At 42.8% G+C, this 219,522-nt stretch overlaps 3 protein-coding genes across 6 annotated transcripts; 2 read left to right on the top strand and 1 right to left on the bottom strand.

The window, feature by feature from the left end:
* Window positions 1–2,784: 2,784 nt before the first annotated feature.
* TMEM39A (transmembrane protein 39A) lies at window positions 2,785–33,833 on the top strand. Its single transcript, XM_082711407.1, has 9 exons — window positions 2,785–3,221; window positions 4,592–4,778; window positions 11,641–11,863; window positions 17,689–17,772; window positions 22,685–22,839; window positions 27,198–27,546; window positions 28,333–28,520; window positions 30,439–30,559; window positions 33,348–33,833. Exons 2-9 carry the CDS (start codon window positions 4,666–4,668, stop codon window positions 33,579–33,581), a joined length of 1,467 nt encoding a protein of 488 aa, XP_082567533.1. The 5' UTR covers window positions 2,785–3,221; window positions 4,592–4,665; the 3' UTR covers window positions 33,582–33,833.
* Window positions 33,834–41,624: 7,791 nt separating this feature from the next.
* Window positions 41,625–156,075, bottom strand: ARHGAP31 (Rho GTPase activating protein 31). The gene is made up of 12 exons (XM_082711394.1): window positions 155,149–156,075; window positions 92,834–92,936; window positions 89,908–90,052; window positions 79,204–79,286; window positions 78,156–78,263; window positions 77,356–77,498; window positions 71,531–71,729; window positions 69,348–69,472; window positions 62,692–62,754; window positions 60,221–60,796; window positions 57,200–57,480; window positions 41,625–46,881 (listed from the first exon to the last, which is right to left on the bottom strand). The coding sequence occupies exons 1-12, from the start codon at window positions 155,246–155,248 to the stop codon at window positions 44,452–44,454; spliced, it is 4,356 nt and encodes a 1,451-aa protein (XP_082567520.1). The 5' UTR covers window positions 155,249–156,075; the 3' UTR covers window positions 41,625–44,451.
* Window positions 156,076–186,312: 30,237 nt separating this feature from the next.
* Window positions 186,313–215,660, top strand: B4GALT4 (beta-1,4-galactosyltransferase 4). 4 transcript variants are annotated; one of them, XM_082711511.1, is made up of 8 exons: window positions 186,463–186,505; window positions 187,914–188,086; window positions 197,268–197,668; window positions 200,693–200,925; window positions 203,677–203,864; window positions 209,252–209,374; window positions 211,279–211,383; window positions 214,733–215,657. In XM_082711511.1, exons 3-8 carry the CDS (start codon window positions 197,416–197,418, stop codon window positions 214,863–214,865), a joined length of 1,035 nt encoding a protein of 344 aa, XP_082567637.1. In that variant the 5' UTR covers window positions 186,463–186,505; window positions 187,914–188,086; window positions 197,268–197,415; the 3' UTR covers window positions 214,866–215,657. The 4 variants fall into 4 exon arrangements, with proteins under 4 accessions (XP_082567635.1, XP_082567636.1, XP_082567637.1 ...); XM_082711509.1 differs by lacking the exons at window positions 186,463–186,505; window positions 187,914–188,086 and adding an exon at window positions 186,313–186,447 and having other exon boundaries at window positions 214,733–215,660; XM_082711510.1 differs by lacking the exon at window positions 187,914–188,086 and having other exon boundaries at window positions 186,446–186,505.
* The last annotated feature ends 3,862 nt before the right edge of the window (window positions 215,661–219,522 follow it).

Genomic DNA, 219,522 nt, shown 5'->3' with positions numbered 1-219,522 from the left:
TCTTCAACACTATATTATACAAGACTTCTTCAAGAATATAAATGAAAACTTGAAATTCATTTCTTCTACTTCTGGAAGGTGTGCAGTACTCAAAATGAATGGTTCATTGAGCACGTAACTAAAACAGTGTGTTAGAGATGAACGCTGCAGTAACCTTGGCTTCAAAGTTAATCTAAAAAGAATACACCGGAGAATAATTTTTAAAACTTTAGTAAGAGTTTTTATTTTCTTGGGGCGCCTGGTTGGCTCAGTGGGTTGAGCCGCTGCCTTTGGCTCAGGTCATGATCCCAGGCTCCTGGGATGGAGCCCTGTATTGGGCTCTCTGCTCAGCAGGGAGCCTGCTTCCCTTCCTCTCTCTCTGCCTGCCTCTCGGCCTACTTGTGATCTCTGGCTGCCAAATAAATAAATAAAATCTTTAAAAAAAAAAAGAGTTTTTATTTTCTCTAATTCCAGTTTTCCGTAATCAGAAGAAAATGGAAATCACCTCGTGTTACGTCTTTGAGATGAAAATAAATCAGTATTTTCTGCAACTCTACAATGTTTATCTGTGTGAAAGAATATCAAGAGATTGGAAAATAAGTGGGCCCTGTCCTCAGGAGGAATGAGCTTCATGTGAACCCTAACAATAATTGTTTCATTTCCTCAACAGATGAGGTGGTTTATTCCAGGGGCTCCCCTATGTAAACCAGTACCAGAATCCCGGAACTATGAAAATCACAGATTTCTGGGTGCCAGCCACAAATTCAAAATGCAAACACTCTGGTTTGAAAGATCCTCCAAGTTTAAGCTCTTCCTGTTTCTTCAAATTCATTTCATGCCACATTTTCCTTTGCTCGCCGTGACCTAGCTATACAGCTTTGTGTTATTTCTCAAACATAACAAGCTCTTGCATATCATAGAATCTCTGCATAAGTTTTGTTTTCTGTCTTGACTGCTTTTCCCTCCCATCTATGCCTCTCTGGTTCCTTCCCAACATTCATGTTTCTGCTGAAATACCATTTCCTCAGACCCCTCACAACAGAACCTCCCTTATTTTCTACCTTAACCCCTATTTGTCTCTGTAATACTTTTAATGTGGAATTATTCTATTTATCAAATGCTTCCCATTAGAATATAAGTGCCAGGAAGCCAGGGACATATCTGTCTTATTCAGTAAGGCAGTGTCTGGTCCACGGTAGGCACTAAATAAATAGTTGCTGAATGAATGAGGAATGCTGGTGAGGCAACAGAGAAGTGGCAAAGGAGTTTCTTTCTTTTTTTTTTTTTTAAGATTTTATTTATTTATTTGACAGAGAGAAATCACAAGTAGATGGAGAGGCAGGCAGAGAGAGAGAGAGAGAGAGGGAAGCAGGCTCCCCGCTGAGCAGGGAGCCCGATGTGGGACTCGATCTCAGGACTCTGAGATCATGACCTGAGCCGAAGGCAGTGGCTTAACCCACTGAGCCACCCAGGCGCACCTGGCAAAGGAGTTTCAATGGAGCAACCTAGGAAGCAGAGCAAATATGAAAATAAATGTACAAAATTATGGAATTTTGTAATGACCTATGTTAGGTTTTATATATTCATGCATGAAAGTTCCATAGTATGCTAGGGCATTAAGAATATTTAGAATATTACTACCTTTAATGGTTTTGATATTGGGCATTCTGCTACAAATTCTGGCTCTGCCACTTATTAACTGGGTTATTTTCAACAAGTTATTTAACTTCGCTTAAAACTTGTTTCCTTGGGGGGCATCTGGGTGGCTCTGGCTTTAAGCATCTGCCTTCAGCTGGGGTCATGATCTCAGGGTCCCGGGACTGAGCCACATATAAGGCTCCCTGCTCAGCAGGAAGTATGCTTCTCCATCTCCCACTTTCCCTGCTTGTGTTCCCTCTCTCTCTGTCTCTCTGTCAAACAAATACATAAAACCTTAAAAACAAACAAACCCTTGTTTCCTCTGGAAAATGGGAAAAATGATGGTATCAAAGCAATGTAAGATTTAAATGAAATATGTAAAGGTACTAGTTTAGTGTCAGACACAGCAATAACTCTCAATAAAGGTTAAGTAATTTGTAACTGTGTGATAGATACTACATACAAAGGGCTTTCGCTTAAGGTGCTTAACATCTCTGGAGCCAGGGATTTCAAACACATGCTCTTCTTGACACTTTTATTCTTCTTTTAATACTAAACTACTGGCAATTTCTGAATTCATCATGTTTCCCACAATTTTACCTTTTTATCTGCCACTTCCTTTACTAGAAAGCTATTCTCCAACGAACAGCCTAATCATTCTTGGAGGCTTGGTTTAAACCCCTAGATCACAAGTTTTTCTTGGTATTGCCACCACAATCATCCCACAGAAATTTACTATACTGAATAAATTACAATGAATTGCATGTTAATCTCTGACCTTGGGCATACTTTTGTTGCATTTACTATATTGTAATTAGTGTATTTTCCTGGTGTCTCGTCTCTTTCAATAGACTCAGTGATCTGTGCTATTTCCTTGTTTGACTCCAGCATCCAGTCCTTCACTTCACATACAATAAGCGCACGACTGGGTGCTGAAGCATAACATCACGACTTGAGTTGCTTTACCTGGCAGTGACGTGACTTTAGGCGACGTCTCCCACCTACCCTATCTGTAAAACTGGGGCGATAATTTGAACGTGGTTGTTAATGGTAGTCCATGAGATAGCAAAGGACCCCCACGGTCGGGCCAGCGGATCGTAGACGCCCAGGGAGGAAATACGTTGGCGAGCGCTGGCGGAGAAGGAGGGACCATGAGCCAACAGAGAAGGCGAGTCCCACTGCGCAGGTGCATGCAGGAGAGGGTGGGGTGCTGGCTCTCCAGACCGAGTGTTTAGTTCCGGACGCCAGCTCGAGGCTGGAGGGGCCGGCAGTCGCAGTACTGACGTCATCTCCGTGCGCTGCCACGTCTGCTCAGCTCCGCGGTAATGGAGGCTGAGGATGAGTGCTGACCCGGCCCGGCTCTGCCTTTTACCTTAGCTCTGGCTCTAACTCTGGTACTGACGTGGGGCTGGGGCTGGGGCGGGGGCTGGCAGCCCGAAGCCTGGATACCTTTTCTCGACTTTCCGGGCGGGGACGGCCTGCGGACAACCAGCTGGTTTGGAGCGCTTCAACGCAGGGAGGGAATTCTCTTGCCTTGGGTCCAGCCTGTAAAGCCACCGCGTTCTCTTAGGGATCCCGCCCCGCCGGCCGGGCCTCCTCCATGCGTGAGTATATCGGGCTTCCGCACTATGCGATTGTCTCGATCGGCTTCAGCTCCCCGGGTTGCGCTGCGGGAACCTCTTTGTCGTTTGTCCCCTTGTAGGGGCCAGCCTGTTGAAGTTGTGGTCTCTTGTCATCCGCCTCTCCCCACCTCATCCTCTCGCCTCTTCTACCCCAATTTTTTGCTCCCTACTTTTGTTTCCCTCGTTAATTGAGCAAGAACCATCAGGCCCTACGTCCAACGGTTTGAATGTTTTGTCCCACCTGGCGTTTCTTAGTTCACAGCCAAAGGCTGTTAGAAATAGGGAAGATCGGATCAGTCTTTGTAACATTTGGAAAACCAGGGTTTTTCCAGGATGCCATTTCCAGTCGTTAATACTGAAAGACAAATTTAGGAAGCAGGTTTTGGCATATATACTGGCGGACCCTCCTTTCGGCGAGGATCTTCATCTGTTACTTGCCTTTTAATCTTGCAGTTTCAGTAATTTCTAAGTGATTTTATACCAGGTTGTTTTTTTTTTTTTTAAGATTTTATTTATTTATTTGTCAGAGAGAGAGCGAGCGAGAGCAAGCACAGGCAGACAGAGTGGAAGGCAGAGTCAGATGGAGAAGCAGGCTCCCTGTAGAGCAAGGAGCCCGATGTGGGACTCGATCCCAGGACGCTGGGATCATGACCTGAGCCGAAGGCAGCTGCTTAACCAACTGAGCCACCCAGGCGTCCCTATACCAGATTTTTTGTAGTGGGCATCTACTATAGCTCCTTCTGATGTTTTCACTCTAAAATATGGAGTTACCACTTGAACAATTTTATTTTAAAAGAGTTAAAGACCAACTGGTGTATTTACATCTATCCTGTCAGTCCTCACAACAACCTGTGTAGGGCAAAGAATACTTTTGAAGAAACAAACTCAGAGGTTAAATGCCTCAGTTACAGTCAGATAGTATGTGGCACATCTGATCTCAGAACCTAGTTCCCTTAATAACAAAACCTAACATTTTGGACAGTGCTGATTCTCCTGTATTTCCAGTGGTTTATTGTGGAAGATTACATATGAGTTGAAAATGCATGTGTTAGGCATTTCTTGTTAACTTCTACCTGATTGTAATATCATTCATATGACACAAGTCGACTGACAAAAGACACAAATTGTGACTTATCTAACGCTTAATAAAACTTAGATCAGAGCTTAGGCTTCTGACCTATTAGAGTTTGACTAGTCCTTTCATTAGAATAAAGTAGGTAATAGACACTGCAGGAGCATTTATCTGAAAATCTGGTTTTACAAGACCTACTTAGTAAGTTTTTCTGTTGTTTTGCTACATTGCCTGGTTTAAAAATAGTAAACTGATATTTAAATGTCTTTTCTTTGTTCAGAGTTGAAACAGGTTGACGGCCATTAACCTGGCTTGCAACTACAGGTGGCACTGGAAGCAAACTGGTTCCCGGACATGCCCGGTGGAAGGAGGGGCCCTAGTCGGCAGCAGCTAAGCCGTTCAGCTTTACCTTCTTTACAAACTTTGGTTGGTGGGGGCTGCGGCAATGGAACAGGCCTGAGAAACAGGTAAAAAAGGGAGTAAGACTGCATAATTTACAATATTCTGTGATAAGTGAGGCTAACATAGCAGTCATCTTGCTATTCAGATACTTGCTTATCAAGGTTATTTCTTGACAATGAAGTGGGAATCCTGCCCTTGAAGATTGAAAGCTCAGTATTTCAGAATACTTTTGAGTGGAAAATTGTGATATGGGGCCCACAAAGTGAAAGCTGTCCAATTCTTACTTACGGCTGATAATCCAACTTCTAACTTTTTTAGCTACTAAAAGAAGGGAGAAAAGAATTAAAGTACAAGAGAAATGTTGTGGTTTAACTACTTACTAGCGTTCTTTTTTTGGAGTGGGGAAGGACAAATTAAAACTGACAGTTAACATGAAATTCTAAAATTAGAAGTCATATTCTGTCAAGGGTCTTAAAAATTATTTTGTTCAAAAAATTGTTTGAAATGAATAAATTGTCAGTTGTAACCCAAACATTATGAGTAGTATATGAGAATAAAGAATGTGGTCTTTTTTTTTTTTTTTTTTTTTAAGATTTTATTTATTTGTCAGACAGAATGGCAGGCAGAGGCAGAGGGAGAAGCAGGCTCCCTGCCGAGCAAGGAGCCCGATGTGGGACTCGATCCCAGGATGCTGGGACCATGACCTGAGCCGAAGGCAGCTGCTTAACCAGCTGAGCCACCCAGGCGTCCCAAGAATGTGGTTTTTTTAATGGAAATTTATCTTTGTTCTTAATTTTCAAAAGTTAGGTTGAATTATTTCTAATCTTACCCAGGATAACTGACTTCATGAGGTATTTCAGTCACGTAGGAGTGGAAAGAGATGGTTTTTACTTTATATCAAGTGTTTGATCAAGATAATTTTTGTCACCTAATTTCTGCTTTCTTTCTGCATTGAGTTTTCTCTTGCTTGGATTCTCATTTTCAGTACTGCTAGCAATCAGTACAACTGTTGCATTTTTAGGCCCTTCTGATGTTATTTGTGCACTTCTCTCTTCATGGCCTGCCCTCCTTCTTTCTGACTTTCCAGCCCAGGTTCTACTCAATCCTCAAAATCAGTTCTGATCTTGTTTCAGTGGGGCTCTCCCCGAAATTCCTGTTTGAAGGGATTTTTCTAGGCTCCGATTCTCATTATACTAATTGTCAATCAAAATTTTATATTTTTGTATGATACAGAATACTTATAGTATATTCTAGAGTATTATTTTTTCACTCTGCTGGTTTTTGGATGTCCTCATGTTAAAAACAGTGATATTATCTGCTTCACAGCAGGATGTTGAAAATAGATGAAATAGTAAATTGCAACAATTTTTTAGAAGTTTAGATTTTCCAAAATTTCTACAATAACATGTATTACTTTATATTTTTAAGACTAAAAAAAGGGAATATGTGAAAATGCTCTTGAAGGTACTATATACCATTGATTTTGAGGTAGAATATTTTGAGTACATGCCTCAATTTTACTAATATATAGTATCGATTTAGTGATTTAGTTCTTTTAAATTGCAACAGGAAATTGTAGCTGTGCCTTACTAGGATTATAGCTAGCTAAAAAATTCTAACTCTGCTTCTGTATTAACTCCAGCAGTTGTTTGTTCATTTTCTTCTACTTTGGCTTTGTGGATTCCCCTAGATAATTATGTTCTCACACTGTCCCATGGAATCCCTCCTCAGGGTTTCAGGGACTGCTGTAGACTTCAAAGGGAGGAGGAGTTAGGTAGGCCTAGTAGTCCAGGCTTCAGGTTTACTAGTCCTTTTTTAATCAGACTAACTCCTTCTCTGTGTGTTCTGATATCAGGATATCGTGTAAAATGTCCTTTGGGAGAAGGAAAATGAAGTGTTCTGCTAGTAAAAAAAAAAAAAAGAATTGAAAATCACATTTCTAGATGGTTTTTCCTTGGCCTGGTGAATATAGGAATCAAATATGGACCAAAATCTTCCTTCAAGTTTGCAGATAGAATACTGGGAAGACCTAGGAACACTTGGAAAATACTTGTGCCCTTGATTGGATATAGCTATGATCATGTATTCTTTTCTCTACCTTCTTTGTAGCTCTTCTATCCTGGCTTTCAGAGTTCTAGTTATGGTTGCCTTGATCAACTTCTCCACCCATTCTCCCCTTTTAACATATTCAATGGGGGTAGTAAGGAGAGAAGTGCATTTTTTATCATAATTTGAATAAAGAGAAAGATCATAGTTGTTCATGGCTTAAAAAATTACTGAAATTATTATTGAGTGATTATTTTGTGACACTTTTTTCTAGAGAGGTTATTTTGAAAGACGATGTTCTGTGTTTGTTTCTTGTTGGGAAAGAAAAGACTTAGAATAGCTTATTATATAACACCTAGGAAGGGTTATAAGAAATATGGATAAAACCAGTGGTAGATGGCCTAGAAAATAGTTTTAGGAAGGTTGTGTACAAAGAAAGACAAGGTCTAGATGAGAACTTACTTCTGAAGTCTCTGTAGAGTACTGAAGAGAGAACTAGATAATTGTTTAAGTGTGACACAATTTTGGATGATGTATTTGATTCTGCAAGACATAGGTCAGCTGGAGAAGAGAGCATTTGCATGTGTTTGTGGCATAATTGGTGAAGGTCAACTTGGGAGTGTCAGAGAGCTAGTTTGGTGACAAAAATCAAGATTGAAATCCATAGTTCCCTGTCCTTTTTCTTTCTTTTTTTTTCCCCCCTTATGAAGAACAGGGATTTGTTCACAGGAGAAAGTGCTGAGATGATTGCCTTTAAAAAAGGAGGATATGCTGTGAATTTCTGAGTTTCCTAGAGAGCTTTTAGTTGAGGGAGAATCTTATTTGAGAAGGACTAAGTGATTTTTTTCTTTGTTTTGTCCTTGCATATACTTTGTTAATAATATGACCTAAGTATGTCCAAATGATCACTGCTTTTTCTGTCCCTCCTAATTCTTTTTTATTTCCTTGAATCATTCTTGCTTTATCCATATGCTTAGCAAAACCTTCGTAAAAACCTTGGGTGCTGAGTCTCTAATGAGGCTTTCTGTAGACAGCATTTCGTGTGTGTTCTCGCAGGTAGTTGCAGAAGGATTTTTTAAAAAATATTTTATTTATTTGACAGACAGAGATCACAAGAAGGCAGAGAGGCAGACAGAGAGAGGAGGAAGCAGGCTCCTTGCTGAGCAGAGAGCCCCATGCAGGGCTAGATCCCAGGAGCCTGGGATTATGACCTGAGCCTAAGGCAGAGGCTTTAACCCACTGAGCCACCCAGGCGCCCCTGCAGAAGGATTTAAGTTGCTTCTGTATGACTCCACTGAAAAGGACTCTTGGAAGTTTGCACCTGGTTTCCTCCAGACTTTGCCCCATGTACCTATTCCTTCTGCTGATTTTGATTTATATCCTTTTACTATAATGAACACAACTGTATGCCAGTCCTGTGAATCTTCAAGCCTGGGCATGATCTTAGGGACATGTAGCACAGTGTGAAAGAGAATACATTAACATTGAAAAGAATTCTTTTTTTTTTTTTTAATTAATATATAATGTATTATTTGCCCCCCAGGGTACAGGTTGAAAAGAATTTTTTAAAGAGAATCTGTTCCAACTCTTGCATTATAGGTGAAGAAACTGAGGTTCAAGGATATAAAGTTACTTTCTCAGAGACTGCTTTCACAAAGACTGACCTTTAAAGTTACTTTCTACAAAGACTGTCAATAGTCCTGGTCTAGTCCTGGATAGACAGGATTATCCCACATTGTATCTAAAATGTATTTGTGCCATTTTGCTTTTTTTTTTTGTATCTATTTTTATATCCTGTTAGAGAAATACCTTTATTTTTCCTAAATAATACCTCTAATTTTCTGAGATGTATAGACCAAGTCTGTTTATTTTAACTATTTTTTTTTTTTTTTGGTCTTAAGAGCTTTGATTTTATCTATTAAGCTTTCAAATATTAAAAAAAAAAAGTTCCTTTTTCCCTCAGATGCTCTGCATCATTTTATTTGATCTTTGACCCTTTGTTTTTTGGCTTGAAGTATAATAGCCAAGGCTGTGTGAAGTATCACAAATGTAGATTTTCTGCACTGTATTTTGAATATTTCTTGACCCCAGCATTTCATTGGCTTTGTTAACAGCAGAAAAGCACATTAATCTGCTTTATTTGGGAAAAATTCTGTAAGAACCTTTTTAACCTTTAAATAATAACATAATTTAGCATGCTTTCTCCCTTCATGTATTTTTGACTGAAGAGGTATAAGAATTTTCAGTTTGGGGGCGCCTGGGTGGCTCAGTGGGTTAAGGCTCTGCCTTTGGCTCAGGTTATGATCTCGGGGTCATGGGATCGAGCCCCGTATCAGGTTTTCTGCTCAGCGGGGGGGCCTGCTTCCCCCGCCCCCGCCTCTCTGCCTACTTGTGATCTCTGTCAAATAAATAAGTAAAATCTTAAAAAAAAAAAAAAAAGAATTTTCATTTTGTCCTAGAGTTGCTCTTGACCTTATAATTTTCATAAAAATTTTGTATTTCCTTATCCTGTGATTAACTAGGGAGAGGGAATACATTGGCTGTTGGCATTAATCCCTTATATTCAGGTCTACTGACTTGTATGACTCCATAGAGCACCTTTTACATTGTATTCTATGTGAGTGATAGCTCCTGGAGTTGTGCAATAGCCCATGTCCCAGAACACAGGAGAACACAGAAGTTCAGAACACAGTAGTTCACAATCAACTCCCTGGTAAGCTTGGTCTATTGGAATAATCTTTGGAAATGAGAGGAGGAAATTTGCGTAGTTTTTCCCCACCCTCTCCCTACCCATCCCTCTTCCCTTCCAGCTCTTCTGAGATTCTGCCATGGTATTCTTTTTTTTTTTTAAAGTAGGCTTCTTGCCCAGCATGGAGCCCCACACAGGGTTTGAACTCACAACCTGAGATCAAGACCTGAGCTGAGATCAAGAGTTAGTCCCTCAACCAACTGAGCCACCCAGGCACCCCTCTGTCGTGCTATTCTTAACTGTTCAGAATGAGCAGAGTTTATATTCCCATAATCACTTAAAGTACTATATATTTCACATACTAATGCTACAATTCTATATTTGGAAATCTTAGAGTAGAAAGATAACGCGGATATTGTTCCTTCTCTGGAATCTTCTTTGGAAATATCCAAACCAAGCCTCTTTTCCTTGTTCTGAAACAATAATAGACCCTTAGATAGCTGTAACTATCCCCAGGTCTATAAACTATGGGAAAGTTCATTCCCTATCCACCCCTGTTTTATCATTTTAGGTAGCCCAGCTATTTCTGACCTATATAAAAAAGCATCGAAGAGGGCACCTGGGTGGCTCAGCTGGTTAAGCAACTGTCTTCAGCTTGGGTCATGATCCTGGAGTTCCGGGATCAAGTCCCTCATCCGGCTCCCTGCTCAGCGGGGAGTCTGCTTCTCCCTCTGACCTTCTTCCCTCTCATGTTCTCTCTCTGTCACTCTGTCAAATAAATAAATAAAATTAAAAAAAAAAAAAGAAAGCATGGAAGAAAGAACAGCTAGAAAATGGGGAGTAAAATCTCTATATTTTAATTTGTATTTTAAGAGATTTCTCTTTCATGACCACATTGGTCTGCTGTCTTCTCAACATAAAGGTATATTTGTGAATTGAACTAGGAAAAGTATAGTCTCTGTTCTTAAGATTATGATCTGATAAAAAAATAGATATATACAAGGAATTTTGTGACAGTAATAAAAAGTTTAATAATAAAGGCATAATTTAGGTATAGTGGGGGCACAGGGGTAAGGTGAATTGGTTTGGATTGATTCAGTAAGCTTCATGAAGGATATGCTTGATCATTTAAAAAGTCTTAATGGATTTCATTAGTAAATTTGTAAGTGAGGGGTTAAGGAAGGTGGTTTTGAGTGGTATTGCTGGGAAAAGTCATAGCATGTAGAAAACAATAGCATATATATTCACAGATAGCAAATAGCATGGATATTCTATAGGTTGTATATGGAGGGGTGGCAAGAGATGGGACTAATCTGTTAAACAGAGAGCCTCATAGGACATACTAAAAATTTGGATGTTATCCTGGTGGCGCTAGAGAGTTATTTAAGGGTTTTAGGCAAGACAATAGCACTATTAGTTTCACTTTAGATCTCTGAAGGCAGTTTGGAGAATTTGATGGAGTTAATTTTAGGGAGATTACTTCAGTAGTTTAGGTGGAAAATGGTAACTACTTGAACTAAGGCAGTGGTTTTAGAGAGGAAGGTGCACTGTGGAAGAAGCTTTACAAAGTGGAATATTTAAAGTCTAGCGAGTCATTGGATATGAAGAGGCAGAGGAAAGTTCTAATAATGACTCCCAGGTTTCGGATTTTGGTGGCTACTGAGTGGGCCATGAACTAGCGTCAGGATTATAGGAGGAGGAACACAGCAGTGTCCAGTGGACACCTTGATAACATGGATCTGAAACTCAGATTTTAGTTTTCAGCCTGTTAAAGATAATGGAAGCTGTGGCCACATCTTTGATCACTGAGAGAATGTGTGTAGAGGGAGAAGACAAGAGCAGGAGTTCCTAGGATACAGTCTTGAGGGAAGGCCATTACTTAAGTGTTAAGTGGAGAAAGAAGCAGGGCCCTTTATGCTCTATAACACTGAAAGATTTCACCATTTGAGGGGTGCCTGGGTGGCTCAGTGGTTTGGGCTGCTGCCTTCGGCTCGGGTCATGATCTCAGGGTCCTGGGATCAAGCCCCGCATCGGGCTCTCTGCTCCGCAGGAAGCCTGCTTCCCCCCCCCCCCCTCTCTCTGCCTGCCTCTCTGCCTACTTGTGATCTCTGTCTGTCAAATAAATAAATAAAATCCTTAAAAAAAAAAAAAAAGATTATCACCATTTGAGTTAACAATAGTTTCTCTTTCAGGAATGGTAGTGCTATTGGCCTTCCGGTCCCACCTATCACAGCCTTAATCACCCCTGGTCCTGTTCGTCATTGCCAAATTCCTGATTTGCCTGTGGATGGAAGCCTGCTCTTTGAATTTCTCTTTTTCATCTACCTGCTGGTTGCTCTGTTTATTCAATACATCAATATCTATAAAACAGTGTGGTGGTATCCTTATAATCATCCTGCTTCTTGTACTTCACTGGTAAGTCTTACTAGGCCTTTAACTTCTGTATGTTACTTAACCAGGAAACTAGTTGGAAAGCCTGTGGGTACAAATTACTTTTGTTAATAATTTTTCTTCTAAAAAAAAGTTTTTCAGTTAAACCATGGATTACTTTCAGAACTGTAATCTTATAAGATTATTAAAATATAAATATCTGGAAAGGTAAAATATAAATGAAAATGCAGAAAACTTTAAATAATTTATCATATTATCACGAGTTTTGATGTTTAGCTTTCTTTGCACTATATTAAATTTGTTGGACTTAAGGTGCTAATATGACTAAATTCCAGGAAATATACCCTTTTAATGGCTATCTTAGGATAATGGTTGCTTCTATAACAAATAAACCCAGAATTGTATGATGTACCAGACACATAATAGTCTGAGATAGTTGTTTTTGTTTGCAGGAGTAGCACGCTTCCATGTGGTCAATCAGGGGACCCAGTCTGATGGAGACTGCTGTCTTCTAGTATGTGGCCTCCAAGTTGACTGTGGCCCACTTCATTCAGCTAGAAAGGGGCAAGAGCATAGGGAAGTATAAAGGAGAGTTTCTTTTTTTTTTTTTTTAAAGATTTTATTTATTTATTTGACAGAGATCACAAGTAGGCAGAGAGGCAGGCAGAGAGAGAGAGAGAGAGAGGGAAGCAGGCTCCCTGCTGTGCAGAGAGCCCGACGCGGGACTCGATCCCAGGACCCTGAGATCATGACCTGAGCCGAAGGCAGCAGCTTAACCCACGGAGCCACCCAGGTGCCCCTAAAGGAGAGTTTCTTATGGCCAGGCTCACACATGTTCACTCTTAACTACAGGGAGACTGGAGACTGTAATTCTTTCATATGATTTATTGTTACTATGAATAAGATTGGGCTCTGTTACAAAAATAAAATTGAGACAAGGACTAGATGTCTTTGCTGAAATACATCAAAATATATTGTAGGTTTCTTCTACCCTCTTTCCATTTATTTAGGAGAGCTGAGATAGTCTTGATGCAGAGACGTTCTCCATAGATGGGTATGTAAAATAACGAGTAAGAGCACTCTGGGTACTTTGTAGGTGGATGGTTGGCAGTGGCAGATTTGGATGGAAATACGCTCTAGGAAATCGAAGACTGTTGTGCTGGGTAGTTTGTATGTGTGTTTGGGCTTATCAATGATTAGAAAACGTCCTTGGCCTTGATGAACATAGGAATCAAATGTGGGCCAAAATCTTCAAAATAATATGGGAAAGGAATAAGCATTAAAAAAAAAAAGTACTCATATTACTTGGTTGTTTCTGGAAATAACTATTAAGTATTTTCTTTCCATATTGACGATGTACCTACTTAACACCAAGTAAAGAGAATTTCGGTTTCTTTATTTAAGAATTCTAATGATTGGGTGCAGCTTGCTGTCTTGAGCTCACCTGCTCTCATATATCAAGAATGTACTTTAAAATTTAACAAACTTTCCCTCTTGTGTTACTCAAAAAAAAAAAACTGTAATGATTCAATGTCGTATTGTGTGTTTTGTTTTTTTTTTTAAAGATTTTATTTATTTATTTGACAGACAGATCACAAGTAGGCAGAAAGGCAGGCAGAGAGAGAGAGGAGGAAGCAGGCTCCCTGCTGAGCAGGGATCCCGATGCGGGGCTCGATTCCAGGATGCTGGGATCTTGACCTGAGCCGAAGGCAGAGGCTTTAACCCACTGAGCCACCCAGGCACCCCATTGTTTGTGTTTCTTTTTTTTAATGGTCTTTTTTTCCTGGATTATTAATTTATGAGTGTAGGAACTGTATTTCATCTATTCTTATGGTGTTGTAAAATGAGGAGGCTGGATTAGATGATTTTTAAGGCTTCTTCAAGTCATGTAGCTCTATACGTAAATTTCTCACTATCTTAACAATGGCATTGGCAAAACATTAAAGTAATCGCTTTTTTTAGAATATGAGACCTAGAGATCACAAAACTTATTCAAAATCACATAGTGACAAAGTGAGTATTGTCACTCCCTGCAATGCTGTATTTCCTATTACTTATTCTGTGTTTAGTCCATAAGTACTTTTCGGTAGGTCATTATTTAGTTTTCACTTCGACATTCCATGGAAACCTCAGTTTTTGAATTTTCAGGCTAATCAAAGAGCTCTTCTGTCAGTCAACCATTTCTGACAAGAGTTCTTTTAAAAGTCCCCTACAAATGTTGCCTTGCAAGGGGGCCGGTGCTCCTGTCATAATCAGGAAGCTGCTGCTAGAGCTGCCGAGTCCAAAATTAATGCTTCCTTTCCTCTGACTCATACCACCAAACATGGGTGCCTTTTACCCTGCCCCTCTCCCCATTTCACTCAGTTCTGAATTCAGGCTTTATGTAACGCTCAAGGTTGGCAGAAACTAAGTCAAATCTAGAACTTGAGTTGCAAGAAAGTCTGGAGATGAAGTTTTTCATTTTCTGGTCTGTGCAATAGCAGAAGGCACACTTGAAGCAGGTTATCCTGTAGACTGGCTCACTTATCTGCTACATACGGTCCTAGCTCACACAGACCTTAGTGTTTAATTGTGAAACTAAGAGTAACATCTGTGAAATAGCAAATATGATAAGATTTTAGCCCATCAGTCTGAAAGGGGTCTGAATCAGTAAGCTGTTCAAAGATTAATGGACCGCCAGAGACCTAGTTTCTTCCTGTCACTGAAGGTATTCAAACATGGGAGATGGCTATGTACCTGGGATGCTCTAGAAGGGACTTAGATCTAAACTAGTGGTCTAAATTTTGTTCATTATGTATGTCTGACTCAGAAATTGATCAGATTTATATATTGGGTTTTTCGTTTTCCATTTCAAGATCTTAATAATTATCAAAAAGAAAATGTGGACCCCTGAATATGTAAAGTATCATTGTAGCCATCAGGCAGTTAACTGAATGAGTCTTAACCCTAAGAAACATAAAAGCTAGAAGTAGTATATTAAATTATTCAGAATATCAGAACTGGAGGGTGATTAATCAAATATTCTGGTTTATAGAGTTAATCATAAGCAGATTACCAGTTTTCAGTGATGGAGCACAGAACAAAATTTACTTAACAATTAAGATACATTAGGCGCTTAAATCTTTTGATAAAAAATGTCTTAAATGGACTGGTGATACATAAATAAGACCCTCAAACATTAGGTATGAAGTAGCGGGGGGGTCTAGTGAATTTGCTTGCAGTATTTTGGAGGAGTGAGGTGAACCAGAAGTCTCAAAGCTTAAAAGGAGATAAATATTAGAATCCAAAACACTTAGAGAAAAGGAAGTGATCTGAGGTAAGCCTTTCTCTTGATATTCTGGCTACTCTACCTTTAAAATGTATCCCAGATCAGGCCACTCCCATCGCCCTTTCTGCTGACCCTGTTCAGTCCATCTTCATTTCTTACTTGCATTAAAAGCAGTAGCCTCCTAACTGATCTTGCCCTGCTACAGTATATTCTCCACACAGCAATCACTGTGATTGTTTTAAAATAGAACCTGGCACTCTTTGCATAGAACACTTCCATGACTTCTCATTAGGAAAAAATATAAACTTAATCTTTTGTTATTCATTACATCATTTCAGCCCTCTTATTGATTTTCAGACACACCAGGCATATGTCTTCCTGTCTTAGGGCCTTTGTGATTCCTTTTCCCTCTGCCTGGGGCTCTCTGCGTTCAGATCTTGTCATGGGTGTTACTTTTTCTGCCATCAGCCCAAATGCCACAATCTAGAGATGTCCTCCATAACCAACAATTTAAACTGGCTCTGCAACTCCCTTTCCAGTTACTATTCATCACTCTCTTATTTCTTGCCAGTAGTTGTTACTAGGTAAAATGCTTTTGCTTGTCAGCTTGTTTGTCGTTGACTTTACACTTAAATTTATTAAAGATACGGCTTTAGTTGTTGTAACAGGACGGCTAAAACAGAGTAGAACCTTATTTCCTGATTTTTTTTTTAACCTTATTTCCTGATTAGATAAAAACCAGTCATGTGATATGCCAGCGTGGCAACTCTTTGTTTCCATTGCTCTGCCACTCTCGACATGCTTCTTCCAAACCATGGTCCGAGATAGCTGTACCAACTCTTGTCAGCACATCTGGCCAGCAGGAAGGAGGAAAGGAGAAAGATAGCTCCTTCCTTTAAGGGCATGACTTGGAAGTTGTATATATCCTTTCCCCTCACATCCCTTAGCTACAAGTAGTTTTGCAAGGGAGGCAAGGAAATGAAGCTCTAGTTAGCAAGGAGTCAGTGTCCAGTTAAATTGTACTATGATGGCAGAAAAGACAAATAGAAATCCTTGCCATCCCCTTTCCCTTTCACACCACAGTAAAAAATAAGATCCAGGAGAGCAGGAAGCTTGTGTGTCATTCTTTAGCACTGTATCCTCAGTATCAAGAAGAGTACTTTGCACACATTGTGGGTGCCCCCTACTTACTTAATGAATTGAGAAGTTCAGCTTTTGAGTCTGGAAGGAGGACTCTGGAAACCTAAAGAACTTTTGACCAGCAAAATGAAAATACATCCCCATTCTGTTTGTTGCTAATGTGCTTATTATTGTGCTTATTATTTATATACGCTTAGAGCTAGAGTTCTGATTACCGATAGATGCTGATTGAACTTAGAAGGAACCATATGCAGCATCTAGGTAATGCTATCATTTCTTAGGAAGAAAAGATCAAATAGAAGACACGTTTTTGTTGTGGTTTTTTTTTTTTTTAAGATTATATTTATTTATTTTTGTGAGAGAGCACAAGCACACAAGCTGTGGGGAGGGGCGGAGGGAGAAGCAAACTCCCCCTGAGCAGGGAGCCTGATCCCAGGACCCTGGGATCATGACCTGAGCAGAAGGCAAACGTTTAACCAACTGAGCCACCAAGGCACCCAACACATTTTTTTAAATCAAGTTAAGAAAGACTAAATTGAAGGTAATTGACATGTCAGCCCGTAGGGAGTTTAGGTTAGTAGATACCCAGTTAGATTAACATAAGCTTGCATAGAGATACCAAAAATAGGAACTCCTGAACGCTGGGAGTCCCATCTGTCCATTTTATTTGACACTCATTATAAATATGGCATTTTAAATAAATTACTTTTTCTTTTTAAAGATTTTTATTTATTTAAGAGAGAGCCCAAGCAGAGGGTGGAGAGAGGGAGAAGCAGGCTCCCTGATGAGCGGGGAGCCTGACCCAGGGCTCAATCCCGGTACCCAGGGATCATGATCTGAGCCGAAGGCAGCCACTTAACTGACTGAGCCACCCAGGGACCCCTTAAATTTTTCTTTTTTTTTTTTTTTTTTAATATTTATTTATTTGACACAGAGAGAGAGAGAGAGAGATCACAAGTGGGCAGATAGTCAGGCAGAGAGAGTGGGGAGGCAGGCTTCCCTCAGAGCAGAGAGCGTGATATGGGGCTCAATCCCAGGACCCCGAGATCATGACCTGGGCCGAAGGCAGAGGCTTAACCCACTGAGCCACCCAGGCGCCCTAACCCTTAAATTATTCTTGCAGGCTATTCTGCAGGCTATCACTCTTTAACCCAAAGCTGTAGTCTTCCTTTTAACACTATAAACTTTCAAAAAAGAGGGGAGTATATTCCAGATAATTTAAAATAGTATTTGAAAAATTAAAGCAATCTTTGGTGAAAGGAGAAGTAAAATTAGGTAGAAAGTAGAAGGTAGGTAGTCTCTCTAAGATCTCTCAGATTCTTGTGGTCTATACATACAAGGTGATGTAAGGAAGCTCTTCTGAGGGGCAAACCTTTTGATGTAGTAGTTCCAGCTAGATATCCATATTTCTTTCTGATGCAGTGATTTGTTTCTTTTACAGAATTTTCATCTCATTGATTACCACCTGGCAGCATTCATCACAGTGATGCTTGCAAGAAGGCTGGTGTGGGCCCTCATCTCAGAGGTAACAGCTTATTCACTATAATTTATCACTTGTAGCTAGAGGTTAGTTACTAGAATGGATTCAAGCTGAGAATGTCAAGTGCCCAAAAATAATTTGAAAATAATTACACATAATTTCTTTACTTCCACATGAGCTATGCTAGTTTTTTTTTTTTTTTTTTAAGATTGTATTTATTTATTAGAGCACGATTTGGGGAGAGGGGCCAAGGGAGAGAGACAAGCAGACTTCCCACTGAGCAATCCCAGTACCCTGAAATCATGACCGAGCCAAAGTCAGATGCTTAACCAACTGAGCCAGTGGCCCCATGTGCTAGTTCTTTTTAAAAGATTTTCCAACAATATATTTAAAACTCATTGTGCTAGAATTCAAGAAAACTGTTAGAAATCTCGTTTGATAGGAGCTTATTTCTAGATTCCATGTTCTTCTGTATAACTTTTCTAATTTTATTACTTACAGTAAAAATAGAAGGAATTTTGAGTAACTTGATATGAAGAGTTATATATAAGTGAGCAGTTGCATCTAAAACTTTGTTTCAGGTAATTACTTGATATTATATACCATTTGTGGAGTTTCTAGAAAGAGACATTTGTTTGAGTTTATTAAAACTTGGGAGTTTTAAAATGAAATCAAATTTGCACAAGACTAATCTTGAAGATTAGAATCAGTGGGCAGTAGAGGAAAGACTTGGGCCATTAATACAATCTTTTTTAAAATTAAATGTTGATAGAACTGGCCTTTGGTAAGATTCTTTAATATATTTGTAAACTCCATTGGAGAAGGTAAATGTGTTCTCTTAGGACTTTATTATCTTATGTCCTATAAATTATTATAAAAACAAAAACAAAAATGTTAACTTAGCTAGAGTGTCTAACAATTTTAATCTTGGAGTTTATAATTCAGTGTATAATTTTAAATTAATAGTTACTATAATCACGAATAACTGAGAGCCAACTTTTTTTCCTTCTAAAACATGCATGAAAGTATTTGTGTCTGTAAGCCCTAATTTTTAGGAACCTTATTTCTTGTGAGCACAGAGTAATTGCATGTATTAAGTGATAATCTGAGAGCCATTTGAAGTTAACTGAAAAACACTGGTAGTTGAATTACCTGTTTTTCACAAAGGGAAAGGCTGTCTAAAATTTTTTCTCCTCGGAGACACCTGGGTGGCTTAGTCAGTTAAGTGTGTGCCTTCTGTAAAGATCATAATCCCAGGGTCCTCGGATGAAGTCCCGCAAGGGGCTCCTTGCTCAGTGTGGAACATGCTTCTCCCTCTGCCTCCTGTTCCCCCTGGTTGTGCTCTCTCTCGACAAATAAATAAATAAAATCTTAAAAAAAAAAAACAAAAAACAAAAAACAAGACTTTTCTCCCAAGTTTGCTATATTTAGATCATGAAAATAGGTGCTTACTTTGGATATATTACATTGTGTTCTTTTTTTAGAGGAACTCAGTGGAGTTTTATGCTTTTGTATGTGAAAACGGGCAGCATTTTTTTTATCTTTGAATTACTTAGAAATGGTACTTGTATATGCCAAATTAGTATGTCCAGCTAATGTGTAAATCCTTTATAACTGCGGTTTCTACCTTGGTGATCCAAAGATTATAACTTTATGTACCCTGTTGCTTTCTTTCGCTAATGGCTTAATAGTAGTTTAACAGTTTTTCCATGACCTTAGTTGGAGAGTAATTAGCTGTTTTCTAAAGAAACCTGTAATTCTTGGGTGCCTGGGTGGCTCGGTTGGTTAAACGTCTGCCTTCGGCTCTGGTCATAATCCTGGAGCCCTGGGATCGAGTCCCACATCAGGCTCCCTGCTTGGCAGGGGTCTGCCTCTCCTGCTGAGCACTCTCTCTCATTCTCTCTTTCTCTCTTTCAAATGAATAAAAGAAAAAAAAAAAACTTTAAGAAAAAGAAACCTGTAATTCTTACTGAGAACAAAATACTTAAGCTAAATTTAAACAGACTTCTGGTCAATGACTGAAGTCTCTGTACCTTAAAGTCCATGAGAAGAACGTTTAAATAATTATGGGGTATCTATATAATGGAACAGCATGAAGCCATTAAAAAGATGAAATTGTACAGACCACTAAAATATTAAGTAAAAAAAAAAAAAAAAAATATATATATATATATATATGTGTGTGTGTGTGTATATATAAAACAATGTTTAAAATAAGGTGGGTAGAAGGAATAAGATACATTTGTTTATATAGGAATAAATTATCTCTAGAAGGACATACAAACTAATAACAAGCTGCCTAGTTATGGCTGGGAACAGGACCAGAAGGTGGGAAAATCAGTACAAACACTATTATACATTTTTTATTTTGAGCATTTGTGACTATATTACCTATTCAGAAGTTAAAAATAGCTGTATAGTGATTCTTTTCTAAAAAAAAGCTAAATTAGATGGTAAGACAAATCATAAATCATCTTTCCTTTCTTTCATTAAAAAATTTGTCTTTTGGGGTTTTTTGGGGGGAGGGGGCTTATATATCACAGAAAGGATCCTTACCCTGAGAAAGACCAATCATTTTTAAGGAGAAGCTGGAGGTAATTAATAAAAATGCTGAATACTATTCCAGGAGGAATACCTCCAACTATATAAGACTGTTTATTCACCACCAGGCCATTTCTAGTTCTTGACTTGCTCCACAAGACCAGAAAGTTACTCAACTATTCTTGCAACCTGAGGCAACTCACATTTTATTTTATTTTATTTTATTTTTAAAGATTTTATTTATTTATTTGAGAGAAGAGAGAGCACACAAGCAGGGACGAAAGGGAGAAGCATCACAGGGAGCCAGATGCAGGGCTCAATCGCAGGACCCTGGGACCATGACCTGAGCCAAAGGCAAAATGCTCAACAGACTGAGCCACTCAGGCATCCTTGCAACTTCCTTTTTAAAAAACTTGTTCTAAGTAGGAAGGTAGTACATTTTATTTAAATATTAGTATATGTGCTGCCGAAGCGAGCACCATTTTATTTAAATAAATAAATTAATTAATTAAAGGAAAACCCTAAAATATAAAGCAGGAAAAAATTTAAATTACAACTTCATTATTGAAAGGGCCATATTTTGGTATATTTGATATATAAATTTTTATTTGCATATAAACCATACTTTAACATTATTATTAGGATTATTTTTCTACTCCTTACCTGGCTCATTTTTGCTTATTCTTTAATCCCAGCTAAAATACCACTTCCTCAGAAAGGCTTCCCTAGATTGGGGTCTTTTATTACTTGCTTTTCCTTACAGCCTGCTTTTTTCCTGTAGCACTTACCACAATTGTAAAAATAATTATTTGTGTAAATATAAGTTTAATATTTGTTTTCTTATTTGGGCAGCCTCATAAAGACAGAGTTCTTAGTTACTACTATGTCCCTAGGACCTGATATAGTATCTGCTGTACATAGCATAATGGTTAAGAGCTTGGGCTCTGAAACAAGACAAAAGTGACAAATACATCCAGGCTCTGCTACTGTGGTGACACTGGGCAGAACAGCCTTTTTATTTTGAAAATGGAGGCCGTGAGGACACCTGGGTGGCTCAGTCGGTTAAGCGTATGCCTTCAGCTCAGGTCGTGATCCTAGGGGCCTGGGATTGAGCCTTGCATCAGGCTCCCTGCTCAGTGGAGAGCCTGCCTGCTTCTCCTTTTTACTCCGCCACTCCTCCTACTGTGCACAGTCTGTCAAATAAATAAATAAAATCTCTTAAAAAAGGAAAGAAAATGGAGGCGATAGAGTAATTCCAAGCCACTTAAAGGCCTTCCTTAGGCTTTGACAGGTAAGGTACATTGGCATGAGGTATGTATCAGGGGAGTGATAAACAATTATTTACCATACTGTTACTGAGAACAATTTGAACCTTCTCTATGGTGTTAATTCAGCTGCTTCTTTGCATTTATAAATAACTATATAAGTGCATATATATTATATATGCTATGTAGTATATTGAGTAAATTAAGAAATGAATAGATGAAGGACCTGAAAAGTTCCTTATCCCCTCCCATTGCTATTGACACTACATAATTTTTTCCCCTTTCTACGTTCTGACACTGCTGTTTTGAGGTTGTAGGAATCTGCCATTTTCCCCTGTATTTTGCTCATTCTCTTCCTAGTTCATTCTGAAAGGAAATAACATTGCAGAGCTTCATGTTTAGACAAGTATGCTTTCTTACTATATTTAATCTGTCTTTAAAATGTGGGATTAAGGAAAAATATTTGAATAGCTGTCATACAAAGTAGTGGAAGTGATTGTCCATTATTTCCATGTTTGCAAAAGTCAAAAGAGAAGCTTTTATTTATATAGGGATTTGTCAGAGATCTGATTATTTTTTGAAGGTTCAGTAATTCATTAAATATTAATTCAGCAAATAGATTGGGGGGAGGATTCCAAGGAAAATGGGACATTGTTGCTACTATTGAGGGTTATTATAGTTCAGTCCAAAGTCAGATAAATTAATGGTTCAATACCTTTACAAAAAAATTACCTGGTGGATTATTAAAATATAGGTTCCATGACTTAACAGTTTTGTTCCTTGTATCTCGTAAGGGAAGGCAGTAGGCATTTTTAGATTCAGTAAGCAGCCCAAGTAATTTTGATGAATGTGGTCCATGGGTCATACTTTGAAACCCCAGTGTAAATAAATTAGACAATGTCATAAGAACTTAAGCGAGGTCTGTATGAGACACTGGGAATACAAGGAGGAACCAACAAACTGCCTGGAAGAGTCTGAATCTTTAAAAATAAGAAAGATAAGTGGGATGGGGCAGTTTTTTTCTTCTTTCCTCCCCCCCCTTCCCTTTTATTTGAAGGGGGCAGATTTCCACTAAATCTAATTCCTTGAATCACATTGCTTTTGAATAAGGCCATTTAAAAATGTTCCTTTTGGTGCTTCCAAACTTTCAGGCCACTAAGGCGGGTGCAGCATCTATGATTCACTACATGGTTCTGATATCAGCTCGCTTGGTGCTACTCACTTTATGTGGATGGGTACTTTGTTGGACCCTCGTCAATCTCTTCCGGAGCCACTCAGTCCTCAATCTCCTTTTCCTTGGCTACCCGTGAGTACTCCAGTTTTACCATTTTACCTGTAAGTTTTTAAAGAAATTATTTGGGTCAAGCAAACAATACTACAAAAGTGAGGAAGATGAAATTCATAGAAGCCAAAAAAAAAAAAAGCTCAGAAAATTGGAAAAAATCAGTGGGTAGGGTGACTTGTAATTTATTTTCTACACTAGGCTCTACAGTTGGGGCAGCAGGGGTAACTCAGGACTGTCCCAGGAATACTGGAGAAGTATGGTTATTCTACCTATGGTGAATATTTTAATTGGCTCTCTTCATCAAATGAAGTGCCCAAGTGCTGCCTACATTGGCAGTGCATAGTTGTATCTTATTATACACATGGGCTTTTAAACTCTTCTGCATAGTTTAACTTGTATACTTTGGGCTAATACTTTCTTCATTGGATGTTAGTAGGTAGCTACCATTTATTGCTGTTATATGCTAGGTGCTGGGCTAGGTGTTTATAAACATCACCTCATGAAATCATCCCCATAACCCAGGAGGCTGTGTATTTAGTCTGACATAACAGTTCCAAAGTACTAGTAGCTTTAAAAATTAGAAGTTTATTTCTTTCTTCTGTAAAGTATGTGGGTAAATCATCTTGGAGAGCTGTGGCAGCTAGCTTCCATGGTCTTGGGACCCAGGCTCCTGCTATCTTTTTTGGTCCACTCCTCTGTAGCAGTATAGGGTATAAGGGAGGGCAGAAATTTGTCTTTAGCAGAACAGCTGTACCTCAACTAAAAATTCTGTTGCAGCGGAAGAGCAGGAGAACAGTGGCTCTTGGCAGACAGTTAGCAGGCTTCGCCACAGGTAAAGAGAGATTAAGAGATTAAAAATCTTTCCTGTGGTCAGATAATTAGAAAGACTTGGGTCTTTGTGATTCTGGAGTTCTTGTTTGCACCATTCCGCTTTAATCAGTAGTTCTCAAAGTGTGGTTCCCAGAAGTGCAACATCAGCATCACCTGGAATCTTTTTGGAAATAGAAATTCTCAGAATCCACCCCAAATCTACTGAAACAGAAACTCCAGAAGTAGGACCTAGCAATTTGTCTTTTAACAGGCCTTCCATATGATTTTGATGCTTTCTCAAGTTTTGAGAATCATTGCTTTGTGTAAGCATGGGTTTTAAGTAGTTACATGGCCTAAAGTCAAGGCATAATGGGCAGGGATGGCAGGAAGAGTCTTTCTATTGGTTGTCCTATGGTAGGTCTAATTATACTGTTTACTTATTTATTTTTGCAATTATATTGTTTAATTATTTAAGGTGATCATCAATTCAGTTCATTTGTATTACCCTTTTCCCTACAAAATGAACTCTATATTATAAACATCATTTTCCATGATTCATATTTATTATAAGGTATATATTTTACATCAGTTGTCTCTGTATTTCTAGATTAATATTTCAGTTTCTTTAACTTCAGATGATTTCATTGTTCTGTTTCTGAACAACAGCTGGTTGAATCAGGTTTAACTATATTTGACTTGAAAGGCTAAATATGGACATATCAAGGAATATTTTGGCCAGGTTTAAAAGGATTACCATGTCAAAATGACTAGCCAACTTTTTCATTTCAGTTGAGGAATGTAAAGAAGCTTACTTATTTTTTAAGGCTCTCCACACCCCTGTAAAACAATGAAATAAGCATGTAATTTAAACAGATTTTATATTTAAATATATTTGCCTTCTTCACTTTTTAAAGTTGTATAATCTTTTATCTAACTTAAATTTTAAAAATAAGTGTAAGAAGTTTTTTTTTTTTTTTTAAGATTTTATTTATTTATTTGACAGAGAGAGATCACAAGTAGGCAGAGAGGCAGGCAGAGAGAAAGAGGAGGAAGCAGGCTCCTGCCGAGCAGAGAGCCCGATGCGGGACTCGAACCCAGGACCCTGAGATCATGACCTGAGCCGAAGGCAGCGGCTTAACCCACTGAGCCACCCAGGTGCCCCCAAGTGTAAGAAGTTTTACTAGACAATGGCAGTAACTACATCTTTATTTTCTTATTTATTCATAGGTTAAAAAAGTGACTCTTTACTGCTTTTGTTTTTGTTTTTGTTTTTAAACTTGATTCTCAGCTAGCTTCTCACTTTAGGGTAGGTTAGTCCAATGACTAATTTTGTAGCTCTTATATTATCTTAAATCTATACATTGCTTTCTGTAACCTCTGCTGTTACATTCTAAACTTCCATCTGGTCTTCTGGTAATCCATTCTTGCCTTCTTCCTTTCCATTTTTTTTTTCTTAAATATTTTATTTATTTTATAAGTAGGCAGAGAGGCACACAGAGAGAGAGAGAGAGAGAGGAGGAAGCGGGCTCTCTGCTCAGCAGAGAGCCCGATGCGGGACTCGATCCCAGGACCTTGAGATCATGACCTGAGTCGAAGGCAGAGGCTTTAACCCACCCAGGCGCCCCTCCATTTTTTATTACAACTGTAATGCTTTTCAGAATGGAAGTTGAATTAAAATTCTTTAATGAATCATTTCCTTTATCCCCCTTTACCTTATGGAGCCTCCAAAGTCTAAGCCTTTGATGCTGCCCTTCTAGTTTCTCTCATTCTACACTGTATCAGTTAATCCATTGCTATATAATGCTATAACAAACAGCTACAAACCCGTGATAGCATTCCACAATATTTATTTATTGTACATATGTTGGAGTCAGCTGGAAGTCAAGCAGCTCCCCTGGTCTTAGCTGGGTTCACTCACACTTGAAATTGATCAAATGGCATGAAAGCAAGCCCCAGAGTGCAAGCCCGTTTCAGGCTTCTGATCACATCATGCTTGCTGACATTCCATGGGCCAGAACAGGTTGCATTGTTGAGCCATCGTAGGGCTAGGGCAGGGTCACTTCACACACAGAATGAGGGCTGTGCATTAAGACTATAGGAAGGGTTAAGAAATGGGGCCATTGTTGCAACTGCCACACACCCTAGCCTCTCGTGTCACCTCTACATGTGCAGCTTGTGTTTCAGCAATATTGACAGGTTTCTCTGGCCTTCACGGTTTTGCACATGTGTGAGTTCTGCCTGTTGCTTCTTCATTTACTCCTTCTCACACTACTACTCCAGCGCACATTCACAGTGGATTGCGGAGCTGCTAGCCATCCTCCCTTAGTCATAACAAGCTTGCTTTCTTCCTCCGTAGAAAACTATGAATAGGTGAATTTGTTAATATTTTTATAAAATATATAACTATATAGGGAATCTTTTATTTGCTGTTTTTCATATCTGAATTTATGCCAGTGAAATGACCATTTTATTTATAATACATAAGTCACAATGTGGACATTACTTAATGAGGACTGGGGAAAGTATTTTAAAAAGTTTTAAGGAACCAAGGTTGAAATAACTATAAGAAGTTATGAAAAGTCTCAAAAATATTAAGTCCTTTGACCAACTTAGTCTACTTGTAGAAATTTATTTATTATACATCTAGAATTTTTTTTCATTAATCCATCAGATATTTTTTAAGTGTGTAGTATGTTTCAGCCACAATTCTAGACATCAGGGATATTGCAGTGAATTAAGCAGACCCAAATCTCTGGTACACAGAACTTAGATTATAGTAAGGGGAAGATAGACCAAATAAACAAATAAACAAGCAAAAAAACCACCCAAATTAAAAACCTGAAAAATATGTAAAACACATGTAGGGGTAAGATCTCTGAAGAAAAATAACCAGGCAGGGGGAACTTAGGAGTGCCTGTAGGATTGGGGTGGGTAATGTAGCGGGGAGGCAGGGGGAGCCCCTCACTAAGAAGGGGAAATTGGAAGTGAAGGGCATACCATTTGAAAATTACCAGATACACATAAAGATCATGTAGGATTATATCCCTACATTCATATTTATGGTAATGCAAAGTAGGAAACCACCTAAGTTTCCAACAAGAGAGAAGTGGATAAATTAGAGTGCATCTGTATGAGAATTATAGTATCTTTAAAAATTGTTATAGAAAAAATATGTAATGATATGAAAAAAATGCTCAAAATAGATACCTATATATAAACACACTCAAAGTTATAAAACAGTTTATACTGTATGTGACTAAACATAGAAGTATGAAGTCTGTGCACCCAGTTGTAAAAATTATAAAAGTCTTCATTTTTTGGTGTTTTCTGTTTTGTCATTGTGATTTCTGTAGTCTTCCATTGTTCTACTGTATAGTAGAATGTATATTGCCTTTGTGGGAAGAAATTCAAGAACTTCCCTGATGATGAATTTACTGTCAACAGAGTCCCTGTTCTGTTACGTTCATCCTTGTGAATCATGACTGTTTTACTAACATAGTTATGTTAGATCTAGATTTGATCATAGGTGGCATCTGTGGTCTTATTTTCATATTTACCGTCTTCTGCAGGTTTGGTGTTTATGTTCCTCTCTGCTGTTTCCACCAAGATAGTAGAGCTCATCTTCTTCTCACAGACTATAACTACATGGTTCAGCATCAGGCGGTAGAAGAAAGTGCCTCAACTGTGGGTGGCTTGGCCAAATCCAAAGACTTCCTCTCCTTATTGCTGGAGTCTCTGAAAGAACAGTTTAATAATGCCACGCCCATCCCCACGCACAGCTGCCCCCTCTCTCCAGACCTCATTCGCAATGAAGTGGAATGTCTGAAAGCGGATTTCAACCACAGAATCAAGGAAGTTCTTTTCAACTCCCTCTTCAGTGCCTACTATGTTGCATTTCTCCCCCTGTGTTTTGTGAAGGTAAGTGGTTTCTTGTATGTGCTTCCTCGACTTGTGTGTGAATGACATAAACTGGGTATTTCTTATTTAATCCCCCTTTTCTCTGTCTCCCCTTTGGCAGCCTGGATGGTGGAGTTCGGCTGCATCTGGAGTGCACTAATACCGCTCCTGGTTGGCGGATAGGTATTTCCATATATGTGATGCACCCGTGGTGGTCCCCTCTTTTTTTTTCCTTTCTTTTTTAAAGTTTTTTGTTTTTTTTTTTCCAGTTTCTGGGGAAAATAAAGTTTGTGTTTATTCTAGAATCAGTATGTAGTAGCCTAAAAGGATTGAGGTTTTAATACAATTCAGCCTACTCTAGTTGATCTTAACATGGTTAATCAGGAGTTTCCTTGGATTTAATCTAACCTTTATCTAAATTTCAATTTACTTCAGTGGAAAAGAAAAATGGTCTGGATGTCACTTGGGCCCAAAATCTTTTGGGACATTTTAGTGCCCTTTCTTCACCCATTGAGAAGCACATCTGCAGCTGGAGTGGTCATTTACAGAGGGCACTCACCTCTTCTAGAAAGGAAGCACTTAAAATATAATTGCCTCTCCCTCCCATCCCTAATTCATACAGCCAGAAAGTCAGGTTGCAGGATTTTGGAGGACTCTGCTCTTGAACTTTCTGCACGGACAGCAGGACAACCATTGCATGTGTGACTCAGTGTGGCGTTTGCCTGCAGGGCATACGTACGCGCAGCCGTCCCTCCCTTCTTGCTGAACAGTGCGCGAATCATTTCTCCCTCTTCTGATCTCTTCCAGAGTACCCAGTACTATGACATGCGCTGGTCATGTGAGCACCTCATTATGGTGTGGATCAATGCTTTTGTCATGCTCACCACACAACTGCTGCCGTCTAAATACTGTGATTTGCTACATAAATCAGCCGCTCACCTGGGCAAGTGGCAGAAGCTTGAACATGGGTCCTACAGCAATGCTCCACAGCACATGTGAGTAGCCTAGAGGGTAAAACCATATAACACCTTCTACATGCTGCTGATCATGTTTATTTGCTTTGTATGTCATTCTTGTTCTTGGCTTTGAACATTTGATTTTTAGTTTTTTGTCTACATGGAAGCTTGTCATCACTCTAAACTGAACACAGAAGACATTAACCCATTCCCACCACCATCCCCAGTCCCTCCTTAAATGCCTCCTACCTTTCAGCTGCCCAGTCACCCTGGAGTGTGAATTTGTTTCCCAAGCTGTAATAATGGAGTTTTCTTTCAGTTTTAACCCTTTGCCCAAATTCACAGAGTCATGATATATTTTTAATTCTCTTTGGAAGACTGTAAGATTCATCTTCTCCTAATTGCCACAGCTAAATAGTTGCTAGCTAATCCTCTCACACTCAGGCAGCTAGAATTTGCTTCTCTCATCTCTTCTTTCTAATAAATGCAAATTTGTTCTAATAATTTTCCTTGCTTGCATTTCTTATTATCTTTTTTCTTAAACATGCTAATGAATGTTTCCCTGCTTTTCCCATATTTAAATGAAAGCTGTCCCTAATTGAGTTCACTCTGAGTGTTCCTCTCATCGTGTTCCCTTATCAGTCATTTCTCTGCATGGTCCCTGTGATCCAAAATGGTTAACTTTAGAACCTTTTTGTTCCTCTCACTCTTTCCCTTCACCATACCTTCCTTTCAGACCTGGACCATCTTCATCTTCCTCCCTTTTATAATTGGAACATTTCACAAATTTCATCACCTAGAAATTCTTTCCTAATGAAGTGGGACAGATTGAGGGGACTTTCTTTTCCCCTCTCCCCCCTCAGAGTCCTCCCTTCAATTATCTGCCTTGATGTCTGATACAGATTAGCACAGGCCTTCAAGCCCAGGAACTGAAAGAGATTGGGCCAGGCTGAAAAGAAACCCGACTGTGGGCAAAGGACAAATTTCAATAAAAATTGAAAATACAATCCACAGTACTAGTACTGTACATCTTCAGGCTCCTGATGGCACATGGCCATGAGGTGTATCATCACTTTAATGCTGGTAAGTGTGAGCAAGGCCGACGGAACATTTTCTGAACTGGGAAAACTTCAGGGTGCTAGACTTTTTTCTTTTTTTTGTTTTTGTTTTTATTTTTGTTTAACATATCTAAAATGTTGTCCCAGTTCTTACCCTAGGAAACTAACCTTTCCAAAATCAGGAAGAGATGAATTAACTTAGATTTTTTTAAAAACTTAACTTGAAGATCCCCATCCCTGCCCCAACTCCATTACATTGGTGCTGGAAACAATGAAGCTTCTTCCGTAACTTCTTTTTCCTAGAGAAACTTCTATAAAAATAAACCAGGAAAGCGGTAAAAAGTAAAATCTGTGTGTCAGTACCTTGTGTGTCTCTCTTCTGTATAGCTTCACGCATATAGGAGGCATTTGAAATATGTGACAGACTGATTTTCTATAGCTTTTTGGGATTAATTCTGCAGTAAATATCATGCTGATTTGACAATATGTTCATTTGTCCATTACTTTCACTACAGTCTACTTTCTGTTCTTGTTTATTCTCTCTAGCATTTCCATCAATAGATTTTGCTCACTAGGGGTTGAGATGACAGTCCATCTGATTACACTCGGTTTTCTGGCTCATAGTTGCCTTACACATTAATTTCTGCTCAATCTCCTAAGCCTCATAAGTCCTTTGACACAGAGTTCATTGTATCACTTTCAGCCTCTCTACTGTACAGCAATGAAGTTATGATAACAAAGCCTTCCTGACTCTTTCCTGTTTGTGCAGTGTATCCTCAGAATTCAGGCAGATGAAGCCTTGCATACTTAATTCCTTCTTAGAAATGTAGTGGGCCTTGCCATACTCTGTCTTATTTGTAATTGCCAACATGCTAACATTGCATTTCTTTCTCCCTTAGTTGGTCAGAAAATACAATATGGCCTCAAGGGGTGCTGGTACGACACAGCAGATGCTTGTATAGAGCCATGGGGCCTTACAACGTGGCAGTGCCTTCAGACGTATCCCATGCCCGCTTTTATGCAAGTACCACTTATTTCTTTTCAAACATAAACTTAGTGGTAAGTGTCAGGAGGCCACTATGTGTGTAAGCACCTAGCACAGTGTGAAGCACATGGTAATTACTATCACTCTAATACTGGCCCTTGTCTTTTGGAAATGTGGGGTTTTTTTGTTTGTTGTTTTTTTTTGTTTGTTTGTTTGTTTGTTTTAAGATTTTATGTATTTATTTGAGAGAGAGAGAGCAAAAGAGCACAAGCAGGGGGAGCGGGAGAGGAAGAGGGAGAAGCAGGCTCCCCGCAGAGCAGGGAGCCCGATGTGGGACTCAATCCCAGGAACCTGGGATCATGACCTGAGCTGAAGGCAGACACTTAACCATCTGAGCCACCCAGGCACCCTGGAAATGTGTTCTGAAAAGCAGTTTGAAGATCAATACCATTGTCCCAACTGCAACAGCTTCAAGTCATATTGGGATTTGTTGAGTCTAATATTACCTGGATGGAACAAGTAGGCAGTTATTTAAGACTTCCCTTTTTCATCTTACAATTTTTATTTGTAATAGTTTGGTTTATCCTTATGTTGTGTTTATGTGTCCTTAAGTGATATTTAATATAGTAATAATGTAATGAGTTTGGGTGTTTGGGTTTTTTGTTTTGTTTTGTTTTGTTTTTGTATTTGTCCCATGTATTACCTCCTTAAAGTACCTTGACTTCCCTTTTGAAAGGAAGACAAATGCCATGATCTCTGGCCTTTTATCTTTTCCTGGATTAAAAGGAGAAAGGAGGAAGCAGTAGACATCCATTAAACCCAGCTTCTATCCCATTTGAATGTATGCCTTGGATTATGTCTATTGCTCTTTCAGTTTTCTTGGAAATTCTGACACTAGAGGCAGGAGTATTTATTTATCTGGGAAAGGCTAGCTAGCTGATCAGTGGCAGTGGGGAAAAGATGGTGCATGCAAGGGACTGTTCATTGTGCGGTGCATTGCCTTTGAATAGAGATTATAGTCTAAAAAAGAATTGGAAATCTTTTTTTGAGATACTTGAATCTCATTCTCCCTCCCTCCCAGTTCCTTGTGAGGGTACACAGGCTTTCTGGTTCTGCAGGTGTTTGCTGCTAAGGGCCTTTCACTCAAATACTAGGAACTTCACATCAGGGCTGGATGCTTGTAAATACAGTTGGGCCGGGGCTGGGGGCCGGAGGAGGCGGTTGGTAGCAGAGGACAAGGTGGGGCTGAGAGGAGCATGGGGCAAGTACAAGGCCCTTGAATGAGGAATCTAGGGAGGAGCGGACTCAAGTCACAACCGCAGAAGGATTTGGTTTCTACATAGATTAGTTAATTCAGTCAGCTTTATTCCATAGGCCATTAATGACTTCTTTTGGCCGTAGTAAAAGAAACCTATAATAAGATATTCTACTGCAGTTTTCTGCTTGGAAAATAGGTATTTTCCTTGCTAGTATGTTGGATAGCTGAAGAGTCAGGTGAAATCCAAAGAATAAGGATTAAGGAAATTAATTTATTACTGATTTTGCATGACCAAACAGGTAAATCAGTGCTTCTCAAAGTGGTCCTTGGGCCACTTACATATAAATCACCTGGCTCACTCTTTAATTCAGGGTCCCAACCCCAGACTTCTGAATCAGAATATCTGAAGGATTCCAGGAATTTGCAGCATTTACCTATCTGGAAATGATTCTTAGGCATACTGAAGTTTTGAGAACACTCATTTAAAATGTGCCGACTGCCTATAGCTATTAGAAGTTAAAACCCTTCCTCACCTTTCTACTCATTCAGTTTGTAGCTTACTGGCACATTTAATTTTAATTGTTAATAGGTTAAACATTTTCTTCCTCTCAGAGAAGGACCTGAAGAACCTGGCTACCTTTCAGAGCTGTCATGACGGTTTGGCTTTATTCTCACATTTGAACTTTGAGGTCCAAATTAGTTTATTTAGATCTGATATAGTACCGTTGCCACAGTTTGCAATTGATTGCCTCTATCTTTCTATTCATAATATGTTTTTATTAGTAAACCAGGATTTAACCTCTTAGAGTGAAGAATTTGGTGGAATGAAAACAGTGAGCAGCCCTGTTTTTAGCCAGACTCTAATTCTGACTAATTTTTCCTTCCTTCCTCATTGTCCTGTCTGTGCACCCTACTTCTCAATATCCAGAAAAAAACCCAGCAGAAATATATGGTGTAGAGGATTTTAGTCAGTAATGATGGTAGGTAAATGGTTTAAGGGAAAATTAAGAAATATTGTTTTGATACTTCAGCTTATAAGACTTCCCCTCCCCTCAGACTTGTCTAGTGTTTATGTCTTAGACCAGCACACAAACTAACAATGATTTTTACTTTTTAAAATCATTCATTTTAAATGGCTTTAAGTACCTATATAATTATCTTCAGGTTTTGCCTCTTGACTTGCAAAATCTAAAATATTTCCTAGTCAGTCCTTTATCTAGCCCTTGTCTTAGATAAATGTGCTTTTGATTATCTCAAATAAAATATATACCCAAGATAAGATAGAATTTAAGAAAAATGTTTAGAGGCAGTTCTTTTAGGTGTGATCCTTTTTCCTATCTCAGGACATTTTGAAATAAAATTTATTTCATTATTCATTGAACAAAAAGGAAAAGGTTTGGGTCTCTACAGCAAGAAATAGCCTGATTGATGTTCAGTAAGCAGATCTATATGTTATGGCACATAGGAACCTATAAATACGAAATTATTTTAGGAGAAAAATGTGAGAATAACTGTAGTCTTTACTTTTTAATGAAATAATATTTTGCCTTTCATCTTCCTTACAGTTCCTATTTCATCGTCCATTAAGGCTGTTAAATCTGCTTATCCTTATTGAGGGCAGTGTCGTCTTCTACCAGCTCTATTCCTTGCTGCGGTCGGAGAAGTGGAACCACACACTTTCCATGGCTCTCATCCTCTTCTGCAACTACTATGTTTTATTTAAACTTCTCCGGGACAGAATAGTATTAGGCAGGGCATACTCCTACCCACTCAACAGTTATGAACTCAAGGCAAACTAAGCTGCCTCTCAACAATGAGGGGAGAACTCAGATAAAAATATTTTCATACGTTCTATTTTTTTCTTGCGATTTTTATAAATATTTAAGATATTTTATATTTTGTATACTATTATGTTTTGAAAGGTGGGAAGGGTAAGGGATATTAAATGTATCCACAAACAAGGTGATGTGATCTTTCATGTGTTAGTACATTTGAATAATAACACAGGATGAGAGGTGTGCCTCTCCAGTAAAGAGATTGATTTGTTCGTATGGCTCTGGAATAACTCATTCATTTACAACATCTCCTGTATCACTTTACACCGTACCTTCGGTATGTCTACTTTTCCAGTCCTCTCAATATCTTTAGTCCTCAGTTGGCCTTCCTGCTACAGAAACGGAGATCAGTGGAGTTGCCTGATAGCACCTGTTCTCTTTCTCTCTGGCTGGCTAACAGTATTGGAATACTTGGGGCAAAGCGTGGCTTATGGTCCTGGCTGGGACTCTCTCTTTTGCATCATGGGAGGAAAACTCAGCATTTAGTTCTGCCCAATGACATTCAGAAGTACTTACGAATAAGGTGCTATCCTGAAACTCAGCGGATATTGCTGTTATTTTCCCTGTTTTTTCACTTCTTTCGCCTCTTAAGATTTTTCTTTAATTATTAGCTGTTTGAAATGATAATTTTTAAGGCAAAGTCTTTAGAGTGCCCGCACCCAGGAAGAAGGTGTATGGCTGGACCAGTGGGAGAAGATGAGTGCAAATGCCATGTGGGCTGGAGGGTGGGCAGGCTGAAGATCCCTGCCGCCTAGAAGAATGGGCCAGTCCTCAGCTAAACAATCTTGGATACAGTCTGAGCAGCAGCCCACCTACAACGGCATGTTCGGAGTTATAAGCAGAAGTGAAATAGAAGAAGTTACCTCTTTGTCCCCCGATAATTTGATCTGTGCCTAAAATGTGTGTTTTTAGTTTCAAATTCCAGAACCTCTATGTTTGTGAGCATTAACCCTTGCCAGTCCATGTCCGTATTCTCGAGAGGTGATCTTAGTCAATTGATGTCACTAGTCATCTAAACTTCTGAGGCCTTGTCTTGAGAGCCTAAAATATATTCTCATAGGTTTTCTGTGCTTGGTTTGGCTTTTTTACACTGTGAACTTTTTGGTGAGAAACAATATGACTTATAAAGTAAAAAGACCAAACATGTAATTTCATAAACTGGCTCTGAAAACAATTCTTACAGAAGTGTTCCCAGCAGGTTTTCAGCAAGGTAGCATGATGAGGGCTAGGGTATATATACAGCTACCCAAGGTGGCTTCTGTGTTTAAATTAACCATTGTTTCCTTAAGTATTTTGATGTGTATACTTTTTTTTAAGTTACATAATTTGGCAATTTGAGTCTATTTAGCTATTTAACAAATGCATGTTGACCACCAGGCACCATGTTAGGCACCGGGGATATGGTCAGCAGTGAGTAAGGAATGCAAAGGCCCTACCTTCATAGAACTTACAATGTGGGGGGGGGGGGGTGCAAGGTGTGCCATAAATAAGTTTATATATAATGTCCCTGGTAGTAGTAAGTGTAGTAAAGAGAAAATAAATCAGGACAAGGAAATAAAAAGTACTAGGAATGGCATTGCTAGAAGGCATCTCTGAGAAGGTAATTTCTGAGCAAAGCAATGAAGCAAGACTGAGCCATATAAATAGCTTTGGGGAAAGGCAGTGGCCTGAGGTGGGAACAATTTTTAATATACTGGAAAAATAGCAAGGTAACCACAGTGTGTTGGTTGGTTTCATAAATGGTTCAGCCTAAATACGGTAGTTCTCAGAGTGAAGGAGGACAGGAAAGTTACCATTCAGTATTCTTTCCTTAGGGTCTTAAAAATAGGTTTTCTTTTGACTAATAATTTTTTTTTTTTAAGATTTCATTTATTTGAGAGAGAGAGAGAATACATAAGTGGTGGGGAGGGGGAGAGACGGAGAAGCAGACTCCCTGGCTGAGCAGGGAACCCAACTCGGGCCTCGATCCCAGAACCCCGGGATTATGACCTGAGCCAAAGGCAGATGTCTTGACCGACTGAGCCAGCAAGGCACCCCTTGACTAATAAACATCTTGATGAGGTTACTTGACAGTTAAGAGCAAATTGGGTGGTCCTGACAGGAAGATGTCTCCTCAAAATGGCTCCAAGTTGGTTTTGTCACTGAAAAGTAGCCCAGATAACTGAATAGAGATAATAGACTACTCTTGTAGTAGTCTGTAGTAGATAACACCCGCTCTGGTTTGGCCTTGGCCGTAATCCTAAACAGGATGGTACAGGAGGACCAGATGCCAGGCTGGGTAAACAAATGAACGAGGATAAGAAATAGAAACTAGTTTGGGGTATAGGAATGAAGAAGTGCCCCCTCTCTTTTCAGATAGGACAGCATCCGGGAGATAAAAGTTGCAGTTCAATGTGCTGGTACACATTTCAGATGCCCTTTTAGGAGGTGCCACATTCAGATGGGGAAGAGAAAAATTACCAGTGATCTGTGTATCCTACTACTTCCGGATCATGTGAGAGAAAGGACAACATCATCTTTGCATAGTGATAGGAGATCCATACTCCGTAAAGGATGGCCTTTGGGTGGTTGTTTATATACTGAGAAATTAAATGGTATGTGGAAAAATGATCATTTGGGTGAACTTTGGATACAAGAAAAGGAAGAAAGATGCTCGACCAGCTGTTAGGGTGACTTAAGGTAGGTAAGTAGAAAGTAGTTCACGGGCATGAGCATGATGGAGATGTTCCTCAGTATCCTATTTATTCTGATTCCATGTTATATTCCTTAAGCTTCTTTCCCCTCCCCTCAAATCATCACCCCACTACCCCTCTCCCATTTCTATTTCCTGAGCAATTATTATGTACTGGACACTGCTGGGTGCCAGAGATAGTGATGGTTTAGAGTTGATTAACACAAGGCAGGTAAGTAAATCAGTAATAACAACAAAGGGGTATTCGGAAAGGAAGTATATACAAGGTGCAGAGGTGATGCAGAGAAGAGTCTTCAACTTTGCTTGGAATCTGCAGTATCAGGGAGGACTTCACTGCGGCAGTAACACAGCATTTTAAGGGAGGACTGGGGGAGTACCACATAAATGAGGGGGAGAGGTTGCATGCAGGGGAACAGGATATACAAAAACCCAAGGCATGGACTTCCACCAGTTCTTAAATAACTAGTTCAATAATGCTAGAGAAGTAGGCAAAGACTAGATTATATGAGGACACAAGGTCCATGTTAAGGGGTTTGAACTTTTATTATCTTCTAAATCACAGGTTCTCAAAGATGTGATCCTTGGACACTACATCAGATCTAATAGGTCAGAATCTTGAGAGTAAAGCCCAAAACTGCCCCTTTCACAAGCACTTCAAGTAATTCTTAAGCAGACAGAAGACTAGGAATTAAAGACAGCTAATGAAAGATTTTCAATTTAGGATTCATGACCCAGAGGGTTCTCAAGTCAGGAGTTCTCAAAATATAATCTCTGGATCTGCAGCAGCAGCATTGCCTAACGGGGGATTTACTAGAAACATAATTTCAAGCCCCGTCCCAAACCTACTGAATCATAAACTTTGAATGGAACCCGGATGTCTGTTTTAACACACTCAAGGTGACTTTGATGAGATCCACTCTCCTATATTAGACAACTTGGGCAGCAATATGTCCAATTGGTTTGGAGAATGGACAGGTGTCAATGAGAATGCAGGGAGATCAGTTACCCAACCATTTAAAGAGTCTATGTAAGAGGTGAGAGGGCATGGGGTGGGTGTCACCACTGTGTGGGTGATAGAGAAAGTGGAAAGAAAAGAGGACAATTCTGGTGAATAACAACATTTAAGAGCAGAGGAAGAGGAAGCTTTCAAATGAACAAGACTAAGGAAATGGAAATCTAAGAGGTTTCACTAAGGTGAACTAGTGTTGCAAGGAAGAAGTGATCAAGGGTCCCTGGGAGGCTCGTTTGGGTGGCTGCCTTCATCTCTGTTCATGATCTCTGGGTCCTGGGATCAAGCCCCATGCCAGGTTTCCTGCTCAGCGGGGAGTCTGCTTCTCCCTCTGTGGGCATGTACTCTCTCTCTCTCAAAATCTTAAAAAAAAAAAAAAAAAGATGATGAACAGTATCAAATAAGGAAGTTAAGAGACTGAGAAACTGAGAACTGACTGTTGGATTTGGTTATTAGATCATTGGTGACTAGTAAGAGAAATTTTAATGGAGCAAGGGGGGTGGAAGTCAGGTTGGTTGATCCAGAGTAGTGAATTAGAATGAAGAAGTAGTGAATTAGAAAGTGTTCTTGGGAGCCCTTGGGCAGAAGGGATAGCAATTTCTCTGAGCTAAAAGGGGGGTTAGATACACACGTACATGGAGAAGGGGAAGTAATTGTTGGGGGTGTGGGAGTGGAAGAAACATCTGACAGCAGGAACTTCTGAAGTAAGAGGCAATTTTGATGGTGGGGGGGTCAATCTAGGAGGAGACTTAGAATAGTGGAATAGCTTTTGTGAGTTTTGGGAATGAGGGTACTGCTGAGGTGGTAAACCATAAATTTTCAAAGGCTCTCTGGCCACAGTTTTATGATTTTTCTCTGGTCTAACCCAAAAGATAAATAAGAGTAGAGAAGATGGGTGCTAAGAGTCCTGGTCCTCGTTTGGAGGTTCACACAGCAGTTAATGGCTGAAGTAGTCAAGGGAGTTAGTGGTGCTGGCAGGAAGAGTTGAGATGCTGTAGCTTGGGGTCTGGAAAGGTTAGGGAAGGAAGAAGTCTGGTTGGGCGTACTGTCTGTCGGAAAGGGTAGGGGTAGGCCAGGCATTAGTAATTTTGAATAAGTCAAAGGAATAAAGGAGCAAGGATAGGAGTTTTGAGAATAGAATATGAGAGTTTGGGATCACAGAGTTCTGGATTTTGAAACAGCAATGTGTAACCCTGGAGGCAAATGGCCAAAACTGAAGAGCAGTAAAAACTAAGCAACTGTGCCAAGACTGTGGAGTGGGTTTTCCTCAGGAATACTGAAATCATCCAGTAGGATGGTGGAAACAGGATGCTCAGTGCCAAAGACTGGGAGATCTGGGACGTTGACTACATCATGGCCACAAAGAATGGTAAAAGTAAAAATAACTCGATTCCATGAATTGTGGTAATGAGAGATTTTTGTATGAGGTGGGAAGAAGCAATCGTGCAGAAACAAGTGGGAAATGAGAACATCATCTCTGCGATCTGTAGTCTGTGTAACAAGGGAGGGTTGTGTAGCCTTCTGTGTAGGAACAGAGGTGCTCTCAGGTAAGCGTCAATTTTCGTGGGAGTCCAGGAAGTGGAAGCAACATTCAGGGAAAACACCAGGGGTGTGAGAAGAGAAGACTCCAGAGGAACTGTAGGATAGATTAGGAGTGAGGGCAACTGTGTGCTGCCAAGTTGGGGGGCAGTGGGCATGGATACAGGAAAGAGAAACAGCTGAGTGGGGATTGAGAGTATGGAGGAGAAAAGGTAGTTAGAGAAGTAATGAGGGATGACAGGAGCAGGCCTGAGTGGCATAAAGTTCTAAAAATATTGTTGCCAGAACGCTAGTATTTTTATCCCTTTGGCAATGGCATTTCTCACTGCAAATATTACCGGATGGTAAGCCTCTGTTGCATGATTGTTTTTTCTAAGGGCCTGTGATTTAGACCTGTTGAGGGCCCCTCTTCGTCTTTTTTGTGATAATATATACCAGGATTTTGCTGCTGTTGCTTTTTTTTTTTTTTTTAAGATTTTATTTATTTATTTGACAGAGATCACAAGTAGGCAGAGAGGCAGGCAGGGGGCGGGGGTGGGAAGCAGCCTCCCCTGAGAGAGAGCAGAGAGCCTGATGCGGGGCTCGATCCCAGGACCCTGAGATCATGGCCTGAGCTGAAGGCAGAGGCTTAACCCACTGAGCCACCCAGGCACCCCAGGATCTTGCTTCTTAAACGTGACCATTTACATAATCATTCAAATGAGAGTAGTCCCCCTTAATTGGTTGCTTCAAGTAATAGAAAATTTGAGTTTCCATCTATTAAGATGGACCCACACACATAACTCCCTAAGCTGTGGACTTTTGAGAAGCAGTAGGTTTTTTCTTCTTAGTTTTCATGACAACATCCATTGATTTGCACTGGGTATCTTAGGTAATGTGTAGGATTATAACAGTAAGAGAAGTTAACAAATATTTGACAGTAAGAGGTAAGTAAAAAAAGAACAAATTTACTGAAGCAACTCATCAGGCCTTTGGCTGTGAGACCAAACCTTGAAGTAAAAACTAACATCAAACTAGAACAATGAGCCTGATGCATATAATCTACTTTTTCAAATACTGATTTTGGTGACCCTAGGTCCTCATCCTCTAGTTTATAGTGCCATCATAAGCATTATCCTTTATATCATTTATTAGAATACATGTTTAAAGCATAGCAACATTTTAATTACACTTAAATGTCTAGGGATAGGTTTAGCATTTATATTTTTTTAATCAATAGAAAAAATTTGATTATATCTTTGGAAACATTCGTCAAGCTCAACAAGGTGAAACCTTGTGGATTTCTAACAGACGCCTTTGAAAAAGTGCTTTACCTTGCAGAATTATTAGCCAGGAGTTGCCATGGCATTAAGTTATTGCAAAGCATTGTGATCCATCCAGGAAAACGCATGGCTACACCCTGCATGGGTTTCTTACACTAAGCTACATCCTCCTTCATCCTCACGAAGTAGTGATTTTGCACTGCCCATGAACCTCAAGGCTGCTAAATGACCTACTGTGTGCCCGTCCATCCGTGGTGACCCCCAGTTTTGTACTATCTGGACCAACACTGATCTCAGGCAATCACTCTTCTTCCATCTCCTATGCCTCTCCATACTTGGAAAAGTGCCTGCTCCCTCTTCTGGCCTGACTTTGCTAGAGAAGGTGTTGACAAAGGACGACACATCCTTTGTCATTCTACATTTTGAGCTGACCTGGAAGTGCCTAAAATCATTCTCCTGACATTTAACCCCAGGATTCATTTTGTCATCAGATTGGACAAGCTGGGTAGAATGTGGTCCTACTCAATCCTGGTGGAAACTGGACCTCTCCTGAACCCCTCCCACTCCAATTCCAGACCAATGAATACATTCCCACTATGTTTTCAGGCTTTGAAATGAGACCTGTGTAGACTAATGACTTGTACCACCCAATTTTACTCTAATGTGATCAGCATGCTGAACGTTAGACATGAACGTTAGACAGCTTATCTTGACCTATGACTTCATAACCAATACAAGTTAACCCGTTTTGTGATGACGGAAGTCTCTGAAGCTCCCTCCCCACGAGCATGGAATGCTGGTATTACCTGGCTCATCAGCAGAGACCCAGCAGGACTTCACAATTAAACCAATTCAGACCACACACAAATTCAGAACTCTTTGTTTTTGATTACCACTCTCACATTTTTCAAGCAATCGGAGCAAAATTCTCAATGCCTAAGTGTCTCCCTAGTACCTTCTATTGGATTTGCAATTGTTTAATTTGATTAAAGTCAGTAGGTAGCTTAAACACTATTAACAATCCTATTAAAAGATGCTAGTTGCTACATTTTTCCCTTTGAGCTTTCTTTTGGTAATGTAAGGACTCTAAATCTTGCTCCTGTTTGTTTATGGACTGTTTCATTTGCTACCACCCCTCACCCTTTTTTTCATTAGACTCCAAGGATTTAAGAGTATTAAGGCACCCAGGGCAATATTGCTAAGCTTTTGATAAATATTGTTGAGGAGGATGATGCTTACATTTTTAACTTATACAGAACCCAGAATTTTGACTTGGCCAATATTTTGAATTTTAGGGCTTAGATCAAGCTGTCTTAATGGGGTTTTTGATCAGTTTTCTTCACATTCCATCTGATGCAAAGAATAAAAACCAAACTCCTCTATCTGGCCCATTTTGGTAAAAAAAGAAAAAAAAAAAAGAGGGAAAAATAGTTGGCCTAAGGCCCATTTTGCCAATAAATACAGATTATTATCTTCTTTAGCAACCACTAACACTAAAAGAAAACTTTAGGAGATGCATGCATTTTATTTCAAATTTAACATTTAAAATCAGCCATCCCCATTTTGAGGACTGGTAACTGGTTTGAAGGAGCACTTGGGAGAATTTGATTTTGCAGCCCTTTCTAGAGCACCATGCAGATCCACTGAAAAACACCGCCCTTGTCCTGTCCACTGTCTGGATGGAAGCAGGCAATTTGATTTCCATCCAGCCATTCTCAGGGGGGGTCTTTTTTCAGTCCCAAATGAATGACCAAACAGGTAATCTTGGAGCATCTGAGGGAACAATTTCAGGGGAGGAAATCTGAGTTCTCTTTGCCATGAAATGGAATTTCCTCAGCATCAGGTTAGCCCCAGCCCACAGGAAGCTTATGAATGTGTTTGTGACAGTTGACAGGCTGGGCTGTATTGAAAAAGTCCACACTTTAGCCGTGGGACACTGATAGAGAAGACGAGTCAGCTTCCACAGCCTTCTTGATTCACTGGCTTAGGAAAACTCAGAATAGAGAGTGTCTCCAGACCGTTGTCATTGGGTCTCATGACAGCATCCACACACCCACACTCCTGAAGACGATGCTACAAACAAGATGTCAGTCTATGGGGCATAGCAGCCATTTAACAATCTGCCTAGGAGCCTCGGGCAGAACTCATGCATTAAGTGGCTTCTCAGTCTATCCCCAAATAAAATATATCCTCTAAGCGTTACAAACAAAAATTCAAAATAATCATAAAATAGTTTAAATATTTCATTATGTGGCTCAAGAGTTCTGATGGTGAAGCAAAGTCCAGTTCCTTTCCTCTCTTACATTCTAACTAGAACATGGTCTTTATCAAAGCATAGACACCACAGTGCACTGTGATTGGGATAAAGCCTATCTGCCCACATTTTCTGATAAGGCAGGAATGTACTTGTCAAATCTCCTGAGCATGGCCTTTCTCATCTGTCACCACTATATTTCTTCACCTTGCCTGCCCAGGAGGGAAAATGCCATACCCCGGCACTTTTTTTTACGGGTTGACATCCCATTGGCTGGACCCATTGGTCCAGGGTCTTGCTCACCGAATGAGAAGGCAAGACACTGAACCTATTAACCGCTCCCCGTGTTCATTCACCTCAGTGCCCTCTGAAAGGAGAACTCATCAGCTGGCCTTTCAGTTACCCCTGAAACAGACACTGGCTTAAAAGGGTCAGCACAAGATTTCAAAACTGTAAGGTTTATCAGGGAAGAAGGGAGAGGGGAATATGGATCTGTTGCAGGGCACCACCTCCAATTCTCCCCGAAGTAACTTCAGTTCAGCGGCCTGGATTGTGAGGTCTGCTGATGCAATGACAGAACTCGTGGACAGAGTTCAGCCAGACTTGAACCTGAGAAGATGTGCACAGAGCTAGAACTTTATTTCTTTCTAAATAAAATTGTTGCGTTAGAAGGTTTGAAACCATTGATACCCTAATGGGTTTTGCCTTGAGAGGGGCTCCTGTGAATCCCTTTTTGGGGGAGCACCAAAAATCTACCAATAGGTTCTATTAATTCTCCTTCCTCTTACCAGCTGAAAAAGAAAGAAGCACTGAGGTTCTAAATAACTGAAATAAAATCACATTGGTTTATTGCTTCTGCTTGCATGTAGACAGGAGAATGGCCTAGGGTAATGGATGAGGGGGGTTATGGGATGGAGAAAGGTGCCTCAACTCTGCTCTGAGTAATGGAAGGAGAGGGAGAAAGGGAGGTACCCACTGGCTAAAATGAAATACATGTTCCAAAGGGCATTTCTCCCCAAGTGACAGAGATGGCCACCCTGTTGGAGCTCCCTCCTTATCCTCTCCTGTACTCCCAGCCTAGTGTGGAAGGACAGGGAACCTGAGCTAGAAGTGTTTTCTACTAATGCCCCATCAATTTAAACACACTGACTTTGGAGCATAGTTCTACCCATGCGTGAGGTTGTTCTCTACGATGATATCCTGTCTGTGGACTCTGATGGAAAGAACACAGATCACTTCACTGTTGCCTACCTAAGTGAAAATTCAGCACACCTCATTGAGGTAACCTTCAGCTCAGCCCCCAGTCTGCCCAACCACTAGATTTATACATCAGAGGTCAGGAGAATGGCAGAGTCCCCAAAAAATAACAAAAGCCACAGCCAGGCAGTCCTCTTAGATTTTGCCAGTCATAGAATTTGCTCTTGTGTATAGATTCTGATTTTCTATGCTGATACATGCAACCATCTCCCACAAGTCTGCAGAGGTTCCAGGGAAAAAGCATGGGCACCTTTACCCTGTTGGATCTGTAAGTGTACATTAGTTTGCACTTCCAAATCTACTTCTGTTCTGGAGTGTACATGTGTACAAAGCTTATCAGAAAACTGGTCTAAAAGAACGCATGCTTTAAGGAGCATTAAAAAGCGTGAAGGAAAGAGGAGGCCTTCCAACCTCAACAGCAACATTTTCCAACACAGGCAAAGGATTTCTCTTTCTTTCAAAAAAACGTTATTTTTAGCCAACTCTCAACAGTAATAGGTAATGACAGTGTGGGAGAAACACAACTCAGAAACAACCCCAAATCTCATTGGAAGAAAGCATTTCAGCTTCTTCCTTTACCTGACCTTTTCCCACCTGCTGTTAAGGACTGATATAAATTTCATTTCTTGGTCCTTCCCTTGACCTCTCTTCTGGCAAATGGACTAATTAATAAACGGTCAAAAAGCTGAAGAAAGAAAAGAGGCCAAAATAAGTCCAAACTTGGCTAACCTATGCCTGGAATAATGGCAAGTTGGCCCTGTAATAACTTCCAGATGATGAATCATGACTTTTTTTTTCAGACACCAGCAGGTGAACTGATGTCATTCTATTTGCCTCCCACTTCTTCCATCCAGAATCACTGACCTCCTCTGGGGCTGGTAAAAACAGCTGGTTGAGGTCTCTAGTCTTTGGCCATTCTTAGGGATGGTCATTTTATTCCTAAGTGTAACCCCTTCTGGTGTGACCCACGTGTTTTCTGCCAAATCCCCACAAAGAAGGCCAGGGGAAACTGTCTGGGTGGGACTTCTGATAGGGGACAGGAGAACCTTGGAATCTGTCACTGTGGAGGAAGGGGGTGGGTGGTCCATAATGGGGAAAGGAGGACTGAATAAGATAAGGCTCTGAGGTCTTCCTGGCCTTGACCTGTGGAAAGGTTTAGAACCCCCTGATGGTCGCTCTATTTTTGAAGAAAGAAGGTTGTCTCCGGAAGGCTCTGTCTCTGATGTACGCTTTCTGCATTGCACTGTTGCATCCTGGGTGGAGAGCAGGTTAGCCAAGACTGGTTCTGGAGGAAGGGTGGGTCCCTCGCACATGTGGGATGTATTGGTATCCATTGGCGAGGCCTCAATGGCTCCCATATCTTGCTTTGGCTTCTCTTCTTTTGGGCTTTCCAAGGAGAGAGAATCATCTCTGGAAGATTTCTGCGAGGTCCCACCAGTTGAGCTGGGTTCTTCCTGGCTCCTCTCCAGAGCCTGAACTCCACTGTCCCCTGAGCTCTGAGATGGCAGGGGCTGTGGGATCTGTGTGTACTGAATCTTGGGTGGGATGACTGGGACTGCCCTAGCCTGGCACATTTTGACCATGAAGGAGGTTCTCACAGCTGACACACTCACAGGAGCTGAGTTACGGCGGCCCGTCAGGGCATGAGCCACAATGTCCAGGTCCTGAGGGTCCTGGGAGCAAATACTCCATGGGTCTACTTTACAGTGAGATGACGTCATCCATGCGACTTTTGTGTCTCCTGGCTCAGAGAGCTGCATTCCAGGTGAACCAAATGAGGCCACATTGTCAAACCGAAAGAGGTCAGTGATGGGAACGGCAGAGTCCAAATTGAGGGAAGAAGGCCTGTTTTTCCCTTTTGGAAGCCCAGACTCAGAGCTCTTCAGCTGCAACTTTGGGGGATGCTCTCCACATGAGGCACTGTCTTGCACACCAGGAGAACTCTCTTTGCTGTTGTCTGGCCCAGGAACACTACCTTGCTCAATCTGAGGGCTGCTGTGCCCTTGGTGTGTCCCCTGTTCCTTTCCCTCTGCTAGGCTGCCAGGGCTGATTTCTGCTGATTTGCGCTGCAAACCACCCGGTCCCTTCTGGCTGGGAGCAGCCTTTGTCTCTCTGTCCCCAGAGAACTCTCTAAAGGACTTCAGGGTTTTCTCATCCCATCCAGTTATCTCTCTCCTGGGGGCCAGGGGCTGCAGAAGGTCGGAATTCCTCTCCGCTTCGAGGTTAGCACAGCTGCTGGAGGAGGGAGCCTCAAGAGTCCACTGGCTCTTAACCGTGGGGGTTTTGCTATCTAGAGAATGACTCTGACGAAGGCTGGGCCTGTGGGGAAGCCTCCTCTCCAGTCGGTGGCCCTGGGGGCCCTGCACCTGGGCCTCCTGCACATCCTTCAGGGTGGGAGAGTGAAGGGGACTCGTTACCCACTGGGGCTCCTCCCAGGGCTCCACCATCTCCAGGCCATGCTGGGCAATGTCTGTCACAGTTTCGTCTTCATCACAGTCTGAGGGCTCCTGCACTGAAGGGGCTACATCCCCCTCTCCTTGTGGGGAGATCTCAACCTCGCTTGCTGGGCTTTGAAAACCAGAGCCTTTTCCCTCACGAGCAGCATTCTTTGAATTTTGCTTTTCACTCTGTCCCGGAGAGGGCTCCTCCTCCTGACATAGGCTGGGAGTCCCAGGGCTGCCATTAGACTTCAGCTGGTCTGTGTATGGATTTGTCCTCAAACTCCTAGATGAGTCTTCTCTCTCAGGACTGCCCTTCGATGGCTGGACTCGAGGCGCCTCCTCCAGAGGAGTTGGAGGAGGCGCAGCAGGCGGGAGAGGAGGCGACAGATTCCCTGTGCCTTCCTGGCCCACCTTTGTTTGTAAAGAAGCCATTTCAAATGGAACAATTTCCAGAGGAGCTAAGCTGGCGGGGTCCGGACGCGGACCCTTCTCTGTCCCGGGTCTGCGGAGGACGCTCGTCGTCTCTGGCTTTTCTCTATTGGCTGCTGGGGAAGTCCCTTGTGCCGTCTGATTGGCTGGATCCCTAGTCCACTCCTCCAGAGGGGTGGAGCCTGGTGGTACGCCACAAGACAAGCTCCCAGGAGCCTCCTGAGAAGCAGAAGCCGCTGGACTGGCCTCCAGGATTGGCTGAGTGGGGCTGATCTTTGGGGCAGGTGCTGGCGATGAGGAGAGCTCCTCCTCAGATTCGATGATCTTCAGCTCCTGTTGTATCTCAGGCCAGATCAGGGCATTGGCCAGGTCATCCTCATCCTGAAAAATATCAAGGAAAAGATTATTTTAGAGGCAAAGACTCGTGGCCCTGACAACTGCACTATTTTCCCAGTGATAGTGAAGGGCCTGGCGCTGGGCTAGGCTGCACTATCCCAGCAAATAAGGGCTACCGCATTACTAATCACTGTGGCTATTTATCCAGGGTTTACCGCATGCCATAACACATTCTAGCTGCATGTTCTGGTTTAATTGTCCCAGAGATAAATACTACTATAGCTACTCCCATTTAAGAGGTGAGGAGACCTATGTTCAAATAGATTAAACAATTTACCTAAGTCACACAGTACCAGCCCGGGACCAAATTCCAGCTATGTCCACACCAGAACAGAAACACTTAATCCCTGTGCACTGTTGATTTATAAAACAAACCAACCCCTAGTCTCAGTTAACCTCAGGTTTACCAGATGGCACACAAGAATGTGATTCTCCCCGTGGAATGTAAATGTTAACTCTTGCCCTGATATCTGCTTTCCAAATAAATAAATAAATAAATAAATAAATCTTTTCTTATTATGAAAGAAATACATATATCACATGGAAAAAAATTTGACACATTTTAAAAGAACGGAGAATACAAAAACAGCAAAATCTTATATTCCAACTACCTACAGATAACCATTGTGGATCTAAAGAGGTGCCTCCTACTGGATATTCAGCCCAAAGATACAGATGGAGTGTAAAGAAGGTACATTTGCACACCAATGTTCCTAGCAGCAACATCCACAATAGCCAAACTGTGGAAAGAGCCAAGATGCCCTTCAACAGATGAATGGATAAAGAAGATATGGTCCATATATAAATGGAATATTACTCAGCCATCAGAAAGGATGAATACCCAACTTTTTCATCAACATGGATGGGGCTGAAGGAGATTATGCTGAGTGAAATAAGTCAAATAGAGAAAGTCAATTATCATGTGGTTTCACTTATTTGTGGAATATAAGGAATAGCATGGAGAACATCAGGAGAAGGAAGGGAAAAATGAAGGGGGGCAATTGGAGGGGGAGACGAACCATGAGAGACTATGGACTCCAAGAAGCAAACTGAGGGGGCACCTGGGTGGCTCAGGGGTTAAAGCCTCTGCTTTCGGCTCAGGTCATGATCCCAGGGTTCTGGGATCAAGCCCCGCATCGGGCTCTCTGCTCAGCAGGGAGCCTGCTTCCCCCTCTCTTTTTCTGCCTGCCTTTCTGCCTACTTGTGACCTCTGTCAAATAAATAAATAAAATCTTAAAAAAAAAAAAAAAAGAAGCAAACTGAGGGTTTTAGAGGGGACGAGGGTAGAAGGAATAGGTTGACCCGGTGATGGGTATTAAGGAGGGCATGCATTGCATGGAGCACTGGGTGTTATATGTAAACAATGAGTCTTGGAACACTACACCAAAAACTAATGATGTACTAATATAACATAATAAAAAATAATAATACTTAAAAACAAACAAACAAACAAAGGTGTGCCTCCTTCTCCATCTTGTTTGCCACCCCTTGTCTCTCCTCAAGTCTAGTTTCTCTTTGACTCCTCCCTTCCCCTACACAAAGTCTCAAACTGCAGATAGGAAAGGGATGAAGGAAGGCCCAGTAAGGGCCAGGGAAACAAATTTCAGTGGCCTTCATTTCTTGTCTCAAGATACATCTGTCAAGGGACACCTGGGTGGCTCAGTTGGTTAAGCAGCTGCCTTTGGCTCAGGTCATGATCCCAGCGTCCTGGGATGGAGTCCCACATTGGGCTCCTTGCTCAGCAGGGAGCCTGCTTCTCCCTCAGCCTCTGCCTGCCATTCTGTCTGCCTGTGCTCGCTCTCTCTCCCTCTCTCTCTGATAAATAAATAAAATCGTAAAAAAAAAAAAAAAGATACATCTGTCAAAAAAAAATTAAAATAAAAAAAAAAATACATCTGTCACCAGGAGAAGCAGTTCCAGAAGGCAAATCCATCCTGGGGTGGGGGTGGGGGTGGAGTTCAGCTGGGGTTCTTTATGAGGAACCTGAACTGCTGTCAACCTGACATCACTTCTCACCAGGCTCTGATCACATGTTTTATATTACAATTAATTTGATATTTATCTTTCTCAATGGACTATGAGCTCCTTGAGGTAAGGAATTTGGTTTGTTCATCTTTGATTCCTCAAGGCCAAATGTTGCCTGGTATATTGTGAATAATTGCTCAATAAGAGGGCTTTTTTTTTTCACTATTCCAAAATTCATTGTTTATACACCACATCCCTGTGCTCCATGCAATACGTGCCCTCCATAATACCAACCACCAGGCTCACCCAACCCCTGAGCCCCCTCCCCTCCAAAAGTCTCAGTTTGTTTCTCAGAGTCCACAGTCTCTCAAGGTTTGTCTCCCCCTCCGATTTCCCCCAACTCACTTCTCCTCTCCATCTCCAAATGTCCTCCATGTTATTCCTTATGCTCCACCAAGTAAATGAAACCAGATGATAATTGACTTTCTCTACTTGACTTATTCCACTTAGCATAGCCTCCTCCAGTCTCGTCCATGTTGATGCAAAAGTTGGGTATTCATCCTTTCTGATGAGGCATAATACTCCATTGTACATATGGGCCATATCTTTATCCATTCATCCATTGAAGGGCATCTTGGTTCTTTCCACAGTCTGGCGACTGTAGCCATTGCTGCTATGAACATTGGGGTACAGATGGCCCTTCTTTTCACTACATCTGTATCTTTTGGGTAAATACCCAGTAGTGCAATTGCAGGGTCATAGGGTAGCTCTATTTTAAATTTCTTAAGGAATCTCCACACTGTTTTCCAAAGTGGCTGCACCAACTTGCATTTCCACCAACAGTCTAAGAGGGTTCCCCTTTCTCCACATCCTCTCCAACACTTGTTTACTGTCTTGTTGATTTTAGCCATTCTGACTTGTGTAAGGTGGTATCTCAGTGTGGTTTTGATTTGAATCTCCCTGATGGTTAATGATAATGAATATTTTTTCATGTGTCTGTTAGCCATTTGTATATCTTCTTTGGAGAAGTGTCTGTTCATGCCTTCTGCCCATTTTTGGACATGATTATTATCTGTTTTGTGTGTGTTGAGTTTGAGGAGTTCTTTATAGGTCTTGGATATCAGCCTTTTGTCTGTAGTGTCATTTGTGAATATCTTCTCCCATTCCATTGGTTGCCTCTTTGTTTTGTTAACTGTTTCCTTTGCTGTGCAGAAGCTTTTGATCTTGATGAAGTCCCAAAAGTTCATTTTCGCTTTTGTTTCCTTTGCTTTTGGAGACATATCTTGAAAGAAGTTGCTGTGGCCAATGTCGAAGAAGTTAATGCCTATGTTCTCCTCTAGGATTTTGATAGATTCACGCCTCACGTTGAGGTCTTTTGTCTATTTCGAGTTTATCCTTGTGTATGGTGTAAGAGAATGGTCAAGTTTCATTCCTCTACCATTGCTGTCCAATTTTCCCAGCACAATTTATTGAAGCAATGTCTTTTTTCCATTGTATATATTTTCCTGCTTTGTCAAAGATTATTTGACCATAGAGTTGAGGTTCCATACCTGGGTATTCTACTCTGTTCCACTGGTCTATGTGTCTCTTTTGTGCCAGTACCATGCTGTCTTGGTGATCACAGATTTGTAGTAAAGCTTGAAATCAGGCAATGTGATGCCCCCAGTTTTATTTTTCTTTTTCAACATTTCCTTAGAAATTCGGGGTCTCTTCTGGTTCCATATAAATTTTAGGATTGTTCCAGCTCTTTGTGGAATTTTGATTGGGATGGCATTGAAAGTATAGATTGCTCTGGGCAGTACCAACATTTTAATGATGTTTATTCTTCCAATCCATGAGCATCGAATCCTCTTCCAACTTTTTGTGACTTCTTCAATTTCTTTCATGAATGTTCTGTAGTTCCTCGAGTACAAATCCTTTACCTCTTTGGTTACGTTTATTTCCAGGTATCTTATGGTTCTTGGTGCTATAGTAAATGGAATCGATTCTCTAATTTCCCTTTCTATATTTCATTGTTAGTGTATAAGAAAGCAACTGATTTCTGTACATTGCTTTTGTATCCTTGATTTTGCCACATTACTGAATTGCTGTATGCGTTCTAGTATTTTGGGGGTGGAGTCTTTTGGGTTTTTCATATAAAGTATCATGTCATCTCCGAAGATAGAGAGTTTGACTTCTTCTTTGCCAATATGAATACGTTCTTTTTCTTTTTGTTGTCTGATTGCTGGTTCTAGGACTTCTAGCACTATGTTGAACAACAGTGGTGAGCGTGGACATCCTTGTTGTGTTCCTAATCTCAAAGGGAAGGCTGTCAGCTTTTCTCCATTGAGGATGATATTCGCTGTGGGTTTTTCATAGATAGATTTTATGAAGTTGAGGAATTTTCCCTCTATCCTTATACTTTGAATAGTTTTAATCAGGAACGGTTGCAGTATCTTGTCAAGTGCTTTTCTGTATCAGTTGAGAGGACCATGTGGTTCTTCTCTCTTCTCTTATTGATTTCTTCTATCACATTGATTAATTTGCAAATGTTGAACCACCTTGCATCCCATGGATAAATCCCACCTGGTCATGGTAGATAATTTTTTTAATGTACTGTTGGATCCTATTAGCTAGGATCTTGTTGAGAATCTTGGCATCCATATTCATCAGGGACATTGGTCTGAAATTCTCCTTTTCGGTGTGGTCTTTGCTTGGTTTAGGGATCAGGGTAATGCTGGCTTCATAAAAAGAGTCTGGAAGTTTCCCTTCTGTTTCTATTTTTTTGAAACAGCTTCAAAAGAATAGTTATTATTTCTTCTTTAAATGTTTGGTAGAATTCTCCACGGAATCTGTCATGTCCTGGCCATTGTTTTTTGGGAGGTTTTTGGCCACTGCTTCAATCTCATTACTAAATATTGCTCTATTCAGGTTGTCAATTTCTTCCTGATTCAGTTTTGGAAGTTTATAGGTTTCCAGGAATACAACAACCATTTCGTCTAGTTTGCTTAACTTATTGGCATATAACTGTTGATAATAATTTCTGATGATTGTTTCTATTTCCTTGGTGTTAGTCATGATCTCTTCCTTTTCATTCATAATTTTATTAATTTCAGGTCCTCTCTCTTTCTTTTGGATTATTTTGCCCAATGGTTTATCGATCTTATTGATTCTTAAACCACCTTCTAGTTTTGTTGATGTATTTACTGTATCTCTAGTTTGTCTCATTGAACTCTGCTCTAATTTTGATTATTTTCCTTCTTGTGTGTGGGGTTGGCTTAATTTGTTGTTGATTCTCCAGTTCTTTAAGGTGTAAAGAAAGCTGGTGTATTCTGGATTTTTCAATTTTTTGAGGGAGGCTTGGATGGCTATGTAGTTCCCCCTTAGGACTGTCTTTGCCATATCTCATAGGTTTTTGGGCTGAAGTGTCTTCATTCTCATTGGTGTCCATGAATTGTTTAAGTTCTTCTTTAATTTTCTGGTTAATCCAAACATGCTTAAGCAGGGTGGTCTTTAGCTTCCAAGTGTTTGAATTCCTTCCAAACTTTTTCTTGTGGTGGAGTTCCAGTTTCAAAGTACTGTGGTCTGAGAAAATGCAGGAAATAATCTCAATCTTTTGGAATCGGTTGAGCCCTGATTTTGACCCAGTATGTGGTCTATTCTGGAGAAAGTTCCATGCGTGCTCAAGAAGAATGAGTATTCTGTTGTTTCAGGGCAGAATGTTCTGTATAAATCTTTGAGGTCCATCTGGTCCATCTGGTCCATCTGGTCCAATTCAATGCTTTTGTTTCTTTATTGATTTTCTGCTTGGATGATCTGTCCATTACTGAGAGTGGCATGTTAAGAACCCCTACTATTCATGTATTCATATCAATATGACTCTTTATCTTGATTAACAGTTGTCTTATGTAGTTGGCTGCTCCCATATTGGGGGCATAAATATTTACAATTGTTATATCTTCTTGGTGGATAAACCCTTTAAGAATGATGTAGTGTCCTTCTTTATCCCTGACTACAGTCTTTAGTTTAAAATCTAATTTACCCCAGCTTTCTTTTGAGGCCCATTGGCATGAAAGATGCTTCTTCATCCCTTCACTTTCAGTCTGGATGTATCCTTAGGTTCCAAGTGGGTCTCTTGCAGACAATATATGGATGAGTCCTGTCATTTTATCCAATCTGCAACCCTGTGCTGTCTTATGGGAGTGTTTAGGCCATTAATGTTGAGAGTGATTATTGAAAGATACATTTTTATTGACATCATGTTGCCTGTGAAGTCCTTGTTTCTATAGATTGTCTCTGTAAACTTCTGTTCTATGACACTCTTGGGTTCGTTCTTCTTTTATAGAATACCTCTTAATATTTCTTGTAGTGTCGGCTTGGTGGTCACATACTCTATTAAACCTTGCCGGTCTTGGAAGCTCTTTATTTCTCCATCCATGATGAATGTCATCCTTGCTGGATAAAGTATTCTTGGCTGCATGTTCTTCTCATTTAGGGCCCTGAATATGTCTTGCCAGCCCTTTCTGGCTTGCCAGGTTTCTGTGGACAGGTCTGACATTATTCTGATGGACCTTCTTCTGTAGCTGCTCTCAAAAGCTCTTGTCTAAAATCATGATCATCAGTCTTACAATCAAGTGCTTCAAGGTCTTTCTAGATTCGTTGATCTTGGGGGTTGTTCTTTCTACCTCTACGGCACGAACGCTGGTTCCATTCCCCAGACTGGGAAAATTTTCACAGAGAATTTTTTCAACTATATCTAGTAGTCTTCTTTCTTTCTCCTCCCCCCTCAGGGATCCCAATAATTCGGACATTGGAACGTTTCATGGCATCATTTGTTTTCCTAATTCTGTTTTCATGGCTTCTAAGCTGTTTGTTCCAGGCCTCCTCCTGATCCTTTCTCTCTATCAGTTTGTCCTTTAGATCACTAATTCTATCTTCTGCCTCAGTTACCCTAGCTGTTAGAGTATTTGATAGCATTTTTAACTTCTCACGGGTGTCTTTTACTTCTGTCCTTAGCAATTCCATGTTGTCACTAATGATTTTCTCCAACTTAGCCTTTGCTTGGATAATTGTTACCCTGAATTCCCTTTCCAACATATTATTTATGTCCATATCCAATAGTTCTGATGGAGAGGGCACAATCTCTGAATTTTAATTCTGTTGGGTATACCTCCTAGTAATTTTGGTGAGCAGCAGTTGAAGAGATATGTAGCTGAATGTATCAACTGTGATCCAGGCAAGGTGCACCCTGGAACACTTCTGAGCAATCGAAGTCACCACAAAAAAGAAAGAAAAAAAGAGAGAGAGAGAGAAAGAGAGAGGCAGAAAAAAGAAAAGAAAAGACCCAGCCAGAATGGGCCCCAAAGGTAAGATTTATAAGGCTTATAAGGCATACAAACAAAAAGACCAACAAAAGTAAATGACAAGAAAAATAAAGAACCCACCCAAAATGAACCCCAAGGATAGGATTTATATAATACCAGAACAAAAACAAATACACAGGAACACTGACAGAAGAAGAAGATGGGAGGGTGGTTAAATCCTTGATGTGGGAGAGGAATGTCATTTTATTCTTTCTGGGTGTATCTTGATATTTTTGTTAAAAGACTCAACTTTCCAGGGATAAAGGGAAATTAAAACTGGTTTATATACAGGGGTAGTATTGATTAGGGAAAGAGGTTTACCTTGAAGCTTATATCTATATGTATATTTAAAAAAATAGAAAAGAAAAAGAAAAAAGGTATAAGTATGAAAAAAGTTCAAGTTAAAATGTTATTATGGAATATATTGTAGTAAACCTCTAGTTGTAATGGTAAGTAGGTTAAAAAAATTAAAGAGAACAAGAATAGTGAGAACAAATTTAAAAGTAAAAGATGAATCTATGAAATATACAGGTTTTAAGGCAATACCGGGAGTTTAATATCTTCTTTTCCCCTGATATTGGAGTTTTACAGTTTTATGGGGACCCTGTGGTGGTTGTCCTCTTGTTCTTTTGACTGGCTTTCTGGGGGGAGGGGCCTGCCGCATTATTTTTCAGTCAGTCTTGCTTGGGTTGAGTCCTCCTGCCCCCTATCAAGGGACTGGGCTCTGTGAAAACTGGTTTTTCAGGCTTTGTTCTCTGGAGGTTTTCTCTTTGGAGGCTCTTTGTGGCTTCTCAGAGGTTTGGTGGAAAGCAAACTGCACCCAGACCTCCGACTCAGAGAGAAGCCTCCATCTGCTCCCCTCTGGGTGGTCCAGAACACACAGACTCCCCCTCTGCAAACTCCGCTGAGCCATGCAGCCTCCCACAGGCATAGCACGTCCCCAGCCACTGTCTCAGGGGGCACCTGAAGCGCCCACTTGTCTCTGCACCCCCGTGCCACTAAAACCCCAAGCGATATTGGTCCAGGGAGCCCGCTTCTGGTGGCTGCCTTTGCCAGGACTACTACTGTCTGGGGCCCAGCCCTCAGGTTGCCACCACAGGGGATCGCACTGAATTCCTTCAGGCCCTAGCTGGGAGAGTCCAGACCCTCGGCCTCTTCTACAGACCACCAGCTAGCGTCAGGATGGAGCTTTCTTGGGTACTGGCAGGGAGTGGGTCAGACCCTGGTCGCACACTGAGCAAAAGTTCTAGGGAGCGCAGGCTGGCACTGTCACCAGACTCCCTCATGTGGGGATGGGAGTGTGCCCCACCAATCTGTGGTGCAAGCCGTGCAACCCTGGGGGCTCCACCATACTCTCTCTGGCACAGATGGTCACTGGCGGTGGCCCTCCTGGGTCTGTGGGTTTTGGCCCGTGCCCGTGACTGCGTGATTCCACCAGCTTCCCCTTAAGATCGTTTGCTCTTTTTGAGTGCTTTTAACCAGACCAAGTTAATGCTGGTCCCCAATCACAGAGCACTCTTGTACTGGGGTATTACTTTCCAATGGGTGGCTTCTAGTGGCTCCCTCGCCCTTCTGTTTATCCTCCGATATCAGTCTGATCGTTCCTACTCCGCTTTACCACTCCACTGTTGTCTTCTGCCCCCGAAGAGATCCAGAACTGTCTAATCCTACAGCTCAGGCTGATTCCATGGGTGTTCAGAGTGTTCTGGTAGATAATTAGCTCACTTTAGGGGATAGGCTGAAATAGGGTCTCCTACTTCACCATCTTGCTTCTTTTTCAATAAGAGGTTTTCTTTTGTGGTATTTCTATTTGATTGTTTCCTTCAGAGAACTCTCCAGGAGTAGGATTCCTTGGTCAAAAGGTAGGGGTGTTTTTAAGATCTGATTCTACCATATCACACTGACTTGTGTCTCCTCCCATTTCACCTTCAGGCAGAGGCAGACTTTCACTCAACTGCTTACTCTCCTTAGCACCTACACGAACTGATCTCTTATAAGAAATAAATAGAAAAGTAAATGAACACGTAAACTCTCCTCCCCCACCATCTCAATAAGTGGACCATAGTGCGCCTTTCTGCTTAGATCAGAAATCTATGAGGTGTTTTGACTCTTCCTTCTTCCTCACTCTTATCTAATCCTTTACCAAGTCCTATTCATTCTAGCTTCTTTCTCTGTGTGGGTGATAAATTCTATTTCAGACACTGCTTTTTATTTTATTTTATTTTAGTAGGCTCCATGCCCAATGTAGGGCTTGAACTCAGCGCTGAGATTGAGAGTCACATGCTCTACCAACTGAGCCAGGCAGGAACACCCCCCACCCCAAAAATATGGAAGAAGTCCAATGCGCTATCCATTGCGCGACAGAGCCAGGCACTCACCCCCAAAATATGGAACGCTTCACGAATTTGTATATCATGCTAGCACAGGGGCTATGCTAATCTTCTCTGTATTGTTCCAATTTTAGTACAAGTGTGGCCGAAGCGAGCACCATTCTAGTTTCTAAATAGCTTTTGAAGCCTTCCATTTCTTTCCTTGTTCCCTCCTCCAAGCCACCATGTTTTCTCGCCTGGCCTGTCACATACTACCCTTCTAACTGGCACCCATGCCTCCTCTCCTACCTTTTCCAAGCCATTCTCCTCACAAAAGAGTGACCTATAAAGCATAAAATCCCAGGGTAGCCTGGTGGCATTAATTTATACTTGCCCCTCCCCCCAAATTCAATCCCTGTAAGAATCTCTGTATCCTTCTCTTTCTATGGTTGCAAACACGTCTTTTGGGAACCTTATTTCGGCCCTCTTGAGCCACTACAGCCCTCCAGCACGGCCCTAACTCCCAGCACGTGGTTGTGAAGGTTGTCTCCTCAAGTCACGTTGGCAGAAACTGGTTCTTAAACAATTCCCCCTCCTCCCCCCACAAATCCCTGCTTTCAGTTCTACCAGGAGCCTCTGGGACAAAGAGGACTGTACTGGCTGGCCCCCGTGGTGAGTGCATCTTACCACGTCCTGGAGAAACACTGCTTCGGCTCTGGCCCCGGGGCTCTCCTGCAGAGTGCTGGGCTCCACCTGGTCAGCCTCTTGACCCTCCTCCTCCGCCTTCTCTGGGTCCAGCCTCTCCTCTAAGTCACTTGAATGTTGACAGTCCAGGGATGTTTCCGAGGCCTTCTTTTCCTCCTGTTGGGGGCCTGGCTCCAGGGGAAGGCCTTTGTTGCATTCCACTGTCCTCACTGCTTCTGGTCCTGGCTTGGCTTCCTCGAGAACCCCCTTCTTAGGTATGGAAGCTGTGAAGGATGAGAGTTATGTTGAAGACTTCATTTGCAGAAAGGCCCTAATCCGTGTAGTCACTGTCCTGGACTAGTCCCGCTTCACGAGGATGGAGGGAATTCTCCCAGCTTGCTGCTTTTCACATTTTGACCCTTTCCCCCTCGCCGTGTCCTGTTTTAGTTCCCAGAGTCACAGACTGTCAGAGATGGGATGGGTCTTGAAGATCCCCCAGTCCAGGGGCTCGTGACTGGGGATCCCCTGCTCTTTCCCTCCCCAGGAGACATTTGGGTGAGGAGGGGGGTGGCTATGGGCATTTAGTGGGCAGAAGTCAGGAATGTTGCCAAATATCCTACGAAACGTAAAACAGCCCCTGCCCCCAACAAAGAGTTGCCCAGCCACAATGTCAATAGTACCAAGTTGAGAAACCCTGTTCTAATCTAATCTTTCACTTCACATCTAAGTAAATTCAGACCCTGAGGAGTCAAGCTGTTGCCTAGGGCACAGGAATCCCTTATTTACACCAAGCCACAGAGATGGGCTGTGATTTTGACTGACAGCTTCCAGTGTGACTCTTCCCAGGGGGCAACTCCACACCAATTTGGATATATCTCACAAAAGACTCTGAGAACACTTTTTCCTCAAGTGCTTCCCTTCCTCTTCTAGCCCTCACCCTGCTCCATCCCACCAGCCCCCCCACAGAACATTCTCCACACAGGGCATCACATGATGCCCCTGAGTTTTTGCTCATCTTCTGCCCCCTGTCCTGAAGGGAAAGGGAGGAGAAAAGGACAAAATACTTATTGAACATCGTCTGTGAGCCAGACTGTGAACAGGCATTTTATGGACATTCCCCTGTTCAGAGTTCACCCCAGCCCTTGTGAGAGTGACCACTCCTGGCTCAGCGATATCAACCACCGTCCACTGTCACACAGCCCCAAAGTGCTGAAGCTAGGATTCAAATCACCCCAGGTGAAGTCCAAAACCTACAGACTTTCCACAATACTCAGCTGCCTCTCACCCCAGAATGCCTTCCCCATTTTTTCTGTATGGAGAAAGCCCACCCATTTACGAAAGCCCTCCCAAATGTCACCTCTTCTGGAAAGCCTTCCTAGAATCCTCCCGAGAGGACTGCCTCTTCTTGATGCCCTTGAAATCCTTTCTGAACACCTCTTTCATGATCTTTCAGGGACTGAAGTCCTCCATCATTCAAAGAGCCCAAGGAGGGAGGCTCTTGGGCAGTGCAGTCAGTTAAGTAACCAACTCATGTCATGATTTCAGTCAGGGTTGTGAGATCGGGCCCTATGTCGGGCTGCATGCTGAGCTCAGAGTCTGCTTGAGATTCTCTCTCCCCTCTCTGCCCCTCCCCCTTGTGCTCTCTTGCTTTCTAGAAAAATAAATAAATAAATCTCTTAAAAAAAAAAAAAAAGAAAAAGCCCAAGGAGAGTCTTGTGCTACTAGACAGGCTAACCCTGTGCCACACTTTGGTACGGTTGGTACGGTTTTAGTTTCTCTTCCTAGTTCATGAGCTCGCTGGGCAAAGAGATCCTATTCTAACAATCTCTGAACCTCCACAGCCCCTTGTAAACATGTGAAGGTGCACAGGGGAGTATTTTAAAGCATGGGTTTTAAAATCCTGGTTCTTCTACTTCCTTGCTCTGAGTCATTTGGCAAGTTAACTGATTTCCTCTCTAAGCAAATGGGAAGGATAGTAACAAACTGTACCTCACAGGGTTTTTGTGCAGAACACTTAGGACAGTGCCTGATACCATAACAGTTGTTCAAAAAACGTTAGCTAATATTAATAGCAAAAATAAGCTTAAACCAAAGTGGGCATTTGCTGGTTTGTCTATCAGTCATCCTTTCCTTTGTGGTTCTCCCTACTTCCCTTTTATGTGGCTCACAGCTGGCTGTTGACCCCAGAACCCCTCCTAACTCAAGAGATGGTTCAGACACTCGGCCTTAGCCAATCCTAGAACCCTAAGTGTCTGGCACCCATGATTCATCCAAGGCTGGGCACGTGTCCCAAGCAGGCCCAACAGAGTCTTCCCTGCATTTGATATATGGAAATTGGGAGCAAGATACCCTTTCTCATTGCTAGGGTTGCTAGCCATATTCTCTTCAGATATGAGGTAGAAGTGAGGGGTGGATGGATGGATGGAGAGAGGTTGAGTCCAGAAGAGTTGACTTCCTTGAGCTTTTCCTCCTGCCTGCTCACTATATGGGAGAATAAAATAATAGGCAACATTTGCTGAGTACTTGCTATGTATTACTCCCTGTTCTGAGAGCTTCCCATGTATTAACTAATTTAATATTCCCAGCAAACTTACGAAGAGGATATGATTAGGAACTTCATTCCCACTTTACAGCTCAAGCAGTTGAGGCACACAGCTGCTAAAGATCATCCAGTGAAATGGCTGACACTGGACTTGGGCAATCTGGCTCCAGAGCCCACAGTCTTTTTTTTTTTTTTTTTTAAGATTTTAATTTTTTATTTGGCAGACAGATCACAGGCAGAGAGGCAGGCAGAGGGAGAGCGGGAAGCAGGCTCCCCACTGTGCAGAGAGGCCAATGCGGGACTTGATCCCAGGACTCTCAGATCATGACCTGAGCCGAAGGCAGGGGCTTAATCCACTGAGCCACCCAGGCATCCCCAGAGATGCAGTCTTAACCACTTCACTACATTATCTTGCAAACTCTGGTAAGGCAACTTTGTCTATTTTTTTAAATTCCTTTCGATGAAAGGAATTCCTGCTTTACCTGTAGATGTCTCAGCTCCCAGTGGCTTGTCATCTTCAGGCCAACCTCCACCCTCTGACCCCTGGAAAGAAAATTCTTCCAGGCTGGAAAGCGACTGGAGCTCCTTCGGGGGTGTTCTGCACGGGGTGCTGTTGGTGCTGATGACCGCTGATACGCGCAGCGGAACGGACACCGCAAAGGGCTCGGAGATGTTCAGGGCCTTGCGCTGGTGACGGGGAGAGGGCTCCATCTGGAAGAGACTGCTGGTAAAGACAGATTTGCTGGGGCTGTCGTTCGATGTGTAGAACATACCCAGCATCTTCGGGGCTGTTTGCTCACTCTCTGGATCCTCGAGAGGCCGGAACACCTTCAGCTGCTCAGGTGGGGGCCGGGCCTGAGCGCCCTGAAGTTGGCTTCGGTCACTGCTCATGTTGAAGCCCCCCTCCGCCCCTGCCGGCATCCCCTCCTGGCCCCATTCGCCCTCCTGCTTGCTGAGGTCACATGAGCTACCAGTGTTGGTTGAATGCAATTTTGCCGCTGGGATGAAAAACCCACCAGTGGTGACCGTTCGATTAAAATTTCCTTTGGTTTCTTTCCCTAGTGAAAAAGCAAACACACACACGGTCAGAAGCCTTGGCACACACACACACACAACACAACACAGCCTTCCAGTAAGGGAAGGTGTACAACACCTGAACATTGGGAAGGCATAACCTTCTAAAAAGGGTATAGCCCTCCCAAAAGAGACAGAAAACGTTTGGTTGACGGGAGAGTAAGCATCTTCTCCTGTGCACAGAATGTTGGCACGATGATGGCCTGACAGGACCATTCTCTGTTGTGCTCTACGCATCTGTTTGAAACTCCGCAAGGAGAGCAGTTTCCAAATGGCTAATGTTGCTAGACACAGTGGTCATCCACCCGGCAGTAAATGTAGATCGTGAAAAAAGACAAAGATGGGAGAGGGAATGAAGTTTTCCCAAAATGAAGGAGAAGACAAAAGGGCAAAATAGCAGAATTCTGTTTTACTTTAAAACTTTCGAATGTATTGTTTTAAGTGTCTTCTGGCAGACAGACCCAAAAGGGGTTGGATTTCCCAGCAAGGAAACAAATGCTGTTCTCAGCTAGACCTTTCTCCCTTTTCCCAGGCTTCCTCCTGCTGATTCAGGGGATGAGAAACTAGAAATGTAAATTAACTAAAAGTTAGAAAGCCCAGTTGTGAGCAGCAATTTCCCAACGGACTGACAAGTGAAAGCAAAGAGGAGAAAAATCTGTATCGGAAATAAACAAGGCGTGAGATAACACGGGAGTTGCCTGGGATCGGGAGAAAAACTGCACAAGGTACCAAGGGCTCTGCTGGACGTCTTATGTGATACGAGCTTTACAATTCTCCTGACTGCTCATGGAGGAGAAGTGTAATCACCTCATTTAACACATGAGGAAACCGAGACTCAGAGAGGCAGAGAACCAGCCCAGTGCCCACCAAAGTGAGGACCTCAGTTTCGGTCCTCACCTAAATTCAGTAGAACCGCCTCAGGGGGTTTCAAAACTAAAGCAAATGCCAAATATAAAGGCACACAAATGCTAAAAGTATCGAGTCAGCTTGAAAAAGAGCTCATGGAGGATTTTACAAGTTTACAGTTATTTTTTAAAAGGTTGTTCTGTGGACGTTCTGCACGGTTTCAGGCTGCCTCCTTTATCAAAGAGCAAAATGGTTTCCATTAAAGGAGCTGGAAAAGTCACGGGATACATGTGGGCGTATGAACCTTCTGCTGCTGGGGAAGCCTTGTGCCTTATAACTCGTAGAGGTGCTTGTTGGCTCCTTAACAAGAACAGAGGCCAGAGGGATAGGCGAAGCAGCCCTGAAGACCAGCGTGTGTTCACGCTGGTGTCACTGTGAGGATGTGTCACCTCGCGTGCAACTCTATACACATCTACTCCACCCCAGGCTGACTGGCTACATGCCAGGCTGGTGCCCATCACTGTGTACCGGTGAATGAATGAACCAATCTCCAGGCTCGAAATCACGACCTGGCAGATACGATGAAGCTACTGCCTGCAGAAGGAAATGGGCAAATTCAAGACATGTAAGTATCTAGGCACCAAACTATGAGGTAAAAACCAGTGCTTGGCTCTTCCTTATGCCTAAGGTGAAAGCCTCACCTGCCTTGGCTCGCAGGTGTTGCCCTTTTACCTAGTTCAGGTTTGAGTGTACAATGGCTGCCATCACCAGCTGTGGGGAGAGGAAGGTGGGGGGAGGAGGATGGCCCTTGAGGCCAAGACTTGTGTAATGTAGGGTGGGGAGAGGCTGGGGAGGTGGTTAAGGCAAGGGCTGTGTGAACCTGCTGGGTTCAGGAAGGGTCAGGAGGGATTTGGGACTGTGCGTGACTGTGATGAGATTGGCAGGCAAGTAACTCATGAAGGCCAAGTCTGGTAGGGGAGCTCGTGTCTCCCAGTGGTGACCCCCAGCTCCGAGAGCAGTTGCGAGAGCTCACCTTCCACAGGCACTGAGCACAGCGAGTCCATGCTTTTAGCTGGCCGGATAGTAGCCTTTTCCACTAAAGACAAAAGAAAAAATATTCCTGATGAATGCATATTGAGAGGAAGCGTTCAGAACAAAAATCAGGCTCTAAGTACACAAGAGAACTTTCTTTGCTAAAGTTTTTCAAGTATTTAGAGTTTTCCCCCGTGGTAAACATTCCCCCACCCCACCCTGGATGCTCCTCCTTTCATAATGAGACTGAGCTGACAAAAACAGGGCATTTCTAGATCAAAGACTCGTGAATATTTTACAGATAAAGGTAAATTACAATTCTGTCAAATAGCTTTTAGCAAATGAGCCCTGAACCAAATTTTATGATACAAAGATTCATCCAGGGGGTAGATAGAGTCTATGAGGCTCAAGGCAACTCCCCCCATCCTACAGGCTGGAGAGCAGGATTCTTGGCTGTTGCCACAACTGATGGCACCCAGGAATGTGGTACAGCCAAGGAGGGGCCCCGGGGACAGAAGTCCCCTTTCTCCCACGTGCAGCTCTGCTCCTGAGGCCTGTAGGCTGGTTGCTGCTCTAAAGCATCTCACCCTGGAGCAGATCCAAACCAAACAGACCTTTTTTGAGTACCTAACATATGCCTGGTGTCCCCTGTGTGTCTTGGTAAGCCACCCAGGCAGATCTGGGGAGGAGTGTGGCTTAAATAAGTAAACACTTACTCCAGGCACGGGATTAGGCACTTAAAGATTTCGTTTCTTCTCTGGGAGCTGAAGTGGTTGAAAGGTAGTTTCTCTTGACGAGCTTGCCAGGAGGGGAAAGAGGGCAGTCTGGGAGCCGAGTGGGGTCCCAGGACTCGTGGCTGTGAGGTCACTGTGGATTCAGACAGATCTGGCTTCCAGTGCCAACTCTGCCCCTTCAGGTGGTGAACTCGGACACGCAGCTGGTCCGTAGGAAGCCCTGGGAGTTGGCTCTACCCCAAACTGAGCTGTTTTATCCCTCTTAAATTTCCCACATTTCTCTCCTTGCCCAAACCCTGCTGCCTCTGAGAGGCTCTAAATTAGCCCCTTGGCCTCCTTGGCTCAGGGCTTCTCTCTGTCTGGGCCCTGTAAGGAGGGGACAGGGCCATCTTCACTCAAAACCCTGGAGACAGCAAGACGGCCTTCAACCTCCTTGCTTCTGCTCGGGCACTAGAACTCTTGTCCCTTCACCATCTGCTACTTCCGCAAGTTTACAAACTGACTTATCCTACAACTGCCTGACCAGTGTCCCTTGATTCAGAGACAAGTTTTTGCCTTTGTTTTCCAGAGGCTGTGTTTCTGGACTTCCTCTGGGTTTCATAGGTCAGACTTGAGGGCCAGTGACCTGATGACACTAAGTGTCATGGAGGATAGGTGACATTCTCTCTGCCACCAGTGTTCACCTTTCATGTTGGATCCTCTTTCTGACAACGTGGCTTCTTGTGGCCTTGGTGGCCACAGTGGCTGCCTTTGGGAACAGTCCCCAAGGATTCCCTGGCTTCATTTCCATTTCAGTAAGTGAGCACTCAGGGCTCCTTCGCCCATGACTATTTAGCCCACAGTTTTTTGTCTGAGACCTTGTCCTGGACTCGTGGAGATACATCTACCAGTTTTCTGGCAGCTTTGGGGTCCTCAAGTCCCCTCTCTTCAAGTATCCCTATAGCTTTGGGACTTCCCTGCTGAAAAGCGTTTACTTTAGAGAGTACCCTGGACTCTACCTGTGGGATAAGGCATAAATTTCAGTACATCCCCTTCATCTGTCCCCTCCAAAAAAATCCCCAGTGCTATTCATGGTGAATCAATATTTAAAATTCCCTTCGTTATGGGGTTTAGAAAAGATTTTTAAAAATCATTTAAATATGTCAATTCACTGACTCATTTTTTCACATGCATATTTCAACAAGCAGTGGGGTCATGTCACTTACAGACACCATGCAGGTGGATATGACCACAAGCAGCCCCCACCCCTGTGAGGGTCCCAGCAACACTCCTCTAGTGGAAAGTGGGCACTTATGCCCCCAGTCAAGGTCAGAGTGTCACTTGTATTGGCTCTGATGGTTCTTTCATTTCACCCCTGCATCCCATTAAAATTCAGCCATTCCCTTAATCTGTCTGATTAGTTTGTTCATGAGGCTTTAGACCAGCAGCTTCCAACCCTGGCTGCATTTCAGAATTGACTGGGGAACTTTCTAAAAACGAGACTCTGGCTTTCCCACAGCTCCTGAGGCAGAACCGCTATGGGTGTGAGCCTCTGAGGTGCAGCCAGGCCGAGACTCCCAGGCTGGGGACATCCTGTGCGTTCTGTGAGTAGACGACCATTTGATCCGGCACCTTGGACTTCTTCCTTCTGAAAGCCACCCAGGGGATGGGGGTGGGTGGGTGTTGGAAATCTTCCTAAGGCCAGATCAAAGCAGACCATTTATTTCATTTTTTGCTGTTTGTTTTGCTCTATTGTTTTTGACTTTTTGTTATGTGGTAAACTTCTTTCATGGTATCACCGATTCTGTGACTGAAATTGTCTTTGATGTGCTCAAGCAGATTTCTTTATTATTAAGTCAGGAGTTTTTTGCCAGGTACTCCTCCCTTCAGATTCTCCTTTGAGAAGCCTAATTTCTGATTTGTATCTGATCTACCACACCTGTGGCAACCTGCCCTCTTCACCTGAAATGGCTTTCCGGTTGGTGAAAGCCTTGTTTCCTCATATAGTGAATGTTGTAGATGCCTACCCAGAATCCTGTGCCCTTCCCCCTTCTCACAGAGCCCTTGTACTTCTTGGCTGCTCTTACTGTAATCCCATTCCTCATGCTGGGGATTGGTTTAGGAAGCCAGGCCTAAGCCAGTCAGTACAAGGAACCCGCTTGGCCATAGGGATTGATCCATATGACCCATTGAAGGCAACGAGATGGGGTAGCATGGGGGCTGTTTCTGATGGGGGCTTCTGGGAAACAAGGGTCCCTGCTCTGAGGAGCAAGCTACCAGAAATAATGTTTTTTCTCCTTCTGGATGTAGTGATAGTCAAAGGGAAAGGCTAGAAGTACTATAGCCACTTCGTTGCAGCCAAGAAGCCAGACTGGGGATGAAGCTGACCCAGGAGCAGAGGAAAACAGGGAAATGGAGACAGAGCCACTGTGTTAAACCCTGAAGCCCTACCTCTATCTCCCTGCTGAGCAGAGAGCCCGATTCGGGGCTCGATCCCAGAACCCTGAGATCATAAGAGGAGCTGAAGGCAGACGCTTAACCGACTGAGCCACCCAGGCACCCCAAATGTGAAGATTTCTAACATCTGTCTTTGGCATACAGTTATCACTGGCTTCATGGAAAGTCCTTCAAAATATTTTCACTCATTTTTCCTATAAGCATTCATTTCCCCCCAAAATCTTTATTACTAAAAACTTCAGGGCCATCTGGGTGGTACAGTCGGTTAAGAGTTGGACTCTTGTGGGGTGCCTGGGTGGCTCAGTGGTTAAAGCTTCTGCCTTCAGCTCAGGATATGATCTCAGGATCCTAGGATCAAGCTCTGCATCGGGCTCTCTGCTCAACAGGGAGCCTGCTTCCCCCTCTCTATCTCTGCCTACTTGTGATCTCTGTATGTCAAAAGAAAAAAAAAAAAAAAGAGTTGAACTTTTGGTTTCTACTCAGGTCATGATCTCCAGGTCATGGGATGGTACCCTGTGTCTGCTTGAGATCCTCTCCCTCTCCCCCTCCCCACTCATGTGTTCACTCCCTCCTCCCTTTCTCTCAAAATAAAATCTTCAAAAAACAATAAAACTTCAAACATTCACAAAGTTTGAAGATCTCTAAACGTACTACTCAAGTTGACATTTGCCATATACTTGCTTTCTCCATTTCTCTGTCTATTTACTCACTTAAATATAGCTGAATCATATGAAAGTGAGTTTCAATATTTTGATACTCATCTTTACATACTTCAACCTTGGGGGCACCTGGATGGCTCAGTTGGTTAAGTGTCTGACTTTGGCTTGGGTCATGATCCTAGGGTTCTGGGCTTGAATCCTACATCAGGCTCTTCACTCATCAGGAAGCCTGCTTCTCCCTCTGCCCTCACCCTGCTTGTGCTCTCTCTCTCTCTCAAATAAATAAATAAAATATTAAAAAATAATAACAAATAAATAAATATTTCAAACTTATCATATGCCTCCTAAGAACCATTAGAACCTTATAAAAATTTATAATTCTGTAATAACATCTAATAACTTATCTGTCCCCAAAATTATCATTTGTAGCCCTTTCTCAAAGGACTCAATCAAGGTTTGCTCATTGCATTTGTACATTTATTTTTGTACATCACATTTGTACATGTTTTCATAGCTATTGGCCTCCATTTTAAAAAAATCAGACTTTCAGTCTATCACACTAAAGGTCATTGTGACAGATTTCTTTGGACTTCCCTTTATGACAGTATTCAGCTGGATTGGTTATATTCCTTTTTGTACTGTGATTCCCTCAGTTCCTTCCTGCACTCATTCCCATTCATTATTTAGATATCATTCCCACAAGGCAACACTCCTATTTAAAAATTATAAATCTGGCATGAGTCATGGGGGAGAAGAGACAGATCTTCCATAGAGTAGAGTTTAGTTAATCAATGTAGAGGAATGATGGAAATAGAAAATGGCCATTTGGCAAACACCACAGTAATAACTGTTATAATAACAGTAATAACTTTTGGGGTTTCTGGGTGGCTCAGTCAGTTAAGTGTCTGCCTTTGGTTCAGGTCGTGATCCCAGGGTCCTGGGATTGAGCCCCGAATCAGGCTCCCTGCTCAATGGAGAGCCTGCTTCTCCCTCTCCCTCTGCTGCTCCCCTTGCTTGTATTCTCTCTTTCTCTATGTCAAATAAATAAATAAAATCTTAAAAATAACAGCAATTACTTTTGCAGACAAGAACCAATGATGAATGCTTAAATTCAGGGATGAGAAACAGGATATTTTCATAGTCTCAAAATATCTCCCACAATATACTTGTTAATTAGAAAGGAAAAAATAGTAACTTTACATGGACAAACACTTTAAGCAAGTAATAGAAGTTAACATCACAAGCAATAAGATATTGACATCGTGTGCCTCCTGATACAGCATGCTGAGACAGGCACATTCATCACCACAACTGAATCATGAAAAAATGTCAGACAAACAGAAGCTAAAATACTATCTACAAAATAAATGGCCGCACTCTTCCCAAGTGTCATGGTCAGTAACACTGAGGAAATGTCCTAGACTAGAGGAGATGAAGGAGGCATGACAATTGAACGCAGTGTGCATTCCTGGACCAGAAAAAGGATAATAGTTGGACAATTGGTCAATTATGAATAAGGTCTGTAAATTATTTAATAGTATATTGATGTGAATTTTTTGGCTTGGCTCGTATTATGGTGAACATCAAAAGCAGCTGTGTGAAGGCTGTGTACTATTTCTGCAACTTTTTTTTTGTAAATCTAAAATTATTTTTTTTTAAAAAAAGACTCCCTTAGTTAATCTTTATGTTTCAGGTCTAGTGAGTTTCACATGATCAAACCAAAGACCACCCAAGAAGCAGAACTAGGGGGGAAAAGTAAATAAATATATATACATATATATGTATTATATATATAAAGAGTATTAAATGTATTTTCCATTTTATAAAAATTTATTTATCATATATACACATGATATATATCATATATATTTATGATATATAGGTGTATATAATTAATAAATATTTGTAAAATAGAAAATCTATTGGTCTCTGTCCCCGTTTAAGGAGAACAGGGCTGCTAAAACCCTTGAAACTTGCTTGGTAATTAGATTGTCCTTTGTTCTAATGAGTCCATGGGTGGGTGGGCTCCTGGATGGCTCCCGAATGGGGCTGGTCACCAGAAAGACCAAGCCATGATTGCAAACTTGGAATCTTCAGCCTCATCCCCATTCTCTTGAGAAGGGAGAAGGGCTGAAAATGGAGTTTACGATTGATTATGCCTATGTGACAAGCTTCCATTAAATCCCAATGGTATGGGGTTCAGAGAGTCTCCAGATAAGCAAATATCCCCACCAGGAGGGTGACACACCCCAACTCTGTGGAGGAGACAGAAGTTCCTGGGCTCAGGCCTCTCGCAGACCTCACCTCATATATCTCTTCCACTGGCTGTACATCTGTGTCCTTCAGCATCTCCTTCAATAAACTGGTCAATATAATGAAGGGTTTCCCTAGGTTCTGTGAGCTGTTCTAGCAAAGAACCCAATGAGGGGGTCTTTAGAACCTCCCATCTACAGCTGGTTGGTCAGGAGCACAGGTAACAACTAGGCTTGTGACTGGCCCCTGAAGTGTGTAAATGTGTAGGTGGGGGCAGTCTTGTGGGAAGGAGTCCTTAACCCGTGGGACCTGGTGCGGTCTCTGGATCGACAGTGTCAGAATTGAGCTAAGTTGTAGACCACCCAGTGGTGTAGCAGAGAATTGCTTGCTGTGAGGAAAAACCTCCACACACTTGGTGACCAGGAGTGTCAGAAGTGAGGTAGTCTGTGTAGGTAGTAAGGAGACACATGGGAAAGAAACAGTAGGGAGGAACTGGGTTTTTCCCTATGCGGGAGGTCGATTGAACAGTTTTTCAAATATAATATATATCTCATAAAACTGCTAGTGATTCTTACCTGAGAGCCTCTGTCCTCTCACAAATACACTCCCATTTCTACTCAGCTTTGATTTGGAGTCTGATCCAGAACGTCCCAGGTTAAATATTGATTTCCACTTCTTTGATTTACTGGAAAGCTTTCTTCTAAAAGAGCCAAGCCATAATAAAGGGTTAGTTCAGTGACTGGTCATTTCAGGGGGACCTTTAAATTGAGAAGGCATACCCCAGTCATGTTCTTGGTTATGAATGGCTCTGGCATTTCAGGGAATTCCTCTCTAAAATTCAGTTTGAGCCTGAGTCTGACCCTGTTTGGGGTTGCCTTGAACAACCAACCTGGGCTTTCATATTCCTCAGGGGAAGGGGCAAAGTTGTGCTTTTAAAGGCAGGCATGAGGGCAGACAGAGGCAGGATGGGCAGGAGAGTCAGAGGTCACAAGCAAGCACACGGTTCTGGGAATTTTGGTAGGAATTCTCGTAAGCACCACAGTCCTGGGCTTCGAAAGACACCTATTTTTTGCAGGAGTGAAAGACCAAAGAACTCAGTGCTGTTATGCCCCCTGCACTTTTGGACATCCTGCTTGGTCATCCATAGTGAGGGACAGGCTGGCGAAGACTTCCATGGACTGAAAAAGGGGCGGATAAGAAAGTGACGTGGGAAAGAGTCTGGCCCGGGAGAGTCAGGCTGCTGGGTGTGGTGGGACATCACTGCAGAGAAAAGCAGGGGATAATTAGGGCTTCACGCTTGTTTCTCTGATGCCTCTTGCCAGGCTGCCTCAGCAGGAGGCAAGAAAAGGAGAGTGCTAGACTGAGTCGGGGGAGCCTGGAGCCACCAGAGGTCACCCTAGAGGCTCTGCCCTGCTCTGGTTCACCCAGCTTTCAGATTTCATATGAAGTTCCAGGATGAAACCCTCCACCTGTAGGTTTCATAAAGGACCATTCCTCCACAGGGTTTTTCACAGAACATCCAGATCTCAAGCCCAGCTTGTTTTCACAATTAATCAGAGATAGACCTGCATTGCTTGGTGGTTTCTTTTGAATCTGGCCCAGTTTTTTTCCAAGCACTTGGCCTGGGATGTATTTTATAGGCTTGCGTACGTTGGGGTGCACCCATGTGTGGTGAAGGCATAGAGAAAACACACTTGATGGTATCCCTGGGGTACTCTTCTTCCTGATCCCTGGGTAGAAGTTTTATTCTCCAGGGATTTAGGGAGCAAAGTAATGAGGCTCAGTCTAGAGAGAGCATGACCCATGTACTTCAGGAAATGGAGGGGTTTCTCGCCAGCTGAGGTCTAGGTGTGCCATTCCCATAATGCCCATGCACTGTGACAGACACCCCTCCTGCTGGGTAAAGTGGCATCACTCCTCTTTCCCTAAAGGGAAATAGCCCCACCATCTTGGGGATCATGCTGACAAGAAGACTGAGGTGCCTCTTTTCATACCTTGATGACTAAACATTGAGGATGACAGTCTCCCATGAAAAGGTTGCCTTTTAGCCCCTCTACCTACTGTCTGCCTAGAGTTTGGGACTCCTGCTTCAATCACTGCCAGCTTTTTAGAGCACGGTGTGAAGCTGAGAAGGGAAAGGGGCAGTGTGGGGACCAGGGTTCCAACAGAGGAAGCAATGAAGAAAGAAAATATCCTATGAATAAAATTGTTCGGCTTGGTTTTGGAGGGGAAGGTGGGCTCTGACAGGTATGGACGGAGGAACAGAAGCCAGACAAATATGTCCCCAGGTGCCACCTGCCCAGAGCTCTCAGTCTAGAGTGGCACTACTTGTCAAATTATGCTCCATTCATCTCTATGGCTTTTATAATGTCACCTGGAGGTGGAGGATGGGGGGAGGGGACCAAGTTGTTGATAGCAAACTTCCTTCCAAAAATGTCAAGACTGTTTTGTGTAAATGAAGGAGTAAGGGATTTTAGTCATAGCTCTTGACCCCTTTGGCCCCACCCCCATCACGGTACTTAGGGATCTCTGGTGGGAGAGCTGGTCTTGATAACTTGGGGGCGGGGAGGGAAGACATTAATCACCAGTGGGAGAGAGCTGTGGAGGCAGCTCCCTTCTCTTTGGAAATGTTCCCTCATACCCCGACCTAGCCCGTACCCCCAACCCATGCTGCCATTGTGACCTTGAGACTATATAACTACTTCCTCTTCCCCCCTCCACCCAAATGTTCCCCAGAATTTAAGAGAACACTGCTTACTTGTTGTCTGGTAACTCAAGAACAGTGTGGAAGAGGGTGCCCATGGGAGGGACAATTTCAGGCAAGCTATTCTCCCTCCTTTCCTTCCGAGCAGGATGGTTAGTAGCCAGGCTCCTGGCCTGAGCTTCCTCCAGGCTCACCAGCTTCATGGGCAAGGAGAGGGCTGGCAAGGTCAGGCTCTTTGTGATGGGCGGGTTTTCTGTACAAAAGAGAAAAGAGCTCAGTCGTGGAAGGAGGCCTGTGCATTAGGTGTAGCCAGATTCCCCGTCCACAGTGCTTCCATTCCTGATCCCCTGACAGGAGGCTTCTGGGGGGTTTGGGGGTTGGGGGCAGAGGTTGCACATAGGAAACCGATAACCTCATGGCCAGCCAGCCAGCAGACATGTAGGACTTCAGGAGGAAACCTGCACTTGTACCTTTCAGGAGGGATCCTGCTTGCTTGCTCCCTTCCTTCCTTCAAAGGACAAACATTTATTGAACATTTACTGCCTGGTACTTTCTTGTTTTGTTTTGTTTTTACTTAAAAATTAAAAAAAAATTTTTTAAATTGACATAGAATGTATTATTTGCCCCAGGGGTACAGGTCTGTGAATTGTCAGGCTTACACACTTCACAGCACTCACCGTAGCACATACCCTCCCCAATGCCCATTACCCAACCACCCTCTTCATTCCTCCCTCCCCCCCCAAAAAAAAACCCTCAGCTGCCTAGGACTTTGGCCAGGTGGGAATGTACGTTGGGCCATCGACATGACCTCATCAGCCTAGAACAAGGCAGGGGAACTTTCCTGCTCTCTGTAGCTGCAGAATCCACACTCCAAGGTGATTTAATGTGGGAGCCTATACTTTCCCTAGATCAGGAAGGTTTATATTCCTGCAGTGAAATGACATTTTATAGCCCCTGCTATTCCCTAAAAGATAGCTTGTTTTTTACTCACTACTCAGCGGTTTTTAAGTGTATGCAAATAAATCTTTTCTATCCATGGTTTGGCGGGGGGGGGGGGAGTTTGTTTATTTTTTGTTTTTGTTTTTTTTTGTTTGTTTGTTTAAAGAAATAGTAGTGATCATGATAGATCAATGGTATCCAGGGTCATCTCTTTTCTCTAAGTCATTTGTTTTCCACTTGGGGCGATTTTGCAGCCCCCACCCCTTTCCCAGGGACATTTAGCAATGTCTGGAGACATTTTTGGTTGTCATAAGCATGTGTGGGAGTACTACTGGCATCTAGTGGGTAGAGGCCAAGGACGCTGCTAACCACCCTACAATGCATAGCACGGCCCCACAACAAGAACTACCAGGTACTAGCACATGGGCAGGCACTAATGGCAGGCCCTCCTCTGTGGGCCTCTCATAGCGGACCCATGCCAGAGGAGCAGGCAGCCCCGAACCAACCTCCTCACTGGTGGACTATGAGCACAAATGGGGATGTCCAGTATGGAAAAATAAAAAAGGAAAAAAAAAAAACCCAACCACACACACAAACAAAAAACCCAAAAAGTACTACCCAGCACAAAATATCATTAGTGCCAAGACTAAGAAACCTTGATCTAAGTAAAAGAAGGGGAGGTCCAAGTTGGCCTCTGTGTAGTCTTTGGTAACCCGCCAGTTTTCTGCAACTTTAGAAGGTGTCAAGAGACTCAAAGATAACTTGGACCAACTGAGAATCAAATTTTTTTGGTAGAGGACCCACCTAATTTTCAGAAAGCACCTTGGCAGCACTATTCCTCTTTGCAGAGCATGACCTTTTCTGGGAGGAGGGAAGTAAAACCACTGAACAAGGGCCTCACTGAACAGAGACGGTGTGTGATACCGGGGTTCTTCCAGGCAGAAGAGCATGGCAGTCATTCCACGGGACTGCAATTAAGTAAATCCGAGATCCTAAAAACTTCTTTTCAGTAAACTTTCCAACATTAGCAGAGTTTTCCAACTTAACCCCAAGGAGGTTAAAATATTTAAATTCTATATTCTCTTAATATTTGCATTCTAGATTATTTATGATTTGTTAATTATTTATTTACTTAAAACATTCAGTCACTCTGGGAGCAACCGGGTTAATGGGAAGAACCTACACTGCAGGTCGGGAGACCTCAGCTGGTTTAGCACCTACCCCTAGTTTCAGGCCGCAGTGTCCTAAGACCTGCTCACTGTCTCTACTCTGATGTTTAACAAGCATCTCTAACTTATCATTTCATCACAGAGCTTGTGATGGCTGCTCTTCACCTCTAAACTGCTACCCCCTCCCATCTTTGCCATGTCAGTCAATGGCACCATGGACCACCCAGCCAAAACCTGGAGGAGTTCTTTTTCATTCATTCCTTTTTTTTTTTTTTTTTTTTTTTTTGATGCACCACCTCCTCCCACACCAAGACTATACACAAGTCCTATGACTCTTACCTCCAAAATGCATCCCAAATCCAGCTACCTTCCTTCTGTCCACTGCTAACATGATAGCCCAGGCCACCATGATTGCCCACCTGATTTCAGCCATTGCTCCTTCACTAGTCTCCCTGCTTCCAGACTTGCTCCCTTTCCATCTCTCCCTCATACCATTGTCAGAATGCTCAGACTCTGTACTCCCCGCTCAAAATCCTCAGATAATCTCCCATGGCACTGAGAACAGACCAAACTCTTAGCTTGACCTACAAGGACCTTCCATTAGGTTTCCCTCTCCTCTTTGCCCACTGATCCAGTGGGCTACAAAAGTATACAGTAAAAATTTTTGATTGTATACTCCCATTATAAATTCTATATATATGCCACCGTATTAGCGTTATTTATAACAGAAAACATTAAAAAATCATAGAAATTACAAAATATACAATAGAAAGAAATGCTAATAGTTTATTCCAACATCTATGGTTTGGTACCTTGGTCTTTGGTGCCCCCTAGGGTGGGGCACCCCACTTTGGACCCCACTGGCTCTAACCACACTGGCCTACTTTCTGTACCAGTCAGATCCCCTGTCCACTTCAGAGATTTTTATCTCTGTGTTTGGAACATTCATCCCTCAGATCCTCTTATCATAAGGTCTCAGATCAAAGATCACTTCTTCAGAGATCATGGCCACTCTGTACCAACGTAACACCACCAAATCATTGACCATTGCACTAACCTGCTGTGTTTTCTGCATGCTATTTCTTGTCTTCGAAGTGATAATGTCTTTATCTGACTTCCTTCCCAACTAGACCATAGCTTTCTGTAGGGCAGGATCATTACCATTTTGTGCACTGATGGTCCCCAGTGTGTGGACTAGTGCATGGCACCTAGAAGTTGCTCGATGCATATTTATGTTTTAATGAATTTTGGGTACATCACAATCTCTCTTGCCTCCTTGCTCTTACTCATTAAACAAAAGTAAAGGATTCTGTGACTACTAAAATCTTTCCAATCTGAAAAAGAACCCTAATCCCAAATTTAAAATTCCAGAGGGTATGGCTTCTTCCATTTTGTGTAAACATTAACTGTGCTATCTTACCAAAGTCAATAAGAGTTCATGACAACATTTAAATGAAATGCATTGAATAATAAGCATTAGAGGCCATCAAGAGTTAAAGGCTCACAAGGCAGCTGGATTTACGTATACAGTACAAGAGATGATCAAGGCAATGGTCACAAAGAGAGCAGGCATTTTCAGGTTAGAATCAGAAACGGCTTTAACACTAACTGTCACAGACAGGATTTCCTTTCGGGAAGAATAGTTCCCAAAAGTCATTAGTTCTTCACAATGGTTTACTGGTCTATTTTCCTATTTTTTTTTTTTTTTCTCTTCATAAAGGCAGCATAGAGCTGAGGAAAGAGCCATGGGCTGAAAAATCAGGTTCCATGTTCAGTCTCAAAGTTACTAGCTGTACGGCTTGGGGCAGTTATTAAGCTTTTTCTGGTCCTCTGGTTCTTCCCATATAAAATAAGGTCCGTGACAACTTCTTGTGATAAGCCAGTGAGATGATGTATGGGGAGTGCCTGCAATCGTTCCTGGCATAGAATAAGTCCCCAATAACTTACTGGTTGATTCAAAAGGATGAATGAATGAATGCACCCTCTCACCTACCTTCAAAAAGGATCTCTATAGCTTACAATAAAAACTATATCTCTAGTGAGAGAATTAAAATAAAGATAAACGAAACATTAGCCACACCTCAGTATATAACCAAGAGAATCGAAAACATGTGTTCACACAAAAACTTGTATTCACAGCAGCATTATTCATAATAACCAAAAAGTAGAAACAACCCAAATGGCCATCAACTGACGAATAGGTAAACAAAATGTAGTACAGGCATACAACATAAGATATATTATTCATCCGTAAAAAGGGAGGAAACACTGACATATGTAACAATGTGGGTCAACCTCAGAGAACATGTGCTAAGTCAAAGAAGTCAGTCACAAAAGACCACATGTTGTATGATTCCATTTATATAAAATGTCCAGAGGAGGCAAATCCCTAGAAATAGAAAGTAGCTTTGTGGTTGCCAGGATCTCGGGGGAAGGGTGAAACGTGCGGAGACCGCTTCGCGTGTATGGGGTTTCTTTCTGGAGTGATGCAATGTTCTGAAATTAGACAGTGGTGATGGTTGCACAATTCCGTGAATACTAAAAGCCACCAAACTGTATATTTTAAAATGATTAAAATGGTGAATTTTATGCTATGTGAATTTTATTTCAATAAAAAATGTTTTCAAAGGAAGGTTATAAACCACAAAGAGGACAGGGTCGGGGTGGGAGCACATATACCAGGAATCAAAATTGGATGTTAGCTGCAATTGATTATTCTGATGGTTATGTTCGTTTTCCCCAACTACATTAGCTAAACGAGAAAAGAATGCTTTAATCAGCTAACCCAAATATCTGGCAGATAGAGCTCTCATAGACCACTGGTTCCCCAAGTGTGGGCCCTGGCCAGCAGCAGCAACACCACCTGAAAACACATCAGAAATACAAATTCTCAGAAGCATCCCAGACACACCGAATCACACGTTCTGGGGATAAGGTCCGGTAATCTGTGTTTGAACAGCCCCCCAGGGGATTGTGACATATGCTAATGCTGAAAAACTCACACAAGTGGTAGTTACAAGGCTTCCTGACCAGTTGGATAGTTGATTTATGATAAATCAAGCTTACAGGAGTTGAAGCAACAGAAACCAGTTCATTCCTAGCGTGTTCATTAGATCATTATGAGAGCTATTGGGAACCACAGTCTTGCATCTTCTCACATCCAGCCTCAAATAGCTGTATCTTTCTCACCAACATGGCCACAGAGGGTTTCAGTGCTGACCAGTCTCTGCATATGCACACCTACAGATACACACTCATTTTTGTATGCCTAGTGCCTGGTGCGTGGTAGAACAAAGTAAGCACTCAAGAAATGCTTGTGAAGAGAACCATTCTGAATATACATGTGCATACAGCCATACAGCCTCTTAACCCACTCATAACACCCAAGATGAAGACATAGCGTCTTCTGAAATCCCATCAGGAAAGTAAAGGTGAAGGAAGAATGTTACCTGCTGATAACAACCCAGAGAGTTTAATAACTCACTAAAACCAATAGATTATTACAGCACAGAACTCTCCGTTCAAGGGCTAGGTCATGCATGCAACTGCTCAGAAGCATGCCACAGCCACCCATGAACACATCTTGGTGCACGAAGACCAATGTACACACGTGCACGATCCCCAGACGCTGACACATAGAGTAGTCAGCCCACACGCACACAGCCAAAGCTCAGGGCTAGAAGCAAGGCAACCCTAACTTCTTCTTGGGCCCCATGACTAGGCAAGGAAGAAGGATGGCCTGGTGCGGAGTATGCCAGGAGAAGCCATTACCATTGTGCTCCAAAGACGCAGGTGTGCCGTTGTTAAAGATTTGATCCACATGATTCAGGATGAACTCAATCACCACCTGCTGGACCCGAACTGCAAGGAAAGCCGCGTCTCCATTGCACCCAGTGGCTTCTATTTCTTTTGACCTAAATCGTGGATGAAACACATTCATTGAGTGAGTCTGTCCCCCAATGGAAAGCAGTCAGGGGGAGCCAGTGGGCCTTTTGTATAAGCCCCATTTCCTAAATGTATACAGTTTGTTAATCTCTAGAATATTTTAACTATTTCAGACCTATGAAAAGGACTCCCCAAAGGCTGTGATGCCAAACATACTGAAAAATTTGAAAACAGTTACCAGGGACCATGCATTGCTAGACTACAACACTGTATTTGTGAATATACAGGAATAGCTTTTTTTGCTTCATGGGATCTCTTCCCACCCTCTCCCCCCACCACCCAATTCTTCTGTGAGTCAGGTCATCACTTATGAAGTCCTCTGACACGGTGACTCCGCCAAAACCAACAAAAGCCAATGAGCCCTCCAGACAAGAAAGGCCTTTTCAAGAAAATTATAACACACAAACCCGTAACTTTAGCCACATGCTGGCTGTAGCCAGAAAATGCCTTTGGAACCCAGAGTTTCCAGGATGGCAGACAAAGAGCTCAGGCTATTACAATCCTCTTAACTTACAGGTGTTACAAATGACCACTTGGCTACAGCTTTGTCTTCAAGGGGCTTCATTTCAGTCGGTGGCTGCTTTGAGCCCACGGGGGTGGTGAGAAGGTGAGGGTATGGGGGTTACCTGAGCAGGTTTGGTGCCCACACCAGGGCGAGGTTCCTGGCGTGCATGTTGGTCTTACTGCTGAAGGAGGCAATGTGGGCCAGGTGTCGAATCAGGTATTCCAAGGTCCTGTAACGGTTCATTTTTTTTTTTTTTTAAGTAAAGTAAGAAACTTTAGTGCCTATGTAAAGCCCAACATCTGGAGATAATTTCTAAGTTTGGATTTAAAAGATTCTAAATATTTCTATCTCGTGAATTTTGGAGGAATAGCAGGAAGGTATCAAGATTGATGGAAATAATCTTCTTGGCCCTAGGCATGCTAGCTCAGGGTGGAGAAGGGGAATGGTTTTGTCAGAAGTCAGCCGAGGCCCCTGGAGAGCCAGAGACAGCTCCCTGGGCCTCATTTTATCCAGGCCACCATTGCCGCAGCATAATCTTAACTCTTAACTCTTCTCTTGCTGGAATTCTCCCAGCAACAGGTAACTTGGTTCTTGTTCCTTAGAGAGCTCAACCCATGGACGAACGACATCTGTTAGTAGGAGTTTCTTCCTTCTACCACATCAAAATCTACCCCCTTATGAAAGATGCTTAGAGAACCCTGGAAAAGGTGGTAAGATGAGGGGCTAAACTGTGAGAACAAAATGGAAGGATGGCATGATGTGGGGGATGGTGCTGAGGAGCAAACAGATTGTCAGCCAGAAGCTCAAGAGCTACAGCTAAACCCCATTTAAAGACCCTCCTGTGGATCCCACAGATGTGTTTATGCTATGAATCTGGGTAAGAACCTAGGATAGCACAGCCAGTGAGGCTGGCTCGTGTGATCATAATGACTTCCCGTGAGACTCTGAGGGGGGCCCCACAAGTAAATAGGACATGGGCTGCCCCTTCCTGCCAATGTCCCTGGGCAGGCACCAATGCACTCTGATAAAAGTTGACCCATTCACCCACCTCAAAATGCTACAGGAAAGTCACTGTCCACTAAACTTGCTCACTCTTACGACACCAGTCAGCATCTCTGGTATTATACCACCTTGAGAGGCTGTGGACATCTTTTACCAAAAATTCTTACCTATAATGGGATGGGGGAAGCTCCTGGATAACATTTTGGATTCGGGCCAGTTGGCCTTCTTCCGGGCAATGTGACACGGCCTCCTGTGGAGAAGAACGTAAAGCAGCCCAGTGAGTGCTTGAGAGGATGGACGCCCCCTTTGTCTCCTGGCTTTATTTAGGTTTCTGGTACTCCAGCCTCCCACCCAGGCCTAGAGATCATGCTTCCAAGAGGTGTGCTTTTCTATTAAAAACAAACGACTAAATTCCAAGGCTTCGTGATGCAAAGTGTCTAACAGTGAGTGCACACGGGGGCGTCTGGATTGCTTGGGTCTCTGTGTAGCCTCAAAAGGTTGTTAGGTATCTGATAAAGGTGTAGAATCTTGGGTGTGTGGTGTGGCAAAGAGAGTGACAGAGGTTCGCACTGGGAGAGAGGAAGAGACAGAGACAAGGAGAGATGGACAGGAATAACAGGGTGTCTCTATGTTGACTCAGCCAGCTGTCTTCTTGGGTGCAAACAGCCACTTCCTGTCTGGCCTGACACAATTCCATGACCTCACTACTCAGTGCCTCATCCACTGTCATAGATGCTGATGTGAGGAAGGAGGGAAGACGAGCCTTCTCAGCAGGGTAAGAACTTTGTACCCTTTGTACCAGGTCTCACGTGGACCTCTCTGGTTGTTTCCTGTGTGGGTATTTGTTCTCCTGAGACAGAGAAACCAAAGGGATCCCACGAATGTTTTGTTTGTTTGTTTGTTTGTTTGTTTGAACTCTTTGCTCCTTTTCCTGCTTCTGTTCTTGCTAGGACCAACACCCCTTGCCTTACACAGACGTTACAGAACAGAAAACATTATGTCCTCCTTGCAAAGCAAGAGAAGTTAATGATCTCTTTGGAGTCTTCCAACACAATGGATGAATCTAAGGAATGATGGGGGGTTGTCATGACCAGTTTCCATGACCACTGACTCATTAAGAACCCCAGCTCCAGGGCATAAGTGGCTTACAGAGTCTTTAATTCCTGGATTACTGAGAGGACACGTATACCACACCTCAACAAGAACCTCAGGCCCCGGGCGCCTGGGTGGCTCAGTGGGTTAAGCCGCTGCCTTCGGCTCAGGTCATGATCTCAGGGTCCTGGGATGGAGTCCCGCATCGGGCTCTCTGCTCAGCGGGGAGCCTGCTTCCTCCTCTCTCTCTCTCTGCCTGCCTCTCTGCCTACTTGTGATCTCTCTCTGTCAAATAAATAAATAAAATCTTTAAAAAAAAAAAAAAAAAAAGAACCTCAGGCCCCAAGCAAAGATGAGACCCAGTCTTCTCTCCTTTCTGAGTCTTCCAGAAAATTCTCTGTCCATATCTACTCTCACGTCTTCTTGGCTTGCATTTGATGTCCAACCTGTGACAAGCCAAGGACCTTCTTGACTGGTCCTGTGGGACTCCCCCACTCTGGGCCTGAGGACCCAGCCAGTCTGCATCACTCCCGCCTGCCCAGGGTCTTCAGGGAGAGCCAAGGGCATTCGTAAAGGTAGTGTGAGCACAGACTCGCCCAGAATGTCCGCACAGTGTAGATGTTCCTGGACAGATGCCTGGTGTCCTGTCCTGAGAAGTTGTCCTGCCTATGCCCAGGCTCAAGGGGGCCCCTTCCAGTGCAGTGGCCGAGGGCTCACAAACTGCCAGTGTGGGAGCAGTACCTAGGTCCAAGGTCAATGGTAATCACATCTTTCTTTGTTTATTGAGGTATACTTTACAGACAGTAAAAATATACCAATCTTAAGCCATAGTCCCATGAATTCTTTCATAAGCGCATACTGTTGTAACCCCACCTAGATCAAGACACACTTTAAAGAGAGCTCCTGAGCTCATGTCAATCCTTAACGGCCCTGAATTCACAAGCAGATGTGACTTACACAGCCTTGAATTTCCTCCCAGTGCCAGAAACTTGCTTTACATTTTGTACATAAGGCAAAGTCAAATCGGGAAATACATTCTGTACTTTGAGAAATACTGCCCTCTCCATTTCAACCAGAAAGAAAATCCTAAGTGTGGTATGGTTTTCTCATATCGTTCACCTCTGCTCAGGCTTCAGCTGTCATCTTTGGCTTATGTGCAAAGGCTGAAGCACATACTCTCAGTAGTAAGAATTCTTAGGCACTGAAAAGAAGAAGGAACTTGACTTGGGCACTCTCTGTTATGCCTGGCCCTATTCTAGGCCACACGTGCAGCGTCTATTCTGCTCTAGCGTAGAGAAGACATCCTGAGCGCTGCCCAAGCCTAGACTTCCCAATTCCCTGACTTGTCTCTATTGTTTCCCACAGCACACGCCACCATTACCGAGAGACTGTAGCCCGTACTTGGTGAGTAGGTCTATTGCTTATTGTCAGTCTCCTACACTAGACGTAAGCTCTGCAGGTGCAGGGCTGTGAAGAGTCCTAGCCCTCAGAGTGCCTAGCACCCACAGAGCACTCCCTTCATATTTGTCAGCTTTGTTCTACTCCATCTAAGTGGGACATCGTGCCAGGGCTCTGTACACCCCCCCTTTTTTTAACCTTTCTTCTCTCCCCTCCCCTTTTAATTTAATTGAAATAAAACATATGCAGACACCAACTGGTTTTTTTTTTTTTTTTAATGCTATCAAAATTCTCCACATGGAAAAACTTGAGTTTTTGTTTCCTAAGCATTGGTGGGAGAAATGAGGCACTGGGAGGGTCACAGTGTCCCAGTCTTCAGGTTGGGGTGCAAGCCTGAGACTAGAACCAGCATAAGCGTGATCTCTGTTGCAACCCTCCATTTTGGAGCTATGGAGGAGATAGAGGGTATGAACAAGAATGGGGCCTGGAGTAGGAATCCGGACACCCCTGCTTTCTTTCTGAGGAACTCATAAGGGGGGCCAGCAGAGAGAAGCTCCGGGGGTGGGAGGGGCTATGGAATATGTGGACCCTCCTGCATTCTATTCTGCAAAGGGGGAAGGGTGGGAAGCCTCTCTTCCTCTCAGCAACCTTTGTACAGTGCCCCCCATTTTCGAAAAATGTGTCTGGGGAATAAAGTTGCAGGTCAATTTAAGAGCCCTCATGGAAAGTTTCTTTGATATTTTAGGAAGCTGTTAGTCATCTTTGTTCTGAGAGGCTGGGCGGGTCTTCCCCCTGCTGCCTGCAGGTCCCATTTGGGATTCTTGTTTATTTCATTGTTCACAGCCTCTCCCCTTCCTATTCAGAAGTCCTCTGGCTCCCCATAATTTCTCCTGGAGGGGTCCAGTCCTACAAACTCATTTTTCCCTCTCTGTTCCCCCATTAAGTTGGCTGAACCTATCATCAGGGAATTGGGGGAGGGGAGTTGAAGCTTTGCCTACCCCAATTTTTTGCCTTGAAGAGAATTTCACTCAACTTTTGCCAAGCTAATCTGGCTATGAGTTAAATCTTAAAAGACCCAGGACGAATCTGTGACTATTCGTTCTCTTACAATCAGTATCAATAAGACCGGCTTCCTGCCCTTTGAGGACTTGGTCCAAGACTGGACTCTTGTTCCTTCTGGTGGCCCCTTGCTCTTGTTTTATCTGTTCACCTGAATGCTACCGTCAGAGCTCAAGTCCTGCTGCCTCGGCAGCCCTGTCACCAGGGGAGGCAAACAACCCACGCCTCTCCTTTTCAGTTGCGCCCCAGCTACAACTTAGCCAATTATTTTACACTATTAGACTAATAAGTCTAATGCCCATTATTTAAAAAACAAAAGCATTCAAAGGAGTACACAGAAAAAAGTCAGTCTTCTGCCAACTGCAGACCTTCAGGGGTTGTCTCCAGAGGCAACCTGTGTGTGTCCTTCCAGATAGTCCTTAGACCTTTCCAACTTTGTCACACTCAAGTGGAACAAGCCCGACTGTGACAGAGAACTTCAGCTACTTCCATCGGGTCTCAAACTTTCAGTTGATTAAGTTCTTTCTGGCTTATCTCTTAACTCGGGCAAAAGACCCTGTGGGCAAAGCATACCCTGAGGGGAATGAACTTACCCCTGAAACCATAAGGACCGCCCTGAACCAGAAAGACCCCATGTGACTGACCCTGAGACAAAGATCTGTTGGACCTTCACCGCCTACCTGCATGTACCCACCCACCTTTGCCCTCACTTTTCCTTACATAAACCTGGGAAGCATCTTCAGGGCTTTGGAGGTGGTCTTGGAGACGCTCGTCCGCTCTCTCCCCAGTGGTGGCCTCACTGAAATACATTCCTGTCTTGTTTCACCACCACTCACATCTCTGCCTTTGGCTTTCGTCAGTGGTGAGTGATGGAACCTGGTCCCTCTGGCACCCGAGGAGTCAGCTGCTCCTGTAGCCTTGCACCCCCACTTGAATTATGGGACCTGATCCATCTGCAAATTCCCACCATCCTGGTTTGCCTGAGATTAGGGGTTTCCTGGGGCACAGGACTTTCAGCATTAAAGCTGGGGGAGTCCAAGGCAAACAAAGAGCAGCTGGCCGCTGCCCACCCCTGCAGCTCTCTTGAGCTCCCAGCCAGCCTGCTTTTGCCTTGCGCCACACACTAGTAGCCCACCCTAACCCAAGGGACATTTCAAATTCTGTGTGTGGGTCCACAAACCTGTCAGCAAAGGCTCACTAGGTAAACATCTTCCAGCATCTGGAGAGCAGGGAAAGGAAACACAACAAGGAACACAACGAACACTGTTTCTGTGCTCAGGAAGCTTACAGTTAAATGAGGAAGACTGATCCACAAAGAAATTATTTCAATATAAACTCACTCTAAAATTAAACACCTCTCTACATTGCCTTCTCTAAAAATCCAGAATCACAACTTTCCTCTTGGGTGTAATGATTCCAACTGAATCAATCAATAGGACCAAAATTGAATTTTTCCTAAAATGAACTTTTTATCTGATAAAAATAAAATGTAGCATAGTAGGCTGAAGAGTTGCTCTCAAAGATATCAGGTCCAAATCTCCGGAACCTATCCACCGTACTTTACTTAGGAAAGAAGTCTTTGCAGATGTGATTCAGTTAAAGGTTTTTAGATGAGATGATCCTGGATTAAACCAATGGGCCCTAAATGCAATCACAGCTATTCTTATAAGAGGGAGGCAGAGGGAGCTCTGATACAGACAGAAGAGGAGAGGAAAAGGCCATCACAGAGGCAGAGATAGGAGTGCTGGCACCTACTGGAAGCCAGCCCTGCCCCAGCACTCCCCGACCCCCAGTCTGGGCTCTTGAACTGGGAGAGAAGAAAATTTTTTTTTTAAGCCACTAAGTTTGTGGTGATTTATTACAGCAGCTACAGGAAACTAATACGTGTACTCAAAATTATAATATTATAATATAATTATTATATTATAATATAATATTATAATATAATTATAATATAATAATATAATATTATAATATAATTATAATATGAAATATGAAGTAATTAACAATCACTTGCTATCCTACCAGCCAGACATAACTACTATTAACCACCTCACGTGTGCAGCATACAAGAGGCAATCTTCCTGACTTCCCAGCACCAAATATGAACACACATTGTTTCCTAGTCAGTTACATATACTGCTTTCTGCCATTTAACTTTATATTGTGGCCGATAAATACTCTTCAAAAATGTGACTTTTCATGGCTACCCAGGATCAAAAATAACAGCATTTATTTAACTTACCCCTTATTGTTAGACACATAGATACTCCCACATTTTGGTATTACACTATTGCAATGAAGCATTTAGAATTCCATTACTTGTGGACATATCTGATTGTTATCATAGAATGTGGTCCTAGAAATAGTTACTATATTTAAAAAATAAGAGCACTTTAGGATTCTCAATAGTAATTCCAAATGACTTTCTGAGGTGTCCAGCTAATTCACACTTTTCAACATAGAAAACCATAGAGGGGCAACTACTAGTTCAGTCAGTAGAGCATGCAACTCTTGATCTAGGGGTTGTGAGTTCAAATCCCATGTTGGGTGTAGAGATTACTTGGAATTAAAATCTTAAAAAGATAACAACAAAACACCCTAAAAGACCCAGTGTCAACACAGGATTGCCAGCATGAAATACTAATGTCAAAAAATTATTTAGGGGCGCCTGGGTGGCTCAGTGGGTTAAGCTCGGGTCATGATCTCAGGGTCCTGGGATCAAGCCCCACATCGGGCTCTCTGCTCGGCAGGGAGCCTGCTTCCTCCTCTCTCTCTGCCTGCCTCTCTGCCTGCTTGTCATTCCTCTCTGTCAAATAAATAAATAAAATCTTTTTAAAAATTACTTATTTAATATGCAAATATATTTTCTAATACATTTATACTTTTTTAATTAAAATTTTTTTCCTACATTTTAAAACTGTCTATCTGTGGTGGCTGGGTGGCTCAGTCAGTTAGTCAACCGCCTTGGCTGAGATCATGATCCCAGAGTCCTGGGAAGGAGTCCCTCATGGAGCTCCTTGCTCAGCGGGGAGGCTGTTTCTCCCTCTACTCCTCCCCGCTGCTTGTGCTCTGCCTCTCTCTCTCTCTCTCACAAGATCTCTTTCTCTCTCTCTCTCAAATAAACAAATAAAATCGAAGAAACAAAAACTTATTTACTTATCTGACTTTTTTTTAAAACTGAAGTATAGTTATACACAATGTAACATCAGTTTTGGGTGCATTTATAATTTTTTAAAAACTGTATTTCTTCACTGATTTGTTCAACGAATTGTCCGCTGATGCTCTTTGCTCATTTGTTTAGCAAGTGGTTTTTGTTATGTGGTGCTTTTATGTTTTTTTTTTTTTAAATAGTTGATCATTTGCCGTTTAATTTATTATTTATTTATTTATTTATTTATTTTGGACAAAGAGAGATACAGCGAGAGAAGGAACACAAGCAAGGGGAGTGGGAGAGGGAGAAGCAGGCATCCCACTGAGCAGGGAGCCCTAACTGGGGCTACATCCCAGGACCCTGGGATCATGACCTGAGTGGAAGGCAGATGCTTAACAACTCAGCCACCCTAGTGCTCCTGTCTTTTAATTTTGTTAATGTGTTTTTTATATAGAAAAAAGATTATATGTAGTTTAGTTTGTTACATTTGCCTCTGGTGATCTTTTGCCTTTTGCTTTTATTAAAAAGCTTTCACCTGAAATCTGCTAAATGGTAAGAATGTAACTTGACTTTCCTCCTTTCCCAATAGTTAGTCAATTTTGCTAATACCATTGATTGAATTCTTTGTTAGCCTGGGATGCTTTCTTTATCTCATATTAAGTTACTGACCACCTGGGCCTACTTAGGAGTTGTTAACTCTATTTTAAAATAGTGTCATAGTTTTGAGACAGAATACTCAATCTTTCCTTCCATTTACTAGCTGTACGAACCCAGGCAAGAGTGTCTCTGAGCCTCATCTATAATTCACTCATCTGTAAGAAACTATAAAACCTACTTTATAGAGTTATTCTGAAGAGTAAATGAAATAATATTTTAATGTTTATCATATAGTAAATACTCAATAAATAAAATCATTATTATTATTCCATTAATATTTTTCTAGTTTTATTATTTCACTGAGATAGTATTCTAATTTAGCAGTGCAAGCGGGTTTAAATAAATCATTTTAAGAATATGTGACGTTAACAGAGCTATTTCCATACTACCGAGGAAGGTGGCTTATATTATAATTTGTTATTGAAAAGAAATCAATTAAATGATATATTTTCAGTGTAGATAACTTCACTAGGTCCTACTTATGCAGAGGTCAGTTATACAGCAAAATATTCTTTATTTTATTTTTTTCGTGTCAATACCATGTTAGATTTCCTGGAAATCTAATGACAAGTTGAAAATAATGTTGCTTTAATATTATTCTGCTGCTGTGGGAGAACAGAATGATTAGCAATGTTAAGGAACAATAGTGGGAAGAGATAAATATGGGGTTCGCTCTGAGCCTATAAGCAAGACTTAAGAAAAAAACATATTTCTGAAGTTTCCAGATAAGAATTCTTATCTACTCCCAACTATCATAAAGTGAAATTTAGTTAAAATAAATTTGACTCATTCTGTTCTTTAACATGATGATATCCTATTCTATCATATTCTAAGATGTACTATTATACTGATAAGAGGATTAAAACTATGTAGAAAAAGACAATAAAGTCTTATGCACAAAATAAAACAAAAATAATAATTTAACAAATTAGAAATATCAAGTGTTGGTGAGGCTGCAGGGAAAAGACCATTCTTATCTCTCTGGAGAACAATTTGGCAACATAATATTTTAAGTAAGAGTTTTTTACTCAATAAATCTAAATCTATGTTTTCTTCCTAAAGATGCAAACAGAGAAAAGGATAAAGATATATGTATAAAAATATTTATCATCACATTGTTTTATAAAAGGAAAGTTTTGAGAAACAAAAAGTCAAAATGTCCACCAGTAGGAAACTGGCTTCAGAAATTCACTGTGCAGGGGCACCTGTGTGGCTCAGTGGGTTAAAGCCTCTGCCTTCGGCTCAGGTCATGATCTCAGGGTCCTGGGATCGAGCCCCACATCGGGCTCTCTGCTCAGCGGGGAGCCTGCTTCCCTTCCTCTCTCTCTGCCTGCCTCTCTGCCTACTTGTGATCTGTCAAATAAATAAATAAAATCTTAAAAAGAAAAGAAATTCACTGTGCATATGAGATAATTCTCTGTAAAAATTGTGTTTCTCTATTTGTCAGCATGGAAAGATGGCCACATTGCTGAGTTAACATCCGAAAGCAGTGATATATAGTATTGAGAAGGGAAAGGGGAAAGGGGGAAAGAGAGAGAGGGAAAGGGAGAGATGTCTCCTGAAATGAGAGGAAGTAATGTCTCCTGAAATGTTACCAGCAGATATGTCTGGGGTGGGGAGTTTCCAGCAATTTATACTTTCTCCTTTACACTTTTCTGTATTGCTTTCATTTTTGCAATAAAATTCTATTTTGACTTGGGAAAACAAAATATACCAAAAACACGATGCGAAGAACAAAGGAGTGAAAGAAAGACCCACATATTAACCATAGCTGTCTTTGGTCTTTAAGAGGAGACAAAGGGTTCCTTTCTACCTTTCCTCCATTTTCCAATCTGTCTTTTACCAAATACGATTACTTTTAAAATGAGGAAATAATCACAGATTATACTCTGGCAGACTCACGAGACCCATAACTTTTCCTCCTGGTTCCCAGGAAGACTCCTCTGTAGTTTCAATTGTTAGAGGCTACCATTATTTTTAACCTCGCCACTCAGAGTGGGGGCTCATTTGCCTTCAGCCTTAGATCTCGAGGTCACCTTAGATCTCGAGGTCACCTTAGATCTCTAAGGGTCCGCAAACTCCTGATACTTAGTATCAGCTGATACATGTTGGCTTCTCCAGTAGTCAACCTCTGGGCCCAAGTTTTTTGTTTTGGCCTAATTTTTTTCATTAAAAAATTAATGTACATTTAGTAGATGAGATATTGAAAGTTAAAGTCTGAAAGAAGCAGTGAAAACTATAATCTCATCATTGAAACAAATGGCTATTAATCTTTTGAACATCTTTCTCTTTAGTCACATTTTAATATACAATTATGCATCTGTTTTTTTCCAGTTATCATTATGAGTGATTCCCTCTATTACCGAAAACTCTTGAGTATATGTTAATGGTCCAAACCCAACTTTTCAAATGCATCTACTTATTCCTATATCGTTTGGAGCTGAAGAACCTTCTCTATGCTCAAAATAACTTTATAACAGGAGCCATGAGAAAGACTGCTTCCCATTTTAGAGCCTAGATCTGGTCCTTATCAGTAACTTCAACATCTCCATAATCTTAATTGCAAACATCCCCTTGACCACCCCACTCCAACAGTCTATTGCCCTTATTGGGATGAATAATCCATCAATAATATTTTTTCACTGTTACCACTGTTACTCACTGCCTTACGGCCTTACTTCCCCTCTTATCCAGACAAAATTCCATGGTCAACTATTTCTATCACTCTCTCGCATACACCCTCATCTTCCTCACCCCCCTTATTAGGTGAACCTCAATCTCGGCTGAACCCATCTCTCCACCTACTCTGCACCTCCACCCCAGCAGCCAAACATTCAAGCCCATTTTTAATGCTATCTCTACAGACATCCTGTAAGCATTTATTCTTTCTACTTTTCCCACAGATGCCCCTATTTGGTGACCATAGAGCTGCTGGTAAGGTGTCCTGCCCATCCACCCTCCACCAATTCAACTCATGGGCTCAGTCTCTTCTTCCTCTTGGCTGCATTTCCCAGATTCTTTCCTTTTTCCAGCCTTCTGATCTCTCCCTTGACTTAGGTTTGTCCTCTCTCCCTTCTTTACCTGCCCACCTCATTCTCCAGACCCCAAAAGAACTACAGAAGGAGAAGCCTGATGAAAATGAACTAGCAGTAGAGGTACATCTGGAGTCTTAGGTTCCTGTCCTGCTGTGTGACCTGGGGCCAGTCATTTCACACCTCTGCTGTTTAGCTTTCCCTTATACAATGAGGAGCATTCGGTTAAGTAAACACAGAGATAATTCTAATCCAGCTCTTGAAACAAATAAACGCAATTCTGAAAATCTAAGAAAGGAAAAATTTAGCCGACGGATCCACTACCTTACTTTCCTCACTATAGCAACCTACTTCCATTACCTGATTAAGATAATGTCAACCATCTGGTGAGTTTTATTATTGTCATGTTAGTGTTGAAATTCTCCTTGGCCCATCCAGGAGTCCCACCCAATAACCATAATGGAAATCCAAACACTCACCGTGAATTTCTCATAGAGCTCATAAGTCAGGAGGGGGTTGGGCAGCTCCCTAAAGTAGAGCTTGCAGAGTGAGCCCACACAGTGGATGTCCTGGAGATACACTTCCCTTGTCAGATCTGGACATTGATCTGAACCAAACTCTTGCCTGAAACAACACAGACAGAGACATAACAATCCGGAGAGCACGGGCTCCTTGTCAGCAGCTGCTTGGCTGCTGATGGGTACAAAGACCCTAAACCGCTGATCCGACTCTGTTTTTGACCTTGATCAAAATGACCTTCTCTTCCCAGCACAAGGAAGCTCCGGGAAGACTTCCACTTCAGGTCTGGATCTTCCCTGTGAAAGCTGCTGTCATCGGAAAAACATAATGCCCATTTACAAATGATTTCTCAGGGCATTATGTCCCAGTCTAAATTATGAACGGTGGGGAAATACGAACTTTTGTTGCCAAAAAAGCCTGTTCAGATTTCAGTTCTTCCAAAATATTTTTCTAAATGAACTTCTCTTTCTTGGAGAAGAGACCAAAACCAGGGTGTGTCAGATTGTTATCATTCATCCCCGTATACTCATGTCAACAAACTTGTTTTATCTGGAGACTCTGAACCCTTCTAAGCCGACTGATAGTGACTCCCACGGGATAGCCGGGAGTATAAAAATCTTATGAACAATGTATAGCGAGGTGTTTGGGAACAACATCAGGTTCCAGGCCTTGTTTCTAATTTAAAAACATCTCTTGACCAAGGTGATAGGAATACACTGCCTCAAATAATATATACATACAAGTTAAAAACCTGTTCGAAAAGGGACAAATTGGAGCTTTCGTATACAGGAGAAGTCAGATTTCTTGAGAGAATTCATTTGGTCAGCTGCATTGTGACAGACTGAACAGGACTCTTGGAGCCAGCATTTTTTTTTTTTTTTAGGTTTTAAAAAATTTATTTTTTAAAAGTTAACATGTGCCTAAAAGGAAGTTGAAAAACACAAGAAGCAAAGAACAAAGTCATCCATAATCACAAGCAGTTTACAGTTTGACTTCTAGGTCCCATGTGTGTATCTACAAAAGTAAGCATTTTAATGTAATTAAGATCGTAGTTATGTATCATGCTTTTTTACACACCATGAATATTTACCATTTCAAAGTCCCCAAACTATGAGCATTTTGATAACCAAGAATACACTCCACCAACTCCATCTGAAAGAAAAAAATGTAATCCTGCCTTTCTAGGTGAAGATTTCAGAAAAGACAAAAATTTCAACAACAGCCCCCTGCCCGGCTTCCTGCCACCTGCTTCTGGCCCTTTAACAAAGGGTGGGGAAATCCCTGACGCTGCCTGAGCCCAAAAGGAGCCGGGTGGGGCTCCTTTTGCGCTCAAAGAAAACCTTGCAGCACCATATAAATTCAGGGGCATGGGTTTTTTGCTGTTGGTTTGTTTTGTTTTATTTGTTATTGTTTTTGTTTTTAAGAGAGCAGAGGAGCAGAACAAGAACACATTTGGAGCTTACCCATTTATTTAGCCAAAATTTCCCTGCAGGGGCTAAGGTTGGTCCTTTAATGAAAAAGAATTGGGCTACTGCCCAAGAGTTCTCCCACCATACCAACTACTGTGCAGTCTCTTTCAGAGCAAAGAGTAAAACATTAAAAAGTATTTGCTGTTGAAACTCTAGAAAAGGTCAGGCTAGTAAATTATAGTGACATTATGTAAGTACATAGATCTGTCAAACTCGATGGTTGCACAAACCAATTAGTTTTTAACAGTCACCACTTCCCCAGGAGTAAAAAAGGATGTCTTATTCCTTTTCCTTTTGCAGAATGTCATTACAATTGCGATGGGAGGAGGAGAGGCAGAACAAAATCAGAGGAAGAAGACAGAAGATGAATTAACCGTACAATCTATTCAATTTAATGGACTAATCTGCTAATACGAATGTTTTTACTGTTTTAAAAGTCTACCCTTATAATTAAACATATAAATATATAAAAATAACACTTGGTAAAACACTGTAAATATACTATATATCTACTCCCTTTATTATATATATAACATACATAAAACATACACATACATATCTGTGTTTTGTGTGAAGGTTATTGTACTCTTAATTCAATGTGATAGAAATTTCTTCCCCAAAATTCAGGATATATTTTAGAATTGTTTAGGATAAATCTATGGAATTGGAAATAGTTCATCTACTCATAATTTTTAAAATCTCAGCCTCATTGAGAGAAATACGCAGTCATGCAGATTTTTAATTTCCTGACCGAGGGAACTAGCAAATGGTGAGTGTGCGTACCAACAGAAAAACTCGAATCATCTCCAAGTTCTTAACAGGAACCTAACTGAGCTCTGGGTATGTAACTGAACACTAATAAGTTACGTTGTTCTAACTTGTGATTGAAATCATTTGAGTTCCACCTAAGAAGGATAGGTGGATAGATCCATCCTAAGAAGGATGAATCCACCTAAGAAGGATAAACCTGGTGCAAGACAAAGAAACAGATTAAGAGCGCCTGGGTGGCTCAGTGGGTTAAAGCCTCGGCCTTTGGCTCAGGTCATGATCTTAGGGTCTAGGGATTGAGTCCTGCATTGGGCTCTCTGCTCAGCAGGGAGTCTGCTTCCCCCTCTCTCTCTGCCTGCTTCTCTGCCTACTTGTGATCTCTCTCTGTCAAATAAATAAATAAAATGTTTTTAAAAAAGAAACAGATTAAAAACCTTAGGAGCTTTTGTTGGAAAGAATTACATCAGAGGAGAGGATTTCCTGATTAGATTAAGAACAGTCAGGCATCTGAAAACTTAGCACTTCGTCTGCTCTGCCACCCTTCCCTCAACCCCTTCAGGTCTGTAATACTCCCAACCCTGGCAGACAGAGGTACGGACAGTGGAAGGATCGCAGGAGAATTCTTTCTGGGGCTATTCTTTCAGCTTACCTTAGCCTTTGTATATTTGAGGTGACTCCTGAAAGCCGATAGATTCCATCCACAATGCCGTGAGTCTCTATAAATTCCGCACAGCTCTTCAATACATATGGAACTACGTAAAGAAAAACAATAAAGCATTAGCTAGAAGTCTAACTGTCCTTTAAAGATATCCTTTTAAAAATCCAGGTAACTTCAAAGAGAAGCAAGTATGGAATGCATGTGAGTTACAAGTGGAAACAATTACTTTTCAATGGTAGATGATATTCTTTTGTGTTTAAAAAAAATCATGAGGTTTTGTTAAAGTTCAGAAAAGTCATATGTTTTAAAAGTTGGTTGGGTTTTTTCAAGGAATTTGAAAAATATGCAAACACTTAGGTTCTGAAACCAGCAGTGACCTTGGAAATCCCACAACTCGATCTCCTCATTTCACTGGTGCTCCAAGTGTGGTCTTCTGACTGGCAGCATCAGCATCTCCTGGGAACTTGTTGGGCGTGCAAATTCCCAGGCCCTACTCCAGACCCAGTGAATCAGAAATTCTGGACGTGGGGCCCAGCAGTCTATGATTTAAAAGCTTTCCAGGTGACTGTCGCATGACACAACTGTCTATATTCTACACATGAAGAAACCGAGGGTGTGGATAAATTTACTTTTGTCACTCAAGATTATTTGTTGCTTATAAAAAGTAATTAACACATGGAAAAATGCATATAAATCGGTAAAAGAAAAACAAGGCACAAATTTGAATATAAGAAGGATAGGGTGATAATAAGTTAAAGTGCTTTTTTAAAGGTGAGAACCACCCTCCGCCAACACCATGAATGGGTCAAAGAGCCATGGATTGAATGGATCACATAAAAGGGATCATCATGGCCTTTTGAATTCCTGCCACTCCAGAAGTTTCTACTACCTAGGTAGAAATGTCTGGATATGCTGATCTCTCCTCAAGGCTGACCCTGATTGGTCCAACAAGATCAGTGCCATAGAATGGCAGCTACAAGCATTTTGGATGGCATGGAGATAGCAGTGAATTACTTGCCACTTTGGCCCCTGGAGAGATCACCTGAGGTCCCTCCATGAGACTGCTGTGGATGATGGTTTTTTATGGAGCTCCCAAAGCCTTGGGCACTTAAAGTCTTCAGTGGTGGAGGTGAGGTATAGGAACTCTATGAGCCAGTGCTTGGGCTGGCACTGTGTTGCCTCCCCCCAATCCATGAATGCCTTAGGCTTAGAGGAACGCCAATCCATTAATGCTTAAGGTACATGATGGTGCTTGCACACGATTCCAGGCTGAGCTGGGCTTTTATGGAAGTAAACACTGGGTATTTAGACACAACTCTCTGCCTGGAGTCCCCGTTACAACATTTCCTTTCTTCCTTTTCTTTTCAACTGCCCAGTTTTATGATTAACCAGCAAAATGCAAATTGAAACACTGATTATTTTTTCTATTACAACATTTTTTAAACAATTCCCCCACCGTTTCATTCAACTACTAACTCAAACTTTGGACGCTCAGTAAAACTCGTCATACTTCAAGTATTCCACCCATCTTTCAAAGGCAGTGCACCCCCTGGGCCATTCCCCTCCAGGACACATCCATGTTTTAGCCTGGTCTCCCATGACCGGAAACGGAGAAGAGCTTCACAGTTATCCCAGGTGGAAAGAGGGCAGGGAATAGACTTGGGACTGGAAATATTGAGACGAGAGACCTGTATGGTAGTACCACCCACTATGAGGGAGCAGAGTGTGGTGGAAGAGGGGCTGTGAGGGTAGGAAGGGGTCTGGGGCCTCTGCTCAGATTCTACCAGAAGAGCTAGATCTACTTTGATCAGTTTTATGAGGTAGTGTTCTTTGTGAGATTTTTGTTTCTTACCCCATGCCACTAAATAATAAATAAATACATTAAGTAGACAAACAGAGTTCCATTGCTTAAAAAATTGTTTTGGGTTTTCTTGTTTTTTTTTGGTTTTTTTTTTTAAACCCCTGTCATACACAATAATAGCCAGTCCTTTCCCTATCTTGTCAAGCTGTGGTTTTTGTAACCTGCCACATTTGGTCTATGGTTAAAAACACAGGTTTGGACATCAAACTGCCTTTGCAACCTTGAGCAAAATACATAGGTCATAACCCTGTTTCTCAGTTTCTACATCTATAAAATGAGGATAATGGTGATATTAACCTCATACCTAGGACTGAAGTAATACTGTAAACATTTAGCACAGATCCTGACATATAATAAGCATTCTACAATGACAGTTATTATTTCTATTTGAAGCCTATTTGTGATTTAAGTTCATAATTTGTGAGATGTAATCTTGGTGAAAATAATTTGTGTCCCCCCATCCCATGAGTGATTAGGGCAGAATGGATCAACCTTTTCCCATCCGACATGCATCGCTACTATGTGGAATGGCTTTTGTGTCCTTCTTTGGTTAAATATTTCTACTTGAAGATAATTTTGCTTGTCTGAAGTCGCTTTTCTATGCATTTAGGTGTGTCTTCGTAGCACAGAGGCAGCAGGATCCAACAGTGTACAACCTGTGCCTTAGAGTCCCGGGGCTGTGTCTTGTGTTCCACAGTGTGTCTCTGTAGCGGGGCACATGGCTGTTGGGCCATGCAGGGCACAAGTGCACTTAAGAGCTCTGAGCATTCCCAAGAAGGACTCAAAACAAAAACCCTGGACTTGAAGGACCTTTAGAAAACACTCTCCAGGAGGGGTGGTGCAGGGTCACCAACCATCCTATCCCATTCTCAGGTGGGGCCCTCCCAGGACCGTAGCTCTTAGCTGTAGCACCTCGGGTCTGTTTGTTTTAAAGGTGGAGAGAACACATTCCCGGATGGAGCCTCTGCCATAAATTTACTCTGCCTTTGATACCAAGGCCCTAGAACCTTTCATCCACAGCTCTGTTTAAACTAGAGGCAATATTAAAACAACTCAGGGGAGGAGGCCATAGTCCCAGTCCCTGAGGAGTGTTAGCTTTCCTGGATTCGTATCTCAGGCTGAGTTGGAAGATGTAGGGATTCTCCATCATACTCAGCAAATGGAAAAGGATCCACTTAATCTCTGCAATCATCTAGCTCTAGAGCCAGAGCCGTGGTTCTCAGGTGCACCTGCAGCAGCTGCCTCCAGGAGATTCTGATCCGTGCTAAGGCTGAAGAACCACTAGTCGATAAATAGGAGCTTCTCATACTTTTTAACATGACACAGATCTCTGGGATCTTGTTAACATGTGGATCCCAATGGGAGAAGAGCGTCAAGAATTTGCCTTTTTAAGAAATTCCCAGATGATGGGAACACTGCCCACCTGAGGCCCCACTTAGGAAGCCAGGGTTTGAGGGTAATACTGATGCAGGGTGCTGTGGGGAGCCACTAAGAGTTCAGTCTCAGAATCTCAGATTTCTTTCCAGTTGTCCCTGGGGCCCAAACAAATTGGGGACACCCTCGGATTCTGGGCAGGGTAGAAGTTTGACCCCAAATAGCTGAATGGTGATAGATGGAAAGAAAGCTTTCACTGTCACTTTGGGCATGGGAAGGAGTGAGGCTAGCTAGAGTCCCAGAGCTACTTCTGTAGGATTTATCACGGACCCAAAGAACTTGAAGTCTCCTACAGAGATCCACCCAGATGCTGATTATGATATAATGTTATAACTTCTTTGAACTGTTTCACTGAAGGTTCTCGAAGATCCTTTTTTGTTTTGTTTCTCCTGGATCAGCAATCTCAAGTGTTACATTTTAAATCTGAGCACAAAAAAAAAAAAAAAAATCTTGAAGTAGTTTCTGGTGGAAAAGAAAACTCTGCCTTTGATTTATGCCTTACGGTTGACACAACATTTTAAAGTCTTTTGTCTCATTTGATCCAACCTGGTACAACTAAAAGACATTTGATACTTATACATAATATGGCGCACTTCTTTTCTCAATTCCTAACCTCTTCAAGGGCATAGTGCAGAAAAGGCCCGCAGTTAAATCATTTCTCTGAGTACTCCCAGAAGTAATGTCTGCTAAGCTGCCCTGGTTCCCTTTGTGGCCAGGACCTCATCAGATCTGGAGACAGAGATTGCAACAAGCAGTTTGGCTTGCTTATTGATGTGCTCTTGGCGGCCATAGGATTTCATAGTTCAAAGCACATTTGGGTTTTAGGAAAACATGGTCTTCTTTCCTCTCTGTTCTGGATTTTTGTTAAGGTCTTCTACTAATCGGATTTCATCCTCTCTCTGGGTCCTGCATTCCTAATCTTGAAAGTGAAGTCTAATGGTGTATACACACAGTGGAATCCTGGTCAGCCATAAAAAAAGAATAATATAGCACATGGGTGACAGAAGCCAGACTGTACATTCTGTACACTTCCGTTTATATTAGCAAGTGTACACTAATTTATAGTAGGAGAAAGCAGAGGAGAGGCAGGAGGTAGGAACTGGGAAGGAGTCAGGGAAACTTCCAGGAATGAAGGATAGTTTCATCATCTTGACTGAGGTGCTAGAAAGGACCAAGGGCCACTTGGGTGGGTGTGGAAGAATTGATACTTGAATGAGGAAGGTAAAAGAGTGAGGGAGACAAGCCCCTGAACAGGGAAGAAATTCTCTGAGACTCCGTTGCTGTGCGCAGGGTAGAGAGCGAGGTCTTTAAGCAGCATTGCTATGCTGTGAATGAGGTGGCCCTATGGCATTGTTGTTCATAAGATGGAGTAAAGAATTCGTTTACTTTTCCATTATTCTTGGCTATCAACAGAGAACTTCCTAGCTCCCCTCCACCCACGGGGAATCTAAAAGCTGTCCCAGTGGCTCCGGGAAATTTCTCTCTCTGCTAGCTCCGGCTCTTTCTTTCTGTCCTGCAACTCAGGCTATTTGTGCCATGATCCCCTCTAGCCTCTGTGAGTCTCAACTTGCCTAGAGGTTGCCGTCCCCCGCAATTTCCCCTCTGATTCTTCTTCCTCCCCTTGTAACTTCTACTCTCTTCCTCTTGGTCTAGTGTAGTGTAAAGAAAAGTTTCAAAATGTGTGGTATTGCTTTTATTTATTTTTATTTTTTTAAAAAGATTTTATTTAATTATTTATTTGAGAAGGAGAGAAAAAGAGAGTTCAGGACAGGGGTAGGGGAAGAGGGACAGGATCTCAAGCAGACTCTGCCCTGACCATGGAGACAACCAGAGCTTGATCTCACGACTCTGAGATCATGATCTGAGCCTAAACCTAAAGTCAGATGCTCAACCTACTGAGCCACCCAGGCACACCTGTGTGGTATTAATTTTAAGAAGTATAATGTTCTTTGTTCTTTAAAAAAGCAAATGAACCGCCTTCTAATTTTCTAAAGACAAAAATTTTAAATATATTCAGGCTTTGACATGTTTTCCTTAGAGGAAAGTTTTGTTTTTTATTTTTAATTTTCATCTTTAAAATATTCAGATATAATTCAAATGCTGTAAAACTCACCCTTTCAAAGCATATACTTAAGTGGTTTGGAGTATATTTCAGGGTTAAGCAACCATCACATTTCAGAACATTTTCATTATTTCAATTCTAGGATATTTCCATATAGGCAAGCTTATTTCGTTGAAGTAATTTTTGTAATAGTATAAGATTGTCCATCAATAGGAGGCTGCTTATATAAATACAGAACATCCATTTAGTTAAATACTACACAGTTATTAAAAAGAATGAGAAAACTTTCACATACCGATAGAGAGTGGTCTTCAAGGTACATTGTCGAGCAAAAAAAACAAGGGGAAGACAAGCATGACAGTATGCTAGCAACTGTTTTTTTAAAAAGAGAGACTAGAAGAATAGACATGCAATTCATTTGCATGTGCATTAAATATTGGTGGAAGGACACATAAGGAAGTTATAAGTTTAGCTGCCTACAGGAGGACCCAGGGGTGGGCTAAGAGGATAAGAGGGAAACTCATTATAAGAAAAAAAGTGTCATGAAAAATGAAATTTAATGACAACGAAAAATGAAAATTAACAAATATTTACTGCAAGCCTACTCTCATCCAGCTATTCGGTAAAGCGATAGTAACCAAAACAGTATGGTACTAGCATAAATACAGACAGACTGACCAATGGAACGGAAGCAAGAGCCTGGAATGAACCCAAGTATGTACAGTCAACTAATCTTTGGCAAGAGAGCCAAGAATACTTAATAGAGAAAAGACAGTTTCTTCAATAAATGGTGCTGGTAAAATCGGATACTCACATGTAAAAGAATGAAACCAGACCCCCATCCTACACTACTTACAAAAATTAACTTGAAATGTATTAAGTTTCAATGTAAGACCTGAAACTCTTAGCAGAAAACATAGGGAAAAATCTCCTTGACGTGGGTCTTGGCAATAATTTTTGGAGATGATACATAAAGCACGAACAACATTAATCAAAAATAAACAAGCAGGACTACATGAAACTAAAAAGCTTCTGCACAGCAAAAGAAATAATCAACAAGTGAAAAGACAAGCTACAGAATGGGAAAAACTATTTGCAAATCACATATCTGATTAGGGCCTAATATCCGAAGTATGCAAAGAACAATAACTCAAAAGCAAAAAATAAAACAGGGGCGCCTGGGTGGCTCAGTGGGTTAAGCCGCTGCTTTCGGCTCAGGTCATGATCTCAGGGTCCTGGGATCGAGTCCCGCATCGGGCTGTCTGCTCAGCAGGGAGCCTGCTTTCCTCTCTTTCTCTCTCTCTGCCTGTCTCTCTGCCTACTTGTGATCTCGCTCTGTCAAATAAATAAATAAAATCTTAAAAAAAAGAAACAAAAATAAATAAACTAAAAAACAAAACACCACAAAATTCAATTAAAAATGGATGAAAGACCTGAATAGACATTTCTCCAAAGAAGACATATGAAAGGCCAACAGACAGATGAAAAGATACTCAACACTAGTCATCAGTAGGGAAATACCAATCAACACCACAATGAGGCATCACCTCATGCCTGTTAGAATGGCCATCATGAAAAAAATATTTTTGTGTGTGTGGACGTGGCGAAAAAAGAAACTTGTGCACTGCTGGTGGGATTGCAAATTGGTACAGCCACTATGGAAAACAGCATGCAGTGTTTTTTAAAAAAAAATAGAACTACCATAGGATCCAGCAATTCCACTTTTGGGGTTATTTCCAAAGGAAATGAAAATACTAACTTCAAAAATATATTTGCACCTGCCTGTTCACAGCAGCATTATTTACAATAGCCAAGACATGAAAACAACCCAAGTGTCCATCAGTGGATTGTATACACACACACACACACACACACACACACACACACACAGAGGAATATTTTTCAGCCATAAGAAAGAAGGAAATCCTGCCATTTGCAACAACATAGGTAGACCTGGAGAGCTTGATGCCCAGTGAAATAAATCAGCCGAGGACAAATACTATATGAATCCACTTACCTGTGGAATCTTCAAAACAAAACTAAACTAAACAAAACTCCTAGAGAGAGAGATCAGAATTGAAGTTACCAGACGCAGAAAGTAGGGGAAGAGGAAATTGGGGAAAGGTTGTCAAAAGACTTCCAGTTACAAGACAAATAGGGATATAGCGTTCTGCGTGATGCCCCCGGTTGATGCTGCTGTATGACATGTAGGAAACTTAAGAGAGTAAATCCGAAGAGTGCCCACTACAGAGAAAATTTTTTTTCTTTTTGCTTTCTCTTTTTATCCTAGCTATAGGAGAGGACAGATGTTCACTAAACACATTGCTGTTATCATTTCACACTATATGCAAGTCAAACCATTATTCTGTACACCTTAAACTCATACAGTAATGTCAATTATATCTCGATAAAACCAGAACAAAGTTTTAATGAATTCAAAAAAAGCTGGTAGTATAAACAAGCTGGGAAGCAAGAAACAAATCTAAAAACCACATAGTGATGGTCTCTCTACACACTGAAATGTTAATAGTAGTTACCTCTAGGTGGTAGAAACCAATGATTTTTGCTTTGTTGTATTTTAAACTTCACTTTTCTGAGTTTTCTGTAATGAGGATCATGTAGAAATAGTTTTTTTTTTTTAAAGAAAGACCTAGGTTTTTGAAAAACAAATTTCACTGAAGAAGCCAGAGGGCCTTCTGAAGTCCGTGAGGCAATTTCTAAATGTTGAAATCGTCTCCAATGACCCCACTGAGATAATTACTCCTTGTTAAATAGAGGTATTTGCCTAACCGGCTGGCCTGGTATGGCCAAGGACTAGCTCCATTCCGGAGCTGGGCTCGTGATGGCGGACTGCATCCTGGAGCCCTCTCCCCTTTCCACTTTCATGGTCTCAGATACCAAGTCAAGTCCGCTCTTTCCTGTAGAAGTGTCCAGGTCTTCCCTCTGGTGCATACCCTGCCCACCCCAGCTCTTGTCAGTGCGCCCCTTCCTTCCCGGTGACAATGATTCTCAGTCGAAAATGTAGAGAAGCCATCTAACCCAAAGGACGAAAAGGTAAGACCTTTGTCCTCGGGAAGAAAAAAAAAAGAATGGAACTCACTGTGCACCTTCTTTATGCTGATCTCTGAGCTCTACACTTTCTTTTTTTCTTTTTCTTTTTTTTTTTTTTTAAGATTTAATTTATTTGACAGAGAGAGATCACAAGTAGGCAGAGAGGGCGAGAGCGAGAGGAGGAAGCCGGCTCCCTGCCTAGCAGAGAGCCCGATATGGAACTCGATCCCAGGACCCTGAGATCATGACCTGAGCTGAAGGCAGAGGCTTAACCCACTGAGCCACCCAGGCAGCTCCTGAGCTCTACACTTTCATCCACTGTTTGCACCCAAGGCACAACCACCTTATGGGGGACGTATTCATCCCTTCTTGATAAACAAGGAAGCTGAAGCTCAAAGGTGTTAGGTAACCTGGCCTATATGAAAATATCAAGCAAACTATGTTAAGGGCTCTAGAGACGCACAAAAAATGTGATAGAAGTCCTTCTAAAGAGATTACACATGGTGAGGGAGGTCAGCCAGGGCTTTGGGGTGCTGACCAAAAGAGAAGATTGTGTGCATTTGTAGGGTCCCGACGGTACAGGGGGGCCACACTAGAGGCTTCTGGGACAGGATCCTCACCCCAAAGGGCTCACATGTGGGACATAAGTGGATAAAGATGGACCAATCCAGGCTAGGCCATAAGAGGTCTTGACGCTGGTTTGAGGGGGTGACGGGAGATGCTGTGATGCGATACGATACAACGTGAGGTAATGTATGTAATGTATACTGTAAGACATGCGGAACGCTTGGTTAAGCGTCCGGCATATAATAAGCACTTAATAAATGCCACCCACTTTTTGGTGCAGGGAATGGTATAAACAAGGTGGGAAAGCAAGAAACAATGTGGTGAATTCCAGGAATGCTGACTAGACCAGTCTGGTGGAAAAGCGTTCAGATAAACTGGGGGAGTTTCTAATGACAGCCCAGGAAGATTTTGTTCCATTTTGATCTCCACTGCCAGATAAATCTTTCTAAAACACTAACTGGATGGTAAAGCTCCCTTCCTCTTGAACATTCAGTGGCTCCCTGTTGCCTGTAGGAGGATGTCCAATCTCAGCAGCTCGGGGGACAGACTCTTCTCAGCTGCCTCATCAGGGCTAACCATTGAATTCTTCCTGCCAAGCCCTTTGAGAAAGCTGGGCAGGGGGAGGAGATACTATGAGGGGAAAGACTTATCCCAAACCTATTGCTCCAAAAAGAAAAAAATGGAGGTTAGTGGGGGAGGACCCTGTATGCTTTGTTGAGGATCAAAGAGAAGGGGAGAAGGAGAAGGCTCACTCTTTTTTAGCTGATTTCTGAAATTTCTCTAGTGCCTTTCTGACTCAGAGGTAAAAGGCTGGTTGAGGGCAGGGAAATATCTGGGGCTCCACATCATCAGCGAGTTAGTGGGCAAGTGGAAACAGCCTCAGAGGGGCTGGCGGTGAGGTGGAGGAGGGAGGAGGCTCTGGCCTCGAGGAAGGACAGTACTGAGTAGAGACAAGGGGTGGGACAGGATGAGGCGCATTCAGGGAAAACAAACCTCCCAGGAGCCCCTCCATGGCCCGGGGCTTAGCTGGCCCGGTTCACCTTGCACAAAGGAATAGTACAGAAGGACCTTGTCCCATTGCTGAAAATGGAGGCTTCTGGGCTGTATGTCATTTGTAGACTTTTTAAACACTCATCCTTCCTACTGTCTGACTTTGTTCCCAGGCTATATGTGGGGCAGGCATCACCCACTCCATGGGGGCTGACCTTCTAGTCACACCGCAGCTTGTGAGTCACCACTTTCCTTTCCCTTGCCAACAAATCATTCAAATCCTCAATTTAACTGCATGAAGGGCACTGTCAGCCTTGGTCACCTGATCAAGGTTTTAGTTCCTGGACCAGCACGCCCTCTTCCTTGCCACCTGCTTCTAGGGATGCCATGGATAGAGGCTCCACCTTGGTCACATGTAAAGAAGATGAACTCATATGCCTCCAGGGACAGTCCCAGGCGGGGGGAGAAGGGATAGTGCCAAGCAGGTTAACAAAAGATAAACAGGGAAAGTAAACCTGTTTCTTGAACAGTATGCTTCGCTATCACCAATCATCTTAAGAACGATAATGCGACTTTCTTCCCTCAGCTGAGTGTATCCAGCTGACATTTTTTTTTTTCTTTTTTGCATGCCTAGTGGGTGGTCATGGGATGCGCTCATCAAATGCTATGTGGAGTATCATGCTTAATGATTTAATTCTCACAACCCTGTCTTGGAGGCATACCTATTCCTATTTTATAGATGGGCAACTCCGATGCTAGGTAGTTGGATGATTTGCCCACGGTTGAACAGCTAGTGGCAAAGATAGGGTGCCATTACAAGCCTGTTCAAGACCAAAGTTCATGCACTTTCCAGGACATTTTATAAATATGACCTCCAAGCTAGGGAAACTGAGGCATAGCCCAGGCACGGGGAAGACCAGAAAGCAGCAGGAAGCAGAGGTGATTTCCTGTCCAAGAGCAACCTGATGATGGACAAGGATGTAAAACAATGAGATAAGAAAGCTGAGTTTTCATCCTGACCCCCCAAATACCAGATTTCAGACTTTTGAGGAGAGTAACTGTTTCCCTTTTGAATTCTCCCACAGGTACTAGGGGCTAGGTTCTTATCAGTTAAAGCCACAAGAATCAGCTGTATATCTTCCGGTGGTGGGTGGTCGGGGAAGGCACTCCTAGCCTCAGACTTTCATCTGTACCAAGAACAAGTTTTGGATCTAGATGACGGCTAATATTTCCTCCAGGTCTAATATCCCCGGGCGTGAACTTTCTGCATGAAGCTGGGCTCGAGACTGAAGACAGACTTGGCTTCTACCCGCAGTGTTCAAGTTCTCACCCATGATCGTTTCTACCTAGTTCTTCCAGGGCAAAGTGGTAGCGTTCGTTTTTTTTTTGTTTTTTATTTTTTAACTTGTATTTTTGTTTCCTACTTGTAGGAATGTCTCCCAAAACTTACCCTTCCCGTATTTATGGAAATTTGTGTTAAATAGATACAAAGGTCAATCTCAGAAGGTTTACACATATCTCCCTTGGTATAACTGAACTCCTATTAGCTCAATGCTATTTTTATTATTACGGATGTGGGGAGGCCTTGGGGGACTTAGCTTGAAATGGTGTGAGTCCATCTGAAGGCCACACCCCACCCCCTGCCTGAGGCGACCTTGCCCTGAGGGTGAGAAATACCTTCTCTTGCTCATTGTACCTTCTGGTTTCCCAGGAGGCTCAGCTTCCTAATGGTTTCCAGACCTATGGCACCCTGGGTTCTTTTCATTTCTGTGTTTTTCTAAAATCAAATTTGCTGATGAAAGATGAGGAGCATTTAGAAAAAACAACTTCATCTTTGGCCCTGTAAGTCCACGTGAAGAACAACCAGGTAGTGCTTATCAGCTCCCCGCTGCACCCCCTGTCCCAGCATCCTTTCATTTCCTGCCCAATATTCCTGAGCCACAGGCAGCCATTGTTTCCAGAACAGCTCTGCTTGGAAGCCTGGGTTCCTCAGCCTCCCAGTGCTTCCTGTTGTTATAAGGCCTCTCTTTCCTGTCGAAAACAAGAGCACTTCCCTGCGGTATGTAACCCTTTTGGGTCAACCCATTTCTTACATGAGTTTGCTCAGTGCTTGCAAATACTAGGTGCTCATTAGACTTATTTTCTTTAACTTTTAAAAAAATGATTATTATCCAAGTACGGCAAATGTGAAAATATAGCTGAGCAAAAGAAAAAAAAATCACCAGGGGCGCCTGGGTGGCTCAGTGGGTTAAGCCGCTGCCTTTGGCTCAGGTCATGATCTCAGGGTCCTGGGATCGAGTCCCGCATCAGGCTCTCTGCTCAGCAGGGAGCCTGCTTCCTCCTCTCTCTCTCTCTGCCTGCCTCTCTGCCTACTTGTGATCCCTCTCTGTCGAATAAATAATAAAATCTTAAAAAAAAAAAAAAGAAAAAAGAAAAAAAATCACCAAATCTCACCCATTCTGTTAGCACTTAAAAATCTCTTGGGTGTTCATATGCTAAGACTCTGCATCAGGCCTATCTACAGACACAGAATTTATCACGGGACCCAGAGGTTGAAGAGATGCTCACTCCCAACGGTTGAGACAGGCAAGGAGGGCTTCCAGGAGACCAGGCTCTGGAGGTTCTCACATATCAGCAGGCAAAAGCCCTTTGGCGGCTTCACAGAAGTAGAGACTCCTGGCAATTTCACTGCAAATTCTCAGGTTTACTCTTAGAGAAATTCAGAGAGAGATCCTCTTTAAGAATTTTGTTAAGGGGGGGCACCTGGGTGGCTCAGTGGGTTAAAGCCTCTGCTTTCAGCTCAGGTCATGATTCCAGAGTCCAGGGATCGAGCCCCGCATCGGGCTCTCTGCTCAGCTGGGAGCCTGCTTCCTCCTCTCTCTCTGCCTGCCTCCCTGCCTGCTTGTGATCTCTGCCTGTCAAATAAATAAATAAAATCTTAAAAAAAAAAAAAAGAATTTTGTTAAAATAATTTGGGAGGAGCTCTTGGGGCAACTGAACTTGAAGGGATTGGGGAGGTGGCAGAGGGATGACATCGTTGGGGTTTTTAGGAATCAGAGTCTATCCAATCTATCTCACTGCCAGCTGCCAGAATGAGATTTCAAAAACACAGATCTGATTGTGTTTCTCCCTTGCAAAGACCAAGGTCCATAGCAGGGCTAGCTGGGTCTTTGTGGTCCTTGCCCCAACACTACTTTCTCTAGTCCCATCAAGGTTCTGTGAAGACCACCGCTCGCGCCTTTGCCTTCTCCTTCCTCCTACTGAAATGCACCATCCCACAACTTTCCTGGAACTTCAAACAGAATAAATCGCTCAAAACGGGACACAAATCTCTGCTGTATCATCTAGAATTCTGGATGTTATTTTATGGTGCAAATCAAGATATCCTAATTTCTGGGAGTTTCTGTTTTGTGGTCCCGAGGAACACAGTTGAAGTATACGATGTAGAGTATTTTGGAGACTAACATGTTCCTCTTCCCACCTTCTTCTATGAATCAGACAGATCCCAACAAAAGATGTACTCCGGCAGACAGACTTCATCTTTACCTTTATAGGTGATGGATTATCCTTCATTTAAAATCAGGCAAAAATTAGTAGCAATCGGTGGTTTATTGAAACAGCAAGGGATGGTGATATTCAAGCTTTTATCTTGAGGCTCTGCAGCTCAAAAATGACCTCCTATTCTCTGTATGTCTTCTATAAGGAACCAGCTTTCATTCAGAGACTAGATTTTGCAATTACCAGAATGTGCTCCCTTTTCTCCCTCACTCACAACTATTATACCCCTGCTTTTACACATGATTTTCACCAGGTATACCTAGGATTACTGCTCAGTAATGAAGATGTCACAAAGAACTACTGTCAGATTTCCAGGCGCCTTCTTGGAGGAGGAAGTAGTCGGAATAGATAAAGGATCCAGACAACTAGTGAAGAAAATGCTGGTGTACCATTTAGATCCCCTCAATGTCCAGAGTTCGAGGAGCCAGATATCACAGATCTCTTTTGCTTAAAATTTCTAACTTTCATTCTCACTTTTTTCTGTAACAGTTTCAGGATTGGAACTATCTGCAGTTTGCAGTTTGCAACAGAAAATGTGCATGTCAGATCTGATCCAAGGGTAGCCCAGGGACAGGCAACTTTTAAATGCTAAGGCTCAGGTCCTGATCCCTTTCCTGGGTACTCAGAAGGGGTCAGGGAAGAAGTTGGGGATGCCTCTGGGGGCATTCTGGGCACCAGAAGGCAGCAGCTAGTCCTGGGTGTAACAGCCTAGAAGAGGCTCCAAAGGAAGACTAAGTCTCGACTCAAATTTGCATACGAGGAGGCCACTATAAAGCTTCCATCAAGGAAACAATGGTAAAAACTTGGTGCTTTACAACATCCATCAGGATCAAGCATAGTGGGGAGAATGGAGAGGTGGGGAGACCTTCCGGGAATGACACAAGCACTGAGGGATTCACCCCTAGGTCACTTCCTCTGGGAATCCATCTCTGATCCCAAAAAGGAGGGCGTACTTGTTATATAGTATTAGAGTAACCGATACACACTTGACCCATAATTGAGTGGTTTCCTTTTTCTCTTGTCAAACAACTGCTTTTCTTCTATTCTGTAAACTGCACGAGGAGCTATTCCATCTTACCCCACTTAGAAGACGCTGCTCACGAGCTCAGCAGTCTACGGATGACCCGTTCCGAGCAGCACCTGGAACACAGCGTGCACCCGTGGATGAATGAGGGAAAGGACAGGCCGGCCCACATGTGCAAGCATCAACTGGGCCTCATGGGGCACGTAGCAAGATGCCATCGTCCTGGCAAAGACCAAAGTAGAGGCAAAGAGCACCCTTGTCTCCCGGGCTTTTTTCCTTCGCAGCTCCTATTTCTTTTCTCCCACCTCCAACCATTGACTCCACACTCTGCTTCTGCTCCCTGCCGCATCCTGGCATTCCGGGATGGCAGAGTTGCGAGGGGCCTTAAGATCTTCTTGCTGAAGCTGCCTGATTCAGTGCCAGGTACGCAAGGCTCTAGGAGGTGTGGGGACCTATTCAAGGTCCCCCAGCTCTATGGTGGTCAAGTTCGAGAATTGGAGAGAGCCTGAGAAAAGGGGGGCAGGAGCACTGAAGAAGGAGCAGGATTTCCTCTCTTTTCAGTTTGGAGAATTAGGGTTTAAATACCTGGTAGGCCTCTCTCTGGCCCAGACTAACACACACACACTTCAGCGCTAAAAGCAATTTATGATATTTAAGCTTAGCCACACCCCGAGCAGTCAAACCAAATTAAGTGTGTTTATTGAATCCCCACATGTAAAAGCCTGTGCCAAACTTTTGGGATTTAAAGAAGTATCTTGTACTTATAAGACACTGCCCATGACCTCAGCTGACACTCTGGTTAGCTCAATCACATGCACTGAAATTGTGGGTAAAACAAAAATGTCAGGAAGAGCCCTTTCTCGATCTTTCTACCGCTGTCAGGCAGGAATCAGCTGGGTCTAATGAAACCTTTCTGGAGAGAGAGGAAAGGGAGTCAGCCGCCAGAGGCTCTCTCTCCTTTTCTACAAACTTGCTCTCCTTAAAAAGTGAGTAGCTGATCCTCCGCAAGGAGGAGGGGCTTGTTTATTGTTCTAAAGACCTCCTGACTCCTGTTGAGAGAGGACTGTGGGCTCACAAAGAACAGTCCTCCCAGGCTTAAGGTCCCCAAAGATAGGTAGAAGTTGCAGGCTATGTAGGCAGGCACTCTCTGAGCAGCCTGTGGCCGCTGTGTGGGTGTGGGAGGGAGCCTCAGGCCAGGGGCTCTGCTGGGAACACACAGGAAAGCAGGCCAGATCTGGTTGGGGAAATTCCGGGGGACTTACTGAGAAGATCAGCTCTGTGTGGAGGACAGAGCAGCCCTGGTGCCACGGAACCCCGGCGATCTGACCAGTTCGCAATCCATGAGATTCCAGAGCGACTGGAGAGGGCCGGGTGCCCGGGCGCCTGGGTGACTGCGTAAATGGATCGGGTGGGCAAAGGCTGCCAGAGAGCCCTTCGTGGCTTAGTCTCAAGCACACACTTTTTCTTGGTCCTGTCCCAACGTTTTGGTTTGGAATCACCTGCTTATTAGTTCATTTAATGGCCATCTCTCACTCATCTTCCCTCAAACATCCAGGAAGAAGGAGAGATCAAGGAAGAGAAAGCAGTCCCTACCCTAGTCTTTTCCATTATTCAGGAAGGCTTCCCTCTCCAGGAAGCCTTCCCAGATTCATCTGTCAGTCAAGCATTTTTTGGCACCCACTCTATGCTTGGGTGGCGGGTGCTCACATCAAGGACACAATGGAAAGCAAAACAAGAGGCCTCATCTTCAGGGCTTTGAGTCTAATGGGAAGGAATTCATTGAAATTAATCTTCTCCTCTCTGTTTCTGGTTAAGGGGATAAATTCTCAAGCTACTCTACCTGGGTTCAAATCCTCCCACGGCACCTTTCTACCAGTGAGACGTGGGCATGTCTCCTGTAAGCTGAGGCCATCATCCTGGTGTCTTTGGTTGGTTCCAGTTCATGGCTGTTCTGTGTAATTACAGAACAAATAGTAATCCTTTTCACTTAAAATCATTTCCCAGTTTGGGAAAAAAATTATATGGTTACCGCACTTTTTTTTAAAAGGGGGAAGGAGCAGAGGGAGAGGGAGAGAGAGATTCTTGAGCAGCCTCGACACCCAGTGCCCAGCCCTGTGTAGGGCTCAATCTCACCACCCTGAGATCATGACCTGAGCTCAAATCAAGAGTCAGATGTTTAACAAACTGAGCCACCCAGGCCCCTCTGGTTACCGTGCTTCTAATGTTCAGTTTCCTTATTTATAAACTGGTGTTAATAATAAAATCCACCTCAGAAAGTAGTTGTGAGATTTAAATAAAATAATCTGCAAAGTGCATGGAACAATACCTCAGTAAGTTCCCAGTAAATATTAACACTTGCCATTATTATTATTATTATTTTTTTAGGATTTTATTTATTTATTTGACAGAGAGAGATCACAAGCAGGCAGAGAGGCAGGCAGAGAGAGAGGAGGAAGCAGGCTCCCTGCTGAGAAGAGAGCCCGATGCGGGACTCGATCCCAGGACCCTGGGATCATGACCTGAGCTGAAGGCAGTGGCTTAACCCACTGAGCCAGTGGCGTCCCGCCATTATTATTTTTATTGTGGTTATTGTCTCTTTGGACTTTGGTCCTCTAGGGTGAGTGGGTCCTTATGTCAGGGACCCTTTTACTTTTCTCTGAATTGCTCGCACCCAGCACCGTGCTCTGCACAGAGATTCTGACCCAATGTCTCCTCAAAGGCACAAGCCCACACAGGCTGTAGCCATAGTAGGGTCAGCCCACCGAATAGCAGATTCATGGTCTGCCCAGAGATGCTGCCTCTCATCCGGTCTCACACAGAAGCACGGGAAAATGGACAATGTCGTCCTCATTCCCTTTCTGAGTAGGTCTGCCAGCGAAAATACAGAACACCCAGTTAAATGTGAATTTCAGATAAACGACAAATAATTTTTAAGTGTAAGTGTGCCTCCAATATTACATGGGACATATATTAAAACATGATTTATTATTTACGTGAAATTAAAATGTAGTTGAGTGGCCTGTAGTTCTAATTTGCTAAATATGGTAACCTTATTTCCCGAGTCCATCTCCCACTCCTGGCTGCTGCCTGCCCCACAGCAGTATCTCCCTTGAGCCTCATAGCCACAAAACCACTACCACAGATCTCCCCTGACTCCTCTCTGTCATATTGGCCAAGCCTGGGCCAATCCGTGAGACCCTGCTCATGAGTGAGCTCCCTCCGTCCGATATGAGGAGGAACTGAGAAAGGGGTGGGCAGCAGGTGTGGATGTGTTTCTGGAGAATTCTGGAGCCGGAATTCTCACTGGTCAGAGGACTCTGGATGTCCACAAGTGTCTGTGGGCTCTCCTCCCTGAAGAGGTAAGGGAAAGCTATATTCCCACCTGGTCTCTGGGAGAAAAGGGATGCCAAGGATAAAGTCAGTCTTGATATCTAATTAGCTTTGTCTTCTAAGCTAGTCTCTGCATGCCTCCACCTCCGGGGCGGGGGGTCTTTTTCTTAGTGACCAAGTCTATTTTTGATTGTAGGAGTGTGTGGGTCAGTGGGGGTATCTTGACAGCATTCTTTCAGAAAAGGAGGGAGCAAGAAACCAGGGTATGTCTGAGTTTAGGAAGTCTAAACGTTTAGAGTACCAGCTCCCCCTTGCTCCTCCTTTTCCTTAGGACATTGACCGTGTGCCAGGTACGGGGTTAAGTATCAGCATATGTATTACTTCATTCAAGGCATACCTGCAAGGGAAGTAGACGTATCCTCACTTTACAGCTGAGAATTCAGGGGCCAAGGGTTGACTCCCTTGCTGAACATCGGTCACTTTGCATGTGGTGGAGCTAATATCTGAGCTGAGTCTCTCTGACTCCCAGTCCCACTCTCTCACTGGCCCCGTACTCTGCCCCTCCTTCAGCAGGCCTTTGGAACCTCTTGGTACTCAGTAACTACTTCCTGAAGGGGTGGGCGACTGACTATGTAAATGAATGTGTCTACACCGAAGGAGCCAACTTGACTCTATAGACAATGCTCAGCAAGAGGACTGGTTTGTCATGATGGATATATCAATTATTATATATATATATATATATATATATATGAATAAAATTATAGAAAATTTGGGGGTATAGCTCAGTGGTAGAGCATTTGACTGCAAATTATAGAAAGTTAATTATAAAAATACATTAATATATTTTTGATTTTGGAAATCCATCCAAGTATAATTTGTGATCAAGTATTTCATGGCTGCTAATACCATTGCAATCTTTTGTATGTTTGTTTTTAAATGAAAATATTGTGCTCAGACCTCCTGGGTCCCACAGGCTTTGATCCTCCTAGTTGTATTTTACATTTATTACAGTGTTTGGGGGGAGAACATATTCCCTGTGTAATTCAGGATTCAGCTGGCTTTTTGGGAAATCATCCTTGTGGGATACTCAAATCATAGCTTCTGGCTAGTCCCTGCCTTTTAAAGAACTTCACGAAAACATGCTCTGACCTTCAATTTTCTGTGAACCAGCAGTAACCAATGGTCTCTGCATAGTTCTGAGTATTCCATTGAGAAATTTATTTTTTCTTTTGATCTTGATGTACATTTGGTATTCATTTTTTTCTTGGTGTGTTTCCATTTACACACGAATGACCTCAATCTGTTTTCAGCAGAGCCCTGCTCGAGTTGGATGAAGAGGCAGGGCTTATTAACAAGAAAAGTCCTTGAAGCTGCTGGCCTAGGATAGAATTGCTTTTTCAGAGCCTATACATTTATACCACACATTCTGTCATACACACACACACACACACACACACACACACACACACACACCGGGTCACAGGACATCAGGCTGTGGAACACAGAGGGATTTTACTTTAAGGAATATAACTTTGAATATGAAAAAGTAGAACAACTGCCATCTTAAGAAACAAGTGGCAGTAACTGGTTGGGTACAAGCTGGGATATGCAGCCTGGAATGGTTTAGATCAACATTCCAGGAGTGCCCAGGACTCCTAAGTCTGTGTCAGAAAGTGAGGAGACATCTGGAAGGGCCCTGAGAGGTAGCAGGAATGTCTTGTGCACAGACTTCTGAGCTGGTTATATAATACCAGCGGTGGGTTTTTCAATCAAGATATGTGCTTGGACAGACAGGAGAATACTTAAGAGAAGAACCAGGCAGAATAATAAATACGGAATTGTCTCAGACAGTCCTGGCCATCTGGTCAACAAAATTAAACCGCTTCAGAAAGTCCCTTAAAACTCCTCCTGGAAACTGTGGCCTTGGCTGTGTGCAGAAACAATATCCACCCCCACGCTGAGAATGAGGCTGAGTACCTCCATTCACGGATTTCAATCTGATCTCCACAATGCCTCCCAAGGTAAGAATTATCATCCTCATTTCCAGAGCCGGCAACTGAGTCTCAGAGAAAGGGATCCCTTGTCACATGGCACAGCCGGTAAGTGGCCCAAGCGTGGTCCACCTCAAGTAGCTGCTGCTGACGTGGCTGATTGTGCCAATTTTCATAGACACTAGAGCTACTCCTCTAGACACTCAGTCACTGAATCCTCCTGGAATTTTATATGGCATTTGAGAGCGATACCTCTAGAGACCTTTGTGGATCCCCAAATTTGGAGATACCACTAGAGCACTTAATTTATATGATAAAAATGAGAAGAGGACAAATAACCTTAGGAGATGGCGATGACTGGGGTCACCTAAGCTCTTTCGCTGGCTAAATTATTCATCTCTATAGGCCAGACCCTCAATGTGTGTCATAGACGTGTGGCTCAGCAAATTCAAAATGCCTGCGTGACGTGTATCTCACTCTGGTTTTAATTTGCATTTCTCCAGTGGCTAATGATGATGAACATCTTTTCATGTGCTTGTCCATCTGTATATCCTCTTCAATAAAACGCCTGCTCATGTCTTTGGCCTATTTTCCAATTGGATTGTCTGTTGTTGTTGTTGTTTTTACTGTGAAGGTTTGAAAGTCCTTTGTCAAATGTGGTTGGTTTGCAAATTTCTTCCTCCCCTCTGTACCTTATTTACCTGGAAACCAGGGTCTTTTGCAGAACTTAAGTTTTTAAGTTTGATGAGGTCCAGTTAATCAATTTTTCCTTTTATGGATGCCTTTGGTGTCAAGTCTAAGAACTCTTTCCTATCCAAGATCCCAAAGATTTTATTTTTTTCCTAAAAGTTTTATAGTTTTGGGGCACCTTGGTGGCTCAGTGGGTTAAGCCTCTGCCTTCGGCTCAGGTCATGATCTCAGGGTCCTGGGATCGAGCCCCATGTCGGGCTCTCTGCTTAGCAGGGAGCCTGCTTCCTCCTCTCTCTCTGCCTGCCTCTCTGCCTACTTGTGATCTCTGTCTGTCAAATAAATAAATAAAATCTTTTTAAAAAGTTTTATAGTTTTGTGTTTTATATATAAGTCATGACCCATTTTGAGTTAACTTTTTTAAAGATTTATTTTTTTATTTGATGATGGGGAGGGAGAGAAGGGAGAGGGAGAAAGAGTCTTAAGAAGACTCTACATTGAGCATGGAGCCTGATGTGGGTCGCAACCTCACAACCCTAAGATCATGACCGGAGTCAAAACTGAGAGTCAGATGCTTTCGGTTATTTTTAGATATTTTAGAATAAGCTTGCCTATGTCTACAAAAATCCTTGCAGGGATTTTGAGAAGAACTGCATTAAGCCTTTAGGACAATTTAGGGGGAAAATCACATCTTTCCTATGTTGATTTTATAAGATCTTTTTTGATTTGTTCCTTCTCCGCTCCTGTAACTTCCACCCAAAGGAGAAAGTCATTAGCTTATGTCCCAGTTACTTGACTAGCCTTGTAACTCCACTTTGAATTGTGGTCTTCTGTTGTTCCCATTCATCTTACATACTGCGGCCAAAATCATGAACTCAAACCCTCTTCCCCCAAAATTTTGCTTGGGGGTTTCAAATGGCTTTCTATTCCAGACCCAAATCCAGGCTTACCCTCTTCTTCAGACTCCCCAAATTTCTACATTTCATTCATATTTGATATATCCAGGTAATTCATTACTCTGTACCTTTCCCTATTCCTATAACTTAGGCAGGAATTCCTTCCACACTACTGGCTACAAACAGGCTAATCTGTTTCCATCTTTCCCTGCCAAGTCAAGCTTACTCTATGCAAGAAACATTCCCTAAATAACCTGGTTGTCTTGTACATGTTCATACACAGTACCATGCCCAGTGTCAGATCAATAAAAATAATCTGACACCCACAGCAGATCATTTTTTTTCTTAAAGATTTTATTTATTTATTTGACACAGAGAGAGAGAGAGAGAGAGAGAGAGAGATCACAAATAGGCAGAGAGGCAGGCAGAGAGAGAGGGGGAAGCAGGCTCCCCGCCAAGGAGAGAGCCCAATGTGGGGCTCGATCAATACATGACCTGAGCAGAAGGCAGAGGCTTAACCCACTGAACCACCCAGGCACCCCCAAAGCAGATCACTTTTAATAACACCTTCCTTCATAAAATGAAGTTATTTTTACTAATTAGCATACAATAAATAGTGATATAGTAATAGTTATTATTTCTTATTTTGTTCTTGAGTTTTAAGTCAATCCCTTAAAAAGGGAAAATATAATTACATTTTAAAAGCTAATCAAATTCAGTAAAATATTTCATGTATGAATTGAAATTTGCACTTGTAAAGTAAAAATATCAGTTTATACTGTTTATACTGTTTCACTAGCTCGGGTTTTAACCACAAATTTAAAAAAACTAAATTAGTCATATAATGATTTATGTCCTGTTTCTCCCTTGTTTGTAAGCATGGTGCTATCATTATTTACTTCACATCCACTGTTTAAATGCAAGAATATGTAGCACCACGGGGGTTGGAGACACAACCTGCACCTGAAATGAGCTCAAACTATTCAAGCCAGTATGGACGGTCATTAAACTGAAGTTTCACATGCGTTGGCGGATGGCTATTAGAAGTGGGAGTTCTCCAAGTCAACATCCATGTAGAATACAATGTTTGTGAAAGGATAAGTCATGAAAATGTATTAGCACACTAAATATATTTGCATATACATTATTAAAACTCAAGGTCCCCCCAAATGTTAAAATGATTCACCATAGGATCCAGCAATTGGATTTTTAGGTATGTAAACCCAAAAGAAATAAAATCATACATCTGCACAAAAGCTTGTACATGAATGTTCATAATAGCATTATTCATAATAGCCAAAAAGAGGAAACACCCCTAAAGTCCGTTAGCTGTTGAGTAAATAAATGAACTCTCATGTATCCATACAATGGAATATTATTTGGCAACGAAAAGGAAAGAATTACGGACACATGCTATGACATGGATGGACCCTGACAACATTTTTGAAGTGCAAGAAGCCAGACACAAGAAGCCATGTATTGTATAATTGCACTCGTATTACATGTTCAGAAGAGGCAAATATGTCAAGATAGAAAGCAATTATTGGTTGTGTAGCACAGGAGGAGTAAGCAGAGAGGTGGGGGAATGGTTTCTTTCTCGGGTGATGAAAATGTTCTAAGATTCATTATGGTGATGATTGCCCAACTCTGAATACATTATAGGCCATCCATCTGTCTTTAATGGGTTAATTGTAGGTCAATTCTATTTCAACACAACTTTTTCTTAGAATACAATAATAAGCATAGCAATTGTTTAGAACTGAGACCAACAAAAGACTTTTGTGGGGAAGGATATTTTTATCACTGTCATTGTTAGAACTACCAGTGCATGGTGATTAAGAAAAGCAATCCCACTCTTAGTTGGTTTTATGGTTATTGGCTTCTCGGCACACAGTGCACTCCTCATTTTGGGGCACACAGGCTGGACCTCTCCCACCACTGTGCCTTGATGATACGTTCCATGTATGGCTCCACCAGGGCTCACCTGGTGATTGGCTGATATAAATTGCTTATGTGAAGAAAAAAGTGTGATTTGGGGCTTAAATTTTAAATAAAGAATACTGAGGTAACAGCCCCATTTTGGGGGGGATGGAGAGCCCCTAAGAATGAAATAAAAACTTTTATATGGTTAAGTGAGTCTTCTGTAGAGAAGTTTTACTCAGATACCATGGTTTTTAAACTCAATGAACCCAAGGCCCTAGATTCCTTGTACCCCTGACCAACACGGAGCCCCTTATACTGACTGATGAACTGTTACCGATCCATCGATAAGTGTCTGTGGCTCTTTCCAACCCCCAAAGCAGTAAGAGCCCCTATTCCCATACCTGTGGAGACACTATCCCGGAGATTACCTCTCCTTCCAGCCAGGGCCCAATGCCCCTGCTCCTCAGAGTCCAGCCCTCCACTGTGGCATGGCTGCCTCATAGCTCTCTTCTCCTGAGACCCCAAATCTCAGTAAGAGCCTACGTGTTCTCCTCCCTCCACATACTTCCGTATCCCTCCTCCCCTCACTCACAGGGTCACCTGCTCTGTCTAAGGATGGCACATTTCCCCAGAGATTCCCAGGCCCGCCCTGGCATGGTCACCCCTCTTCCCACTACCTTACCTGGTTAGAGGGAGTTGTTGTCTCTACTTAGAGTTCTTGGAAACCTAACTTGCCTCCTGGCAATGTCATAAGCGGCAGTCCATTCCTCTAGTACTTCAAGGGCTAATTTTAAAGGAGTTTTATGTGTAATATTTCCCGTGATTCTTATAATTTTTTGCAATTGAGCATTTTGTAGGTATTTCATGTTCTCAATTTTTAAAAAGATTTATTTATTTATTTGAGAGAGAGAGAGACAGACAGCAAAAGTGGGAGGAGGGGCAGAGGGGAAGGGAGAGAGAATCTCAAGTCAATTCCCCCACAGAGTGTGGAACCTGACGTGGGGTTCCATCTCACAACACTGCGATCATAACCTGAGCCAAAATCAAGAGTCGGCCTACTGACTGAGCCATCTAGGCACCCCCATTTTCTCAGTTTTGATGATAAAACTGAGGCTCAGAGAGGCTAAGTAGCTTGCCTGAAGTGACCCAGCCAACAAATGAAAGAACTATGATAGAAACCTATGGTTTCTGCTTCCTCTTCCAGTTCAGTATTACGTAGAGGAGTAAACCACAATGAAATTATAGTCTGCATAGATTTTTGGTGGTTGATCTTGGAACCTAATCACATTTTAGACTTTTTTTTTCCATGGGAAAATGCATTTTGAATTCCAAATGATCAATGTACAAGTCTTTCTCTAGAGCCAAACTCATTTTTAATTTGGGGGCTGTCTCTGTCATCTCTCCACCAAATGTGTTACATTTATGGGTTTCATCATTACACTGATCAAGACACAAAGGATGAAAAACAAAGGCTTTGGGGTCAGGCTTGGGCTTACCACTTACTACATGTGACCTCAAGCAGATGATTTAAACTTTTTGAACTTCGGTCTCCTCCTCCATAAAAGAGGGGCAAGGTTATACATGGAGGAATATTGTAAGAATTAAATGAATAAGGCATGCATGTAAAGCGTCCACGGTGGGGCAATGCTTAGTGCAAAGTCCATCCCGGTAGCTGGGCAGTGTTTTTCTAACAGTAAAGTCAGGCTGATTACACCCCAGATTATATCCCCACTGGCCAGGGATGGTCCTTGTTTATCCTCCCGTGCGGGTGATTATTACTATCATCCCTTCCACTCTTCTGGTGCCCCAGTATGGATGAGAACGGATAAATCACCCCCCAGCAGACTGGCTGGCAGGGCCCAGGAGCGGGGACTTGAGGGGACAGCACAGTTCTAAGGTCGCAACTCCCTCATCATAGGAAAATCTGGCCTTTGTTAAGTAAGAGTGCACCACCGGGGGGGCTGAGAGCTACCCTTTGGATGTTTCCAGAAGCTGAGTCTGGGTTCCACTAAGGGTCTGAAACCAGGAGGAGAGCTTGCAGGGATTAGGGAGTCCAGCCAAAGGAATCAACAGTCATGCAAGTGTCTGGGCAGCCAGCAGCCATGCCAAGGAGTCAGGCCACAGGGGCAGGGCAGGAGCTGGGGAGGGGGCATTATGGCAAGCCCCACAGGAGGTGAGGATGAGCCAGGAGACAAGGGAAACCAGGAAGGGAGCTCAGTAAAGCACCAGAAGGGACTCCCTGTGTGTGGGAAGGGATGCTGGGCATCGGCCACCCTGGCAGGACCTGGTTCCACCCTCCCTCGTCTTTAAAGGGGCTAAGGCACGGTCCAGGGCGCATGTGGGCGGCACCCTCCCTCCGTCACACGTGCACCGGAGTTAATCAGTGACTCTGAGAAGGCTGCCCATGACAACAGGGACCAAACACTGCGAGGGTGGAGCCACTCCCACCTCCTGAGGCAAATGTTTCCTCCACCTGCCTGCATCACTTCTCCACATTGAAGAAACAGAACGGGCAGCTTATTACAATGTTACCTGAATCCTTCTCACAAAGCGACTGTCGAAAAAACCTCATGGATGAGAGGTTGAAGTGATTGAAAGCCCTACTAACCCAAAGGTTGGCTGGCAAAAAGAAATAACAGGGCAGGAGTCAGAACAAGGTTCTATCCTGGTTCTGCCTCCTTCCGACTCTGAATCTGGAGCGAGGTCCTCTCACCTTCCTGAGCTCATTTTTTTCAACTGTCAATGATGAAAACAGTTGTAAACATAGAAAGCATGGGTATGCCAGCATTACAAACACAGTGGAGCACCACCAAATACACAAATACATATAAGCTGGACAATATCCAATATAATAATAAAGTAGCAGCATTTTATAAAACAAACACTTTGGATGCCTCGGTGGCTCCATGGGTTAAGCTTTTGCCTTTGTTTGGCTCAGGTCATGATCTCGGGGTCCTGGGATCAAGCCCTGCATTGGGCTCTCTGCTTGGTGGGGAGCCTGCTCCCCCACCCCTCTGCCTGCCGCTCTGATTATTTGTGATCTCTCTGTCAAATAAATAAATAAAATCTTAAAAAAAAAAAAGAAAAAAAAAACAAAACAGTTATCATTTGTATTAAGAAAAAAAGCTCAGGGCACCTGGCTGGCTCAGTCTGCAGAACATGTAACTCTTGATCTCAGAGTCGTGAGTTCAAGCTCCACACCGAGCGTGGAGCCTACTTTTAAACAAATTATAAAGAAAAAAGAAAAAAGCTCAGGAAAATAACATTGTATTTTAAAAAATATGTAGGTGGGGTGCCTGGGTGGCTCAGCTGCTTAAGCGTGACCCTTGATCTCAACTCAGGTCTTCATCTCAGGAATATGAGTTCAAGCCCCACACTGGGCTCCATGCCTGGATCCTACTTAAAAAAATATATAGCTGTGGTGAATGTAGCAAACACATTCTAGTATATTAGAATCATTTCAAACACTACAGAAATGCTCCTTTTACATGCTCCTTGAATATGTTAGTGGAGTTGCTAACCTCATCTCCCTCTAGAAACATACAAAAGATAATATAAATAATCCTCCCAAAATGTTGGGATAGATACAGGGATGACAGGCCCACACTGGCATATTGATATTAATGGAAATTCAGCTTTCCCTTTTGAAAAAGGAAGAGTAATCTTTGCTTTCTAATGAACACTCCTGGTCTGAACCAGAATGCTGGGCTGTTTTCCACCAGTATTCCCAACATATGGAACAAACGGCATCTTTGATCAAGGTAGCATACTGTTACAGAAAAAAGATCCCTTACCAAGCCCTTCCTGCTTCCATGTGAGGTACTCATGCTCTCTGAGCCGCAGGGCTCTCACCTGGAGAATGAAGATGGCAGTTGCTGGGAAGACCACATTAAAACACACCTGCCAGGGTGCCTGGGTGGCTCAGTGGGTTAAGCCGCTGCCTTTGGCTCAGGTCATGATCTCAGGTCCTGGGATTGAGTCCCGCATCAGGCTCTCTGCTCAGCAGGGGGCCTGCTTCCCTTCCTCTCTCTCTGCCTGCCTCTCTGCCTACTTGTGATCTCTCTCTGTCAAATAAATAAATAAAATTTTTAAAAATAAACAAACAAACAAAATAAAAAACCACACCTGCCATATTGTCAGTAGCTGTGACTAGTGGATGGCAGCGAGTAGGGAGGCAAGGCAGCCAAGAAAGCAAACCCGGCCCAAGCCTCGTGCATGTGAGGGGAGGATCTGGCACTCAGGCGAGGGGACAGTTTGTGATTCATCTTAAAATATAGGGACTCTGGAAGGGTGAAGAAAAGGCCAGAGGGCCTGAACACTACCTCATTTGGAGAATGGTTGAAGAAGCCCGGGTGTTTAACCTGGAAAAGAGAAGTCTTAGGACAAAGTGAGACTGTTCTCCAATACTTGAAGGGTTTCATGAGGACCCAGGTGAAGACATATTCTTTGTGTCTCTAGAAAGCAAACCAGGACTCAGAGATAGAAATGACAGACGCACCAGTTGGTTCAATAGCAGAAAAGTCTCTCCACGCAGGGGAGCTTTTCACCTCAGTTATGTCATGGCAGGCCACTCCCCAGGTCCAGGATGCCTGCCCTGGGCTAGACCGAGAGTATCTGCCCTGTGAGGTCACTTTTGAGTCAACAGAAGCCCTGTTTTAACACAGCTCCATTTGTAAAATTCTGTTACCATTTTCTGTTCATAGTTTATATGATTAAACTATCTCAAGTTCTTCAAAATGGTTCCTCAAGGTGATTCTCCTGGGGCATATGAAGACCCAGAGGAAATAGTGACTATGTTTTATCATTAGATTCAGAATGCTTCTTGATGATTTTCATTCCAGTCTAGAATTAATCATTAGTTACTAGAATTTCCGGGCACTATACATACACCTTCCCGACTCCCCCTCCCACCCTCGAAATCCAACCTGGAATCAAAGACTCCTATGGATTAGTGCTCGGTCCAAAAGTTGAAGTATTTTTTAATTTGAAGTCTAAAAAGGTTAATATTGGGGGTGCCTGGGAGGCTCAGTGGGTTAAGCCTCTGCCTTCAGCTCAGGTCATGATCTCAGGGTCCTGGGATCGAGCCCGGCATCGGGCTCTCTGCTCAGCATGTAATCTGCTTCCTCCTCTCTCTCTGCCTGCCTCTGCCTACTTGTGATCTCTCTCTGTCAAATTAAAAGAAAAAAAAAAAAGGTTAATATTGCTTTCCTTAAACCCTTTCCATTTTTTTCTTTTCTCTCAAATCGTTCTAAAGTTCAGAATGGATTTGTGTAGGAATATGACACATATACAGGTAGAAAGAAACAAAGAGCTTATTTTGATCCTCTTTTTCCTCTAAAGAAAGCCATAGATATTGCATTATCTATCTTGTCTCAAGCGCGGAACGGCACAGAAATGTGACTCAGGGCTCAAACAACATTAATTATTCAGCATGAGGACCTTGGGAGTAATGGAGTTATGGGGACTCCAAGGTCCTGGCCAAGCCCCCCTTGAACTCATCAGACCAAGGGCAAGACCAAGAGAAGTGGACGTTTGAAACAAATCAGCAGTTTCAGAGGAGCACCCAATGACATTTTAATCTGAAAAATTATAAACAACCTCACTCCCACCAGCAGCCCTGCCATCTCCTGAGGAATGTGCAGTGTGGCAGATCTGAAGGAGCTATTGATAAGCAGCGTGGCTTTCAATGCCCTGCTGAGGAGAGAGTTTGACAGCGAAAAGACGACGCTTGCAGCTTCCAAAGGCATACACTTTATAAATAAATTGCGCATACAAGGCGTAGGTCTGTTTCTGAGCCTGGAATGTACACCACACAGCCTATTTAAAAACATCTCAAAGCCCATTTAGTAATGGCTTCTCCTAAGCGCTGTGGGGTGAGGGATAAAGAGATAAAGGAGGCGAAGCCTCTCGCCACAGAACTGTGACATGCCCTCACTTCCAGCCCACCTCCCTCTTCCTCACCGGACAGATGAAGAAGCTGGGATTCCAAGAAGAGAGGTGACCTGCTTTAGGGTTGTCAGAAAGGAAGGCCTAGGGCTTAGGTTTCTTGATTCTAAAACTAGAGTTTATTATGTGATGGTAGAAAGAAAATCTCCACACAGTCGATCTCAGAACAATTCTAAAAAATGGGCAAAGCCACTGGGGGCCGGGAGCCCTGGTTTTTATCCCAGCAAAGGAAGGCACATTGTGTCCCATTTTGGGGGGCACTGTAACAAAAACCATGGGGCCCTGATACTGGGTCACGGAACAGTCATGCCTCTGGCATGGAATGCAAGATGGCTGGTTGTTCCTATGAACCAGCTGCTGGCACCAGCCTGCTTGCAAAGCCAAGAAAGAGCTAGCCACGCCATGCTCCCTCTCTTGTGCAAGCCCTGGGTTCTCTATAACTGCTGTGGAGATCTCTTAAGTCCCTGAAGAGTCAAATGGGAAGATCCCGAAACCCCATCTCCGACATTTCCCCAGTGTGTAGCTCTTGCCTTTCAGCCTGGTTTGGTCCCTTCCTGATGGCTTGGACCACAGTATTAATGGGGGGATTAGATCACTTCAAACAAGCAGTCAATTCAATGGAAGTATCGACCACACCGGTGGGTTTTATGAAGCAGTTGACTGAGTCGCGGATACCAGGGCAAGAGCCCCTTCACTCAAGACACAGCCTCATTCTCCTTCCATGTGACTTCCTCAGTGTCTCTGTTTGTTTACCCAGACAGGGTCTTCATTTACCCGCTCCTCAGCACCAGGGAAGACCCACACAATGAGGCTTGGCTAACACTGCGGCGGGGACAGTGCGGATGCGGTCTCTCCATGCACTCCTGGTTCAGTCACAGAACAGTCCGTCCTTTCACTGGCCACTGTGGAATGAGCGAGAGCTCTGTGAGCAGGCACGCAGGGCATCCTCTGTCTGAGGGCCAAGTCCTGTTTCCAAGTTCCCCGCTGTAACCGTGGAGACGCTGCAGGGGGTGGGCAGGCCCTGTGAGGGCCCTTTGTCCCTGGAGACTCTCTAGCAGGAGGGTGTGGGCAGCTGGGTTCTGGGTCTGGCCAGGAAGGAGGGAAAAGAACTGGAAAGAGGGCCCAGAACTGCAGGCCCCCAAACCAAGGACCCAGGCCAGGGCGGATCCTCTGTAATAAGCTCTCCAGGTTTTCTAGCACCCTTCAACACCTCTTGAAGGTTTCCTTTCGGCGGCTCCCACTCCCACAGGCTGCAAGGGTTTTGCACAGGACCTGGGGCCTCGGGTGTGGATGTGGCACACTGCACGTGACTTGACACAGGCAGTGTTGATGTGTGATGGAGATGAGCAGTAGAGAGAGAGGAGCTTGGTGACCATATGCCACCATGATCTAAGAGGCAGCGATACAATAGGATCCACCACGGTCTCCGCCTCAGGGTAGACTCGGCACACTGGACTCACTTAGATCCTCAGACCCTTGCCATAGGGTTTCCAGGTTCCTTCCAAGGTATGTGAGGTAACAATATGATCATGTCATTAAGTCCCATCATGGGTGATTTAATTATCCACTAGATATTTCTTGGAATAATAATGATGATTAGTCTTTTCCTAGTAGCTATCATTTAAAGCATCTATGAGGGCCCCCTGGGTGGCTCCACTGGTTAAGCGTCCAACTCTTGAACTCAGCTCAGGTCTTGATCTCAGCTCAGGTCTTGATCTCAGGGTCATGAGTTCAAGCCCGCACTGGGTTCCTTGCTGGGTGTGGAATCTGGCATTTAAAAAATAGCATCTATGATATGTCAGACATCTACTTGAATGATTTTGTTTCTTCCCCTCAACAATCTTGGAAAATGGGTGATTAGTATTCTCTTGAATAAGTGAGGGCACAGAGGTTCAGAGGTGAAGACTGCCCAACTGGGAAGGGGCAGAAGTGGCTTTCAAATCTAGGTTTGTCTGCAACAATCTTGGAAAATGGGTGATTAGTATTCTCTTGAATAAGTGAGGGCACAGAGGTTCAGAGGTGAAGACTGCCCAACTGGGAAGGGGCAGAAGTGGCTTTCAAATCTAGGTTTGTCTGCAAACACTGCATTCAATTTTTAAAGTATTTTATAATTTCTTAGTTGCCATATAATGTGCATTCAATTTTGAGTATCATTTTCCTCTCCAAGGGGACAAGTCATTGTCCTGCTGATTATACCTGACAAGAAGCCCACTATGGCCAAAGTATGATGTGGCTGACAAGGACACTGAACTGCCGCAGGCTGCATTACCAGAAGTATGGTGTCCAGAAAGAGGAAGGAGAACACCACTCTACAATCCTCAGTCAACACCTGGAACGGTAAGTTCCATCCTTGGAAAAACAGTTTAAAAGGAGGACAAGCAGACTGAGCCACATTCAGAAGAGTCTGATCCTGAAAGCAATTGCACCTAAACAATGTCCTCTGCAGAAAAACTGAGCAACTGAGGTTATTGGGCTTGGAGAAGAGTGAAGTTTCTGGTGCCATGTAGAAGTTGGGGTGTGTGGTGAGGAGAAGGGATATAGTGGGTATCCCTGAAGTTTGAAATGGCTGTCTAGAGGAAGAAAGCAGTTCTTCAATGTGATAATGAATAGCTCTATTCACTTATAAGACTGGCATAAGGATGTTGCTAACTGTCAACAGAAAGAAAAACTTTGCAGTATGTGGAAACCGTTCACAGATGGAAGTCTGCTTTGTGAGGTAGTGGGTTTCCTGTCACCAGGAGATAGAGTACAGTCAAGCATTAGGACTCCGTGACTGTTAAAGTCCCTTCTGACCCCAAATCCCACAATTCATCAATAAATTCACAATCATGAATGTCCTCTCAGATTCTGTATTTCTTCCTCCTAATATCTCATTTGCATTTAATCTGTTATGCTTGGTAAACTTTACTTTTTCCCTTCACTAGAATCAATGATATCTTAAAATATTTTGATATTAAGTTAATTATTGATGGCTTTATGCGATTTCCTTGAGGAAATTTTTAGACACTTGATCTTTCTGATCAGCCATACATTTGTCCTAGATTTCCAATATGGGATATTTAACAAATCTCTTATCCATCGGGGTGGAAAATTTATTTTTTATGAACACATTATTCCAAATTTTCCTACCTAGTGACCAAATACTGTCATCATTTCCTTTTCCAAATGGAACAGTAGCAAAAGTAATTCCTTTGCTTTCTCATAGCCCTGAATAACGAATTTACGTGCATTGGCAATAGTACTGTGTATGCATTCAATTCAGTTAATTAATTAATTCATTCAGTAAACATTTGTGGAGTGTCCAATATTGTTCTAGGCACTGGGGAAACAGTGAGTAACACAAACAAAATTCGCTGCTCCTGTGGAGCTGCCTTTTAATGGAGGAGACAATAAACAAGATAAGAAAGTAAATATATACAAGATAAACAAAATACATACTAGATGGTGACCCTTACTAAAGAGAAGAAGAAAGCAGGGAGAAGTGTGTGGGAGGGTGGGGGAAAGAAAGAGGATGTTTCCATTTAAACAGGCTGATCAAGTCCCTTTACATTTTATTTAAGTGATGGGAGCCCCACTAAGAAGGTAACAGTTCAATTTAAAGTCTCAAAGGAAGTAAGTGAGCAAAGTAAGTATCTATCAGAACATTCCAGGCAGAGGGCGTATCACGTTCAAAGGCAAAACCTTAGTCAGTGCAAAATCAGCTGAGTGGTGAGCATCACGTATGACAAAAAGAAGTAAAACACAGGTATGTGTACACAGGATCTTGAGGGAAAAGGAACATATCCGTATGCGAGACAGTAGGCAGTCAACTACCACGTGGTAAGTAGCATAGATCAGATCACTGAAAGTTTTCTGTTTAGTTATACTGGAACAGCCATTGCTCCCCAGAATACACCTTGCATGTTCCCAGCTGTAGGCCACCTGTAGGCCACAATGCCAGAATGTTCTACTCATACTTCTGCTTTAGATATTTTTTAAAAAAGATTTTATTTATTGATTGATTTGTTTGTTTGTTTATTTAGAACACTCACACCAGGGGGAGGGGCAGAGAGAAAGGGAGGTAGAGAATCTCATGCCGACTTCAGCGGTGAAGGTAGAGTCCAACCGGGGGCTTGATCCCAGGACCCTGAGATCACGACCTGAGCCGAAATCTAGTCAGACACTGAATGCACTGAGCCACCCAGGCACCCCTGTATTAGATCTTGTGCCACCTTCCAAGCCATAGCCAAACATGTCCTCCTTCATGGGGCTCTTCCTGACTAGCACCCATCTGAACTCAAACACTAGCATGTCTCCCTCTCAACCTACTGAATCAGAACTCACATCTTAACAAGATCCATAGGTGATCCATGGGCCCACCAAAGTTCAAGGATCTCATCTTAAGGCCACTCCTCTTCAAATGTGGCTGCACATTGTGAAACCCCCTGGGAGCTTTTAAAAAGTACCAATGCCTAGTTCTACCTTCAGAGAATCTGATTTAATCAGCATTTGGTGATTGCTGGGCAGTGAGACTTTTGAAAACTGCCCAGATGATTCTAATATGCAGCAAAGTTTGAAAATCAGGGCTAGCTTCTCTTTCGTTTCTAATTCCTCTCCCCACCATTTTTTCCCTAATTGGCAAAGAGCCTGCCCTCCAGCCTGTTCATTTTTTCTTAGAGGGAAGAATCAGGAGAAGAGGCTTCCCTCCACCCTTTGTCTCCTGACTCCGGGGCTCTGGGCTTGGCTTCACTGATTCCTTTATAGGTGTGGAGACTGAAAGTAGGAAGGAGTCAGCAGATCAGTGGGAGAAAGAAAGCGGAAGTTCCCCCACCCCCCGGCATCATGGCCTTACAGTGGGCGCCTTGGGCCAGACTCTTAAATACCTTCTCTGTAAACGGGGAACAACAGTATCTCTCCAGTGCGCCTTGTGGAGTCACAGGGGGCTTGGGGAAGATCCACAGAAGTCATCCGTGGAAGTGCTTTTTTAAAATAGTAGACTATAATGTACATGAAAGCTGCCATGGCTTCCTATCCAATAGTCCTAGAATACTCATTCCCAATTTTAAAAATCTGCTTTTCCCTATTTCTCAAGTCTAAGCAAGCATGTTAAGTGAAATTTTATCTTAGTGTCCAAAAGGGAGGAATACGCCTGTGTGGTATCTGTACGAACATGAGCAGGTGATTCAAGTTATACTTCACTGCACTACTGGTCACCAGAAGGAAGTGACCCTGTAACTTGAGGAGACTTTGATTAACACCAAACATCCTGTGAGTGTTCAATAAGCATTTAAGACGGTACCATGGTAAGACCACACTATGTCCCTACTGAAGTAAGGAGTGCTATGTATCTCTTACCCACAGAACCTAATCTTCACCTTTTAAGGAAAAGTACAGCACCTTCATTTAGCTGTTCTGCTGATCTGCAAACTGAAAGACCAAAAAAACGTGGCTCATTCAAAAATGGGTTCTTCGTTTTACTAAAAGGTATAGTCCCTTAAAAGTCATGGTAAAAGCTAAATGCCAGAAGTTAAAACTAGATATAACCGTACTACCTTTATCTAGAGTAAGCACGAGATGTTGAGTGAGTACAGAAAGGCCCCTCTGGCCAAATATATTTTCCCCACATCTCTCTAGAAATTCTTTGAGGCTCTCATTGCAGCAGTTTCTTTAAATGTATACAAATGCCCTTGGGAAGGGCCACAAGGTTTTTTAAAAGTAATCTCCAGGGTGCCTGGGTGGCTCAGTGGGTTGAGCTGCTGCCTTCGGCTCAGGTCATGATCTCAGCGTCCTGGGATCGAGTCCCACATCGGGTTGTCTGCTCGGCACGGAGCCTGCTTGCCTCTCTCTTTCTCTCTCTCTGCCTGCCTCTCTGTCTACTTGTAATCTCTCTCTGTCAAATAAATAAATAAAAGTAATCTCCATACCCAAGATGGGTCTCAAACTCACAACCCTGAGATCAAGAGTCACAGGCTCTACTGACTGAACCAGTCAGATGGCCTTGTAATTCAGTTTTTAAAAGATTTTGAAGAACTCACATGGGGTTCCTAATTTTTTTCTTTTTCTGAGAGAAGACATCAACTTACAAACTATCATCATTTCATAATAGAATGGACAGTTCAAAATAAAGTCAGGAAGAACATAATCTCAGAATAAAGTACTGTTTTTTTTCCAAAGGGAGTTGTTGTTGTTGTTGTTGTTTAGATTTTGTTTATGTTAGAGAGAGAGAGCACAAATGCGGTGGGGGCAGAGGGAGAGAGAGAGAATCTCAAGCAGGCACTGCACTGAGCGTGGAACCCTACGCTGGACTCAATCTTACAACTCTAAGCTCATGACCTGAGCCAAAATCAAGAGTCGGAGGCTTAACCAACTGAGCCATGCAGGTACCCCAGTACTGATCTTTTCAAGACAGGATCGTTGTAATCTTAAAACTGTGATGATTATGTACAAACATATTACACAATCTGTCCCACTTTTTCCATGGCTCTCCATTTGTGAGCTGCGTCCTAGACAGCCAGGAGGATGCAAAGTGAATCAAGAATGCTGATGTCCTGGAGATGGCTGGGGGCTACAGAAGACAGTACATTCTAAAAAAGGGGAAAGAGAGAAGAGAGGAACACACTACAGCAGTAACTTGACCTAGGATCATCTACAGTTATAGACAACGGAGCCCAACCGTGTTGGACCTGAAGGGAACTGCTTCCCTTGGTTATAAAGCAGGAGCCTGACATGTGAACCTGAGGAAAGCAAGCACACAGTGGCAGAGGGTCCCTGGGGCTAACTTTTCTTTTTCATTCACAAGTGTAACCTGTGTCTTGCTGAGGATCCACCTCTCCATTCCCTGGAGGAAAGAGTAAGAATGAAGGAAAGGAAATGTGAAAACTGTTAACAACGGGAAACACAAGCTGGAATATAACTAAGATGCAAGAAAGGAAGAAGAAAAGGAACTCACAACTAAGCTGAAAACTTTCACAATGAAACGAATCCCTCCTTTTGCGAGTAAGGATATGAGCCACAGAAGTGATGTGAACATTTTCTGTTAAAGATGAGCTCATCTTGCCTAAGAACCTGAAGCTCACGGATCTGCCCAAGACCATCCAGCCCCAAATGGCAAAGTGAAGCTTGCACCAGCCCCCCATGGGTGTTTCCGCGGCTTCCCGCTCTCCATCATGTGAGGCAGTTAAAACAATTTTCCCAAAGTTTTGATGTAGCCTCTGCCTCTTCTTTTCCTGTTATCAGTCGGGTTGCCCTTCTTCCTGAATGTGGTTAAAAGACAAACAGACCCCCTGCTGGCAGTCCTGAGCGCCCCTCCTCCGCGCGTTCTCGCTCAGGGCTGGCTGGGTCTGCACCTTGGCCCGGGAGGGTGAGGATGCCGCCCTACCCCGGGTGCCTCGCACCCCGAGCTGCTGCGGGAGCCAGCGCTTCGGTGGCCCCTGGGGATTCCCCAGGCCCGGGACCGCTGCGGGAGCGGGGACGGTGGGGCGCTGCCGGGCTCCGGGTGACTCAGACCAGTAGAGGCGTTCCGGGAAGCCGGCGGGAGGCGCGCGGGGGCGCAGGGCTTTCCCGCAGCCGCAGGGTGTCGGGTTCCAGACGCTGAAATGGGGATCAGAAACCCGTGGGCGGAGTGGCCCAGGAGGAAGCCGAGCCGTAGGGAGCAGAAGCAAGCGCCTCGGTTCCTTTTGAGAGGGATCAGAGGGAACATGGCCTTGACCTAATGAAAGCCTTAGATGTCGCCCCTAGAGGACTGCGCGCGGGCAGTGCGCATTCGGGTGGGTGGGCCGGGGCCCCCTTTGGGAGGATCCCAGGCCCCCCGCTGGGAAGTGGGGGGGCAGAGGGCGGAGGGGTGGGAGGCCGGAAGTGGCAGGGTGTCGCGGGACCTCGCCACCTGGGTCCTGTTCTCGTCGGCGCCCCACATGGAGCCAGGCGCAGGGTCGGACGTGGACCCAGGGCAGCAAGCAAATGACAGAGATGCAGGCTGAAGAAGGCCGGACCCGAGCCAAGAGGGCTTTGAGGGAACTGCAAAAGTGAGGGCTCCCCAAGAACCTCCGCCCACCTCCCCTTCCAGCCTGTCCTTCCCAGACTAGCCGGTTCTCCGTCAGAGATTCCTTTGTTTTCAACGTTGGCCTCTCAGCCCTATGGTGGGAGGCTGGGGAGGAAGAAGGTTGGGCAGAGCGGAGACAGTGGGTGGGAGGTCCGGGAGCTGACCACTGGGGTAAGCTGCAGGAGAGCACAAGGGGGACATCCAGACAAACCACATCTGAACACAAGCTGCCGACAACGAGAAAAGGTGCCGTGAGGGGAAATGGAGTGCAAAGCTCAACCCCCAGGCAAGACAAAATATAAATCTTGACTCTAAAAAAAGATAGAAGGTGGTGCAAGGTTGTCTCTGTAAATTAGGCACTTTAAATGCATAATCTTCGTTTTCATTTATCTTTGTAAGATAAATGCTATTATCCCATTCCAGAAACAAGGGGGAAAATCAGAAAGTTAAAATTTCAGTCTCAGGTTCCAGCTCCCTAAAGCCAGTCCCCCAAAGCCCCTGTGCCAAGGTCCTCTTATATTATGAATTAATCACCACCACTCCCTTCTATTCTTTTTTTTTTTTTAAGTTTTTTTTTTTTCTTTACTTATTAGAGAGAAAGTGCGTGCCTGCCGGTGCACAAGCAAGGGCAAGGGCAGAGGGAGAGGGAGAAGCAGATTCCTTGAAGAGCAGGAAGCCCAACGTGGGGCTCAACCCATGACCCTGAGATCAGGACCTGAGCTGAAGGCAGACATGTAATCGCTTAATCAACCGAGCCACCTAGGCACCCCTACTCCCTTTTTATTCCTATGTAGTTTTGAGTTACTTCACTCCCAGTCAAAAAAGTCCTAATAATACACCTTTTAATCCAGTCACTATACTTCTGGACATCATTTTTTTTTTTAAGATTTATTTATTTATTTGAGAGAGAGAGAGAGAGAGAGCACAGTGGGGAGGGGCAGAGGGAAAGAATCTTCAAGCAGACTCTCTGCTGAGCAGAGAGCTCAAAGCAAGACTTGATCTCAAGACCCTGAGATCATGATCTGACCTGAAACTAAGAGTCCAAGGCTAAACCGACTAAGTCACCCAGCTGGCCCTCTGGGAATCTATTCTAAAGAAATACATAAGAGGCATATATATAAAAATACACACACACACATACATGCATACATACACACAATGTAATCACAACCACATGGAAAATATACATAGAAAAAAACCCTGAAAATAAATTAGATCTTTTTTTCCTAAAATGCTTATATATTTCCCATTTTTTCTACAATGTGGATAAGCATGTATTATTAGTTAAAATATTTATTTCAGGGGCACCTGGGTGGCTCAGTGGGTTAAGGCCTCTGCCTTCGGCTCAGGTCATGATCCCAGGGTCCTGGGATCGAGCCCCACGTAGGGCTCTCTGCTCCACAGGGAACCTGCTTTCTCCCCTCTCTCTGCCTGCCTCTCTGCCTACTTGTGATTTCTCTCTCTCTGTCAAATAAATAAAATCTTTTAAAAAAAATTTATTTCAGAAACTTTCCATATTACCCATATACACACACATACACATCTATAAAATAGGAAATCACTAGGAAATCACTAGGCCGGGTGAAAGAAGATAAGATGTACTTGAGCGGCTTTTCCATCAATTGAAAGATTTTCCATAATTTAAAAGATATGTGGAAGTTAGAGGGATGGGGCAATTTATATACATCCAAGATATCACCAAAAGGGAAGAGCATGCTTCACTGGGCCAAAAATCTGAGCTTTAGAATACATAAAAAGGAAATGACGAGCTCACAGCTGATTCCTGATTGGCAAGGACATGGGGATTCATGGGCAGAAGGGACCAAATTGGAATGGAACTCTTTTTTTTTTTTTTTTTAAAGATTTTATTTATTTTATTTGACAGACAGAGATTATAAGTAGGCAGAGAGGCAGGCAGAGAGAGAGGAGAAAGCAGGCTCCCTGCTGAGCAAAGAGCCCGATGCGGATCCCAGGACCTTGGGATCATGACTGAGTCGAAGGCAGAGGCTTTAACCCACTGAGCCACCCAGGCGCCCCTGGAATGGAACTCTTAATAGCAAAGGAAAGAATACATTTATAACGATGATTACTTAGGAAAGGAAGTAAAGGACTAAAAGGTAGGGTCATGATGTCATGAAAAGTTTATTTACAATAAATGTATTTATCAGAAGAATATTTTCTAATCATGAAGATTAGATATGCAGAATGAACTTAACTTGTTTATGTTTGGCCCAAGATTGTTTGAAACCAGTATGGTATTTTGTATCTCAACCCACGTAGATGATAATTATGCTCATTTTGGGTTAGAAAATACCTAACAACGAAATGCCCCTTATTTGGGGCCCATAACTTTTCCATGAGGACGGAAGGGGAGAAAGTCAAGAAAGCCACATGTTTACATGTGTGTGTTTCTGGAGATCTTATGCAGCAGCAGGAAAATATGCACCAATTAACAAAAGCAGGTTTCTTGGGTTTGACAACTTCGAGTCTTGTGTAAGGACCTAGTAGAATGAAGAATATTGCTGTATTCTTCAAGCTATCTAATACTAGATGGGGTATGAAAATCACACATGGAACATAAACTATGTTGAGAACCTATGTTATGGTAGAAGGCAAAATTCTTGTTCTGGGATTGAAATCCAGGATTCTCTGGATGGTCAACAAACCACATACAAAAAGCTCCCTGTTCGGGCAGGGAGCCTGCTTCTCTCTCTGCCTTTGCCTGTGTGCGCGCTCTCTCTCTCTCTTTCTCTTTCTCCCCCAACACCTCCCACAAATAAATAAATAAATGAATAAAATATTTTTTTAAAAAATTAAAGGGTACTAGATCCAGGAGATGGGATGTTTTGGGCACTAAGACAATGTTAGGATTTCTACAAATACTTATTAATTAAATAAAGAAATAAAGAGCACAGTGTGTTGTTGGATATAACTTTGTACCAGTGCCTAGATGGAAGGTGGGAGCCCATCCTGCTCCATATCCTGTAAGATACCCTGTAACTCACGGAATGCAGTGAAATGTTATCTTCTTGAAGTGTCGTATGCTACAATGTGCAGTGAATTCTCAATACCTCCCATCAAAATCAAAGAAGGTGGCAGAGAAATCACGTTATTTAAAAATTATAATAGAGGAACAGAAAGCATTTTGGTTTACTTTGCTTAAACTATCGAAGACTGAATGTAAGCATTTCGATGACATTTGGGTCACAAAATGGAGGAATTTTCTGAACTTGCTCTTAAAACAAAACAAAACAAAACAAAACAAAACAAAACAAAACAACAACAACAATACACCCACAACCCTCTAGAGACTGTTTTATAAAAATATGTGATGAAATCCAGAAGGTGCTTTTATCTCCTACCACCCATACCAGAAGATTAATCTCTGTGGTCAGTGTCTTGTTCTGGCTGGGGTTGTGTTTGAGCCCAGCTCTGGAAACTTCTCCCATTAGAACATCTGTTCCACAGTTGGTAATGTTTGTTTAGTATTGCCCAAAAGAAGGGAGCAGAAGGGAAGAATTTTTAACAATGAGTCCCAAGATAGACTAGGTCAGAGGCACTGCTTATTTTTGAAAAGGCTTTTTTTTTTTGAGTAATGTGACCTGTATGTTCAAAAAAGGAGGGCAGGTCATTGGGCCAAGAGATGGATGTCCATCCAATACTGGAATGCAGTTTAGCTTGTTTTTTACCACTTCTTGAATTTTCTCCCCAGAAATATTTGTTCATTGAATTATTACTACATTCCATACTTACTAAAAGCTTAGGGGTTTTTTTTTTAGTTATTAGACAGAAATCTGAATGTTTAACTTAAAATACAAATAATCATAAGTGAAGACAGATTCTACAGTATCCAATTAGCATTCTGCAAAAATAAAAATCTAGTTGTCTTAAGAAATCTAAGTAAAATATGTAAATAATCTATATCATTTGGAAAAATGCCACGTTAACCAAGAAAAGGAGGTATCATTTCTCGGGCTCAGTGAAACCAGATTAAATTAGTTGATCAGTAAGTAAAATATCTTTTCATTTTTCTAAATATGGGAAGTTCAGAAAGATCAAGCAGGCCTGCATCTGCAGAACAGAAAAGTTACATTTATGGCAAAATTCAAATTATTAGATGATATTTAAAAAAAATTCAGACTGTAACTTCTCTGTCATTAGTGCTATCTTTAAATTATTGTTTTTACAAGAATATTATTTGAGACTTCTAGCAAAGATCATTTATAAAGATTCTGAGTTTTACCCAGTAAAAAAACCATTGAGGCCTAGCATTTGAAAACTTTGTAGAAACAGCTGGGTTTAGTTTCAGAGCTCCAAAATTAAATTGAAAGAGGGAAAGATCCTAATCCCTCAAACCATCTGTTCAAAGAGCAGTGAAAAAAATGATGACAGAGTCTTCAGCTGGGGGAACAGTGACCTCTTAATGGAGATCTGAAAGTCCCTTTCCTCGTCACTATTTCAGCTGATCCTCCCAGCGTCCCTGTGAGTCTATATGGTAAATATTTTTACCCTCTTATTGCAGATAAGGACACTGAAGCTCCTTACTCCCCATCATACAGAACATCATTAGCAAAGGCTAGTCTTCCACTTGGCGGTTTCCAAAATTCTGTACCACCTTCCAATTCCATTCTTCCTTCCGATCTCCCTTCCTTTCTTCTTCCCTCTTGTTTCTTCTTTCTTCCCCTTCCTCCCACATGAATGGGGATGCCCCTTTAGTGTCAGAAATTATTCAATGTTGCTAGTGTTCACGTAAGAAACTATACCCACAATGGCAAGAAGGCTAAGAATTATCGATAGAAATCTAGAGAAGTGGCATGAATGTCAGTCCTCTCTCTCTCTCTCTCTCTCTCTCTGCTTGCTTGCTTTCTTTTTCTTTCTTTCTTTCTTTTTTAAGATTTTATTTCTTCATTTGGAAGAAAAAGAGAGAAAGTAAGAGCAGGAGGAGGGGGGAGGGACAAGCAGATGCCCCGCTGAGCAGGGAGCCCCACCTGGAATTGGATCCTGGGACCCAGGATCATGACCTGAGCTGAAGTCAGACACTTAACCAACTGAATCACCCAGGCACCCTCTCTCTGCCTTATTTCTATACTGTTCCCATTAAAAATGGAAACCTCACTATCCTATAAAACAGAAAACAGTACATTACATATGGGTGCCAGACATTTTTTGCCAAAGAACTGAATTTGCATGGGTACTCTGCAGGCCTTTTGTGAAATGTCACCAAACGAAACAAAACACACATGACACCTGGACTGCCCAGAGGAAAGGTTCCAGGGCAAACCTCAGGCAACAGATCTCAGAAAGGAGGTTATTAGTGAGGTCAGGAGGGAGCACAGGAGATAGACAGTTGGCTGGGTGGGTGACCCTCAGACAGAAAAAAGAAAGTTTTGCTGATTCGCAGATTTAAGCAGCAGTGGTTTTCGAACTTAATTTTTTAAATATAAAATGTTTTGTCCAGATACATTTTATCCCAAAACATAAAACAAATAGGACTGAAGAAACCAAGAGTGCCCTGCTGAAGCGGGGCAGTGGGGGGGCACGCAAGAGCCCTCTGTAGTGGTCCCTCTTATGGGAAAAGCATAGCACAAACTTTAACTTATTTATTTATTTATTCTGGGGGGTGGTGGGGAGGGCAGAGGGAGAGTATGAATCCCAAGCATGTTCTATGCCCAACACAGAGCCTGATGTAGGGCTCAGTCCCACAATCCTGAGATCATGATCCCAGCCAAAATCAAGAGTCAGATGCTTGAGTGACTGAGCCACCCAGATGCCCCACAAATGTTAAGTTTATTTGTACTTAAATATCCCTCAAAATAAGTAAGCAAGACCAATTTCTTAGGATTAAACTATGGGATCCCAAGCATGTATTTCAGGAAGAGTCCCTAACTCAAGCCCCATTCCAGCCCTGGGGGGTTTCAGAGAAAGGGTATGCTTCTTTTTCCTGGAAACTCTATTACTTCTCTTCAAAGCTGAAATTCTACCTGAAGCAGGATAGGGGGCATGAGAATGAACAGTTTGCCTTCCTAGGGAACTTGCCTGGCGGCTGTTGGACTGTTGGGGGCTGCATAAAGTTTATCCAGTTCTAAAATAACGGTTTTGTTTAGAGAAAGTTATTCACAAACACACATCCCTCAGTCCTGCCCTGGGAAACTGTCATACTTTTTTACTCCTTTAGCAATTCACTATGTTCAGAGAACACTATTTTTGTGTCCAATATCTTGTCAGATCCCCACCCCATAAAGCAAGCTGGACAGAGGTTATTATCCCCATTCTACAGAGGAGGAAGCTAAGGCTTAGAAAAATGAAGGGACTCCCAAAGGTCACATGACAAATACATATGTCTTCTGATTCCTAATCCAGAGCTTTATGCATGCATGCTAGCTATATAAGTCTTGTGTCCTAGTAAAGGCCATGGATTTGGTGTTCTGTGTCCTTGGGGACCATCAGTGTCCTCATTACACAGCAGGTGTAGTAATAACCTGTTCTATCTCACTTACAGGATTAGGAAGGACAAAGGAGAGGATTTGGTAAAAACACTTGGTAAGGCACCATGTAAGGGTTCGATACTCTCCACCGACCTCTGCAAACTTGGCAGGTTCTCTGTCCTTCTATTAACTTGGACTTTACTTTTAAACCCCAAAATATTTGTCTCACACTATCTGACGGTTTGGTGCAAAAGTCTCTTGCAAAATTCGGCAGGTGACCAAAGTGGTCACCCAGCCATATTTTTGCATAACCTCAAACCGAAGTTCTCTCTCCCTATGTCGGAGATTCAAGGATGTGTTACCAAAGGCTTCCAAGACCGCTCTACCCTGAACCCCAAGCAGTGGCCATAAGGACTGTGAGTCCAGCTGATATGTTAAGGAGGTCCTCAAGGTGTGTGTATATGGGGGAAGCTGGGCCTTCGTGGAGTCATCGCAGACCAGGCTCTTTGTCTTCTCCTCAGCAGAATCAGAACCTGAATTTGGCAAGTTCATCTGAGAGTGATTCATTCTTTGCAACCAAGTTCTGTGGGAATGACTTTGTGACAGCTAATGGCAATTTTGTCTTTTTTTTTTTTTTTTTTTAATAAGAATTCACATTGGGTCTAGCCTCTGTATAGATGGGCACATCCTTAGGAGGATAAGTGTTGATAGGGGCGTCTGGGTGATTCAGTGGGTTAAAGCCTCTGCCTTCAGCTAAGGTCATGGTCTCAGGGTCTTGGGCTTGAACCCCACATCGGTCTCTCTGCTCAGCAGGGAGCCTGCTTCCTTTCCTGTCTTTCTGCTTGCCTCTCTGCCTACTTGTGATTTGTCTGTCAAATAAATAAAATCTTTTAAAAAAGGAAAGTTGTTGATAAAAACAAAATCAGAGTAAAGAAAGTTGCAATAATTTAGGGAATCTTTACACTTTTACATAGTGAAAATGCCTTATTGTTTTTCCAAAGTATACACATTATACATGTACATTATTTAAAAACCCCAAATCATTCAAAAAACCCAGCAACACAGCAAAGCATGCGGAAGAAAGAGAAAAGCACCCATCCAGAAAAAAGCTATTGTTAATGTTTTGAGTGTATTCCCCCAGACTTTTTCTTATGTATATAGTTACAAAAATAGAATTATATGGTATATGTTTTGATATTAGATATCAAATATCTATAGACAGAGTTGGACATCTTTCTATGACAGCAAATATATGTCCTCCTTTTAACCAGATATGTAATACAGGATATTTTTTCTCAGGCTGTGAGGTAGTCTCTTCTGAGTCCTCCTTCCCTCTTAAAGGCCATTATCATCTGAGCCTCTTCTCTTTCAGGGATTCCTGATGCTGGATAGTTCTGAGAAATGCACTGACCTGTTCTCTCTGGCTAATACCAACAGGTAGCCAGAAATACCACTGGCCAGCTGCATTTTCTCAGGCAAATTACTGTCTTGTCCAGGGCCCCAGGTTTCTCCATGTATGAAACCAGAAGTTTGGGCAACAATTTCCTGAGATTCCTTCAGCTCTAAATGACACATTAGCCTAGCTCATTGATCTCCGTGGTTGCCTTGGCACAGGATGACCCGGGCATGGAATGGAAGGGGAGCCCCAGCTGTGCACCGGCATGAGTTACTTACAGGCCTGGAAGAACCCTTGTTGGTAGCCGATGCCTGAGCTAGCAGGGCTGGGGAAGCCCAATGATCGGGGGCAGCGTTATTCCAGGAAAACAGCACTCCTGGTTTCCTTCCAACATGGCAGTAGGTGATGTCTACAAGGAGGCATCAAACTCACAGCATATCAGCAAACACAGCTTTTGGGGCAGCTCGGTCTTTTCTGAGCATGAGTGCCTAAACTGCAGGATAATTATGGTATTCGTAAATACTGATACTCATTTCCCGTTTTAAAAGCTCTTTGGCCTATATCTTCTCATGCAAGGCTCATTCCCCTCTTTGATGGGGAAATTGAGATTCAGAGAGTGTGATGATTTGCCTATGACCAGCAGATAATTATTTGCAGAATGAAGAAGCCACCCCATGCTGCACCAGTGGATTCCCCCACCTCTACTCTCCATGTTGGATACCTAGTCACATGACAGATGCACACATATGGGCAAAATGCTCACACAGACGCACTCCTCCATCCCCACCCCACCACTACTAGGACCCACGACAGCAAGCATTGTCCTTCCCTGGCTCCATCTACTAATTTAACACGTATTTGTCAGCATTATGCTGGGCATCAGTGATAAAGTGGTGAGCCAGGAGACATGGCTCCTGATCTCACAGAGTCGACCCAGAGTCATCGAGAGTCTAGAATGAGGCAGGGATAGGGTGGATGTGAGGATGGGGCATTCAGTGTGATAACAGCAGCACTGGGCAGTGCAGCGTAGCATGGGAGCACCTGATCCCTCCTCAGAGGGATCAGGGAAGGCATCTTGGAGGATGAGACATGCACGCTAAGACCCAAATTATGGGCTGGAGTTGGCAGGACCCTGGGTGAAGCTAAAGAGAGATAGGAGGAGTTAGGCAGGTCTCTGGGGATGACAACTGGTAAACCCTATGGGTATTTATGGAGCCAATGTTTGTCTTAAGGATGATGGGAAGCCATTCAAGTGTATAGAGAGTGATACCAGTGAAAGGTTCTTATCAGACATTCTCTTTTCCAATCCTACTGTAAGATATACTCTGGCTATAGTTTTCGCAAAAATATGGACGCTCAGCTTCAGGATACATTCCTATGTAGGCTGCCACCTGTTTCACTGTTGTTGCCACTTTCTGGGTCTCTGTGGCCTGTGCTAATGTGGTTCAGATGACCAGAGCACTGTGATATGCCAGCGTGTGGGCCAAAGAGCTTCCTACTAGTCCCTGCCCCCAGCATCAGCCTTAACCCAGGGCCTGGACTCCAGCTGACAGAACATAGACTGACCAGCTAGTATTGACCAGCCCAGTATAACTAGAAATTATAACTAGAAGCATAGCTAGTATAACTAGTTATGTATATTAAAGTATAATATAGTATACTTTAGTATATATATAATATAGTATACTTTTAGTATATTAAAGTATAACTAGAAGCATGTGGACTAGAAAATTCTACCCTCATTATAAGCAAAGGGAAGCCATATTAATATTCAGTAAGTTATAAATAACAATTATCAATGAAAATGATGATGACTCACATACCATATTCGATAATTACTAATTGATCAGTATTTAGACAAAAAGAGAAGCCTTATAGGAACTTGTAAAAAGGGAAAGAAATGGTTAAATAAATTACGATCTTGGGGCACCTGGGTGGCTCAGTGGGTTAAAGCCTCTGCCTTCGGCTCAGGTCATGATCCCAGAGTCCTGGAATCGAGCCCCACATCAGGCTCTCTGCTCGGCAGGGAGCCTACTTCCTCCTCTCTCTTTGCCTACCTCTCTGCCTACTTGTGATCTCTGTCTGTCAAATAAATGAACAAAATCTTTAAAAAAAAAATAAATTATGATCTTGTATAAAAAGTATATGTGTATTTGCTTGTATATATGCATGGGATATCTACAGAAAGATTTCCAGGGTGCCTGGGTGGCTCAGTGGGTTAAGCCGCTGCCTTCGGCTCAGGTCATGATCTCAGGGTCCTGGGATCGAGTCCCGCATCGGGCTCTCTGCTCAGCAGGGAGCCTGCTTCCCTCTCTCTCTCTCTCTGGCTGCCTTTCTGTCTACTTGTGATTTCTCCCTGTCAAATTAATAAATAAAATCTAAAAAAAAAAAAAAAAAAGAAAGATCTCCAAAAAATTAACACTACTTCCTTCCGGGATGAAGAACAGGGAGGCTAAGGACAGGGATGGGAGGGACATTTTTTTACTACATCCATTAGAGTCTTTTACACTGGGAAACACAGGAATGTGACACACACCCAATTAAAAAAATAAAATTATACTTAACAACTCATCCATTCAGCAGAATCCCCTGCAGTGATAAAGAAGAGTGAGACTGAGCTATATATAATTACAAAAATGGGTAGTTCTCCAAGATCTTCTGTTACTTAAAACAGCCTATCTCAAAACATATACATGTTGTAACTTTGTGGGGAATAAGAAACAAAGCAACTCATTCTATGCATATGTTTTTTAGCATATACACAGAGAAAGTTCTCTGTGCCATTCAATTCAGTAGCCATTGACCACATATGGCTATGTAAATTTAAATTAATTAAAATGTAGCATTCAGTTCCTCCGTGGCTCTAGCCACATTCGAAAGCTACCAGCCACATGTGGCCAGTGGTTGACAAATCCGACAGTGCAGACAGAACCCATTTCCCTCAGAAAATTTCGCTATACGGAACTAGTCTGGTTGAATCCAGCCCTGACTCACACATGGGACTGCAAGTGTGTGAGAAGGGACTCTGTACTAAGTCTCCATACTGTTTGAATTTCTTTTTCTTTTTCTTTCTTTTTTACAATTGCTTTTATAATTTTACAAGAGAAGACGATGACTTGCAACTGTGGCAGGTGTTTATGCCTCATGAAAATCACATCCTGTATTTTTTCTTGACTCCTGCCAATTCCACTTAGGAGTCAAGGGAGAGCAGAGAACAGCCCAAGGGGCTATTCTGGTGAGAGGGTAATGGAGACCACCGCCATCCGGAATGGGAGTGAATGCACCTCTGGGAGGGAACCCCTCAGGTAGTGGCTGACCATCGAGCTAGTCTTGTTTCCTTCTGGTCCTCTGCTTTTTCAGTCACAAGGGACAAAACCGGTTTGAGCGCCTGCCAGAAGGAAAGGCAGAGGCTGAAGTATTTTTAGTTCTTGGAGTTGTGGAATCTGGCAGAGGCAAGGCAGGCACTAGACAGGGAGGCCCACCTCCAAGGGACCCCAAGGTCTCCTCAGAGACGGAGACCTCTCAGGGTGGGGAGGGCACTTCTCTGAGGCGGGGAGGGCCATCCTATAGCACAGTGGGATCATACTGCGCCAAGCTCAAAATGGCACCTGGGACTAAAACTGACAAGAACAATGAATCTGATAACTACTCCATGGTGTCTTAAACTGGAGGAATGACAAAGAGGAGGTGAAGAGAACCTCCGAAGAAAAAGAGATGGGAGGGAGTAGAAGTGTGGCCAGGAGGTAGGTGGGAAGAAACATTACAAAATTTTTCAACTCAAATAAAACTTGGATTTGAAATATTAAACATCGCTCTGGTTTTCATCCACAAGACAGAGAAAAGTGAAATTTCCTAAGATTATAAATAGATGGAATAAACCAAAACTCTGGGTTATAACTGCTTGGGGCACTTCATTTTTCCTCCCCCCTGGAGGAAGTTTAGTCCTAGCCTGGGGTCCAATTTTTTTCTTACCAGCAACAACAGAAACAGCAAAAAGGACACAGAAGCTTTAAAGTTGGCTCAAGATTCTTCCTTTATTGAATTGGAATTAGAACTGGCACACTTGTGTCAACTGCTCTTTTCTTCTGTGGAAGAATTATAATGGTCATTTCATAAGCCATCTGTTCTTATAACCCTAGCCCAGGCAGGTGGGTGGCTCATGCTTCACCCTCATTCTCTTTGCTCTTCTTTTGAGAATGTTAGTCCTGCCATATTGTTCTACACCCAAAGCCTTGGCTTGGATTCTTCCCTCTGTCTGGAACATCTTTCTCTCAGGCAGAGGCCTCTCAGATTCCACTCATCTTAGAAGACCCAGCTCCTCTGAGTCAGAATTACTGTCATCCACCTCCTGTTGTGGTTTGTGTGAGAGTCAGTTGAGAGTGTGCTCATCTCTTGCATGAGACTGTGAGATCCCACAGGGACAGACAATACGTCTTCATCTCTGTGTCCCAGCTAACCCAGGGCCTGGTTTACGGTAAGTGCTTAAAATGCTGATATCCTTCTCTTCCTCCCCTCACAGAATCACCACCTTATTCCCTCCATTCACATTATTAATATCTACTGAGCCAATGTGCTGTGGGGAAAACAGATTGTGGTAGGTTGAGTCATGTCACTCCAAAGAAGTCCATGTCCTTATTCTAGAACCTGTGAATGTTGTATCATATGTCTAGAAGGATTTTTGCAGATGTGATCAATCTAGGGATCTCAAGATGAGATTACCTTGAATTATCTGATGTAACCACAGGGTCTTTATAAGAAAGAGGCAGGAAATCAGAGACATGTGATGAGGGGCCACAAACTGAAGAAGGAAAACAGCCTGTAGAAGCTGGAAAAGGCAAGAAAATGGATTCTCTCTGAGAGCCTCCAGAAAAGAACCAGCCCTGCAGACATTGAGCACACAGACAAACAGGGCATGGCCCCAGTCTTCAAGGAGCAGCTTTTCTTTCTACACAGGGGAGAGACAATTTAGGAAACTAGGACAATAACCATGGAAAGTGAGAAGTAATGAAAGTCTACAATTCACCACCCAATCACCTTCCTAAACATATTTTGTGGCCAAGCTTCCATCTTCAAATACAGCACTGAGAAATGAAAACAGACTCCATATTTGATTCAACCCACGAGGAGTGCAGGGGGGGATTTGTACGTTTTACAACCTGAGATTCTGTTTGTACAACCTACGATTGAGCCAGATCTACTAGATTCAGTCAACTGTCAAACCGTGGTTGTAGAGCAAAGAAATAGGCAGATGGGAAACAGCATCTGGGCCAGCTAAAACTCACGCCTTCCCTGGTTCCATCAGTGATGAAAACAGGCTCATTTTCCAGATTTATAGCCCTCCTGAAATACAAATGGAAACTAGAAGATTGAATGGCTGTCACTATGATTATAGCCTTGTACCATAACTCTCGTTTTCCTCCCTTTTGATTTTGTTTTTAGGTTACTTTTTCTGATTAGTAAAGAAATGTAAATTTTAGGAAGTTTGCCACAGTCCCACCCCAGAAATATTTATCAACAAATAAAAGTCTGAAGATTGGGGCATGTGGGTGGCTCGGTTGGGCAACTGCCTTCAGCTCAGTCATGATCCCGGAGTCCTGGGATCGAGTCCCGATTTGGGCTCCCAGCTCCATGGGGAGTCTGCTTCTCCCTCTGACCTTCGCCCTTCTCATGCTCTCTCTCACTCTCTCTCTCAAATAAATAAAATCTTTTTTAAAAAGTCTGAAGACTTAGCATTTTTATGCATTCAACCAAAGAAATTAAATAATTGGAGGTATATTAAAAATTTGTTTTTTTCAAAGAGGAAGCCCCTAGAGATAGGTGGGAGCCTCAGAATAGTATTTGTTCTCAGCTCCCTTAACTTTCCATATCTGTAGCATTACTCAGGAACCACATTCTGAGCAATGAGGCCGAAACAGGGAAAGACTTCCAGTCACCAAGGAAATACTAGCCATAGGTTTATTAAATTCCAGGCCATGCAATAGTTCATTTGGTCCTCATGATAACCCTGCACAATAATACCACAATCCCTACTTCACAGATGAGGAAACAGAAGCACAGAGAGATCTGGCAGCTTGTGGAGCTAGCATGTGGAGAGCTAGCATGCAGGAGAGCAGAAATCTGAACCAAGTCAAATTATCAGCAAAAAAGCCACATGCTAACCACCACATCCCACTGCCTCTCAGAAAAGAAGTTAATTGATTTTACTAAACTGCAACCATGAAGACAGGAAAGCAAACAAACAGGACTTAGGAAGATTTTTTTTGTCATAAGGATTAGGCTTAGCCTTTTTTTGTCAAAAAGGCTTTATGAATAGTTGAAAGAATCAGGACTATCCCATTCCCATTATAATATTTTTTTTTTTAGATTTTATTTATTTATTTGACAGAGATCACAAGTAGGCAGAGAGAGAGGAGGAAGCAGGCTCCCTGCCGAGCAGAGAGCCCAATGCGGGGCTCGATCCCAGGACCCTGGGATCACGACCTGAGCTGAAAGCAGAGGCTTTCAGCTGAGCCACCCAGGCGCCCCCTCCATTATAATTTTTAAAGATTCCCACCCTCCCCCCAATTTAAGTAGTAAAAATACATGTTTACTGTTGAGAATTTGAGCAATATGTAAAATGTAATGAAGAAAATAAAAATCATGTGGTTTCATTCAGCTGCTTCTTTCTGTGGGCCAAGTCAATGTTTCTGAAAATGAGATCAGTAGACGAAAGAGATCAAGATCACCTGGAGCTCATCTTTAAAAATGTGGATTCCGAGACTCCATCTCAGACTTACAAAAGCAGAATCTCTGAGGGACCGACCTCAGAATGCAGTGGCACTTTACAGCTCTCAGCCCTAGAGAGGCTAGAACTCATTCAGTGAAATCTCATGCTCTCCACAGACCCAGGGACTCCGACCTAGGCAAGAGCCCCTATTGGAAATTCTTACTACATATCCATTTCGTTTTGAGGAGTCTGAAAGGGAATTTAAGGAGTATTTCTAATATTCCTTATAATGTGCTAAAGTATACTATATTTAACTAATGCTTTTTTACATTTTGAAATTTAATTTTAAGTTCAATTTTAAAAGTAAAAGTTGCAATTTTAGTCATTCTTATGCCCAGTAGAGTTTGAGTACCACTACCAGAGGCTTAAAAAGAGAGGGCCAGAATTCTTAGACCCAGATTTCAAAAGTAATGTCCCCCATCCCCTACCCCCCTAAGGCCTAACCAACCCCTCCTTCCACCTGCTTTTCCTTTCTGAAACCAAATTGTCATTAGGGGCAGTAGAAAAAGAGGAACTGAAGAAACCATGTCCCATTTGAAAATCAGGCTTGGGGTGAGAAAAAAAACAGATTACTCCATGAGTATATTTTCCTGACCTTCAGGGTTCTGTGCCCAGGGTCCAAACTGCTTTAATGCACCCCAAAGGGCCCCCAAGTAGCGTTTGTGTCCTCAGTCCTTTTTCTTTTTAAAGATATTACTTATTTGAGAGAGAAAGAGAGAGAGAGAGAACACTAGAGAGAGAGAGCAAGCAAGCATGAATTAGGGGCAGAGGCAGAGGGAGAAGCAAGCTCCCCGCTGACCAGGGACACCCCCCCCCACCCCCCAATGCAGGGCTCAATCCCAGCACCCTGGGATCATGACCCAAGCCAAAGGCAGACACCTAACCGACTGAGCCACCCAGACACCCTGTGTCCTCAGTTCTGAGCCCATTCAGAGCCCTGCATCTAGCTTTGCTTTTCCATAAAGCAAAATGGCTCCTCCCCCATTAACATCAGGCCCATGTTCTAGCTATTAGCCAAACAAAAGATTTTCCAAATATGGACCCAAAAAAGCATGTGCACTTTGAAGGCCACAATAAGCTTAAATAGCTAAAACATATTAAAAAAAAAAAAGAAAGCCAACAATTGACGCCAAAAGCGTGAGTCCTTACGGAACAGAACAGCAAGACAAAAGCCAGAAAGAGGAACAAAAATATGCATTCTAGGGGAGGGGCAAGCAGGGAGGTGTAGATTTATATGGAAGAGCTGACATCATTGTTTCCCAATAATGCTCTGCATGCAGGAAACAGATGGGAAAGAAGTGGTGGAAGGAACTACTTATGGTAACAGCGCATGCTCTCTGTTTAGAAACCTGCCATTTGGAACCTAAATGTTTTACTTTGAAAAACTGGGGATGAGAGCTCCATTGCCAAAAGTTTTATTAAAAGTCTAGCTAAATCCTGCTGAACTTATCACCTTGGCAATGCATGGTAAAATGGAGCTCTGCATCTCAGAGCCTGATTTACTGCCAGCTGACCTGTTTGGGTCCAGGGGACACAAAGCTGTGGAATGGGAATTTAATATTGGACAGACAGGCTTTTGGTCCTGGTTCCTCTACCTCCTGGCTGGGTGATGTTAGTTAGGCAAGTTACTTAACCTGAGTTGGTCTTCATATAAAGAATGGGGTTGCCCACCAATGCCATACTGGTAGATTAAATCAAGACACATAATTAGGAGGGTCACTTAACATCATTAAAAAGTTTTTTCTCTTTTACCAGTCTCCCTCGTTGTCCTGCCCTTAGGCAGGGCACCAACAGCAGCTAACCCAGTCACCACTCTTGGTACCATCAGCTACTCTGTCTTCTCCTGAGGATAGTTTCACTCTCCTGCCACTGAAGACAGCCCCCACCCTCAAGCCAGGTCACAAGAAGTCCATCTCAACTCCTTTTCCTAGAATTTCAGCGTCTCTCCCTCAGGGTGCAAGTAGGCATGATCAATTACAAGTATCAGGCAAGACCATGTTGTTTCCTATCTGTAGACACCAAGCATCCCGTCCCCCCCCCTCCCATCTCTGCCATTCCTCATGGTCAGATGATATTTATCATGGAGTCCTTGCTACTCCATGATAAATTTCATTCTTGGTACTTCTCTTAGCTATCCTCCCCTCCCATGACCTCACCGGGCTGAGAGCAACTTGAGAGCATCTTTGTAAATCCGAGAGTGTCTTGCACATTAGTTAAATACTTGTTGCGTTGAAATGGAAAAAAAAAAAAAAAACCCACACAAGATGGTTTCTGAATAAAAACATGAAAAGATTCAGGGAAAGAAATATGCATAATTGCACAAATTAGCTCAATTGCCTGTCACGAAAGCTATAGATTTATTTATAGTTTGCCAGAATCCTATTTGATATGCCAAATTATTTTCTGGTGTCTTTAACAGTAAGAGCTGGGATATGTTGCTTTGGGAGAGGGGGTGACATTCATCCCTCTCTCTCTGGGGGAGGTGGGGATGGGGTCCCCAAAGGCATTCTGGGGCAGCATCAGGCTATGGGCGGGGTCCTAGGGCCTGGTATGCATCAGCCAAGCTTGAACTAGAACAAAGAGTGCCTGAGACTCCATCCCAGAAACTCAGTTGGTTCTGGGGCCCCGCCAAGAATGTGGTTCATATCAAGGAGTGACTGGTGAGGCACTAGGAAAAGGCAGTGTTTCTGGGGCGTCCTGTGCAAAGTCTGGGTCAGTTTCTATCTTGGAGTAGCTAGGATCCCCCAAGGGGAACCTTAAACAATCTTGGATTCCTGACACTGCAGCAGCCCATTAGAGTGTCTCTGGTCCTGAGCTTCCTAGAAGGGCTCGAACACTGACTTCCTTAGGAGGAAATAGGGTCAATCAACCAAGTACTGTGTGCTGGCCATGGGGCTCACCCCGAGAGGCACTTTGCACGACCAAATGTGCCTGAGCTGCTGACTGCCAGCCGCCTTCAGCAGAGCTCACCACCGACATGCCAGTTAGAAAATAGGATAGTAAGGGAAATGAAGATCAAACTGGGTGTCTGGGACTCTAATGCAATGGGCATTCCTGAGAAGAAAGAGGATTGTGGCTGCTGTGGGCAGGGAGGGGCCTGGGAGGAAAAGGTGGGGTCTGGTTGGTCTTGAAAGCTGGCAGGTTTAGAACAGACTTGTGTGAAAAGCGCCTCGCACAGGGGAAAGTGCCATGCAAATGTCCTTTGTTATTATCATTAATGATCTAATGGCTGGGGGAAGAACAAAGCAAAGGGAGAAAAGGCTATTTTTTTTTTTTTTGCAGGGTTATGGGTTTGTGTTGTTTTGTTTTATTTTGTTTTATTTTTACAAAACTAATGTAAATGCCAAATTGTAAACTGTGCTACTCTGGGAGATTGTGTTTGTGCTCAGGACCGTGGCCTTGGGAGTCAGGTAGATCTGGATTTAAATCCTGCCGTTCCCATCTCCAAAATCTTTGTAATGTATTTAACCTCTTTCATCAAGTTTCCTCCTCTATAAAGTGGGGATAAAAAATGCCTGATTCTTACAGATGTCAAAAATATGACTTTGTATGGATAAAGGGACTGGCACATAGTAAGCAAACCATGCAGACATTAACTCTAACTACTAATAAAAACAACAAGCAAGTCTGACCTGGGGCTCAGCCTTCATTTCTGGGTCCCTTCTCTTTTACCAAGACCACCTACTTTTCCTCCTTCCTCCTTCAGCTACCAGCAGCATCATGCTCTCATCTTTCTCCATTAGAAGTTGCTCTTAGAAAAAAATCGAATACCAGTATCTGCTCTTCTCTGAATCACAGTCGCATCTTTCCTCTGCATGCTCTTTATTCTACACCTTACCTAAAACTGCATCCTGGAGGGGAGGGTTAGAGGGACAGGCTCCAGACTCCTGAAGCTGTAGCGGGATGCGGCCCCACGGAAATAAGGACCTGAGGCCAGCCCTGCCAGGGAGGAGCATTAAGACCACTTAAACTCAAGAGCTGCCTTTGTACAGGGGCACAGAGATAGCTCAGAAAATTGGGTGGGACATGCACACATAAGCAAAAAGAAAAGTCATCTGAAGGGTGGGGGTAAGTGGGAAAAAGCTACATTGGCTTAAATTCAAGACAAGTTATGAGTGAAAAACAAAACAATAAGAAAACAAGTAGCTCCACGTTCCTGGTCCTCCAGACCTGTGTGAAGGCACCACAGAGGGGACAGTGGAATTCTGAAACCCAGAGGCCAGTGGGGGTGGATAGCTCACCCTGATCAGTCTGTTCTGGAGGAAATGAGCACCAGGTCACCCCAATTAGAAGGGTCTGTCGCTTCTGTCAAATATATTTAGCTACAATATCTAATGGAAAAAGAGTTGGGGGGGGGGCACATTTCTTATCCTCAGACTAAGTCCTGGGTCTTTCAGCCCACCTGCTTCTCCCACACACAGCCAGCCACGCTGCCACAAAATCCCAGGAAACTCTCCAGTGAGGTGATACCCAGGAACAAACAGTCCCCAGCAAGGGTTTCAGGACAGCCTAGGTCAATCAGCTTCTGGAATTCAGACTGCGTTCTCCCCTCCTCCCCACTCCCACAGAAAAGTTTTCCAGTTAGCCTACAGATGCCTGAGGGAGTGGGGGTGGGGTGGGGTAAAAAGGATGCAGCAAAATCTACAGCTCCAATGGAACAGGGAGCTTATTCCCCACTTACAGCATTGGCTATGGAAAAGGGTGCTCCCGCTTTCATCACGTTCCCCTCTGCCCCAGCACAAGGCGAGGCCTCCAGCTCCCCCCTACCCCATAGCAGATGGTTCACTTGGCTCCAGGGAATGGTGGGTGAGAGAGAGTGGGCTTTCTCAGCAGGGCCAACGCCCGAGCCTCCTGAGGCTGGAAGGCATCTGAGTGGCCGCCTGTGGGGGTGGGTAAGGGAAGTGGAAGGGTGAGGCCGTGCCTGTGGTCAAGGGGCTGTTGGCACAGGTCTGGAGAGTGGCAGGAGGGAGGGCTGTGGGTAAGTGGAAGTAGCTGTTTCTATTCTCTATGAGGGTTGTTTGCCATGTCCAGACGACGCAGAGTAAGTGACCGTCAGACTTTGTGTTTTCAGTTTGCTTCTGGCTTAAGGCCTTAATTCTCCTGCTTGGGTTCTTCCTGTTCAATTCTGGGACCCAGATATGGGGATGTCCCTCGAAACTCAAGCCTGTGAGGTTGTTGTTCTGTCCCCACAAGCTCAACCTCCACGACCTGATTTCTCTTTCAGTTCCCTTTCGTTACAGGAACGGCGGGGCACCTTTCTCAGAGCTTTCTGAGGGCCCTTTGGACTCAGGTTGACATTTTGCTCTTCCACACTATGCCCCAAGGGTCTACTCTCCCATGGCTCTGGGAAATCCCTGCAGGAAATGGCCTCTTCATTCAATAGGGCAATCAGTCTGCCTCCAGTCTCCCTTTGTGACTGACAACCCAACTGACCCTATCATTTACATCTCATTGGAGCCCTTGCTCATTCAGTCACGGATGGCAGGTGATTATACTAGGGCAAGTCCAGGATTTTATGATAATAATAGCTATATTCATAGCTTTCCATATGCATGTCCTCTGCCAAGTGTTCTGCCTCATATCAGTCCTCTTATCACCATTTCACAAATGAGGAAACTGAGGCCCAGGGGGGTAAGTAACTTATACCAGGCAAAGTTGGAATTCAATGCCGGACAGTAAGCTTCCAGAACTCCTAATGCGAGTACCCTGCAGAGGCACCCGACGTGGGAGGTCAGGGAAGGTTTCCAGAAGGAGCTGAGACCTAAAGAACGAAGAATGAGGTAGGAAGGGTTTGACAAGGATGTGCCCGCTGAGATGCTGGGGAGGAAAGGCCTAAGCCAAAGAGCGTACCTTTTGTGGTTCTCCAGGCAGTATTAAATCCTGCCTTGAACAGAAAGACTTTGTTCCCATTTATGTTTGGGTATCTTATCTATTTGATCGTAGATAGTAGCTTTCACAGCTCCTCCTTTAGTTATGACAGGTAATCTCAGAGCTTCATTGAGTTACTGGTTTCTGAAAGTTTGTTCACATCCCCTAGACTGTAAATTTCTCGAGTCTGGGGTGCATGTTTCTCTCCCGTGGTACCTCCCCTATGCCTCAGTCCCTATTTGTTAAATATACCAATAAACAGAGAGAATTATTTAGCCTCAGAAATTTTATATATATATATATATTTTTCTTCCTTTTCAATCTGATAAAAACTAGAAAAAAAAGCCTCAGTCATAAAAAGGCTCACAATTCTTATCAAACATTCAGAGGATACATTCTGAATAGTTAAGATTCTTTATCCAGGAAGAAAATGGCCCATAAAACCCTACACTGCCAGCAGTGGTTCCCAACTCTGCCTGCGCAATGGAATCATCTAGGAAGCTTTTAAAACATACTCATGCCTGCCTGGGCAACAAGACATTCTGATTTAATTCTTCTGAGATGGGACCTGGGCAAACCCTCACATTGCCTTTTTTTTTTTTTTTTTAGCTCCTCAGGTGCTTCGAATGTGCCACCATCATGGCAAACCACTGGGTCAGACAATATCATCTTTTCCCAGAGATCAAATAAAATGACAGAGTTGCTCAGAAGGGTGAGAATGTCCTCAGCCATGGGGTACCTGGGTGGCTCAGTGGGTTAAAGCCTCTGCCTTCGGCTCAGGTCATGATCCCAGGGTCTTGGGATTGAGCCCCACATCGGGCTCTCTGCTCAATGGGGAGCCTGTTTTCCCCCCTTTCTCTCTGCCTCCCTCTCTGTCTACTTGTGAGCTCTCTCTGTCAAATAAATAAATAAAATCTTAAAAAAAAAAAAAAAAGAACGTCCTTCACCCTTCACAGGGGAGACAGTTGACGCAAATGGAGGCAGAAGACAGCTTTTCCGGTAACGTGCTCTTACTGGTCCCTGGTCTCCCGGCCTCAGAATTTCCAAGCCATGTGGGAAAAGCCCAGGTGCTGGGCTGAGGATGGAGAAGGTAAGGAATGCTGGTGGACGTGCTCCGGCCTCACAGGGCCTCACCAGCAGCCTTCCAACTGCAGGTGACAAAATGATGGGGTTTTCATTACATTGTTGCAAGCAAAAGGCCTTCACGTTCACCGGTCAAAAAAGAAGATCCCCCCAAACTGTACTATTTTCAGCATACCAGTGAGGGAGGGATGCTCTTCTGCCTCTAATCCGGCCAGGAAGATAATGCTATCTGGTTCCCAGGGGAGAGCTGAGGGTTGGCATGGCAGTCATTGTGCTGGCCAAGTTGGCCACCAGCAACTTTGAGCCATGCTTGAGTGTTTTCACCAGGCAGCAGGAGAGTGGTCAAAGAAGCAGGGGGAAACTGACCCTTCACATCAGGCCTGTGTGCAGCTGGCACGATCAACAGCAGGGTCTGAACTTGGCATCAGTGTGAATGCCCAGAGAAAACGCATACACGATGCGTGTGTGTGTGTGTGTGTGCACGCGCACGCGCGCATGCACGTATGTGTGTGTGTGTGTGTGTGTGTGTGTGTGTGTGTTTCTATAAGGAAGGGCTTCTGGTTTTCATCAGCTTCCTAAAGATTAAAGCTGAAGCTTGGCCCTTGGCAGCTTCTGCTCTGAGCTGGACACCTATTCGTCACCCACACACCCTCCGCTAGCAGATTTATCTGGCTGAAGGTAGCAGGGCTGGCCAGAGCAAATGACTGAAGTGGATGGCATTCATCTTTTATGCTCGGCCTCAGGGTGTAGCTTCCCCATTTGCAGATGGCCTGAATACAGCGAATTGTCACCAGCTTTGTCTTCTATCCCAGCTTCCCTCCCTGGCCCAGCATAAGTACTCTCTTGGCTTTCCTACATCTCTGTCCTTCCCTTCTGCCCTTGCGCTTCCAAACCTGGATCCATTTCTCTCTGTCTCTATGCAGGATCATTCCATTACCCTTGACTCCACACTTCAATACTCATGTCCGTCTGGTGAGGCCCTCCCCAGCCTTCTGGTTTCTTTACCACACTGACTTGTCACCCTCAGGATTCTGGATTGAACTTCCAGGGTGGTGGGCAGAGGGGCAGTGCCCAGGTCAGCTTTTCCTCCCTGGAAGCAGAGGCCAGACCTTGTCTACTAACCAATACATGCTTCAGAAAGTCTGTGAGGAAAACACACTGTCTGAGAAAAAACCATTAGCGTTTTGCCTACTTATGCTATACTGCAGGAAAAATAAGAGGCAACCACATAATGAGTTTTAAATGTGGCAAAAAAAAAAAAAAATCCTAATCACTCTCATTTATATAAGCTGTTTATTATGCACACCTAATTCTCATGTAGCACAAGAATGGTGTCTAGATCATTAAGTGGGTCAGTTTCCTTTTGTTTCAAAGCTAAACTGTATTCAGGTACGTCAGACTTGAAAGTTTGCTGATCCTGTGACAGGGCTGTCTGCTTTCAATTTAGGAAAAAAAAAATCATTAGAGGAAAACGTTGGCCTAGATGAGAAAGCTAGGGAAGAAAGAGGAGCCTGGTAGGCCAGGTCCCTCGGCAACCTCCGTGATTTACTGTATGACCTTAGGCAGGTCAAGTTACCTGTCTGGGCTTCCTTGCCTCTCCTGCCCCCCACTTCACCACGGCTGGGAATACTGGGTACTGGTTTTCAATTATTTTTCTTTAAGCAGTAGCCCCTTTCCTTTTTTTTTTCCTTCCCCAAATGAAACCTGTATGGAAGCCCAAAATATAAAGCAGGTGAAACAAGAGATGCCAAAGGCTGCCTTTGAGGTGTCTTCACAGAATGCTGGGATTCCTGGCTCATCTTATGATTTATGACATTATAAGAATGGGGCGGGACCAGCAAGCATCCCCATGCAACTCTCATGCTTGAAGGGGGGCCCAAAATAACACCCACATGGTGGGCAGGGGCATCACAGGAGCATTTGTAGTGAGCCTGGACTTAAACTTGAAGTTCCTCAAGAAAACAGGTGGAGGGAAACATTTCCTTCTGAACTTCTGAGAGTAGTGGTTAAGATGCACCCTTGGAGTTCTATCACATTCAGAAAAGTTTAGTCCAATTTTATTTCAAATTGCCCTCTCCCGGATTATTGGAGAGGATGAAATGAGTTGACTTATTCTTGGTTTTAAAAGAGGCAGTTCTGAAACCTGTGGTCCCCCGAGCTCTGAGATACTAAGCCATTTATCCTAATGGAACAGCACACACTGGAATCTAGAATGCCACAGGAATATCACACCACTGCAAATTACTAGGTGGTACTGAGTCTTTAAAAAAAAAAAAAAAAAAAAAAACGGAACTGAAACAAAATCTTTGCCCTGTTTTTGAGATGCACACTTGATACGAGCTAATCAAATCGCTTTTGAGATGATTTTCCTGGAGGCAGAATTATTCTGCACAGTTAAACAGCCCTCCAGTTTCCTCCTTTGTTATAGCTCTCTATGTGTAAATACAAGGCCTATATAGTGAACTGTTTTCTCTCTCACTTAAGTTTCTGAAGACAAGGCCTTTTTGTCACGGTATGCACAAGACCAGTCAACCTTACAAAAGGAGTCATTTTCTGCTCAATTTCCTCAACTTTCCTATGATTAAAAACTTCTAACCCCAAATGCTGTTATTGTACTCTAGATTGTTTTCTTTCCCTCTGCCCCAACAAATGTTTAAATTGTCTCTACTCTGCAGGATTCCCCCCGCCTTTTTTTTTTTTTTAATGCAGTCTGACCTTGAAAACGGAGAAGCTGGCTCTCCTTTTCTTTTATATGCTCTAAACTATTTTAAAATCCGGGCCCTCTGACCTTTTTACAACACTCTTCTTGTCTGACACACCAAATGCTAATCTGAAAGCCAAGAGGAGGTAAAGGGTCTGGGGGGTTGGGAAGGGGAGGGAGGGAGGTACTATATATCTGGCATCCGTTCAGAAATTCAGAAAATGTTTGTGCAACCACTCCCCCAGCCAGGATCCACCGCACCCCCTGCCTTCCAGCACATTAATAAAAAAAGATGCGAGCAGATGAAATTGGAGAGCCCGAGAAGGACACCCAAGGCGGTCGTAATTATGTACCCGGAGAAACTCAGCGATCACCATCCCAGAAGTCCGGCCCGCATCCCTCCCCTCCGACATCCACACGTCGCGATCAGGACCCCTGGAGCTCCCACCCCCCAGCCCGCAGAGATAGCGGGTTAAACGTGAAGCAGCACCGCCCATTAACGGCTGGTGTGCGACCAGCGGAAGGACCGCCACAACTTCTGCACGTCGGGGCGGCAGCGCCGTGCACCTTCGGAATCATACGTGTCTTTCAAAAGAAAAATAAAGTTCACTGCGCCCACAGGCCTGGACTACATTAACTCGTGAACCGAATCTAACACACCCCAGCAGAGTCCATCTCGCCCTCAAACAAAAAGAAAAGGTGGGGGTGGGGGGCGAAGGCACTTTACCATCCTGTCCGGAGCTTTCCAGATACTCGGTCAGGTCACAGCCGAAGGCACTGGCGGCTCCCTTTCGTTTCAGCTTCTGCTTGGCACCCTTGTTCTTCATGAGTTAGTCCCAAAGAGGTTGCCCCTCCGTCTCCCCCTGCCCTGTGCGTGGCACCGCGCCTAGGCCGGTCTCCCGGGTCAGATCACGGGCTGCGGCGCGGCACAGAGGGGCCGCATGGGCGCGCGGACGAAGAGCGGCCCGGGGCAGCGCGCATGGAGCCCGCGGGGCGCTGAGCCCGGCGCGGCCGCGGAGCCTGGAGTCCACGGCGCGCTCCTCCAGGGCCGCGGGGCGGGAGGCCGGGCGGAGCTGGCGGCCGCGGGCCGGCCGGCGGGAGTGTCACTTCCTCACTCGGAGTCCCGGGGACTTCCACGGGCTCCTGCGGTGTCTTCGGGTGTTTTCCTCCGCCTCGGAGGGAGGGCGAGCTCTCCTCTCCGCCTCTGCCGATGCCCGGGAGAGGACGAGCGCGCGGCGAGCGGGCAGCAGCCGGAGGGCGAGCAGACAGCCCGGGGGCTGCGTGGCTCCTCTGCCCTGCGCCCGCTGTCTTGCCTTCAGACGGCTTCGGGAACGCGAAAAACCAGCATCCTGTCTCTCTCGCCCGCCCTCACGCCTTCCTTTTTTTCCTGTCTTACAAATCCTAGGATCATCCAGCTCAGGAAATGCTGGAAGGAAGTTAGCTAGGGAGGGGGGCGGAGGGTGGAAATTTTTGGCAGCTCCGCGCTGCGTGTGTATGGGGCCGGAGGAAGTAGGTGGGTGGGTTGAGGAGTGCGGGGTGGGGGGGGGGGGGCGGGGAGGACGCGCTCCGCCGAGAGCTGGTCGGCGGCTCTGGAGATAACTGGGCAGCTCGGGAGGAAACCGCCGCGCTCCCAGGAGGACCCGCAGCCCCAGCCGCCGGCTTCCTGCCCCACCGCGGCTCCTGCAGGAGGGCGGGAGGCGGCGCGCTGGCCTTCGGGACGCAGGGTGCTAGGTGGAACTGTAAAAAAGTCCTGCCTTGTTTTGATCCTCGTTGTCACCATCTCTTTGACACTTTCTATTTTGGTGCCTGCGTTCTCCTGCACAAACACTCGAAGTAGTGACAGAGACAAAGACAGGGAGTCCGGCGGAGAAACCCGATGGCGAGCGGTTTTCCGCCAGCCACTCCCATCCTCCTCTCCAGCGCCCAGGTACCCCCAACCCCGTTAGCTCCCCTCCGACGCTGAGGGAAGACTGGAGGCTGCCGCCTTGTAACCGCTGCCCAAGAAATCAGATCTCTGGTTACAGATTTACACACAACACACACACTCCACCGCACACACGCATTATTGCAAGTTTGCCGAGTGGAAGTGATTTGCGGGGTATCCAGGATTTAAGGTGACTGATATTCGAGCATAATGGGGAGAAAGTAGTCTCCCAGGCCGTTTGATAATTTGTCTCCAGTTTTCAGGAGGACGTGATTTTTTTTCTTTTCCAGTTAGATCTGAAATTCCTTGACTTCTGTGTACTCAGCACACAGCACTCAAATTCTTGTGATTTAACCATTTGAAGATTAAACTTCCTGTATAAATTCAAATCCATATATAGACATTCATACAGTTCAGAATGCTGACGGAAACTTTATAGTAGTTACTGAATCCCTTTACAGTCCCTTAATTCCCTATGTATCACATTGACCGTGAACTTTGACCCTTAACCTTTTATCTTTGCCAGAGGTCACAAGTGACAGCCTGCCTTCCGAATCTGGCCCCCAGATGTGTTTGGTCTGGCATACACAACGCTTTAAATTTTTTAAAATTATGTGCCAACTTTAAAGGGTTAAGAGATTTCACTTAAGAGATCTGAGTTTCTAGCTCCTCTTGCAAACATGGGAGATCTGGTAACAGGGAAAGTGCAATCCCACATGGCAAGGATTGCTGATGTCCGCTGTGACAGCTCTCTTTCAGGTTTGCAGCTCCCCCCACCTGTATTCCCCCCCTTTGCACCTGCCTGACTTTTGGAGCCACTGGAGTTCCAAACCCAAGCTCTGTGTATGGGGTCTCCTTCCTTGCATTTTCCATCCGTCTCTCAGTGACACTAGCATAGCCACCGTCATCTTGGCTAGACATCTTCAAGTAACCACTGACTCATTTCTTTCCTCCCAACCCCACCTCCAGGCTAGTCCTGCCTGGACTGAGTCCTTCAAAATGCCTCTCCTCTGGGTTTCTTTTTTTCCACGCCCCTTCAGTAAGGATTGTTCACTCCTCAGTTATTAGAAAAACTCGTAGTGGGATTTGCTGAGTCCAGGCTCTGCCCACTTCTTCCATCATATGTACTAAAGGCTTGACAAACCTTCCTGAAGTATTGTTGTCATATGCCTGCTTTGTTCAAAACCAGTCAATGACTCCCTGTTTTCTAGTGCCAGGACAACAATTTCTAAGCATTAGAGAATCTCTGGTAGGGTATTCAGTGTGATGGCTTGTTCCTCCCTTTATAGAGAAGCATTTCCATATGAGACGATAATTATTACTATTAACATTTGTTTAGGAGTTTACTTTAGTGAGCACTTTCATAACCACTCATTTCATCTATCCTACAGTGGACTTCAGCAAAGAAGGGAGGCTGAAGGGGGTGATTTTTCCTGGGTCCAGGCTCCCAGAAGACAAAATATGGATAAATTGTCAAGTTTAAATTACCTTTTTCAATCCTTGAAAACAGTCTTTTAACTTTTGATTTTGAAGTAATTTCAGCTTATAAAAAATCTGCAAATAATAGTCCAAGAATTCCCATTTACCCTTCACTCCGCTTTCCCAAATATTAATATCTGCTATAATCAGAGCACAATTATCCAAATTAGGTAATTATATTGATACCATAATATTAACTAACCAACAGCCCTTATTCAATTATCAATGAATTTTTAATTACATGTAATTTTTGTTAAATGTAATCTTTCTCATGATAAAGCCCATCGGTAGTTTACAAATAATTCTCATACACTTCATAGTATAACGTTAGCTATGTATCAGATCCCCTTAATCACTAACAAACACAGAAGTGTAGGTTGTCGCAAAACAGAGTTGCCTAGGTGAACCAGGACAGCTGGTGACCTTGACACAGTCCTAAAATTCTTCTGTGCTTTCCTGAGGATTCCCCAGGGGGACACCACAATCCTAAATGTTTCATCCTGTAATAGCCTGAGACCTTTTCGTCCCTGATTCGTGACAAGTCATGTAAAGTTGGGTTCAAGTTGTTTAGTGTTGAGGGTTGAGGTAGAACTGAGTACTGGGCAAGGTGTCCATTATGCCTGGGCTGAATAAACGAACATTTGATACACGTTCATGGGGGTTCTTTGTCTTTATTTGATAATTCCCAATAATCTACTCTTATGGTCAGAAGAACTCACAATTCAGCAAGCCAGATAATGAAGCCACATGGTAACAGCAAGACTCAGGAAACCAGAAAACTGTCCCCCTCTCCATTTGTCCCTGTTCCCTTTCATTGCTGAGTATGCCTTGTGATAGATGCAAACTTGAAGCTAGCCCTTCTTCTGGACACTCTATTTTTCTTTCTCTTTCCTTCCTCTGCTTATCTCTTCCTCTTCTCATTTTTCTTTCTCCTTGCTTACCCGAAGATGTGTAGCTTTTTCTGGGTCTGCTGAAGAAAATCAGATTTGGGTTTCAAAGGGCTTATCTGTTGGGCTGGGGATTTCCTAGAAAGTAGGATTATATGGAGATTGTGTAGGAATGTTAATAGGAGAACGAATTAAGCTGTTTGCTGGTAATAAATGATCCCTTCAGTAGATTATCATGAGACAAAAAGCCCTTCACTCATATGGAGTTCCCACCATAGAGTTTTGTTGTTACCCATGATTTATCTTATCTGCAACTAAGACTGGTGCCTATCAAAGTGTGCCATCTGCATCCTTCACTCACCAATGTTGGTAGTAATTTTCTCTGCTGTAAATAAATTAGATACAGAAGACAGAGAGGGGGTATTGGGAGATTTTAGTGTCACGTTTGAGGCAGCCTTTTGTTTTACTTGGCCATAAACTAGAATCAGCAATCAGCAATTTTACTTTTTTTTTTTCATGATTTATTTATTTCAGAGAGAGAGAGAACAGGCGTGCAGAAGTTGGGGGAAGGGGCACAGGGAGAAGGAGAGAAGTCCTCAAGCAGACTTCCTGCTGAGCCCGATGAAGACCAGGGGCTCAATCCCAGGACCCTGAGATGAAGACCTGAGCCGACAACAAGAGTTAATATTATGGTATCAACACAAATTTTCTAATTTTCTCTTCTCCTTTTTTATTCTCTGTTCTCAGCTTAAAAATGCTGGCCTTTTCTCTGGTGGCTGGGTGTGAGGAGATGAATTGTGCATCCCCTGCCAGATTCCTATATGAAAGCCCTAACCTCCAGTGCTTCAGAATCTGACTTTTATGTGGAGATACGGCCTTTAAAAAGATGATTCCATTAAAACGAGGCTTTTAGAGTAGGTTCTCATCCACTCTGACCAGTGTCCTTGGGAGACGGGGAGATGAAGTTGTAGAGAGACATCAGGGACGTAAAACTCAGAGAAAAGACCATGTAAGGACATCATGAGAGGGCGGCCATCTATAAGGCAAGGAGAGAAGCCTCCGGAGAAACCAAACCTGTGACAATTCCATCCTGGACTTCTAGCCTCTAAAACTGTGAGAAAATAAACATCTGTTGTTTCAGCCTCCCGGGCTGTGGTAGTCAGTTACGGCAGCCCTAGCAGATTAATAGATGGAGTGAGGCTCTTCTATGAGACAGGCCTTGTGCCCACCCTGGGCCTGGATGCCAGTGCCCTGAGGGTCTTAAGCTAATAGAGGATTAGGATGGCCAGAGCAAAAGGACTTCTAGAAAGTTATATATCCCAAGTTCTATTACTGCATTTCTCTGTGCCATGAGTTCCCAGATCTAGGTTATGCTGCTAATTGTGGCCTGTAAGTGGTCATATGAGGAAGAATAAGCACCCCTAGTAGGGTTGGAGGAGGTCCACAATACCAGTCTCGAATCAAACAGAGCAGAGTGGAAGAGAGGCCCACATGATGGCAGGGATGGAACAGGAGCCGGAATCAGTCTCTCAGTCCTAGAAGCAGGGGCAGCTGGCTAGCAGTGCATCCTGGATCACGCCAGCTGAGCTCCCATTGCTCCACCGCCTCTCTGCTTCTAAGTGGGCTCCCAAGAGCAAGCCATTGCAGTGAGAAGAGCAGAGAAGGGGATCCTTACATGTTCCTACTCCTAGCTCAAAAGTTGAAGAGCAGACTTAGTTATGACTTATGATATTCTCTCTCTCTCTCTGAAGCATTGTCTGTATTTTAGTTCCCTTTCAGTTCCTAGAATTTAACAACTGCATTACTCAGGCAGAGAAAAAAGCATGGGGAAACCCTGCTTTATGGCCATAGTTCCGCAGCTGAGAATGTGGTTCAGTGGCTTCATCAACTAGGCATTTCGGGATAGAAAGGGCAAAAATTGAGGGAATAGTGAAAAAGAAAAAAACTCAGTTGTAAAAAAAAATAATAAAGTCTTACTTATTATAATAAAATTGCATTGATCGGTGGGTGGGGGAATGGGGTAACTGGGTGATGGGCATTAAGAAGGGCACCTGATGGGATGAGCACTGGGTGTTAAATGCAACTGATGAATCATTGAACACTACGTCTGAAACTAATGATGTACTCTAAGTTGGCTAATTGAATTTTTTAAAAGATTTTATTTATTTATTTGAGAAATAGAGATCACAAATAGGCAGAGCAGCAGGCAGAGAGAGAGAGTGGGAAGCAGGCTCCCTGCTGAGTAGAGTGCCCAATGTGGGGCTCGATCCCAGGACCCTGAGATCATGACCTGAGCTGAAGGCAGAGGCCTAACCCACTGAGCCACCCAGGTACCCCTGGCTAATTGAATTTAAATAAAAGCAATTGCATTGATCAGTACCCCTCCTTACTACTTAAGAACCTCAACTTTTATTTAAAAGAGTAAATATAGGAGAGGGTAGAGTCTAAGATGACCCCAAGTTTGTAGAATCAGCGGCTGGTGGTTCAGTAGGTTGAACCTCTGACTCTTGGTTTCCAAGTTGTGATGGCAGGGTTGTGAGATCAGGCCCAGCATCGGGCTCTGCACTCAGTGAGGAGTCTGTTTGGAACCCTCTCTCTCCCTCTGCCCCTCCCCTGCTTGTGCCTGTGTTCTCCTTCTCTCTCTAAAAAATCCTTAAAGAAATACGGGCCGGTGAGGGTAAAAATTATTTTTTGCAGGAAGATAAAACTTCTTTATATATTAAGGGCTCCACTGTAACCAAACTAAGGTTAGTTCACTCTGTGGTGAGTTGCAGATAGAAACTATGTCAAGACGCCTGGGTGGCTCTGTTGGTTAAGTGTCTGACTCTGGATTTCAGTTCAGGTCATGATCTCAGGGTCACGGATTGCCTGAGTCGGCTCTGCGCTGGGGGTGGAGGCTGCTTAAGATTCTTTCTCTCCCACCCCCTCTGCCCTTTCCCCCACCCTGCTTGCATACTTGCATGTTCTCACACGTTCTCTCTCTCTCTCTCTCTCTCTCTCTCAAAAGAAAGAAAGATAGATAGAAAGAAAGGAAAGAAGGAAGGAAAGAAAACTACAGCAGATGAGTTTTTGCACAAAGGAAACTTTATTTGCAGGAAATAGGGAAATCATGGGGAGTAACTTCCAAATCCATGAATCCCCAGCAAGGGTGAATGGTTCCTTTTATTTAGGGTTAGGATGACTATTCAGATAGGAAGGGAAGCCTTGTCATCATATGTAGAGGCGGGCATAAGCTGGCACATGACCCCGAAGGAATCATGCCTCTGCATAAATTGTATGTAATGTAAACAAGGCTGGCGCTCCTGCCTGAGTGGAGATTTTACTATTAGGATGACGTAAAGGTAATTTTCAGTCTTTGGGTCCATCTGGGCAAGTGTGAGTTGGGGTTAAATTCATACTGGTTTGGGTAGTCTGGGCCAGCAGGAGCTCGTTGTCTGAGCAGTCTTTATTGCTTGAGGAGAAGTTTCGTTTTCCATCACAGGATGTTATGCCCATTGGGTCTTTTGCCTGAGTTAAGAGATAAGCTGGAAAGAAGAGCTTAAGAAAAAATGCGGGACAAAAGTCAGTGAGTCCAAGCAGGTAGGCAGTAAAGGTCAGGTCTTGGGGTCCAGCCGGTGAGAGTACCAGAACTTTCAGGAAGCAATACCGTTTGTGTAAAATGCAGGACTGGGTAGGAGTGAAGAGGTTAAGCCTAGAAATTAGATGAGACCTCTGAACACACTATTTGAAATGATTTGAGAAAGAAGTCTTTTCCTATGAGTATTTTAGTTAGGCTCTAATTTCTTTGCATTGAATATTGTTCCAACACAAGAGGTTTGGGAATCTTTTGTGTTTTCCTGAGTGTTTTGAAAACTGTAAGGTCATTTTGACCCATGATATACAGCGTAGCGCTACATGAGTCTTTAGTATTTCAGACACAATGAGCAAAGCAGGCAGCACAAGACAGCCTTGTCCCACTCCACCAAGGGCACGGGGCACTGCCAGACAGCAGCAGGAAGCATCCTGCCTAGTCTCATGTGGCGAGACTTCACAAGGCCGGAGGGAGAGCCAAGTGCCGTGGGCTGAATCAGTAGTAGACAGACATTTGAATCTGCCCGGGGTCTGGCCTTAACCTCTGAGGCTGAATGTGGATCTCTTTGGCTGGGGGCCCCTGTCTGGTGGCCCAGAGGGAAGGATGTGAGAGGCTGTTCTGGTAAGCAGCAACCCCACAGGCCTGGCTGGGTCTGTCCTGAGGGTCTCACAGAGGTTCTGGGGTCCCTCTCAGCAGTTGGGGTTGGGATCATTTCTCCCACCCCACACTCGGTGTCTTTGGAGTTTGAAAGCTAAACAGAGACTTGGGCGGGAAAACCTGGACCCTTCAGAGAATTCAGAGAATCCCCTGGCCTTGGATAGGGGATGACTTGGCTACTTGACCAATTTTAATTATGTTGGTGTTTGTTTTGTTCTGTTGCCCCTTATTCTGCCTCTGCTTCCTAATTTTACTCTGCTCCGCACCCCTTTGGGCATGGTGCCTTCTCTCTGGCTGGGAGAAAGACGATAAAAGGAGCAAAGACGGGGTTGTGAGCTCCAGCTGTACCCCTCGGGGTCTCTGAATACTGGAGCTGGTGATGTTCTGAGGTGGGTGGGGATCTGTCCCCGCCCCGTTCATTGTGTTCCAGAGTTTCCTGTGCATTGCCTGTAACCCTCTACCAATCTGCCAGGCGCCTTTTAACACAAAAGGGAGGAGATGGGGGAAGGGAGTGCTGAGGAAAAACATCCCTATAAATAGCCCTCTTGAACAAAATTGTTTTCCCAATACACAGTTGTTGTGAAGCCTTGATGTGCCTTAATCTACCTCTCACTCTCCTCCCAGCTCATTCCAACCTTCCTCCACATGCCCCGTGTTGCTACTCCATCCTCTCTGAGAAGGAGATGCTGTGGAGGCACTGAATGAGAGCCTCAGACCCCCACAGGCCCCTCACCAGCTCTGGGCACATGGGCCGTGGGTTCAGGCTGACTCCATTCCTGCCTCTGCCGCTTCTTTACCCCATGGCCTTGGTTGGGCAAATCTCGTAACCACTCTGAGGCTCAGTTGCCCCATCTGTTAAATGGAGGCGAGGATAGCTTCCTGAAAGGGTTGTCGAGAGGATTCATTCAGGAAAGAGCCCATCACTTTGCCTGGACATAGCTGAGTGCTCATACATAAACAGTGATTATTATTATCTTACTGAGCAATTCTTCCCTTGCCTTCATCATTATCCAATTTTTCGGGGTCTTTTCCTGTTTCCTATTACAAGGATGTCCCATGTAAAACACATTTATAAGACTTTAAGTTTATTTTATTTTAATTATTTATTTTATCTTTCCTAGTTCCAACATGATTTGAGAGAATTTACCTTTGTTAGAAAAGTGGAAAAATTCTCAGGAACGGTAAAATCGTCTCTTGTCAGTTTTTCTAACAGGGAAGGTATATTATGGTTTGTGGGCTCTTGGGGAAGTAGTTCTGATGGTGGCTCAGACTGTTAAATAACAAAAATTCAAACAAATAAATTGTAAAGCTCTACCTGGCTTTATTAAATGATTCATGGATCGGGAAGCATCCCCATCTAGCAAATAGAAAGGACCTCCTTCAAGTAGCCTAAAAGGAAAGGTTTTTAAAGGTAGAGAGGGAGCAGAAAAAAGGAAGTGATTAGCAAAGAGGCCATTGTTTTAGGCAGGGTTGCCCTCCTAAGGGGAATGGAAGGGGTCTATCAGTACATTTCCTAGTGCTGACCAGGAAGTTCTCATGTTAACTGGTTAAAGGTTGCATTCCTTGGGGGTTGGAACTGCCATTAGCTGAGTTACTAAGTGTAGGTTTGCTGGCCTGGGTCCTTAACATACGGAGCTCCATTATGGCCTTGTGGTTTTCTTTTTTGATCGGGTGGTCAGCCTCCTTGAAATGTGATCGAAATTTAAGGCATTGATGCATCCTCACTTATTGCTTCAGAGTTCTCCCAGCTTTTGCTGTTGTGTGTGTGGGTGTGTGTGTGCGCGCACAGGCACACACACACACACACGCGCGCGCGCACACGTGCATGCACTCATGTCCCTCCCAGGTCATGACCTCGTTGCATCATTGCTGTGATGTTCACAGGTTATGACTTCTAGCTCACAAAGTTTAGGTCCATCACCCTCTCCATTCCTCTTCTGATGTTCCTGTCTTAGGTAGACCATTTGCTTGGATGTTAGCAGCTGCAAGCAAACATTTAAAGCTTTTGAGAGAATACAGTGCATCCAGGAAATTAACATGACTACTAAAAGCAGGGTAATTCCCAATGTCTGGAGTACATTTTGTAGTCATGGTCTCCAAGACCCAAACCAATCAAAATCAAAGAAGTAAAAGAAAGACCCTGCTGGAGTTTCCTTTTTAAGCCCAGTGGCTTGCTTGGCAATCTTATGTAATTGTGTTTGAACTTCCCCAGAAGTGTTCATTCAGGTGCAGCCGGTGGTGCTGGCCAGAGCACAGACGCCTCCTTGCTCAGCTAAAAGATAATCAGATGCTCTCCAATATCAAGAACAACTCTGGCCAGAAAAATCTAAGGATCTTTGTCGGGCAGCTAGTGTCTCAGCAATGGATTCTGCAATATCTGTAACTGTGAAGGAGAAGTTCCTAACCCTATTCTCATTTATATTTATCCCTCACCAGGGAAATAGGGCCCTTCAGAAAGGGAGCAAATCCCGAAGCATGAATATGTCCTAGTAGGTCTTTTTTTTTTTTTTTTTTTTTTAAACAAGACAATGTAAAATCCAGGGGAGTTGACCCATGAGATGTCTTAATTTGCTTGTGACAATTGAGGGTCACAACAGAGGACTCACTGCCGGGTCTGGCCACCAGCAACGGGATATTCAGAGGCCAGAGGGGAACGATAACCAGCACAGACACAGACAAAACCCTGTCAGGGCACCTTCACTAGCGTGGTTCTGTTAGTGGAGGGACAGAAGTTTTTGATGACAAACCCAACTGTCTGAAAGGCAAACCTCACCCCCTTCAGCAACAGCCTGGAAAATGCGGATGATGGCATTATCTCTCCAGGGCAGGGTCAGAGTAAAAGAAAGAAGGGGAAGGAAGGGTTTCATGTTTAGTTAATATGAAGTTGATTCAGCATCTTGGGCAGAAGCACATTGACGTCAGCTACTTCTCTTCCTAGTCAGTTTGATTTGGAGATTTTCAAATCTTGTGTACTAGCAGAAGTTAGGGGGAGCCTTCTTCAGCTGTGAGGTGTATGGGCAAGTTCAAGTCCCTGAGGTTGGACTGCCATATGTTAGTAAAGAGGACCTAGTAGAGACCCTTCCAAGGAAATTCCAGAGCTGTCTTTGTTGGAGAGTTTCTAAATGCCAGCTCGTTCTATAAGCTGAAGGTGATCAGAAAATCTGTTTTCTAGATTACTTGTCAGATTCCTTTCCATGAATCTTGCTGATAAGGCACATTTGCAAAAGCATTTTAGAGGAAAACAATAACTGTAAATGATAAGGACTTAAAAGGGGCCATGGCTAAAGATCTACTAGGAGTTTACTATAATGAAATTGACATGGAAATTTGGTTATTTCTATGACACACAACACTTTAAGTTAATCACATATTAGGAAATATCAGGTTTCTAGGAGTTTCATACAATTTCTAGAACACTTATTTTAACAACACAAATATAGTCAAAGAAGGTTTAGCATCATTTCTTTGGCAACATTTCCCGTGTAATTTAACATACTACATAAGCCTATTTAGCTTACTATCTCTCATTTATGATGAAAACAAAACTTGGAAATGTTCCAGGGGCCCTCTGGATCTCCTCAGTTAGACTGTGGTCAAAAGACTTTGCTTTAGAATTTGATTTTTGGAAGTATGTCAAAAATAGCAAAAGATCTGAACATTTGATTAAATAGGATCACAGATCGTTATGAAGCAATACCTAAATATCCATTTAATCTAAGTGACAATAAAAGATTTTATTTTATTTATTTTTCTTTAAGATTTTATTTATTTATTTGATAGAAAGAGATCACAAGCAGGATCCCAGCCAAGCAGAGAGCCCCATGCGGGGCCCGATCCCAAGACCCTGAGATCATGACCTGAGCCAAAGGCAGAAGCTTAACCCACTGAGCCACCCAGGCACCCCACAATAAAAGATTTTAAAGGCAAATGCAGATGGTTATATATTTGTGAACAAAGTTTAACTCTTTTAATATTAAGACTCAATTTTCTTAAGTAATCAAAGACCTGATAAACATAAGAAATTATTTTGACAAAGCATAGACTCCTTGTTTTCTAAGCAGGTAACTTCAAAGGTAAAGAAAAACTATTGTTTACAATTTCTTTTTTTTTTTTTTAAAGATTTTATTTATTCATTTGACAGAGAGAGATCACAAGTAAGCAGAGAGGCAGGCAGAGAGAGAGGAAGGGAAGCAGGCCCCCTGCTGAGCAGAGAGCCCCATGCGGGACTTGATCCCAGGACCCTGAGATCATGACCTGAGCTGAAGGTAGCGGCTTAACCCACTGAGCCACCCAGGCACCCCTGTTTACAATTTCTTATTAAGAGCAGACCAGTAGTTCAAGAAAACTCTGTCCTCTTATCAAAGAGAAAACAAAATTTTAATTTTGCATCAGTGTACTTTTGATATTAAAACTCATGTACCTAACTAAATTTAGTTTAATCCTAAATTTTAATTTTTAATCTTAAATCTTAAACTTTTTTTTTAATGTTCAGATTTTGTCTTAAGTGTTCCCTCTTCAAACAGCCAGCTTCACTTTAGGACAAAATTACTTTCTTTTTACTCAACAAAAATGCATTTCCATTTCTCATACACTGAAAACACACATCTTACCTTTCTTGCATACAGAGATGTTTCTATCATTATTTCTAATAGCTTTAACCACATGAATTAATTAGAATTCTTAACCCTTAGAAACTAACTTCTAGTGGAAGCTAAGAAGTAAGAAATTGTGAACTGTTATACCAGCATTCTTTGGATAAATTTATGAATACATTTTATAATTTCTAGAAATGTGCTTCTTCATTATACATCTCTTAATAAAGCACAGAACATGTTTATCAACAGATAAAGATTTAACTTTAGTTTCTTTATAATAAGGAAACCAAAAGTAAATAATGTTCAATAATCAATATTTTCACTATATTATCTTTTTGGGAAATTATTTAGATACTTAATGAACTTAACTCATCCCTTAATAAAACTTAGATTTCAGGTTACCAGAAAGATTTGGGGGAAATTATTTAGAAAGTTTATCTAAAATCTTTTTATCTTATTTGTATCTGTTTAGTTTACTTGTTCTTATGTCTAGGTTACTCATAAAAACTTCATGACACATTAGACAAAGTCAACCATTATTCTAAGTTATTTTTTCTGGCAAATTTTCAACATAAATAATATGAACTTTTTATGACTTTCAGTAAATCCAGGCAGAATAAATGTTTTATATTTAAAGCTGATAACTCTAAAGACATGTCAATTGGAGTAAAACCAACAACCTTAAATTTGCTTTAATATGGAATATTTTTCCAGATCATGTAAACCTGAAAAACATTTGGATTAGTTTAGATCTTTCTGAAATTTTTAGAATGCCCAAACCTTCAAGTGCTTGCTTTCAAACCAACTACAAAGGCTGTTTTACAAATTAACTTTATCAATACCACCCAGAGATAGAAAAATATCTCCCCTTTATAACATACATACACTGTACCATGTATGTGTACACACACACACACACACACACACACACTCACACACAAACAGATTTTTAAGATCTATATTTATCCCTGGAATTAATGTTAAGAGATTGTGGTACATATCAGACACAAGAGCCCGTTTAGCAGTTTGTATTTTTTAAAATTTCTATTTTTTCCCTTTTGTCTCAGATGATTGTGGGTTGCGTTTACATTTCAAAGACATAATAAGATATATAACTTTAGGAGACCAAGAAAGAGGGACACCTGGGGGCCTCAGTCAGTTAAGCAGCTGCCTTCTGCTCAGGTCATGGTCTCAATGTCCTGGGATCAATCCGTCATCAGGCTCCTTGCTCAATGGGGAGTCTGCTTCTCCGTCTCCCTCTGCCTGTCACTCCCCCTGCTTGTGCTCTCTCTCTGACAAGTAAATAAATAAATAAAATCTTAAAAAAAAAAAAAAGGAGACTGAGAAAGAATATAAATTACCCCACGAAGGACTTTGGTTTTTTAAGGCCAATAATCTACAAGATGTTCTGGGTAAGTAGGGGAAATATGTGGATTGGTAAAAGATAGGTGAACTTTGAATGGCCTTTATGGTCATGTAAAGTCAATTCAGGGGACAGCTTAGAATGAGTATTCAAATAAAGGAGTGTAAAAAGGGACGCATAAAGAGTTACATCCATTTTACAGCTTTTTGTACTTGGTACCTCTTGTGTCTTTTACATTTGATCTTAGTCAAAAGGCTGAGAAGCGAGGCTCTTGTGTCTTTTACATTTTTATTCATCAGCTTTTTGCAGCAAAACTTTCAATGAAGCTATTTTGGAATTTCAAAATCTTTTGGAAGCTTCTGTTTGCTGATTAAAACAGGTATTTCATTCTACCTCCTTTGGGAACACTTGCTTTTAGTGCCCTTCTTAAACGTTCTTATCTAATTTCAACATTCCCCATAATGTTTAATGTTTGTTTAAAATTATAATTTTAGGTTGTTTTTAGTAGGATTTTGTCATTTTTGCAGATGATCTTCAACTTCCAGGACTTTAGTTCTTTGGATGTAAAGGAGCCCATTTCTTTTAGGTAGACTTTAGGATTTCTCAGAGCCAAACTAATACCTAGAAGAGGGACAAGCTGTAGGTTGGGAATTGTGGAATGTTTTATAGCATACCTCACTGCACGAGGTTTTCATGAGGTTTTCTTGCAGATCAACTCAACCTGTTTTCTGGCCAAATTATCCTATCATGGGAGTCTTTATGAGGTGGTAAGTACTCTAACAGGCTTTAAATGTTTGACCCTGGCCCACCAACTTTTGCTCCTTTCTGGTTTCTGAGATTCCGTTAGCAATACCTTTTATTTATACAAAACAAGACAAACAAACATATATCGGCAGTAACCAGGAGATGTTAGAGCACCCTGCCCACAGGAAGGCCCTCTGCATACCACTACCGATTCCTGTGGCATGTTGGGCTGCACAAGGGATGGATCCAGCAAACCCCAAGGCATGAGAACTGTAGCTGCCACCAACAGTTCCCAGCATGGAAGCCAGGGACAGAGCTATGGAAGGTCTTGGGGTTTTCTACTTGGGGAATTGGGGTCTGAACGTCTGGCTTGGTTTCTGGCTGTCACTTCTGCCAGCTGCACTGGGCTCCAGGGAGAGCCATCTGCCAGCTTGAGCTGCCCTTCCCTGTAAAGGAAAGCCAATTAGAACTAAAGCTCAAAGGCAAATAGAGCAGAGCTCAACCAAGAGGAACTCACCAAGGGTCCTTGGGCCGGTGAGAAAGACAGCCAACTCAGACCTATCCACAGAAGGCCACACCTGTGTTTCCTGATCCTGAATGCTGCCAGGTGAGTTCACTCTGGATCCTGTTACTGCCACCAAATCGAGTAAGTCACAAAAATTCAAACATTAAAATGTAAAGATCTAATGGACTTTATTAAATGATTCATGGATCGGGAAGCATCCCCATCTAGCAAATAGAAAGGACCTCCTTCAAGTCGCCTAAAAGGAAAGATTTTTAAAGGTAGAGCGAGCAAAAAAAAAAAAAAAAAAAAAGGACGTGATTAGCAAAGAAGCCATTGTTTTAGGCAGGGTTGCCCTCCTAAGGGGAATGGAAGGGGTCTATCAGTACATTTCCTAGTGCTGACCAGGAAGTTCCCATGTTGATTGGTTAAAGGTTGCATTCCTTGGGGGTTTGGAACTGCAGTTAGGTTAGGTATTAAGTCTTGGTTTACTAACTTGGGGCTTTAACTTAAGTGGCTCCATTATGGCCCTGCGAGGTGTTTTCTTCTTTTTTTTTTTTTTTAAACACACTTTTCTTGCATCTCTGGTGTCCCCAGACCTGTTTTTATTTCTATCTTGGGAGCACGATATGCAAAAATTAGTTTGAGGACAGGAGTTATAATAGGTTACAGATATAAGTTATCCTCAGTATATAATTCTACTCCTAAAATTGTGAATATTTGGAAATTGGATAATGTATTTCTTTGTTTATTATGCATGTATTTATATATAATAAAATATAAATTATATATTTATATATATATATTTTATGAAGTCATGGGGGTTGTTGTTGGTGGGGAAATGTTACCAATTTGTAACAAAATTCACTTTTGAAAAATCTTATCTTTCTTTCAGGGAACATTCTGCTTTATTCAATCCTTGATACACAAGTAGTTAATTCTCCATACTGATCTTAAAAGAAGCTAGTAGAATGTACACAAATCTCAACGTGTGCACTCTTTCAAAGATGTGTGTGTGTGTGTTTGTGTATCTACCTATCTATCATCTATCCATTTTATATTGATTGGATTGCATGGGAATCCTCTCTGATTCCATGGGACCTGATTATTTATAGCAGTTACAGGTGTCTGCTCTAATTCTAGGTCTTTAGCAGAACTTCCTCAATTGGATATCTACTTAGGGATTTAAAAAAAAAGATTTTATTTATTTATTTGACACAGAGAGAGAGAAAGAAAGAGAGAGAGATGACAAGTAGGCAGAGCAGCAGGCAGAGAGAGAGATGGAAGCAGGCTCCCTGCTGAGCAGAGAGCCCAATGTGGGGCTCGATCCCAGGACCCTGGGATCATGACCTGAGCCGAAGGCAGAGACTTTAACCCACTGAGCCACCCAGGCGCCCTGGGATGTTTTAAAACCCTTTAGATTAATATGCACTTGCCTGGATTTACTTTTAAAAACGAAGCTCCCTAAGCCCCCACATTTCCCAGACAGTCCTGATTTCAAACATTCTGTCCCAATGTCAAACCATATGCTAAAAGAGGGATCCTAATTTTTTGTTGTTGTTTAAAGATTTTATTTATTTGTTTGACAGAAAGAGAGATCACAAGTAGACAGAGAGGCAGGCGGGGCGGTGGGGGGGGAAGCAGGCTCCCTGCTGAGCAGAGAGCCCGATGCGGGACCCGATCCCAGGACCCTGAGACCATGACCTGAGCTGAAGACAGAGGCTTAACCCACTGAGCCACCCAGGAGCCCCGGGATCCTAATTTTTGCTTTGGAAAATATGTCCAATGTTCTGAGTTGAATAGTGTCCCCTCAAAAATCAGATGTTGAGCTTCTAACTCCCAGGAACTCAGAGGTGACCTTTCTTTGGAAATAAGATGGTTTTGATATAACTAATTAAGTTAAGATGTGGACAGACTGGCGTAAGATGGGTCCCTGATCCAATATGACTGGCATCTCCTACTTGAAAGGCAGAAATGTGGTCACAGACATGCACACAGGGAGAATGCCAAGTGAAAACAGGGCAACAATTGGAGTGATGTTAGGACTGCCAAGGATGGCCAGGGAACCACCAGAAATGGGGGAGAAGCATGGAACAGATTTACTTCGCATCCCTTCCAAAGAACCAACCCTGCCAACACTTTGATCTTGACTTCTAGCCTCCAGGACCCTTAGTAATGTCTGTTGTTTAGTAAATGTCTGTGGTATTTTGTTATGGCGGCCCTACCTGACTAATGTAGCTGACATAGTAAATGAGAAGCGTTAACCCCCAAGTCCTGCCTTGAAACCTGTTCCTCTCGGGGTCAAGTAATTTCAGAGGATGTCTCTTGGTGGAGTCCCAGAAAATATCTGAATCTCTAGCTGGCATTCGTATCAAGCAATGAAGGCTCATTTTAAAGGGGGTCTACAAAAATACCTGCTTGTAGATGACGTGGAATATAGAAGGTGGGGGGACTTCTTCCCATGAATTTTAATGTTTTTCAAGAACTATTCTTGGAATACCAGAGAAAGGGAGCTCTGTGGGCCCCCCTGTAACAGCACTGCCACCTCCCTGAGCAGGTCTCTCTGGCTCTGGCCCCTTGTTTCCCCATCCCCATCCACACCTCTGCAAGGGATTCAGTGTAGGAGTTACCTCCCTTCTATAGTCCATGACCCAAAGGCTGGAATTTTTCTTTTTTTTTTTTAGATTTTATTTATTTATTTGACAGAGAGAAATCACAAGTAGATGGAGAGGCAGGCAGAGAGAGAGAGGGAAGCAGGCTCTCTGCTGAGCAGGAAGCCCGATGCGGGACTCGATCCCAGGACTCTGAGATCATGACCTGAGCCGAAGGCAGCGGCTTAACCCACTGAGCCACCCAGGCGCCCCAAAGGCTGGAATTTTTAAGAGAGTCTGCAGTCTGACTGTTTACCCTCAACATTTATTCACTTATTCAAGCTGTCAAATTCACTGTGTGTCCTCTCTACTCCAGACATGAGGTTTGGTGCTGAGGACACAAGGCTGGAAAGACACCAACCATGGAGGGCTCACTCTGGTGGTGGGAGAGCCAGGCACACAGGCAGTTGCCAAATGGTGAGATAAATAGCATAATGGGAACACTGAAATGGGAGGGCCTGATTCCTGGTAAAGTCCGAGTAAGCACCTTTGATGAGGTAATCGTGGGGGAGACTTGAAAGCTGACTACTTGTTCTTGCAGATAATAGGGGTGAGGATTTTCAGGATAGCGAGGATAACATTTCTAGAGACTTGGAGGTGAGTGAGCCCAGAACGTGTTTGGGGTATAGAAACAAATTACAGTGCTTGGGTATGGGAGAGACTTGTGGTGTATCCAGGTTGCGCTAGTTCAGAGCTGATCCTGTAAGGGGTGGCCACTGGAGAATTTTGAGCAGGACAGTGTCACCTAAGGTTGGCAGTGATGTGGGAGTCGAGGGAGGAACAGAGGGAGGTGGCAAAACCAGGGGGAAGGGCACTAGCATTCCTCTTTGGCTTTTCCCCTTTCATCCTAGAGAAGGATAGAGATGCATCCCAGTGAATGCCTAGCTTCCGGAGTTAAACCACTTGGGGTCAAATCCTGGCCTTGCCACTTGCTTTAGTCCTGCAATTAATTCATACTGCAGCCTCATTATGAAATCAGATGATCTAATAAGGGAATTTAATATACCCGCATTATTATTGTATTTTGGCTGGAAACTAAGTCCGATTTTAGAAACTGTGGACCTATAAATTCAGACTCTATTTCTAGAAAATATTGTAAGACAATCACTACAAAGTCAACTTGTATACTTCTTAACCTGTATATAATATCTTGTCCTTACAGGAATTTGGCTTGCATTATTAAATTGCCCAGAAGGGGCATCACAGTGATCGTTAGCATTTGAAATGTGGGTTTGCCATCTAGTGGGCATCTTTGAGTGTGTATGCATTATATACACACGTACGACATATAGACACAAACACAAAGTTTCCATCCGTGGTTCTTCATCTCAGTGCGTTCTCAACACTGAAGGTCAAACAGTATTTTGGACACATTACTGTTTGTAGAAGTGTCTTAGTTTATATCTGTCAGGTCGTGTGAATGTTTTATTATGTGTGTGCTTATATACAGAGTCAGGAATAATAGCATGATATGGAGGGTTCTTTCAAACTACACGTACTCTTCCACTTGGCTATTTCCAATTTGAAAATTACTGATCCAGAAAAGAAGGTAGAAAGATATATCGTCACCATAAAGGCTTAGTGCCTGCTCCCTAGTAGATACTCAGTAAACATTAACTTCCTTCCTCTCCTTCTCTCCCTCTCTCTTCCACCATAAAAGCTCAATTCCAAATTACAATTCAACAGTAATATGTGCATTTGGTGGGCAAAGTGTTACTACGCGTGAAGCACGTCATTGTCTACCCCAATACAAAAACGTATAAGACCCAGCTCCTATCTTTAGGATATGCCTACAGGAGGAAAAGCAAAGCTTCATGAGAAAATTCCAGCAGAATAGGTCTCAAATGTTTGTTCGAGGCAGATCTTTTAGAAATTAGAATTGGATTTTCTTTTAGGAATTACATTTCAGTGATGCTAGTTTTCCCAGACTAAGAAGAAAGACCCTTGTGGCAAGTTCTGAAATGGATATAGGCGAAGCTTGATTTATATTTGAATGGGCAGATATTTAGAAGAGAACGGGCCCACAAAGGACAGGGGGGAGCGTGGTGAGTAAAGGAGACCAGGAGCAGTGTGGGTTGTGTTTTGTGGAAGTTTCAAGAGAAGGAGGATAGAAATTTGGGAGCAGCTACCATATGGAGTGCGAAATTGAGAGAAGGTCAGAGAAAGAAGATTTTAAGAGGTTTTGTTATGTATTATGAATGGAATCCCCTTTTGATGTTTTCATGACAGTGCTGTAAAAATTTAAATTGCTTTACTGTTATTTTTGGATGCGGGTTAGTGTTTCTTTGGAAAATACCACCGTGTGGCAGGCTGTGAAGTGGCTTAGCTTTATCTGGAAAACATAAATGGTCAGATCATAAAACTTTAAAATAGATACATTATATTTTCCTTATGTGCCTGAAATCTAAAATCAAACAAAGCTAAAATGATGAAATTATATAAAGAATATCTATTATAAAAGTAATACATGTATTTTGTTACCAAATTCAAAAGGTACAGAATGGTATTAAATGGACAAAAAGTAAATGTTTCCTGCTTCATTTCTCAAACCTCTCTTTCACACCCATGTCTTACCACCTTCAAGAGTTTGCTTTTTAATTCTTTCGTTAGTTAGGATTATAATTGTGAACTCTGTGCTCATAACACCTTTTTTTTTTTTTTAAGATTTTATTTGTTTATTTGAGAGAGAGAGAGAGAGAGTGAGAAAGAGCACGAGAGGGGGGAAGGTCAGAGGGAGAAACAGACTCCCTGCTGAGCAGGGAGCCTGATGCAGACTTGATCCTGGGACTGGATCCTGGGACTCAATCTTGGGAGTGGATCTTTGGACTCGATCTGGGACTCCCGGGATCATGACCTGAGCCAAAGGCAGATGCTTAACTGACTGAGCCACCCTTCACTCCCCCATCCCCATCCCAGGCACCCCAACACTTTCTTGACTTATTTCCTTTATTCGGTGTTCATTAACCTCATATTATGAATGATGAGAAACACATCTTGTTGAGATACTCCGTTGCTCTCTCCCTCCATGTGCTTTCTTAATTAAATTATTTCCCATTCTTCTATTGTTTATCATTACAATTTTTTTTTTTTTTTTAAGTAGGCTCCATGCCCAATGTGGAGCTTGAACTCACAACCCTGAGATCAAGAGTCTCATACCCTACGGAGGCCAGCCACATGCCCCAACACTGATTTTAAATACTGTGCTTAACCTTTGAATTCTTATTCTATCAATATAGGTTGTAACTCTTGATTCACTCTGAAGTAGTATGAGAAAAATAGCACCCTCAAAGTAGTCTTTACCCCCTCACTGCCACCCAATGCTCCTAGCCACCACCCAGTTTCTCTCTTCTCTACCTTTACATTTACAATGTTAGGGTTTATAGCATTTGCCTTTTTTTCCTGTTAATATAATTAATTTTTTTGCATTTTATCTACTGATCGATTCTAAGGATTGAGATCAATAAATTAGTTTATGATGTATAGTTTATGCTCATGCAAATATTATTTCCTACAGAATACAGGGTGATGTGCTCAGTGGATAACCTACTTCCACATCTCTAAACCACTCAAAAGAGAATGAAAAAAACATCAAGGATGACTGGATTCTTCTTTTCTATACTGCCTAACTTGCTCAAATCGTATCACATAGTTTGCCTCATATTTCATGCTATTTTTTAAAAAACTTTTTGTTTTACTTAGGGTTTGCAATTGATTCTCTTTTTAAATTTTAATTGAAGTCTTTTTAAATTTAAAAATTTTTTTAAAACATGCTTTTCTCATTAACTTAGCTAAGAACTTCCAGATTTTAATTATGCGACTTTTTATTTTGTTTGTGGAGAAGTAATAAATGTACATACTACATAGTTTAAAAGGAAATAATAGATATATAGTGAAAAGTTAGTCTTCTTTTCACACTTGTCCCTCAGCCATTTAGTTCTTCTTTCGAGAAGTAACTACTCTTTTTAGTTTTTATGTATTATCTCCGAGATATTTTATGCATTTACAAGCATACAAGTATATTTGGGTCTTATCAATGGCAATTAGTTTCTGATTCAGCTATGACAAATGATACTTTATTGAATATCTTTGTGGACACATATGCTGGAATAGCTGTAGAATAAATCTCTAGGGAAGAATTGTTGGGTCAGAGGTAATGTGCATTTTTTTAAAAGATTTTATTTATTTATTTGACAGACAGAGATTACAAGTAGATAGAGAGGCAGTCAGAGAGAGGAGGAAGCAGGCTCCCTGCCAAGCAGAGAGCCCGATGCGGGACTCGATCCCAGAACCCTGAGATCATGACCTGAGCCGAAAGCAGAGGCTTAACCCATTGAGCCACCCAGGCGTCCCTGCCCATTTTTTAATTGGATTATTCTTCTGGCTCATGAACAAAGCTTACAATTCTATTCATTTAGGTCTCTTGTTGTTCTTTGGGTATTGAGTTGTACAAGTTCTTTGTATATTTTGGATACTAACCCTGTATTGGACATGTCATTTGCAAATATCTTCTGCCATTCTGTAGGCTGTCTTTTAGTTTTGTTGATTATTTCATTCATTATGTAGAAGCTTTTTATTTTGACATAGTTTCAATAGCTTATTTTTGCTTCTGCTTCTCTTGCTCAGGAGACATATCTAGAAAAAAGTTGCTCTAGCCAATGTCAGAGAGATTATGCCTATGCTCTCTTCAAGGATTTTTATGGTTTCAGGTCTCATGTTTAAGTCTTTAATCTTTTTGAGTTTATTATTGCATATGGTGGAAGAGAGTGGTTCAGTTTCATTCTTTTGCATATAGCTGAACATTTTTCCCAATGCCATTTGTCAAAGAGACTGTCTTTTTCCCATTGTGCATTCATTCCTCGTTTGTTGAAAATTAATTGATCATAGAACTGTGGGCTTATTTCTGGGTTTTCTGTTCTATCCCATTTATCTGTGTGTCTATTTTTATACCAGTACTATACAATTTTAATTACTACTTTACAATACCTGAAATCTGGAATTGTGATAACCCCATTTTTCTTATTCAAGGTTGTTTTGGCTACTCAAGGTCTTTGGGGGTTCTATACAAGTTTTAGGATTATTTATTCTACTCCTTTTTAAAAAGTAATCTCTACACGCAATACGTGGCTCAAACTCTGAGATCAAGACTGAGCCAGTCAGGAACCCCAGGATTGTTTGTTCTAGTTCTGTGAAATTGCTCTTTTTGTTTTGATAGGATTGAATTCAATCTGTAGATTGCTTTAGGTAGTATAGACATTTTAATGATAATCTGTTTTTCCAATCCATAAATTGATTGGAATGTCTTGAAGAAATGTCTTGCCATTTCTTTTTTTTTTTTTAATAACACATGAGGGTTCTGGAGTTATATTCTTGACTCTGATTAAGCCGGAGCATCTTCCACTTTGTACATGCCTTTTTTTTTTTTTTTTTCCTTTTTAGAAACACAGGGAGAGAGGGAACACAAGCAAGGGGAGTGGGAGAGAGAGAAGCAGGCTCCCCACTGGGCAGGGAGCCCAATGTGGGGCTCGATCCCAGGACTCTAGGATCGTGACCTGAGCTGAAGGCAGATGCCCAACCCACTGAGCCACCCAGGCGCCCAATGTCTTGCCATTTCTTAACATCATCTTGAATTTCTTTCGTCAGTGTTTTATAGTTTTCAGAGTGCAGGTCTTTCTCCTCTTTGGTTAAATTTGTTCTTAGCTATCTTAATTGTTTTGGGTACAATTATAAACGGAATTGTTTTTCCTAATTTCACTTTTCGCTATTTCATTAGGAGCGTATAGGAATGCAACTGATTTCTGTACTTTGGTTTTGTATCCTGCTGCTTTACTAAATTCATTTACCTGTTCTAGTAGTGTTTTTTGGTGGAGTCTTTAGGATTTTCTATATATAGTATCATGTCATCTGCAAATTTGTGAGAGTGCTTGTTCCTGACCAATTTGGACGCCTTTTATTTCTTTATGTTTTCTAATTGCTGTGCCTAGGACTTCCAGTACTATGTTAAATAAATGTGGTGAGAGTGGACATCCTTGTCTTATTCCTGATCATAGAGGAAAAACTCTCAGTTGCTGCCAATTGAGTATGAGCTTGGCTGTGTTTTTTTCTCATACAAGGCCTTTATTGTATTGAGGTATGTTCTCTCTAGACCTACTTTGCAGAGGGTTTTATAATGAATGGTTGTTGTACTTTGTCAAATGCATTTTCTGGACCTGTTGAAATGATTGTATGTTTTTATCCTTTTTCTTACTGATGTGACGTATTGTGTTAATTGTTTTGTGGATAGTGAGCCATACTTGCATCCTGGGAATAAATCCCAATTGATTGTGGAATATGATTTTTTAAAATTAATTGTGTTGGGTTCAATTTGCTAATATATTGTTGAGATTTTTGCATCTATATTCACGAGAGATGTTGGTCTATAATTCAAAATTTTTTATGGTGACTTTATCTGGTTTTAGTGCTTTTCCATTTTCTAAATAGTGTTTTTCTAAGAGCAGTTTTAATTTTTGAAGTCCACTTCAAAAGGTTTCCTTCTATATTTTCTTTTAGACATTTTATAGATTTAAGTTTTACATTTAGGCTTTTCATTCATTTTGAGTTAATTTTTGTACATGTTAAGATGAAGTTTGTTTTTTTTTTTGGACAGACTATCTAGTTGTTCAAGCACTATTTATTGAAAAGACTATCCTTTCTCTGCTCAATTGCATTTGTGCCCTTGTCAAAAGTCATATTTACATGACTTTATCTTTGGAATCATTAAAAAAAAATTTTTTTTGTTAAGTAAAATCTACTCAAACTCATGACCCTGAGATGAAGAGTCACATGTTCCACTGACTGAGCCAGCCAGGTGCTCCTATTCCATTATTCCATTAATCTATCCATCCTTATGCTTGTATTGCACTGTTTTAATGATGGTAGCCTTATGGTAATTCTCAAAATCATATGGCATTCTTTTCCAAAATTGTTTTTAGGAATTCTAGGTCCTTTGCATTTCATTATGATTTTCAGTTTGTCAGTTTCTGGGAAAAGAAAAACATGTTGAGATTTTTGTTAGAAAAGCATTGAACACACTGATCAATTTGGGGAGAGTTGACATAATTTTGAGTCTTCTGACCCATGAACGAAGCTTACAATTCTATTCATTTAGGTCTCTTGAATTTCTTTCAGCAACATTTTGTCATTTTCAGTTTAATACCTTTCACATCTTTTATCACATTTATCTTTAAGTCTTTCATATTTTTTGATGCTATCTTAAAATTTTAATTTCCAATTTTTCATTGCCAGTACATAGAATTCAACTCTGTTTAATATATTGATGTTGTATCTTGTATCTCTCCAAACTCATTAGCTTTTGTAGGATTTTTTTTTATATTACACTGGAATTTCTACAGAGATGATCACGTTATGTACAAAAAAGACCATTTTTCTTCTGGTTTCATCTGGCTTTTCTTTTTTAGTTGACTAATATTTTGAATTACATTGATTGACTTTTGAAGGGTGGAATCCCTCTTGGGATGAATCCCCTTTGGTCATGTTGTAGTATCCTTTTTATATATTGTTTAATTTGTTGAAATTATGTTTTTTTCTATCTATATATAATGCTGTATAGAAATGGTGACAGAAGACTCCCCCCATCTTGTTCCTGATTTTACTGCGAAAACATTCAGTCTTTCACCACTGAATATGATGTTAGTTGTCAGTATTTTGTAAATATCTTTTATCATGTTGAAGTTCTCTCATGTCCCTAGCTTGCCAAAAATTTTTATTAGGAATAAATATTAGATTTTGCTGAATGTAGCATTTGCACCTATGGGATGATTGTGTGGTTTTTCTCCTTGGATTTGTTGATATGGTGAATTACTGTTTGATTTTTTTAAAATAACGGTTTTATTTATTTATTTGACAGACACAGACATAGCAAGAGAGGGAACAAAAGCAGGGGGAGTGGGAGAGGGAGAAGTAGACCTCCTGCCAAGCAGGGAGCTAGATGTGAGGCTCTGTCCCAGGACCCTGGGATCATGACCTGAGCTGAAGGCAGATGCTGAACAACTGAGCCACCCAGGTGCCCCTACTCTTTGATTTTTGAACATTAAACCAACTGTGCAATTTTAGGATGAACCCACCCTACTTGGTCATGTTGTGTTATCCTTTTTTATGCCATTGAATTCAGTTTGCTGAAGTTTTGTTTAGTTGTGTTTTTTTTTTTTTTTTTTTTTTTTTGCTTCTATATACATGGGAGATATTAGTCTATAGTTTTGTTTCTGGTAATATCTTTGGCTTTGGGATTAGGGTAATACTGGCCTCATAGAATGAGTTGGGAAGTACTCCCTTTTCTTCAACTTCTTGGGAAAACTTTGTGTAGAATTAAGATTATTTCTTCCATCTATAAAATTAGTACAAATACTAATTTCTAGAGAGTTAGTATTATTTATTTTAGCTATGTAGGCCTGGAATTTTTGTGTGGGAAGGTTTGTAAGTATAATTTCAGCTTTTTAAATAGATATTAGACTTTTTAGGTTATCTACTCTTTTGTGATCTGTGGTAATTTATGTCTTTCAAGGAGTTTGTACATTTTATCTATGTCATGGAATTTATTGACATGAAGTTATTATTGTTCATAATAATCTATTTTTATCCTTTTTTTCCCACTTCAGATGTAATATGTTATAGTCATAACAAGGTTTGACTTGCACAAAACATTGTGAATACTCAGTTATCACACTTATGAACTATAAAAAGACCTATTTTTATCCTGTATACCTGTAGAATATGTGGGAATGTCAACGCTGTATTCTTGATATTGATAATTGATAATTTGTCTTTTCTTCTTTTTTAACTGATTAATGTAGCTCAAGCTTAGTCCATTCTATTGGTTTTCTGAGAACCAGCCTTTGCTTTATTTGATTCTCTCTATTGTTTCCTTCTTTTCTAGTTCATTGGTTCTTGCCTCAGTCTTTATTACTTTCTTTAGTCTGCTTTATGTTTGCCTTGTTCTTTCATTTCTAGGTTTGTAAGGTAGAAGCTGAGATCACTGATATGAGACCTTTTTTTCTTTTTTCTTTTTTTCCTTCTTTTCAAAGATTTTATTTATTCATTTCATAGACAGAGATCACAAGTAGGCAGAGAGACAGACAGAGAAAGGGTAGGAAGCAGGCTCCCCACTTTGCAGAGAGCCCAATGCAGGGCTCAATCCCAGGACCCTGGGATCATGACCTGAGCCGAAGGCAGAGGCTTTAACCCACTGAGCCACCCAGGCACACCGAGACCTTTTTTTCTAATAGAGACATTTAGTGCTATAAGTGTTCCTTTAAGTACTGCATTAATGGCATCTACAAATTCTGATAATGTTGTTTTCATTTTCATTAGGTTCAAAGTACTTCTCAATTTCTCTTTTGATTTCTTCTTAAATTTGCCAATTATTTTTTTTAAAGATTTTATTTATTTACTTGTCTGAGAGAGAGAGACTGCCCAAGAGGGGGCGGGGGGTGGGAAGCAGGCTCCCCGCTGAACAATTAGCCCAATGGGGGACTCAATTCCAGGACCTGGGATCATGACCTGAGCTGAAGACGGATGCTTAACCCATTGAGCAACCTGGGAACCCCTAATCTTCCAGTTATTACAGAAAGGTGTTGTTAGCTTCCAAATAGTTGGGGACTTTCCAAGGATCTTTTTATTTTTGATTGCTAATTTAATTTTTCTGTGGTCAGAACATCGGTTGTATGACTTGAATCCTATTGAATTTTATTGAGTCTACGACCCAAAAGAGTTCTCTGTGCTTTTGAGAAGAATGTGTATTCTGCTACTGTTGGGTGTTCTATGAATGTCAGGTCAAGTAATTAATAGTATTATTTAAATTTTCTATATCCATACTGATTTTTTGCATACATGATTTAGCAATTATTGAGATAGGAGTGTTAAAATTTCTGACTATAATTCTGGATTCATCTATTTCTTTGTATAGTTTTATCAGTTTTAACTTCATTTATTTTAAAGCACTAGTATTAGGTTCATAAATGTTTAAGACACTTCTTTCCTCTTGATGAATTGTCCCCTTTATAAAATGACCTTCTTGATCCCTGGCTAATATTCTTTGGTCTGAAATTTAGTTTGTTTGATTTTAAAGTAGTTAATCTCATTTTTCCTTTGGCTACTGTTAGCATAGTTTCATTCTTTTCATCCCTTCACTTTTAACTTATTTACTATATTATCTTTTTTAAAGATTTTCTTCATTTTTATTTATTTATTAGACAGAAAGTAAGAGAACACAAGCAGAAGTAGAGGGAGAAGTGGGATCCCCACAGAGCAGGCGGAGCCCAACGTGGGACTCTATCCCAGAACTCTGGGATCATGACCCCAGGTAGAGGCAGTCGCTTAACCACCTGAGACACCCAGGTGCCCCAATATATTGTCTTTATATATTTTTTAAAATATTTTATTTATTTTAAAGAGAGAGAGATCACAAGTAGGCAGAGATGACAGAGAGAGGGGGAAGCAGGCTCCCGGCTGAGCAGAGAGCCCGATGCGGGGCTCGATCCCAGGACCCTGAGATCATGACCTGAGCTGAAGGCAGAGGTTTAACCCACTGAGCCACCCAGGCGCCCCTTGTCTTTATATTTAAAGTGCACTTTTTATAGGCAGCATATGGTTGGGGCTTGCTTTTTTATTCATCCTCACTGTGCTGCTTACACCATTTACATTTAATTTGAGATTAAAGTAGTTAGATTTGGTGTTTGTTTTCTATTTGTCCTGCCTGTTATTTGTTTTCACTTTCCTGGTTTCCTACTTTCTTTTGGACTAATCAAGTTTCTTCTTGACTTGATTTTATCTCCTTTGTTGCTTTAGTAATTATAATTCTTTATTTTGTTATGTTAGTGGTTGCTTAAGGTTTATAGCATATATATTTATCTATCATAGTGTATCTTAAAATGATCTTATGCTATTTCACACTTAATATAAGAAGTTTACAATATATACTTTCATTTATCCCTTTCTGGCCTATATGATGTTGTTATGTATTTTATTTTTCATTTCTACAAATTTAATTTGAGTCTTCCTTTATATTTTCTATGTCTCTAACTTTTTGAATGTGTGGAATGCAGTTATAATAATTGTCTTACTGTTCTTTTCTGGATTGCTTTTCACTAATTATTCTTCCTCCTACTGATTGTATTTTCTTGATCTTTGCATAATTAATAATCTTTGTTTGGATGCTAGACATTGTGAATTTTACCTCTTTCAGTATTGATTATTTTTATAACTACAAATCTTTTGCTTTGTTCTAGGAGATACTTAAATTATAGAGTATCTCAAAAACTGTTGTTGTAGATATTTTGTTTATTGTTTTGTTTTGTTTTAGATACTTTAGTTGGGATGATACATCTTGTCCTTATTTGTTCTTCTTGGTTGAAAGGGGAAGTCAGGTCATTGCTTTCTTTCCTCTTTGAGATTTAATCTTTTCTCTTTTATTTTCACTTTTTTGAGAGTAAAATGTCAAGGTTTAGAAAAGTTGTAAAAATTATTCAAGGAACACCTGTATACACTTCATCTAGATTCATCAGTTGTTAGCATTTTGCCACATTTGTGCATGTTTTCTCTCCCTTGCTCTCTCACATGTAGACTTTAACTGAACCATTTGAAAGAAATTGCAGACATCATGATAATCATTAAATAATTCTTGAGAATAAAGTTACTTTCCTATATAACTATAATACAGTGATCAAATTCAAGAAAGAGCATAGAGGAAGAAGCAGAAATTGCCTTTTATTTTAAAGGTTTTATTTATTAATGTATTTATTTTTAGAGAAAGAGAGCAGGGAGAGGGGCAAAGGGAGAGGGATAGAATCTCAAGCAGACTCTACCCTGAGAATGGAGCCTAATGTAGGGCTCAATCTCATGACCTTGAGATCATGACCTGAGTCAAAATTAAGAGGCAGTAACTGACTGAGCCATCTAGGGACTCCCAGAAATTGCCTTTTAAAGGCTGGGTTCAGAAATAAACAAACAAACAAACAAATAAATAAATAAATGTATGTATATATGTATTATGTACGTAGGTATGCTGGGTTCAGAATTGGCACTCCCTTACTTCCACTCTATTCCATTTGTCAAAGTAGTCATAGGCTAACCCAGATTTACATGGAGAGGAAATATGCACCCATTTTTCACCCAGAGGAATGTCAAAGAATTCCAGGCTACTTTTAATCCTATCACACTGTATATATTCACTTCCTATTGCCTCAGTAACATACTTTGCAGCAACTTTTTTTTCAGTCCAGAAATTCAGATATCAAATCTCTTTAGTCTCCTTTATTCTAAAAACAGTTTTTAAAAATTTTCTTGTCTTTTATTACATTGAAATTTTTGAGGTGTGCAGACCAGTTTTTTCATAGAATGCCCCTTAATTTGGGCTTATCTGTTTCCTCATGATTAAATTCCAATTCTGTATTTTTGGCAGGAATACAATAAAGGTGATGTCATGTCCTTAGAATCACCTCACATGTGATGCCAATTTGTACTACTGGTGAACTTAACTTTGAGTACTTGATTAAGGTGGTACCTGCCAGACTTCTCCAAAGTACTGGTACTCTATTTCCATCTTAATTGGTAAGTAATCTCCAAGAATGTCGTTTTATCTTCTTTTCCTTTAAATTAAAAAAAAAAAAAAGTCCTGTATTCTGTTTTAGAGAATCCCTTAATCTGTGGTGTATCAGTTCTTCTGACTGTCACTTAAGTGTGACCTCCTACTTGTGGCAATTTTGTTATTGCTGTTACCTTTCATTTGTGTGAATCTTAGGAGACTGAATCAAGCGGTTTCTTGTGAATTTCTATTGCTTCTGTTTAGAGCACGGGAGACTTGGAAACTCTTTAAAGGCCCAGTTCTCCTGCTTAGAATTCAATGACTCAGTTCTGGTTCTTCCCATGGTTTGTTCCTTCTAGGATGGGGTAATTCTTGGAGAATCTCTTACTTTCCCCAGCGTAGTAGTGTGCCCTGGAGAATCTGGCCTGCTATCTTGCCTGCCTAAGCAGAAAAAAAACCATGATTTTTCATTTAAATCTTTAGTTATAAATATGGTTCTGTCTTGACTTTATGTTATGGTATCTTGGAAGAAGTTAGGATTCCTCACAATTTATTCAGTTAATATTCTTAATCGTCCTGCGAAATGGGAAAGACACGTAAATTGGTGCATTATGTAGTTGAGAAAACTGAAAGCTCTCAGAGTGATGTAAGGTAAGTTTACTAATAATCTCTGAAGCCTCAGTTTCCTCCTCATCTGTAAAACCAGAACTAACCATCTCTTTGAACTAACCGATACTCTATGAGCATTTACCGGGATGAATGTGGGAAGCACCGAGCACCTAGCTCAGTATTATTAGCAACAAGGCTTTAAGAGCACTCAAAAGATAACATGTCCACCCCTCTTTCTCCCTCCCAGTTCTTCCATCGCCCGGGTGGGGTCCGTCTGGCTGGGGGCGGAGCGCCACGCTTGCAGAGACACCGGTAGATCCGCCCCCAGGACCCGGCCGACGCGACTCTCGGGGCGGGCAGGGGGCGGAGCCCGTACTCGGGAACCTCCTCCTGGGCGGTGGGGCGGCCCCCATGGCCCCTCTCGCCTCCTCCCCTTTATCCGGGAGGCGCTCTCGGCGGCCGCGTCTGCGGTGAGTACGCGGGGCCTGGGCTCCGCGGCCGCCTGGGACGCGCAGTCCGGGGCGGAATGTGTGTGTTTGTGTTTGTGTTTGTGGGGTGGGGTGGGGTGGGGTGGGGAGCGGGGTGCCGTGGCGGGCGCGGCGTGGGCATCGCCGTGGGGCGCACGGGGCTGGGTCCCGCGCTGGGGCTGGGTGCGTGGGGAGCCGGCGCGGCCCGGCGCGGTGGGGGCCGTCTGGCCTCTGCCCCAGCGGTGGGGCCGGACTGGGGGCCTGCGGAGGCTCAGGTGCCCCGCGCGCTCCCTGTGCTGTCGGCTGGGGTGGGGGGCTAGTCAGGCGAGCTGCTGCCAAGTGGGGAGAGATTCAGGGGTCGCCTCACGAATCTGGGGTCGGCCTCCAGCACCTTTTGCCGCGGGCGCATCTACGTGGAAAAGCCCCTTCCTCCTCGGAGTCCTTTTCCCCAGGGTTTCTCCTAGGAAACCGATCAGGTGATCCCAGCCTGAGGCCTGCTGTGGCCCGCGAGTTGTCAGAGTCACCTGGATTTTAAAGTACTTCAGGGACACCTGCCCGGAGTCGGGCTCTCAGTCCATCCCCCGTCTTTCGGTCGGTGTCAGTAGATCGGACTTCCGTTAGATAAGGGCGAACTCTAGTTTGAAAAGAATGGAAAAGTCCAGGAAGACTGGGACTGAGAAAAGACCTTTGGATTGCTAGCTTTAGGAGAACAATTATCAACAAAGTGGGTGTGCGTTGGGTTGCAAAATGATCTAGAGTGGGGGAGGGTTGAGGACCTGGAGGCGCTCGGGGCCCTGGGAGGGTTCTGCAGCCCTTTGGTGATGAAAAGGAGGAGCCAGAAAATAGTAATTTGAGGATTGACGAGAGGGGAGGGAGTATGTGGGTTTTAATTTTGTAATTTCTAAGTTTTTTAAGACAGGAAGATAACATGTTGGAGATGCAAGAAAGTCCAGGAATCTTGGATAGGAATGTATATTATTTAGGGCCCAGGCTGAGATATAGGGCTTAAAAAGAGGGGTGGAGTGCTATCCTAGGCGGGAGGGCTGGGTAGGAGTGCTGGAATGTGTCTCTAGGGGAGCAGATAATGCTCCATTGGACCATAGTTTATCTTTTTTGGAATTTTATCTTCTAGAGCAAGATTATCCTTTAAACCCCACAAAATTGCAAAAATTTTCAGGTTCCTGTCTGTGTGCCTTGATCAGATTAGAAACATCTGTTAGAGAGAAGTACTGAATTGTTTGACCTTGTAATCTTGGGGGGGGGGGTAAAACAAGCTCTGTTACTGTAGTTTATATACCCCTTGATAGAGTAAGTATTTAGCATCTACTTTAAACTGAGCTGATAATAATGGGTGCTTTTTCCAGAGATGCATACAAATAATTTGAGAGCTAACCATCTCTTCGAAGATCTTTTATTCAGAGTGGGAACATCAAAAGCAAGTCAGTGGTGGTTTTGTTCTCTTTTTTAAGCCATCAAGGGACAGTGGTTTCTCAAACATACCTAGGTTCCTGTTGAAAATGAGATTCCCTAACATCACCTCAAACCCTTGAAATAAAGGGTCTGGCAGTAGAACCTAGGAAAAGGAATTTCAAACTGAGACTGCAGTATTCTCTGGCATTGAAAATTATTGACAGCCTCTGAGGTTTGTTTGTTTTTTTTTTGGCTTTGTGTTTGTGTGTGTGTGTGCGTGTGTGTTTAGATTTGGGCATGTTGGGGCCTCTTTAGAACAGATCTTTAGAACAGATCTTCTTAAAAGTTATATGAATGAATTGCTGCCAGACTTACATAACTGAAAGTTATAATCCTGTCTATTGTGTTATCTCTAAATTTTAATGTATTTTGAAGGGACTCTATATAGTCATTTTATCAGAAAAAACCAACAGACAGGGGAAAAAACACAATTTCCCTAATCTTATCATTGACAAACAGCCACCAGTCACGCCTTTTGGCATTTTATATATAAAAGACATATACGCCATACATAGAATAATTGGAACTATATATGTATGTTTTTATATTCTGGGTTGGGTTTTTTTTTTTTTTTCACTTTGCTATCATGAGCACTTTCCCATGTAGTTAAGTTTGTTTGTTTGTTTTTGTTTTTATTTTTTAATTTATTTTATTATTTCTTTATTTCTTTCTTTATTTTTTTATTTGACAGAGAGAGATCACAAGTAGGCAGAGAGGCAGGCAGAGAGAGAGAGAGGAAGGGAAGCAGGCTCCCTGCCGAGCAGAGAGCCGGACGCGGGACTCGATCCCAGGACCCTGAGATCATGACCCGAGCCGAAGGCAGTGGCTTAACCCACTGAGCTACCCAGGCGCCCTGTTTTTGTTTTTAAAGATTTTATTTATTTATTTGAGAGAAAGAGTGAGAGAGGGAAAGAGTGTGTGCACAAATGGTGTGCGGCCAGGGAGAGAGAGAAGCAGACTCACCGCTGAGCAGGGAGCCCTATTAGGGGCTCAATACCAGGACCCTGAGATCATGCCCTGAGCAGAAGACAGAGGCCCAATCAGCTGAGCCACCCAGGTGTCCTCCATGTGGTTAAGTTTTTTAAACTCTTTTTAAATAAAAGCATATGTTCCAGTATATGGAGGTACTGTACTTAATTAAATCAGCTCCATATTGTTAACATTCTGATTCTTTTCAATTTTGGGTTATTTTTATAATGTTGGTTTGAATATTGTGGTCTGCCTTTCTGATTGTTTTCTTAGAATAAGTTACTAAATGATGGAATCAAAAGCTATTCAAATGCATTTTAACAGTCTCATTTTTAAGTAATCTGTACAGCGGTGTGGGGCTTGAACTCACAACCCTGAGATTAAGAGTCACATTCTCTACTGGCTGAGCCAGCCAGGCGCCCCTCACAGATCTTCTTACTGCTTGTCTTCACTAGAAGGAAAATGAACATTTCTGAAGGATCTCTTACATTCTAGGCCCGTTCTCTCATTTCAGTGGTTCTCAAATTTTAATGGGTAGAAGAATCACCTGGGGAGCTTGTTAAAAATTCATTTTTCTGAGTCCCACGCCTAGGTGTTCTGACCCATTAGCTCTGGAGTAGGGCCCAGGAGCCTGCCATTTTAACAGATTTCCCACTGTATTTGCTGGGGGCATACTTGGAACCACATGTTAAACATGCTTTTTAAATAAATGCCAGGGGCTCCTGGGTGGCTCAGTCGATTAAGAGGCTGCCTTTGTCATGGGTGATGGGTCATGGGTCCCCTTGCTCAGCGGGGAGCCTGCTTCTCCTTCTTCCTCTGCCTTCTGCTCTCCCTGCTTGTGCTCTTTCTCTGTCAAGTAAATAAATAAAATCTTTTAAAAAAATTAAATAAATGGCAAAGCGGACTCAGAAATTTTGTTCACTTGCCCAAGCCATTCATGCATCTGGTAACAAAATTTGAACTCAGCTCTTTGTGACTTCAGAGCCTTGTTTTTCCCATTTCCTTAGGCCTTGTCAAGCCTTCTCATTGGTGTGCCCCTAATGACTGCAGAAAGGGAACTCTGACCCACCCCTCCCCCCCAGGCTCTCTGCGGTACCTGAACTTGACTCCCAAGTATACCTTGAATCTCCATTAAACTTCCCCATCAGAAATTCTTTTGGATTCTGTTATGCTGTGTAACATATGCTATATAAGACAACTTTAGTCTTTTGCTACAAATTTACATTTACTTCGTGTTTCTTGACCATTTGGGGGCAACTCTTGCTGCTCTAAAATGGGTAATGTGGGGTCATCAGGCAGCTCTTGCCTGCAGTTGGGGGCTCTGGTCCAGTGTGCCCACTGATTCCTTTCAGAATTAGGAGGGAGAAGCACTGCTTTTGAATATTCAGCAGAAAATGGTGGACATGACCAAGAGAAAGTACCATTTATTAGAGAGAAAGCTCTTTACCTTTAGAAAAGCGATGGTATTAGTAAATACAAGGGAGCTAGCGTGGGGGTGAGCTTTTTTCAGTTTTTAAATGTTCCCATAATGGAATTTTAGACCCATTTAATTTTTTCCCTTTAAAAATTTTTAAAAAGATTTTATTTATTTATTTAACAGAAAGAGAGAGCACACAAGCAGGGGAGAGTCACACAGAGGGAGAGGGAGAAGCAGGCTTCTTGCTGAGCAAGGAGCCCAACATGTGGGACTGGATTTCAGGACCCTGGGATCATAACCTGAGCCGAAGGCAGCCACCTAACTGACTGAGCCATCCAGGCTCCCCAGTTTTTTCTTCTTTCTTAATGTTTATTTTTTCTGACATCCCACCCCCCACCCAGTCTCATCACTGGAGTGATGGTGAGACCTTTTGTATTTCAACTAGTATATTCTAGATAGTCAGTAGTTATTTACCAAATTCAGCACTGCTATGTGTCAGGTCAGTTTGAGGTCTAGGAATACAAAAAAACAGTGATTCTCTTTGAGAATGAAGTTAATTTTACTGTCCTATGTTGACTTGGGTTATAGTCAGTCTGACTTTTAAAATTTTGACTTTTAATTAAGTTTAGACTTAGAGAAAAGTTTCAAACATGGTACAGAGAAACCCTCAACTTCCCTTAATATTAGACCATTACGTAACCATGGTTCAATTATCAATACTATTAACTGAACTCCAGATATTGTTTGAATTTCATTAACTTACCTGCTAATAGTTTTTTTGTTGTTTTACTGATATTCTCTCCAGAATCCTACATTGCATTTAGTTATTTCTCCTTAGTCTCTTCCATCTGAGACAGTTCCTCAGTTTTTCCTTGTCTTTCATTACTTTGACCATTTTGAAGGGTGCTGATTAGTTATTTTGGGGAATTTAAAAGATCATTGATTTGTGAGGTTGATAGGTCATATCATTGGTGATAGTGAGGGTGAAATCTGTGTTTCTGTCTTTCCCTGGGAGACTAGTAATTATCTTGGGCGACATACTTTGAGACTATACAAATTCTGTTTATCCTGTTTATCCTCAGATTTTCAACTACTCATGTTAATACCCATTGACGGATCTTGTCTGCAACAGTTCTTACAGTAGTGTTTGCCTAGTGGTGATTATTTTTCCATTTCCTGCTTCCTTATTAGTTGAGAGGTTCCTGGAAGAACTGCCCTTTTCCTCCTTTTTATTTATTTGATCATTTGTATCAGTATGGACTCAAGGATATTCATTTTTTTTCGTGGGTTAAAATACAATGCCATCATTATTTTCTTGCTCAAATGCTTCCAGTTTTGATCATTCAGAGCTTAGTCTTTGAGTGTAAATGATTTGTACTTTTAAGTGGCTTTATCCTTACATTCCTCCCCTTACCCCCACCCAGGGAACCATTGGAGTCTGGGCAGTGATCACTCAGAAGCCAGGTAGAAGAAATGAATACCACAGGCCCAAAGAAGGTAGGACAATGTGTGTGCAAACACAGCTCTCAGGAACTCCACAGGAGTAAGAGGAATAGCAAAATATCAGCCTTTCCCCGTTGATGCTCCAGAGGCCCAAAGCAGTAGGATCACTTGCCTGGGGCTGCATCATGCCCACTCTGAGATGCCTTGTGCTTGCAGATGGATTTGGAAACCACATGGGTTTGGAAGGCTCAGTTGGCACTCTTAGCTGCTAAATGAAGACCACACCCTTTCTTCCTGGTGCATAAATGTGTAGTAGTAAATATTTATGAAGTGACACCTGGTATCCTCCCTCCCGCCCGCATGATACAAAAATGTGTATGTGTGGAGATTCTCCAAAAATGATATTTATTGCTCATGCTGATTTATCTTTTGTTAATTGCTTATCTTCTTTGCTAGATATATTTGTTTCATTATTAGGGGAAATTTCAAGCATACACGAAAGTAGAGAGAAAAGGAAAATGAACCCTTAGGTACCTATTACCTAGTTTCAATACATCTCAGTATTTTGCCAATCTAATTTCATCTATTCCTCCATTTTCAGGGGATGGGCCTGGCATATTTTAAAACAAACAGTCCTCAAAGTCTAAGAAAGGATTGAAATAAACTCTGTGTGTAAGGACGCTACCTTAACTCCCTTTTTTATCCCCTCGGTGCCTAGTACTATGCCTGTTAATAGCAGATGCTCAGAAAAGACTGGTTGCATTAGGAGTAGGAAAAAGAAAACATGTGAAAACATCATTTTGAACTATAGGGCTGACTTCTAGGAAATACTTCTTGCCCTAAAATAACTTCTTTCACATTACCTGAATTTACTGTCTACAGTCAGCATTTTCCTATCACCTTTTTCACGGAAAAAGAAAACTCTTTCCAAGGGGAGGTTCAGGGTCTCTCAATTACTTATATGTTACTATAAATAAGTCTCATCTAGTGACATTTTCCCAAACATTAGCCAAGAGTTACCAGCCTTCAAAAGAACTTTCTTTCTTTTTCTTTTTTTTAAATATTTTAGTTATTTATTTGATAGAGAGAGACACAGTGACAGAGGGAACACAGCAGGGGGAGTGGGAGAGGGAGAAACAGGCTTCCCACTGAGCAGGGAGCCTGATGTGGGGCTGGATCCCAGGACCCTGGGATCATGACCGGAGCCGAAGGCAGATGCCTAGCCCACTGAGCCACCCAGGTGCCCCCAAAAGAACTTTCTTTTGAAAATCATTATTTTTTCAATTGTAAAGGTAATAGAAACCCATTAAAAGAGAAATAGGAAATAACAGAGAAATGGAAAATAAAAATTAGCTGTGTGTCAACATGTAATTCCATGTTAATGTTAATGTAACATTATCATGGTTAGCAGTCTGGTAAAGTTTGCACATGAATCACATTGGTAAACAGCTGAATGATTACTATGTTCCTGGGAATGTACCAGGTGTGTTTGGGTGTATTCTCTCATTAAATTTTTAACGGCAACATTTTTTTTAAAGATTTTATTTATTTATTCGACAGAGAGAACAGAAGCAGGGGGAGTGGCAGGCAGAGGGAGGGAGAAGCAGGTTCCCCACTGAGTGAGCCTGATGTGGGGCTCGATCCCAGGACCGGGGGATCATGACTTGAGCGGAAGGCAGATGCTTAGCTGACTGAGCCACCCGGGTGCCCCTCTTATGGCAATGTTTTAAGATGTGTGTGTGTGTGTGTGTGTGTGTGTGGTGTGTGTATTTATGTTTGACAGCTTGATAAACATGGTGAGAGGGATTGCCTTCAGTCACTTGGCCCATAAGCAGGCTGAGTGGGAGCTCTCTCTTGAAAGACTGTTGGATGGATGTCACAGACCGTTCACACCTCACATTTTTACTCCCAGGAACCAAGGAGACCTCACACGTCAGCTTCCTTCATGCTGGCTCCCTGGACAGTCGGTTTTGAGAATGGCACTAAGACTTAGAAAAAGGGGGAAGTGATTATTTTTAACTAGATCCACTCAAGAAGCCACGTTACCAGTGAAGCTCTAATAAGTAATCCTTAAGAATGACCCCTTGCTTTTATAATACATTTCTTTTCTTTGGCCAAATTCCATGGGCTGCAGTTTAGCAATATTTGTCTACAATTTTTCCCAGCTTGCTCCTGGTTGGGTGGAGGTTAAATCTCTCTAAGCCATTCTTCCTCCTACTATAACAGAACAGGGTGCTAGACTTCTGGTCCTTTCTACTTTTAACACTGTATAACCTCTGTGGTCGGAAGTCTCTTCAGCCAGGGGACTGTTCCTCTCTAAGCAGCTCTTAGAAAAACAATGTTCTCAGTCTAAATTTTCCAAGAATGAGATGGAAGTGTTGAATCACTGTATTGTATACCTGAAACTAATATTACACTGTGTGTTAACTAACTGGAATTTAAATAAAGAAGAAAAACACTATTGCTGATTCCAGCAGTTAAGCCCCCTGCAGTTAAGTGCCCAAGAGGTTGTCTGATTGGCCCCAGGAACCTGCAGACTTCCTGGAGGGAAGAGAACAGATGCAGGATGCTCATGAACATGGTGCCAAGGAAAGGGACAGGGGGTTACAGGAGAGACGGAAGGAAGCCAGAGGGAACTCTGCATATTTCAAGGGTTAGTGTTGGGTGCAGCCAGGACCTAGGTGAGGAGAGAGATTGGAATGCCCATGTGAAGGTAATCGTAGAAAGCTTTGGGCCCGGCCTCGCAGACTCAGACCCCAGCTCCACCACTTACTAGTTGTATGGTGGAGGGTAAGTTCCTTAATCTCTCTAAACCTTCGTTTTTCTCCTCTGTAAAATGAAGAGATTAATGATTCTTACCTCGCAAGGTTGAGAATGAGAATTAGGTAAATTAATACAAGCGATTTAACCGCAGTGCATGCCACAGAGTAAATGCACCAATAAATCACCCTTCTTACTAGCCGTTATTACTGCCTTCAGCATCAATTTCTTGTGATACTTTCGCAAGACCCTAAACACTGGCCATACTGTTTAATTGCTTCCTGAGTCAAATCTTCTCTTATGTGGCTTGACCCAGGTACCTGACCTCCCTTTATAACATTGAATCTGGTGAGATATGCTTTCTAGGTATCCTTTGAACTAACCTAGAGCTAAATTTTTGGAATACAACCATTCAGTAAGTAGGGGACTATCTTGAGAGGTGCAAAGCTTGTTTTGTTTTTGTTTTTCACAGTGAATTACCACATCCTTATGTCTAATTTGAAAAAGCGAACACTGGCACCTGGGTGGCTCAGTGGATGAAGTGTCTGCCTTGGCCTCAGGTCATGATCACGGGGTCCTGGGATCCAGCCCCACGTTGGTCTCCCTGTTCAATGGGGGGGTTTGCTTTGTCCTCTGCTACCGCCACCCTGGCTTCTGCTCTGTTGTGTTCTCTCTCTCTCTCATTCTCTCCCTCTCAAATAAATAAAATCTTAAAACAAAACTCAACAAAAAACCAGTTTAAAAACTGTTTTAGGGCGCCTGGGTGGCTCAGTGGGGTAAGCCACTGCCTTCGGCTCAGGTCATGATCTCAGGGTCCTGGGATCGGGGATCGAGTCCCGCATCGGGCTCTCTGCTCAGCAGGGAGCCTGCTTCCTCCTCTCTCTCTGCCTACTTGTGATCTCTCTCTGTCAAATAAATAAATAAAATCTTAAAAAAAAATAAAAACTGTTTTAATTATGAAAAGACTGAAGTACACCGTACAAAAATTCCAAAAATAAAAGAAAAATACTGTTGGCTAATCCCATACTCCTAATGCAATTATTGTTAGCTTTGGGCTATATTTCTATATATTTTATTTCTGTAATTTTAGTGGTAGTCATATACAGCGTTTATTTCTGTTTTCCTTTTTATTATTTAAGATTTAATCATACTGTTTTCATGTCATTGCTTGGCACAGAAAATATTTTGGTCTCCCTTCTATCCGTTTAACTAAGGATATGTTTGGCTATGAAGACGGTCACTGCCCTGGCTTTCTTTAGCATTTTCTGCACCCTTGTGATAACACACTTAGAATTTGAGAAGAGAGGTGATTTTGGCAATGAAGGGAGGATGTGGGGGGAATTGCTGGCTGTCCCCACCGGGGGGGGGTGCTTGCCAAGTATCCTTCATCAACTTTGTGCCTTCACTGTGGCCCAGGGTGGGCCCTCTCCTTTGTGGCCTCTGAAACTGGACTTATGTCAATAATTAAGTACATAGCTGCCTCGCAGAGGTGAATTCATACGATCTCACCACACGCTTGCACAGTATGAAATCAGAATGGCAGTTCGTCAGCTGACAGAATAGTATAATAGCATGATGCTTGTGGTAGCCACCTGGTGTGTCCACCTGTTGGCCAGCCTTGGTCTCGAATCACTTAATGGACGTAATATGCCAACAACAGCAGTGATGTTGTGACCACTTAGTTGGTGCTCACTATGCATCAGAGGGGGGCTGACACTGCATGTTTATACATGAGGTATTTCAGTCTCACCATAACCTCTCCGGGGAGGTACTGTTTTTATCCCCATTTTACAGGTGAGGAGACTAAGGCTCAGTTAAGTGACAGGCTTGAGGTGTCATGGCTGATATGTGGTGGAGCTGTCGTTTCTGTCTAAATTCAAACCCCTTATCATAAACGCTGCACTGTAGTCTGCCTGTTAGTCATACGGATTACTGAGCCCCTGTGTCAACATCCTCTTATGTTTCTTGCCCTCACCCGCAACCTGTTGGGATGTGCCCTGTGCCAGTGCCTCGTTGTGAATATAACATTTATAGCTGAAGCAGCTTTGGTTTTTATTGCCTGTTGTTGAGGAACAAGATTTTCTAGCTGTCACAGAGAAGAGCTTTTGTCTTTTTCCTTATTTTCTCTTTGGGTCAAAATAAAAGATTTTACATGTTATTAACCTTTTCTTCCTTTTTCTTTTTTTTAAGATTTTATTTATTTGTCAGAGAGAGAGAGAGAGCACAGTCAAGGGAAATGGTGGAGGGAAAGGGAGAATCTGGTTCCCTGCTGAGAGTGTAAGCCCGATTCAGGGCTCGATCCCAATACCCTGGGATTATGACCTGGGCCGAATCGAAGGTAGAGGCTTAACTGACTGAGCCACCCAGACATCCCTGTCAACCTTATCTTAAAGTTGTGCTAGGAAGGGGCCATTAAAGAAAAAATGGGGGGGGGCAATATTTTGGGCTGTGCCCCCCTCAGAGCTGAGGAGGCATTTGGGGTCTCTTCTTTACCTTCGTCTCCTGTGTAACATCTGGAAACGCCTTTCTTCTTGGGAGACAGACAGCCTGGGTGGTAACCTGGAGAGGATTCCTGGGGTATATAGATGGTCGGAACCCTCTAGCTCTGAAATCTCTGATTTTCTGACCTCTGAGCCCCCGTTGGAGTGTTCCCATTATTGTTAGTCAAGACCCACTGGGGAATAGGTTTTCAGTCTGTGCTGGTGTGTATCATTGAGGATAGGATTTCCATGTGAAACAACATGTCTTTGTGATTGCCTTTCAGAGGCTGCTGGAACAGAACTACTGAGCAAAAGCGGGCGTCCTGTCCCTGGTTGTTGCCAAATTTGCCATCGGCTTGGAAAAATAGAGCTTGAAGCTTCCTGCCTGCAGTGAAGCCGAGAGAGATACATACTGCTCACAGTATAACAGACATGGGCTACCTGCTGACTTTCCACCTCTCCTACAAAGTCCGGTTACTGTTGCTTTTTCTCCTGTGCCTGACAGTGGTGGGTTGGGCCACCAGTAACTACTTTGTGGGGGCTATTCAAGACATTCCTAAAGCAAAGGACTTCATGGCTAATTTCAACAAGGTCCTGGTTTGGGGGAAGGAAGAAACTCTGACTAAAGAAAACTCTGTGGAAAAAGCAGACTTGGATGACTGCCCTTCTGTGTCTCCGTACCTCAGTAAGGCTTTGCGTGTTTTCTTTTTTACAAGTGCTGTGTAGACTTTTTAGTTAAAGTAACGTTTCTACAGAAATTCACAAAAATCAGCAGCGTGCAGCTTGGTGAAGTTACGCAAAATGAACCTATGTGTATGATAGGTGTATAAATTAAGAAATGGAATCCTCTAAAACCCTGGAAATTCTCATGCTTCTTTCAGTCATGACCCTTACTTCAAGATTCCAACACCAGGCATTTTCCTGTTTTTTAAACTTTACATCATCAGAAACATGCACTGTGGTCTCTCCTGTGTCTGGCTTCTGTTGTTCAGTGTTGTGTATGTGAGGTGTATCCATAGTGCTGTGTGCACGCCATCTTCCATTATATGAATATGCTCAGTTTTACTACCAAGCTGCTGGAGCCTCAGACCCACATGTCAGTGGACTGTATTTAGTTTACAAGTCTGCCAGATGAACTGGGGGTCCGTTGATCTAGGTTGATGGCTCTGCTCCATGGGTCTCACGGTCTCCTCCTGGAAAAATAGAGCTATTTTCCAGTGAGCTAGCTTGGGTCTCTCCTTCTCCTGGCATCCACAGAGCACAGGTGGAGAAATCCACTCCTGTCACATCTGTGAACATTCCCTTGGCCAAAAGTATAGAGTCAAGGGAAGGACCGAGTGGGTTTTTCATGGTGTTTCTTTCTTTCTTTAATAACGTTCTGATTCCCCTTGGTGTCTTGCCTTTCTATTTAAATTAACAGCAAGTTGGTGTTATTGAACACGTTGATTAGAGAGGGAAAACTCCACAGAGATATTAGAAATAACCCACAGAGATTCTATGAGGCCTCTGATTCTCCAGACTGTCAAAGTGATTGTAGTTCTCCAGATACTCCTCCGAGCCTTAAATTGTTTCCTCTTTCCAGAATGCCTTTTCTCAATCTATGATTGCCTGGTGGATTTCTCTTTGATCATCAAAAATCCAATTTAGATGACTTCTCTCTCAGAGAAGTCCATACACTAAAGCAGCCCTCTGTGGGGTGGCTTCTTGCTCTTAGCTGCAGAAACACCTGTAGACCTTCTTTCCTAATTGAATCCCAGTCTTGTACCATGTTCCTGTTGTCATACTGCTTCCCTTTAACTCAGTCTTGGAAAAAACAAATATTATTTCTGATCATGGGGTCCTGATCGTGCTGTGAGCGAGATTATTTTGCTCATAAGTGATACAAGTTTAGATGGGAGAATGGGTTGTTAAAAGGCAGATCTGACTGTGTTATCTCCCTTGTTCAAAATTCTCACAACATATTTAAACAATAAAAGTATTCCTAAAAAGAGATGGGCAGTGACCCAGTATAGAGGAAGTACCTGGATTGAGAGGGTGACAGAAGTAGTGATGAATTACGATGGACCGAGAAGAGACAGAATTTGAGAAGATGCTATGTGCAGGGCGGGGAGGCTGATAGAGGGAGCAGAAGCAGGCCCCGTAGGAGGTTAGGGCACCTACAAAGTTAAGACAGGGAGAAAGTGAGCAAGGGGACTAAGTTGGTATCAGACCTGTTGCAGGGGGCTCTTTCAGGGGTCAAGAATGGAGGTTTCGGTTGACTCAGATGGTGGGTTTGTTCACAGGCCACATAGGAAGCCTTCTCAACAGCATCCCCTCCCAGCAGCTCTGGTAGCTTGCCTTTCACGCCACTCATTTTCTTTTCTTTTTTCTTTTTTCTTTTTTTTAAGATTTTATTTATTTATTTGTCAGAGAGAGAGCCCACTCACACAAGCAGGGGGAGGAGCAGAGGCAGAGAGAGAAGCAGTCTTCCTGCCGAGCAAGGAGCCCCAGGACTCAATCCCAAGACCCTGGGATCATGACCTGAGCCGAAAGCATCAGCTTAACTGACTGAGCCATCCAGGTGTCCCCATGCAACTCATTCTCCTACTGGTGGCTTTTCAGGCATCGCTGCCTGCCAGCTCTGCGCCTCACACCTTCAGGAAAGGCTCTTCCTTACGGGACAGTTAGTCTCTCTAGGCAGCTGGAAGCAGTTATTTGCCCTTGGTGCTGCTGGGCTGAGCCTTTGAACTGCTTCAGGGACCCTGGCGCCTCGTCTAAGCAGCCATGGCCAGGCAGGGGTCGTCCCACGGAACAAGGCATGGGGGCTCACACATTGGGAGGGCCAGTGACTGCCTTGCTCCAGAGAGGAGTGCACAACATGCCAGCATCTAGAGCCTGAGATGTTAGAGCCTGAGTGGTGTATATGGAGTTTCAAAAATGCCGGGCTGAGTTCTCTGACCGGAGTTCTGCCTCCTCTCTCACCAGTCAGTATTTGCTCTTTATTCAGATTGAGGATGAGGGCTGGTGGCTTTGGCCTAATCTGTAAAGCTTTGCACGAGGTTGGTTACCATGCACTTTCATCCACTCAGGTTGTGTCCAGACTCAGTGGGCAAATGCGGTATTGGGGGCATCTGTTACCATGGCCCGGGGAGAGTTAGGGTGTTGTGTCTACATGCTGCTGTTGGGTGAGGCGTGAGGCTGGTTGCTGTTTGCTTTTGTGGTTTTACCTTCAGTGAGCTAGGATAGCTTCCTGGAGCTCAGGGACAGAGTGGGAGAATGGCCTTGCCCATGAGCTTGATCCCATGGAGTGCTCCTGATGTGTAAGGGACTTTACCCTCCTTTGGAATTTTGAGAAGGAAACAAGGATTTGAGCAATTTGAAGTTACATAGTCTAGCCCTGACCTCTGCTCTTTACCAGAGCCGTGGGGACAGAATGCTATCTCCCCCTCACACATGAGTCGCAGACCCAGAGTCGGTTACCCAGCTGCAAGAGAATGCTCTTATGTGTCATTTACTTCCTTTTGCAGCTGGGAACCTGGGTCACATGACTCTGGTTACAGTTCATGACCGAACGAGCCTTTAAAGTAATAATAATAAAAGCCAGCACTCCTCTGGTCCTCACGGTGTGGCCAGATAGTGTTCTAAGTGCATTATGTAAGTGCTCATGTTACCTCTATCAGCCCTTGATGAGATAGCCACGGTTATTTCCTGTGTTGTGTTTCTACTGCAGAGGGCCCAAACAAGCTCGTTTTCAAACCAGACCTCACTCTGGAGGAAGTGGCGGCAAAAAATCCCCAAGTGCACAGAGGCCGGCATCACCCTGAGGAATGTAAGGCCTTACAGCGGGTTGCCATCCTCATTCCTCACCGGAACAGAGAGAAACACCTGATGTACCTGCTCGAACACCTTCACCCCTTCCTGCAGAGACAGCAGCTGGACTATGGTGTCTATGTCATCCACCAGGTGAGTGGTCTGGTCAGCTCTCCCCCCCACATCCTTCTCTCTCTGGGGTGAGACTGAGGAACTTGGCCATTTGTGTCTCTTGGGTAAAAGGAGCGACAAACTCATCAAAGAACAGGTCTCCTACCTCACTTATCCATGAAAGGTGTAAGGGAAATTCTTGTCTCCGAGTGTGGAATAATCAGACTAAATGCTGGGAAATTTTACTGCTTCTTAAATGAACCTCTGGAGGAAGTCTGTTTTGTTTAGTTTTGTTTTGTCTCATTTTGTTTTTGTGTGTGAGCCCTTCTATGTTGGCCAATGACTGCCCGAAGATTTTCCCTGGAGATTTGCCTTATATTTCCTCCTGCCTTTGCTATATACTACATGATGAGATATTGGAATTATTTTTCATTATTGAGCATGGCTAATCAGTGGGAATCTAGGCAGAGGATCTCACAGGTTACTGTGTTAACAGCCATGGGGTTCTATAACTGTCTCCATCTTTCTGCCTATAACTCTTATTATATATAACAGATATGTTTAGTTTTCACTTTCTTGACTCCCTTATTTGGCTTCCAGAAGCATGATTCAGTAGGAGCACAGTAAGTGATAAGCTAGGCTGTTTTTGAAGAATTTAGCTCTAAGTAGAGAGGCCAATGAAGATGCCTGTATTTGGTATTAATGTTTATTGAAATAAGAGGCATCAACTTAAATACCCATTTCTAGCTTTCCCAGATTGTCCCACACCATTCAAATAATTCCCTTTAAAACCTCATAAATGCCAAAAGTGTAAGCAAAATCATTCACTACATATTTAATGTTTCATAGCTGGTTGTATTTGTTTTAGGAAACCTTTGACCAAAGTCAGAGGATATAATTTTGCAATATATACTTTAAAGTAAATGGGGGCTCTTGAAATCAATGTGCATATATACTATGACCATTTTTTAGGATTTGAAACAAAATTTTACTATTAGTGGATTATAATTTTTAAAAAAGATTTTATTTATTTATTTGTCTGTTTGTTGAGAGAGGAGAGCAAGCTCACTCATAGGAGGTAGATAGAGAGGGGGAGGAGGAAGAGAGAATCTCCAGCAGACCCCTTGTTGAACACGGAGCCTGAAGTCCAACTCAGTCTCAGGACCCTGAGATCGTGACCTGAGCTGAAGCCAATAATTGGACATTTAACTGACTGAGCCACCCAGGCGCCCCATAATTATTTTTCTTTTTAACACTGTTGTTCATTCTCAGGTCCTACTCAGGACAGCAACCCCCAATGTACAGTATATTTGTGACTAGAAAAATATGTCTGCTTGGTGTTACTCTTTTCAGGAAAATACTTTAGTCACTTTTGAGAAATGCCTGGATTTTCTTTATGATAAACCGTTTTTTAAAGTGGAATTTATTCTTAAGGGTTATGATCCACACAGCCATGAGAAAATTAATCCTGTAGGGGCGCCTGGGTGGCTCAGTGGGTTAAAGCCTCTGCCTTCCGCTCAGGTCATGATCTCAGGGTCCTGGGATCGAGCCCCGCATGGGGCTCTCTGCTCAGCGGGGAACCTGCTTCCTCCTCTCTGCCTACTGTGATCTCTGTCTGTCAAATAAATAAAAAAATCTTTAAAAAAAAAAGAAAAGAAAATTAATCCTGTAAAATCTTCTTCATGCTATAGCTTTGTTCATATTGCTGTTTGAATTGTATTCTCTTCTTACCCAGTGATGAATCCCTTTTATGAGGTCACTATGAGGATTGCCTTTTTTTTTTTTTAAGATTTTATTTATTTATTTGAGAAAGAGAGAGAGAGAGGGAGAGCAAGCTGGGGGGTGGGAAGTAAAGGGACAGGGTCAAGCAGGCTCAGGGCAGGGCTCCACGTGGGGCTTGATCCCAGGATCTTGACATCATGACCGGGGCCAAAATCAAGGGACTGACACAACTGACTGAGCCACCCAGGTGCCCTGAGGATAATCTTCTGCAATTAAGGAATAAAACAGGCTTCTCTTACAGTGATTCCAGGAAATTTCTAAGTAGCTTAGAAATACTAACCTCTGTTTATAGGTCTGGATTTCTTGGTTTTTTCTGGTAAGCAACTTCTCTTGTTAGTGTAAATTTGTTATGTACGATTGGGATCAGCTGGAAGTTAGTAAAGCAGTGATACTAATTGGCATGACATATATAAAAAAGGTTTATACTTTTATGTGGAATAAATAAATGAATGTTTTAAAATTTTTTTTTGAGTTATTTTTATTTGTAGTTTAAAACATGACCTTTTTTAAAATTATGAAATATACATAAAATTTAGTATCTTAACTTTTTTTTTCCCCCCTGATCAGATGATTTTAGTGAGGGGCTTCAGAGCAAGGTCAGTGGGCTGGGAGAATGGTGAGATCCTATGTCTTCAGCCCTGTCAGGATCTCACCCCGGTTCACAGTCACTAAAAGTGCATCTTAACTATTTTTCAATATATTAGTTGAGTCGTGTGAAGTATATTCACATTATCATGTAACCCTGTAAACATTTCTCACATTGCAAAACTGAAACTACGTACCCATTCAACAACAATTCTCCACTTTAAGGCATGTTTGTCACTTTGGGGATATAAGCATATATGACAAAATGAAAAAAAAAAAAAAAAAGAAACAAATGGCCTTTATTGTTACTGCATCAGATCTTTACTTGGGAAAAATAATTCCAGCTCCTGCCGCAGAGCTGGAGAGGGGCACAGTGTGAAACCTTAATCTCTTCCGCTTTCCAAGTTTTAATTTCTGCATCTGTAGGCTGGAAGTAAAAAGTTTAATCGAGCCAAACTCTTGAACGTGGGCTATCTAGAAGCTCTCAAGGATGAAAATTGGGACTGCTTTATATTCCACGATGTGGACCTAGTGCCCGAGAACGACTTGAACCTCTATAAATGTGAGGAGCAGCCCAAGCATCTGGTGGTTGGCAGGAACAGCACAGGGTACAGGTAAGCAGGAAGGCGGCGCTGCCCATGGCTTACTCGGGCCAAGAAGCTCGCTCTGTTGTCATCAGGGCTGTGTGGGACATCGCGTCCGGACTGTTGCAGGAAAACGAGGAATAGGAAAAATGACCCATGACCCATCACTTAAGTTCAGAACAGGAATCACAAGGGTCTTGGCAGAGGATGAAAGACAGCAGGGAAAGAACAGGAGAGGGAAAGCTATCCAAGCATTGCAAATGACAGCCAGCCCCACCCACAGCACTCCCGTCATGGAACTTCTGCCAGCAAGTCCACGCTAAGTCGCACTCAAGGTACTTGTGTGGCTGTCCCTGACTTGCCCTCCCAGGAGGCGACAAGAGTGTGCCCCTTATGTCAACTTTTAGGCCTCTGTTGCGAGACTGTGACGTTTCTTTTTCAGACTGTGGCATCTTCCCAGGGTTCTGAGGGAGAACGGGGAGGGGCATGGCCACAGACTAGTCTGTTCAAGGGCCAGGACTCCCAGGATAAGTTTCTGACTCTCAAAGCCATTGTGAGAATTGCTTAGGTCACATTTTTCTTCTTTTTTGGGGCAAGATTTATTTATTTATTTGACAGATAGTGAGCACAAGCAGGGGGAACAGCAGGCCAGAGAGAGAGAGAAGCAGGCTCCCCGATGAGCAAGCAGCCCATGTGGGATTCAATCCCAGGACCCTGGGATCATGACCTGAGCTGAAGGCAGACGCTTAACCAACTGAGCCTCCTGGACACTGCAGCTCCGATCATTCCTGTCTTTACTTCTGCCCACTGTCTTCCAGCAGAGGCTTAGCTGTTTTTTATCTTACTTCATACCAGTTCCTATTCAAGCACAACCAAGAGGAAACGATGACCAAAAAAATTCCCCATGAATGAAACTGTATGTTTGCTTATGTGTGTGCATGTTTCCCCATCTGCTTGCCCCAGGCCCTGCCATTCCAGTGTGCTCATGTCTGTGGTGCTTACTGTGCTGGGGGGCATGAGACCAGTTTGAATAAGGCTGGTGCCTGCCCTCAGAGAGCTCGCTATGGCGCACTGGTGTGGGGGACACCAGCTGCCATGGAGATGCATCAGTTTTGCACTTCTGCCATTCTAGCTGTAAACAGTTGGTCATGATGGGGAGAGAGGAGGAGGCAGGGAGAGAGTTACGCAATTACAACCCAGGAGATTGCACCATTGTCTACTCCAGGAGGGAGCAAAGGGAGCGAGAGATGGAAATCACGAAATCCCTTGATAATGCACTTAATCTGAGTTTCCATGCTGCTCAAATTGTGTAGGTCACTTTGGACTCTAAGAGATTTCTAAGTGTAACATCGCAAGTAATTTTTGCCTTAGGTGCTGACTTCACACCGAGTCCCTGTGTGAACTGTGGGATAGAAACAAATACCTAGAACAAGCTACAGTGGGTGAGCATGGCAAGGTCTTTAAAGAAACACCTACAGGAGGGTTTAAAAGCTCTTCCCCAGGGAATGTGGCCCCTTCATTGTGTGTGACAATGGGAGCTTCCTAGCGGAGTTCTAAGACCTGGAAAAGAGAGCACATGGCATGGTTTTGGGGGAAATGCAGGTATTTATGAGTGCTCAAACATGAATGTCTGGGATGGTAGAGGGAGGAGGGGCAAAGATGGGGGCAGGGAGGGGCTGGATTAGGCAGGCCTGGTTCAGGCAGCTAAGGAATTTGAATTTCTAATGGAGGGGACTGAGGGGCTTCTGATACCTGGATCCAGCTGAAGAATGAGCAAGGAGCTCCGTGCAGCTGGCCTTTAGTGTATCGGGTAGAGCAAGGCAGAGGGGAGAAGCTGAGAGAGGAGATGCCATGCTTGTAAGAGAATTGCAGGAGTTTTTCCCTTGAGGAATTTTATCATGATTCTTCCCTGGAGATTTTCCTTTCTGGTCTCCTTGAGCCACTTGTGCATGAAAGAAAGCAGCCTATTATATCGGGGACCTTGGTGCTTTCAGAAGCGTGTCAACAGTCTACAAAAAATTAGTAAGATCATCACTGTGTAGAACACAGAACACCTGTACTTTGGACCTTCCATAGATAACTTCCTGTGGCCCAGTTCTTTCTACACATTTGTGTCAAGAAATTACAACCACACAGCATTTTTTTTGTTGTTGTTTATTTTTGGAGTGCAGATACACAGGATTGTTTAAAGGATTTTTATTGGGATTCTAGATTTTTTTTTTTTTTTTTAAATGCAGCTGGACCACAAGAAGCTGAGTTCTTGGGTCTCCTGCGGGAAGTTAATTTTGAGTAAAACTTTAGTTGCCACAGTCAGCAGTTTCATCAGATGTTGCTCACTCTAAAAACAGCCTCTGTGTGAATCTTGGTATTTGATTTGCTACCGTCACTGGCCAGACATTTCCTTTGTAACTAGATATCAGAAAGCCTTTCTGTTCTTTGAATAACTGGCAGGGTTTTCTTAATATGAATCAGGTGATTGAGTATGTCTTCTGTTTTGATCTGGACATAGGAAGCTCTGAACCAAAGCCATGGCCGCCTTTTAGAAGCTAAAAAAAATCTTATTTGTAGGTCAGAGTTCTAATATATTTCCTGTATTAATCTTAGATTCTGTTTGAACTTCTCCTGTCCCGGGTGTTTGTCATTTCTGTTTTTCTACTTTATCGTATGTATCGTGTAAACCACCTCATCCTGTGTGGCCCAAGTAATGGAGGAGTTGCCCTTACCCCCCTCCCCTACTCCTTACCTTGCTATTTGGGGCAAAATCCCTCTGGTTGCAGGCCGGAGGGCAGGTGGGGTTACAGGCAGCTAAATGTCTGCTCTCTTGGCCACTATGTTCCACTGGGTCACAGAGCTTGAAACACGTGATTTAATCTTGGCAATGGCCACCCCATGAGTGTGATGAGAAGTGCAAGAAAAGTTTTCACTTCATCCACACACAGAGGAAAGAACTTAGAGGAACCTGCCCCCACTGTCTCAGACTCTGATGAGACCAGACGTAAATCTTGTTGATCTCACTGACTGTGGATCACTGATGAGGCCTTGGACCAGCCTGCCACACATTTGACTGGTACCTGACTGCTTTGTGCAAGGATGCTGCTGTTATTTTAGGGCTATATTTTCCCCACCTTTGGGCCTTATAGCCCTTTAAAAATAAATAAAACTTCTGGGCCAGTTAAGTGGCTATGCTTTTCCCGATAAGAAGAAAAACCAAAAGCAGAGATTGACAAACACATAGATATTTGCCATTTAGGAAACAGTTGAGAAACTGAGAGTTCCTCACCCTTCTTTCAGGCTGGTGTCCTTGTTTGCCTCCCACTGTGGCTAACGGCTCTCTGGGTGCTCCCAGACAGCCCGCGTTCGTCCCTCTCTTCACTCATCCTTGTGGCGTTCTGGCCGTAGGAGTTTCCCCATGTTCCTGCCCGTTGAACCCTCACTGGCCCACCTGCCGCTGCATGGCATCACCTTCCTCAGGACCCTGATGACCCTCGTGTCTTGTGTTAGACTGGAAGCTCTTTCAGGGCAGGGCCCCGCTGTTCCTGTGTCTAGCTCACTGTCTTGCACACAGTGGCTGGTGGTTACTTAATCAATCACAGTCAGGTCAGTAATGGTTGTTTGCTCCTGGTGACCCATCGTGGGTGCCTGTCAGACCGTGTCTGGGCAGTGCTGTTCCTCAGTGTCCCGATGAAGCTGCTGGTCTGCAGGGCGTTGAGGATGCCTTCCCAGGGGCGCCAGGGTGGCTCAGTCCGCTAAACGTGGGCCTTCAGCTCAGGTCATGATCCCCCGCATTGGGCTCCCTGCTCAGTGGGGAGCCTGCTTCTCCCTCTCCTTCCTGCTCATGCTCTCTCTTGCTATCTCTCTCTCTCTCCCTCCTCAAATAAATAAATAAAATCTTAAAAAAAAAAAAAAAAAAAAAAGAACACTTTCCCAGTCAGAGGCCGGCAGCCATGGCAACAAGTCACAGCAGCCTATGTCTTAGCCAGTAACAGCTGCCTTCTGAACACTTTATTCCTGTTGCTTATTTTAAGTTGTGATACCATTTTCTAGGATTTTAGGTTGCGGGTTTACAAGTAAATCTATTCCCATTGTGGGTTAAGCAGACCCTCCCCATTTATACTCAGAACACAGAAGCCAACAGCCGAACGACAGATGAGACTTTGAGACTCACACCTGTTCCATAGCAAGTGTCTGTCTCTGTGCTTATTGATCTTTCCTTTTGGTTTTTCTTATCTGGGAAAACAAATATTTAATTGGTCCTGGCACACTTTGAACTGAAGCTAATTCAAATTAGATATCCTCCATATGTTTGTATCTTTTTATTAGGTAACAGCCACATTACTAAGGTGCCTACATTTGGCACCTTAACATTTGGTGCCTACATTTGGCACTTGTAACATCTGGATTGTTACAGTGTTACATTCACATGTTGCCTTTTTGCTCAGGTTTGCTCATTTGTCCACCAGTCATCCGTCAGAAACCCGTATGCCTGGGAGGTGCTCTGCCCTGTTACTCCTGGTCTCTTCCCCTCCCCTTTCTCTTACTGGTCTCTGCACAACTCTACCCTTGGCCCTCTCCCCCTCTTACCTACTTGTAGTTTTTAGACAATTTCTCTTGCTCCTATAGCTTCACCCACCACCTCTGGACATCTTAGTTCCAAAGCCATTTCTGTAGCCACTCTTCTCTTTTGGACTTGGATCCTATATCCTTTTGCCCACTAGCAAAAGCACCAGGGGTCTCTCAAATTCAAATTCAGCTTACCCAAAACATAATCTACTGTCTTCCTCTTACTGTTCCATACACTCTATTTCTGTTGAAAAGTGGTATCCTCAGTCTTGTAGCCCAAGCCAGAAACCTCAAGATGGCTGAGGTGTGTTGGCTTCTCCAGGACTCGGAGATGGAATTTCGCATGCACAGAAGTGGAGTTTGCACACAAAGTGTGTGTAGGAGCTGTCTCCTCTCCACCCCACCCAGCCAAAAAAAGTTAAAGTGAAAAGCCAGTATATTCATTAGGGCATTCATTCATGCTGAACCTGGAGGCAGCCTCAGGATCCTTCCTGACCCAGTGCCCTTGACCACCATCACTCCCTACTGGTTTGGCATATGAGATGAAATCTGTCATTCAGCTCTGATGATGTGCGTGGTTACAGGTACCTCTGCAGACCTCTGCACACAAACATTCACAGTCACAGGAGGGAAGCCCTTTGCTTAGTGAGCAGACGGGAGCAGAGGAAAGAAGGGCTGGCAGGAAGGCCAGGAACGCTGGGGGGTGGAGGTCAAGAAGGCGTGGATGGGTGAAAATGTGTGGTCTTTAGCCTGTTCCTGGGATGCTAGCCCTGACACGAGAGACTTCTGAAGAGTGTGTGGAGAACAAAAAGGCCTTGTGCTAATGTTACCGTTATTTCTCCTCTCTTCTGCTCCAGGTTACGTTACAGCGGATATTTTGGGGGTGTCACTGCCCTCAGCAGAGAGCAATTTTTCAAGGTGAATGGATTCTCTAACAACTACTGGGGATGGGGAGGCGAAGACGATGACCTCAGACTCAGGTGAACAACAGGGGCAGGTCCCCTTCACGGGGCTCTGCTATCACTGGTGGCTCTAGAAACCTACGTTTACAGAGAATTCCTATAGGTGCCGGTCCGGGAGGCCATGAGGCCGCAGAATCGGGCATAAAGTGGGGGTAGGGGAGGGCAGCCTGGCCCAAATTGCTGTTTGCCACTGGCAGTTCAGAAATGATGGAGGGTCGTTTGTTTTTGGTTCCTGGGAGTGTTTAGGGGCCAGAAACGTTGATGGAGGTTTCTGGACTTCCTGAGACAGAGTCCAAGATTCCGCCAAACTGTAATTTGAGGAAAATGGCCAGAGAGCCGTTGTAAGCCATGCTTTCCCCCAGACCTTAGGGAATCCTGGCACAGTTCTCCATTTCTAGAGCAGAGAGTGCCAAACAGCTTGTGAGGAGTGGCACCCCCAGGCGCAGGCCAAGATGTCCTTTCGTGCTTAGCCCTGAGCCAGCCCCATGCACCTGGACAAGCTGCTGGCCTCACCCTCAGATTTTCTTGGACTACTTTCTGCCCTGGGGGGCTCAAGGGAACATGTCTGGCCTCTTCTCCTAGCTTACCCACCCCCTTGTCGTGGGTGTAGTGATTAGATAGTTATGGGTATTCCTAGCTCCCAACTTAAGTATACAAGAGCCTGAGGCTAGTATCTTCAGACTTCTAATGAAAGGCCTTTAGGGCTATTAGGAGACCCCCCTTTCTCCTACTGTTGCCTCTTAGAAAGGAAATTTCTTAGCTGGGGTTCTGAATTAATAGATGTGTGACTGCCAGAAACTTTTCATAGCTTTAGTATAAAGAAACCATGGTTCCATGTTGGTCTTGTTTCCATGACTAGCCTGAGAACCTCTGGAATGTTTCTGACGGGAGAGAATGGGTTTCCCTCACGAAAGGCTTTGTAGGAATAGCCTTCGGGATGGGCAGCAGGACTTTATGGCCCAGCCCTTCAGCAGCCTGTATGGCCTTGGCTTATGAAGTAGACAGAGGGCACCTGATGGGTTTCAGGGCAAGAGTAGAAAGGACTAGAGACAGACAGTATCCACCATGTTCCCCACAACCACTTCACTGTCCAGATGGGATGCGTAATAGACTTTTGCACATTTCATGTAATTTCACTATCTTCTTGATCCTCCTCAGCTGCAAGGTAGAGGGGAGACCCCAGTTTTGCTTTCATTTGGGAAAAATATCCTGACCTCCAGAGTGGTTCTTGACTAATGTTATGAATAAACACCAATGATTTGAACTGAAAGTTGGCTAAGATTTATTTACTAAACATTAATTTACTCACCCAGACAACAGGCACCAGCCTTCTTTGCACTTCTGTATCACATTACTGTTTGCAAAGCGTGTTCCATGGAGACTGTTTGATTTGGGTCTGTCACAACACCCTTATCACACCATTGCTGTTTTACAGAGAAGCAGTTGAGACCCGGAGTCATGAACTGACTTACCCAGATTGAAAAAACAAATTTTAGATTTATACCTGCGTTTGTTGGCTTATAAACCTGGGACCCTAAATGGTCATTACTTTCTTTTCTAAAAAAGGAAACACTAAGTAAATTAGGCATCCAGAGAGACTGGATTCTCCTATTTGTTATGATGTTTTAAAAAAAACTAGAATGAGTACTTTCTCAGGTGTTTTGGAAAATTACAAACTATAAATCGGCACATCCCCTTTGTATCCCAGTAGTAAATGTTAAATGTGATTCTTTATGGACTTTACTGCCTGAGGCCCAAAATTGTAAGAAGTCTTTTTTTTTTTTTTTTTAATCAGAGTGATCAAACTCTGTGTGACCGTGTGTGTGTGCTTATGTGTAAATTTTATAAGTGATTTTTGTTAAGTGCCTGGTGATAGATAAGTAGGATAGACTTAAAAAAAAAAAATTCTGCTATTCTTCTAGGGTTGAGCTTCATAAAATGAAAATAATCCGGCCAATGCCTGAAGTGGGTAAATATACCATGATCTTCCACACTAGAGACAGAGGCAATGAGGTGAATATAGAACGGTAAGTCCTGCAATCACATGCCTGTCAGGCACCTGGTTAGTGTCTTTTGTTGATAAGGACTCGCTGAATTCGATCAGATGAGTCCGTGTATTTGTTCAAAGCTTTTTTACTAAGGTTATTTTGAACAGACACAAAAGTGGCGGGAATGGTATATTGAACCTTCGCATACCACATACTTGTTCTCTTCCTTGTTCTCTCTTCCTTTTCTGACCTTCTTCTCCCCCACTAGATTTTTTATTTATTTATTTATTTTTTAAAGTTTATTTATTTATTTATTTGAGAGAGAGAGTGAGAGAGAGAGAGCATGAGAGGGGAGAAGGTCAGAGGGAGAAGCAGACTCCCCATGGAGCTGGGAGCCCGACATGGGACTCGATCCCGGGACTCTGGGATCATGACCTGAGCTGAAGGCAGTCACCCAACCAACTGAGCCACCCAGGCGCCCCCCCCCCACTAGATTTTTTAAAGCAAATCTAATATCACAGTATTTTATGTGTAAATACTTTGGTGTACATCCTTCAGTGTAAGAAGTCTTAAAGAAAGAACCACTGTAGCATTATCATACCTAAAATAAGATTAACAGTACTTCCTCAAGATCATTGAATATCCAGTTAGTGTTTGGATTTCCCTGATTATCTCATAAAATTTTTTCCCCCTTAATGGTTGGTTCATTCAGATCAGGATCTAGACAAGGTCCACATAGTGCATTTGGATGATCTCTCTGAAATCTCTTAATCTGCAGATTACCTCTCCCCTACTTTTTTGCCCTTGCATTTTATTTGTTGAACAGACCAGGTCATTTGTCAGATGGAATTTGCTTCCTTGTGGATCTTGTGAATGGCATCCCAGCAGTCAAACGTCATTTGTGCCTCTGACTTCCACATTCCCTTGTAAACTGCGAGTTAGATCCTGGAGACTTGAGTGGAATTCAGTACTATTTCAGGCCAAGAACACTTCACTAATGGTGCCATGTAGCTAGCTCCTCTTGTATCACCACAGGAAGACGGAATGTCTGGTCAGGTCTTTGTGATACTAGCATTGATCTCTGGGTTTAAGTGTTGTCAGCCCTATCTAGGTTCCCCATTGGCACCCAAAGATCTTAGCAGCCATTGGTGCTCATTGCATAAACTTATTATTTAATTAGGATTGCAAAATTCTGATATTCTGTCATGCCTTCTGCATTGATTAGATAGATTTTTCTGCAAAAAAGGACTTCCCTTCTTCACCTGTATGACTACACCAGCGTATGGTTTTCAAAGAAAAGGCAGAATGAAGGGGAAGAATCAGTACTGATTTTTCAGTTTTCAAAATGATGAGTTGCTCTTCCCAGCATCCTTCAGGATGTAGTTAATATGATTTTCAATGCCTGGTTTGTCTCATCTTTGGCGAGTGGAATCTTTTTTGAGCTGACTCCTCAATCCTTTGACAAATACACTAGTTTTGAGAGCTCCCTTCCCTGTGCTCCTGTGTGATGAGCTGTTCTAGGCTTATCCTGTACTTCTCATGCTCCAGGAATTGGCCCTTTCACAGAAGAATCCTGGCAGATAAGCCATTTCTTTTTGGGACAATAGTTGAAGAATCTACAGTTCTTTGTTCTGATTTTTAATTCTTTTTTTTTATATATATTTTTAAATTTTATTTATTTATTTGAGAGAGAGAAAGAGATCACAAGTAGGCAGAGAGGCAGGCAGAGAGAGAGGGAGAAGCAGACTTCCTGCCCGGCAGAGAGCCTGATGCGGGGCTCGATCCCAGGACCCCGAGACCATGACCTGGGCCGAAGGCAGAGGCTTAATCCACTGAGCCACCCAGGCACCCCTGATTTTTAATTCTAAATTTTAAAACTATAAAGTGCTTTTAGCCTTTTTGTTGGAATCTACATTTTAAAACTGTATTAAAATATCATAGCGCTTTGTTAGAGTTTATATTTTAAAACAACATTAAAAAGAATCTGTGACTTTAACAAAACTTCCGTTTTCCATGTGTCTTTCTAGTGTTTGTCCATAGGGGTGGACAAACCTTTTAAATTAAAAAAATTAATTCTTTTGAATCAATTTAATTAAATTAATTTAAAATTCTTTTAAATTAAAAAAATAATAATTATTAAAATTGTTTGAAAAGTGTGAAGATTCTTGATGCAATGAGCAGCGTAATGTCCTCCATCCAATTTATTTATTTTTAAAAAATATATTTATTTATTTATTTGTCAGAGAGATAGAGAGTACAAGTAGGCAGAGCATCAGGCAAAGGGAGAAAGAGAAGCAGGCTCTCTGCTGAGCAGGGAGCCTAATGGAGGACTCAATCCCAGGACCCTGAGATCATGACCTGAACCGAAGGCAGAAGTTTAACCCACTGAGCCACCCAGGCCTGACCACCCCCCCCAACCCAATACGTGTTTGTTACCCATGTAACCTCCCCAATCCCATTTGCTCTTCTTACCCCCAAAAGTTATATTTTCCTGAATTTTTGTGATAAATACTTGTGATAATGATAATTACTTCTGCTGTTTCTTTGTTGTTGTTGTTTTCCCATAGGTGTGTATCCCTCTACAAAAGATTGTTTAGTTTTTTATGTTTTCCAGTGTTATGTATGTGGAATCACACTGTATTAGTTTTCTCTGACCCTATTGAGTTCAACACTGTGTTTCTGATCTCCAACCACATTGATACTGTAACCGGAAGTATTGCTTTTCATCCAGAATTCCTGGAGACCAATTCAGTTCACCTCCTGCTCCACTCCCGGCACCCGGGGGCTTCAGCCATGCAATTGCTGCTGCTCCGTGAAATGCAGCCTGCTACTTTGCATGTCTCTGCGCCTTGCACAGGGTGGTGTTCCTGCCTGCATGTCCTTTCCCTCACCTTTCTCCTCTTCTAAGCCTCGATCATACATCCTTTCTGTGCACCCGTCCCTAGACTCCCTTATGAAGTCAGGTGCCGCTTCATTCATCGTCCTCTGCATATATTCTAACTTTGTTAGAGACTCTTAGGAAAGCTGTGTACCCTCCTGCCTACAGACAACAACATGGGAGGATTCCTAGATACCCTGAAGCTTAGCAGAGGGCCTCTTAGCAGTGGCTGGCACGTATCGCGTTCATCAGTGTTACCTGTGTGTCCTCTGTCCTGTAGACTGGGTGCAATGGTCCCTAGGGTCTTCACATGGGATCTGACACATGACCACATGGTTATCATTGGGGTCCGTTACTTTAGATGGGGAAAATGAACTTTTTGCAGTAGGAAACGCAGTAGGTGCAATAATTTACAATGATGATTTTGTCAAATTTGGGGGCAAGGCAAAAAGCAATGGAATACCTGTTAAATTCTTGCATTACCATTTACATTGTTCTTTTTATCTTCAGGATGAAGCTCTTACATCAGGTATCACGAGTCTGGAGAACAGATGGGTTGACTAGTTGTATTTACAAATTACTCTCTGTGGATTATAATCCTTTGTATACCAACATCACAGTGGATTTCTGGTCTGGTGCATGACCCTGGATCTTCTGGTGACGTTTGGAAGAACTGGATATTTTATTGCAATAATTTTGGACTAGAGACTTTCCCTAGTAGCACACATTAAGAACTGGTCACAGCTAATGACTGAGCTGAATTTTTCCTTTTTGTATTTTCTTAGCAGAGTTCCAAGTAACAGGGACTATAGAACAGTTGTAAGAAGACAGCTTTCTTGGTTGGTTTGCTCCTGGGGGTTATTAGAGACTGTAATACACATACGTGAAGGGCTGAGTCTGCAAAGATTGCTTGAGGGATACCATGAAGTCTACTTGAAAACTTGGACTGAAAGAAATTTAAGTTTGAAGTGATCCGTGACAGGATCAGAAAAGCCCACAGGAAATAGGATTGCTGAGTGGTCCAGAGAACTGGAATTGTTCTCATCTGAGGTAGAAAGGTACGAAGTCTATCTGTTTACTCATTTATCCTGCATGGTCCTCTGAGAAGAGTTGGGTCCCAGATGAGAAGAAGGCCCCAGAAGAGAGGAGAAAGGCAAAGAATCAAGATGCTGTGAACTTGGGCACGAATGGCGCGGGAGGCCAGTGTCAGAGGAGTGGCCACCGCTGCTGCTGGTCTGTGGCGAGCGTCCCCTGCCCACATATGCCTCCCCGGAATCGCCCAGCAGGACATACGTTATTTACTACTTTCTAAAGTATTTTTGTAAAATGATTTTGTACATGCAGGATATGAATTAGCAGTTTACAAATCACCTATTAACTAGTCATAGATCGAAAATACCTCTGTAGTAAAATATGAAAAAAAGCTGTGGATGCCCCATCTTGTTTTTTTTCTGTTGTTTGAGGCCCATAGACATGTTCGTTTCAGTATCCTTAATCCTCAGCGGTTTAGAAACACACAAATTGGACTGACACCCTCCCCCCATCCCACTCACTCTCTTCTTTATCTTTCTGCCCCTTTCTCCTGCTCTTCCTGTGTGCAGTCCCTTTGTATAACCGGGTCCAGGCCTGTGGCTGGTGCGTCTGCATCCCATTTCCTGGGCCACATCATACATTTATCCTCCTCATCCTCTTCTGCCTGCTCCTTTCCTGGTCATCGATGCCAGCTGCAGCAGGGCTGGCCTCCAGAGGCCACACCTGGTTGGGTATAGGATAGGAAGGGGCGGAGGCCGGGGCTCGGAAGCCTTTGATTTGGGGGGAAGATGGGGTCGTGGCGCCGACTGGGGCTATGGCAATGATTTGGGAGAAAAGCAGCCAGTACTGCTGAGCTTCCTGGGGTGAGGGGCAGGGGCATGGGAGGATCATCTCAGGAAGGTAATAGGAGGTGGGTACTGGAATACAGAAATACTCAGAGGTGGATACTTGGATACAGAACTAATATTATGTTTGCATGGGTGAACGGACACATAAATAACGTAGATGTGGACGTTCTTCATCAAGCACTGTGGCTCTGTGCCCCAGGCTCTCCCGATCCATCATTACAATATGACACTTTAATTGTTCAACTTGAACATGAATGAGTGCCAGCCGATGAGTGTAAATAATGTCCTTCCCGAACAAGGCGAGGGAGGGGAGGAAGGGCATGGGGCTCCCAGGAAAGGCAGCGGTCGCCTCCCAAGTGGGGAAGGAGAATTGGAAAGGAAAATACATTTTATAGACCAGGACAGGTTTACCTAGGGCTGGCCTGGTTTACCTTTAACTCAGAAAGGACAAGTAAAAGCTGTTTTTGGTTTTTTTTTTTTTCAATTAGCAAAGAAATAATATTGGTTTTCCATCATTTTTCCCCATGCTGTTTTCTCTCTTTTCTGCCAGATCTTGAGCATTCTGCCCCAAATTCTCTTAATTACAATCATATACCAACTGAACTGTTGTGATTGCCAACAGCCCATGCCGGGGATCCCCAGTTCAGAGCTGTGGGTCCCTGGTCATGGTTGGCAGGGTAAAGGAAGAGAATATACTGTGCGAAAGGAATTTGAGGATCCATATTTGAGAATTCAGTTTCTTAGTAAATGGAAACAAAATACAGCTCCTATCATGTGGAAATTCTCTGCGTGTTTTCAGCTACTAACAGGCATCTGTGTATTTTGGGCAATGTTTTAGAAACCTCTGCTCTATGCCAATTACTGTTTTTTAGGTTATTCTTTTTTAAAGAGTTCATTTTTTTTATTAGAGAACATGAGGGAGAGCAAGAGAGAGTGTATTAGTGGGAGGAGGGACAGAGGGAGAGGGAGAAGCAGACTCCACGTTGAGCAGGGAGCCTGATGCAGGACTTAATCCCAGGACCCTGAGACCATGACCTGAGCTGAAGGCAGATGTTTAACTGACTGAGCCACCCAGGCGCCCCCAAGTTATTCTTTCAATCAAGATGCCTCATCATGGGAACACCTGGGTGGCTCAGTGGTTAAGCGTCTGCCTTCCACTCAGGTCATGATCCCAGGGTCCTGGGATCAAGCCCCGCATTGGGCTCCCTGCTTGGTGGGAAGCCTGCTTCTCCCTCTCCCACTCCCCCTGCTTGTGTTCCCTCTCTCACTGAGTTTCTCTCCGTCAAATAAATAAAATATTAAAAAAAAAATATTCCTCATCATGCAACTTTCCAGGGTGGAAGAGAATTTTTTAAGATCTTTGCTTATTGCTGTCGTCCTCCTGCTTCCCTTCACAGCCAGGGAGGAGTTTGGCCTCAAAGGAAGGAAGTTTCCCCAGTTCCTGCTCTGTGTGTTTTCACTGTCAACTGCTATAAAGAGGCCAGACTTTTTGAACTTTGTAGACAGGCCTCTAGTAATTGCTAATGATTGTCTCAGCCTGGTCTATTTGGCCATCACAAATACGTGAACAGCATGCTACTTTACATGTTTTCATTTTTTCTCACCCTGCCACTTAGTTTTTTTTTTTAATTTAATTTTATTTATTTGACAGAGATCACAAGTAGGCAGAGAGGCAGGCAGAGAGAGGGGAAGCAGGTTCTCTGCTGAGCAGAGAACCCAATGCAGGGCTCAATCCCAGGACCCTGAGATTATGACCTGAGCCGAAGGCAGAGGCTTAACCCACTGAGCCACCTAGGTGCCCCTCAGGGTTTTTTTTGTTTTTTTTTTTTTGTTTTTTTAATTTTATTTTTTCAGTGTCCCAAGATTCATTGTTTATGTACCACATCCAGTGCCTTGAGTATGTTCCTGTGCATGTGTGTGTATGTGTGTGTAATTTCGGGCCTTGGAAGAGAGGTTGGTGAAGGGTGTGTCATAACAATAACTGAGTGCTTGCTCTGCATTAGCCAAGTTACCTATGTGTGTGTGTGTGTGTGTCTTTTAACTTTCCAGTAGCCCTGTAGGCACGTATGTACTCCCAAGACAAAAACAGATTGAAGTTAAGTAACTTCTGAAGTTGGTAAGAGGAAGAGCGAAGTCTTAAACTCAAGTCTCTCTCCACTACCTCATGCCCTCCCACCTTGAATAATACCACATTGTCAGGAGATGATGAGATTTCTCTGTGAGGCCAGCAAGGCAGAGATCTCATTTGTAGTAAGGACTGTAGAAATAATACACAGAACATGAGATGCATCTGTTAAAATGTCTTATCTTGACAACCCTAGTACATTCTTCTGTGGAGTAGGAGTTGTGCTGAAAAGCTCTTACTCCACTATTGTTGGAGGGTCAGTCCATCTAGACCAGTAGATCTGGTCATCAAGCCTACTGTAATAAATCGAAGTAATGTGACATTAGTTGGCATGTTTCCAAAGATTATGGGCCATGCACAGGCCTTCAGTCCAGACTTACATTATAACTTCTTATTGGGGTCTCATAGCCTGTTGCCATTCTGATGCACTTGACATAACTTACAGAACCCTTCCAGTCGCCTCTGAGGTTAGACCTGTTTTCCTGAAGCAGGTTCCAAGAGGCTAAGTAAATTGCCCAAATCCTGCCGAGCTGGGATTTGGAGGCAGACAACGGACTCCAGAGCTTATTTTCTTAACCAACCAACAAATACACTGAGAGAGGAAATAGGGATGGGCAGTTACCTGGAGAGGGGCTGTGCCCTTCAAAGACCATCCCGAAACACATCTGCAGTTAAATAAATTGGGATTATGACTCCCAGTGAGGGAGAACACACCATGGGGAACCATAAGCTGTCTTAGGAAAAGGGAGTTAGAACCTATTCTAGCATTTGGGTTTCAGTTGGTTCATTGGGGAGGGCCTACGCAATAGGGTGTTCTCTACATTGGACATTGTCAGAAAGCAGGGACAATTCTGAGTGTGAATAAATTTTATTCATTGGGACTAGCAGGAAAATAGAACTGTAATTGGTAAACTCGTAGCAGTCACTTATTTTAGCCAAAGGAGGGTAGGTTTGGCATTTTGCAGGTGGCACGGTGACCTTGTACTTGTGCTTGGACAGAATTATAAGGTGGGCTCATTTTCCCTCATTTTGTGTGACCTTATCTGAGGTCGGTATTCTGTGGGATTGTTTGCATCCCGTAGGATTGTTTACATCTAATGGCCTAGGTGTGAGGGCAGCCTCCTTTCTGAATGTCAGGAGCTGCTCTCATTTTCTTTTTTTAGCAGGAACTCCAGGTACAGGCCACAAGAAAAAGAAAAGGTATGATGGCACCCTTTCTCTTTAACCCTAGGGTTTGTCTCTGAAGTTAAGTCTCTATGTTGTGTGTGTGTGTGTGTGTGTGTGTGTTGGGAGTT

Source organism: Mustela nivalis (genome assembly GCF_964662115.1).
Source record: "Mustela nivalis genome assembly, chromosome: 1".
In the NCBI taxonomy this organism is placed as follows: Eukaryota; Metazoa; Chordata; class Mammalia; order Carnivora; family Mustelidae; genus Mustela; species Mustela nivalis.
The sequence above is the reverse complement of the archived record's forward strand: the minus strand, read 5'-3'. Positions and strand labels throughout refer to the sequence as shown.

Bases quoted from the DNA above. Each gene is read 5' to 3' on its own strand.
- B4GALT4 (XM_082711509.1), top strand. From the start codon at position 197,416: ATGGGCTACCTGCTGACTTTCCACCTCTCCTACAAAGTCCGGTTACTG. The intron at 197,669-200,692 runs GTAAGGCTTTGC...TTTCTACTGCAG, and splicing joins TTCTGTGTCTCCGTACCTCA to AGGGCCCAAACAAGCTCGTT. The intron at 211,384-214,732 runs GTAAGTCCTGCA...TTTTATCTTCAG, and splicing joins AATGAGGTGAATATAGAACG to GATGAAGCTCTTACATCAGG.
- TMEM39A (XM_082711407.1), top strand. From the start codon at position 4,666: ATGCCCGGTGGAAGGAGGGGCCCTAGTCGGCAGCAGCTAAGCCGTTCA. The intron at 27,547-28,332 runs GTAAGTGGTTTC...GATCTCTTCCAG, and splicing joins TCCCCCTGTGTTTTGTGAAG to AGTACCCAGTACTATGACAT. The intron at 30,560-33,347 runs GCAAGTACCACT...TCTTCCTTACAG, and splicing joins TATCCCATGCCCGCTTTTAT to TTCCTATTTCATCGTCCATT.
- ARHGAP31 (XM_082711394.1), bottom strand. From the start codon at position 155,248: ATGAAGAACAAGGGTGCCAAGCAGAAGCTGAAACGAAAGGGAGCCGCC. The intron at 62,755-69,347 runs GTAAGAATCACT...TTTTGTCTTTAG, and splicing joins GAGAGGACAGAGGCTCTCAG to TGGAAAAGGCTACTATCCGG. The intron at 46,882-57,199 runs GTAAGATGCACT...GATATTTTTCAG, and splicing joins CAGTGTTTCTCCAGGACGTG to GATGAGGATGACCTGGCCAA.